Source organism: Cetorhinus maximus, chromosome 4 (assembly GCF_964194155.1).
Source record: "Cetorhinus maximus chromosome 4, sCetMax3.hap1.1, whole genome shotgun sequence".
NCBI classification, from domain to species: domain Eukaryota; kingdom Metazoa; phylum Chordata; class Chondrichthyes; order Lamniformes; family Cetorhinidae; genus Cetorhinus; species Cetorhinus maximus.
The window spans coordinates 93,987,509-94,275,819 of record NC_135882.1 but is presented as its reverse complement, the minus strand read 5'-3'; the positions used below and the strand labels follow the sequence as shown (position 1 = coordinate 94,275,819).

Genomic DNA, 288,311 nt, shown 5'->3' with positions numbered 1-288,311 from the left:
GGATTCTTTGAAATTGCCTTTTCCTTTAAAAAATGGACAATGTGCAGCAAAGATTGCCACCGAAGGTCAGCAGCAGCCCTGGCTTCTGTATTCAAAAACCGCCTCGCTGGCTAACAGAGACTATTGGGCACATCCCAGACGAAAAGGTGTTAACTACACACACCCTAAGACCATTGAGAGACATTCCCACATTGAATGGGTCTTTATTGAAAGAAAGAGGTTGATTGTCCTAAACCCCTCAGGACGTCTTCAAGCAATAAACCAGGATGCAGCTAATCAACCTAAGGCCACCATCATATTTGGGAAAGGGACCACATGTGAAGGGTCACATGCTGAGGCAGCCATGTTTGTCCCGTTTTAATCTTTAAGTGCTGTCAGCAGAAAGTAAGAACAGCAGCAGAAAAGACAATAACACCTGTGCCTTAAAAGAAACAAAGGCAGTAACTTTGCAAGGTCTCCAAGCCTGTTGCTTTACCAAGTCCACCAATACAGCAGATTCAGCCACAGCAGACTCAGCTCCTGGCACCAGACTACAAACCATTAACTTAGTGACCAGTTTAAAGTCCATCCTTTTGAGAGATTCCTGGAACAACTTTGGTATGTGACTTTGGCTAACCTTCAGTGGCAATCTTTGCTGCACATTGTCCATTTTTTAAAGGAAAAGTCAATTTCAAAGAATCCAAATTGATTGAAGGCATCTTCTTCATCAGGCCTGCAATTTGTGTTTTCTAGAATAAGACAATCATGTGAATTATGAACTATTCTTTTGCTTATAACCTGTAAAAGTGCACTATTATCTTCAACTGTACTTTCCTTGAGTGTGTTTGTGCATGTGAGACTGTGTGAGTGAGTGCTGTAGCTTTAGATTTTGTGGTGAGCACGTAAATAAACAATCCCCTTTATTTGAACCCATGAAAAACTTGCTGCTGGTAATTCAAATTGTCCAAACATTCAGGGATTAACATTACCTCCCTCTCAAAAACTTACTGATTATGGACAGTTGGGAAATGAACAGGGGTTTTAGCAGTTCTCTCTCACTCTGTCCGTAACACCTAGCCTAAATAATCTGTCCTCATAACTAACATTTTTCAGCCCTGGCAACATTCTCAGAAATTTCTTTCATAACTTATCTAGTGTGATTCAGAATCTTTCTGTATTGTAATGCCCAGTACTCTGGATGTGGCCCAACTGGTGTTTTATACAGTTTTAGCATAAACTCCCTCCTTTTCTATTCCATGCCTGAGCTAATAAAGGAAAGTAGCCTGTAAACCTTCTTAACCACCTTAACTACCTGTCCACTACCTTCAGAGATCAGTGCTCATGCAATCAAGGACACTTATCATTATCCTACCACTTATTGTATATTCCCTTGCCTTGTTTGCCCTCCCTGAATAGATTATCTGATACTTTTCAAGATTGAATTCCATTTGCCACTTTTCTGCACACCTCACCAGTCCATTAATATCTCCCTGCAGTCTACAACTTTTGTCCTCACCTTCAACCACATAGCCGGTGCTTGTAATATTTGCAAGCTTCTTAACCATGACCCCTACACTTAAATCTAAATCATTGACACATAGAATGAAAAATAAGTAACCTCATACTGAGCTTTGAGAAACGCCATGGAAACAGCCTTCAGGTCACAAAAACACTGATCAACTAGTACCCCTTGCTTCCTGTTACTGATTCAGTTTTGGATCCAGCTTGCTACTTTTCCTTGGACCCCTTGGGCTTTTAATTTTCTGACCAGTTTGCCATGTGTGATCTTGTCAAAAGCCTTGCTGCAATCTATATAGACTGCATCAATTGTGCTGCCATGAATCTAGCAAGCACCCAGAGAACTATTTTAATTTATGCACTTAAAGTGCTTATTTCTTGATTATGCATTTGTTTTAGTCAACACATCTGTTTGCCCTTTACCACTCTGGTGATCGTTCCCTGAACATGCAGGGTCCTGTCTCTACACATAACAATTTATTACTTTATCCTATTTATTTCCAAGGGTGAAAAAGCATGTTGCAAAAAACAAATACAATTACATGTTTCAAAAAACAAAAACAGTGTCAAATCAGTGGGAGGCATTCAAAAGCAAGAGTCTATGGGCACAGTGTAGGCATGTTCCCACAAAGAAAAAGGGCTGCACTGCCAAATCTAGAGCCCCCTGGTTATCCAGAAGCATCGAGGGTAAGGTAAAGCAGAAGAAAGTTTATGACAGTCACAAAAAGCTTAATACTAAAGAAAGCCTGTAGAAAGTACAGGGATGAAGTGAAAAAGGAAATTAGGAAAGCAAAGAGAGGATATGAAAAAAGATTGGCGAGTAACATCAAAAAAAGACCCAAAGCTGCTTTACCAGTGCTTTAAGAGCATGAGATTAACTAAGGAAAGGATAGAGCCTATCAGAGATGTACATGGTAAATTGTGGGTTGATGCTGAGGAAGTGAGCAGAGTTCTCAATGAGTACTTTGTCTCTTTCTTCACTGAGGACAGGGATGATGCAGTCATTCTAGTTAAAGGGGAGGAGTGCAAAATATTAGATACAATAAGCATAGTGAGAGAGGAACTACTGGAGGGATTGGCATCCTTGAAGGTGGATAAATCACCAGGGCCGGATGGATTGTATCCGAGGCTGTTAAAGGAAGCTAGGGAGGAAATAGTGGATGCTCTGAGGATCATTTTGCAATCCTCACTAGATACAGGTGAGGTCCCAGAGGATTAGAGATCTGTGAACGTTGTATCATTATTTAAGAAGGGTGTGAGGGATAGGCCAGAAAATTATAGGCTGGTCAGTCTGACTTTGGTGGTGGGCAAAATATTGGAACTAAATCTGAGGGACAGGATAAATGTTCACTTAGAAAGGCACAGATTGATCAGGGATAGTCAGCATGGTTTTGTTAGGGGAAGATCATGCCTTACCAACTTAATCAAATTTTTTTGAGGAAGTAATGGGAGGATTGATGGAGGTCATGCAGTAGATGTTGTCTGCATGGATTTATGTAAGGTCCCACATGGAAGACTGGTCAGAAAAGTGAGATCCCATGGGATACAGGGGAAGGTGGCGAGTTGGATCCAAAATTGGCTCAGTGACAGGAAACAAAGGGTAATGGGCAATGGATGTTTTTGCGAACGGAAAACAGTTTCCGGTGGTGTTCCACAGAGCTCAGTGTTGGGGCCCTTGCTGTTTGTTGTATATATTAAAGATTTGGACTTAAATGGAGGAAGCATAATTGGGAAATTTGCAGATGACACAAAAATTGGCCATGTAGTTGATGGTGAAGAGGATAGATGTTGTCTCCAGAATGATATGAGTGGTTTGGTTGTGAGGACGGAAAAGTGGCAAATGGAATTCAATCCAGAAAAGTGTGAGTTAATGCATTTGGGGAAGGCAAGCATAGCATAAACAGGAGTATATTAAGAGGGGTTGAGAAAGTGAGAGACCTTGGAGTGCATATCCATAGGTCCTTGAAGCTGGCAGGACAGGTGGATAAGGTGGTAAAGAACGCATATGGAATGCTTTCCTTTATTGGATGAGGTATTGAATACAAAAGCCGGGATGTAATACTGGAACTGTATAAAATGCTGGTTAGGCCACAGCTGGAATTTTGTGCACAGTTCTGGTCACCATATTACAGGAAGGACATAATTGCTCTGGAGAGTGTACCGAGGTTATTTACAAGAATGTTGCCAGGGCTTGAAAATTGCAGCTATGAGGAGAGATTGGATAGGCTGGGGTTATTTTCCTTAGGACAGACGAAGCTGAGGGGTGACCTAATTGAAGCGTACAAAGTTATGAGGGGCCTAGATAGGGTAGACAGGAAAGACCTATTTCCCCTAGCTGAGGGGCCAATTACCAGAGGGCATAGATTTAAGGTGATTAGTAGAAGGATTAGAGGGGACATGAGTGAAAACTTTTTCACCCAGAGGGTGATGGGCATCTGGAATTCACTGCCCAAATTGGTGGCTGAGGCTGAAACGCTCAATTCATTTCACCTGGATCTGCTTCTGAAGTGCTGTAACCTGCAAGGCTGCAGACCAGGTGCTGGAAAGTGGGAATAAAATGAGCGGCTTGTACCTTTTTGTTCTCTTTTTTGGTTGGCACAGACCACAATGGGCTGAATGGCGTCTTTCTGCACCATAACTTTTCTATGGTTCTAGTTTGCTGTTTGAGTAATCAGAAAAGGAATTGTGTGCAAAATGGGTTTATTTGATTTTTTTCTCTGATTCAGTTCCCATATCTAAAAATGTTATTATATTTTTCCCTCTATTTTGCTTTTCCAAAAGAAACTGTTCATTGAATCCACCCTCTGCCCTACATGGAATATGTGTGCGTGATTTTACATTAATTAACGTGAAGAACAACTCTCAGTGGACTATTTAGAGTGTTGCCAGAAAGGTTCCTACTTGATGGCTGCAAGTGGCGATTTACATTTTGCTAATTTCCAGATTGTCCACTGTGCTAACAGTGTGGGCAGAATTTTTTCGCTGATGCGCGGGTGGCGGAGCCCGCACATCAGCGCTTAAAATGTCGCGCGCTGACGTCGCGCAAGCGTCCCGACGTCAGCGCGTGGCATCGCGATGTTTATGTTGGCAGGTGCGCTATGCAGCGCAATGTGCGCCCGCCATTAATTAAAGGCCTTGTTAAGGCCCTTAAGTCGGCAATTGATGCCAATTTTGAGGAGCCCGTGCGAACTTCGGCTCGGCGCACGGGCCCAACGGGCAGGTGGGTAAGTGACTTTTTAACAAAACTCATGCACTGGCGGGATATGTGGGCTCAGAGGGGTTGTTCATGTTTTTTCTGAAGTACTTAATGCAGAAAGTGTTTTAAACTTGCCTGTGTGATTGTTACAAGTTCAGATCGATTTCCAATTGCTTTCTCTGTACTTTGAAGCTTCAGTTCACCAGTCTGCAGACAGTAATCTTGATCGGGCCTGCAGCTTTCCGGAGGCCTCCATTTAGCCTGGGTATGGGTTCTGATATCTCCACTGGAGGCAGCTCCCCTGAGGAGGAAGGGAGGGATAGAATAAGGAGGAGGCCAGGAGTGGACAATCAGCCTCCACGGGAGCCACCTTTGGGAGGCCAGGCGCAGGCACAAGGGGCGCAGGGCCAAGTGGTTGTCCAAGGTGCAAGGGGCTGCAGAAGACGCCACTATCCTGCTGCCAGGGTATACAGGCGGTGAAGCAGCTACCTCAATATGTCTAAGGTGCAGTGCCGAAGGAGGCTCCGACTCTCAAGGGAAACAGTCAACTACATCTATCAGATGATTGGGCCTGAGATCTCCCCTAACTGTGTGGGTGGACACCCCATGCCAGCGGCTCTCAAGGTCACAGTTGCCCTCCACTTCTATGCCTCTGGCTTCTTCCAGGGGTCGGTGGGTGATCTTTGGCAGTGTGTCCCAATCAGCTGTCCACACTTGTGTCAAGCAGGTGACAGACGCTCTGTTCAGACGGGCATTGACCTTCATCCACTTCCGCTGCGACCAAGCAAGTCAGACAGAGTGAGCCAGAGGCTTTGCAGCTATTGCTGGCTTCCTTCGCGTCCAGGGTGCTATAGACTGCACACATGTGGCCATCAAGGTGCCAGCAAGTGAGCCTGGTGCCTTCGTCAACAGGAAGGGCTTCCACTCCATGAACGTGTAGATAGTGTGTGATCATAGGATGCTGATTCAACAAGTCTGTGCAAGGTTCCCAGGCAGCTCCCATGACGCCTACATCCTCAGACACTCCCAGGTGCTGGGGCTCTTCAGTGCTCAGGCTCGGCTGGATGGATGGCTGCTGGGTGACAAGGGCTATCCCCTCAGAAGGTGGCTCATGACGCCTCTCCGCCGTCCAAGAACAGAAGCTGAGCAGCGGTACAATAGGAGCCAGGGCTCCACAAGGGCTGTGGTGGAGAAAGCCATTGGTCTTCTCAAGATGCGCTTCCGTTGCCTGGACCGCTCAGGGGGCGCACTCCAGTACCCCCCAGATCGCGTCTCTGTGATAGTGATAGCATGCTGCGCCCTGCACAATCTTGCGCTGGAAAGGGGGGATGCAGTTGATGATGAAGAGCTTGATGCAGTGGCTGCACATGATGAATCCAGCAGTGGCTCAGAGGATGAGGAAGCATGGGGCGATGATGAGGGGCAGCACGCCGACCCGCATTTACACCAAGGAGGCAGGGACACCCGGGATGCTTTAATCCAATGAACCTTCAGCTAGCTCCACACACATGGATCATCAGGACCAGCATTGCCTGGCGCATCCATACGTGGCACTTAGGTGCTACATCTTCCACCTCATCAGCTGCAACTAAGGGCTTAGAACAGAAACATCAATGCCCACTCAAACACTCATGATATGTTCGTGAAACATACAAATGCAGCACCAAGGAAACACCCTCAGCCATAGTCAGAACATTCAGTCCAACATAAAACACAAACGTCGCTCTGACATGCATAACTATTTTTTCCCTAACCTAAGGCTAACACAAAATCACCAGTGATAAACCCGTGGAGTGCCTAACGTGCCTTATGCTTACGTTTGCGGGTGCTACGTCTAGGTGCCGCCCCATCGCTCCGAGTGGCTTGTGAGACAGCCTGCTGACTCCGCTGTCCTATTGGCCTCAGTGACCTTGGTGGACGTCCTCTGGCCCATGGAGCCTGTGATGACCCCACCTGGGAGGCAGAGCCCAGTTCCAGAACTGGCACCACCCCAGTTGTCGCAGCCTCAGCGGATGCAACGTTGACTGGCAGAGGGGTGGAGGAGCTGCTGCCCTCATCCGGAGCGCCCTGAGAGGAGCTCGCAGCGATGACAGGCAGCTGCTGCGCTGACATGAGGTCACATTGAATCTCCCTGCTCACCGCAGTTGGATGGGCACCGAGCGGCGACACTTGGTGCCCAGAACATCTCCCACATTGGGAATTACCACCTGTGGCTATTACCGCTGTGAGGGCTTGCAGGTCAGAGCATAACCCAATCAGAAGAGTCTCAATCCGATCGAAGCCCCTCTCCATGAGAGTCGCCAATCTCTCAGTGGAGGAAGCCTGAAGCTCTGTCCTGAGGTTCATGTCTTCATTGACACTCTGCCTGGACTCCTCCACCGCAGAGACCAACTGAAGCACACTCTCATGCAACCCTGCCAGATGCAAACGCACTTCTTGCCGCCTGTCCTGTAGCTGCTGCATTGCTGACATCTCCAGATGCACATCATCATGCCGGACTCAGCATGTGCTTGGTCCCCTGCAGTCCTCTGGCTGCTGGTGCCATCGGCACTCTCTGTCCGTGCCATCTCCTCCAGCGATTGTGAAGTGCCCTCTCCACTGTGCCTCGGGACACTAGCCGATGTTCCCCACCGAAGCGTTTGTTGCTGCACTGGTGCCTGGCTGGCTGAAATGATGTGCCGCAAGTTGCACGTCTTGGCCCTCAGGTGTGGAGGGGGGGGCTTCAGTGTTGTTGGCCGCGGCCATGCGGTGGTGATGCTGAAATTAACAACAAGGACAGTGCATCAGTTAGCGTTCAGTCAGTAACACCTTTCATCCCTTTCCCCCCCCCAGCCTCATAAGTCGCTTGCCCTTCAAAACCTAAGGAGACGAACATTGGTGGGGTGGTAAATAGTCAACAGGAGGCCCAAACATTACACGCACATACAGGCAGGCTGGTCAGATGGCCTAAGGAATGCCACATGGAATGTTATGTGGATAAGTGTTCAGTTAAGCACTTGGGCAAGACAAGCAAGGCACGGGAATACATGAGTAATGGTAGTACTGTGGAAAGTCACGATGATTACAGGGACCTTGCTGGTCAGACCCGTTAAGGTAGCAGAACAGGAACATAAGGTGTTTAACAAGGTCGAAGCCAGACTTGCCTTTATTAGCCGAGGAATAGAATGTTGGAAAAGGGAGGTCATGTTGCAAGTGCAGAAGATGCCGTCGAGGCCACATCTGCTCTCCTGCGTTCAGTTGTGACCTGTGCTTCATGGGAGGGGTGGCATTGGAGTGGGGAGAGTGCAGAGGTACCTGACCTGGATGCATGCTAGCCTGGAGAGTTGCAGTGATGAGGAAACATTGCTTACACTTGTGACATTTGCCATGGAGCACAGGAGATTGACAGGTCACATTATTGACCTTCATACCGTTATGAAGGGCATAGACCGGGTGGACAGAAGGCAACATTTCCCCTTGGTGCAGGGATGACTAACGTGGTGGCATTTATTTAAGTTGAGTGCCATGAGGTTGACAGTGAGGTGCTGAGGGCCTTTTGGACAGAGTAATGTGGGGCGCACTTGCTGAAAGGGTGGTGGAGGTACAAACCCTCCTATGGTGCAAAGCGTCTTTGGATGTGCAGCAGCGATGCCATGGAATGTTAGCCCAGGGGAATAGTGGTCACAAATGGGATAAGGCGACTTTGAAAGGTGCTAGAGATGCGCATCCTCAAGGGGCCGAGGGACTTTTGTGTATGACCCACACGTCTGACTGTATCAGCTGCCTCCCCTGCAGGTTGCCCCCAGATTACTCAAATGCGACAAACACCAACATATGCTGCGGGGAGAACCCATCTTCTCCTCAACCACTAAGGCTGATGTAAGCATGGTCATTATCTGTTTGCCCACCCAGCATGCGCCAAATGCCCAATGCAGTAACGACATTAAGACATGGTGGGTGGGGGGTGCTCAAAGGCTAAGGCTACCTGCTGCGTCAAATGGCCAAGGCTGACATGGTACTCACCCTTCCAGAGCGCAACAAATCATTGAAGCACTTGCGGCACTGCGTTCTGGTGCGCCGCACATCGTCGTGGGCGTTTACAGCCATTGCCACCTCCTGCCACGCCTGCCTGGTGACATGGGGGGGCCCTCCTCCTCCCATCATCTGGATACAAAATATCCCGACGGTTGGACACCTCTTGGAGGAGGACAGCAAGACAGGCATCTGAGAATCGAGGGGCACAGTGGCCCCCCGCTGGCCTACCCTGCAGTATGCCCCCCTCCTCCTCCTCCTCCTCCACCTCCTGTGCCCTCAAACCAGCATGACATTCTCTATGAGTGGCCAAGGTGCATTGCCTCAAGGAGGCTGCCTGGCCTTTCTTTATACAGACTGCTGGTTCCTCATTGGAACCGGCGGTCTGAACACGCCCGCCGCCGATTCGATTTTCCCATTGTACACAGGAGTCTCAAACCCGCTGGATGGGCCTTAATTGGTCCATCCGCGCAAAATGATGGCGCGGCCTGTTTCGGCAGCGCCGATCAGCTGTCCGCCCGCCGCCAAATCGGTCGGGCCTGCCCGCCCGTCAAGGGCAAAATTCAGTCCTGTGTGTGTGTTTACAAAAACAACAACAACAACTTGTATTTATACAGTGCCTTTAGAGTAACAAAATGTTGCTAGACACTTTAGAGGAGCATGAGCAAACAAAATTTGACACCAAATTACATAAGGCATTTTAGGGCTAATGGCCAAAAGTTTGATCAAAGAAGTAGGTTTTAAGGAGAATCTTAAAGGAGGAAAGAGAGGTGAAGAAGCTTAGGGAGGCAATTCCTGAGCTGAGGACCTTGTCACTTGAAGACACAGCTGCAAGTGATGATGTTTAAAATTTAGGATGCTCATGATGTCAGAAATGAAGGAACACAGACACCTCGGAGGATTATAGAGCTGGGGAAGAGTACAGAGATAAGGAGGAACAAGGTGAGCAGGGTGATGGGTGAAAGGGACTTCGTATGAGTTAGGACATGAACAGCAGAATCTTAGATGACCTCAGGTTTGCAAAGGGTAGAATTTGGGAGACTGGCCATGAGTGCTTTGCAATACTTAAGTTTAGAGAATTTCAGCAGCAAATGAACAAGGACTGGTAGAGTCCGATGATGTTGTGGAAGTCAGAATGGGCTGTCGTAATGATAGTGTGGATATGTGGTCAGAAACTCATCTTGGGGCCAAATATTCTGCTAAGATTTCAAACAGTCTGGTTCAGCCTTAGACAGTTGACAGGGAGAGGGATGGAGCTGGTGGCTAGGGAATTCAGTTTGTGGTGTGGACCGAAGATAATGGCTTTGATCTTCTCAATATTTAGATGGAGGAAATTTATGCTCATCCTGTATCTTGGATGTCAGACTGTCCAACAATTTATCGAGAGGAGGTGGTGAGGTACAGCTGAGTGTTGTCAGTGTACATGTGACAACTGATGTGTTTCAGATGATGTCACCAAGAGGCAAATTGTAGATGGGAGATAGAAGAGGGCTACGGATTGATCCTTGAGATACCAGAGGGAAAAGTGCAGGAGCACAAAGCAAACCATGCAGGTTACAGCAGAATAGATAAGAACGGAACTAGGCGAGCGCTGTCCACCGAGCTGGACAAAGGTGGAAAGGTATAGGAGGAGGATGGTGTGGCCAAGCTTGCCAAAGCCTGTAGACAGGGTGAGGAGGGATAGTTTACCATTGTCACAGTCACATGAGATGTTATTTATGACTTTGATAAATACCATTTCAAAACCGTGGTGTAGCAGAAACCTGATTGAAGGGATCCAAGGACAGAGTTCTGAGGAAAATGGACATGGATTTGGAAGGTGACAACACATTCAAAGACTTTGCAGAAGAAAGGAAGGTTGGAATGGGGTGGCAGCTTAAAAGGGTGGAGCGATCAATGGTTGTATTTTTGGGCAAAACGGGGATGACAAGTGACTTGAAGGAGCTGGACCTGAAGAGAGAGAACCATTAATAATTTCAGTTAACATGGGAGCCAGGGAGGAAAATTGAATGGTTAACACTTTATTGAGAATAGGGCCAAGAGAGCAGGAGGTGGGTCTCAGAAACAAGATGAGCCCAGACTGGGCATGCAGGAAATACTATAAGAGAAACTGGAGAAAGATGGAAGTTCAGGGCTAGGGCAAGGGAGTGGGGGGGCGCAGAGCCTGAGAGGAAGCTCTATGCATTTACCTTCATGACAGCTTAAATGGCTGAACCATAAAATAAATTTTGTTTCGAGGGTTGGGGCTCTATTGATGGAATTTTACGGCCCTGTCGTGGTGGGGGCAGGGCTGTAAAATGTGGCAAGTCATTCAAAGGTCCATTGACTTCGACGGGACCGGAGAATCCTACTGGTGGGAAGGGCTGTAAAATGTTGTCCTATGTTATTTGAAAGCATTTAGATCTGTACCAGAGCTGGGAAGGATGCTCTTTCCGTGACAGGAAGAAAACTTTGAACCTTGAAGAACGTAAGCCATTTTAAAAGAAATGTTATCTAAATGGAAACATGGATTTTCTAATTCTAGTGAAATTCCTGCAGGATTTCTTTGCAATATATTTGCATCTATAAGAACAGATGCAACAGATGCACTAAATTTTCCTGGGCCAGCCCATTGGGTGTAAGGGATTCGATCAGTGCTTCTTTGCCCTTATTGTCAGTTCTTGGCTTTAGGATTTTATAAAGGACAAAGTCACAGAGATACAGGGATTTAGGCTCAACCAGAAACTTATTTAATGACAGAACATTTCCACTGCCCCTAATACAAGAGCTCTAAACTAGTGTAATGATGCCGCACAACAATCTAAACCACAAACTCATTTATAAAACTCCACTGAAAAGTAGAACCAAAGGCAAAACCCCACATTTCTGCCCCAAAACTTACTCGGTCCAACTCAAACCCCCTTTCAGGATTTAATTACTACCCTTAAAGCTAGCCTTAATTCTCAGCCCCAAAATCCATGAATCTGGCTGGTACTTACAACTCCCCACACATTTGGTCGTTCTGGTGTGAGCTGTAGATCCGTGAATCATTCCTGATCCTCCCTGGTGACTGCAGAGCCAGACCTTATGGCTTTGGCCTTTTTTTCATAAATCTTGTTTATCGTATCAAAGTACATTTCCTGGAGCACATTCTGCATGGATGCTGAGCACCCCTTAATCTCTTTAATCTGGTTCCTGCCTTGGTTCAGACAACCCATTCATCGCGATGTTGTTTCCACAACTGAAACAATAGACCCCATCCCAGTGTGATGTCTCTGGATCTCACATAAATGTGCATGTGATAAGATCCATTTCTCCTTAGCTGTTGTCAATGTTTGTTTGTGTGATCCAAAACAAAAACAGAATTACCTGGAAAAACTCAGCAAGAAAGACCCAAACCTCCCTGTTGCTAGCCATTTTAACACTCCACCCTGCTCTCTTGCCCACATGTCTGTCCTTGGCTTGCTGCATTGTTCCGGTGAAGCCCAATGCAAACTGGAGGAACAGCACCTCATCTTCCGACTAGGCACTTTACAGCCTTCTGGACTGAATATTGAATTCAACAACTTTAGATCTTGAACTCCCTCCTCCATCCCCACCCCCTTTCCGTTTCTTCCCCCTCCCTTTTGTTTTTTCCAATAATTTATATAGATTTTTCTTTTCCCACCTATTTCCATTATTTTTAAATCTATACCTGTAATGCCCTGTCAGTCTTTCCACCCCACCCCCACTAGAGCTGTACCTTGAGTGTCCTGCCATCCATTCTTAATTAGCACATTCTCTTAGATAATATCACCACCTTTAACACATCTTTGTTCCTTTGTCTGTGACATCTTTTGATTATCTGCTCCTATCACTGCTTGCTTGTCCCTACTACCACCCCCCCCCCATCCCCCCAAATTCTCTCCCCCACCTTAAACCAGCTCATATTTCACCCCTATCCTAACTTTACTCAGTTCTGCTGAAGGGTCATGAGGACTCGAAACGTCAACTCTTTTCTTCTCCGCCGATGCTGCCAGACCTGCTGAGTTTTTCCAGGTAATTCTGTTCTTGTTTTGGATTTCCAGCATCCGCAGTAGTTTTTTGTTTTTATCTTTGTTTGTGTGATGGCTGTTGTCTAGGGTCATTTGCTGTGATGGTCTCCCAGTTTCTTTAATTGGATTGTCTTGATGGTTCCTGCTTTGTGTCTTTGAGATGATAATGTCCCAGTATCTTTACACAGTATCGATTTGGTTTCAGTATTGACATGTTTGAAGATTAACCCCTTGTGGTACCACCTGCCTTTGTGTTGAGGTTTGGCCTGTTTTACCTTGCAGTGTTTATGTCATGAAGCAAGGTCTTTGGGGTTTTTATATTTAATAAAGTCCAGTTGGAGGAGATTCCAACCCTACAGGGATGAAATATCTTTCACTATATCAGCCCGTAAAGTACTTAAAGCATTTAAAGATATAGCTGCAGATAGTGTTATGATCCCCATGGAGACGAATGAACTATAAGAACCAAATTTACCAAACAGCCCCAATGGAAGAAATTGATGTCCAAGAATGCACTTTTTATAACTTTTACTTTAACAGTCAAACTAATGGAAACATAAACATGAATTAACAGGCAAATGGAATTCAATAGAAACTATAAATTACACGTTAAGTAGCTAGCACAACAAAGATGAATCTCATGGATTTACTCCTTAGCACATATGGCACTTTGTGCACCCACAAAGTCCTTTAAAACTCTGTCTTCCTCAGATGCATTTCAACTCCTTTTCATCACACGGGGTTTGGTAATTGAGTTGTCTCTGATAGCGGCTTTACTCCATCCAAGTTCCACAGAGTTGGTCACTTCTACAGAACATTCTTAGCTTGACTCATGACAGTCTTGAAGGTGTGGATCAGTTGATCAGACCCCACAAAAGCTGAAACAGTGATAGTAACTGTTTTCACCATCTCTGCTGCTATACCCAGTTTTCAAGTTCCTTTCCTGCAGCTGTGCCACACACACCCTTTCCTCAGCCTGCCTGTACTGTTTCTGCTGAAATCTGATCTTTGAGGGTTCTGTCTGTTTTCTTTTTGGATTCAATCTGCCTCTGTTTCCTTAAAAACCTGAGGTCACAGTCTGATTTGCCAGAAATCTAATGTCACAGCCAGGAATTCAAAATGATAACTCCTCTCCTCTTTCCCTGAAACTGGAGCTTTAGTTTCTCATTAGTTAGGAGCTGTCTCAAAACATACAGACTTTGAAACTAAAGTCAGTGCAGACAACGGCTCACACAAGTTTCCCCACTGGTCTGCAAGCCATCATAATAGATAAAGGTAATTGGAAAATTTATGTCTGTATGTCCAAAAAAATAATAAATGGCATAGCCAACCTTGTTCCTCTCTATCTCTGTAATCTTCCCCGGCTCTATAATCCTCTGAGATATCTGTGGCCCTCCAATTCTGACCTCTTGAGCATCCCCAATTTCAATCACTCCATCATTTGCAGCCGTATCTTCAAATGACAAGGTCCTCAGCTCTGGAACTCCCTCCCTAAGTGTTTTCACCTCTCTCTCTTTTCTCCTTTAAGATACTCCTTAAAACCTATTTCTTTGATCAAGCTTTTGGTCATCAGCCCTAAACTCTTAATCTGTCATATTTGTTGGAGTCGTGATGGACTGAGTCTCCATGCTTGATGGTTGGCAAAATGGTTTATGTCATGAAGCAAGGTTTGCATCAGATTGGTTTGGGAAGATATCGCATAGCTTTATATTATATCCATTGGACCAGGAAATAAATGCAGAAATATATTAGACCTCATAAAAGCTGTCAAGATATAGCCACACAAATGTACCATTATTGATTAGATGGCCTAAGTATGCAAGCTGCAAGTGTTGACTGACAACCTGCTATCTTTACTAATGGTACATTCTAAGCCTGTGGACAATTTTAAAGATCTTTTGCTGTTTACCATGCATGCCCATATTTCATCAAGACACAAGTTCAAGCTGTAACTTACAACTGAAAGCCTTGACATGTTGACACCTAATATAGGCTTCATATAGCAACTTACTGGAACAAAAGCTAGCTGAATGATATATGGTTAGCTAATAATACACAGCGTCACGAGTCACTGGGGATGGTGTGCTGTAATATTAAGCCCCACTGTTCCCTGAACCGTGACAAATGTGAAAAGTTTGACCAAACCACCAGACTGCCTCAATTCTACCTAACTGTTTAATTTAGGTTAACAGAATACGAGCACTAGGTTTATAAACTCAATGGGCACAAATCTGCGATGAACAAGTGGGCGAGTACCCAACCCGCTTGAGTGTAAAATAACGCACGGTGACGTTAGGCAAGCATCCCAATGTCATTGCGCACTTGCGCTATATTTCTGTCGTCAGGCTCACGCGGGAGTTGGCAGCATGCCCACTGACAATTAATAGGCCTATTAAGGCCATTAAAGTTATAATTGAATGAAATTTTTCACTGCCCATCCAACCTTATGGTTGGCGGGCAGGAGAAAAGGCCAAGTGGCCTTTGAATTTTTTAGAAAACCTCATCATGAGGAGGCAAAGGCGTAGTGGTATTGGACTCGTAATCCAGAGACCCAGGATAATGTTCTGGGGACCCAGGTTCAAATCCTGCCACGACAGATGGTGGAATTTGAATTCAATAAATGTCTGGAATTATAAGTATAATGATGACCACTACTGCCCTTACCCGGTCTGGCCTACATGCGACTCTGGACTCACAGCAATGTGGTTGACTCTTAAATGCCCTCTGAACAAGGGAAATTAGGGACGGGCAATAAATGCTGGCCTAGCCAATGACACATGCATCCCATGAATGAATATTTTAAAAATCCACAGGTGGGATGAGGAACCTCCTGCAGGCAGCAGCAGCAGTGTGTACCATCTGCAACATGCACTGCAGCAATGCACCAAGGCTCCTTCGACAGCACCTTCCGAGGGATGAGGGTTCCAACAGTAATTAAATAATCATTTTTAAATTTCATTTATAACATGTTTCTGCTCATGTGACAGAGTCATGCGAGGGGAACATGTTTTTAACATTGCTAAGTTTTTAATTTCTGATTTTTAAAAATCTTCAGCTCCCTGAGGCAGCTCTGTGCCTCAGGGAGCTTTCATTGCGCACACTCGTGTGCATGCGCGAAGTTCCACGCTTGCTCTCCTCCAGCCCGCACCCCAGCAGTGCTGAAATTGATGTCAGGGCCCAATCGCAGGCAGCGGGCGGTATTACGGCTGCTACAAGGCCCGACGAGGGGAAAATCCTGTCCAATAAGTAAATAACTGTTTATTAAATGAATTGTCTTTAAGTACTGGCAAACAAAGAAGTATGAACTTCTAACTTCTAATTCAATAATTAAACTCTAACCCTTTTTAAACTCCTATAAACAAACACACACACACACAAACATAAGGCACACAAAGAAGTATGAACTTCTAACTTCTAATTCAATAATTAAACTCTAACCCTTTTTAAACTCCTATACACAAACACACACACACACAAACATAAGGCACACAAAACATGGATTTTAAGGGTGAGATAAAACAGTTCAATAGCACCAATCCAGGGGACAGGATTAGATGGGTTGGTTTTGATTGATGTCTTCCAAATTCCTTGCAGTTTGTGGTTGATGACACGAGGTGATCTCCGTGCACTTTCAATCTGTGGTTCACGAGTTGAAAAACTTGTTTTTCAATGTCTGTACAAGTGATTTTTTCCTCTTTTCCTCTTGATAGGGATTTTCAGAGAAAGCAGTTTACAGAGATGTGAGGGATAGCCAGCTAGCTATTATGGCAGAATTGTCGGAATCTTACAAATCCATGAGTGAGAGGTTTCAGGTCTTCCCTCTGTGCAGGCTAGGAGCTGTTCTCCCTGCACTGTTAGCACACAAAACCCTGGCCACCTGGTCAGGAACCAATTAAAATGCTGTCATTAGGCAGTTCCCCCTAGTCCAGAACTCCTTTCCTGCACCATCTTGTTCTCTTATGGCACCCTGTGTCCCAGGATAGCAACATTATAGATATTCCTCATCCTGCTCCAGTGAACATGTCCTTCAACTGCAGCCATGGTAGTTTTTAAAGCCACAGTCCAATTTTAAAGCCACAGTCCAAGAAAAATAAAAAAAAGGTTCTTTGCACCCAGGATGAGCTGTATGTTGGACCCATGTCTGTTATTGCATGTAGTCCTTCAAATTACAGTATCTGTGACAGGAGTGTGTTATCTCTCACAGCTCACATGAATGTGTGACCTCAACGGAGTCTGAGAGTTTGATGAGTTGAGGGAAACTAAAACATCTTTCTAAAAATCTAATATTGTTTGTATTTAACATTTAGCTGCAAGTATGTTTAACTGCAAATATATTTGAATTCTAAATCTCACCTGGGGTCTAAGCAGGGAGATAGAAGCTCCCCTCTGGCAACAGCTGAAATGGTTAATTAAGAAAACTAGCTGGAACTGGTCTTGCTGTACATAGACCCAGCTGGTCCCTTTGTTTAGAACATAGAAATTCAGACATACTCAGTGCAACCAGCACTGAGTGTGCAACCTCATCAGAGTTTGAGGGTTTGGTGAGCTGAGGGAAACATAAATATCTTTCTATAAACCTAATATTGTTTGTATTTAGCATTTAACTGCAAATACTGTTTAACTGCAAGTACTGTTTAAATTCTAAGTCTCATGGGGCTTAAGTAGGGAGATAGAAGCTATCTACTGGCAGCAGCTGAAATAGTTAATTAAGTAAATGAGCTTGAGTGTGCAAATTCAACGGAGTGTGAGAGTTTAGTGACCTGAGGGAGTTCAGTGAGGAGGGGAGGGAAGTGCTCCTTTGCTTTTTCTAACTTTTTCACCCTGTAGGAACTGGTTCTTGCTCTACTACAGCGGAAGGAACTAGCTGTTTGGTGAGTATCTGGTAAATGGTCAAGATCTATTCTGTTCCTAAGGTTTAAAATAGTACAGGGATTTTTGATAGGATTAATAAATATATAAAAGAAAATCAATAATTTAATAAAATTATTAAGTAATTAATTAAAACACATAAGTATGGCAGGACAGATGATGTGTCATGGCTGCACCATGTGGAGCTCCTGAATGCCAGTGTTATCCAGGACAAGCACGTCTGCAGCAAGTGTCTGCACCTTGAGGAGCTTCGGCTCAGAGTCATTGAGCTGGAGCCTGAGCTACAGATACTGCTGTACATCAGGAAGGGGAAAGTTACCTGGACACTTTGTATCAGGAAGTGGGCACACCCATTAGGATAGGGCCTTCTGATTTGGAAGGTGTGACTGTAGCAGAGACAGGTAAGGGGACCCAGAGGGCAGCAGTACAGGAGTGTCAGTCTCTGCAATTGTCCAACAGGTTTGTGATTCTTTCAGCATGTTTAGATGAGAATGGGGGCTGCAGGGTGGATGAGCTGATTGACCATGCCAATGTGGTACAGGAAGCCATTCAAGTGGGGGGAGTACAAAGGAATGTAGTGGTAGTAGGGGGCAGTATAGTGAGGGGGATTGACATTGTTCTCTGTAGCAAGGAGTGAGAGTCCAGTTGGCCATGTTGCCTGCCCAGTGCCAGGGTTCAGGACATTTGCTCAGGTCTGGAGAGGAACTTGCAGTGGGAGGGGGAGGATCCAGTGGTCATGGTCCAACATGTAGTTACCAACAACATAGGCAGGATGAGGAAGGAGGTTCTGCATAGTCAGTATGAGAAGCTAAGCACCAAATTAAGAAGTAGAACCTCAAAGGTAATAATTTCTGGATTAATACCTGAGCCACTTGCAAATTGGCATAGGAAAAATAAGATTAGAGAAATGAATGTGTGGCTCAAAGACTGGTGTGGGAGAAGGGGGTTCCAGTTCCGGTTCCTTGCTACAGAGAACATTTAAGACAGAGATGAGGAGAATTTTTTCTCTCAGAGGGTTGTGAGCTTTTGGAACTCTGCGGAAGCAGAGTCTTTGAATATTTTTAAGGCAGAGCTAGATAGATTCTTCATTAACAAGGGGGTGAAAGGTTATTGGGGGTAGGCAGGAATGTGGGGTTGAGGTTACATTCAGATCAGCCATGATCTTATTGAATGGCAGAGCAGGCTTGAAGGGCCAAGTGGCTATTCCCCTGCAAAACAGATATACCGCTTTGGATACTATTGAGGAGAATGGCCTCTCAGGGGAAAGCAGCAATAGCCAAATTTGTTGCACCATGGTTGGTTCTGCTGCACAGGGGAGGAGTAAAAAGTGTGGTAATGCAATAGTTATAGGGGAATTCAATTGTAAGGGGAATAGATAGGCGTTTCTGTGGCAGCAAACGAGATTCCAGGATGGTATGTTGCCTCCCTGGTGCTTGGGGCAAGGATGTCTTAGAGCGGCTATAGGACATTCTGAAGGGGGAGGGTGAACAGCCAGTGGTCGTGGTACACATTGGCACAAATGACATAGGTAAAAAAAGGGATGAGATCCTAAAAGCAGAATATAGGGAGTTAGGAAGTAAGTTGAAAAGTAGGACCTCAAAGGTAGTGATCTCAGGATTACTACCAGTGCCACATGCTAGTCAGAGTAGAAACAGCAGGATATATCGGATGAATAAGTGGCTGAAGAGATGGTGTGAAGGGGAGGGTTTCAGATTCCTGGGACTTGGGACCGGTTCTGGGGCAGATGGGATCTGTACAAACTGGACAGGTTACACCTGGGCAGGACCAGGACTGATGTCCTAGAGGGAATATTTGCTAGAATGGTTGGGAAAGGTTTAAACTAAAATGGCAAGGGGATGGGAACCTATGCAAGGAGTCAGAAGAGAGGGAATCAAGGACAGGAACAAAAGACAGAAAGGGGAATAAGAAAAGTGATAAGCAGAGAAATCAAGGGCAAGAATCAAACAGGGCCTCAGTGAAAAATAGTAGGAATGGGACAAGTAATGTTAAAAGGACAAGCCTTAAGGCTTTGTGCCTTAACGCGAGGAACATTCGCAATAAAGTGGATAAATTAACCGCGCAAATAGATGTAAACAGGTATGATATAGTCGGAATTACGGAGACATGGCTGCAGGGTGACCAGGGATGGGAACTGAACATCCAGGGGTATTCAGTATTTAGGAAGGCCAGGCAAAAAGGAAAAGGCGGTGGAGTTGCATTGCTGGTTAAAGAGGAAATTATCGCAATAGCGAGGAAAGATATTAGCTCCGACAATGTGGAATCTGTATGGGTAGAGCTGAGAAACACTAAGGGGCAAAAAACGTTAGTGGGTGTTGTATATAGACCCCCAAGCTGTAGTGGTGATGTTGGGAATGGCATTAAACATGAAATTAGAGACGCATGCAATAAAGGAACATCTGTAATTATGGGTGACTTTAATCTGCATATAGATTGGGCAAATCAAATTAGTAACAGTGCCATAGAGGAGGAATTCCTGGAGTGTATACGGGATGGTTTTCTGGACCAATATGTTGAGGAACCAACTAGAGAACAGGCCATCCTAGACTGGGTATTGTGTAATGAGAAAGGAATAATTGGCAATCTAGTTGTGTGAGGCCCCTTGGGGATGAGAGACCATAATATGATAGAATCCTTCATGAAGATGGAGAGTGACTTAGTTGATTCTGAGACTAGAGTCCTGAATCTTAATAAAGGAAACTACGAAGGTATGAGGCGCGAGTTGGCTATGATTGATTGGGAAACGTTACTTAAAGTGACGGTGGATAGGTAATGGCAAACATTCAAAGAGCACATGGGTGAACTGCAATAATTGTTTATTTCCATCTGGCGCAAAAGTAAAACAGGAAAGGTGGCCAAACCATGGCTTACAAGGGAAATTAGAGGCAGTATTACATCCAAGGAAGAGGCATACAAATTGACGAGAAAAAACAACAGACCTGAGGATTGGGAGCAGTTTAGAATTCAGAAAAGGAGAACCAAGGAATTGATTGAGAAGGGGAAAATAGAATATGAGAGTAAGCTTGCGGGGACATAAAAACTGACTGTAAAAGTTTCTATAGGTATGTGAAGAGAAAAAGATTGGTGAAGACAAATGTAGGTCCCTTACAGTCAGAAACAGGGGAATTTATAATGGGGAACAAAGAAATGGCTGACCAACTAAATACATACTTTGATTCTGTCTTCACAAAGGAGGACACAAATAACATACCAGAAATGTTGGGGAACACAGGGTTTAGTGAGAGGGAGGAATTGAAAGAAATCAGTACTAGTAGGGAAATGGTGTTGGGGAAATTGATGGGATTGAAGGCCGATAAATCCCCAGGGCCTGATAATCTACATCCCACAGTACTTAAGGAAGTGGCCCTAGAAATAGTGGATGCATTGGTGGTCATCTTCTGAGGTCCTATAGACTCTGGAACAGTTCTTACAGATTGGAGGATAGCTAATGTAACCCCACTGTTTAAAAAGGGAGGTAGAGAGAAAACAGGGAATTATAGACCAGTCAGCCTGACATCAGTAGTGGGGAAAATTCTAGAGTCCATTATAAAAGATTTAATAGCTGAGCACGTGGAAAACAGTGGCAGAATCGGACAGAGTCAGCATGGATTTACGAAAGGGAAATCATGCTTGACAAATCTACTGGAATTTTTTGAGGATGTAACTAGTAGAGTTGATGAGAGGGAGCCAGTGGATATGATTTATTTGGACTCTCAGAAGGCTTTCGACAAAGTCCCACATAAGAGATTAGCGTGTAAAATTAAACCACATGGATTGGGGGTAGTGTATTGAGATGGATAGAAAACTGGTTGGCAGACAGGAAACAAAGAGTAGGAATAAACGGGTCTTTTTCCAAACGGTAGGCAGTGACTAGTGGGGTACCGCAGGGATCGGTGCTGGGACCCCAGCTATTCACAATATATATTAATGATTTAGATGAGGGAATTAAATGTAATATCTCCAAATTTGCAGATGAGACAAAGCTGGGTGGAAGGGTGAGCTGTGAGGAGGATGCAGAGATGCTTCAGTATGATTTGGACAAGTTGAGTGAATGGGCAAATGTATGGCAGATGCAGTATAATGTGGATCAATGTGAGGTTATCCACTTTGGTTGCAAAAACAGGAAGGCGGATTATTATCTGAATGGCTATAAATTGAGAGGGGAATGTGCAATCAGACCTGGGTATCCTCGTACACCAGTCACTGAAGGTAAGCATGCAGGTGCAGCAGGTGGTAAAGAAGGCAAATGGTATGTTGGCCTTCATAGCACGAGGATTCAAGTACAGGAGCAGGGATGTCTTGCTGCAATTGTACAGGGCCTTGGTGAGACCGCACCTGGAATATTGTGTGCAGTTTTGGTCTCCTTATCTGAGGAAAGATGTTCTTGCTATAGAGGGAGAGCAGCAAAGATTTACCAGACTGATTCCTGGGATGGCAGGACTGACATATGAGGAGAGATTGAGTTGGTTAGGATTATATTCGATGGAGTTCAGAAGAATGAGGGGGGATCTCATAGAAACCTATAAAATTCAAACAGGACTAGACAGGGTAGATGCAGGAAGGATGTTCCCGATGGTGGGGGAGTCCAGAACCAGGGGTCACAGTCTGAGGATATTGGGTAGACCATTTAGGACTGAGATGAGGAGAAATTTCTTCATCCAGAGAGTGTTGAGCCTGTGGAATTCGCTACCACAGAAAGTATTTGAGGCCAAAACATTGTATGTTTTCAAGAAGGAGTTAAATATAACTCTTGGGGTGAAAGGGATCAAAGGATATGGGGAGAAAGCGGGAGCAGGCTATTGAGTTGGATGATCAGCCATGATCATAATGAATGGCGGAGCAGGCTCGAAGGGCTGAATGGCCTCCCCCTGCTCCTATTTTCTATGTTTCTATACCTTTTTATTTTTGCTCCTTTGAGGATAATGAGCAGGAATGCAGGGGAACAAAACTCATCAAGTACTGCCAGCATTCATCTTCACCACATATAGAAACCTAGGTTCTATCCCCTACCTGAATGATCATTTCCTGAAACAAAAACAGAAAATGCCAGATAATCTCAGGAGCTCTGGCAATATCTGTGGTGACAGACAAACATAGTTAACATTTCCGGTCTGTGACCTTTCATCAGAACTGCAGAGCTTCTCCAGTATTTTCTGGTTTTGTTTCAGATTTCCAGCATTCGCAGCATTTAGTTTTTTTGTGCTAATGATTTCCTGAAGCTGCACTACAAGAATTCTGCCACATGCTTATTTCAGATCTAGAGATCACCTTCACTACAGCCACTGCACTGTCAGTGTATGGAAAGGTCATCACTGCTTTCAAGTTCTACCCAACAGGATCATTACAGGCTGCCTCCAGAGTCAATTACAATATTAACCATTTAACTGTACACAAGTGCATCAAGCAAGTGACAAGTACCTTGTTTGCTGGAGCAAACAATATCTTCTCCATGCATAGTCATCATCAACATAACATGGCCCTGCAATTTTACTGTGGCAGAATTTGCCACCTATCTCACAATGCCATAAACTCCTTGGGTTGCATCCACTGAATGTGCTGGCAGATATGGACCACAACTACCAAATAGTGCACTGAAATGCTACTGTTTCTGTAATCTATCATAATTGATTCATTTTACGATAGTCCACCTTAGCACCTCCCTCCAAGTGTATGGATCAGATCCTGGACAACCCTCTCCAGTAGAGGTTGATGACACTGGTTTAGTTTCCCAGAACATCAACTGAACACCATTACAATGAGGTCTCTAATACGACTAAAATAATTATTTGGAAAGCATCTTGAAGGAAGATTTCAGCTACTTCTGTCAGTCAGGAAGAGTATTGTAATATAGCTCTGTCTGGGTGTCTAAAACATTGTGGTGTGCTCCATGATGTACAATATTTAAAATGAACACCATGCACATCTTGGAGATACAATAGGAAAGTTCATGAGGGCAATGGGGAAACAGATAGATGAAGGCCTGCTGTAGGAAGGAGCTTCAGGTGGCAATCTTTTGCCAGCTGTAGGAAAGCTAATTGAGGACCTCTTTCTAAATTCTAGATTGGTTCCGGCAAAAGCATTTCATTCCCCTTTTCCAAAACAATATTCAACTATTAGAAGCAAATTACAGCTCCACCATTCCTGATACAGAGGCACAGATTTTGTGGTCAGTAGTGAATGAGCAGTGCCACCTGTTCATTACGCTTACACTACCCATAAGCTTTCTACAGGCTTTTGTACTGGAATTTGCTGTGATTAGAAAGTTATTTCAGCATAGGGCCTTCTACATGGGATCTGGGACAAGTGTTAACAGCTACTATGTCCCTCCTTAACCAATTGGATTGAAGAATAATTCTTGAGGGAAGCAGAGTCTGAACCAGGGAGCGCAAGTGAGAATGGTTCATTCAATGACAAATGATATACAGGAAGCAAAATAAAGAGAGGAAAAGAAATATAGCTAAGAGAGAGAGAGATTAAAGACACAAATGAAAAGTTTTTTAAAGTTATTTAAATATGTTCATTTTTCAAAATTTCCAATCTTAACTATTTTTGTGCCCTTTTATTTCTGTTCTGAAGGAATGTAGCCCCACACTTGTAAAAATTATTTTGCAGTGCCTGAGAGGTTGTTTGGAAGTAATTAAAATACAGGATCAGCAAAGCATCTGAAAGAACAGGGCAATTTGAACAGTAACTTCCTTATTTCTGTGTTTGACTGTGCATGTGTGCTTGCTGGAATTTGTTGTCCCAATTCCATAGCCTCACAATTATTTCTACAGCAAAATCCAGATCAATATTCAAGGCACATTTTTCAAAAAGACTGCACTACATCATTGTAGTGTAACCATAATTTCATGTATTGAAATATTGTTGCTAGCTGCTCCCTTTCATTTTCCATGATCACCTTTTAAAATACAATGAGCTAGTACCTCAAAATGGTTCCTGGTTGTCTTTGTAATTACTTTATCTTTTAATGACTCTCACCTTTTCCACAAAACTGTATCCCAATTTATAACACATATGGTTAAGAAAATATAGAATTAGGAAAGACTTAGAAAAATGGTTAGTAATGCGATGTAGGTCGTTGGACGTCCATAGACCAAATTAGGTTATCTGAGATACAGTGGCCATGTGTGAGAGGACCAGTTGTCTGCATCATGCATAGAATCTAGTCACATTAAACAATCACAGGAAATGTATTGTTCTAGCTGCTGCAAGGTAAACAATAAACAACAGATGAAAATCATTTTCCACATTAGAAGAACACAGCTTCTCAAAACATGTGTACACAAGCGTTGGTTGCTGACCATAGCCATAACAATCCTATCATTGCAATAAGAAAGTACACTGGACTTGGATTTGGTTTCCATTGGCTGAATTCCAGGACAACAGAATCTGAACAATAAAATCAAGATCAACAGCTGAAATGTACAGTTGTCAAACTTAAGTCAAGCTAACCTTTTTTCCAGGTTACTGCATTTGCCATTGCAGAAAATTGATTTGGAATTTGCGCATCATGTGAAGTGTTTCAGTTTGTTAAATGTCCATATGTTGCATCTTAGGCACTGTAACAGGGTAATCTGGCACCAATGATGGGAATAGCTTAGAATAGCATAGCACAGGTGCACAGCCAAACACTGTCAAAACAAAATCATGTGACATCAAATTCTGAAAATTAAGTCTGACACTTCAATGAGAAAATTTCAGCAAACTGTATATATGCTATAAAACATAGGGGCCGATAGACAGGTATTCAATAACTTCAATGAAAGAATAGACATAGGTGAAGAATTGTGACTACCAAGGGAAAGTACCAACATACAAGCAGTCACTATTGCTCTGAATGCCAGAAAACAAAGTATAGAGGGCTAATGAAAAATGGGGAAAATATCTGAGAGTCAGCAGGGAAGAGCTATGTTTATTGAATAGGTCCAACAATGCAGTAATGAAGGAATGTGATCACATGATTTTTGAGCTTATCAGTGTGACAGATGTCAGTACTGGGAACTCATCCCATTTCAGGCACACAGAAGATGACAGTAGTCTTCAGTGACAGTGTGAAACATGCAATAGCAAATTGGCAGCTCATTATGCACTATACACGATTCGCTTCTCCAATAAAGTCAAATGGAAAGAAAACCTGTCTGGGGTAAAACGGCTGCTAATTGGCTTTTGCCTGTTTTACATTTGCAAGGAAGGCCAATTTAACCTTCATAGTCCCACCATCAAACACTTCCCAACCAGGTATAGCGTAGCAGAATAACGCTCCCTCTGTTCCTCCAACAATGTGCCCCAGTCCCAGCCATTGAAAGATATCCCATTCTAGCCCAATGTGATTTTGTGACTTTGTTTTCAAAAGATGCATCATCTAGCCTGTCTAAATAACATTGGAGGTACAGATTTTCAGCCCAGTGTTTTTTCAAACAGCAATGGTATGGTTAGTTAAAGACAGATCCTGTTGCAGAGCAGTGCAGTGTGCACAATTTCCTGGCATAGATCAGTAACGCAGGGCAAGCTGCATGATACAATGGGCAGAATTTTCCATTTATGAAACTAAGTGCGGTGGCAGGTAGTTTCGGCAGCGCCCACCTCACTGGCCGGAATGGCGGGAACTCGCGCCCGATTCCGCACTTTGAGGGTCATTAATTATGCACAGATGAGTATTGGGCTGAATCACCTGGCAGGTCAGGAGCTAATTTGTCCGCCCGTCATCAGCTAGCAGGGTGGAAGGTCTGGACTCCATATTTAAAGGTCAGTCCAACACATAATCTCACTGTCTTCAGCCCATTTGTCTTCCTGTCTTCCGGATATGTGCAGAGATGTCTTGCAGCCAGAACAAGAAGGCTGAGAGCCTCAGGCTTCACCCACCAGGCCCTGCAGGCCTTGGTCAGAGGGGTGCAGGTGCACAGGCAAGCCCTGTATCCCAGAGACAGCTGTAGGAAATGTAGCAGCCTCACCCCTCCAGCCTGGGAGGCTGTGACAGAGCAGGTCAGTGCGGCTGGCAACCACACCTGAAATCCCAGTGCAGTAAGAGGATGAATGATCTCATTTGCTCCACCGTGGTATGTCATCCTTCAACTCCTTCCAGTATCAAACTCTCATCATGGCATCATGTACTCAAAAGGCTACTCTCTTCAGGGATCTTACACAACCATTAGTGACGTTCACATATCAACACTCATCCTCTCACCAAGACTTTCACATCACCACCATCCCATCTATCATGTTTATCACGATCCATCCTCTGGCCTTTCTGGGGAGGGCTCACCACATACAGGGGACATGCATCTCACCCAGCCTCTCTCCATCTTCTCTTACCATATGCCTTCCTTTCTTCTTCATACAGGCCAAGCTGGCACACAACAGGCTCGAGAGATTATAGACCGGGAGAGGGATGGCCAACATCATTGCCCTCAGTGAGTTTGAGGAGGCCACAGCCAAGCTGGGGAGGACAGGAATCGCTCCTGTTGGGAAGGGGAGATTGGCCTCTCCCACCAACGTATACAGATCACAGCTCCATCACCTCATCAAATCCTGACATTCACAGTGAGTCACATGCAGCCTTATCTAGCTCATGCTCATTAACTGTAACTTATTTTCTATTTTCTAGGCACCAGCAGATCGAGGCCCCCAAGCCAGTCCAGCACCAGTGTGAGCCCCCAGACCATGTCTGAAGAGGAAGGTCTGGAAGAACTATCACAGCGCTCACACGCACCCTCCACCAGCTCAGAGTCACTTTCTGGGGAACACCTCACTGACACGTCTCTGCAGCAGTCGGAGGCAGGGACAGCCCAGGCCTCCGGCACTCGGAGGGCTGCTGGAGACCAGCCACCTCCTCAGTCACAGTCAAATGATGAGCCTCTGGAAACAGCTGCCAACTCAATGCTGGAGATGCAATAACAGGCAGCAGAATATCAGGCAGAGATTTGACAGTCACTCAGCAGACTAGAGCAAATGATGGAGGAGTCCGTCCGTGTTCTGTCTGATGTCATGGCTCCAATATGTAACTGCCTCGAGGTCACCATGGGAAGGCTAGCGACCACCATGGAGACCTTGGTCCAACAGGTCATGCCGGATTTGCGCTTGGTCCTGCACTCCATGGCCACACACCCTGGTGGGCACCATCAGGAGTTAGGTGACATTCTAAAGGGGGTGAGACACCTTGACCTCCCTCCAGGTGCACCATCTCCTGCAGGAGTCAGGGCGGGGTGCTCGGGCACTCACAGTGAGAATTAACATCAGCCAGACACCCTGGTGGCCTCTTCTCTGGACACTCCAAGGGTGAGCAGCCACTCACAGCCCCTCTGCCTGTGACCCCATCCACTCCAGTATTTCAGGCCTCCGAGGGCACTCTGCTCCTGACAGATGACCCTTAACAGGCCAGAGCCCTCCAGGTCTTGGATCACCAGATGACTCCTGCCAAGGTCATCACGGACATCAGGACATAGCAGTCATCAGCAGTCTCCACCTCTGCTGCGGATGTGAGGGCTGCACCCAAGCATAGCGATAGAGTTAGGAAAGTTAAGAAAAATTGATGTCACCTTTGGGTCACAGGCATGCTAGAAATTGCACTTTTGTGAATGCATTTGATGGCTATGTGAATGTTCTTGTAAACTAAAGGCATTGTGATTTTGAACTTTGAAATCCTCTTATTTCAAGGTTTAGCCATCCTCCCACTCAGTGATCGTGTCCCACTGTGAGATTCACATTCCTGTGATGTCAGCCTCAGTTGAACTAGTGTCTGCACCCTTGTGTGATGCCAGAGAAATGTGTTTAAATCTTTATTGGAAATATGTGATGTAAGCGTTCTAACCCTTCTTCCTCAAGAAACACCATTGTGTGAGGGCAGCTCATCAGCATTGATAATCTAGCAACATCTGTGTCTCCTCGGTGGTTGTGGCAGAAGAAAAGACACGTACGGGAGGAGGAGATCCCTAAGCATGTTCACATCTCAGTCACAGCTGTGTTGGCGTCATTAGATGGCAGCGAAGGCTTCAAGGCTTGTCTCGCACCGATCTTGTTCCTAAGTTGACTCTCACTTCCTAGAGTGAGCTCACTCACAAACCAAAGCAAAGATTATGGCCTGGCGATTCATGAAGCCAGAATGTGCAAGTGTGAATGTGGGACTCATTCTCGCTGAAAATGGGTGGACATCCCTTGGGATGAAAGAAAGTGGCATTGAGGGCTAAGAGAGATGTGGCCATATTCCCTCACTTCACTTTGCTCTTCCTAGAACCTGTCAACAATTTACCTCTTTGCATTGCCAGATTGTGAAGGGTACAACACACTGCGATGATGCGGGAAACCCTGTCAGGAATGTATTGTAGTGGGCCACCTGAGTGGTGCAAGCATCTGAAATGCATCTTCAGCAGTCCTATAGTCTGGTCTATAAGGGAGTGTGTGGAGCTCGGAGCATTGTTCTACCTCTCCTCGGACAGACTTTGAGGGCAACATATCGGTGCCATCAGCCAGCGTTTCAGTGGGTAGCCCTTATCCCCAAGCAGCCATCCCTGCAGACATAATGGCCCCTCAAAAACCTCAGGCACCTGGGAGTGACTCAGGATGTAGGAGTCATGGCAACTCCCGGGGTACTGTGCACAAACGTGCAGTATGTGCTTCCGGTGATCACACACCAGTTGCATATTGATGGATTGATAGTCCTTGCAGTTTATAAACATTAGGGCCTGCTGCCATGGAGCCCGTATAGCCACATGGGTGCAGTCTATTGCACCCTGCACTCTTGTGAAGCCTGAGATGGCGGTGAAGCCGGTGAATCTCGCAGCCTGGCTATCTTCATCCAGAGCAAACCTGACATAATGACAGGTCCTCCTGTAAAAGGCATCTGTGACCTCCTTTATGCGTCAATTTGTTGCGGAATGAGAGATGCTGCATAGGTCCCCTGCTGATCCTGAGGTAAAGAAATTTAGCACTGCAGTCACCTTCAAAGCCACTGGCAGGAGATACCCCCCAAGTCTGCGTGGTGTCAGATCTTTACAAAGAATGTGGCATATGTGATGTAGCAGATCTCGGGACAAGCACAGATGTGCACGGCATTGCCTCTCACTCATTTGTAAATAGGACACTCTTTTACAATAAACCCTAGATCTGGCAAGTCGTCCCTGTTGCCTGGGTGCCTCCTCCTGATCCTCCTGTTCATGCTCATCGGTGATGGAGAGAGTGAATGTTTGTGGAAGGGGTGCCAATCAAGTGGGCTGCTTTTTCCTGGATGGTGTTGAGCTGCTTCAGTGTTGTAGGAGCTGTACTCATTCAGGCAAATGGGGAGTATTCCATCACACTCCTGACTTGTGCCTTGTAGATGGTGGACAGGCTTTGGGGAGTCAGGAGGTGAGTTATAGGATTCCTAGCCTCTGGACTGCTCTTGTAGACATAGTATTTATATGGCTAGTCCAGTTCAGTTTCTGGTCAATGGTAACCCCCGGCATGTTGCTAGTGGGGGATTAAGTGGTGGTAATGCCATTGAACATCAAGGGGTGATGATTGGATTCTCTCTTGTTGGAGATGGTCATTGCCTGACACTTGTGTGGTGTGAATGTTACTTGCCACTTGTCAGTCCAAGCCTGGATACTGTCAAGGTCTTGCTGCATTTGGACATGGACTGCTTCAGTATCTGAAGAGTTGCGAATGGTGCTGAGCATTATGTAGTCATCAGCGAACATCCCCACTTCTGATCTTATGATGGAAGGAAGGTCATTGATGAAGCAGCTGAATATGGTTGGGCCACGGACACTACCCTGAGGAACTCCTGCAGTGATGTCTTGGAGCTAAGATGATTGACCTCCAACCACCACACATGGTCAATGAGTGGATGCCCTTTGACTAGTTGGTGTCAAATCTGATGAACACATGACAGGACTTCATTGATGGAATGCCATATATGATACAACTGTGCCTCCTTGACTATTGCCTGCATTCCCAAATTCTACATTCCTATGTTTTACTCTTGAGATGCAACAACTGTGATGTGAAGCCACTGAGTTCTGAGTAGCCCTTTAACAGTGCTAATGAAGTCATCGGCTTTCAATGGCTTTCATCGCAGGGAGGTCTTCCTCCTTTCTATCTAAGCACTCTCCTGTTCACTCCTGCGGCAACAGGAAGCTAGAGGGCAACCCCAAAAAGTCCTCCTTGTGTTCATCCTTGCCCCTCACTGCCATTCTACAGCGTTCCCTCCCCATTGCCTACCTTGTGTTCATCAACCCCAACCTCGCCTCACAGCCCACCCCTAGTTGAAGTGCTAGTTTCTGAAAGTAGAGGCCTGCATGAGTACCACATCACAGTGTAGGCAAAGAACAGGAGCAGACCAACCTTACAGTCTCCTTGTGGTGTTCAATGCAACAAGGCCACGCAGCGCTATGGCAGGTAGGCTATGTTCGTTCCACTCACCTCGAAGTTACCAGCGAACTGAGGTCTGACTTGTGCACGCCCCCCTTTTCAAACGGGCGTGAGGCCGATGTAATTTCCCGCTGGAGTAACGCAAGATTGGAAGGCCTGATAAGATTCCAGCGAGCAGCTGTTTAATGAGCATTCATGAGATGTTAATGAATGCAAATGGCATTCACACCGCCAGTCAGTAGGATAATGGACCCACGATAAACCCACCATTGGAAGAATTACAAGTTATTTTTACGCCAGCGGATTTCCAACTTTTTACCTGCCGCTGGATTCTCCGCTCCCACCTGCAACGAAACCCACCGCGGGCAGGATGGGAAAATTCTGCCCAATGCTTCTCCATTAACCTGTAATTAAATCTATTCACTTGAGAACCTTCAAAATTATTTGAAGAAAAGTCAGAAGATAAATTTTGAAAGCCTTATTCGGATAATTTTTTAACATATTTTTAAACTAAAGATTCTGACTGATGCTCTTCAGAAAGTATATTTAAGGAAAGACTTGCATTTAAAAAACAACTTTATGACTTCAGGATATCCCAAAACATTTTGCAGCAATGTGAATGTAGTCACTGTTGTAGTTTAGGAAACATGACAGCCAATTTGTGCAGAGCCACTCCCACAAGCAGCACTAAGATAAATGACCAAATGATCCATTGCTTGAGGAATAAATATTCCTCACCAGTGAATCACATGAATCACCAGTTCTATCAATATGTTCCCTCTCCACAGTCTGTCAAGCTCAAGATTCCCAGTGATTTCAGGCCAAAGAATCCAAAAATGCAGCCCACTCAACTCTACCCAACCCAATACTGCTAAATATTAGCATCCTGAGACTCAGTTTGGGCAGCTAGAGGCCAGGGTGGAGAAGAAAGAGGAGTCAGGAGACCAGAAATGGGATGAAACATGGTTCTACAGGGGATTCATCATTATGAGAAATTCTGCTGGTTGACTGAAGCTTCTGCCCACCTTGTCTATTTTACAGGTGCGTGCTGTACCTGAGCTACTTTGAAAACTCCATCCATATGCTTTCGATGGATTTTAATCAAATTTGCAGGTTAAAAATTGGCAGGAGTTACATGGAACCCCCAAAATGATGCCAAAAGTATCCCAAACAAAGATAATTGGTCCTGGCAGGGATCAATTATAATTGACAATTAGCCCCTTCATACCTAAAGACTGTTTAAACTCCCCTTTACCCTTGGTCCAGGAAGGCTTGGCCAACTTTTCGCTCAGGGGGCCACATTTGCATTGTTTTCTCACTCAAGGGGCTAATGAGCAAATTTCAGAAAGATAAGGTTCGGTACAACAATAAACTGAATTTCAAAACAAGAAAAGAAACAATTGCTGATGAAAAGTAAAGCAATGTCATAGCAATAAATTGTTAAGTTAAAAAAGAGTAATTAACAAAAATGACCAGAGTGTGAGAGGGTTAAAGTGTGTGTACCTGGCTCACTCCCAGTCTCAGTGTGCTGACTGACTCACTCTCATCCATTGTGACTGTGTGTGTGTGCGTACGTGTGTGTGTGTGTGTATGTTGTGTGTGTGTACGTGTGTGTGTATGTGTGTGTGTGGTGTGTGTGGTGTGTGTAGTGTGTGTGTGTGTTGTGTTTGTGTATGTGTGTGTGTGTGTTGTGTTTGTGTGTGTGTGTGGGTGTGTGTGTGTGTATGTGTGTGTGTGGTGTGTGTGGTGGTGAGAATGAGTGAGAAACCCGAGAATAGGAGTAAGACAGGCATATGCTCACTCTCTCACTCCCACACTGTCCCTCCCTCACTCCCTCACACCCACAGCTTCCCTCTCTCACTCTCTCTCTCACTACCACACCCTCCCTCCCTCCCTCTCTCCTTCTCTTCCACACCCTCCCTCCCTTCCTCCCACACCCACACTACCCAACCTCCCTCCCTCTCTCCCTCACAGTGCCTCCCTCTCTACTTCCACACCCTCCTTCCCACCCTCCCTCCCACACTCCCACACACACTCCCTCACTCTCACATACACACATACACACACTTCCTTACTCCCACACACTCACTATCTCACTCCCACAAACACACACTTTCACTCTCTCACTCCCTCACACACAAACTCACTCTCTCACTCCCACATACAATCAAACACACTCACTCTCACTCCCACATACAATCAAACATGCTTACTCTTACTCTCACTCACACACACTCACCAAGGTACTGTCTCCTCCCTTGGCCCGGCGCCCCTTCACCTTCCCCAGGCCCGGTGCACCTTCTCCCTCCCCGGCTCCACTGCACCTTCACCCTCCCCTGGCCCACCACACCTTCGCTTCCGGGGCTTCAGCCCAGCCTCACCTTGGCCCTTCTTGGGCCCTGGCAGCCCTCAGCACACTGTCAGTGTTCACAGCTCCTCTAACCAGAGACTGTTTCTCTCCCTCATTTCCACAGGAAAGGAACGGCCTGTGATTGGAGGAGCACACCCTTGCAAAATTTTGAATTTCACATTCCTGCATTTTGAACTTACTGGGGGCCACATAGAGGGGCTTCACAGGCCACAATGCAGCCTGCAGACTGCCAGTTGGACAAGCCTGATCTAAGGGCATTTCAAGTGAAGTAACTGTGGGGTTTCATTGCTTTACACCACTCATGAACCCTCACATGCATTGGTACCCAGCCCTACAATGTGAAAGACCACATCCGGACCACTTGGGATGGGTGTGGATGTCTTTAGACATCAAGGGCAGGATTTTCCCATTAGCGAGCAGGGGGGGGCGGGGCCTGATCCCTGACACGTAAAATGACACGCGGTGACGTCGGGAGGAACTTCCGACCTCACCATGCCCCATTTAAATTTTCCGGTAGGCAGGGGCGCAGCAAAATCAGCTGTGCACCTGCCGACCTGTCAATGGCCAATTGAGGCTATTGACAGAGTAATTAAACTATTTAGTGGACCTGCCCGTCCAACCTTAAGGTTGGTGGGCAGGCCAGGAACCCCGGCACGAATTAGAAAAAGCATGAAACTTCATCCACGGGCAGGATGAGGTTTCACGTAGGTTTTAAAAAATTTTAATAAAGTTTTGTAAAAATTATGGACATGTCCCAACTCAATTTTATTTTTCTATTTTTAGCTTTTTTACATTTAGAGCCGATCCCCCTGAGGCAGCACTTAGCCTCAGGGAGATGAGTGTGCTCTTTCGTGCATATGCGTGAAAGAGCGCACTCTCGGCTTTGGGAATCCCCCCACCCCCCCGGGCCCGCACCGCGCCCCCAATTGGGGGAGCTGATCGGAAGCACGCCTGCGCCCTTCAACTTCACCCCCAACGGGGGGAAAATCCTGCCCCAACAAATTTACCATCACTCCATTAACAGCCTCTGGAATTTTAGCCTCTAGAAACGAGCTCTGGTTGGTACTGTTTTATAATCAAAGTTTAAAAACTGGTGAAACTTAAATTTACGGGAAGAAAGCTAACTCATTTATGATTTTTTACAGAATAATGGATAGCATCTTAGAATTCAATCCCCATCGTATCAGTAAAAATTCCAAAATATAATTTAAAGAAAATGGAATTTGATCTATTCAATATCTGTAAATCAGTAACCTCGATGTTATCTCTTATATTGAATAAACACTGATTTTCTGCTTTAACATTGTACTGTCCAGCTCATGATGCATATAGATGCTCTCTACTCCACATCAATCCAAGATCATGATTTCTATTTCACTTCCACATTTGGTGTTGATTGCACCGCAGTAAACCTGCATAACGGCATTGCAACTCCAGTATTTAAAAGGCCGATACAAAGATGGAATATGCAGGATTTGGAAGCAAGAGAGGGTGCTGGGCACAATGAAGAACTACAGCCTGTCCATCTCCTGCTCTGGCTGCTTAGATCAGCACTGAGTGTTCCGGTTTCGTCCCCACCTTAGTGCTCAGGATCTGGAGCAACAGTCAGGGTTGAGCAGGCTTGAGGCAGTGTGAAGGCGAGGAGAGGGAGGAGAGATTAGGCCAAAGGCTGGACTGAGTGGGCCCCACCAAAGCCCCACTAGACATTTATAAATGTTAGCTTTATTAGATAGTACAAATCAGTACTTCATTTATAGAGTCATAGGGCAGAATTTAATGAAGACTCTGGGAGCAGGAATGTGGTGGATAGAGTGAGTCAATCAGGTGGGAGCAAAATGTTGAAATCACAATGGCAATTTCAGAATGAAAAATTAAGTTGGTGCCATAGCAGTGGTGGTTCGGGCCTCATGCGTTTCCATGGCGGGTTCCTGCTTGTACTAGATCTGCTTGCCATGAATACTTATTACATTAGAACTTTTTGAAATTACGTCCCACCTTCAAGGTTAAGTCAGCAGCAGATGGGAACCTCAGGGCACCCGGCTCACATTTGGTTAAAGGTGGCATGCACCAGTCAGCGTGCAGTTGCATCTGAAGTGGGCAGTTGTCCGTTGAACTCTGCAGCACAAGGAAGGAGAGCAGGAAAATGGCAGCTTGCCTGGAGGCTTGGGATCCACAAGGGCAAGTCAGGGGCGAGGGGGGGTAGGGGATGAGGGTGGGGAGCATAAAGGAGTGGAAGAGGACTCTGAGAGAGGATAGGGGGTGCGATCGGGCCATGGAAATGTACAGTGAGAATGGTCTGGTGTCTTGGGTGTGGGGGGTTGGGGGAGTCAGTGTAAATAAACAAAATGATGGACCTAAAGGTCGTGGGCAGTACAGTCCCTGTGGGTCAAATTCAGGGTGCTGGCTGGCAGAGGGGAGATTCACAGTTACAAGGGAGTTTGCTTTGGTAGGGGGATCTAATGGAAACTCTAACAATGATACATTGAGGGCCTAGGAACAGAGGAGGAATCTCGATGGGGATAGGGGTATGCGCAAGGGGGAGAGCTGACATACACAATTTCATGGTGACAGGGTCCAGGATGATGGGTGGAGGTTCAAGGGTTACAGAGAGTAGGAGCACAGTGATGTTGGGAGGGTCAAGGGTGATGGGAACAGAGTCGAAGGTGATGGGGAGGATGCAAAGCGAGAGTCACTAGCACATAATGGCTGGCGACTTTTGAAATTTACTTCTGACTGCCAAGAGTGCAGATCCTAGTGGGAACAGGTTAGTGTGGGTTGGGTGAAAGGAGTAGAAACTCTCACTGCTCAGCAGCTGTATGGACGGAACCCATGGACTCACAGGTTCTCAAATTACTCTTTGCCTTTTTCACATACTTCACTTGGTCGAGTACCTATGAGTAACATGCACCCAATCTTTCCAACAACCTAAGGAGCAGGAGGAGAGGATGTGACAAAGGAGGGCTCTCGCCAGTCAACAACTGAGGCCGCAAAGCCTGTAGCAGGCAGCACCAGAGGAAAAGGGTGGTCAGGAGGCAGCATCCAGGGAAAGAATATGAGGAGTGTGGCAGCACATCTTCAGGATGCAGACAAACTAACTATCCAAGAAGCAATTCCAGAGATGCTTGAGGATGTCCCGCAAAGTGGTCACCAAAATCTGCCAGATCCTGCAGCAAGTCCTACAGCCACATGGAACTGGGTGGTCAAGCCATGCTAATGGCCCTCAAAGTGACCGCAGCACTCAACTTTTTTGTCATCGGCTATTTCCAGGGCTCCAGGAATGGCATTTCACAGGCTGCACATAGGTGCATCAAAGAGGTGACCAATGCTACCTTCTATCATGCCAATGAGTTCATCAGGTTCATCACAGATGATGACAACCAGGCAGCCAGGGCAGCAGGCTTCATGTCCATCGCTCTTTTCCTTAGAGTGACCCAGCTGCTTGTAGCTGAGCTGCTGGAAGGTCCAGGAGAGGCAGGTAACAATGCATCCTCTGGATCACTTATGTCATCGTCCCCAGAGGCTGAGTCTTCTGTCTCTAGTGGTTGAGGCCTGGGGTCTGGATTATGGACACCTGTAAAGGAGAACAAAAAGAAACACATTGAAGTTCCACAGAGTCGATGAGTGCTGTACAATTCCTCGCCTGGCCCTGAGCACCCATAATGGCAGCACCAGGTTGGATGCATTCTCACCCTGCTGCCTTGTTGTCCCAGCCTCATCACCAGCAACTGATCAGCAATCTGGAGGGCTTATTCCTTAGCAGGGTAGAGAACCCAGAGATTGGGTACCCTTCCACCCCTCTTTGCTCTTTCCTTTTGATTATGGGTCTGCTTGTCCTGCAGGAGAAAGTGGAGATTTACTGCCTTGACAATACTAACTGACCCCTTGTCTGCATGCACCCCGAATACACATATTTGCCCATCGATATGTTAGTTTATATCCTATTGTTCACTTCAGCCAAACAGTCACATGCTTTGGCTTCAAGTACCATACAATGGCAGGCTGATCCTATATTCACCTGCCGAGCCTAGCTGCACACTCGCCCAAATACATAACCTGATGCCCACAGGGGAGGCAGTCCCATGCTACCATGCCCCTTATTTAGGTGGATCAAAGGAGGGCATTGAGCATTTTCCGGCACTGCACTCATGATCTTGGGTGGATCCAGCGGTTACTAACCTTCTCTGTGATTTTTGTCCAGGCAGTCTTGGTCAGGCAGGAGGGACTCCTGTTGTCAACACTTGGGAAGAGCATCTCCCATGATCCCCTGTTGGCCTGGCTGAACCGTGTGGACGGTCTATGTCTGTGACCTGACACCTTCAGTTACATTTGTAAAGCACTTGAACATCATGGTGGCCGGGGGGAGGTCCCAAGACAGCAGATTTTAATGAGGGGTGGGGAGTGATAGGGGGATAAGTTTGAGCGGGGCTGAAGCTTATGAACAATTGCAAAAACAAATTGACCAAACTGAAGAATGAATGGAGGTGGATGTGGAATCTGTGGCCTTAATGAAGAGCCTCCCTGTTTGTCCAGGCTCTTTTATAGCCTGCCTGGACCTGGTGTACTGTCACCTGACAACAGGATACTCCAATGAAAACCTGCCCCTACCGCACATTTGCACGTGTCTCACATGCCTGCCGCCAGCCCTTTAAATTTTCATATGAATTGTGTGGGCATTGACTCCTGACACAAAAGCGGAAGTGGCACCCTCTTCCATCTCTGTCATCAGGAATGGTGCACCACTGATTAAAATCTGCCCATCGAGTTATTAAGGCACAGAAGGAGCCCATTCGTCGAGTCCATGTTAGCTCTCTGTAGAGCAATCCAATCAGCCCCATTCTCCCACTCTATCCCCATAGCCCTGCAAGTTCATTTCCCTCAAGTGCCCATCCAATTTCCTTTTGATCATCTCCACTTTCACCACCCTCGTGGGCAGCAAGTTCCAGTCCATTGCCACTCACTGTGTAAGACATTTTCCCTCATGTTCCCCACACCCCTTATCTCTTGCCTTAAGTATGTGCCCCTACTCCATGTACAATCAGCAATGGGAACAGCTTTTCTTTATCAGATCTATCAGATCTCCCTTCAACCTCCTTTGATCCAAAAAGAACAACCCCAGCTTCTCCAACCTAACCATGCAACTAAAATTCCTCATCCCTGGAACCATTCTGGTAAATCTCTTCTGTACTGTCGCAAGGCATTCTCATCCTTCCTAAAGTGAGGTGACCAGAACTGGGAACGATACTCTAGTTATGGCATAACCAGAACTTCATAAAGATTCAGCATAATCAGCATGACTTCCCTGCTTTTGAACTCAATACCTCTATTTATAAACTGCCAGGATCCCATGTGATTTGCTAACTACCCTCTCAATATTTCCTAATGCATTCAAGATCTAAGCACATGAACCCCCAGGTCCTTCTATCCCTCCACGCTCTTTGGAACTGTGTATTAAGTCTATATTAACTCTCCCTTCTGCCCTTCTGCCAAAATGCACCACAACACACTTCTCTGTATTAAATTCCATCTGCTACTTGTTATTTGTCTGCCATTTGTTGCTTACAGATTTCAAGTATTACACATGTGGCTCTGCCTACATATAATTAAGCAAAGAAAGCCATATAATATTTCTTTTTCTGACAGCCTGAAATGAGTAATAAAGGCGGGGGTGGACCTTAAATCTCAATAATGAAGCAAATAGAATTTGACATAAGACTTTTGATAACTAAAGATCTCAACTTGAAGTAATTATTACCATTTCATTATTAGCAAGTAATGTAATTTCATTTTGTTTTAGTTCAAAGCTAAAGTTAGCAATTGCTTTAAATAATTATACTTTACCAGGTTTTTTAATAATACATTCCATTAGGATGATCCAATATACTAATTTGGAGCCAATTGGAGAAACTGCACCATATGGAAGAAGAAAGCATTCTCAAAGCACACGTTCAGGAGGTGGTTTCACAACACGATAGCAAGGAATGAGACGAAGAAGGGAAATGGGCTGTCAAAGGTTGCTGATGGCTTCAGATGCTCTCCAGAAGCTTTCTAAATTGTTGTGCATCTCCTTGAGACACTACAGTTCAATTATCCCTATCTTTTTAAATTTGATACACACAATCTTCCTCCGCAGCAAGTGGTGTCATCTGTAGACTCACCTAAATTTGCACCTGAAGTTGTGAGTAATTATGTAAATGATGATAGTCCGGAAAGTTGAGCCTTATCATCATTTGGGTTCGGTGAGTCCTAAAGGAGTGAAAATTAAATTAGAAGTTTATGAATTGAAGACAAACCTTCAACCTGGTTAGAAAATTAGCTGACTGGTAGGAGACAAAGAGTAGGGATAATGGGAGGCATTCTAATTTGCAGGATGTGACTAATGGTGTTCTGCAAGGATCTATTTTGGAACCTCAACTATTCACTTTATTTATTAGCAACTTAAGATGATGGAATAGAAAGCTACATGTCCAAACTTGCTGATGGCACAAAGATAGGAGACATAGTAAGCAATGTAGATGGAAGTAAAAAATCACAAAGAACTATTAATGGATTTAGCAGTTAGGAAAAACTGTGCCAATTGGATTTCAATGTTGGTAAATGTGAAAGCTTCCACATTAGACCTAGGGTAGGTCCAAGGATAGAACAGCATAGTTTCAAAATGACGAAAAGCCAGAAACAGTGGAGGTGCAAAGAGACTTAGGGATCCAGGTTGAAAGAGCATTAAAATGTCATGACCAGGTACAACAAATAATCAAAAAGGCTAATGGAATACTGGCCTTTATATCTAGAGGACTAAAGTGCAAGGGGGTAGAAGTCATGCTTCAGCTATATAAAACTATACAGATGGGGTACAGTAAGCAGTTCTGGGAGCCGTACCTTAGGAAGGATACATTGGCCTTGGAGGGATGCAGCATAGATTTACTAGAATAATATTTGGATATTACAAGAAGAGATTATCCAAACTTGATTAGTATTCCTTGAAGATTAACAGATTAAGGGGTGATTTGACTTAAGTCTTCAAGATATTAAGCAGAACAGGTAGGGTAGATCGAGAGAAACTGTTCTGCTGGTTTGGGAATCTAGGTCTAGGGGAATTGTTAAAAATTAAAGCCAGACATTTTAGGAGTAAAGTTAGGAAACACTTCTACACACCAAGGGTGGGAAAAGTTTGGAACTCTTCCACAAATGTAAATTCATGTTTGATTAATTGTTAATTTTAAACCTGACATTAATATGTTTTTGTTATCCAAATGTGTTAAGGAAGATGGAGCAAAGAAGGATAGATGGGGTAAGGTTGCAGATCAGCCATGATCTCTTTAAATGATGGGACTTAAGGGGGTAAATGATCTACTCCTTTTCCTATGTTCTTAGATCTGTTTTATGCCCGAAGATAAAAATCATCCTATATGTGTTTACATTGCAGAATAATATTCACAAAATGTGCCCTCTTTCATGTTCTCCCATGTCAGCTTATTCCCAATGTTGAGGGAAACTAATGAGGTTGTGTGCGAGACACTAACAATCTTTATAAGGGAATCAATGAAAACACAAGTGATACTAGTAGATTTGAAACAGGTTAATGTGGTATTCATGTTCAAAATGATGATAAAGCAAACATAGATACTTAAAGGTTCTGTCATCTTACTTCAACTCTGTTAAAATATGGAATCAATTATCAGGAGCAAAGGTAAGAGTATCTGTGCAAAAATACCCCACCAAAAGCAGTCAACCATTTCAGACAACAAAAATCCTGCTTGGTTAACATTCTTAATTCATTAGAGGAAAGGCCAACCCAAGTAAACTGTGGCAAACCCTACAATGTGTACGAATAAATCCAATAATGGATCCAGGAGAAACTTCTTTACCTAAAGGGTGGTTAGAATGTAAAACTTGGGAGTAGCTGAAGTGAACAGCACAGATACATTTAAGGGAAGATAAATAAGTACATGAGGGAGAAAGGAATAGAAAGATCCTTGAAAAGGTTAAAATACGGTGGGAGGAGGCTTTATGGAGCATGAACACCTATATAGAGCAGCTGGGCAAAATGGTGTATTTCTGTGCTGCAAATTCTATGTAATTCTATGTACTTTGTTTTCCAAAGGTTCAATGCAAACATGTTACAAATTAAGATGAAAGCTGTGAGGATTCAGGGCTTATTATCATTATTATCTTATTACCTTATTATCATTTTACCTCTGGGTTTGGTGTTAATTGCACAACAGCAGGTATGACAAGGACCCACATGACAAAGTCTCAATGTCAGTATGTAAAGGGCCAATTCAAGGATGAAATTTGGAGTTGGGAGATAGAAGCAAGAGAGGAACAACTTTGACAAGGGATTCAGGATAGTCAAACATTGTATTCCGTTTCAATGATGCCTCCCTTGATCTACTGCTGGGTGCATTGAGTAGCCAAAGACATACTGTACCCAAATAATGGGAAGAACTTACAAACATACTAATTAGAGCATGAGTAGTCCTATAGAAGAAACCTATTGCTGCCAAAAGGGTGTGTCTATAGGTGACTCAGGAAGTCTTCATTGGAGCATTATGTCATGCTCCTGATTCAGTGCAGAAAACATTTTAGTAACCTACCTAACATTGTCAGAAAATGTCAGTACTTTTGTATCTTCACCTACATCCTTTTGTGTGCATCATCTCCTTCACTCAGCCTTATCAAGCCTTGTCTATCACATTACTCCTTACATCCCCTTACACTGCAAATGCACTCATATCTTCATCACATCCCCATCTATCCATCCACCACCACCCTCATCCTTATGCAATTTGATGCCTCTCCCTGATAGTCACCTTCACCAAATGCACTCTACCCATCAGGTGAACACATACCACTACAGTGGGTCTTCTTTCCCCCGTTACAAGTGAATGGAGATCACAAAGCACTAAGGAGAAGGGGAGAACTAGAGGTGAGCCTCCATAGATCTCACAACTGACAACAGTAGAGGGAAAAGCATTGAAGGTCCATTACATCTTGGCACCCCTGGCCATCAAAAATGGGGACCTCCCAGATACCCGGTGACAGAATGCAATATAACGCATACTCATGTCATCCAACATGTTGACTTGATTTAAGGAACAAGTGAAATATGATCGTCTTCATAATGATACCTTTGTAACCTATTCTTTTATTGCTAGTACTAGTTCATATATTTTCTATTTGACAGGGCCTTCATGCATGCAGCAGAATCCCATGGAACACATAGATGACAAACCCTCAGAGGGGCTGATTTCTTCTTAGAGTCCACTATCATAAGACTGATGCTTACCATGCATCAGCTCAGAAGCTCATACTTCAGTGGGATCATTTAGACACATAGGGTGGAATTTTCCATGCCCGCTGACAGTGGGCGTGATAGGTGGTGTGCAAGGACAATCGCGATCGGTTTCATGACGGTGGGAAGGCAGGTCGCGATCGTCCGCTCAGCCCACCAACGGTAGGCCGCATTTCCCGCCAACGGTCGTTGGGGAGCTCATTGTAATGCATCAGCACATCATTAAAAGGCCATCCCACCAGGGTCTTGCACCCCCACCAGATCATCTCTCCACGTCTGTGGGAAAGCACGCCAACATGTTTCACAACAGCACACAGGTGCCTTGCACTTGGCAGCCTGCATTTTGGGGGAACTGAAGGTGAGTGAAAAGCATCGTTCTGCAGAGCTCACCAGGGTCGCCTGATGCTTGGCATGCTTCAGGGTTGCCGGGGGGCTGGGGTGAATTGCCACTTTGCCACGGAGGCGACTGTTGTCGGGGGTGGGGGGGGTGGGTGTCCGGGGGCAACTGCTGCCCTGGTGTTGGATCCCACGCACAAGAAATCAAGGTTGGGGGATAGGGTAGGCAAGGGAAGTGGCCACGCAGTTGGAATCCTGTTCAAAATGACCATTCCTCTGCACCTGAGAGAGTTCAGGCGCAGCCCCAGTGATATGATTGTGGTCAGGCTCCTAGAATGCCCACCAGCGCAAGCAACCCAGAGGCACCAAAGTGCCACCAAGTGCTCCAGACCTTTTCCACCCCCACCCCCTCCAGCACAGACTGCAAGTCCGCCACCTCTTTTCTGGACCATGGAGCAGTTGGACTGCATGTGTTGAACAATCTCCTCGCCATTGCTGGCCATGTAGCAGTCACTGCTGGAGGCGCTCACAGCCCCTTGCAATCTCAGCATCCCAGTTAGGACCAGTCTCCCCCATGTCACAGGCTGACAGGGCAGCCATGCAGCGCACTCATCTGTGGCCATCCGAGGGGGGTTCAGCACTCTCCAGGAAGTGTTAAGGGGCAGTAACACAGGGCCAGGAAAGGTGCTAAGAACACCCATGATAACCACGTCTCTCTGTCTCTCTCTTTCATGCCGCAGGAGAACCATATCAGGATCATGGATCCTGGTGACCTGGCCATATGCGTCATGGCCTACAGAGACCATATAAGATGGTGGAGAGAGCGACTGAGGCTCCTGGTGTGCAAGGGCTGGAGCAGCAACCTCATGAAGAAGGGGCAGCAGGGGCTCCCACACACGCTACCCAGGAGCGACAATGAGCCGTGGCTGGCCGACGCCCAGCAACACCCAGGGTCTATAGATGCCACCTGCCATTCCTGCAGATGACTGAGAACCAGTTGCCGATGGTTGTGCATGTCTAGGGACCTCGTGGCTCCCATCTGCCACTTACTGCAGGACTTGGCTCCAAGGGAACATGGGGGGCATCTACTGCCAGTGGCTGTGAAAGTGACCATGGTGCTTAATTTCTATGCCAGTGGCTCCTTTCAGGGCTCCACAGGTGACCTCTGTGGGATTTCACAATCTGCCACCAACAAATGGATTCATGAGGTCACGGATGCCATCTTCTCCATGGCACACAAATTTGTGCATTTCGCCCGGGACCGGGACAGCCAGGATGCAAAGGCCTTTCAATTCTCCTGGATCTCGGGATTCGACAGGTGCAGGGTACAATTGATGCACCCATGCAGTGCTCAGGTCTCCATCACTACACTCGGTGGATTTCATCAACCTCAAGGGCTTCCACTCACTGAACGTGCAGCTGGTGTGCGACCACCAGAAATGCATCCTGCAGGTATGCGCACAGTTTCCAGGGAGTGTGCACAACACCTACACCCTCAGTCAGTCACAGACTCCTGGAGTCTTCCAGGGTCCACAGAGGCTGTAGGGTTGGCTCCTCAGGGACAAGGGCTACCTGCAGAGGCCGTGGCTGATGACACTCGTGCAGTGGCCTCAGACTGCAGCAGAGTGACGGTATAATGAGGCTCATGCAGCAACTCGCAACTTGGTGGAGCAGGCCATTGGGATATTGAAAATGCAGTTCCAGTGCCTGGACCGGTCTGGTGGAGCTCTGCAATGCAGTCCACAGAGGGTGTCACACATCATCAGCATCTGCTGCGCCCTTTGCAACCTGGCACTGCAACAGGGAGATGAGCTGGCCGAGGAACAGATGGAGAAGATGCACGTCTCCTCCAATGAGGAGGACGCCGACAGGGAAGAGGCTGAGGGGGCCCTCAGAGGCAACATGACGAGGATGAGGCCCCTGCACTGGCTAGACGAGGCAGGCGTGCTCGGGAAGCACTAATAGCTGCCAGATTTGTGGAGGATGATCATGACATGCAGTGAGGTGACTCCGTAGATCCTCACATTGCATCTGTGAACATTTGACTGCAGTCTTGCTTATGGCAGCGCGAGTACCCTCAGTGATGAGGCTCCTGTCATGAAGATGCAGTGGAGGCCCTAATAGGCACTTGGTCACAGGAGGATGATGACAATGTGCAGCGAGGACGCTCCATAATTCTTCACATAGCCTCTGAGAATGCCTGACTCCTGTCTGGCTGAAGGCAGCTCGCTTGTGCTCCTTGATCAGGGTCATATCATAAAGATGCAGCCATGAAACTTTAGAAGAATCTGATGCTTTGTCCGCCTTCAGCACCTGAGCCCAGGCGTCCTCTGGAGGGCCGAGACTTGAAGGGCCCCCGCCTGCTTTCAGAGTCATGTTGTATGGCAGTGGCACCCTCTTTGTCCTGTGAAGCTGGAGCTGCTGAGGTCACAGGAGGAGGGGATTCGGATGGGCCGCACATTCTTGGAGTCATCTAGATGGTTGGGCCCAGAGTGTGCACCTGCTGATCCTCCTCCCTATGGATGACTGGGGACTCCTGGCTGACCCCTTGAGGAGCAGGGATAGCTGGAGTGAGATGAGCTGTCCCACACCCCTATCGCTTGTGTACTGTTGGAGGCCAATTATGACATCAGCAATGGAGTTGAGCCCGCGCAGCAGTGCAGGAGTGACATCCTGGACCAAGGTCTCCATGGCGGCTGCCATCCTACCAGTGTTAACCTTGGTGCATTGGCATGCCAGCACTATCACCTCAGCCTGAAGGAGGACGCACTCCTCCATCATGCCTTGCAATTTGAGGAGTGCAGTGGACATCCCTTCCTGATATTTCCGAGCTTGCCTTTGCAGCTCCAACAACTGTGACATTACTGAGTCCAGAGACTCATCATCTGACTCAGATTCAGTAACGTTCTGACCCCCCCCACAGTCCTCCGAGTGCCGGGGACCTGGGAAGTCTCTGCCGCTGCCTGCTGTGGATCAGACCGTGCAATGTGCTCATCAGATTGTAATCCCAAGGCTACTCTAAAGCTAGGTCCCACCGAGGTGTGTGTCTCTGTTCTGGTGGAGGGTGTGGGTGAGCACTGTGACGGGACTTCAAGGACGGTGCCTCCAGATTGCTCTTCAAGGGTTTCTTCGGAACTTGACTGGAGGCCCTGGGTCATGGACTCTGTCGGCTGTTTGGCAGATGTGCCTGCGGAAGCAAGGAGAGATAATTAGTGCACGGCAGTGGCCTGTGAAACAGGAAACATCAATTCACAGCATGGTTGTCTGCTGGATGCTGCACTGCCAGATCGTCACTTGGTAGAGCAGCGCATATCTCACCGTCAGCACAGGACCGGCCCAGATCATGGCCAGCCAGCTGGGTGGCTCTGTTCTCAAAGTCCATGAGGACCTTGATTTGGGCATTCCGCTACTGGCCTGTGGCCTCTCTCTCTTGTGCACCAGCTTGTCCTGCACAGATAGAGATGGAGAAAGAGTAAGCAAGACGCCTGCCAAGCCAAATGATAAGTAATAAGTATGCCTGGCCTGAGTGGGTGGTGAGTGATTCCATGGACGGGATGAGGACAATGCCGATGAGTGTGAGAGTGAATGGTGATGTCCCTTGCACTGACAGTGAGTGAGGATTCTATGGATGTGTGATGGGTTTGTGAGTGTTTGAGTTGAGAATGATGAGAAGAGTGACTTACCCTGGTGGAACGGAGGAGATCTTTCATCCTCTTGTGGCACTGGGTGGCTGTCCTCTTCTGAAGGGCATTGGCGCTGATCACCACTGCCACCTCCTCCCAAGTTGGATTGGTCAAGTTGCTACCCATCCTGCAGGCAGAGCGGGGGTACAGGACATCCATGGCATCCAGCAGTCAATCGAGGGACCCATCGTTGAAACGGAGGACTGCGGTCTTTTTTCCTTTGCTGACCACTTCTCCCATGCAGCAATGGTGAGCTGGAATCAATGAGCACTATGCTTGCGGCTGGACCTTAAACATGGCACCCGGCATGATGCGGTGGCGTGTTGCTGGTGGGCAGGTGAATGGGAGCCCGCCTGCCACGGAGACAGCGTGTTTCCCGGGAGTGCATAAATAATAAGCAGGTTTGGGACAATACGGCTTGCAAACCCGCCATCGCAGCCAGCGGGTATAACATCGTTTTACCCACCCACTACTACACTTAGTGCAAATCTGGGAAAGTTCCACCCAAAGTTGGGTTTTCACTGATTACTCGCACTTCAGATCTGAGGAAAAATGGAAAGTGTTGGCAGGGGCAGCAGTGGAATGTCCATGACTGAAGGGTAGCCCTTTCCAAGCCCTGCTCAGCCAGACGCAGATACTGCATCCCAGAGTCTATCAATAAAAAGGATAACCAGTGAGGAGCACCAGAGGATGTGTGTAGCCTTGACAGGCCATCCAAGCACTCTGTTCATGAGTGCAGAAAGAATAAAGGAGACTGCCTCAAGCACAAGTTGCATGATGTTGCAGCACACTGCGATGATGTATTCTTGTTGGATGAACTGGCCGATTGCATGGAACATCAATCAGGACAATCAAATGAGTCCATATGGGCCTTTACCATGACCATCTGGATTCTACAATGTCTGGCACCTTAAACAGGATGGCAGATAGCCTTTGTCTTACAGCATCTCACTGATTTGCACCAAGCTGCTCTCCAACAGGTTTGTAACAATGAACTATGGATGATACATGAGAGGGGTGACAATGAAAGGAGACGTGGAAGTGGAAACCCTATTCAAAATTCTTCCACCTCTTACCCATTGCACCTCACCCCACCCCCATCCCTTCAATCAATACCTGATATCATGCCTCGTGTCCTGATGGCCAAGTCTTCCCCTGCACAGCTGCAGATGGGGCAATATGGATCTCCCCAGCTCCAAAACCCAGCGGCCATCAGCCAAGAGCATCTCAGCATTTGGAGCAAGAATGTGAGCATCCTGCTCCTGTGTCTGTTGAAGCCATAGTGGCTGCACAATATATGAACAGTTGGAAAAAGAAAAATGAAGCTTTGCAATTCACCCTGATATGCACATGCACATATGAAAAAATGGTATTTTGTTAAGTTTCCATTCTTTAATAGAATTGCATAATGCATATTACTTTGTGCAACTTCCCCATTTTAACTATTTCTGGTTGCTGGCTGGCAATTAGGCTTTTCATTTCCTTGATGATGAATGGGAAGATAAAAAATGAGGGGATGTGCAATGCGTGGTCAGTTGTTTGCAGCACTGTTTTGTCATTTTTGTGGCACTGCACTGGTAACAGCATGCCAACTTGAAAATGACCCAGTTATTCCTACTCTGTTTTCTGCCCTTTAACCAATTCTGTATCCATGCTAATATATCACCCCAATTCCACCTTGTGCACCTTACAGAATGCCTTTTGACATTCTGAATATGCTTTTCTTTATTCGTTCATGGGATGTGGGCTTCGCTGGCTGGGCCAGCATTTATTGCCCATCCCTAGTTGCCCTTGAGAAGGTGGTGGTGAGCTGCCTTCTTGAACCGCTGCAGTCAATGTGGTGTAGGTATGCCCACAGTGCTGTTAGGAAGGGAGTTCCAGGATTTTGACCCAGTGACAGTGAGGGAATGGCGATCCAAGTCAGAATGGTGAGTGACTTGGAGGGGAACTCCCGGGTGGCAGTGTTCCCATCTGTCTGCTGCCCTTGTCCTTCTAGATGGTAGTGGTTGTGGGTTTGGAAGGTATTGTCTAAGGAGCCTAGGTGAATTCCTGCAGCGCATCTTGCAGATAGTACACACTGCTGCTACTGTGTGTCAGTGGTGGAGGGAGTGAATGTTTGTGGATGTGGTGCCAATCAAGCGGGCTGCTTTGCCCTGGACCGTGTCAAGCTCCTTGAGTGTTGTGGGAGCTGCACACATCCAGGCAAATGGAGAGTATTTCATCACATTCCTGACTTGTGCCTTGTAGATGGTGGACAGGCTTTGAGGAGTCAGGAGGTGAGTTACTCGTCGCAGGATTCCTAGTCTCTGACTTGCTCTTGTAGCCACAGTATTTATATTCACTTATCTACATCCACATATCTACATCCACTGAACCCCCTTTATGTATCCTGTTAGCTCAAAAAACTGATTTGTCAAACATGATTTCCCTTTCATAGAACTATGTTGACTCTGCTTAATCATATTATGATTTTTTTAAGCTCCTTTTACGCTTTCCTTCATAATAGATTCTAGCATTTTTCCAATGACTGATAGCAGTCTAATTGGACTGTAGTTCCTTGTTTTCTCTCCTTGCTTGAATAGCGGTGTTACATTTAATACCTTCCAATCCTCTGGGATCATTCCAAAATTTAGGGAATTTTGGAAGATTAGATCCCGTGTTTCCACTATCTCAGCCATCTCTTTTAGAATCCAAGGACGTGGGTCAGCAGGTCTGAGAAATTTGATGGCTTTCAGTCCCATTAATTTCTCCAGTACTTTTTCGTAACTAACATGCATTACTTTAAGTTCTTCAGTCTTATTAGACCCTTAGTTACCTGCTATTTCTGGCGTATTTTTGTGTCTTCTACTGTAAAAACAGATACAAAGGGCGGAATCGTCCCATATTTGCACTAAGTCCGTAGCGGACTGGAAAAGGGACATTTTACCTGCCACCTACAATGGTGGCTTTTTGTGCCATATAATCCCATTCCCAATGCATCATGCCTCAAAAATAATGCAATCCCAGGAAACACGCCGGGTCGCTGGCGGTGTGGCCTCTGCTTCGCCTGCCCTGCCGTCTCCTCAGGCCTTCAGTAAATCGGGCGCCATATTTAAAGGGCGCCCCTGTACAGGGCTAGCTCTCTCTAAAGGATCAGGAGCTGCTGGGAACTGATGGCTGCCAACGGGACGAACCTGCTGCCCCCAAATTTAGCAACGCCTTCTTCGAGCACCCACTGGATGCAGTGGAGGCCAACCACGCTGTTCTCCATCCCTGCTCTGGACAAAGACAAGCAAGAAAGATCACAAATCCAGCATGGGAGGTGGTGGCAGTGGTGCTCAGCGCCAACGTCCTGCAAAAGAGGACAGCCACCCAATGCAGGAAGAGGATGAATGCTCTTATCCTTTCCGCCAGGTTAAGTCACTCTGGTCATCACTCTCAACTCACACACTGACAAACCCATCACACATCCACAGGGATCTCACACCTCAAGGGACAACACCACTAACTCTCACACACACCCTCACATCTCCATCAGGCTCATATCCACTGGAGCCCGCGTCCTCATCCCATCCATGGCTCTGCTCACCACACAAACATTCCACGCAGTGCCCTGTGTCCTGCTCACACTCTCCCCATTTGTTTTCATGCAGGAGAAACTAGCTCACAACAGCAGGGAGAGATCCCAGGCCAGAGGTGAGTGGCCCACATTAGGCCCCTCACTCACTTTGAGGAGTGTACCATCGCGCTGAATGGTGAGGATGAGGACCGTATGGGTGGTGACGGTGAGATCGGGGGCAAACACCCTCGTGAGGATCCTGCACCACATCATCCCTCCCTCAATGCACCTGTGAGTGCTTTCTCTCATGTTTTTGACTCTGCTGTCATGCACTAATTATCTCTACTTTGGTTTACAGAGAGCCCTCAGCCAGCCAGTCCCTCAGCTCCATCCAGGTCCTCACCTCCAGCCAAGATGGACACCTCCATTGAAGAGCTGGAAATAATCAGCCAGGAAGACTCATCACAGCGCACTTATCACACCCTCCACCAGCGCAGAGACACACACCTCGGTGGGACCTAGATCTTGAGCAGGCTCATGTTCACAGTCTGCTGGTCACCGCTCAGTCACGTGTCTGCAGTAGGACGAGGTAGGTTCAGCTGAGCTCCCTGGCACTCAGGGGACTGCAGGGGAAGTGGCATCTGTGATGCCCGAGTCAGATGACGAGCCTCTGGATTTAGCCTTCCAACTCATCCTGGAGAGTCAGCAGAAGGCATGGGAACATCACACAGAGCTGTTGGAAGCTCTCAACAGAGTGGCATGCAAGTCAGTGGAGTGCGTCGCCTGCTCTCTAATGAAGTGGTGCCTACATATGCGCGCATTGAGGTCTCCATAGGGAGGATGGCAGATGCCATGGAGACCTTGGACCAGCAGAGCACAGAGACCTGAACTCCATCATGGTAGTTCTGCAATGGCAACGGGAGAGGGAAAGAGGGCACCTTGATGTCCCTCCAGGTGTTCCTTCCCCTCAAGGAGTCAGTCCAGGGCCCTCAGGCACCTGAAGGGAGAAGCAGCGGCAGCTGGACACTCCAGGGTCATCCACTCAGGAATCTCAGAGCTGTCCTCTCCCTCTGAATCCCCTTTGCCTGTGACCCCTTCACCCTCATCCCCTGTCACCACAAAGGGAGCAGCTGGTCTACAGGAGGACAGCCAAAGCAAACCAGGGCCCTCAAGATCTTGGCTCTCCAGGGGACCCACGCTGAAGTCAACAGAGGTTACATGGTCAACCATTGCACATGTTGTCTCCACCGTTCTGCAGATGTCAGTGCAGTGCCTAGAAGAAGTGGTAGGCCTAGAAAAGTTAAGAATTTCTGATCACAAGCGGTTGCACGGGTGAAACACATTTTGTCAATTCATAATCTGAAAATATATTCACTTTCACTGAGTAATGTGTAATGGTGTCTTTCAGTTTCATTTAAAGGCTTCGCCAGTCCTCCTCCTGCATCCCCCTCCCACCAATCCCCCCAAACCAGCAGTTCAGCTGCACACAACTGAACCACAAGTGATTCTGGAGGGAGAAGTGTGTGTGTGGCAGGATCTTTCAAAGCCTGGTGCAAGCACTCTCCCACGCACGCAGAGCCTTCCTCCATGGAACCAACTATATGGGTATGAGGAGCGAGTTGGCTAAGATAGATTCAGAAATTAGATTAAAAGGTATGAAGGTGAGCAATGGTGAACATTTAAAGACATATTTCATAATTCTCACTGAATCTATATTCCTTTGAAAAATTTAAAAGTCCATGGGAAAAGTAATACACCCATGGCTAACGAAAAAGGTTAAGGATAGAATTTGTTTAAAAGAAGTGGCTTACAACATTGACAAGAAGAGTAGTAAACCTGAAGATTGAGAGAGTTTTAGATATCGGCAAAGGATGACCAAAAAATTGATAAAGAGGGAAAAAAAAAAGAACATGAGCATAAGCTAGCAAGATACATAAATCAGATTGTAAGGGTTTCTATAAGTATGTAAAAATGAAGAGAGTAGTGAAAATAAACGTGGGTTCCTTGAGGCTGAGACGAGGGGAATTATATTGGGGAATATGGTAATGGCAGAGACTTTGGGCTGAATTTTCCCCTCGTCAGGGGGGAAGTTGATGGGCGGACACGTATAGGCGTGCTTCCGATCGGCGTCCCCGATCAGAGGCAGGGCACCATTTTACGTGGATGGGCCAATTAAGGCCTGCCCAGCGTGATGTCTGCACAGAAGCGCTATGCACTCCCTGTGCGGGCAGGGGGATTCCCAGAATCAAGTCTGCGCTCTTTTGCACATGCGCACGAAAGAGCGCACTCATCTCCCTGACGCTAAGTGCTGCCTCAGGGAGATCGCCTCTACATGTAAAAAAAAATAAAAATGGAAAAATAAAATTTCCCTTACATGTCCCCTCATGTGACAATGTCACATGAGTTGGGACATGTCCATAATTTTTACAAAATCTTTATTAAAATTTTTTAAAGCCTACATGAAACCTCATCCCGCCCATGGATGAGGTTTCGTGTTTTTCCTACTTCCCGCTGGGGCTCCTGGTCTGCCCGCCAATGTTAAGATTGGACGGGCAGGTCCTTTAATTATTTAATTGACCTTGTCAATGGTCTCAATTGGCCATTGACAGGTCGGCAGGAGCACAGCTGATTTTGCTGCGCTCCCGCCTTCCTGAAAATTTAAATCGGGCGCGTTGACGTTGGGAGTTCCTCCTGAAGTCACCATGCATCATTTTACCCTTCGGCGAGTGGGCCCCGCCCCTGCTTGCCGACTCGTAAAATTCTGCCCTTTAAATAATAATTTGGCTGGAGTTTTCCGGCCCTGTTGGCGTCAGGTGTCATGGCAGGAGTGAGCGGACAAGATGGCGAGAAGGCCAAAAATCAGTTTCACACCATTGTGAAACCAGTTTGTGATTGTCTGCTTCACCCGTCAATGGCAGGCTGTGTTTCCCGTCACCAGATGTTGGTAACCTAATTTCAATGCATTTGCACCTCAACATCTTGGTTGCTCACTGGAATTATTCCCCTGTGTCTCGAAGCAGCTCACAGAAAGTGAGAGGTTTCTGTTGATGCCTGGGGTCTGCTTTGGGACATCACGGTCTTGGCCTCAGGCTGCTATGAATGATCGTTGAAGGGGGGAGAGCAAGCTCCAGCTGTGAGTTGGGGTACGGGTGGTGGTGGCAGTGGAAAAGAAGGTCTAGGTTTGACTGGGAAGGGAAGGTGTACCAGGCTGGGGTGGTGGCTGGGGGGCGGAGGTGTTGTTGGGAAGTGGGGAATGAAGGTGTTGGGAGGGTGAGATTGGGGAGGAGTGAGTATGGGGGGGGGAGGAGAGAACAAGGGTGGAGGAGCGAGTGAGTTGGGGGGAATGTCCAGGAGAATGTGCAAGGGAGAGGTCTGTGGAATCAATCACTGCCTTATAGGGAACAAACTGAGGATGGGTGTGGTAGGAGGGAATGGTGAGTATGAGAGGGGGCAGAGTGAGCCAGAAGACTGGGAGGGTAAGTGTGCCATGGTAGTGGTAGAAGGGACAGCAAGGGTGGTTGGTGGAGGAGTGGTTGGTGGAGGGTCGGAGGCAGACACGGACCCTGGGGTTGGGAAGGAGGAGGTCGGGCAGGTGAGTGTGAAGGGGGTGGGATTCTCAGGAAGGTAGCGAACGTACATGTTCACCTGGACAACCTGCAAAGAAAAGGGTTTCGGTTGGTGGGTAATGGAGGGGAGGTGGAAGGTGATGCCATGGGGGTCAACAGTGATGGGGGGAAAGGACATGGATGACTGGGGGAGGGGAAAGGATGGGGGTGCTGAGAAGAAATCTTACTACAACACTAATTTTAAATGGAAAGTGAGCGGAGCCTCGTGTTGGATGGGCACAGCTACTGCATGGAATTGTGATCAGTGGGTGGGTGGAGATGCAGGTCAGCTCAGATGGACAACTGAAAGAGAACCCCAGCGGACAGCAGTGAAAATGCTCAGGACATTGAGATACTTTGGCCAGCTCGCTCCTCATAACCATGTAGTTGGCTTCATTGAAGTTTTGGTGTCACCTTCCACCCCACCAGCCTTTGCATTTGATGGACCACCCTCTGCACCTTCACTACCTCCAACGTGATACCATTACCAAACACATCTTTCCCCTCCCTTCCACTTGCACCAGTCCAAAGGGTCCGTTCCTTCCATAACCATGAGCCACTCCTCTGTCACCTCTAAGAACTGCTCTCTTTTCCTGTCATCTTCCCATGCAATTGTAGGAAAACCTTGCCTTTTGCTCCCTCCCATACTATCTTCCACATCCCCAAATATTCCTTCCGGATGTTGGAATTTACTGGAATTGAGCCATCAACCCATTCATTCTCAAGCTACAAAATGATTGGAAGTGATATAAGTATTGGTGAAAGTGCTTGTATTTTATTTGGTGTAAGCTAGGCTTGACACAGACTAATTTTTGAGCAGTAGTATCAAAGTGCAACACTATCTGGGATTTTCTGGTCCCACCCGTGGCAGGAATCTTCATGGGCGGGACGGGAAATTTGACGGACCAGCCAAAGGTCCATTGACTTTGGGAAGGAATTTCAGGTCTGGCGGCGGGTGGGACTGGAATGCCAGCCAATATTACCATTACATTCTGGATAGGAGTGCGATCTCCAGGAGACTATTCCCAATGGCTCTGCCCCAGGCACCATCATCCATCAATGTGACAATGTGACCAGCACTTCCTTCCGTGATGGATCATCTGTTGGATGGTCCCAAGACCTTGTCCAAATATTCCTACATCTTAAGTGCCCAGAGCAACCTTTCCAATAAAATATATAAAAACAGAAAATGCTGGAAAAACTCAGCAGGACTGGCAGCATCTGTGTCTGGTAATGGTAATATTCCCTTTGTCCTGTGCCCATGACATCGGTGTCAAATTTCTCCTTGGCTCCCACCTATCCTTGACCTTCTATTTTGCTCCAGCTGCTCCGCCCCCTCTTAAAATCAATCACATTTCCACTTCTCTTTAGCTCCAAAGAAGAGCCATACGGACTCGAAACGTTAACTCTGTTTCTCTATCCACAGATGCTGCCAGACCTGCTGAGTTTTTCCAGCATTTTCTGTTTTTACTTCAGATTTCCAACATCTGCAGTATTTTGCTTTTATCAACCTTTCTAATACTCTTGCTACACAACGAAGCTTATGGACACTAATTTAATCCCGTTATCACTGTGATTTGTGCTGTCAAATTGCAAATGATGTCACAGACTTATTTGCTTGCCCAGACCATGTCAGAGTCTCATGATCGCTGGCTTCATCTGTTTCTTCTACACACAGACCCTTATCAATGTATTCATATTTCAATGGTTATGCCTGGCCAGAACAACTAAAACAGGCCTGGGTAAACAATGTCCCACGGGCCACATGTGGCCCATGGGAGCTTCCCCTCCAAACCGTGGCTACAGCACATACAGTGCACTGACAAATGCAGTGTGCACCCCATGTGCATGTGCAACTGCTCCTGTCGCCTGGCCAACTGGCATCAGGAGCTGTGAAAATAAAAAAGATCCCAGAGGGAAATACTTCAAAGCCAATGGAAATATCTCCAGGTAAGTTGGCATTGGCAATGATCAGAGGTCGGAGATGGACTTTTCTTGGGGGGCGAGGCTACCATGTTAAAGCAGGTGAGTACACATGGGGCTGCAGTGAGCACAAGGTAAATGTGATTACTTATTAGATTAATACAGCTTGGATTTGTTTTTTGGTTTTGTAACTATATACACTGCAATTTCCAAACTTATTTTGCACTTAGGATTCAATACTCCCCATTTTTCTTCCCTCAATGAAGGGCTGATTCCTGCTAAGGTCCAGCTCTATAGGTGCTGGCAGTGCAAGATTTGAGCCTGGGACCTCAAGATCTGCAATGGCCTCGTAATACACTGAAGACTGCCTTCACTCACTAGAATGGTTTTCAGCTATATAAAAAAAACTTGCATCTGTGTTTATGTCCTATCAACTTTGTCACAAATAATTTCCCACAGCCAAATTTATAATGGTACCAGGGATGTGGAACTTTAGTTAAGCGAGGAGATGAGAAAAGCTGGGGTTTTTCTCCTAAAAACAAAGTTAAAGGTAGAAAATCATGAAGGGTATTGATTAAGTAAATAAGGAAAACTGTTTCTGGTGGAAAAAAAGTTGGTAACCAGAGGCACAGATTTAAGATAATTGGCAAAGGAACCAGAGGATAGCAGATTTGTAGACCCAGCAAAATTCTGACCTGGAGTCCTGCTGGTGGACAAGGGTTTGAAATATAGAAGTATAAATGCTGCTACCTGCAGAAAGTCCCAAGATATATATGACCAAAGGTCTCTACAAGCACTCTTGGTTTAACATTTTGAGATGAGTGATTAGTTGTTTATGCACTTCCAAAAATAAGAGTTGGAGGAGCATCTGCTGTTCCTGCCAGAGGTGCAGCTAATGTATAGGTATTTAGGAGAAGAATGATGAGTATAATAAAAGTGAAGATTGTGTGGTTTTAGGTTAGGGTTTTGTGTTTTGAGGAAATTGAAAATTAGGAACCTGTTCTCTAACATCTGTCTCTAACAATCATTTACAGCTTGGACATAGTCAAACAATGAGCAGTCTACTACACACATGGAACAAACGTCAGATTGCCAAGATGATATGACTTGTGCATGAGTGATATTAATCTGTAATTTCACTGGCTGACCAAACATACGCTGAACTGTTTAAAAAGGACTTTTTTAAGATGAGGAAAGACACTGACTAAAGATGGCTGACACAAGTTACCTGATGTCTGGTATTGCCAGTGACCAGTTTCTGGAAAGTTCCAATGTAGAATTCAGTTCAGACATTCCATTACATCCTTCTCTGGAATTTCACACCTGAGGGTGACAAGAATCAATTCAAAGGGACCTACTGAAATGTACAGGGCAAAACATTTACATTTCTATAAGTCTGCCTCTCTAGCAGAGACAGGAAGTCTTCTGAAACAATAGTTATATGAAAAATTGGATAATGACTCAATCAGGGGGTTAATGGCTGGGACATTACAGAACCTACTCACCCCAATCCCAGCCATGAAACAAGCCAGATGTGGTATTGAGGAATGGAGTTGAGGATGTTCAAGTCGAAGACAGAGAGTGTGAAGTGTTCAATCAGAAACTGAACTCTAGGTGACTCCTTCTTCAAAACATGAGAAAATGGGCATTTCATAAAACACCTGCAAAAGATTTTCCTCCAACCAATTCCCACAGCACAACACCTTCCCCAATCAATTAAGATCACGGTTAGATCCCAGAGAATGTGGACCATTCTCTGTACATTGGGAGCCTCGTCTCCAAAAAGGCATGCATAGAAACATAGAAAATAGGAGCAGGAGTAGGACATTTGGCCCTTCGAGCCTGCTCTGCTATTCAATAATTCAATATGATCATGGCTGATCCTCTATCTCAATGCCATACTCCCGCTCTCTCCACATAGGCAACAAAATTCATCATCGCCTCCAATGTGCCAGCTCAGCCTTCGGCCAACTGAGGAAAAGAGTTGTTATGAGGACCAGGAGTTCAAGCCTAAGATTAAAGGTCATGTTTTACTGGGTGGCAGTGATCCCCATGCTCCTATATGCTTCAGAGACTTGGACAAGAGTAGGCACTTCAAAATACATCTCGTACCATCAGCACAGCCTTTGTAAGATTCTCCAAATGCGGTGGTCCAAGAAAGATGATCCAACAGCAATGTCCCCTGCCAAGCCAACTTACCTCATATCAAGGCACTGAACACTCAAAATCAGCTCTGCTGGGTAGGAAATATCATTCGTATGCCTGACACCAGACTCCTGAAGCAACTGTTCTACTTGGAACTCGGTCATGGCAGGTGACTCCCAGGAGGACAGCAGAAATGCTTTAGGGATGTCCTCAAAGCATTCCTGAAGAGACCAAACATCCCTGCCAACTCATGGGAGTTCCTGACCAAAATACAGAAGGTTCTTTCAGAAAGGCATAGAACACATCGAGAGACTTCATCTGGGGCACGAGGAGGCAAAGTCGAGGCAACGGAAAGAGTGCATAAACCTACAAATAACTCATATGGCTAACTCTTCAAGCACCACCTGCCCCCCATGTGGCAGAGACTGCAGATCGCATTCGGATTTATCAGCCATCTCAGAACCCATTGAACCAGAATGGAGGCAAGCCATCCTCGATCCCAAGAAAATAAGTTACTGAGAAGATGTGGCATCCTCTACATCAGGGAGATCAGGTGCAGATTAAGCAATTGCTTTGCTGTTCTGTCCACAGGTACAACCTTGAGTTTCTGGTCGATTGCAATTTATTTCTCTATCCCACACCCACTCTTTGCCCATGGTATTCTGTATTGTTTCAATTAAAGTCAATTCTAGCCGAAGAAACAAAACCCCAACTTTCTACTTGATGCTTGACAGCCCTTTGGCTTTATCATTTACTTTAACTACTTCAGACCTTAATCACAGCTGCTAATTTTTCTTAGACAGTAAGTGTTGGGGATGCAGGATGGATATACCAGTGTGTCTGGGATTGAGGGAGGTTGTGGATAGGTGCTTGGTCTGGGAGTCCCACTGCTGGCAGGGTAGTCTGGTATCCCTAGTGTTACTTGCCATTTGCTTCCACCATACTTTTAGGCCACTGGAACCTTCTCCACTTTGCCAGATTTTCCAAGTTTCTCTCCTTCCTGCCGCTCTGCTCCCAATATTTATGCATGCCCTGGATCTCAGATACACTTGTTATTTATCTCATTATTATCTTCTTTTTCTTTCCCCATTATCATTTCTGCCATTTAATCATCTCCTGTCCTCCACCTATTCATAGACATTTCCCCTTTTCACTCAATTTTTTACTTGCTGCCCCCTTTTCCCTGGGTCTGTTTCTCCTTATAAACTATTCATCCACAACATCTGGTGGTTCTGTTGCAAGGTCATTGACCTGCATATTAATGCTGCCTTCCTTTCCACAGAGACTGTCAAGTTGAGCCTTTCCAGCATTTTTTGTTTTAATTTCAGATATCCAACATCTGCAGTATTTTGCTCTTTGTGTCATTGCAACCTTGATGGACTCAATGGCCTGTTTCTACACTAATTCTCTACAATTTAAATTTGCAGATGAAATACTGACTGAAACTGTAATGTATCCTCCCAAAGTATAGCTTGGCAAATTTACCGCAATAATTTGGGAAGCATAAAGTTTCATTCGATTGTGACCTCAGACATTTTTCACAGGTTTATTATCAAGATAAATATATTACTCTGCAATCATAGGATGTGTAGTGATTTCAGCACAATTGCTAACTCTTCAGCATGGACACTGAAGTTACAAAATGTAGTGATCACCTACAGATAAAGCCATATATCTCAAACAGAGTGCAATCACTTTCTTGAAATTGGGTCCATTTATCATCTGCCACGAGACTCACCCTCTGGTTGGTAATGCAGTATATTTGTGGACAATGTGGTCTTGTCACTGTGAAGTGGAATGCTGCTCTTTTGGTGATGTGTGCATCTGTGGTGCTATGAGCTGACCTCACATGTTAATGTAAGATTAGTTCCAATGCATAGTATCATGGTGCTCCTGACATAGATCAGATAAATAAGATTTTTGTTTTAACTCATTCTTGAGATGTGAGTGTTGCTGGCAAGGTCAGTATTTATTGCCTATGTTAGGAAATAGAGATAATTTAAGTAAATTATATTGGTATTTGTGGGTGTTAGGAATGAATTTTAGCTTTAGTGTTTAAGTTTGTTTTGTATTTCCCAATCTGTGTGTTAAGAAAATGTCATATTGAGCCTTACTTTCACTTTAAAAGGTGCCTGCATTTCTAACGAGGGTTTTAATGTTTTTGCAGCTAAGTTAAACAAACAAGAGTAGAGAACACTTGGCTGATGCCTAGCAACAGGGGCCCAGAGAGGCAGGTCCCTCCCACAGACACACACAGAAGAAGCTAGAAACAGTAGTTTTTGAGTTCAGGTTTGAAGACAGCTGCCAGACAGAAGCAGTCTAGAAGGCTCTGATAAACAGTACTAAGCTAAAGTTGGTTGAATGTAGCTGCCAGAGAGAGAATGAAGCAAAAGGAATAGAGAGCAAGTCCCAAGCTGAAGAAGAAAGCCCCCAAAAACCCAGCAGAGTGGAACAGGAGAAAGTCCCAAGCAGACCTTCTAGTCAAAGGGAGGACAGAAACCTGGAAAAGGTCCTGTTAAGTGAAGTTAAGAGTGAGGGGCAGAGGGAAAGGCTCCAAGCTTCATATTTAAAGAAACAAAAGCTACAGAAAGCAGATTTAAAGTGAAAACAGTTTGCAAGAGACCAGAAGGTCCAAAGAGACAACTGAAGGTCTGTAATTCTTTGCTATGGGCATTTGAAGCAATGGTGTACTGTTTACAGCTGAGTCAGTGACAGAAAGTACATGGAGGAAAGCTTGAACGCATGTGGTGACCCAGAGGAGAGGAGCATTGGAAGGAGAGTTCGAAACCCTGGAGGTGAACATTTGTGGAAGGCATCTGAGAGAAAGCATCAGTTTGGGAAAATATTCCAAGGTGAGGTCTTGGAGAGTGGAGGTTGGAAACCCTCGTGTGAAAGACAGAGTTCAGGGAGACCGGTTGGCTCACGGTGTGACAAGTATCTGGGGGAAGCTGAGGAGAGATCCATAGCATCTGTTTGAAGTGGCATCTATCACTTGGTTTCAGAGCGTGGTGTGTCTGACTACAAGTCACCAATTGGTTTACATGGACTGTGTATTTACTGTGAACATTAGAGCATGTTCACAGTAAATACACAGTCCATGTAAACCAACTGGTGACCTGTGTAGTCAGGCACACCACACTCAGAAATCAAGTGATAGATGGGCACGCCAAATCTGTATATATCTGCAAGTGTATAGTTGTGGGTGAAGGAATATTGTAATATAATTCGTCTTTTCTTGTTTAATAAATGTTTTATGCTTTTGTTAAAAGTTCATTAGCTGACTCCAGTGACTTTGTTCAGTAGCCCCTATCCACATATCTAAATAAAAAAACAAAAGTTGGGATCTATCAAGCTAGGTTCCACCCTGGGATCAGGCTTGTCCAGTGGTAACCCCAGCTTGGGGATTATAACACCTATCACTATTGCCTTTGAGAAAATGGTGCTGAGCCACCTTTTTAAATTGTTGCAGTTTGGGCACCCACAGTGCTACTCAGGGGAGGTTTCAGGATTTTAACCAAGTTGTTACTGGTCACCTTAAAGTTGTACTTCAATTGTGGTATAGAAATAGCTGCAGCAAGACATTCACAGCTACATCCTAGTCTTGAGACATTCTGGAGAGTTGGATGATCTTTTTTGGAGTAGAGGGGAATCCCCCGGTATAGAATAGAATGAGAGCAGCCTGGGTGGTTGTATCAAAAAAGTGAATGTTGGGTGGCATCATCCCAGATTTGCACTAAGAACAATTTACCTGCTAGCCGCAATGGTGGATTTTCATGCCATATCACCCCTATCACGCCTCATTAATCATGCATTCCCAGGAAACACGTCAGGTCACTGGTGGGCAGCCTTTCATTCGGCCGCCATGCTGCTCCCTTACACCAGCCACCATGTTTAAAGTGCAGCTGCACGCACACCTCTCAGTGCTTCCAGCCCAGGACTGCTGCACAGAAGACATGGCCCTGAAAGGCAAGAAAACTGCAGCCCCCTGATTCAGTGACACGTCCCTGGAACACCTTTTAGACACAGTGGAAGCCCGCTATGATGTCCTGTACCCCCCATACTGGCTGCAGGGGGACAGCTACTTCACCAGTCCAGCTTGGGAGGTGGTGGCAGTGGTAGCCAATGCCAACACCCTGCAAAAGAAGGCAACCATCCAGTGCCCAAAGAGGATGAATGAACTCTTCCATTCCGCCAGGATAAGTCACTCTGCTCACACTCACAAACCCATCAGACATCCACAGGGATCTCACTCACTGCCAGCTCAAGGAATATCACTATTCAATCTCTCACACACACACCTACATTGTCCTCATCCCATCCATGGGACCACTCACCACCCACACCTGCCAGGCATACTTATCATCTGGCCTGACAGCATCTGTGGAGAGAAAGACAGAGTTAACGTTTCAAGTCCGTATGACTCTTCATCAGAATCTTCTTCAACTCATATGGACTCAAAACATTAACTCTGTCTTTCTCTCCACAGATGCTGTCAGACCTGCTGAGTTTTTCCAGCAATTTTTGTTTTTGTTTCAGATTTCCAGCATTCGCAGTATTTTGCTTTTATACTTATCATCTGGCCTGACAGGTGTCCTGCTTACACTCTCTCCATCTGTATTCATGCAGGACAAGCTGGCACACAACAAGGAGAGGTTGCAGACCAGTGGAGGAGTGCCAGACATCAAGGTCCTCACAGACTCTGAAAATAGAATCATCCAGCTGGCCGGTGAGGCTCTGGACACCAAGTGAGGATCCAGCAGTGCAACATCCCTCAGACAGCCATGCTGTGAGTGATTAGTCCTCTTTCACACACCACTGCCATGCACTAGTTATCTCCCCTTGCTTTCACAGGCACATCTGGGAAACAGCCAAGGGAGTCCATGACCCAGGGCCTCAACTCAAGCCCTGAAGAAAGCTCAGAAGAGGAATCTGCTGAAACCCTCGTTGAAGACCTGTCACAGCGCTCACCCACATGCTCCACTCGCACAGAGGCACACATCTCGGTGGGACCAAGCTTTAGAGTAGCCTTGAGGTAACAATCTGGTGAGCACATCGCACAGTCTGATCCAAACAGGTGGCAGCAGGGACTTCCCAGGTTTCTAGCACTTGGAGGACTGCTGGAGGCCAGAATCTGCTGAGTTCGAGTCAGATGATGAGACTCTGTATTTGGTCATACCTCAGCTGCTGGAGCTGCAAAGGTAAGCTCTGGAACATCAAGAAGGGGTGTCCGCTGCACTCCTCAGATTGCAAGGCACGATAGGGGAGTCTGTCTGCCTTCAGGCTGAGGTAATAGCACCGGCATGCCAACGCACTGGGGTCAACACTGGTAGGGTTGCAGCCGCCATGGAGACCTTGATCTAGGACATCGATCCCACACTCTGCACGGACTGAACTCCATCGCTGATGCCATAGTTGGCCTCCAACAGTGTCAACGCAAGTGAGGTGAGGGGCAGTTCAATCTCACTACAGCTCCCCCTTCTCATCAAGGAGTCAGCCAGGGGCGCTTGGGCACACATAGGGAGGAGGATCAGCAGGTGCACACCCCAGTGCCATCCACCCAGATGACTCTGAGTGTGTCCAGTCCATCCAAATCCCCTCTTCCTATGACCCCAGCAGCTCCACCTGATTCTTCCTGCTCCACCTGTACACAACCCATTGGTTTATCTTGCCTCTGGATTTCAGAGCCCACAGTACTCTTATTTCCAGACTGAGTTCCAATTACCGCAATCGGTTTCCTGTTTAACCTCCAACAGCTTGATCTCGTGTGCCTAGCCTTATTACAATGGTAACATATCAGTTTCCTCCCTTTAACTCTACTTTCCACTTTTCTATCTTTAATTTCCTTCATCTTGATCCTTATTACTAACATTTTTACCATCACCAGGTTTTCTAAGTCTCCAGCTTCCCTGTTGATTTCCATATGACCCTTTTCCTACACTTAACTGTTTGTGTGAAATATCATACATATCGGCTAAAACCACAGCTTCCCTGATCTTTTTGCTTTGCCTTTCAGCTAAATGTCTTAATGTTTGCTGGAAAGCTATTTCTAAATTCCTCCATAATCATAACCTCTCTTACATTTTCAAAAGTCTTATCTAACTTTAATGCCCTAAGCCGTTGATCCCAGGTTATTTCTTTATCTCTTGAAAACTCTACACAAGTCTGATTAAGTATTTTCCTTAAAGTTCTAAGCTTCCACTGATAAGCTTCAGGAACAAGCACATAAGCATTTAACATTGCCTTCTTTACTGTTTTGCAGACTGCTCCTCTGATAAGCTTGCATACACATTTATTGCTGTACCTGAAATAACACTCTATATCATGATAGCCCAAGCATGTCTTGGCCAATTAAATTTCATAGCTATCTTTTCAAATGAGGTAAAATATCTTTCAACTTCATCCTCCATAGATTTAGGCACTAACCGCAGATTTTTAGTTAAGTCAAACTCCTCCAAGGAATCATTCATCATCTGAATCGTTATTTCTCTTTCTTCCTTCATTCTAAGTTTAATTTTAGACAATTCATACTGTCTGGCTTCTTTCGCTCTCTGAAGCTCTCTACCTCTCTCTCACTGAAGCTTTTTTATTCCTAGCTCTTTTAATCTATCCTTTTCTTTTTCCTTCTCTTTCCTTGCTAACTCGAATTTTTTCATTTCTCTCTCTTTTTCTCTTTCTTCCAATTCAAGCTCTTGTCTTTCTCTATCTCTTTCTATATCAAGCTGCTTCATTTGCAACTGAAGTCTCACTACCTCCACTGTGACACATTAGTTTCAGGTATCCTGAAATATATGTTATGGTCTTATGGTCTTATCCCTTCCTCCAACTTTAATCATATCAGCCTCATGAAATTCCACTTATATCTCCACCTGCACTTTTTATGCTAGTTCTTTCAGCTGAGTTTTAGTCAAAGATTTCAAATACTCCACAGATATATTTGCTACTTCCAGAAAAGTTGTAACAATTGCTCAGGCCATTTTGCAGTCTAACCACTTTAAAACTCCTCAACACAAAACTCCAGAGTTCAGTGCTCTTCTCATACTCGAATCTCTTGGATTCACAAACTCCAACTTAATCAAGGAATTTTAATAATCCCACAAAGAGCCCCCAAATTTGTTACGACCACAGCCGGTGTTAATTGGTGCACAAACCAAATCCCAGAGGGAAACTTGGCTTATGGGCCACAACTCTTTTTTTTATGTATTCTAATAACAAGAAGAAGACGTACCAATCTCAGCAGTAAGAGGTCCACTAACACTTTTGGCTTTTTTAAAATTAAAAGTAAAAGTTTCATTAACAAGAAAAAATAAAAGAAAGCTTAAACACACAAGATTACAGTTACACAATTAAGGTTAGTCTTACAAAACATTCCCCCAAAACTCTCTACTTCGTCAAACCCAGAAGTAAACACTTTCCAGACAACACTCCCTTATATATATTTAAATATGGAATCCAGTAATATCATACAAGGCAAACTGCTATAGCTTTAACAAAGGTGTATCACATGACCTATACCCTTTTCCACTTTGCTATGGAATTCACTTAAGAATAACACTGCTTACCACAGCCCAAGACTTCTCAACAGCTCAAACATCTCCGGCTATCTCCAGCCACCTCCAGCTTAACGGCTCAACAGCTATCCAGCTTAATAGCCATCCCTAGCTCTTTCTACCTCAACAGCTATCCATAGTAACTCTAATATACCTTTTTTCCCTTCCAACTCAGTCCCATTGTTCTCACGCCCCTTTGAAACTCAAACCCTTCCAAATATAAGGTCTTTCATGCTTCCATCTTTTCTTTGCTTTTGGGCCAATAAAAAGATAATATCCCTACTACTGTTTACCTATGGACTCCTGCAAGATGCAAAGATATTCCTTTGTACCTCTGCTTCGCCCTTGAAATTCAATAACCTCCCAACTAATCCAAAAATGCAAAAGTTAGATCTAACCTATTTACTTGTACCTCAAACTTAACATCTTTAACCTTTTCATGTTTCCAAACACCCAGACATCTTGACTCCTATCAACCTCTTGCCAAGCTTAATTAAATCACATATACACACAAACACCCAGCCTGCTTTACAGAATAACACAATATTCCCCAAAATATTTTTTAAAATAATCCACTCTCACAGTGAGCATCTATGGAGTATGCCCAGAACATGTCACCATCATCCTCCTGGAATGTAGGGACTATGGGACTGTGTCTCCATGACAGGAGACTTATCACACGGTGTATGTGCACTGCCATCGGCCAGACATTAGTCAAGATCTATCGTGTCTCCTCACTACATGTCGTCATCATCCTCTATGAATCTAGCAGCTATGAGGGCCTCCTGAGTGTGTCTGCCTCACCTGGCCAGTGTGATGGCCTTCTCGATGTCATCCTCATCTTCGAGGACCTCCTCACCCTCATCCCCATCATCCATCTCATCAGAGGAGATGTGCAGCCCCTCCATCTCTTCCTCAGCCAGCTCCTCTCCCCTTTGCAGCGCCAGATTGTAAAAGGTGCAGCAGGCGATGACGATGCATGACACCCTCTGCAGACTGTATTGCAGAGCTGCACCAGGCCGATCCAGGCACCAGAACCTCATCTTCAACATTCCAATGGTTCGCTCCACAAAGGTGTGATTCGCAGCATGAGCCTCTTTGTACGTTCTCTCTGCTGCAGTCTGAGGCCCCTGCACGGGTGTCATCAGCCGTGTCCTCTGCGGATCGCCCTTGTCCCTGAGGAGCCAACCCTGTAGCCTCTGTGAACCCTGGAAGGCATCAGAGATCGGAGACCAACTGAGACTGTAGGGCCTGAATTTTTCCCTCATCGGATGCGTGCAATCGGCAGGCCCGGGAGCAATCGGGATATGGGCCCCTGACCACTATCAGCCCCCGACCGCAATTTCACACTGGCTGGCCAATTAATGGAACGTGGGACGTGTGCTGAAAAGTTCAGCGCTGCTGGGGTGGGGGCTGGAAGAGAGCAGATGCCGACATAACCGTGAGCGCAGGTGAGCACTTCCATTGAGCTCCCTGAAGGCAGACAACAACGCAGGGAGCTGCAAACCTCCAAATAATAAACTAAAGCACAAAAAAGCTGCACACACTGTCCATGCAGCATAATCAAGCACCTGAAAGCATACCTCATAAAAATGCTGTCCCCAGATATTTCTTTTTATTTTATTTCCTGACAGAGATTTCATTCCGCCCTTGGATGAAGCTTCATCAAAAATATAAAGGCTACTTGGCCGATTGGTCCATCCGCCAACTGTACGAAAAATCACTGACAATTGCGCCGTTATTGGTCTTGATTGCCCGCTTAATTGTCGGCGGGCACACTTCCAACTGCCACGCGTGCCTGCTGAGGAAACATTGCACGAGTGCACGATGATGTCGGGATGCTTGCCCGACGTCATCTCATGTGATTTTATGCCTCTTGGGTCGGGTGCGTGCCCACCCGCAGAACATAAAATTGTGCCCCTAGGAGCCATGGATACTCCCTGGGAAAATCTGAGATCTGGGCAGTTCCTAGTGCTCTTGCATCCTGGCTGTTTATTTTACAATGGATCTTAACTGTACTTCATTGTATGCCTGGTAAAATATCACAGAAGGGGAATGCACAGCACCCTTGCAACTGTACACCAGCATGCATAGGCATGCTTAAGTTTTAACGTTACACTCTTTACTGCTGCTGCAGAATGTGTTTGCCTTACAGCTCACAAGATATGACAAGGGGCAGGCACCAAATTGATTAAAGAACAGGAAACATAGAATAGTGGTTAATGGATTTTTTTTGGACTAGAGGAATGTAAAAAGCAGAGCTCCTAAGGATCAGTGTTGGGATAACTGTTCTGCTCAGTAAATATAAATGAGCTGGTGTTAGTGGGGACAAGATTATTTCCACTTGTTAGGAGGTCTGTAACTAGAGACCATAAGACCATAAGACCTAGGAGCAGAAGTAGGCCATTCGGCCCATTGAGTCCACTTTGCCATTCAATGAAATCATGGCTGATCCAATAATCCTCAACTCCACTTTCCTGTCTTTTCCCCATAACCCTTGATTCCCTTACTGATTAAAAATCAGTCTATCTCAGCCTTGAATATACTTAACGAACCAGTCTCTACAGCCCTCTGTGATAAAGAATTCCATAGATTCATTACCCCCTGAGAGAAGAAATTCCTCCTCATCTCTGTCTTGAATGGGTGACCCCCTTACTCTGAGATTATGTCCTCTGGTCCTGGACTCTCCAACAAGGGGAAGCAACATCTCAGCATCTACCCTGTCAAGCCCCCTAAGAATTTTCTATGTTTCAATATGGTCGCCTTTCATTCTTCTAAACTCCAATGAATACAGGCCCAACCTACTCAACCTCTCCTCATAAGAAAATCCCTTCATACCCACGATCAACCTGGTGAACCTTCTCTGGACTGCCTCAAAAGCCAGGATATCTTTCCTTAGATAAGGGGACCAAAACTGTTCACAGTATTCTAGGTGTGGTCTAACTAGTGCCTTGTATAGTTTTAGCAAGACTTCCCGATTTTTATACTCCATTACCTTTGAAATAAAGGTCAACATTTCATTTGCCTTCCCTATTACCTGCTGAACTTGTGTGCTAGCTTTTTGTGATTCATTTACGATGACTGTGCTGCAGCTTTCTGCAGTCTTTCTCCTTTAAATAATATTCAGCTCCTCTATTCTTCCTACCAGAGTGCATAACCCCACATTTTCCCACATTATATTTCATCTGCCAAGTTTTTGCCCACTCACTTAACCTGTCTATATCCCTCCGTAGAATCTTTTTGTCATCCTCACCACTTGCTTTTGCAGCTATTTTTGTGTCATCCGCAGATTTGGTGATAGTACATTCACTTCCCTCATCCAAGTCATTAATATATATTATAAATAATTGTGGCCCCAGCACTGATCCCTGTGACACTCCACTAGTTACAGGTTGCCATCCTGAAAATTCCCCCATTATCCCAACTCTCTGTCTTCTATTAATTACCCAATCTTTTATCCATGCTAATATACTACCCCCAACACCATGGGCACTTATCTTAGTAAGTAGGCTTATGTGCGCTACGTTATCAAACGCCTTTTGGAAATCCAAATATATTATATCTACTGGCCTCCCTTTTTCTATCCTGCTTGTTACCTCCTCAAAAAATTCTGATAAATTTGTCAGGCATGATTTTCCCTTCATGAAGCCATGCTGACTCTGCTTGATTAGATTATGCATTTCTAAATGCTTTGCTATTACATTCTTTATAATGGACTCGAACATTTTCCCAATGAAGGATGTTAAGCTAACTGGCCTTTGGTTACCTGTTTTTTGTCTCCCTTCCTTTTTGAATAAGGGTGTTACATTGGCAGTTTTCCAATCCTCTGGGACTTTTCCAGAATCTAAGGATTCTTGGAAGATTACTACCAGTGCATCCACCATCGCTGTAGCTACTTCCTTTAATATCCTAGGATGCAATTCATCAGGTCCAGGGGACTGATTGACCTTTAGCCCCATTAGTTTCCCTAGTACTTTTTCTCTCATGATAGTTATTGTATTTATTTCCCCACCCCCTTTGCCTCTTGATTATTTAGTATTTTTGGAATGCTATTAGTGTCTTCTACGGTGCAGACTGATGCAAAGTATAGTTGTTACCAAAAAAGTGAAAGGAAAAGCTCAGAGAATGGTTTACACAGAGAGTTGTTAGGACACAGGATGGTCTGCAGGAAAAAGGAGTGGCAGAAGGAAAATCTATAATAGTTTTTAAAAGAGAAATGAAGAGATATTTGAAAATGAAAATATTAGAAGTGTTTAGGGAAAAGAGAGGAGGTTGCAATGATATGCATAGATGTAAAGATCTGGCACAGGATGTTTGGAAATTATGGTCCTAACACCAATTGAAGTATCCATCAAGAGCAAGGCAGTTATCAGATCTTTAAGATCTTTCAGCGGCATCCAACTCCAGCTAAACTATTTTGATTAAAACCCCATTCTGTGTGCCAGGCAGAGCAGGGGTTCTCCCTTGACTCTACAGGAGCTGTGATCGGCTTCCCTCAGCCCGTAACCTGCTCTAAATCCCACCCCTGGATTTAACTGAGGGATGCTGTTGATGAGGTAAATGCTCAAATATTAATGTTTTCACTCAGGCAACTGCTTGTGGAGATGCAACCAGCAAGGACTCTTCATGCAAAGTTGATGAGGCCTGAGGGCCAATTTGCTTCTATCTTCAGACCTCGTGATTCGGGCATGTGCTGATCGTGCAGTGCCAAGTCAGGACTATTAACGAGCCCAGACTAATTTCTAGACCTATATTTCTATGGTAACCCCTTGCTCTACTTATCCCTTTGAAAATTCCATGGCCTGAATTTTCCGTTCCGAGGTCAGGCGCACACCCAACCGGAACACATAAAATTGCACGAAATGTGGTTGGACGTGTGTCCCAACATCATTGCACACATGTGCAATATCGAGGTGGCAGGCACACGCAGGAGGTGGAGCCACGCCCGCTGACAATTAAAGGGCCATTTAAGGCCATTAAAAAGGCTATTGACCGAGATTTTACATTGCCCTCGTGATTTTGCGCTCGCCGCATGAGCAAAACGGGCAGGCAGGCAGCACATTTTTATCAAATTGTATCCAAGGGTGGGTTAAAATGGGTCCGGAGCATTGGCATTTTGAGCAGTGAGGAGTTTAGGAGATAGTTTGCTGTTGGTTGCTTGGTGAAAATTGACAACTTAATCTCTGTTTTTAGCTTCAGTCTTTGCATTGCTAGGCTTCATTTCAGAACTCACTGGTGTCTCCAAGGCCCCTGGAGATTTATATCATGTGGACCCTTCCAGTCACCAGACAGCCCTTTCTGTTTCTTTGGTAATCGGGATTGTGTACTTCACTGGTGGCACCTCCTCTGGGGTGGAAGAGAGGGACAGAAGGGAGAGGAGGCCAGGTGTCCGCAGGCAGCTTCCAAGGGAGGAGAATTGCAGGAGCTGGGCGTAGGGCCAGCAAGGATTCCAAGGCAGAAGGGGCCACAGAAGGGCCACTATCCTGCTGCTAGAGTGTACAGGCAGCGATGCAGCTGCCTCAATATGTCAGAGGTGCAATGCTGAAGGAGGCTCTGCCTCTCCAGGGAGACTGTGACCTCCAATTGTCAGATGATTGGGCCGGAGATCACCTCCAACTGTGTGGGTGGACACCCCATGCCAGTGACTCTAAAGGTCACAGTGGCCCTCAACTTCTATGCCTCCTGCTCTTTCCAGGGGTCAGTGGGGGATCTTTGTGGAGCGTCCCAATCAGCTGTCTATAGTTGCATCAAACTAGTCACTGACCCTTTGTTCAGGCGGGTCATGATATTTATTCATTACTGGATGGACAAGGCCAGACAGGCTGAGAGAGCTAGAGGCTTCGTTGTGATTCCTCGCATCCAGGGTGCCATCAACTGCACTCGTGGCCATCAAGGCACCAGTGGGTGTGCCAGGTGCCTTTGTGAACAGGAAGGGTTTCCACTCCATGAACGTGCAGATAGTGTGTGATCTCAAGATGCAGATTCCGCAAGTCTGTGCAAGGTATCCTGGCAGCTCCCATGATGCATACATCCTCTTACACTCACAGGTGCCAGGGCTATTCAGTGCTCCAATTCGACTGGATGGATGGCTGCTGGGCGACAAGGGCTATACGTTGAAAAGGATAGCCCTTGTGACGCCTCTCCGCCACCCATGGATAAAAGCAGAGCAGAGGTATAGTAGGAGTCATGCCTCCACAAGAGCAGTGATATTGGTCTGCTGAAGATGAGACTCAGATGCCTGGACCATTCGGGGGGAGCACTGTAATATCCTTCAGAGCAGATGTCACTGATAGTGGTTGTATGCTGCGCTCTCCACAATCTGGCTCTAGCACGGGAGGACCCACTGAAGGTTGAGGATCTTGAGGCAGCTTCACAGGCCACAGAGGATGACTCCAGTGGTGAATCAGAAAAGGAGCCCGGGGAAGAACACAGTGAGAAAGTGGAGGCAGACCTCTGGAACCTTCAGGGAGGCAGGGACATCAGGGAGGCCTTGATTCAATGCTCCTTCAGTTAAACTGCCAAGGCACTGCTTCCACCTCATACCAGGGGTGCAGCCTCCTTACTAGATGTTTACAATGACCCATTCCTTTGAACCAAAAGTCCACTCAGTGCCTGTGCAATAAAGTTTAGAGCTCCTCACATCCAGCATTAGATAATGGCGTGCCCCGCACCTACAAAACAAGTGAAGCATACTCAGGCCATTCATATAAAAGCAAAATTTAAAAGCTCTTGGCACTTACAGACAATGAACATAACATTATAAGGTGTTAACAGTCACATGAGTAAACAACTTAACAAATTACGGGAGAACAAAAGATCACCCATGAACAGTCCCTCTTGTGCTCATGGTGATTTAATCGAATGTTTGCGAGTGCTGCGTCTTGGTGCCCACCCACCTTGCTGGCAGGGGCATTGGAGGCAGCCTGCTGACTCAGGTGTTGTGTCAGCCCTGATGACCTTGGTGGTCATCCTCTGGCCTACAGAGCCTGCACAGCCACTGCCTGTGAGGGTGTGTCCAGCGCCATCGCTGGGCATTCCTTAATCATCATGGCCTCATCAGATGGTATAGTCACTGGCCGAAGGAGGAGCTGCTGCCATCATCCAGAGCACCCTGAGAGGAGCCCACAGAGATAGCACAAAGCTCATCCGCCAATGTGAGGTTACTCTGGGCCTCCCTGCTCACCATTGATGGACGGGCCCTAGCAGAGATACTAGGTGCCTCATCCATCTCTCGCACTGGCAGTGACATCCTGAGGTCATTGCTGTGTGAGGGCTTGCAGGTCCGAATGCAACCCCAGAGACCCATGACTCTGCTTCTGGAGCTGCCTCTCCATGAGAGTTGCCACTCTCTCAATGAAGGAGGCAGTGTGCTCGGTGCTCAGGGTCAATGCTGTACTCATGTTCCTCATGGACTCCTCCATGACATAGACCATGGCATGCAAACCCTCAGGAATCTCTGCCAGATCCACCCACATATCCTACTGGGCATGCAGAATCTGCCGTCTAATAGACGAGTCCAGAGGCTCATCATCTGCCTCGGACTCAGCACGGCCCTAGTCTCCAGCGGTCCTCCGACTGCCAGCGCCCTGGGCACTCTCTGCCTCCACCAGCTCCTCATGCAAGTGTGCCATGCCCTCCCCACCATGCACTGGCATTGTAGTCAACAATCTAATGCCCACCAAGGTGCTTGTATCTGCACTGTACCTGTATCCCCAGGGCATTCATCTCGTACCTTGTCAGAATCATCAGGTTTGGGGGCCCTCCACCTGTTCTTGACCTCTCAATGTTGCCATGGCTTCTCTTCTCCTGAAAGGACAGAGGAGCATTAATTAGTCCACTCTCTACCTGTAGCGCCATTGCAGCCTGGCCAACCCCAGCTGAGGAACACCTTTCAGGGCACATCCGAGTCGTGGCCCTCGACCCATAAAGCAATCAGGCCAAGCAGCCAGGCCCCACCCCCTTGGCCATCTCCGGTGTCATTCACTGTTGGCACTCAGACTCTAGCACTCCTGAGGACCACAGGGGGGCTAGCCAGCCTTCAACACTTCTCCACACAGTTCCATGCAACTCGGTATTCACCCTTGCCGAGTGCAGCATATCATTGAACCTTTTATGGCACTGCCCCATGTGCTCCTCAAAATATTATAGCTGCCGACCTGAGCTGCTGCCTCTGCCCATGCCTTCTTGGTGAGGTGCGGTGGCCTCCGCTTGCCATCCCTGGGTAACGAGATGTCCCACCTGGCACTGATCTCCTGCACAAGGATTCCCAGGCACTCATCCAAGAACAGGGCGGGGGGAACGAGTGCCCACCAGACTTGGCCTCCCACCTGGCGTACCCAGCAGGTGCAGATGCCACTTTCTTTCTTCCTCGAATTTGACAGCTCCCTCTGTGTACCCTGGCTGTCTTCAGGGAACTGCTGCTTTCGAATCCCCCACCGGGTCGCCATTGGACCCAGCACCCAACAGGCTCCCGCCCCTGCCCAGCCCTTCCGACCAAGGAAAAGACATGTTTCATGCTGGTTTGGGCCTTAGTTGGCCACCTAGTGTGAAATCATGTTGAAAACATGATCTTGCCTGGGAGCGGATTCTACATCTGCTTCCAGGCCCACCGACTTTACGCGCAAGCCAAGCATGAAATTCAAGCCCATAAGTAGTGACCATTTGGTCAAGATATATTTATTTACTCTAAAAAGACAGGAAAATGCTGGAAACACATAGTAGGTTCTGATGAAAGGTCTCACCTGAAGTTTTGAACTTGGCTTTTCTGCTTTCAGATAGCTGACATATCTATATATGCTCCCTAGAGCAAACAGTCACAATGACATTTATAAATTTTATGTTTGGCATTGTTGAATTTTTGAGTTGGATTATGTTATTGACTTAAGTGATTTAGGTTTATTGACTTTAGTGCTGTTTAACATCTTAAGTTTGCATAGGTAATAAATCTGTTTTACAATATTTGGGAACAAAACATTCAAGGTTTGGCAAGGAGAGGGAAATTGGAGTCTGGGCAGTAGTTTGCAATGACAGAGGAGGTCAGTGAAGTGGGGGATGGGTGGTGATAGCAGATTTTAAATGGATGGAGCAGTGGCTGAGGGAAGGAAGCTGTTTACAATGCCAGTTAGCAAAGAGAGCTGCAGGGAGGTAAATGGATGGTCAAAATTCATGGAAATAGGGTCAAAAGGGCAGGAGATGCATGTCATGGAGAAGATGAGCTTGGAGAGGACATGAGGAGAGATAACAGAGAAACTAGAAAAAGGTATGGGTTTAGGACTAGAGCAGAGGGGCTTGGTGAGCTAAAGAAAGGAAGGGGTGAGGCAGAGGCAGCTGAACAAGGGCTAAAATAGCCCATGAGCTTCTCAGACTTGTTGATGGAGGTGACAGTTGAGGGGAAGGGGTCAGGGATTTAAAGAGATGATTGGCAGTGGAGAAAAGAAGACAAGGGTCAACTTTGCCTTGCTGATCCTGGAGTAGCGAACAGTTTTTGCAAAGAAGACCAGGGCCCTATAGTGCTTGATGTTGTGAACCCATACCTGGCGATCAATGACTAAACCAGTTGTGTGTCATACACATTCAAATCTGCATCACTTGGACTTAAAGTAGTGATGATGGTGACCATGCCAAGAGGAACTGCCAGTGTGAGAGAGAATAAGAGTTATACTAGGGACAAGGGCATCAAAGGTGGAGGTGAGGGTGTGAATGAACAGAGGTAGCTGTTAATAAATACAATGAAAAAGGATGCTTACAGTTATTTCTGCAAATGTGCTGATGACATAAATCTAAATGACTAGGAAAAAGCATGCTGGATAAGTTCTTCACTCCTTAAAAAAATTCATAAAGCTTTGATAATTCACTTGGTTTATTATTGAGAAAAACATTAATATCAATCTCCCATACAGATTAGCACACATTAGCCTTAGGCCCATAACTCATGTTTTAATGAGGGCCTGTAAAGATGGTTCCTCTAAGCCTCTTCACATCGTCAGGTCTCAAAGTGAGCAACAGTCTCTTTCTTTCTAACTAAGTAAAAACCTGGCAATCCTTTATACCTTTTTCTATATGGTCTCCTTCCTACTGGATGCAATACTATCTGATGTTTTATGACCACCCAGTTGTCAAACTGACTGTTAACAGAGATGAGACACCCCATGGCTTTTCGCACCATACTATTACTTCCTGTTAAAAACAAAAAACTACTGTGGATGCTGGAAATCCAAAACAAAAACAGAATTACCTGGAAAAACTCAGCAGGTCTGGCAGCATCAGCGGAGAAGAAAAGAGTTGACGTTTCGAGTCCTCATGACCCTTCAACAGAACTGTTCTGTTGAAGGGTCATGAGGACTCAAAACGTCAACTCTTTTCTTCTCCGCCGATGCTGCCAGACCTGCTGAGTTTTTCCAAGTAATTCTGTTTTTATTACTTCCTGTTGTTGGTTTTCCCCCCAGTCATAGTTTTGCTGTAAACCACATTTGATGCATGGTCTGCCTTATTCTTTGGCAGCAATCCTCTTCCCTTGCAGTAAATTGTGCTAAGATGATAAGCTTGTACTTTATGTTTCAATCTTAACTAATCTTTAAGCTCAATATTTCACCACCTCGCTTATTAATTTTTATGTCTATCTGTACAGTACAATATGCTTTGGCCTGAAATTTATCTTTCTCTAATGCTATTAGCATCATTGAGGGGAAAAGACAGACTTTTCAAGAATTCAATTTAAACAAGTTCTGTGAATATTACTGTTTTCCTTTCGTTAGAAATATAAGTTGTGCAAAATCGTACAGTGTTACCGTGTGACAATGTCAAAATGCATAAAAGGAAAAAGTAAATTTAATGTCCAAACATAAGGAGAATACAAAATAGAAAATTGGAAAGAATAAGCATCGTGAAATAAGAATAACAGCATGAAAGGAATTGAAGGAGGTAAGCTTAATTCCCAAATTGGGTGGATTTTGGTATGGTGGAACACTAACATTTTTAAAATCTCAAACCTGGACCTCAACCACCTTGAACCCACTCACTTCTGGTTTTAATGAAGTGAGTTGCTCATTTAAAAGTTTTAATGAGGATGTGTCAAAGACTGCAGTGGTTCAAGAAGGCAGCTCACCACCACCTTCTCAAGGGCAACGAGGGATGGGCAATAAATGCTGGCCCAACCGGTGAAGCCCACATCCCGTGAATGAATTTTTAAAAAAATTATCCCTCTTCCATATTTAACACTGGCTGCCAAAATTTCCAGGGATCAGGAAACCCAGTAGCTAAATGCAGGCAAGGACTGCTGCATGAAAAACCTAAGGTCAGGATTTTACAGCCCTGCTGCAGCGTGTTGCCCCCCAGCGGGTGCGGTGAGCCATTTAAATCTCCATTTAGCTCGGCAGGACAGTAATATCCCGTCGGGCGGGAGGGGCTATAAAATCCTGGCCTATGTGCCTTTTCAACACTGCTTGTATGTCAGGAAGCACAAGATTTCTTAATCCTGGACTTATCACCCAGAGGCCCAGAGGCCCAGGCTAATGTTCTGGGGACATGGGTTCAAATCCTGCTGTGGCAACTGGTGGAATTTAAATTCAATTAATAATGTTGGTCTCAGTAATGGTGACCATAAAACCATCACTGACTGTCATAAAAACCCATCTGGTTCACAAATTTCCATGATCCCAAGGAACACAACTTGGCGATAGGGCAGCAACTTTGTAGCCCAGATTTCTGTTCAGCCATCTATTGTGTCAGAAGGCTATGGATTGACAATCCTCTCTAAATCTTGAGCATATAATCCAGACTGCCACTGCATTGCATTCCTGAGGGAGTGCTGCAGTGTCAAAAGAATGTTCTTTTACCTGGATTTGCCACTGCATTGCGTTACTGAGGGAGTGCTACAGTGTCAAAAGAGTGGTCTTTTGGATGAGCCATTAAATCAAGGTCCTGTCTGTCGATTCGGGTGGATGTGAAAGATCTAGAAATTCTTTCCATGGTCCCACCCAATATTCCCGCTTGAGCTAATACAATCATAAAGCATTTGTTGCCATTCTTCTTATATGCCCTGCCAATGATCATTGGAAATACATATTTTCTGATTTGTCAACAACAAGGTATTGGAAAGTTTATCGCTTAAGTCTTGATAAGGTTGATCAGGAAACATTATTTCCACTGTTCAATGAGTCGATAAATTACTAGCATAACTTTTTAACGTCACCACCAAAAGAATGAAGTGTAAGATTAGGAGAATTTTTTAGCACAGTGGATTGTTAACATGTAGAAGAGCGATTTTCAATGGCCGACCGCATGTTTCTCACTTGATAAAAGGGTGGCTGGCAGTTGAAATACAGGGGCAGGGGCTGCTTTGTGGTGGGGGCCTATGTTCACCTGTTGATACCCAAAGGCCTGCCTGATATATTTTTGAGACGGGTCTGTAAATGGGCGAACAAATGAGTGAGAACAAGCATGCCTGTTTCTGGTGAGAGGCTGCTTAAATATGCAAATGAGGTCCTACAACCCCAATTGCAATTTTCAGCTCTAAATCAAAACAACCGTTCATGTTTATTTGATGTGTTGAACTGGCCTACTCATTGATGCGAAAAGGGATCACTGGAGGCCCCTCAAAAGCTGCCTCAGAAATTATTATTTATTTTTGTAGGTCAAGGGGAAGTAGGAATGTTCCTCCTGTGCACTCAAAACTATAGGGTCCATAAAGGCCCCAGAGGATGTTTGCTCCCTTCACCACCTTTCAGGCATGGTGTAAGAAGCAAGTTGCAGCAGGGTGCCCAGTTGGCACCTGCAGCTCACTGGCAGCATTTAACCAAGGACCAAAAGGTAAATACTTCTCATCATCCAATGGCTTTCTTAGGCAGGCATGCAGCATAGCAGCTTGGCAGATCCTGTGTTCCTTTTAATCAGAAGTTAAAGGTCATCTCCAGGATATCCTGTCAGAAGCAATGGTAGAGCTATAGCAGCTCTTTCCTAGCGTACCAATACACAGCACCATGACAGGTCCCAGGGGCAGAATTTTATGCTGATCGGACGGGCACACACCCAATCCAATCACATGAGATGATGTCGGGCAAGTGTCCCGACATCATCCCCCGCTTGTGCGATATTTCGGTCGGCGGGCAATTAAGCCCATTAATGGCACAATTGTCTGTCATTTTACATAGCCCATCTAACCTTATGGTTGGAGGATGGGCGAATCGGCCAGGCGACCTTTGCATTTTCCAACAAACGTCATCCACGGGCGGTATGAGATTTCCGTGATGAAATAAAATATAAATAAATTTCTGTGGACAGCATTTCCATAAGCTAAATTTTCAGGTGACTGATCATGATGCATGGACACATTTGTTTCCACTTTTGAAACCTTTATTTTTTTGCCGTTTCAAGGCTTCAGCTCGCTAAGGCAGCTCTCTGCCTTCAGGGAGTTTTCTGTCAGTGCAGGCCTACAACCCTGCTGACATCATCGCTCGCCCTCTTCCCGCCCCCACCCCGGCAGCGCTGAGCTTTTCAGTGCGCGTTTCATGCTGGCTGGCTGTTACTTGACCAGCCAGTGAGAAATGGCCGTCAGGGACCAATTTGCGGTCGGTGGTCTGTTTCCCGGTTGATCCCGGGCCCGCCGATCGCGCCCGCCCACCAAGCTGAAAATTCAAGCTCTAAGTGAATTTTGCAACATTTCTAAGAATGCAATATGGCAGAAGCAAATAGTCTAGGAATAACTTTAAGACACTTGGAAATGAAAAACTAGTGTTGGCTTTCAGATTGGGCAGAATTTTGATGAAAAATGCAAAAGGATGTACTATCTTTACAGGCATGGGCTGCTGTCCATACTTCTAAGCAAAATGGAGAGGTCTCTCAAATTCAGTGAATTCACTTAAGTTACATAAAGTGTCAGCCTTGGCTCAGTTGTCAGGCTCCTGCTTCTAACTCAGAATTTCATGAAAGCCTTGTGAAGACATTAGAAAGAGTGTAGAAAAGATTTACAAGAATGATTCCAGGGATGAGGAGGTATGGCAGGTTATGTAATGCACATCCTGTTCCATGAAGGAATGCCAGGTCATCTCACAGACTAGTCAAGCAACATCCTGACATAGTCATGCTCACAGAATCACATCTTGCAGATAGTGTCCCAGACATCACCATCAACATCCACTGGCAGGACAGGCCTAGGCAGGGAGGGAGTTGCCCTGGGGGTGCTCAGCAATGACTCAAGACCCCATGAAGCCCCATGGCATCTGGTCAAACATGGGTAAGGAAACCTCCTGCTGATTACCACGTACCGCCCTCCCTCAGCTGATGAATCAGTGCTCCTCCATGTTGAAGACCACTTGGAGGAAGCACTGAGGGTGGAAAGGGTGCAGAATGTACTCTGGGTGGGGGACTTCAATGTCCATCACCAAGAGTGGCTCAGTAGCACTACTACCGAGCTGGTGAAGTGCTAAAGGACATAGCTGCTAGACTGGGTCTGCGGCAGATGGTGAGGGAACCAACGAGAGGGAAAAACATATTTGACCTCATCCTCACTAACCTGCCTGCTGCAGATGCATCTGTCCATGACAGTATTGGTAGGAGTGACCACCGCGTAGTCATTGTAGAGATGAAGTCCCACCTTCACATTGATGACAGAGTCCATCATGTTGTGTGCTAAATGGGATAGATTTCAAAAAAATCTAGCAACTCAAGACTGGGCACTTATGAGGCGCTGTGGGCCATCAGCAGCAGGATTGTACTCAAACGCAACCTGTAACCTCATGGTCCAGCATATCCCCCACTCTACCATCACCATCAAGCCAGGGGATCAACCCCGGTTCAATGAAGTGTGCAGGGGGGCATGCCAGGAGCAGCACCAGGCGTACCTAAAAATGAGGTGTCAACCTGGTGAAGCTATAAAACAGGACTACTTGCATTCCAAACAGTGTAAGCAGCAAGTAATAGATAGAGTTAAGAGATTCCACTACCAACGGATCAGATCTAAACTCTGCAGTCCTGCCACATCCAGTCGTAAATGGTGGTGGATAATTAAACAACCCACTGGAGAAGGAGGCTCCACAAATATTCCCATCCTCAATGATGGAGGAGCCCAGCACATCAGTGGAAAAGAAAAGGCTGAAACATTTGCTACAATCCTCAGCCAGAAGTGCTGAGTGGATGATCCAACTCGGCCTCCTCTGGAGGTCCTCAGCATCACAAATGCCAGTCTTTAGCCAAGTCGATTCACTCCATGTGATATCAAGAAATGGCTGAAGGCACTGGATACTGCAAAGGCTATGGGCTCTGACAATATTCTGGCAATAGTACTGAAGACTTGTGCTCCAGAGCTTGCCACACCTCTGGCCAATCTGTTTCAGTACAGCTTCAACACTGGAATCTACCCGGCTATGTGGAAAATTGCCCAGGTATGTCCTGTACACAAAAAGCAGGACAAATCCAACCCGGCCAATTGTGCCCCATCAGTCTACTCTCGATCATCAGTAAAGTAATGGAAGGGATCATCAACAATGTTATCAAGTGGCACTTGCTTAGCAAAAACCTGCTCACTAATGCACAGTTTGGGTTGCGCCAGGGCCACTCAGCTCCTAATCTCATTACAGCATTGGTTCAAACACGAACAAAAGAGCTGAACTCCCGAGGTGAGGTGAGAGTGACTGTCCTTGACATCAAGGCAGCATTTGACCGAGTGTGGCATCAAGGAGCCCTAGCAAAACTGGAGTCAATGGGAAGCAGGGGGAAAACTCCGCTGGTTGGAGTCATATCTAGCACAAAGGAAGATGAATGTGGTTGTTGGAGTCATCTCAGCTCCATGATATCACTGCAGGAGTTCCTCAGGGTAGTGTCCTAGGCCCAACCATCTTCAGCTACTTCATCAATGACTTTCCTTCCATCATAAGGTCTGAAGTGAGGGTGTTTGCTGATGATTGCACAATGTTCCACACCATTCGTGACTCCTCAGATACTGAAGCAGTTCATGTCCAAATGCAGTAAGACCTGGACAATATCCAGGTTTGGGCTGATAAGTGGCAAGTAACATTCGTGCCACACAAGTGCCATTTACAACAAGAGAGAATCTAACCATCGCCCCTTGATGTTCAATAGCATTACCATCACTGAATCCCCCACTATCAACATCCTGGAGGTTACCATTGACAAGAAACTGAAATGGACTAGCCATATAAATACTGTGGCTACAAGAGCAGGTCAGAAGCTAGGAATCATGCGACGAGTAACCCACCTCCTGACTCCCCAGAGCCTGTCCACCATCTACAAGGCACAAGTCAGGAGTGTGATGGAATAATCCCCACTTTCCTGGATGAGTGCAGCTCCCACAACACTCAAGAAGCTGGACACTGTTCAGGACAAAGCAGGCCGCATGATTGGCACCACATCCACAAACATCCACTTCCTTAACCACCGGCGCACAGTAACAGCGAACCATCTACAAGGTGCACTGCAGGAATTCACCAAGGTTCCTTCAACAGCACCTTTCAAACCAATGACCACTGCCATCTAGAAGGACAAGGGTAGCAGATAGATGGGAACACCATCACCTGGAGGTTTTACCTCCAAGTCACTCACCATCCTGACTTGGAAATATATCACTGTTCCTTCACTGTCGCTGGGTCAAAATCCTGGAACTCCCTTCCTAACAGCACTGTGGGTGTACCTACACCACATGGACTGTAGTGTTCAAGAAGACAGCTCACCACCGCCTTCTCAAGGGCAACTAGGGATGGGCAATAAATGCTGGCCCAGCCAGCGAAGCCCACATCCCGTGAAATAATTTTAAAAAATGCTTCTTGGAAAACCATGTGTGCAGGAAGTGTTGTCAGTTGGAACAGCTGAAGCTCCTGTTTCAGAGGCTGAGCAGCAGCTGCCATAACTTCTGTGCATCCGTGAGGTTGAGATTCATGAATAGCAAGTTTCTTCAAGTGGTCACCCTGCATCTTAAGCTAGTGCAGGCAGAGAGGCAATGGGTTAGCACCAGGTACTCAAAGAGGACCAGGCAAGTAGTGCAGGAGTCCACAGAGTGTATCTCATCCTCGAACCGATATTCAGTCCTGAATGCTGGTGAGAGTGATGGTTCCCCTGCAGATTGCAGTCAGATTTCAGTCCACAGCACCACAGCTGGCTCACCTGCACAGGGGACAGGAGGAAAGAAATAGTGATAGGGTATTCTATAGTAAGGGGGACAGACAACGTTTCTGCAGCGTCAAATGTGAATCTAGGATGGTATGTTGCCTCCCAGGTATCAGGGTCCAGGATGTCACTGAGCACTCTGAGTGGGGAGGATGGACAACCAATAGTCGTGGTCCATATTAGTACCAATGACATAGATTGAAAAAGGAATGAGGTACTGCAGACAGAATTTAGAGAGTGAAGAGAAAACTAGCAAGCAGGACCTCAGAGGTAGTAATCTCCAGATTATACACAGTACAACATGTCGGTGAGTATAGAAATAGAAGGATAGAGCAGAACTTGGCAGGAGGATGGGAACCAGGGGGTATCATTAGAGAGGATAATAAAGATACACAAAGAATTGAAAGAGTCAGATAACACTACAGTTAGAACTAGGAAGGCATTAGATGGGGTCAGAATATGAGGGAATGAAACAAGGTCCGAAGTAGGTTTTCAATGCATGTATGTAAACTCTTGGAGTGTGTCAAATAAGGTTGGTGAACTAGAGACATGGGTAACCATGTGGGAGTATGATTTTGTGTTGATAACAGAGACCTGGCTCAAAAAAGGTCAGGACTGGACACTAAATATTCCTGGATTCAAGATGGTCAGAAAAGATAGTAAAAGAAAGAAAGGAAGAGGGCTGGCAGTATTGATTAAGGTGCATATTATGTGAGAGAATGCCCTAGAAGATCAATTGGTTAAGCCTAAGAACAATAAAGGTACCATTACAATACTGAGCGTATTCTATAGGCTATCAACTTATGAGAAACTTATAGAGGGATAAATTTGCAAGTAAATTATAGAGAGATGCAAAAACTATTAAGTAATTATAATGTAAGCTTTAATTATCCTAATATAAACTGGGATAGTAATAATGTAAAGTGTGTCTAGGTGGGAGGGTTTCAGATTATGTTCAGAAGAACTTTCTACATCAATATGGGTCATAACTTCCAAGCCCCAGAATGTCATGCTGGGAGGGCTACTCCAAAGATGCACAGGGGAATCGCCCCTGGAAGGTCATAGATAAAGTTTGAATAGCATTTGCCTGGAATTGCAAACTTCCCCTGGGCAATGGTCCTGCACCGGGAGCCATCCGAAAATTTGATATAAATCGCAAACTTTGGATGGTTCTGACTGGCTTACATCAATAGTTACCCAGAAAAAGTTAGAAGAATTAAAACCTCTTCTAACTTCTGACTCTTGGGTAACTATTGCACAGGCCCAGACCAACCCCCCCATGGGAATCCCCAGATCTCTGATACCCCAGGTGTCTCCCCCCATCTCCCCTATGGGGAAATTTCACCCCCCAACGCCAGGTCTGACTCTCATCCCCAACCCCTCCACGTCCCGACCCGACACCACACCTTCAGGTCTGTCCCAAACTAAAACCCCTACCCCCCAAGGCTTAACTCATCCCCCATCTCCCTGAGGCCCGGATCTCCACCACCCTGTCCTGACCCCCCTCCCCCCAAATCCCGACACAACTCCCTCCAAAGGCCTGACCTGACCCAACCCCCACTTGAGGCCTGACCCAACCCCCGCCCGAGGCCTGACCCCTCCAACTGACTCATTCCTCAGGGTAATGCCTTGACCAATCAGAGTCAAGCTGCCTGGTTTAAATTTCAAACAAGGCTTGGCAGTTAACTGTCAGTCACCATCAGGGGTGCATTCTCCAAAGCTCAGCCCAACACCCCAACCCCCAGATGCCCGACCCAGCCCGACATCCTCCCCCCCAAGGTCCAGCCAGACCCAACCCCCTCACACTCCAAGGCCCGACCAAACCCCCAGAGGCTTGACCCAACCCAACATCCCCACTGAGGCCCAACCCAACGCGATCCAACCGCCATATCCACCCCCTCGATGCCCAACCTGACTCCCACCCCCGAGGCACGAGCTGACTCCCCCCAAGGCATGAACCCCCTCCGAGGCACAAACCAAAGTCTCACCACCACGGAGGCACAATCTGAACCCCCCTCCAAGGTACAACCAGAATACCCGAGGCACAACCCAAACCCCCCCAGCTCGTAGGCACAATCCGACTCTCCCTAAGGCACAATTCTACCCCCCCACTAACTGAGGCACAACCCAACCCGACCCCCACCACCCCCCGCCCCCTACAAATCCTACCTATTTACCTTTTACACTTACCTTCCCCTGGCCTGTCAAGGACATTTAAATTTGGCTAGACCTTTAAACTTACCTGCTTTACAGCAGCTAGTGTCATAAAAAAGAGGGCATGGCCTCCTTGCATCTAACAGAGCTGCACTCAACACTAGGCCCCAGGGACACAGTGCACTGCCCAGATCTTGACAGCCTGAGCCGGAAGGTCAGGTGAGATAGGATCTAAAAAAAATTAAGGTAAAAACCTAGGGATGGAATGGCAATCCATCTCTGATTGCCACTCCAGGAAAGTTCAGGCCCAATGTTACTAGTCCAATGAGGATGGAGGCATTGCATCTGGTTCTAGGGAAAGAGATGGGAAAAGTGGATCAAGTGTCAGTAGGGGATCATTTATGGGGACAGTGAGCATTGTATCATAATGTTTAGGTGGGCTGTGAAAAAGGATAAGAGCAATCCATAGTATGAATACTTAATTGCGGGAGGGTCAATTTCAATGGGATGCGAATGGATCTGACCAAGGTGAATTAGAATCAAAGATTGGAAGGCAGAACTGTAATTAAACAATGGGCTACCTTTAAAGAGGAGATACTCCAGGTACAGTCGAGGTACATACCCGCGGCAGGAAAGGAAGGACAAAGTCATAGTACCCTGGATGATGAATGAGATAGAGAGTAAGTTGAAGCAGAAAAAAAGGTGTGTATGATAGATGTTAGGTTGATGATACAAGTAAGAACCAGGCTGAATATAGAAAGTTCAGAGGTTAAGTTAAAAAAGAAATAAGAGAAGCAAAGAGAGAAAGTGAGAGGAGACTGCCAGCTAACATAAAAGGGAATCCAAAAGCCCTCCATAGGCATTTAAAGTGCATTAAAGTGGTAGAAGAAGTCGTGTTGTTTCGGTACTAAAAAGGGGATTTACATATTGAGGACATGGCTTAGGTGATAAATGAATACTTTACATTTGTCTTTACCAAGGAAGAAGATGTTGCCAAAGTCAAAGAGGAGGTGGTTGAAAAACTGGATGGGCTAAAAATTGTTAAAGAGGAAGCATCAGAAAGGTTGGCTGCAATTAAAGTTGATCCATCATCGGGACCAGATGAGGTGCATCCGAGGATACTGAGGGAAGCAAGGGTGGAAATTGCAGGGGCGCTGGCCATAATTTTCCAAACCTCCATAAATACAGAGTCGTGCCTGAGGACAGGAAACTTGTAGATGTTACACCCTTGTTCTAAAAAATTGAGGGTAAGCCCAGCAACTGCAGGCGAGTCAGTTTAACCTTGGTGGTAGGAAAGCTTTTAGAAACAATAATCTGGGCGAAATTAGTAGTCACTTGGACAAACATGGATTAATTAGGGAAAGCCAGCACGGATTTGTTAAGGCAAATTGTTTTAACTAATTTGACTGACAATTTTCAATTAAGTAACATAGAAGGCTGATGGGGGAATGGAGTTGGTACATAGACTTCCAAAAGGCATTTGATAAATTGTCACATATTTTCCTTATTGTTTCATGTGATGCAGGTGTTGCTGGCTGGGCCAGCATTTGTTGCCCATCCCTAATTGCCCTTGAGAAGGTAGCGGTGATCTGCCTTCTTGAACCACTGCAGTCCATGTGATGTAGGTAGGAAGGGAGTTCCAGGTTTTTGATCTATCGACAGTGAAGGAACAGCGATATATTTCCAAGTCAGGATAGTGTGTGGCTTAGAGGGGATCTTCCAGGCAATGGTGTTCCTATATGCCTGCAGCCCTTGTTCTTCTATGTTCTAGAGGTCATGGGTTTGGAAGGTGCTGTTGGCAAAGTTGAAGCTCACGGAATAAAGGAGATAGTAGCAGCATGTATATGAATATGAAGTTGGCTGACTGAGAGGAAATAGAGAAGTGGTGAAGGGTTGGTTTTCAGGCTGGAGGTATATATATAGTGGGGGTCCTCAGGGGTCAGCATTAGGACCACCATTTTTCTTGATATATATTAATGACTTAGAATCAGTGTGCAGGGCACAATTTCAAAATTTGCAGATGACACAAAGCTTAGCGGTATTGTGAACTGAGGCTTCAAGAGGACAGAGACTGGCTGGGTTGAATGGGCAGTTTGCTGATTGGTTGGCAAGTCATTTCTGATTGGCTGAGGCATTGCCATGATAGGAGCAACATACATTCATGCACAGGGACTGTTCTCAGCAACCAAAAGGAATATGTTTAAGCCTTGTGCCTTTTTTGAATTACCCGGGATGTTGGGGAGCCTATAGTTCCCTGTTTCTTTAAATGCTTAACAGGCTCAAAGCAGGCCCAGCCAATACAACATGATGAAGCTATGAGCTCTTTTCTTCTGTCCCCTTGGAAATGGACTTTTTCATTTTTAGGTCCTTCTGCTTGTTTAGTTCAAATCATCCCAAAGCAAATTATACAAATTCTAATAGAGAATCCAAGCTTTTAGAATTACAAGTGCTTAACTGTTGCTCCCACAATCTGCTGCTGCTTTCCTCATTGCTGCAAGTACCCAAAGGCAGCAGCTGGAACCCATCACCATCCCAGGCATTGTGGTACCTCCATTTTACAATGTCAGCAAGGATTTAATGAGCTGACCAAATAAACTGCAATGATGGGCAGAAGTGCCATCTCTGATGCGCATGGTCATAAAAGGTCACGTGGTTTTTCATGACCCACAGCTCTGTATGTCTCCTGAAATGCTTTAAATCATAGAGGGCAATTTACAAGTTCACAGTCCTGATGTGGAACTTCACCTGCCAGGAGTCGTTTTAGAAATTTGGGCAACCTCCTCATCCATTATATGATTTTGTAAAATTGCTGTGGATGGGAGGAGAATTTCTGTGGGGATTCTTCCATTTAGGTAGTATACATTTGAGGGCAGAAAAGCTGTGGAAACCTTGTGGTATTGACACCATTTTGCTGGGATTTCCATAGTTCCCCTGAACTTCAACCCCCTTGCATAAATTTACATATGAATAGTCTGAGTAGTATCTCTTTTGCTATTGCTCTGGCGGTTTGGGATCACATAAGACTTAGACTGTCTTTCACCCGTCCGATTATTTGGTGAACTAGATAGCCAAGGGCAGACAGTAGGACGAAATGAAAAATAACAATATTGTTGGTTGCGCTACATGTTTTCCTAGCTGGTGTCCACTAAATAACACAAAATAACCACTCTGTCCATGGCTGCTTTTTAGAATGGGAACTCCTGGAAACAGAATAGATTGCAATGTTGTTTTTTTTATACATTTTATACATGAGGCCATTGAAATAATGAGGAGATAAACCGCTCTACTGACTGCTGTAAACATTCTAAATGAAATAAGATGGGATCTCTCAATGTCCCACATAGAACTACTTCTAATTAGCACTAAAGTGCCTGAGTCATGTAAAGATGCAGGGAAGCCTGGCATGAGAAATGAAAATGCCATTGTGATGTAGATGGAGAGCTGAAAAGAAAAACTGCTTGTAATTAAATAGTACAAAGCTATCGAACAACAATATTCTTCTCATCCAACCATCTTCTAAAGCCCCTGTTGCATATTATTTCCTCTAAAATTGCTTTCATAATTTTTCTGTAACTTTGTGTTTTATATTGTTTTTCTGTTTCTCTTCCTTCTACTGGTTCATTTCTCATATTGTTTTTAAGTATTGCCTTTCCTTTCTTGTTTCTCCAAAACCTTTTTATTATTTAATATTTCATTCAACCCATTTTCTTCTTTCTTGCAGTCAACAGTGGAATCAGTAGAGGTAATACTTCTGTTGTGATAGGTCTCATCCATCACCATGGAAATAGTGGAACCAGCTAACCTTCACAATACCAAAATTGAAGATATCAGTGGATACAAAGACTAAGCTAGATTTCTTTCTCCATTAGTGATTTTTTAGCATAATGGTGAGGTGGGTGGGCAGGATTTTCCCTGTAGTGATCTGAACCCTGCCATCAGGTTGAAACGTGGGTCAGACACCCACACTATGTGAGCAACAGTCACTCATTGTGATATTCCCTAGGGTGGCTAGTTAATGATTGGAGGATTGGCTCACTGTCTACTTAAGCTGGAGGGCCAATCAGAGGCCTTCAGCTCAAAAGGAGCAGTGATGGCAGGTAAGTAAGGGACAGCTCCCCTCAAAATGGAGGCACCCTCCCTCCAACTTTTCAAAATTTAAATTAAAACATGAGTTTTTCAACCAGACCACCACTGTGTGGGGAAACTCGCTACAAAGCGGCATGTGGCTGCTACATCAAGGCAGGCAGGAAGAGTTTCTAAGCCTGCCTGAAGCACTGGCTCTACTGCTGGGAGGCCCCTTCCAGGCAGTTAAACTGGCCCTTGCTGCCTGCAGGAACCTGGAAGCTGACTGGAAAACCCCAGCTGGCCTTCTTTAACTGGCCTTAAATGGCCATTAACAACCCGGATCCGCTGCGTGCAGGCGAGTAGTCCTGCCAGCCCACATCCTGCCTCTGGGAAAATGGCCCCGGGGGCTGGATGGAGCTGGGGAAATGTCAGGCCAGCACATTATTTAGTGCCTGCCTTCCTCCCAACCCCAGTGGGGCCTAAAAATCAGGCCCTGGATCTCTGCCCGTTTAGCATCTTGCAAACACTTTAAGCTATGGTATGAATTTCCAGTGACACCATTTAGATGTTCAAACTGTTTTCCATTGTTTCCATCTATGCTGCATTTAATTTTCCCACCCATAAGTATCCAGCTTTATTAGACACAGGTAACACCCTAATTTCCTATGTGGTCCATTACATGATGTCACTACCTACAATAACTGAATAGAGTTCTGGTCTCTGAATCTTCAGTCTGCACTTTCTGCACAGAATTATTCAAGTTAATGTTTCATTCGCAGGCACCTGTCACAATGCCTTCATATTAGGTTGTCCGCTGTACCACTAATATTTGACTCACAAAGCAAGTACCAGCCTAGCTCCTAGGTAATTAAGGCTATGCCATCTCTGTGTCATAATATCTCTGTAGTATTCCGGAACATGAGCTGAGCATGGATATAATGAAGAGTACGCACCCACCAGAATATTCATCAAGCACACAACAGGCGTCTTGAAGCAGCACTTCTGGCTAGATCTCCAGCCATCCTACAACACATTCCAGCTAAGGTGTCAAGGATGACGGTAGCATAATGCTCACTGTACAATTTCATTCTGCAAAGGGGTAGAAATCATGGATGGAAAAAAGAAACTCTCCCAACCGTGACCACGGGGAGAAGCAGAAGGAAACTGTAGAGGTTACAGAGCAATACTGGACTAGTATTCCAGAGAACCGGGATAATGGTCTGGGAACCTGGGTTCAAATCCACCATAGCAGATGGTAGAATTTGAATTCAATAAAAATTGAATTTTTGACTTCTGGAATTAGAAGTCTGATGTCGAGCATGAAGCCATTGTCGATTGTTGTAAAAACCCATCTGGTTCACTAATGTCCTTTAAGGACAGAAATTTATTTGCCTTACCTGGTCTGGCCTACATGTGACTCCAGACCCACAGCAATGCAGTTGACTCTTAAATGCCCTCTGAACAAGGGCAGTTAGGGATAGGCATCAAATGCTGGCCTAGTCAGCGATGCCCACATCCCATGAACGAATAAATTAAAAACCAAATACCCAACGCTGATTGCTGTTATCTAGGTCTTAATATTTGCCAGGATTATCCTCCCAGTGTTGGACTGTTCTGACAGGGCATGAATTCTGCCTATTTATCACCCTTAAACAGTGAACTCCTGGCAGGATTCCCACCAAAAAGAGGGAGCTCACAATTGTCCAGCTGCAAAATTACATGCCACAAGCGGCTGTTTGTGTGTTGATGTGGCTCACGTTTTCTTTTATTCTCTGTTGGGATCCTTGCCAATTTCAGGCAGAATCATAGAGGGATTTGTGGCCCTTTTCTTTAACTTTGCAATGTGTCCACTATATTAAGAACAAAAGAAATCGAAGCACAGGTACATCATTGGGCTCTTCGAGCTTTCTCTACCATTCAATAAGATCATGTCTGATCTCCTGCTTCAACCCTTCCTTCCAGCACTGTCAGCATATCCCTTGATTCCCTTAGTACCCAAAATGTATCAATCATTGTCTTGAATATACGGAAAAAATTGAGCCTTCACAGCTCGCTGTGGCAGAGAATTCCAAAGATTTACGAGCCTCTGCGTGAAAAAAATTCTCCTCATCTCAGTCTCAAATGCTCGATCCATTATTCTGGGGCTAGGTTTGGGCTCCACAGCCAGGGGAAACATTAAGCTCCTTAAGAGTTTTATGGGGAGAATTTTTCCCCCGCCGTGCGGGCTGGGCAGGAGTGGGCAACGGCAGGCACACAGCCTATCGCCACCCAGTGTGACGTGCACCCGGAAGCGCTCAGTGCTCCCTGTGCGGGTGGGGGGAGGAGGGAGAGTTGGGGCCTGCACGCAAAAGAGTGAAGAAATCTCCCTAAGGTGCGGAGCTGCCTCAGGGAGATTATTTTCATTATGAAAACTTCAAAAAAAGTGTCACATGAGCTGGGACATGTCAATGAATTTTAACAGAAAAATTTATTTGATTTATAAAGCCTTCATGAAACATCATCCATCCCATCGATGAGGTTTCATGATAAATGTGAAGGCCACCTGGGCTCTTCGCCTGCCCGCCAACCTTAAGGTTGGACAGGCAGCCATGTTAATTGTTTCAATTAGTTTTTAAATGGCCTTAATAGGCCTTTGACAGCTCGGCCGTCTGTTTGCCGAACTGAAGATTGGAATGACGCACGGGACATCAGGACGCACGCCCAACGTCACCGTGGATCATTTTACACATAGGCGAGCGGCGCCTGCCCCCGCACGACAACCAGATGATTCAGGCCTATGGTTCATTGAGATCACATAAGCCCACACATAGGAGCAGAAGTAGGCCATTTGGCCCATTGAGTCTGCTCCGCCATTTAATGAGATCATGGCTGATCTGATAATCCTCAACTCCACTTTCCTGCCTTTTCCCCATAACCCTTGATTCCCTTACTGATTAAAAATCTGTCTACCTCAGCCTTGAATATACTCAACAACCCAGCCTCTACATCCCTCCACAGTAAAGAATTCCACAGATTCACTACCCTTGAGAGAAGAAATTCCTCCTCATCTCTGTTTTAAATGGATGGCCCCCCTACTCTGAGATTATGCCCTCTGGTCCTAGTCTCTCCCACAAGGGAAAATAACCTCTCAGCATCTACCCTGTCAAGCCCCCTAAGAATCTTATATGTTTCATTAAGGTCACCTCTCATTCTTCTAAACTCCAATGAGTACAGGCCCAACCTACTCAACCTCTCCTCATAAGAAAATCCCTCCATACCCGGGATCAACCTAGTGATCCTTCTCTGGACTGCCTCCTATGTCAGGATATCTTTCCTTAGGTAAGGGGGCCAAAACTGTTCACAGTACTCTAGGTGTGGTCTAACTAGTGCCTAGCATAGTTTTAGCAAGACTTCCCTATTTTTATACTCCATTCTCTTTGAAATAAAGGCAAACACTCCTTTGCCTTCCCTATTACCTGTTGAACTTGTATGTTAGCTTTTTGTGATTCATGCACGAGGACTCCCAAATCCCTCTGTGCTGCAGCTTTCTTCAGTCTTTCTCCATTTAAATAATATTCAGCTCCTCTATTCTTCCTGCCAAAGTGCATAACCTCACACTTTCCTGCATTATATTCCATCTGCCAAGTTTTTGCCCAATCACTTAACCTGTCTATATCCCTCTGTAGACTCTTTGTGTCATCCTCACCACTTGCCTTCCCACCTATTTTTGTGACATCTGCAAACTTGGCAATAGTACATTCATTTTCCTCACCCAAGTCATTAATATATGTTGTAAATAATTGTGGCCTCTCACTCTTCCAAGCGCTAGGGAATTTGAGCCTAGTCCACCCATTAAAACCCGCTGTTCTTACCTGATCTGGCCTACATCTCCAGTTCTAGACCAACGTGGTGCCCTTTGAAATTCCCTAGCAACTATTCAGTTGTATCAAATGGCTATAATGAACTGCAGCAGTTTAGAAAAACTCATAACCCCTTTTTAGGGCAACTAGGGAAGGGCAATAAATACTCGCCTTGCCAGAAACACTCACATCCTAAGAATAAATCTAAAAAGACAACAAGTTACCAATTTTTTGAAGATTTATAAATTGGAATAAGTACATTTTTTTATTCTTTCATGGTATGGGAGCATCACTGGCAAGGCCAGCATTGGTTGCCCAGCCCTAATTGCCCTTGAACTTAGTGGCTTCTTAGGCCATTTCAGAGGGCAGTTAAGAGTCAACACATTGCTGTGGGTCTGGAGTCACATGTAGGCCAGACCAGGTAAGGACAACAGATTTCCTTCCCTAAAGGACACTGGTGAACTAGATGGGTTTTTACTACAATCGGCGGTAGTTCCATGGTCATGATTACTGAGACTAGTTTTGTGTTCCAGGTCTAGTAACTGAATTCAAGTTCCACCAGTTACCGTGGTGGGATTTGAACCCATGTCCCCGGAGCATTACCATCACCCCACTGTGGAGTACTTTTTAAATGGAACCATCAATTCTTCTCTTGCCACTAAGCTTAAATATGAAATACGCTAAGGCTTTCTGTCCATTTGTTGAATGCCTTCAGATTTAAAATTTTTATGAGAAAACAAGTCCTTTCTGTTCTGCCTCCAGTCCTCAAGTCACTATCCTCAAGCTACTCATAATCTGCGGTTAAGGGCGGAATTGTCCCAAATTTGTCACTAAAAGCAGTAGCGGGCGGGGATGTTTTAACCCACCGGCCACAATGGTGGCTTTTCACGCCATATCATCCCAAACTTAATTATTTATGCATTCCCGGGAAACACACCGTTTCCATGGTGGGCGGGCTCTCATTCACCCGTCACGCCATCACCTCGCCGCTTCATCACGCCGGGCACCATATTTAAAGTCCAGCCGTGCGCACACCTCGCAGTGCTACCAGCCCAGACCTGCTGCACAGAAGGCAGGATGGCCCTGAAAGACAAGAAGACTGCCGCCCCCATGTTTAGTGACGTGACCCTTGAGCACCTTTTGAAGGTCGTGGGGGCCCGCTGTGATGTCCTCTCCCCTGCCCTGGCCACAACTTGGGCAGCCGCATCACCAATCCAGCATGGTAGGCCGTGGCAGCGGTGGTCAGCGCCAATGCCCTGCATAAGAGGACAGCCACCCAGTGTCACTACAGGATGAATGGTCTCATCCACTCTGCCAGGGTAAGTCACTCTTCTCATAACTCTCAACTCACACACTCACAAACCCATCACACATCCACAGGGATCTCACACCTCAAGGGACAACACCACTAACTCTCACACACTCCCTCATATCTCCATCAGGCTCAATCCTCTCGAGCTCACGTCCTCATTCCGTCCATGGCTCCGCTCACCACACAAACATTCCACACAGTGCCACGTGTCCTGCTCACACTGTCACCATTTGTTTCCATGTAGGAGAAGCTGGCTCACAACAGTAGGGAAAGGTCCCAGACTGGGGAATGGAGTGGCCCATATTAGACCCCTCACTCGCTTTGAGGAGTGTACCATCGCACTGATTGGTGAGGACATGGGCCCTGCCTGCGGTGATGATGAGGTCGGAGGTGAGCACCCTCGTGAGGACCCTGCACCAGATCATCTCTCTCTCAACACAACAGTGAGTGCTCTCTCTCCTGCTTCTGACTTTGCTGTCATGCACAAATTATCTCCACTTTGGTTCACAGGGAGCTCTGCCAAGCGACTGATATCCTCAGCCAGCCAGTCCCTCAGCTCCATCCATGTACTTACCTCCAGCTAAGGGGACACCTTCTCCATTGAAGAGCTGAAAATAAGCAGCCTGGAAGACCTGTCACAGCGCTTACCTACACCCTGCGCCAGCGCAGAGACGCACAACTCGGTGGGACCTAGATGTAGGCTCGGGTTCACAATCTGGTGGTCATCGCACGAACACATGCCCCCAGCAGGAGGAGGCAGGTTAAGCCGAGCTCCCCAGCACTCAGGAGGACTGCTGGGGAAGAAGCATCTGTGAGGTCTGAGTCAGATGACGAGCCTCTGGGTTAGGCCATCCAACTCATCCTGGAGAGTCAGCAAAAGGCATGGGAACATCATGCAGAGCTGTTGGAAGCCCTCACCAGAGTGGCATGGCGAGTCAATGGAGTGTGTCCACCTGCTCTCTGATGAAGTGGTGCCCACATGTGCATGTATGGGGGTCTCCATGGGGAGGATGGCATTTGCCATGGAGACTCTGGTCCAGTAGAACGCGGAGATGCATGCAGACCTGCACTCCATCTTGGGACCCATGGATGAGTTCCGGCAGTGGCAACGCGAGAGGGAAACGCGGCACCTCGACATCCCTCCAGGTGCTCCTTCCCCTCAAGGAGTCAGGCCAGGGCCCTTGGGCACCCAAAGGGAGGAGGAGCGGCAGTTGGACACCCCTGGGTCATCCACTCAGGAATCTCAGAGGCTGTCCTCTCCCTCTGAGTCTCCTTTGCCTATGAGCCCCTCAACCTCGTCCTCTGTCACTGCAGAGGAAGCAGCTGACCAACGAGTGATTCTGGAGGGACAAGTGTGTATGTGTGGCAGGGCCTTTCGGAGCCTCGTGCAAGCACTCTCCCATGCACATGGGTCCTTCATGTATCGCATTCAGCTCACTGTCCCGAGCACTTTCAGTGCTGCCTGCTGGGGTTTGCTTTCAGTTGTCCATCTGAGCTGACCTGCATCTCCACCCACCCACTGATCACACTCCCATGCAGCATCTGATCTCGCCCACCACGACTCTCGTTTCACTTTCGATTTGGACAGCATGGTGCTAATTCGGTTTTACTGTTGCTCCCCAGTCCTTTCCCCTCCCCCAGTCATCCATTTCCTTTCGCCCATCACAGTTGACCCCCCAGTATCACCTTTCACCTCCCTCCGTGACCTACCAGCCACAGCCCTTTACCTTCGGGATGTCCAGGTGAACATTCACATTCCCTTCCTTCCCAAAAATCCACCCCCCATCCACATTAACCTCCAAAACCTCCTCCTTCCCTCCTCCAAGGCCCATGTCTGCCTCCGAATCCCCACCAACCACCCTCACTGTCCCTTCTACTGCTACCGCTGAACCCACACCCTCCCACGCTACCACCTCACACTGCCCTTGGTCATTCTCACCATTCCCTTGCACCATGCCCACCCTCCGTTCACACCCCAGGAGAAAGTCATGAACCCATCAGAGCCCTCCCTTGCACGTTCACCTGGATATCGCCCTCTCCATACCCCTTCTCACAGAACCCCATCCCCCCTCCAGACCCCTTCTCCCCATGGAACCCCTTCCCCCCTCCCTACCCTTTCTCCCAGAACTCCTTCCCCCCTCAGGACCCCTTCCCCCCAAGAACCCATTCAACCCCCCAACCCGGACCAGCTTCCCTCCAACCCCTGGATTCCCCCCATTTAGTCCCTCCCACTTCCTGACTCCCTCAGACACCGTGACTTCTTCTACAACCCTTAGTCCTTCCGCACTCCCGACTCCTTCCTCCAGCCTTACCTCTTCCTCCAGCCTCATTTCTTCCTCCACCCTTACTCCTTCCCCTTTCCTGACTCCCTCAGACACCCTCACTTCTTCCTCCAGCTTTACTCCTTCCCCCTTCCCAATTTCTTTCTCCACCCTTACTTCTTCATCCACCCTTACTCCCTCCCCTCTCTGCACTCCTTCCTCCCCCTGGACTCCCTCCCCTCTCTGCACTCGTTCCTCCCTCCCCTCTCCACACTCCTTCCATCCCTCTGGACTCCTTCCCCTCTCCTCACTCTTACCTCCCCCAAACCCCTTCCCTTACACCTTCCACCCCCCTTACACATACCTCCGCAGTTGCCATCTTCTCCCCTCCTCCCCTGTACACCCTCCCACCAATCTCATCCCCCTGACAGCTTCAATCCCCCCCTCCCAACCTCACTCCCGACACCTTCATTCCCTCAACCCAACCTCAACCCCCGTAACCCCTCTTCTTCTCCCAGTTGATCCTAGACCCCCTACTCCCAACCCCTCGACCATCATCCATTTTGAGCATCAACTGTGACTTTCCAACTTCCGTGAGCTGCTTCACAGCAGAGCCATGTCCATGAGAATCCACCCAGCATGTCATGGATGTTCCCCCAGTGTGCTGTTGGTGTCGGGCTCCAGCATCTTCTGCTCCTCAATTGTCTGCAATGTGAGCAAGGCCCTGGCGGTAAGTCCCAAGTTTTGCAAGTCACAATTGTCAAGATGTGTTCTGCACCGGCGTGTTTTCCCATTGATGTGGGCGGATGATCCAGCGGCGGTGGGAGTGGAGAGGAGTTCGACAGGCTGGGCTTATTTATAATGATACGCTGATGTATTACAATGAGGTTCCTGGCGCCTGATGACGGGGAACACAGCCCAACATCGACAGGCTGAATGGACGATCACAAACTAGTTTCACAATGTCGTGAAACCGATTTTTAGCCTTCTCACCATATTGTCCACTCACGCTACCGAACATGCCCAATGTCAGCGGGCATGGACAATTCTGCCCTAAGATTAGAGGTGGATTACCTTTTCTAGGATTCTGGTAATGTTCACTTGCTAGGAAGCATGGGAGACCAGCCAGAGGAATGCTATCTACTTCTCTCTCTCTAGCAAAGTGCATCAGCTTCGCAACTCGCAGCATCAACATGGATTTGTTTAAAATATGAGTGTGTGTCTGAGACAGGGAGAGAGTGTGTGTGAGGGAGAAAATGTGGGAGAGAGTGTGTGAGTGAGGAAGAAAGTGTGGGAGAGTGTGTGAGTGTGGGAGAGAGTGTGTGAGTATGTGGGACAGAGAGGGAGAGAATGTGTGTTCACGTGTGTGTGTGAGAGGGGGAGAGAACATGTGAGTGTGAGAGGGAGAGATTGTGTGTGAGAGAGAGAGGGAGAGTGTGTGAGTGTGTGTGTGAGAGAGGGAGATAGAGTGTGAATGTGTGTGTATGAGAGAGGGAGAGAGTGTGTGTGTGTGTGAGACAAAAGGAGAGAAAGTGCGAGTGTGTGTGAGAGAAAGGGAGAGAGAGTGAGTGTGTGTGTGAGAGAGGGGGGGAGAATGTGTGCGTGTGTTTGTGTATGTGTTTGTGTGTGTGCACGCACACACATACACACACACACACAAACACACACACACACATACGCACATTCACCTTCAGAGATTTGTACCCTGAGGGACTCAAGAGAGGGAACGAACAGCAGGAGAGATGTTATTTTCAGCGTGGAATTTAATTAAGTTCCTGCGGACACTCATGACATCTCTCCTGTTGTTCGTTCTCTCTCTTGAATCCCTCAGAGTACAAATCTCTGAAGTTACCTTTGGTCGCCTGGAGATTAACAGGACATGTAAAGTGGATATACGACTGTGGATACGATGGCTTGTTTGTTCATCTTTTTTGTTCTTCTTTCAGGGTTTGTTGCCCATCCCTAGTTGCCCTTGAGAAGGTGGTGGTGAGCTGCCTTCTTGAACCGCTGCAGTCCATGTGGTGTTGGTGCACCCACAGTGCTGTTAGGGAGGAAGTTCCGGGATTTTGACCCAGTGACAGTGAAGGAACGACGATATATTTCCAAGTCAGGATGGTGAGTGACTTGGAGAGGAACTTGCAGGTCGTGGTGTTCCCATGCGTCTGCTGCCCTTGTCCTTCTAGCTGGTAGAGATTGCTGATTTGGAAGGAGGCTTGGTGAATTCCTGCAGTGCATCTTGTATGTGGTACATACTGCTGCCATTGTGCATTGGTGGTGGAGGAAGTGAATGTTTATGTTGGTGGATGGGGTGTTGACCAAGCCGGCTGCTTTGTCCTGATGGTGAAGGAGAGAGGGTCAAGGTTGAGAGATGAAAGGCTGAGGGTCACTGGCATTGTGTCAAGTGTGATAGTTGGAAGCTGCAGGATGAGCGGGGAAAGGAGCAGGGTGATGTTGGAAGGGTCAAGGCCTATGGGAGGAAGCTCGAGCGCCATGGCCAAACAACATTGGCCACCGTTGTGTTTTCTACCTTACACAGACACGAAGAAGATTGGTAACTCATTTAGGTGGGTTCTTTTATTTAAAGAAATGATACTATATACAACAATATCTGGGAGACTAGTTAGCATGTCTGATTCCTAGGGCTGTTTTTATCATCTGCCCAATGATTACATGAGTATATGCATCACAGCCTGTCTGGTGATGCACAAAAGTTTTAGATACACCCCTTAAAGGTATACCACAACATCCCACCTTTTTTCTAACTTGAAGCCGTACCATTAAATAATCAGAGTTATTTACATTACATCAATATGTGTATGTGTTTAAATATACAATTATACCAAGTGATAAACTTCTGTGTGTCTGAAGCATAATAGTCTAACAATGTAGACTTTGTTTCTGTGAAGTTGGTTGAACATTAATGTATGTTCTCACGATTCTGGTTGGCGGTAGGAATGTTGTGTTTTGATTGTGTTTTAGATCATGTTCGATGTGATGGGGTTACATGGTGTTTCTTATTCTGCTAGTTCCCTAATTTGGCATTGGTTTCTTCACAAAGCCATGCTATTGGGTGTTCATACTTGATCTGATCGTGGTTCTGGATAGATCCTAATGGCTTCTGCTGGATCCCATGTTCCATTGGTTATGTGTTGTATTTGTACTTTTTGTCCAATGTTTATTTGGATAATTCTTTGCCTGCATGCTGGTATTGTGTGTGCTTCATCTTCTCTGTTTTTCAATGAACGTATCCTGACAGTATTGATGACTGATGACTGGAAAAGGTTGTTTGCACTTGTCTGCTGGTGAACAGTAGTCCTGCTGGTGAAGGAACGGTTGCACTGAGCAGTGTCGCTCTAAGGTGCAGCATTGCAATGTGCAGTCTTGTTTAGTTTGCTGACATTTTCTAATTAAGGACTTCATGTACCAAATGTTCTGTCATGCCATTAGACCTGGGGCAGTGTAGTGATGAGGCTGAATGGTCAACTCCCCATTTTCACACATCGGGCAGAATTTTTAGCTCGGTGTGCGTGCACGCACCTGATCCAATTGGACGTGAAATCGCGCAAGATGATGTCGGGCGAGCGTCCTGATGTCATCCCGCACTTGCACAATATTTCGGTCGGCGGGCACATGCAAAAGTCAGAGGCACGCTGGCCGACAATTAAAAGGTCTATTAAGGTCATTAACGGCGCACTTGTCTTTAATTTTACGTGGTCTGTCCAACCTTACGGTTGGCGAATGGGCGAATCGGCCAGGTGGCCTTTACATTTTTCATGAAGCCTCACCCAAGGGTGGGATGAGGTTTCCGTGATGAAATAAAATAAAAATAAAATCTACGGACAGCACTTTTAACATGTATATGTTCAGGTGATTGATTCTGATTCTTGCATATTTTTTTCCTGATTTTAAAAACTTTAATGCTTTTCAGGTCTTCAGCTCCCTGAGCCAGCTCTCTGCTTTCAGGATGTTTTCTGTCAGCACCCGTTCGTGCCCACGTTGACCATAGCAGCCGCCCTCTTCCTGCCCCCACCCTGGCAGTGCTGAGCTTCTCAGAGTGCGCTTCATGCTGGCTGGCCATTAATTAGCCAGCCAGCATGAAATTGCTGTCGGGGGCCGATTGTGGTTGGGGTCCATTCCCTGGGCCAATCTCGGACCTGCCGATCGCGCCTGCCCGCCAACCTAAAAATTCTGCCCATCATCTTAAATGGTTTTCCAGTTTTTTGGGGCCCATTGTCTGAAACAACTTCTTGTGGTGCCCAAATAGGCTAAAGATTGAACTCAATGTGCCCGCAATGGCTGTGCTGGGTGTGTTGCGTAACTGATGGACAATGGGAAATTTCAAGCAATAGTCAGTCACAGCCAAGAAATCAACCCCACGGATGCCAAAGAGGTCAGTTTCAATTCTGGTCCGTGGATGTGTTGGTACTTCATGCGGTAATGACAGTTCTTTGTGGTGACTGGGAACGTGGGCTTGACATGCTTCTCATTTCCTCACAGCCGTTTTGATGCCTTGATTCGTCCACTGAGATGGAATGCAGTTATAACTACGGAGGCCAGAATTTTCCAGCTCCTCGCACTGGTCCAGCCAATGTGAACAGGGACTTCAATGGCTCACCGGCCCCACCACGGGGAATGCTTCCAGGGCTGGGGGGGAGGTGAGGGCTGGAAAATTTCAGCCGGAGTTATTGGAGAATCCAAATATGAATACAGAGATGTAAGTTTAAAATAGCGATTCTCCAATGAAGCAGGGTTTAAAAATTAAAAGCAGAGTTCATTTATTGGACAAAGTTTTAAAAGTTTATAAACATACCTGGGCATAATTGTGTGCTCAAAGACACCAACAACCTATAGCATAAAATATGATATATCCTCTAACACAAAGCAGTCCTGAGAAAAACTGGCCAATACATCACCTCAGCAAGGCATTGATAAATTGTAAGATAACACAATCTAACAATGGATAACCTTAAGGATGACCTTAAATAATTTGTCAACTGAATCCTGGAAACCGAGTGCAGGGATCACTATATGCACCTCTCAGTATCCTGTTGAAGGGTCATGAGGACTCGAAACGTCAACTCTTTTCTTCTCCGCCGATGCTGCCAGGCTTGCTGAGTTTTTCCAGGTAATTCTGTTTTTGTTTTGGATTTCCAGCATCCGCAGTAGTTTTTTGTTTTTATCTCAGTACCCTATTTGCTTGAAGGATATTGACAAAAATGAAGGATGTTAACAAAGACAAAGGATGTTGTCCAGCATTAGTGCTCAACATGCTTCTTCCTGGTTCAGTACTTTTATGGTGTAAATATTGGATCCACACAGTAGGATTTTTAGATTTGTTACTTTCATTCTAGCGTCTCTCAATGTAATGCAGTGATGATAGTCCTAAACTTGGATTCTCTATTAGGAACAATATTATGCTTTCTTTTCCTAGAACTATCAAAGTTGCAACATCAAAAGTGAATTGCATGTTCAGTTCTTTAAATAAACGTTTATATAATTTAAAAAGCATATTGTCTCATTTAGTCTTCCATATCCAAATTGAAAACTCACTCTTCAGTTGTGGGGTACATTGTTGAGCAAAGATGCCCAGACACTTATAATATCCAAAACAAAAACAGAATTACCTGGAAAAACTCAGCAGGTCTGGCAGCATCGGCGGAGAAGAAAAGAGTACACCTTTCGAGTCCTCACGACCCTTCAACAGAACTGAGTATAGTTAGGAGAGGGGTGAAATATAAGCTGGTTTAAGGTGGGCGGGGGGAGAGAGAAGTTGAGGGAGTGGGGTGGTTGTAGGGACAAGCAAGCAGTGATAGGAGCAGATAATCAAAAGATGTCACAGACAAAAGGATCAAAGAGGTGTTGAAGGTGGTGATATTATCTAAGAAAATGTGCTAATTAAGAATGGATGGCAGGACACTCAAGGTACAGCTCTATTGGGGGTGGGGTGGAAAGACTGACAAGGTATTAGTTGTAGATTTTAAAATAATGGAAATAGGTGGGAAAAGAAAAATCTATATAAATTATTGAAAAAAACAAAAGGGAGGGGGAAGAAATGGGGTGGGGATGGGGGGAGGGAGTTTAAGATCTAAAGTTGTTGAATTCAATATTCAGCCCGGAAGGCTGTAAAGTGCCTAGTCGGAAGATGAGGTGCTGTTCCTCCAGTTTGCGTTGGGCTTCACTAGAACAATGCAGCAAGCCAAGGACAGACATGTGGGCAAGAGAACAGGGTGGAGTGTTAAAATGCCAAGCGACAGGGAGGTTTGGGTCTTTCTTGCGGACAGACCGCAGGTGTTCTGCAAAGCGGTCGCCCAGTTTGCGTTTGGTCTCTCCAATGTAGAGGAGACTGCATTGGGAACAACGAATGCAGTAGACTAAGTTAGGGGAAATGCAAGTGAAATGCTGCTTCACTTGAAAGGAGTGTTTGGGCTCTTGGACGGTGAGGAGAGAGGAAGTGAAGGGGCAGGTGTTGCATCTTCTGCGTGGGCATGGGAAGGTGCCATAGGTGGGGGTTGAGGAGTAGGGGGTGATGGAGGAGAGGACCAGAGTGTCCCGGAGGGAACGATCCCTACGGAATGCCGCCGGGGGGGTGAAGGGAAGATGTGTTTGGTGGTGGCATCATGCTGGAGTTGGCGGAAATGGCGGAGGATGATCCTTTGAATGCGGAATATCCAGGTTGTTATAACCTAGCTAAAACTTGTTAAAAAGATTATCTGGTGGACTGTAATATTCTCTGGTGGCTCCTTTCCTTCAGGGAGAGTTAGATCAAGTTCTTCAGACCCATTTAAATGTCTGTGAGGCCTGTCTTTCTCAACCTTAAGCCAGAGTGATCATCCGAGGAGTACGCCTGATCCGGAATAGTCCCAAAAAGGGCCTAGGATTATAATCCACTTCACCGTGGCCAGTATGCTGTTTCTCTAGCCAGTCTCCTGGATTGACCTATTCCCACATGCGCTTGATGCAATTGCTGTAGGATGTCAGGTCTACGGGATTCTGGAATAAGGACTTGTTTGGCCTTAAAAATAAGACCTTGGGATATCCTGAGCTCATCTATATAAGGCCAAAAAGGTCTTAGAAACTCTGGAACTTCCTGGAAGGGCTCTGGCCACCAGCCAATCATGGTCTTCTGCAATTGTTGCAATACAAAATCATTGAACATTTCTTGTTGTGTGTGCTGCCATTTTACTTCTGGCATTTTTGCAAAGTAAGTGTGTTGTGGGTCCTGACACATGAGCTGAAGAGTCACCCATTCCGGCCCTGCCATTGGGAGCCACATTCTTCTGATTAAATTGTGCCCAAACTATGGACAAGATTGAACTTACACCCATCTAAATTTATACTGTTACATGTGCCAGGGGGAAAAGTCTCCTGTAACCATACTTGTATTTGTCTAGAGACTGCTTCAGACATTACCTGTCTTTCGGGCAATGCTCAGACTACTAGGGCCCCAAAATGGTGAGAGGAAGAATGTCTCACCGCCCACCAAATTTTAGATAAAAGGAGATAGGTATCTACCTGCAGCAAAACCATTTTGCTATGATCACTAAAAATAGAAGTTGGAAGAATGAAAATTTTAAGCACTGAGTCCAAACTGAAGAATTAATGAGGTCTTGAAGAAAAATGTCCACCACTGGGCTGAATCTGCTTTTTGTTAAACATTTTTGAAGATATTACTGGCACAACACGCCATTTATTTACCGGAAAATCTCAAGTACTTAATACTTTATAGATTACTCCTGAGAATAATGAAAAATAATAGAAAAACACTGGACTCTGGGTCAAAATGGGCAATTTCCTGATTGGCTAAACAGATTAGTGCCCTGGATTATGGTAGGAGAACATCGTCCCTGATGTGCTGTCACCAAAGGAATCAACTGGTGTAGGAATGCATTTTTAAAAATATAAGCACTTAAAATCACAAAAACTATTGTCATATCATTATAAATCTCTGAAATCTGCAAGATTTGGCTTTGAAAGTCAAAAAAAATCAATTCTGGGAGCTTAGAGAATCTTTTCAAAGCTGGGAGCATAGGATTAAAGGGTTTCAATGATACTATGGCCAACAAATTGTGCATTCCCAGACACAATCTAAATTGGACAAGTTGCTGCAGTGTGTCAGGGAGACTGGAATACTCAGGCATGGGTAATTTGCAAGTGGTCACAAGAGAATTATAAATGTGGAAGGCCAGGGGTTCCATTCTAATTTATCCATCCAGAGATTTTTTCCCTGGGTGCAGCACCCAATTTTTTTCTTAACTGATCCCCAGATTGTTGTCTCCATTACTCTACACTGAAGTTTATTAGCAATCTTAGATACTGCTAAACCATCACCTCTCAGGTGCTTCCTTCTCAGGCTTAAAAGTTCAAATCTATTCAACAATAACTTGCATTTATATAGCACCTTTAACACAACAAAACTTCCCAAGGTGCTTAACAAGAATGATGCAAATGACAAGATGTTTGACACCGAGCCATAGGAGATGTCAGGACAGGTGACCAAAAGCTTGGTCAAAGAGAGAGAGGGAGTGAGAATGTGAGAGAGAGAGAGAGAGAGAGAGAGACAGTGTGTGTGTGGGGGTGGGGCGGGGGGAAGCGGGAGAGAGAGAGAGAGAGAGAAAGAAAGAGAGGGAGATAATGAGTGTGGGAAAGAGAGAGTGAGTGAGTGTGGGAGTGCATGTGTGTCTGACTCACAGTCTTAGGATTACCAATCACCTTTAGCCCCACACACAAACTTAATCGCACCCACTCACACACTGGGTGAGGATGAGTGAGTGAGCATCAAGAGATTGGGTGTGAGCCAGACCAACAGACTCTGTCTCTTTCACACTCTAATGATGATCTTAATTAATTACTCTTATTTAATTGTCAATTTATTGTTTTGACATTGCTTTACTTTTGCTCAGCAAGTTAGTTCTTTTCTTCATACTTTCATACTTCAACTTTATTTTGAAATTCATGTTTAACATTGTGCCAAACCTTATCTTTCCAAAATTTGCACACCAACCCCTTGAATGAGAAAAAAATGGAATTGTAGCCCCTCCAAGTTAAAAGGTTGGATAAGCCTGTCTTAAGAACTATGCTAAAGGAGGAGCCAGAGATAGACACCCTGAGGGGGAAAGTTTCCGAGCTTATTGTCAAGGGGCTGAATTTTCTTCTTGCATTGGAGGTCCCAACAATGAGCTGGAAAGCTGGGGGGCAACCCCACCACAGCTGCTTGTGGGGTGCCGGGCCCCGGGCAACTAATCAGTTGCTATCAGAACTACCGTCCCTTTAAAGGATGTCCAATAGGAGAGCTGGCAGATCAGCAGTTTCAGCAGCGCCACTGTGGTTGGTGGTCACTGCTGGAATTGCATTTGGAAGATGAGAACGGCATGAAGTCTGCCGCCCTCCCCACCAGGCAAGTGGGGCCTGGAGGCATTGGGACCAGTCATGGGGGCTCCAGCAAGGTGGGTTGGAGCGGGCAGCCAGTGCCATTGCCGAAGGGATGGCCACTGCCTCCCCAGGGGCCCTGTGTTGGCCAAAGAATGCCAAATAGGAGGCCCTGCTCTCCGAGCCCACAGGGAGGCATCTAGAGTTCATTAGGTGGCCTCCTCAGGTGACAGAGGACTCACCTACCACTGGTAAAATGCCAGTGTCGGCAGGTGGAGGCCTTTAATTGGCTTCTTAAATGCTCATTTGGCCTCTAGGCAGAAAGACCTCCACCTTCCCCACCACTTGTAAATGGGATGATGGCAGGAAGATGATGGGCACTCTAATCTATCCTTCCCTCACCCTTTTACGGCCCCCTTCCCTTCCACCTTGCCTCCCTTGGAGGGACTTGACAACAAGGGTGAAGGTAAAATTGAGGCTTTGTTGGACTGGGAGCTAATGTAAGTTAGTAAACGCAGTGCTGATGAATGAACAAGGCATGAAATGAGTTAAGATATGGGCAGCAGAACTTTGGATGAACACAACTTTATGAGGGGCGCAAGATGGGAGGCTGATCAGTAATGCATCGAAATAGTGAAGTCGGGGGGAAGAAGTTCAGGAGTGGGCGCGTGCAGGCACGCCTCCGATCGGCGCCCCTGATTGGGGGCGTGCCGCCATTTTAAGCAGGCGGGCCAATTAAGGCACGCCCAGCGTAATGTCCACCAGGAAGCGCTATGCCCTCCCTGTGCAGGAAGTGGTGGGGGGGGCCGGCGGTATTCCCTAAGCCGAGAATGCGCTCATGCGCGAAAGTGCTCACTCACCTCCCTGAGGCTAAGTGCTGCCTCAGGGAAATTGGCGCCAAATTCAAAAATAAGAAATATAGACACATAAAATTTCCCTGACATGTCCCCTCATGTGGGAAATGGGACATTGGGAAATGTCCATCACTTTTAATTCAACTTTTATTAAATTTTTAAAAACCTATATGAAATCTCATCCCGCCGGTGGATGAGGTTTAATGCTTTCTCTGAATCCCACCAGAGCTCCTGGCCTGCCCACCAACCTTAAGGTTGGACAGGCAGGTCCTTCAACTGCTTCAATTAGTTCTTAAATGGCCTCAATTGGCCGTTGACAGGTCAATGGGCGCACAGCCAATTTGGTTGCGCCCCCACCGGCCTGAAAATTTAAATGACGCGGGTGATGTTGAGGGTTCCGCCCGACGTCCTCCCGCGTCGCGAGCGGGCCCCGCCCACCGCTCGCCGAACTCAATGTCCTGCCCTTGAGGTAACAAAGGCATAGATGAGGGTTTCAGGGAATAAAGAGACAGACTATGGCGTGATTTAAAGATAAGGATTACACCAGTATAGCAGCATTTTGAATGGGTCAAGTGATGGAAAGTGTAGCCAGAGGGAGAAATTTCAGTAAGGGCGAAGATATCAGCACTCTTCAGCCATGTCTCAGTCAAGGTTCTGATGTCAATCTACAATAAGCTCATGGATACCTTGTTCACAAATGAATGTACATTCTGGAGAGACATGCACAGAGGGGTAATGATAGCTGATTCATTGAGAGTGCAAAGGGTCAGAGCCGGGATGGATGACAGGGAAGGAGGTTAGTTTGATCATCTCCTGTCAGGTGTGTGGAGTGCAAGATGCTGGGAGAGAATAAAATGGAGCAATTGGGGTTGTTGCTTGTTCAATGTCCAGATGCCGAGATAAGAGAGCGAGACCAGAGTCTTTTGGACAGGAAGAACGCTGAGGTGTGAATTTCTAATAAATTAAACATTTCCTGCAGCTGTATTGAAACAGATGTTGCTGGTGCCTAGACCGCCACAGGAATGCAAGATATTTACCAATCCCTTGGGGATCACTGCTGTTAAATCTAAAAGTCGCAATAACAAAACTCCATTTCTCTAACTGCCAAATTGAGAATCAAGAATTGTTTAAGTGAAACAAGTTTGCTAGTTTTCCATTAGTTTTAAATTAATTTAAAGACTGGTACATCATAAGATTGAGAATTAATTAATCAATTAATTAATTAATTCCACAGCTGTCACTGCTAGTTGATGAAAAAGCCGCATTGGGAAATCACCATTTCAACCATCAATGTTCCAACTCCTGGTTAGGTGAGGTCCTTAGGGTAATTTGACAGCAAGACAGCCCGAGTTTGTCAGTAATAATATTGACTACCTATTTTTCACAGGAAGAAAACTGAAATTGTTTGGAGCTGCGTGATGAATTGATGTCAATTTTGTCAGAGTTCTTTTCAATCATTGTAAAGATTGATGAGGATATAATTAATTGACGATGCCATTTATTCTGAAGGACGGGTCTGATCTAATACACTCCTTATCAATGAGCCAAGCTGTGAGATCCATAGGCTGCTTCAAACAAACCCTAGTTCGGTCAAAGACACCATGGATACAGCCCTATTTTTTTTATTCTTTCACGGGATGTGAGCATCACTGACAATGTCAGTATTTGTTGCTTGTTCCTAATTTCCCTCGAGTAAATGGTGCTGAGCTGCCTTATTGAACAGCTTGTGTCTATTGGTATAGATAAACCTTTATTGCTGCTAGGAAGGGATTTCTGCATTTTGACTCAACAGTGAAGGAACATCAAAATAGTTTCAAGTCAGGATTCTGTGTGGCTAGGAGAGCTTGTAGGTGGTGGTGTTCCCATGTGTCTGCTGTCCTTGAGCTTCTAGATGGTGGGGATCCCAGGTTTGGAAAGCGCCGTTGAAGGAGTCTTGGCAAGTTGCTGCAGTGCATCCTGTAGATAGTACACACTACTGCCACTGTGCGTCAGTGGTGGCACAGAGAATGTTTAAGGTAGCGGATATGGTGCTGATCACATGGCTTGCTTTGTCCTTGATTGTTTCAAAGTTCTTGAGTGTTGTTAGAGCTGCACTCATCCAGACAAGTGGAAAATATCCATCACACTCCTGACTTGTACCTTGAAGATGGTGGACAGACTTCAGTGAGTCAGGAGGTGAGTTACTCGCAGCAGGATTCTGAGACTCTGACCTGCTCTTGTAGCCACAATATTTATATGGCCAGTTCAGTTCAGTTTCTGGTCAATGGTAACCACCAGGATGTTGATAGTGGGGGATTCAGTGATGTTAATGCCATTGAACAACAAGGGGGATGATTAGATTCTCTCTTGTTGGAGATGGTCATTGGCTGGCACTTTAGTGGTAAGAATAATACTTACCACTTATCAGCCCAAGCGTTAATGTTGTCTGGGTCTTGCTGAATATGGACAAGGTCTGCTTCAGTATCTGAGGAGTCACAAGTGGTACCAAACTTTGTGCAATCATCAGCGAACACCGTCACTTCTGACCTTATGATGGAGGGAAGGTCATTAATGAAGCAGCTGAAGATGTTTGGGCCCAGGACACTATCCTGAGGAACTCCTGCAGTGACGTTCCGGGATAGAGATGATTGACCTCCAACAACCACAACCATCTTATTTTGTGCTAGGTATGGCTTCAATCAGTGGAGAATTTTCCCCAATACCCATTGACTACAGTTTTGCTAGGGATCCTTGATTCCACCTTCGGTCAAATGCTACCTTGAAGTCAAGGGCAGTAGCTTTCATCTCACCTTTGCAATTCAGAACTTTTGTTCATGTTTGTACCAAGGCTGTAATGAGATCAGAACGAGTCGAGTTTTATTTATTCTTTTATGGAATATGGGCGTTGTTGGCAAAGCCAGCATTTGTTGCCTATCCCTTATTGCCCTTGAACTGAGTGGCTTGCTAGGTCATTTCAGAGGGCAGTTAAGAGTCAACTATATTGTGGTGGGCCTGGAGTCACATGTAGGCCAGACCCTGTCAGGATGCCAGATTTCCTTCCCTATAGGGCATTAGTGAACCACATGGGTTTTATGACAATTAAAGATTGCTTCATGGTCATCATTACAGAGACTAGCTTTCAAAACCATATTTTAGTAATTGCATTTTAAATTCCACCAGCTGTCATGAAGGGATTTGAAACCATGTCCCAGAGCATTAGCATGGGTCTCTGGATTACTAGTTCAGTGACATTACCACTATGCCACTGTCTGCCCCAGTTGCCTTAGCAGAGCCCAAACTGAGCATTGGTGAGCAGGTTACTGCTGTTTAAGTGCCATCACTTTGTTGATAATTGAGAATAGACTCATGGGGTGGTAACTGCCCAGATTAGATTTGTTCTGCTTTTTGTAGACTATGATAGGCGTCTTTCCTCAGATCCCTGACAGTGGAAATCAGATTCATGAGTCTTCCCTGTACTGCCACCAATACTTAAATGCCTCTTGAGTATTGCTGAAAAAAGAGACATGTCAAAGTTTTTTGTCTTGCACTCATCAGGACACTTCACAAGAATATTGATATAGGGGAAAGAAACAATTTATACTGTTATGTGAAGAGAGTGCTGATTGGTTAGCAAGTAAACTCTGATTGGTAGAGGTGTTGACATGGAGAATGGACCAGTGATGGTGACTGACAGTTAACTGCCAAGCATGGTTTGAAAGTTAAACCAGGCAGCTTGACCCTAATTGGTCAAGGTATTGCCCTGAGGAATGAGTCAGCGAATGGCTGTCACTTATTTTGTTTGGCTGAAACAGGCATAATGTGTGTACATTGTTCTTTCTGTCTGCAAAGAACAGGGCCCTGTGTATTAATATATGTGGCTTCCAGTACACGCAAATGTGCCACACAGCAAGCCCAACTGACAATCTTAAATTGGTTGTCAGCGTAATTCTTAGCACATTGAGGATTATTTAGCAAATGTTTTCCAATTGCAGAATCACATCTAATGTTGGACACTGTGTTTTGAGTTTTGCAAGCAAGGGCTGGTTGGGTACGGTCTGTACACTGCCCATTGTGAACAGCAGCTGGGACATGCTGTTTGATACGATCTGCCAGCCTTCGGGATGTATGGCCTACGTACCTATCGTCACACTGGGACTGAAATTCATATACCACATGACTCATTTGTGTGATAGACAGAACGTCTTATTGGCTTGACAGCCCCATCTTGTTAGTGGCGAATACCACTCATGTTGCTACTGTATAGGAGCAGCGTGAAACAGCTAACTTCACCTATTGCTCAAATTTTTGAGATACCTTGCCCTTCCAGGGTAATCTGAGGTAGACTGGGCACTTTTCAGGGTCGAAAGTGACGGCCTTAGGCCCGTTCATGGGTTTGTGTGATATACAGCGCGAAATGATCTGATCAGGGTAGCCATTATCCTGCAAGATGATTTTGATGTGCCCTATTTCAGCATCAAGCTTGCATGATGAGCAAATGGCTCAGGCCCTATTTGCAAGGTTGCCAATAAGACCAATCTTATAGCGTGTGGAGCTGTAAGAATCCCAACGTGTATATTGACCAGTGAAGGTAAGCTTCTGGTAGACCGTGGTAAAAAATCCCCTGGCAGATTTCTCAACTAGTACGTCAAGGAAGGAGAGTTCATTTGACTGCTCCATTTCAAAAGTGAATTTGGGTGCAGGATGGAGTCCATGTAAGGAAATTGTTACATGCAGCTGCGGATTTAAATATAGCAAACGTATCATTCACATATCGGAAACATGTGAGAGGTAGGAGGTTAGGTGTCATTCCATCGAAGACATGTTTCTTATGGAACCCAGCAAAGATGTTTGTGAGAGCTGGGCCTAGAGGGGATCCCATAGCAACACCATCTATTTGGGCATATATGGTGTTCTTAAAACTGAACTCAACGGCGTGAGTTGCCAACTTCATAAGTTCAATAAATACTGATTCACACAATGGCAGCAGATCTAGATTGCCATGATATAGTGCTACGGTACAAATTTCTATGGCTTCCTTAAGTGGAATATTGACGATTAGGCTAGCAATGTCAAATGAACACATGGACACAGCTAACCAAAATAATTGCACCCATTCGCTGACTCATTCCTTGGGTCAATGCCTTGACCAATCAGGGTCAAGCTACCTGGTTTAAATTTCAAGCAATGCTTGGCAGTTAACTGCCAGTCACCATCATTGGTGCATTCTCCATGGCAACACCTCTACCAATCAGAGTCCACTTGCTAACCAATCAGCACACTTTTCCTATACAGTATGAATTGTTGTTTTCCCCTTATATTGGTATTCTTGAGAAGTGTGCTGATGAGTGCAAGAAAAGCTTTGACGTCTCTTTTTTCAGCAATACTCAAGGTTTGTACTATTGAATGACTATTAAATGCCTCTCTTGTTTCTTGGTGACCAGACTGAAATGCAGAATTCACAGTGTGATTTGACCAGACTACTATCCACTTTGATCATTACCTCCCCTAACTACTTTGACTATGTTGTTCAATATCATATTAGCTTTGATTGCTGCCCTGCATTTGTTAGAGTCACCTAAGATTTCTAGGCTGACCCATCTTTCCTTGCATGTTCCACCCCATCTCTAACTGCCTTTTCCCCACCAAAATACTTGAATTTTGCCTTCCAAATTCATACACATATTTTCTCATAACTCCTTTTAATTTCTTCAATCAGGATTCGCCCTTGTCACATCACTGAAATAAACCAAACTTAGAATGTTGGCTCTGGCTGTTAGTGGCACTCACACCTCTGAGTCAAAAGGTTCCAGGTCCCATTCCAAGGCTTGAACACAAAAGTCTATGCTAACACGCCAGTACATTACTCAAGGAGTGCTGCACTGTTGGAGGTGTTGTTTTTCGGATGAGACATTAAAGCAAGGCCCCATTTGGAAAAGATCCCATGGAACTATTTCAAAGAAGAGCAGATAATTTATCCTTGGTGTCCTGGCCAATATTTAACAGCATCACAAAAAAAAACAGCTTATCTGGTCATTATTACATTGCTGTTTGTGGGAGTTTGCTGTACACAAATCGACTGCCGTGTTTCCTACATCACAACAGTGACTACACTTCAAAAGTACTCCATTGGATGTAAAGTGCTTTGAGACATCTGGTGGTCATGAAAAGTACTATATAAATGCAAGTCTTTTTCTTTACAAACTATATTTTTTCTGTGATGTGACCATAGTGCACTATCCCTCCCTCATCAATGTTCCCTCTAACTTCTCTTTGCTCTGTGCAGGTAATCGTTGCACTGCGTGGTCCCTTTAAGGTTTCTGTGCAACCGCACGTCTTGGCCTGTTTGTGCAGTCTGTTTGTCCCTTGCATGATAAGTTCTGGTCTGCTGCATGGCTGTACACCCTCGCAGATTAGAGGAAACATTGCTCCTCATCATCCTGAATCTTCCTGCAGACTTTCACAAACACAAGAACACAAGAATTAGGAGCAGGAGTAGGCCATTCGGCCCCTTGAGCCTGCTCCGCCATTCAATAAGATCATAGCTGATCTGACTGTGGTCTCAGCTCCACCTTCCTGTCTGCCCCACATAACCTTTGATTACCTTGTAGGTCAAAAATCTATCTATCTATCTCAGCCTTGAACATATTCAATGATCCAGCTTCCGCTGCTCTCTGGGGAAGAGAATCCCACAGACTAACGACCCTCTGAGAGGAAAAAAATTATCCTCATCTCCATCTTAAATGGGAGATCCCCAATTTTTAAACTGTGTTCCCTGCTTCTAGACTTACCCAAACAGGGAAACATTCTCTCAGCTTCTACCCTATCAAGTCCTCTTTTATGTTTCAATAAGCTCACCTTTCATTCTTCTAAAGTCTGATGGATATAGGCCCAACCTGCTGAATTTCATAAGATAACTCCTTCATCCCACATATCAGTCGTGTTAACCTTCGCTGAACCACTTCTAATGCAATTATATCCTTTCTTAAGTAAGGAGACCAAAACTGTACACAGTACTTCAAATGTGGACTCAGCAATGCCCTGTACAACTGTAGCAAAGCATTCCTACTTTTATATTCCATTCCTCTTGCAATAAACATCAACATTCCATTTGTCTTCCTAATCACCCGCTGTACCTGCAGGCCAATCTTTAGTGATTCATGTACTAGGACACCCAGATCCCTCTGTATTGTAGAGATCCCTCTGTGCCATTGACATGGTTGAACACACTACCTTCCTGTAATGCTTTGCTCTGTTGTTCAACCTGATTGTCCAAAGACGTTTGCTAACTTAGGTCGTTAACTACAGTATTCATGAAATTTCTGGCAACAATTTGCTATTATCAGAATATTAAATATTGCAATATTGCTCCTTTTAAAACACAGGAGTGCTAGGATTGGGTTACTTCATGGTTAAATTGTGGGCTTTAGTGTGCTAGAATCTTTTTTAGCACTTGGCTTTGCTTTAAGCCAGGATGATCCCGAGCATGATGATACTAAATACCACAATGAACAAATATTACAGTGTGCGCACCTTTTATGTTTAACTAACATTTGAAAGCAAGACTAATGGAGCAGTGTAATTTGCTTCAGTAATGTGCTATAACTGTAGATCATGTTCTGAGATTATTTTATGAGAAAGAATATTAAGACTCAAATAGAAATGAAATAGATTGATAGCAACATGAATAAACTGTGAATTATTATATTCACTGTAATATTGTTGTATTGGCTGGATCAAGTAAATTCTTGACTCGTGAATTCTGGTTCCTTGTGACTGAGTCAGGTTAAAAATGGCACCACAACAAATTTGAAAAGGCTTAAATTTTACCAGGTCACCATGGATTTCTTTTTGTGTGTATCACAGTATGCTCTTATGAAAGCAGAAAGTACTTGTTAACATTAATTTTGGTTTCTCCTACTTTCTTATTTCACAGGAACAGCTGAAAAGCACAATAGTTAAAGGTTGGCCTGGTGAAATCATGTTTGTTTTATTGTAGCACTTCATTTGGACCTATGAGTAATCTAATTATGCTTTTCTTCTTGACAACCATGAAAGTGCATATGAAGGACAATTTTAAGGTCTCTTGTCCAGCGGAAATGGAATGGCACGGCCCTGATAATTGTGGGGGAAGGCATAGCCTCTGTTTCTTTTGGGGCTGTGGTCACCATTTTCCTCAGGTACTGGCCTGGGCAGCCACCTGGCAACAGCTCATGGACTAATACTTTCAGTAAAAGAACAATTGAGTCAAATTGCCACTCCGTTCAAAAGTTCTTACCTTGAAATCCAGGCGATCCTATCTTGTCCGATCTTCTGACTCAGGCCAGGTGAGATCTGGGTGGTGCAGCACATCCCTGGGGCCTAGCATCGAGGGTTGTAGAGTCGCAGGTAAGTAAGCCATGCCCACTTTTTAACAAACATACATACAAACAAGGAGCAGGAGTAGGCCATTCAGCCCCTCGAGCCTGCTCCGCCATTTATTAAGATCATGGCTGATCTGATAGTAACCTGAAATCTACATCCCACCTATCCCTGATAACCTATCACCCCCTTGCTTACCAAGAATCTATCTAGCTCTGCCTTAAAAATATTCAAAGACTCTGCTTCCACTGCCTTTTGAGGAAGAGAATTCCAAAGACTCATGACCATCTGAGAAAAAAAAATCACCTGCTCTCTGTTTTAAATGTTTCAATCAAGTTGCCTCTTACTCCTCTAAACTCCAGCAGATACAAGCCTAGCCTGTCCAACCTTTCCTCATAAGACAACCCACCCATTCCAGGTGTTTGTCTAGTAAACTTTCTCTGAACTGCTTCCAATGCATTTACATCCTTCCTTAAATAAGGTGACCAATACTGTACACAGTACTCCAAATGTGATCTCACTAGTGCCCTGTACAACTGAAGCATAACCTCCCTACTTTTGTATTCAATTCCCCTCACAATAAATGATAACATTCTGTTAGCTTTCCTAATTACCTGCTGTACTTGCATACTAGCCTTCTGTGATTCATGCACGAAGACATCCAGATCCCTCTGCACCTCAGACTCTGCAATCTCTCACTATTTAGATAATATGCTTCTCTTTTATTCCTCCTGCCAAAATGGACAATTTCACATTTTCCCACATTATACTCCATTTTTACCCACTCACTTAACCTATCTATATATTTTTGTAGCCTCCTTTTGTCCTCTTCACAACTTACTTTCCTACCTATCTTTGTGTCATCAGCAATTTTGGCAACCATCCCTTCAATCCCATCACCCAAGTCATTAATATAAATTGTAAACAGTTGAGGTCCCAGCACTGATTCCTGTGGCACATGACTCATTACATCTTGCCTACCTGAAAAAGACCCATTAATGACTACTCTCTGCTTCCTGTTAGCCAGCCAATCTTCTATCCATGCCAATATGTTACCGCCTACACCATGAGCTTTTATTTTCTGCAATAACCTTTGATGTGGCACTTTATCAAATGCCTTCTGGAAATCTAAGTACAGTACATCCACCGGTTCCTCTTTATCCACAGCAATTTTATTTCCTCAAAGAATTCCAATAAGTTGGTTAATCAAGATTTCCCTTTCACAAAACCATGTTGACTCTGCCTGATGATCTTGAGCTTATCCAAGTGCCCTGCTATAAATTCTTTAATAATAGCTCCTAACTTTTTCCCTATGACAGATGTTAAGCTAACTGGCCTGTAGTTTCCCGCTTTCTGTCATCCCCTTTTTGAATAGTGGAGTTACATTTGCTATCTTCCAATCAAATGGGACCTTCCCCGAATCTAGGAAGTTTTAGAAAATTAAAACCAATGCATTAACTATCTATCTAGCCACTTCTTTTAAGACCTGAGGATGAAGTCGATCAGGACCCGGGCATTAGTCAGCCTGCAGCTCCAACAATTTACTCAGTACCACTTCTCTGGTGACTATAATTTTCCTGACTTCTTTCCCCACTTCCATTTCCTGGTTTCCAGCTGCTTTTGGGATGTTACTTGTATCCTCTATAATGAAAACTGAAGTAAAATACCTGTTCAATTTATCTGCCATTTCCTTGTTTTCCACTATCAATTCTCCAGACTCACTTTCTATAGGCCCAATGCTCAGTTTGTTAACTATTTTGTTTTTTACATATTTATGAAAACTCTTACTATCAGTTTTTATATTTCTGGCTAGCTTTCTCTTATACTCTAATTTTTCCCTCCTTATTAGCCTTTTAGTACTAGTACTAGCTGACATAAAACAGGTAAGTTTAAAGGTCCAGCCAGGTTTAAAGATCCTTGGCAAGGCAGGAAAATGGTAAGTGTATAAGGTAAGTGAGGAGGTCAGGGCTCAGGGCTTGGCAGGGGGTTGGGTTGGTCCTCGGGGGCTGGGAGGGGCGGAAAGGTCAGGCGCTGGGGATCGGGGGAGAGGTCAAAGTTGGGCCTTGAGTGGGGGTCAGGTTGGGTCTTGTAGCGGGGCTGGATCGGGCCTTGGTGGGGGTTGGTTGGGCCAGGCTTTGGGGAGGGTGGGGGATTCACTGTCAGGTCAGGTTGAGTGCTGGGTGAAGTTTTGGGTTGGGCCCTGGGGTTTGGGCTGTTGGGTCGGGTCGGGTTTTGGGGGCGGGTGTAGTTGGGGGTACAGGTGAGAGTCAGGCCTGGTGGCAGGAGGGAGGTCAGCAGTCGGGCCTGATGACAGCAGTGGGAGGGGAGTTAGGCCTGGTGGCGGGAACGGAGGAGGCGTTTGGCAGTCGGGCCTGATGGCAGCATTTGTTGGGGGGGGGGGGGGGGGGGGGGCGGGGGGGGGGTGGTGGCGCTGGGTGTCGGGCCTGGTGGCAGGGGTTGGGGAGGTCGGCAGTTGGGCCTAGTGACAGTAGTGGGAGGGATTGGGGCAAGATCAGCAGTCAAGCCTGGTGGTGATGGTGGGGAGGTTGGGCCTGGCATGGGAGGGGCCTGTCAGGGGGGTGGTGAAGAGCCCCTCTGGGAGATGAGGGGAATCCTGTGGGTTTGGGCATTCCTGTCGGGGGTGTGTGGTCCCTTTGAGGAGGGGGGAGTCCCATAGAGGGATAGTTAGGGAGGATGGAGGGAGTCCCCTGAGGGGTCAGAGGGGGTGGGGGTGTCCTGTGGGGAGGGGTAGCCGGGGGCAGCAGGATGGTGGGGGAGTCCCAGGGGTTCGGGTGTGTGTGGGGAGTCTTGTGGGGGTTGGCCTGGGTCTGTATAATAGTTACCCAGTAGCTAGAAGTGGTTTTAATACTTCTAACATTTTCTGGTAAATATTGATGTAACCTAGTCAAAACCATCCGAAGTTTGCAATTTAAATCACATTTTTGGATGGTTCCCAGTGCAGGGCAATTGCCCAGGGAAGGTTTGCACTTCTGGGCAATTGCCGTGCAAACCTTACTGGGGAACGTCTGAAGGGGGTTCCTCAGTGCACCTCTGGGGTCCCCCCCAAATATGATGCCCTGGATCTCGGAAGTTAAGGCCCAATATTCCATCATTTGACAGTGCCTTTTGAATCAGTATTTTCTCAATTTCCTTGACAATCTCTCTGATTTTAATGGCACATAACATTATCAACTCCTCAGGAAAAGTATACAATTTTTTTGCTTCAACAATTTTCTCCAGCATTAAGTGGAATGACACAAGTTTCCTATTCATGCTAGTTGTCGATTTCATTGCTGCTTTAGTATCATGCTTAGTTCCGTAACATTTTCTTTGATTACTGGTGAAGGAAAATTGGGCTGTTGTCTAGCAACAGGGGGCACACAACCACAGAGAGAAACAGAACAGAAATTTTTAGTTCAGTTAGAAACAGGAGCTAGGAGAAACTGGACAGGAGGGAGCTGCAGGAAGCAGATTTCCCCAAAGAAGAGAAGGGGGGATCCCAAGACGACAAAGACAAAGAAATAGTCAAAGGAGAAGAACAGGAATTTGAAAAAGGCCCTGTTAAGTGAAATTAAGAGTGGGGAGCAGAGGAAAGCTCTAAGCTTAAAGGGAGAAAGCTGCAAAACGCAGGCTTAAAGCAAAAGAGGCTTGTGAGGAGCCAGAAGATTCGAGGAGGCAGCCAAAGGTTGGTGACTCCTTACTATGGGCAATGGTGTAGTGGTATTGTCACTGGACTGGTAATCCAGAGACCCAGGGTAATGCTTTGGGAACCTGGGGTCAAATCCCACCACGGCAGATGGTAGAATTTGAATTCAATAAATATCTGGAATTATAAGTCCAATGATGACCATGAAACCATTGTTGATTGTTGTAAAAAACCCATCTGGTTCACTAATGTCCTTCAGGGAATGAAACCTGCTGTCCTTATCTGGTCTGGCCTACATGTGACTCCAGACCCCCAGACCCACAGCAATGTGGCCGACTCTTAAAAATGCCCTTTGAACAAGGGCAATTAAGATGGTCAATAAATGCTGGCTTAGCCAGTGACACCCACATCCCATGAACGAATAATAAAAAAAATGTGAAGTAGTAGTGTTCTGTTGACATGGCTGAGTATCTGAGAGAGAGTGCGTGGAAGGCAAAGCTTGAATGCGCATGGTGACCCATGGGAGAGGAACCTCGGAAGGAAAGTTCAAAGCCCTGGAGGTGGACCCTTGTGGAAGGTGTCCGAGAGAATATGCCATTTTGGAGAAGATTGCAGAGCGGGTTCTTCAAGAGTGGAGGTTAGAAGCTCTTGTGTGAAAGACGGAGTTCAGTGAGACCTGATGTCTCGCAATGTGACAATGCATCCTTATGAATCTGTATATATTTGTAAAGGTACAGTTGTGGGTGAGGGAGTATTGTATTACAGTTCATCTTTTCTTGTCTAATAAAGGTTTTATTCTTTTGTTAAAAGTTCATCAGCTGACTCCTGTGACTCTGTTCAGTAGCTGCCCTCAATGTTTCTAAACAAAAAATAGAAGTCAAGATCTATCAGGCCAGGTTCCACTCTCGGATCTGGCTTGTTCAGTAGTTGCAATCATAACATAGCATTCTTCAAGATGTACATGCAGACTTGAGTGAACTGGTTGAAGAACACAATGATGTTTTTGAAGGCCCCTTTAACATTGAAACTGTCTCCACTTGTATCCTTTTTTCATATTCTTTCACAGGATGTGAGCATTGCTGGCTAGGCTAGCATTTATTGCACATCCCTAATTCCCCTTGAAAAGATGGTGGTGAGCTGCCTTCTTGAACTGCTGCAGCCCATGTGGTGTAGGTACACCCAGAGTGCTGTTAGGGAGGGAGTTCCAGGATTTTGACCCAGCGACAGTGAAGAAACGGTGATCTTTTTTCAAGTCAGGATGGTGAGTGCCTTGGAGGGGAACTTCCAGGTGGTGGTGTTTCCATGTATCTGCTGCCCTTGTCCTTCTAGATGGTAATGGTCGTGGGTTTGGAAGGTGCTATCGAAGGAGGCTTGGTGAGTTTCTGCAGTGCATCTTTTAAATGGTACATAATGCTGCTACTGTGCTTCGGTGGTGGAGGGATTGAATGCTTGTGGATGGGGTGCCAAATAAGCGGATTGCATTGTCCTGGACGATGCCAAGCTTCTTGAATGTTATTGAAGCTCCATTCATCCAGGCAAGTGGAGAGCATTCCATCAGACTCCTGACTTGTGCCTTGTAGATGGTGGACAGGTATTGGGGAATCAGGAGGTGAGTTACTCACAGCTGGATTTCTAGACTCTGACCTGCTCTTGCAGCCACAGTATTCATATGGACAGTCCAGTTCCGGTTCTGGTGAATGGCAACCCCAGGATGTTGATAATGGGGGATTCAGCGATGGTAATGCTATTGAATGCCAAGGGGCAATGGTTAGATTTTCTCTTATTGGAGATGGTCATTGCCTGGCACTTGTGTGGCGCTAATGTTACTTTTCACTTGTCAGCCCAAGCCTGGATATTGTACAGATCTTGCTGCATTTGGACATGGACTGCTTCAGTATCTGAGGAGTCACGAATGGTGCTGAACATTGTGCAATCATTAGCGAACATCCCCACTTCTGACCTTATGATGGAAGGAATGTCATTGATGAAGCAGCTGAAGACAGTTGGGCCTAGGACACTACCCTGAGGAACTCCTGCAGTGATGTACTGAAACTGAGATGTTTGACCTCCAACAACCACAACCATCTTCCTTCATACTAGGTATGACTCCAACCAGTGGAGAGTTTTCCCCCTGATCCCTATTGACTCCAGTTTTGCCAGGGCTCCTCGATACCACACTCAGTCAAATGCGGCGTTGATGTCAAGGGCAGTCACTCTCACTTCACCTCTGGATTTCAGCTCATTTGTCCAGGTTTGAACCAAGGCTGTAATGAGGTCAGGAACTGAATGATCCTGGCGAAACCCAAACTGAGCGACAGTGAGCTGATTATTGCTCAGCAAGTGCCGCCTGATAGCACTGTTGATGACCCTTTCCATCACTTTGCTGATGATGGAGAGTAGACTGATGGGGCCAGGTTGGGTTTATCCTACTTTTTGTGTACAAGACATGCCTGGGCAATTTTCCACATTGACAGGTCGATGCCAGTGTTGTAGCTGTACTGGAACAGCTTGGCTAGGGGCACGGCAAGTTCTGGAGCACAAGTCTTCAGTACTATTGCTGGAATATTGTCAGGGTCCATTGCCTTTGAAGTATCCAGTGCCTTCAGCTATTTCTTGATATCACATGGAGTGAATTGAATTGGCTGAAGACTGGCAGCTGTGATGCTGGGGACCTCTGGAGGAGGCCGAGATGGATCATCCACTCAGCATTTCAGGCTGAAGATTGTAGCAAATGCTTCAGCCTTATCTTTTTCACTGATGTGCTGGGCTCCTCCATCATTGAGGATGGGGATATTTGTGGAGCCTCCTCCTTCAGTGAGTTGCTTAATTGTCCAGCACCATTCACGACTGGATGTGGCAGGACTGCAGAGGTTGGATCTGATCCATTGGTTTTGGAATCGCTTAGCTCTATCACTTGCTGCTTCTGCTGTTTGGCATGCAAGTAGTCCTGTGTTGTAGCTTCACCAGGTTGACACTTAATTGTGACATATGCTTGGTGCTGCTCCTGACATGCCTTCCTGCACTCTTAATTGATCCAGGGTTGATCCCCTGGTTTGGTGGTAATGGTAGAGTGGGGGATATGCAGAGCTTGAGGTTACAGATTGTGGTTGAGTACAATTCTGCTGCTGCTGATGCCCCACAGCGCCTCATGGTTGCCCAGTCTTGCGTTGCTAGATCTGTTTGAAATCTATCCCATTTAGCATGGTGGTAGTGCCACACAACATGATGGACTGTGTCCTCAATGTGAAGATGGAACTTTGTCTCCACAATGACTGTGGGGTTGTCACTTCTGCTAATACTGTCATGGACAGATACATCAGCGACAGGCAGGTTGGTGAGGATGAGGTCAAGTATGTTTTTCCCCCTTGTTGGTTCCCTCACCACCTGCCACAGACCCCGCCTAACAGCTATGTAATTTAGGACTCGGCCAGCTAGGTCAGTAGTGGTGCTACCGAGCTACTCTTGCTGATGGACATTGAAGTCCCTCACCCAGAGTACATTCTGTGCCCTTGTCAACCTTAGTGCTTCCTCCAAGTGGTGTTCAACATGGAGGAGCACTGATTCATCAGCTGAGGGTCAGTACGAGGTAATCTGCAGGAGGTTTCTTTGCCCATGTTTGACCGTGCCTGGTCCAGTCACATACTCTGCAATCCTCAAACAAGCTGAACGCTTAATGCCACACAGGGCACCTCTAGTCCTCCTCTGGATTCATCAACCCTCTGACTACCTTCTGTTCAAACAGACTTTCTTCACAAACTCCCTTCCCAGATGTCAGTTTGTTAACTGGTTGCATTTTTTAAAAACTGAACTGCATACTACAATATGACAATATCTGGTTTGTGGCCTGAACATTGAGAATGGACAGGTTGGAGATGGCATCAAGCTAAACTTTGATGGACATTTGAACTGTCTTGCAGGTGCCTGGGGGGCACTGCAGATCCTCATTTGAGAACCCCTGCTCTACCACAAAGCCAGGACTTGGACTTGCTCTCTTGCAGAGAAGCCTCTCTTTACACTGTTTCCTGTTCACAACTACTGTGTAAATACCTTTCTGCATCCTCTCTATCTCACTATCTATATCAACTGTTGGCTGAACAGGTGCTTGAAAGAGCCCCACCTTTGGAGGATTCTCCCTCTGAGGCGTTTTGTTCATCTTCTGAAGGATAAAAGAAAACCCAGTGAAGGGGCAAGAATTACCATGGAGATAACAAAATGAATATCTGTGCTAGAAAGCACCAATGTAGCACACAGTCTATACGCAAAATATTGAGAGGAAAGAGAAATTGCAGTGCTAGACAGTCTGCTGTGCTTTTCCCTCTTCAGCAGGAACATAGGAACAGGAGTGGGCTATTTATACCCTTGCATCTGTGAGCTCATTTAATGAGATTACGGCTGATCCATGACCTAACTTTATATAACCACGTTTGCCCCATATCTCTACCTTTTATGAACAAAAATCTGTCAATCTCGGATTTATAATTAACAATTGACCCAGCATCATTTGCCATTTACAGAAAAGAGTTCCAAGCTTCTAGCATCTTTTGCATGAAGAGGTGTTTCCTAATTTCACTCATGAAAGGCCTGGCTCTAACCTTTAGGCTATGTCCCCTAGTCCTAGACCTAAGGACTACCCGAGGAACCAGAAGAAATAGTTTCCCTCTATCTACCCTGTCTGTTCACCTTAATATCTTGAAAACTCTGATCAAATCATCCCTCAACCTTCTAAATTCCAGGGAATACAATCTTTGTTTGTGTAATCTCTCCTCATAATTGAATCCCTGAAGTTGAGGTCTCATTCTGGTAAACATGCACTGTATTCTTTCTAAATGACAGTATATCCTAAGGTGTGATGCCCAGAAATGAAAATAGCACTCCAGGTTTATCCATTGCTTTGTATAGCTTTTACATAACTTTACCCCCTTCTGTTCTCGTGCTCTAGATATAAAGGACAACATTCCCTTAGCCTTTTTGATTATTTTCTCCAACTGTTCATTACATTTTAATGATCTATGTAACAGTAACTTCCATATCTAAGGATCAATGAAAGATTGTGTCACGGCTTCTGCTACATCATCATTGACTTCCCTCAGTTTTCTCTAATATGCCATTTGAACCAGGGTCTTTTCCACATTGATTTCCACCATTTTTTCATCACTACTTCCTTTGCAATTGTTACATTACCTAATTGCTGATCTTGTATCCTTTCATTCCAACTCACCCTTTCATTCCCACAACCCCTCCTTGAAACTGAGGGCAAGTATTAATTTTGTATCTCTGATGTTGCATCATGCTCCATTGAAAAGGTTTCCTTTTTCATTCCTAATAAGCTGTATCATTTAACTACACTTTTTACGTGTTTATAAAAGTCACTACTAAAAAGTATTAAAAAGACTTTTAACTTTCAGTTAAATACAAGGTTTAAAATTAATGTTTATTTTCTGAGTTATGAATGTAGGAACAGGAGTGGGTCATTGAGCACCATGAGCCTGTTCTACCATTCAATGAGATCATAGCTGATCTGTGACTTAACTCCATATACCTACCTTTATCCAATAATCAATCCCAGATTTAAAATTAACAATTGACCTAGAAACAACTACTAATGTGGGAGAGTTCCAAACTTCTACTGCCCTTTGCACACACAAGTGTTTCCTAACTTCACCCCTACTGAAAGACATGTCACCAATTTTTAGGCTAGGCCTCCTAGTCCTAGACTCCCGAGGTAGCAGAAATTGTTTCCCTCTATCAGTTTCCCCTAATATCTTGAAAACTTTGAACAAATCACCCTGTAATCTAAATGAGAGAATATAACATTGTTTGCACAGTCCTCTTTCCCAATTTTTCTTTCTTCTTTCTGTTATTTTCCTGTTTTTTTACTCTATTGAAATTATACCTCCTCAGTCAAATGTCTTTATCTTTACTCTCAAGAAACATAGAAAGATTTATGGCACAGAGAGGGACCATTCTGCTCTTTGTGTCCATGCCGGTCAAAAAGAACAATCCAGCCTAATCCCACTTTCCTGCTCTTGGTCCATAGCCCTGTAGGTAATCACACCAAAAGTGCACATCCAAATTTTTCTTAAAATGTGATGAGGGTTTCTGCCTCTACCACACCTTGAGGCAGTGAGCTACAGACCCCCCCAACACCTTCTGTGTGGAAAAATTACTCTTCAGCTCCCCTCTAATCCTTCTATCAATTACTCTAGATCTATGCGACCTGTTTATTGACCACTCTGCTAACAGAAATATTTCCTTCCTATCCACTCTATCTAAGACCCCTCATAAATTTATACACGTTAATTAAATTGCCCCTCAGCTCCTCTGTTCTAAAGAAAATAACCCAGACCTATCCAATCTTTCCTCAATGCTAAAATTCTCCAATCCTGACATCATCGTAAATCACCTCTGGTACCCTCTCTATTGTGATCACATTCTTCATACAATGTGGTGATCAGAAATGTACACAGTACTCTAGCTGCAGTCTAACAAATATTCTATACTGTTCTAGCATAACCTCCCTGCTCTTATACTCTAGGTCTTGACTAATAAAGGAAAGCATCTTGACCACCTTAGCGACCTTTCCTGTTACCTTCCAGGATCTGTGGACATGCACTCCAAGGTCCCTATGTTCCTCTACACCTTTCAGTGTTCTACCATTAATTATTTACTCCCTTGCCTTGTTTGCCCTCCGCAAATGCATTCCCTCACACTTCTCCGTATTGCATTCCATTCACCATTTTCATGCCCACCTGACCTGTCCATTGATATCTCCCTGCAGTCAATAGCTTTCTTCCATAATATCAGCCAAACAACCAATTTTTGTATCATCTGCAAACTTTTTAAACATTCCGCCTAAATTGAAGTCTAAATCATTGATCTATATCACAAGCAGCAAGTGACCCAGCACTGAGTCCTGTGGAACTCCACTGGAAGAAGCCTTCCAGTCATAAAATACACCTGTCGAGCATAACCCTTTACTTCCTGCCATTGAGCTAATTTTAAATCCAACATACTGCTTTCCTTTGGATCCCATGGGTTTTTCATTTCTAACCAGTCTACAATATGGTCATCAAAAGGTTTGCAAAAATCCATATAGACTACACTAAACATGTTAACATCATCAACCCTCCTTGTTATCTCTTCAAAGAATTCAAATCAAGTTAATCAGGCTCAACATTCCCATAACAAATTCATGTTGACTGCCTTTGATTAATCCACGCTCTTCTAAAGGATGATTTAAACCGTCTCTTAGAATTTTTGCCAATAATTTGATCTCTAGAGGTTAGGCTGACTGGCCTTCAATTACTTCGGCTTTAGTTTCCTCCCATTTAAAACAACGGTACAATGTTAACAGTCCTCCAGCACCATAACTGTAGCCAGAGGGGATTGAAAAACAATGGGCAGAGACTCAGCTATTGCTTCCCTTAGCCACCTGGGATAGATACATTTCATCTCAGCCCTGTGTTTTATCCACCTTCAAAGATGCTAAACAACTTAATATTTCCTTCCTCACTTGTTTATCCCATTCAATATTTCATACTCCTCCACCTTAACTAGTGCCTACTTCATCCTTTTCTTTTGCAAAAATAGATGGACTTGAATTTTCAGCTCGGTGGGCCAGTCAGGAGATGGACTCCCGACTGCAATTTCACGCTGGCTGGCCAATTAATGGCCAGTCAGTGTGAAATGCACACTGAAATGCTCAGAGCTGCCAGGGTGGGGGTGGGAGGAGGGCGGGCGATGACGTTACCGTGGGCTCAAATGGGTACTGAGAGAAAGCTCCCTGAAGGCAGAGAGCTGCCTTAAGGAGCTGCAGACCTGACAACCATGAAATAAAGTTTTGAAAATCAGGAAAAAATTGTCCATCACAATCAGGCACCTGAACATAATGATGATAAAAATGCTGTCCATAGATTTTTATTTTATTAAATAGCAGAAACATCATCCTACCCTTGGAGAAGGTTTCATGAAAAATGCAAAGTTTGCCTGGCTGATTCGCCTGTCCACCAACCGTAAGGTTGGATAGACCACAAAAAATCAGAGTCAATTGCTCTGTTAATGGGCTTCATTTCCCTCTTGTTGGTGGGCGTGCTTCCAACTCCTGTGTGCGCTCACTGACTGAAATATCGCGTGAGCACAGGATAACATCAGGACACTCGCTTTGTTTTCAGACAGGCTGACCCTTTTTCTGCTATTAACACATTCTGCTATTTTGCTTTCAGTGCTGGCCTTTATTCTGCTGTTAACACCTACTCTGGACCAAAGATTTAGTCTTTAATAGTATCATTACTACTCCCTTTATCTCGTGTTTCATGACATCTTTGTCACTTAATCTTTCCTGCCCTCCAACCTAACCTAACCTTCTACTTTGCTCCATCTGTCCCTTCCCCCTTTTTCAAGAGCACAAACCCATTTCTACCTCTCCCGTTCCAAAAAAAAGAGTCATATTGAAACGTTAACTCTGTTTCTCTCTCATAGATACTGCCAGACCTGCTGAGGTTTTCCAGAATTTTATTTTATTTCAGGCATTCAGGCACATATCTTCTTTCATCTTGCATCATTTCAAACATGAAAACCTACATTTGAGGCATATCCAAAGCCCTGTATCATCTTCTCAAGGCAAGCAGGGTTGAGGAATAAACGTTGGCCTTTTCAACATCGCTCAAATCCCACGAATAAATAAAAAATTATAAAGACTAGGGGATTGAGAGACTTGCACTTAGATTAACCTTGGCATCTTAGCTTCTGTAAATGTTGACATTTGGAGAATTATTTTCAGGTACCTTCTCATTTCAGTGTTCTGGGATGCTTTAAATGCTTTATTTACACTCGTATTTTGGTGGCTTGGTGGGTAATAACGGACTGCATCAAAGAAACAAGTCTCTCTGTATAGTGATTTTAAGTTTACCAATTTATTGATATTATTTCAGCACAATTTGTTGCTGTTAATCAATTCATCAGGATTGACGACAACCAAAACGGTGGGTATGTTGAGTTTAATCATAGTTTAATATGGAATATAATGCACTAATTATACAACAAAAATACACAACCATTATAAGCAGCAAGTTGGTCCAGCTCAGTCAGGATAGCTAGGATGCACGAACAGCTTTTTTCTCCTCGGTGCCTCACAACTTCTCAAACTACCCAAGAGTATTAGCATGAATCTACCCTTAGGAGTTTTACTCCACAACCTACTTCAATGGAGTCCTTCAAAATCTTATCCATTACACCCTTGTTCAGTGGTGGGCTTGGGTATTATATGATGTTACAAAAGTATAATAATTTTCATAATATTTTTCTGGTTTGTTGTAAAGTAGGTTTATAGATGTGAATGTGGATGGGTCTGTCCATGTGATTTATGTGCTTGAAATGCTAATGACCAAACATGGGTGCTAGCTTAGCATGTAAGGTGTGAAGGGAATTTGCATTTTTAGTTAAGCGAAGGGATTGTTTGGATTTCAAAGGGATGTTTGTCTGTTTACAACTAGCCAGATAAGCAAGGCTATGGAGTGTGTTTATTTTTCCCCAAGGTTACTGACAATATTGGCAACATGAAAGTTTTTATATTATGGGAAAGGTACAATTCCAAAGACATATGGAACAATAGAAATTACATATTAAAGAGAGAGAAACATATATAAAGGAGAATGAGAGGCTGAGTGAGGCGAGGGCCATATAAGATCTAACAGGAGTGTGTGAAGCAGCCTTCAAGAAGCCTCCAGCCATTTGTGCATAAGTCAGCTGTGTCCAGTAACTGAAGAAATTGTCAAGTGGGTACTATGCTAACTTGCTGTTTTTTTAAAATCTAAAATCTATTTTGGACTATTGCCTTAAAGGAAGTGTGTAACTGGGAGTCCATTTAATTAGGAATTTTAGGAGCTGTTATAGTAGTCTTATGTATGTGCTTAAAATCTTGTGTTAATATTTTAATATTTAAAATCTCTTAGAGATTTTGGAGATATTTCTTCTGAGTTCAGTGCACACATCATCTTATATAAATACAAATTTCAAAACCACTGTGGTAGCTCGACCAAGTTTCCCTTGTGGATTTGGTCCGCCTGGCACATTTGCTAGGTCTGTCTGGCATCAACTGCCACATGGTAACAATGGACAGAACTTAATTGTCCTGTGAAGTTCTTCTTAGTGTAAAGTGGTCAATGGTGTGTCCAGTTGTTTGCTTAAATCATGGAGTAAAAGCCCACCCTTATGTTATCTCAGACCTTTCGGGGTCTCTTAAAACCATTTGCACAATCCAGCTGTGCCATTTATGTTGTGGCTATATTGTAAAGCGATTCAAATGATGGAAACACATCCTCCAAAATATTTTACATTATTTGTACCATAATAATGCTGGATGCCAGGAACTTCATTGTTAAAAACACACAAAATAGACTATCAGTATTGTCACGAACATGTCATTGTGATGTAAATTTTGTAAGAAAAGCTAATCTTTCTTTCAAAATGGACACAAGAAGCCTTAAAGATAGCTGCCTAAAGTCACCAGACCTCTTCCACTGCAATGTGGTCAAGCTACCAGCAAGCTCCACCTGGATTGCAGGTAGACATATCCAAACATGTGAAGGCATTTGAAACTCCATTCACACTTCCACAATGGGTAAATTGTGGTTTACCTGGAGGCGTGAATAGCTCTTTCTGATCTCTTCCAATCTGGGAAAATAGGAACCATTTAAGTTAACGGCTGAGACCTTTAAAAGGTTAATTACGTTGGCTAAAAAGACAATGATGGGACTATGCCCCTTAGACTAACCCAATACCTAATAATAAGCATGATGCAAAAGTTTGGGCTAGTAGCTATTTTAAGTTTTCTAACTATATAAAATATGGCTGCGAACAGCCATTTTGTATGCAGAATAATCTTGAACATCATGAGACACCTTGAAACCGCTTCTCAATAGGGAGACACTGAGGACATTTTCTAGAAGCAGTTATTGGACTGCTATATTAAATCAGGCTACCAAAGTGCCACTGCCTGTAGAACAGTAAAAGTGAAAACAGGAGCATTCATCCACTCCCAGGGCCTGTTCTGCTTGCTGAGTCCACTTGCAAAGACATTCTGCAACTGTTCAACTACAGAAGCCATCACAGCTAAAGTTTCAAGCCCATCACTTTTGAAAGAATTCAAGCACACACACACAACAATCTGAGACTGAATTGAAATCTCATCTTTAAGTATCTTTTTTTCTTTACCTCAATTTTAATCTTTTTAACTGTACTTGAGTTAATAACTTTATTACTTTTACCTAAACCTTCAGCAGTAGTTTTGTAATAAACTAACTTTTATCTTGTTTAAGACTGAAGCTTGTCTGCAGGATTATTTTCAAATTAAACCATTCATAAAAGGGCTACTTACACACATTCAAATTCTTAGCTCACGGACCACTTTAAGGAAACACCTTTTACGTGGTCGTGACAGTAGCTGGAAGCAGATCTCAAATTTAATTTGTTCTGATGGAAGGTCATCTCTATCTGAAATGTTAACTCTTTTTTGCTCCACAGATGCTGCCTCACCTATTGAGTATTTCCACTATTTTTGTTTTTATCTCTCAAATTTAATCCTGGTGATGGGCACTTGTTCCCTGCCTGGTAAGTGATTAACTCAAAATTTTGATGGCTTGAATGTTTCTGTCGGTGGTTGGGCTCGATGGGAGCTGTCATGGAGCCGACAGCTGCCCGCGATCTGCTCTGTGCCGCCATTTTATGTGGACTGGCCAATTAAGGCCCGCCCAGCATACGACGCAAAGAGTAGAGCTCAGCGCTACCTGTACGGGTGGGGGAGGAGGCAGAGTTGAGGCTGCCTCAGGGAGATTGAAGCGCTATTGAAATAAATAAAGGGAAAAAATGTAAATAAACATGTCCCCTCATGTGACTGTCGCACGAGATGGGAGACATGTTTTTATATTTCAGAAAACTTTATTTGATTCATAAAAGCTTTAGGAAATCTCATCCCGCTTGTGGATGAGGTTTCCTATAAAGCATAAAGGCCGCTTGGCCTTTTCGCCTGCCCGCCAACCTCAAGGTTGGACGGGCAGCGTAAACAATGACATTAATTAATTCGTTAATGGCCTTAATAGGCCTATCAGTTATTGGCGGGCGCACAGCCGACTCCGGCGCATGCCCGCCGAACGAAACATCATGAAACAGCGCAATGACGTCGGGATGCACGCCCGGCATTATCGCGCATTATTTTACACGCCAGTGTGTCAGGCCCGCCCACACATGCCAACTGAAAAATTCAGGCCGATGTGTGTGTTAAGGACTGATTTCCAGCCAACAGTAGCATCTGAACAATGTTTTAGAACCAATAGTGGTAAAGCCTATTATTAGGCTTAAGTGTTATTAGGGAATTGATATAGAACATAATGTGCACCAACAAAAGCACTTTCGATCCCCTGTAGCCACGACGCCACAATAATCAAGGAGAAAGGAACTTCACAATGGACCATTCTGCAGACAGGAGGCAAATCAGTAACTCACGCCCTAATGTTGATATTTATTTCTTGTAAGTTACATGATGTGATCTTCATCAACAATCTATTTCAGGTAATAAGCAAGCAACATTTGTCCAGCTTTTTCTCCCCTCCTAAATGGTCTCATTGTAAAATTACATACTAAAAACGTTACTCACATAAATTGTTTGTCCAGTTCCAAGTGTAAAGGAATTTAGTGTTCCAGTTTAATTCCAAAATATAATTTACTGGATGGTTCCAATAGTGATTTTTAAAATTAAAAATCATGAATAATGTCTCCACCACAAGCAACGTTGGACCAATTTGTAATGCTTTGTGATGTTTCAAAAACTGATTCTGACATAAAACATAGGTTAAACATTAGCTATCTAATGATTCAGGTCCACAGAGGAAGTTGTTTCATTAACAATTTATCACTATATTGATGTGTTAATAGATGACAGTACCAAACAATATATAGGTGATAACTGTATTTTAGAGTATGCTTATCTCTTTTGCTGGAAACGTTACTGTGAAATCAAAGACATAAATAATTGACAATTTCTTCAAACAATGGATCTTTCTGGTTATTCATTATGTACATACTTTTATGCTCAATACAGTATGCTGCTTTAATCAAGATTTATTTTGTTTTGCTAAATACATCACACCATAAAGAAATGCAGCATGTGGACATTTTTAAAAAAAGCCATCCATCAACATATATGCTTACTTCAATATATTCAGAAATGTACTTCTTTACAGTTCTGAGAACAATCAGCCAATACATTTTAGCATAGACTGCAACAGTAGTACGATAATTCAGCTTCTGGTGGTGACAGTTGGTGGTTGCTCTGACTGAAGCTGTTTCCCAAGGTACTCCCTGAAAATAACAGGATCAGGGTTATCATGTTTGTCTTTAAAGAGCAAATTTTGTTCCGTAAAATTGTTTGCTAAAATGCAAGGCCCTTTTCATTGCATACAACAATGTATTACAAATTGCAATCTAAAAGAAACCAGTTACCTGTTCACAAAATCAAGACTTAGAAGAAATCAGTACGTATTAAATAATACTTCACTTCTTAAAAAAGAAAAACTGAATTCTTACCAATGTGGCAGTCAGAGAGAATAAAGTAAAACAGATCATACGCTACACACCACTTGGGAGCCAGAACACACAACTGCAGCATCACTTCATCAATGACAATCACAATCCATTCGTAAGTCTTATTAATCCAGTGTTAACATCAGAAGAAAATGGTGGCAAAACACTTTACAATGAAATGTGGCCAGTCCAAGAAAATTTAATGATGTATATTTTTCTTACTAATTCCACTTCCCCAAGTCTGCAGCCGAGGGGTGGTGGAAATACCTGGTCCTAGACATCCAGGGGAGATGGTGGTGCAGTGGTAATATCACAGAACAAATAATCCAATGGCCCAAGTTAATGCTTTGGGGACATGGGTTTGTATCCACCATGGTAGTTGGTGCAAATTGAATTAAATAATTACTAATTTTAATTGATTAATCTGAAATTGAAGGCTAATTTTCAGTAATGGTGAATATGAAACCATCATGGATTATCATAAATACCCATCTAATTCACTAATGTCCTTTAGGGGAGGAAATCCACTGTCATTACCTAGTCTGGCCTACATGTGACTTCAAATCTACAGCAAAGTGACTGACTCTCAACTGAAATGAGTAGGCAAGCCACTCAAGGGCCATTAGACGGGGGTAATAATTGCTGGCCTTGCCATTGATGCCCACATCCCATGAAATAATTTTTAAAAGTGCTTGGTGGTTGTAATAGGTATATGAAGGCTTTTAGAGACAACTCCCTATTGAAACAATATAGCTTAACAACTCAGCAGCATGGAAGAATTGAATTTGTACCTTTTAGTGGCACAGTACAGTAAAACATTCAAAATGATCATTTTTTAAACTAGGTAAGGTACTAGAGAAGATAAATATTTTGGATTACAAATTATCTGTTTGCATTAGTTTTCAAAAATTTAAAATAATTTAAACTCAATATCAAAAAGGCTCAAGATTTTCTACAATTTCAGGATTGATACCAATCTAGACTAAAGTACTCACTCCATTCAAAATTAATTAAATTGTATCTTTATAGCAAGACATGTTTCATATTTTCAGTTTACTTCAAATGACATAAACCTGACCATTTTCTACAGGGTTACATCAATAATGCAAAAAGCTCAAGTAATTCTTCACCAAAAAACATCCGCTGCCATAATATGGAAAATATTAGCTAAGAGAGAGAGTCACTATCAACATGGACCTGCAGTATCTGTCTCAGAAGAGAGTTAGTGTATATGGATGAATTATCCAGAAGGATCGGTCAATAATGTTGAAAGCATTTCTACTGAAAGACTGAAGAGAGTATACTGCCTGGGACCTGATAATATGAGTCACTTCTCATACAATGTTGTTCTAACATTTTTGCACTATTGCTGAATAAAGACATTTTGTCAAAGCTTTTTGTTTCGCAGTCATCAGGACAATCACAAGAATACCAATGTCAGGGGAAGCAACAACTTTATACTGTATGAGAAGACAGTGCTGATTGGTTGGCAAATGGACTCTGATTGGTAGTGGCAATGCCATGGAGAATGCACCAGTTAATGGTGACTGAATGTGGTATATGAATTTCAGTGCCAGTGTGATACTAGGTATGTAGGTCATACGTCCCAAATACAGGTGGATCGTATCAAATAGCACGTCCCTTCTGTTGTTCGCAACAGACAAGGTTAAGACCGTACCCAACGAGTCCATGTTTGCAAAACTCAAAACAGTGTCCAACATTAGATGTAATTCTGCGATTGGGCAACATTTGCTAAATAATCCTCAGTGTGCTAAAAATTACGCTGACAACCAATTTAAGATTGTCATTCAGGCTTGCAGTATGGCACACTTACATGTACTGGAAGTTACATAGGTGAAGACACAGGGTCCTGCTCTTTGCAGAGAGAAAGAGCATGTACATACATTGCGCCTGTTTCAGCTAAACAAAATAAGGGATAGCCATTCACTGGTTCATTCCTCAGGTCAATGCCTTGACCAGAGTAAAGCTGCCTGGTTTAAATTTCAAACAATGCTTGCAGTTAACTGTCAGTCTCCATGGCAAAGCCTCTACCAATCAGACTCCACTTGCCAACCAATCAGCACTCTCTTCTCATACAGTTTAAAGTTTTTGCTTCCCCTGAAATTGGTATTCTTGCAATTGTCCTTATGAGTGCAAGATGAAAAGCTTCGACAACATTTCTTTTATCAGCAATATTTAAGTTCCGTACAACTAAACGACTATTTATTTTTGCACTAGATCAAAATTTGTTATTTTGGCTTTCTAGAAAATATCGCTATGTAAATGCTCCTGTGTTAAATACTGACATATTTAATTTTAAGTATTTCAGATTATCGATAAAAATGGAAAGCTGTAACAACTTCACAGATTGAAATAGGAGGAGTAGACATTCAGCCCATCAATTGTGCTCTGCCATTTAATAAGATCATGACTGATCTGATTGTGGCCTTAACTCGACTTTCCTGCAGTCTCCCTTAACCTTGGATTCCCTTGCAGATCAAAAATCTGTCTAACATAGCCTTGAATACATTCAATGACTCAGCTTTCTCTAGCCTTGGAATTCTCTTTCCAAGAGAGCAAAGTCCCTTTGAGAGGAGAAATTTCTCCTCATCTCAGTCTTAAACAGGACTTAATTAAACATTAGTTTTAAACTGTGCCCCCTAGTTTGAGATTCCCCCTTGAGGGGAAACATCCTCCCAGCATATATCCTGTCAAGCCCCCTCAGAATCTTTTATGTTTCAATAAGATCACTTCTGATTCTTCTGAACTCCAATGAGTATAGGCCAAAGCTGCTCAACCTTTCCTCATAAGACAATCCCTTCATCCCAGGAATCAGTGTAGTGAACCTTCCCTATATTTGCAAATATATCCCTCCTTAAGTAAGGAAGCCAAAACTGTAGTCTAGGTAGAGTCTTACTAATGCCCTCTACAATTGTAGCAAGACTTCCCCCTATTATACTTCATTCCCTTCGCAATAAAGGCCAACATTCCATCTGCCATCCTAATTACTTGCTATACCTGCATGCTAACATTTTGTGTTTCATGTAAAAGCACACCCAGATCCCTTCGTATTGCAGTATGCTGCGCCCTCTCTCCATTTAAATAATATTCTGCTTTTCTATTCCTTCTGCCTAAGTGGACAACCTCACATTTTTCCCCATTAGACTCCATCTGCCAATTTTTTGTCCACTCACTTATCCTATTATTTTTGCAGACTCTTTGTATCCTCTTCACAACTTACTTTCCTAAGCAACTAATTGTTAAAGCTGTCTACAAATTTCAAACTTGTAAACATGACTGCACTCAATTAACATAAGTGACAAGATAATTACATGGTTCAAAAGTAACTAGAACGGAGATCTATTTAAATTTTTTTTAACCAAAAACTCTGCATCCACAAGCATGCAATCCAGAACTCACATCAAAATTTCTAGTTCCAGTAATATTTTTGAAAAAGAAAACCGTGACACACCCCTTTTCACCTCTATCAAATTATGAAGCATAATAAAGATCTACAATAAGTGTTAAGAGTTAATTCTTCCTAAAAATGTTGTGCTCAAAAGTCTAAATATCATGGTTGACTTATTTTGAAGAACTTTCTAAATTAGAATTGCATATCAAAAGGAGAGAAGTCCTGTGACACATTACAAATGAAAACATGTTCAGCCTGATTACTCTCAAGAAACATTGGTCAATTATTCCTTGGAATGCATTATTGAACATTTTTATATTTTTGTTAAAATGTACATACAATTTGATTCAATATCATCCATGTGCAACCATTTGAGGTTGACGTGATAATATTCAAAATACACAAAGCATACTATAAGACTGTATTTTCAAAAATGAGGCTTAAATATTATGATTTTGCTCGATCTTGTTCTATTAGTTAAACTTATTCATACAAGTTAAGGTTTTAACATTTTTTCCCAGAAAGTTGTTTGAAATGAGAGTTGATAATGGCACAGCAAGAGCAATGAATCATCTGGGACCTTGGCGAATGGGACAAACAGAAACAGACAGAAGAAGGTCGAGGAAAAAGGTGAATGACTGTGCAAATTCAATGTCAAATTAGGTACAGAAAGAGAGAGAAAGAAAGATTGGATTTAAAGGGAGAGAAAGAGGCAAAAAGGATTTTTTTAAAAATTGATATTTTATAGATTTCAAGTTAATTGTCCTAGGAAATGAGGCTTCACACAACTTTTTACTTTCTGGGCACGAAAGGTTGACTGGCAATTATTAACAATTTTAACTTGGTTAAAGGGGTACTTACTCTGTTAATTAGTAAAATCAAATCTGGTGGTGGTTTCAAGTGGCAATTAATGTGAAAATGCAGTAACTTCATGAAGGTTAGGAGCGAGATTCTGTTTTTATGAAGCTAAATGCAGTATGGCACAAGCATGCGATTATTTGTAATTCACAGGGTATTTTCTTCACTAAAATTTGGTCAATTTGCACATTAATAATGGCATACTTTGTTCACATGCTGTTTTCCAGAAAAATCTGGTCCTTAATATTTTGAAACCTTTAATAAAGAAAGCATTTTATGAAACTCAGTCATATTAATACTGATAAACATAATATATGGATGGAAAAAGTTACAACCTACTTGAGAAGATTTGCTCTCAGAAACTAAATTTGATATTTCAACAGTCCAGACTGAGGTGATTTTTTAAGAGGTCAAACATGAATTATGTCTAGACATTCTCAATCTAGGCCCAGATTTATTGGCATGATCTCCAATTAGGAAAATGCAGCAGTTTAAAATGTGGAGGAATGAGGGAATGAGTGACTGCCAGACAGTCAAGCAGGACCAGACAGGTAGTGTGCAAGTCCCTGAGTACATCTTGCTCTTTAACCAGTGTTCAGCTCTGAATGCCTCTGTGGAGAGCAGCCTGAGCCAAGTGCATGGCACCACAGGTGACTCAGCTGTACAGGAGCAGGAGGATCATTGGGAAAGCAATAGTGATGGGGGATTCTTATAGTCAAGGGAACAGATAAGCATTTCTGCAGCCATGGATGTAATTCCTCGGCACCCTGGTACCAGGGACAAGGATGGTCACTGAGAGGCTGCAGATTGCTCTGAGGGGAGAGGGGGAACAACCAGAGGTCAAGGCCCGGATCAGTACCAATGACATAGTGAGAAAGAGATGTGGTCCTACAGGCAGATTTTAGGGAGGTAGAAAGGAAACTAGCAAGTAATATCCAGATTACTTCCAGTGCCACTTGCTATTGGGTACAGAAAAAGAACAAAGTAAATGCGCATGGCTCGAGAAACAGTGCAAGAGGGAGGCATTGGATTCCTGGGACATTGGGACTGGTTCCCAGAGAAATTGGACATCTACAGATGGATCACTTCAACAGAGTCGGGACCAATGACTTTACAGGGCAGTTTGCTGATGCTGTTGGGGATGGTTTAAATGAACTTGGCAGGGGTATGGAAACCAGGATGTGTGAATTAGAAAGGCAAAACAAGGTGCATTAAGGATTGGCAAAGACGGATAGCACTACAGTAAGAAATAGTAAGGTATTACTAATTTGGGGCCATACTAAGAGGCAATACAATAAGATCTAAATTAGGTTTACCACGCATGTATGTAAATGCACAAAGTGTGGCAAATATGATTGTGAGCTGCAGGCACAGAAATTCACATTGGATTATAATGCTATAGTGCTAACAGAGACCTGACTCAAAAGAAAGGGCAGAACTGGGTACAAAACATTCCTGGATACCAGATGTTCAGGCAAGATATATTTAGACACATCTGCCAACAAGTATGCTTTATATTCTTCCTACAAAATGTACCACCTAATTTTTCTATATTGAAGTTTATTTTATTACATGCCCATTCTGCAAATTTATTAACATGATTTTTTTGCAGTCTTCCTTTGTATTAATTACATCCCCCCATTTGGTGTTGTCTGCAAATTTTGAAATTGTAGTCCAAATTGTCTATGTAAATGGTGAATAGTCATCTTAGCACTGATCCCTGTGGAACACCATGTCCCACGTTTTGCCAGTCTGAGTAACTATCTTTAACCCTATCTTCTGTTTTGCAGCCAACTTGCTATCTTTCTGCTATTTGTCCCTGACTTTACATAGCTTTCTATTAACAATCCAAATGTAAGTGTTATAAGAGAAGATTTCTTCTAGCATTTGGCACATTAAGAGCTCTGGTGATTTTGCTATTCTGTGAATGGAAAGCCTCTTCGAAGATGCATCCTAGCAGGTAATACAGAGTATTCTATAAGTTGAGTTTGAACTCCTTTCAAAAGAATGAATGAAATCATACCTGTGTTAGGTATCTTAAAATTCTTCCTCAAAACAAAGTAGTAAATTAATTCCTTATGTCCATGCACAAAGAGTTCTCCTGAGCCAGAGCTTGGCAATTGTGGCAAGAACCCCCTTCTTCCTCAAGAGCTCTTTGAGGCCTAGGAATATGATTCTTTGAGGTATGCATTACCTTTGATGTTCCATAATGCAATTGTGGCTTCTATTTAGTAGAAAGGGATCTCAAATATGTTGAAAACTATTGAAAGATGGCATGTGTTTCGCATAAGGTGGAGGCTTGTAGTTTAATCAGAAAAGAACAAGTTGTGGTTTTATATGAGCAAGCAGAACACCACAAGGTTCAGAGGGAACTCACTTATTTTGCTTTCAGGTGATACTTGTAAAGCTTTTGACTATCTCGTGCAGCTCTCAGAATGTAATACACAACGAGAGTACATGGCTGATTTTTTTTTTGACTGGAATGTTTACTCCAGTTCCAAGACAGTCAAAAGACATGTGAAGCAACAACAATTGTATTTCTCTGAATTTCTGTGTTTCTTTGCTTTGAAGGGTCATACGGACTTGAAACATTGGGCAGAATTTTGCCCTTGGTGGGCGGGCTTGGCAGGGGCGGTCGGGGAGCCAACTGCCGCCCGCGATTGGGACCGGACCACGATTTCACACTGGCCCACCCAGCGTGAAACACAAGCGGCAGTGCTGAGCGCTGCTGGGGGGGCGGGGGGCGTAGGAGGGCGAGCGGGCCAAGTGTGAACTTTGCACATGCGTGCGAGTGAGTGCTTCATAACCTCCCTGAGGCACAGAGCTGCCCCAGAGAGATGAAGCCTTGTTAAAAAAGAAAATAAAGATCTAATAAAACATGTCCCTGCAGGGACATGTTATTAATTCAATTTTGGAACTTTTATTTTATTTGCTTTTGGAAACCTCATCCTGCCCATGGATGAGGTTTCTAAATAAAATGCAAAGGCCGCTTGGCTTTTGGGCAGCGAAAAATTTAAGTTAATTGATTAATTAATGGCCTTAACAGGCCTTTTAATTGTCGGCAGGTGCGCTGCCGACTCTGGTACGTGCCCGCCGACTGAGCTATCGCGTGACTGCGCGTTGACATCGGCATGCTCGGCCGACGTCAATATGCATCATTTCACGCTTGAGCAGGTTGGGCATGCCTGCCTGCTGAGTGAAAATTTCTGCCCATCAACTGTTTCTCTCTCCACAGATGTGGTCAGACCTGCTGAGTTTTTCCAGCATTTTCTGTTTTTACAACTGTATTTGTATAGTTTTTATGTAGGAACTATCCCTAGTTGTCTTATAGGGGGAGTAAAAATAAAATTAGCACAGTCCTGATCCATGCAAGAAGTATTTGGACTTGATTGAAGTCTCATTCAAAAGATGGGCTTTGTCACGATGTCAAAGGTGAAAATTGGTGGAGAAATTCATTCCAGACAGTAGGGGATGCAGGTTCTGTCATCAACAGTGGGACAACTAGATAAAAAGCCAGAATTGAGGAATTGGAAGATGCTGGTCAAGATACAAGGCTGGAGGTGGTTGAAGTGAATTTAAAAAGAAACATTACATGAAAGATTGTGAGGATGTGGCATATACAATCCCAAAAAGCTTGCGTGAACAAGCAGTGGTAGTTGACCAGTGCATTACACTGTAAAATGCATGGTTTTAACTGGTTAAACTCCAGCAATTCTCTATGTCTACCTGACCTTAAGCCTTGGAACTTGACAGTATGGTTACTTAAAATCTCATTCCCAAAGGGGATTAAAGAAAGCCTTGGTTGAATATAGGAACATAGGAGCAAGAGTAAGCCATTCTGCCCTTCGAGCCTGCTCCACCATTTAATAAGGTCATGATTGATCTGGTTATGGTCTTAGCTCCACTTTCCTGTCTGCACCCCATAGCCCTTGACTCTCTTGTCTAACAATAACATCAATAAAATCTAATTCAGCCATGGAAATTTTTTTTTTAATTGTATCCATAAAACCTTGTATGCATAACTAGCTCGATTTCCAAAATGCCAAAAGAACATAAGAAATAGGAGCTGGAGTAGGCCATTTGGCCCTTTGAGTCTGCTTCACCATTGAACAAGATCATGGCTGATCTTCTACATCAACTACACCTTCCAGCTGTGGCTCAGTTCATAGCACCCTCGCCTTTGAATCAGAGGGTTGTGGGTTCATGTCCCACTCCTGGAAACCAAGAACTGTGATTGTACTCAAAAGAGTTGCAATCTGTGACTGTTGGTAACTCGAAAGAGTTTCCTGCATTATCCCCATATTCCTTACTTCCCTTAGTACCCAAATATCTATCCACCTCTATCTTGAATATACTCAATGACTAAGCATCCACAACTGTCTGGTATGACTGAATGGTAGACCATTCCAGCAATTTACAACCCTGAGTGAAAACATTTTTCCTCATTTTGGTTCTATATGGCCAATGCCTTTTTCTGTGCCTGTGACCATGTTCCAGGTTCCCCTGCAAGGGGAAATATTTCCTCAGTGTCTACCCTGTCAATCCCCTTAAGAATCTTATGTTTCAATTAGATCATTTTTTATACTTCTAATCTCATAAGTCTATTCAATGGACAATCTGCTTATTCCACGAACCGTCTAATAAACCTTCATTGCATTCTCTCAAGGCAAGCATGTCCTTCCTTCGGTAAGACCACCATGTAAGGCTTCTTTTCTCTTCTACTCCAATCGCTTAGTAACAAAAGCTAACACACCATTTGCCTTCCTAACTGCTTGCAGTACTTGCATGTTAACTTTGTGATTCATGTAGAAGGACACAGAGGTCTCGGAATGCAAACATCTCCCAGTCTCTCACCATTCAAAAAAAGTTCTGCTTTTGACTTCGGGGTCATTATTTGAGAGACATGAGAGGTAATGGTGCAGAGGAGGAACAGAAGCCATTTCAACTGATACTCTAGCTACGGTTAAACACATAGGAATGAAACCAGGTGAGTACAGTCCCGCCCAGCAGGATGACAGTGGAGTGGCTTTGAAGGAGCATGGCGTAATCAATGCTGTCAAGGATGCAGATAGGTTGAGAAGGGCGAGGAGGAATAACTTACCTTTAATGCAGTCACATAAAATGTCATTAGTGACTCTGTCAAAAGCTGTTTTGGTACTGTGGCAGAAGCGGAAACCAGATTGGAAAGACAGAGGGACAGTATATGAAGATGAAGAACAGTTAACAACATCAGCTAACATGGTAAGGAATCACGAGTAGATCCACTCAGAGCTCTACAATGGGGTTACTGCAATCAAAATTAAATATGTAGATGGAGGCATTAAAAGAATGATGCACAAGTTAGCACAAGAGCTGAAAATTCAGACTAAATTATTAACATGATTTAGCACGATCCTCTTCGGTATACCATTTCCAACCCTTTTCCAATCTAAGCATTTCTCCCAAATCTGTTTCTTGTCTATCAATGAATTTTCTATCTTTCCTTACATTACATGCCTGAATTTTTCCAGTAACTCTCTTGTCGGAGCCCTTATTGAAGGCCTTCTGAAGAATCATATGCACTATGTCTACTGGCATTTCTTTTACCTATTCAGTTGATCACTAACAAAAACTCGTATTAAATTTGTTAAATATGGTTTACTTTTAACAAATCCATAGAGTCTTGATTAACCCACACATTTCTAAATATTCCCTACTTCTATCTCAAATTCCATGAGCTTTTCCACATTTGACATCAGAAAGGTTAAGGGAATTTAGGTAGTTAGTAAACTGGGCTTTGTGGCACACACCCTACAATGTGGAAACGTGCAACTTAGGTTTGGGAAATCGCAGGCACTTTTATAACCATTCAGGAATACACACAAAGTTTCACATCCAGAGAAGCCAGGACACAGTTTATACATTAAGGTTGGACAAGTAGCATGATTGTAATTGGACTGCATGATAGGGGTGAGGGTGGGTAGTGGTGCACATGACTGCACCTCATCTAGGTGGGGTTGACCAGACGGTCAATTGCCATGTTAGTAAGGATGATGGGTGAAACTTTGTCAGCTGTCATTTCCTAAAATGATGAAAGCAAACTTGCATAAAAGAGTCTAGCTTACAAGGTGCCCAACTGTATGCAAAAAAATGAGATAAGTTTACGAACACCACATGCTGCATGAAATCAACTTCAGCTCACGAGAATCTACATATTCAAAAGGATCAACATTTATAACTCAAAACTAGACTCAAACCCCATATAGGAATAACCTTTGTGGAAAATGTATTTATTAGTAGATCTCCAACAGCACTGCTACAAATAGTGTGACACCTGGAAAGCAATTTCTGATGTTCACTCTGGTGCTGCAGCAGCCTAAACATGACATCAATTTGACCATGCTGTAATATAGCAAATTTGCTCCTACTATGCATTACCTACTGCGGCTGACACAAAAATATACCATTCATACTGAAGCCATGTGGACCTTTTCATTCCCCTTGCTCCAAACCTTTGAGTTATTTTTACAACATTTATATAATATTAAAAATGAATAGCTAGGCACACGTTTTCAAATCTTTCCATTACATAAGCTCTTGTATCGAGATTTATATTGGAAACTGCCTATGAAATTGTGTCATGCTGCAATTGTCCCTCCAACCAGTGGAGATGCAGTAGCATCACAACTGTTAAGGTGGAGTTACAACATATCAAGTTCACATTGCAGTTCCCATTGCAAAAATTAACATTGGACTTTTTAACAGAATACAAAACCAAAGACCAAATTTCTGTAAAGTAAGAAGATAGGTTATGATGTTTCAGCTGTGTACCCTTCATCAGAACTGAAGATAAAGATAAACAGACATCTTAGCCATGTTAGAATAAATGAAGAAAAAAAGGGGAACGAGTGTATCAACAGATATAATAGGGAAAAACCTTAGGCTCTAATGACTGCAAAGCGTTTAACATAAATTTGTTAGATGATGCATACATATAGAAATGATAAAAGGATTGTGGATAGACCATGTGGAGCAATGAACTGACACAGAAGAGGTCCATACAACCTAAAGTGTGACAAAATAAAGAAATTAAAGACAGCAAAACAAGTTGAAAACAGTGATGAAATTAAATCAAAAAATACAAGTGAAACACAGTGCATCTGCCATAAACCCACATCTGTATCAAGGATTCAGATCCACATCAGCTCAGACAATGAATCACCACCCCAGTTACTGAGAGCAATTCAAATGTATTTCATCCAAGTTATGCGAATATAAAGCTTACCATGTTGAAATAAATTTATTTTATTTTTAAAGATGGAATCAGCTTACACATGACAGGAAATGTCAAACAGCAGTTAAAGTATCTTGGCATTACTTTTCATAATAGCGGTTCCATTAATTACAATATAGTATCCACTGCTTATATTGAGTGCTTTGTGTTAATGCGGTTTGCCTGCTATATGTGGTTGCCGGTATAACAAATGATGGTATGAAATAGTGAAGACACAAAATAACACAGGATAATTCTGTTCAGCAAATACAGAGACGGATTCAGAAGCTTCCACTGACAACCAAATTATCTGTCAACTGTTGAGATTAAAGCCCTGGAATAGGGTGAGCCCTGAAGAAGGGCAAGTTAATTGGGCCATAAAGACACTCATCTTAAATTGGAAACAGAATGTGTCATCTCAATTGTTTGTTTTAAATTAGATCATATTAAAGTGGGAGAGTTAGGACTTAAATGGTAGATAATCATACTTCAACTGCCAGAAATAGCTGACCTGTTCAACTTGCTATTAGTGGCACCTTTGTAATCAACAACTGCAGTGATGGCAAACAGTTGGTGCCATATACTGAACATAGATAGCTATCTGAGATCAAGAGGAACAATCTTATTGGGAACTGTCAGTGGGCTGGGACTGCTAATCCAAGTACAGTTTCAGCCACTTTCTTCTTTGTTTCCACTCTCCCCAGACACAAAACTTCCAACTGATATCATTAATAATTTATTATCCAATTTAAGATTTTGATTTCAAATAAAATTTGAACTCAGCCGTGATCAACTTCACAATTAATAATGATTTCCAAAAATTATTCAAAACACTGATCTTTTAAAAGCCTTATGCTAGCACGATTTGCATATCTTAATACTTCTTAATTTAATGTTTTTCTGTTACATAATGTAACAAAAAAATTTGAATGCTTCAAAATGGAACAAAATTTAGCACTCATGAAAAAGGAACTGAAATATTCTGGACACCAATAAAGGATATACTGGCCTTGGAAGGAAAGCAGCGCACGTTCAACAGAATGTTAACAGCTCCAAGTATCAAATTATGAGAGATTAGGGCAAATAAGGGGAAAACCAATGAATGTGGTATATTTGGATTTCCAGAAAGCTTTTGATGAAGTACCACAAAAGAAGCAGGATTGGGAATAAAATATTAGCATGGATTGAGGATTGCTTAACGAAAAGAAAATATACTAGGAATATATGGGGATTTTTCGGGTTGGCAGGTTGTAACTAGGCAAGTGCATCAGTGCTTGGGCCTCACCTATTTATAATCTATATCGATGACTTAGATGAGGGGACCAAGTTTATTTATTTATTCAAGTTTGCTGATGATACAAAGATCGGTTGGAAAGTAAGCTCTGAGGAGAATGAAAAAAGGTGACAAAAGGAGATAGACCAGTTAAATCATTAGGCAAGACTGTGGCAGATGAAGTATAATGGAGAAATGTGAAATTATCCACTTAGGTATGAAGATTTGCATAAACATTTCAAATTATAAAATCTGAGCAATACCTACCCTCTAAAATGTGCAATAAACATACTCTGTCCGAATTTAACTCAAGAATTAGATAAATTGACAACATCCACAACATAAGTCAAGATGCAATCTTCAAAACAAAATTCTGTCTGCACCATACACCAAGGCATTTTCTTTCTGACCAGGCATGAAGGCTATTGTTCACAAGTGACATAAATACTGTCAAAGCGTATCTACACTCATGTTAATTAGTATATGAATCTTTATACTTTGATGTAAGAGGTGGTGGCATAATGGTATTGTCGCTGGACTAGTAATCCAGAGGTCCAGAGTAATGCTCTGGGGACCCGGGTCCGAATTTGAAAAAGATTTTTTAAAATCTGGAATTAAAAGTCTAATGATGACCATGTTGTAAAAACCCATCTGGTTCACCAATGCCCTTTAGGAAAGAAAATCTGCCGCCCTTACCTGGTCTGGCTCACATATGACTCCAGAGCAATGTGGTTGACTCTTAACTACCCTCTGAAATGGCCTTGCAAGCCACTCAGTTGTATCAACTGCGAAAAAGTCTAAAAGCAATGGAACCAGTGGACCAACCTGTATCGACCTAGACACCGGGAATGACAATGGCACACTCAGCCCTGTCGACCCTGCAAAGTCCTCCTTACTAACATCTGGAGGCTTGAGCAAAAATTGGAAGAGCTGTATCTCAGGCTAGTCAAGCAACAGCCTGACAGTCATACTCATGGAATTCTACCTCAGATCATGTCCCAGACACCACCCTAACATCTCTGGGTATGCCCTGTCCCACTGGCAGTTCAGACCCTGCAGAGGTGGCAGCACAGTGGTATACAGTAGGGAGGAAGTTGCCCTGAGAGTCTTCAACATCGATTCTGGACCCCATAAAGTCTCATGTCATCAGTTCAAACATGGGCAAGGGAACCTCCTGGCAGATTACCACGTACCGTCCTCCCTCAGCTGATGAATCAGTGCTCCTCCACATTGAACACCACTTGGAGGGTGGCAAGGGTGCAGAACGTACTCTCTGTGGGGGATGTCAATGTCCATCACCAAGAGTGGCTAGGTAGCACCACCACAGACCGAGCTGGCAGAGTGCTAAAGGACATGGTTGCTAGACTGGGTCTACGGCAGGTAGTGAGGGAACCAACAAGAGGGAAAAACATACTTGACCTTAACCTCACTAACCGGTCTGCTGCAGATGCATCCGTCCATGGCAGTATTGGTAGGAGTGACCACCGCACAGTCGTGCAAACTAGCATAGATTTCGAACAGATCTAGCAACTCAAGACTGGGCATCTATGAGGTGGTGCGGGCCATCAGCAGCAGAATTGTACTCAACCACAATCTATAACCTCATGGCCCTGCATACCCCCACTCTACCATTACCACCAAGACAGTGGATCAACCCTGTTCAATGAAGACTGCAGGAGGGCATGCCAGGAGCAGCACCAGATATTCCTAAAAATGAGGTGTCAACCTGGTGAAGCTACAACACAGGATTACTTGTGTGCCAAAAAGTGGAAGCAGCAATCAAGACACAGACCTAAGCGATTCCACAAGCAATGGATCAGATCGAAGCTTTGCAGTCCTGCCACATCCAGTTCAGAATGGTGGTGGACAATTAAACAACTCACTGGAGAAGGCTCCACAAATATCCCATCCTCAATGGTGGAGGAGCCTAGCACATCTGTGCAAAGATAAGGCTGAAGCATTCACAACAATCTTCAGCCAGAAGTGCCGAGTGGATGATCCATCTCGGCCTCCTCTGGAGGTCCCCAATATCACAGGTGCCAGTCTTCAGCCAATTCGATTCACGATATTGAGAAACGGCTGAAGACACTGGATACTGCAAAGGCTATGGGACCCGACAACATTCTGGCAATAGTACTGAAGACTTGTGCTCCAGAACTTGCCAGGTCCCTAGCCAAGCTGTTCCAGTACAGCTACAACACTGGCAGCTACCCCAGCAATGTGGAAAATTGCCCAGGTATGTCTTGTACACGAAAAGCAGGACAAGTCCAACTCGGCCAACTAGCGCTCCATCAGTCTACACTCCATCATCAGTAAAGTGATGGAAAGGGTCATCAACAGTGCTATCAGGCAGCACTTGCTTAGCAATAATCGGCTCACTGACACTCAGTTTGGGTTCCGCCAGGGGCACTCAGCTCCTGACCTCATTACAGCCTTGGTTCAAACATGGACAAAAGAGCTGAAATCCAGAGGTGAGAGGTACTGTCCTTGACATCAAGGCAGCATTTAACCGACTGTGGCACCAAGGAGCCCTAGCAAAAGTGGAGTCAATTGGAATCAGGGGAAAACTCTCCACTGGCTGGAGTTTTACCTAGCACAAAGGAAGATGGTTGAGATTGTTGGAGGTCAATCATCTCAGTTCCAGGACATCACTGCAGCAGTTCCGCAGGGTAGTGTCCTAGGCCCAACCATCTTCAGTTGCTTCATCAAAGACCATCCTTCCATCATAAGGTAAGAAGTGGGGATGTTTGCTGATGACTGCACAGTGTTCAGCACCATTCGCGACTCCTCAGGTACTGAAGTAGTCCATGACCAAATGCAGCAAAACCCGGACAATATCCAAGCTTAAGCTGACAGTGGCAAGTAACACTCATGCAGGGAATTACTAACTCAACAAGAGAGAATCTAACCATCAAACCTTGACATTCAATGACATTACCATCGCTGAATCCCCTACTATCCACATCCTGGGGTTACCATTGACCAGAAACTGAACCGGACTAACCATATAAATACTGTGGCTACAAGAGCAGGCCAGAGGCTAGGAATCCTGTGGCAAGTAACTCACCTCCTCACTCCCAAAAGTCTGTCCACTATCTACAAGGCACAAGTCAGGAGTATGATGGAATACTCCCCACTTGCCTGGATGAGTGCAGCTCCAGCAACACTCAAGAAACTTGACACCGTCCAGGACAAAGCAACCTGCTGGATTGGCACCCCTCCCGCAAACGTTCACTCTCTCCACCACCGACGAGCAGTGGCAGCAGTGTGTACCATCTACAAGATGCACTGCAGAAAGTAGCCAAGGCTCCTTAGGCTACCATCTTGAAAGACAAGGGCAGCAGATACAGCAAGGATGTGCTGCTGAGGCTTTATAGGGCTCTGGTCAGACCACATTTAGAATATTGTGAGCAATTTTGGGCCCCGTATCTCAGGAAGGATGTGCTGGCCCTGGAGAGGGTTCAGAGGAGGTTCACGAGAATGATCCCAGGAATGAAAGGCTTAACATATGAGGAATGTTTGAGGACTCTGGGTCTATACTCGATGGAGTTTAGAAGGATGAGGGGGGATCTGATTGAAACTTACAGAATAATGAAAGGCCTGGATAGAGTGGACGTGGGGAAGACGTTTCCATTAGTAGGAGAGACTAGGACCCGAGGGCACAGCCTCAGAGCAAAGGGAAGACCTTTTAGAACAGAGATGAGCAGAAACTTCTTTAGCCAGAGAGTGGTGAATCTATGGAATTCATTGCCACAGAAGGCTGTGGAGGCCAGGTCATTAAGTGTATTTAAGACCGAGATAGATAGGTTCTTGATTGGTAAGGGGATCAAAGGTTACGGGGAGAAGACGGGAGAATGGGGCTGAGAAACTTATCAGCCATGATTGAATGGCGGAGCAGACTCGATGAGCCGAATGGCTTAATTTCTGCTCCTATGTCTTAAGGTACACCACTACCTGGAAGTTTCCCCTCCAACCCACTCACCATCTTGACTTGGAAATCTATCGCCGTTCCTTCACTGTCGCTGGGTGAAAATCCTCGAACTCCCTCCCAAACAGCACTGTGCGTATACCTACACCATAGGGATTGCAGCGATTCAAGAAGGCAGCTCACTACCACCTTCTCAAGGGGAATTAGAGGTGAGCAATACATGCTGGTCAACGCCCACATACTGTAAATGAAAAAAAGTTGAGCGCAGATGCACTGTGAACTGGAAGCTATCATGTTTAATGGGGAAGAGAGGGGTGGTAGAAATCAGCCAGGACAAATCAGACCACGAGCTAATGATACCAACAGTGGGGTGGGAGCTGCTGAGATTTGCCAGAGCTGACAGGCATGGGGCTATATTATGTAGTTATTAAAATTAAAAATAAATTTACAAAGGCAGGAATTTCCCAGGAATAGCATCAACATGCTGCAGGAACAGGTGACAATGATGCAAAGGTTAGCACCAGTAGGACCAAGTGCCTCAGATTCATTTTATTATTTAGACTGGTACCTATGAGATTGCCAGATTTCCACTGGAGACCAAAGTGCCATGGGACAGACTGAGGGTAAGTGATTTTTTGAGCAGGAATGGGAAATAAGACCAGTATGTACAGGCTGAAGGTGACTTGATCTTCCAATGGAAACAGGACAGAGCCAGGTACAGATTGAAACAGCATCCTCAGCTATCTTTTAATACATTGAAATTTGTTGATTTTTTGCAAGAAATATATTTAACTCACCAATTAAAAGCAATTAAGAAATTGAGCAAAAATGGACCATGGCCACTTTCACCACAGCATGATCAGTGTTGGAAACCCAAAAGCTGTATGCTCAAGATTCTAAGGCATTTTTTCGATGATACTCTGGAATTGCATGTACAATTACAGGTCATTGATCACTGGAAAACACCACCCATTGACATCATAAATGATTATAAGCACATAAGTGGGGACAATTTTAACATGAGAATGTCCACAGATTGTTGGATAGAAAACACAGAGTGGGCATAAACAGGGTTTTTTCAAGTTGGCAGGCAGTGAATAGTGGAGTGTCATAATGATCAATGCTGTTGCCTCAGCTATTTACAATCTATATTAATAATTTAGATGAGACAGAGTAAAGTATCCAAGTTTGCTGACCATACCAAGGTAGATGGAAAGTCAAGCTGCAGGAAGGGCACAGAGAGGCTGCAAAGAGATATAGACAGGTTAGGTGAGTGGACAACAAGATGGCAAATCTGAGTATAATATAGGGAAGCATGAAGTTATTCAATTTGGTCATAAGAATAACTTTTTTTTTAAAAAAGTGAGAAACTTGTAAGTGTTGATGTTCAAAGAGACTTGGGTGTGCTTTTATAAGGAATGCAGAAAGTTAGCATTGCAGGTGCAACAAGCAATTAGGAAAGCAAATGGCATGTTGGCCTTTATTGCAAGGGAATTGGAATACTAGAATAAAGAAGTCTGTACAGGTTTTTGGTGAGACCACATCTGGGGTACTACATGCAGTTTTGGTCTCCACATTTAAGAAAGGATATACTTGCATTGGAGGCAGTACAGCGAAGGTTCACTAAATTGGCCCCTGGAATGAGGTGGTTGTCCTATGATGAGAGGCTGAGTAAACTGGTCCTATACTCTCGAGTATAGAGGAATGAGGAGAGATCTCATTGAAACATTCTAGCTTCTGAAGGGGCTTGTTAGGGTGGATGCTGAGAGATTGTTTCCGCTGGTCAAGGAATCTAAAACACGGGGACACAGTCTCAGGATGAGGGACTGATCATTTAGGACTATGATGAAGGGAAATCAAAGCGTTGTGAATCTTTCGAACACTCTGCCCCAGAGGGTTGGATGTGCTATCGTTGAATACATTTAAGGCTGGAACAGGCAATTTCCTGAGACCCCAAAAATCTAAGGGATAAGGGAAGTGGCTGGGAAAATAGAGTTGAAGCCCAAGATTAGCCATGATCGTATTGATCGGTGGAGCAGACTCGATGGCTCAAATGGTCTACTCCTGCTCTTATTTCTTATGTTCTTATGAGTGCATGTTCACAAAGAATTTTTACAATGGAAAAGAGAGACATTGATTTTTTTTAATAATATCCTAGTCCGCCTCCTATGGTTTACACACAAGAGGCAGAATTTTGCCCTTGGCGTGCGGGCTCAGTGGGGGCAGGCAGCAGCAGTGAAACGTTCAATGCTGCCTGTGCGGGCGGGAAAAGAGGGTGAGCGGGCCAAACGCAAACTTCACGCATGCGCGCAAGTGAGCGCTTCATAATCTCCCTGAGGCATAGAGCTGCCTCAGGGAGATGAAGCGCTGTTTAAAAAAAAATAAAGAAAATAAAAACGTCATAAAACATGTCCCCCTCATCTGACTCTGCTACATGAGCAGGGACATGTTTTTAATTCAAGTGTAAAATTTTTATTTGATTTTTATTTGCTTTAGGAAACCTCATCCCGCCCGTGGATGAGGTTTCCTAAAAGGCACAAAGGCCACTTGGCCCACCAGCCATTAGGTTGGATGGGCAGCATAAATTTGAATTTATTTACCCATTTAATGCCTTAAAGGCCTTTTAATTGTTGGTGGGTGCGCTTCCAACTCCAATGTGCGCCCGCCGAACAAAATACCGTGGGACTGCATGATGACGTCGGGACACTCACCCGATGTCATTGCGCCTCATTTTACGCCTGGCTAGGTCAGCAGCGCACCCGCCGAGCTTAATATTCTGCCCAAGGATTACATAGGATAGACGGCACAGAAACAGGCCATTCTGCCCAACCAGTCCAATGCAAAGTTAATGCTTCACTCAAGCCTCCTCCCATCTTTCCTCATTTAAATCTATTACCGTAACACTCTATTCTCCCTAACGTGCATGTCTAACTTCCCTTTAAATGCTTCAACCACTCCATGTAAAGAGAGTTCTACATTCTCACCGCTCCTTGGGCAAAGAAATTTCTTCCGAGTTCCCTATTGGATTTCTTGGTGTCTATCTTATATTGATGGCCTCCAGCTACGCTTTTCCCCACAAGTGGAAACATTCTCTTTGTATCCACTCGGTCAAAACCTTTCATAATTTTAAAAACCTCTATTAGGCTACCCCTCTCTTTTTTTGTAAAGGGCAAAGAGACCGAGCCTGTTCATCCTTTCCTGATATGTATACTGAGGCATTTCTGGTATCATGCTTGTAATTCTTCTTTGCACACTCTCCAGTGCCTCTGTATCCTTTTTACAATATGGTGACCAGTGCTGCACGTAGTACTCTTAGGTGTAGTCTAAGCCAAGTTTAATACAGGTTCAGCATAACGCCTATTTTTCAATTCTATCCCACCAGAAATAAAGCCTAGATCATGGTTTGCTTTATTTATGGCCTTACTAATTTGTATTGTGGCTTTTAGCGTTTGGTGTATTCGTACTCTGAAATCACTTTGTTCCTCTACCCCACCTAGACTCTCACATTCCGAGTAATAAGTGTCTGCCTATTCTTTCTTCCAAAACATACTACCTCATATTTATATCTGCTATGGGCTTCATTTGCCCATTGTGCAAGTTTATTAATGCCCTCCTGTAATTTGTTGCAGTCCTCCTCAGTATTTCCTATCACCACCCCATCCCTCCAACCCACCACCAGATTCAGTCATCCATAAATTTAGAGATTGTGTTTTTGATTGCAAAGTCTAAATCGTTAATGTAAAGGCGACATTTGCTGCCAATGCCGCACATGCAGTTCTAGCGTTCCTCCATGTTTACTGGTTTACAGACTCAAAACAATTCTATCTGAAATCTGCAGAGATTGCAACAGGCAAGAGGGGGTTAAACATGGGACTTTTATCACTTGCTGGCACTGCCCTAGTGAGAGATTAATACTGTATTTATTTCTGATACATTAAAACAAGACTTCACAAGGTTTTCTGGAACTTATTCTTTGTGTAACTGCGTCTCACAGCCCTAACTCACTCTGTCTCTTACTCCGCTCTCTCCTTTTTTCTTCCTTGTGCTGTATAACAAAGTGGGATGCTGCTATTGAAGGGCCAGAGCAATATTTGCTTTCATATTAATTAAATATATTTCCACTGTTAGGCTTTCTAGCAGGCTGGGCGCAGCAGAATGACGTCTGCATGGAACAGTGCCCATGTACAGGCGGTCATATTACATTGTCAGGAGACGCAGCATAATGGAAATTGTGAACTGTAGAAGTCCCAGCACTGATACTTGTGAAACATTACTTTCCATCTTCTGCCACTATGAATGACTACCCTTATTCCTACTTTCTGCCTTGAAACCAGCTAGCAATCCATTCTGCCACTTGTCCCTTGGCACTGCATTCCTTAATGAAAGGTCATTCGACCTGAAACTTTAACTCTTCTTCTCTCCGCAGATGCTTCCCAGCCTGCTGAGTTTTTCCAGTGCTTTTTGTTTTTATTTCAGATTTCTAGCTTCTGCAGTATTTTGCTCTACATTCTCTGACCTTATTTCATTAGTATATTATTGGGCACCTTATTGAAGGTCTTTTGAAAATCCAGATTAATTATATCTACTGCATTACCATTGATAATTCTCTCTGTTAACTCTTCAAAAAATCCAATGAGATTGCTCAAGCAAGATTTTCCCTTCTGAAATCCTTGCTAATTATTCATTGTTATATTTTTCTTTTTGCAAGAGGTTAAAACCAAGTGCAGTCTTCAGGTTAGTGTACAGGGACAAACCGCATAAAAATAATTCAGTCCCCATTTTAAAGTGTTACAAAGTTTCTATGCAATATGTTGATTTTCTATTCTTTGTAGTTAAATAGCAAAATTTACATTACTTTGGTACTCAGAGTTGATTCTAGCTTAGGAATTTCACTGTGATACAGGCTATGAAATGATAAAACTGAGAGATATAGCGCAGGAGGGTGTAATTAGTGTCAAGTTTTGTAGGCTGTTTCCAATACAAAAAGCAACATAAGAAATTATAATGCATAAAGTTGACACAGAAGTGTGACAAAACAATGAAGGTTGGTAGACAGTGGGTGGAACTTAGGCTGTGCAACAGGTTCCCCCCCCCCACCACTGTTTTGAGAACTGGTGGGGGTCCTGCATTGCTTCTCTCCTGTTTAAGTGCGATCAAGCATGCACCTTTTTTATTAATTCATCCATTGCCCATCCCTAATTGCCCTCGATGTGATGGTGGTGAGCTGCCTTCCAGAACCGCTGCAGTCCATGTGGTGTAGATACATCCACGATGCTGTTAGGGAGAGAGTTCCAAGATTTTGACCTAGCGACAGTGTAGGAATGGCAATATATTTCCAAGTCAGCATGGTGTGTGGCTTGGAGGAGAACTTCCAGGTGGAGGTGTTCCCATGCATCTGCTGCCCTTGTGCACCTAGATGGCAGTGGTCGTGGGTTTGGAAGATGCTGTCTAAGGAGACTTGGTGAGTTCCTGCAGTGCATCTTGTCGATTGTGCACAGTGCCGCAATTGTGCAATCGATGGTGCAGGGAGTGAATGTTTGTGGATGGGGTGCCAATCAAGCGGGCTGCTTTGCCCTGGATGGTGTCTAGTTTCTGGAGTGCTGTTGGAGCTGTGCTCATCCAGGCAAGTGGGGAGCGTTCCATCACACTTCTGACTTGTGCCTTGTAGATGGTGGACAGGCTTTGGGGAGTCAGGAGGAGAGTTACTCACCGCAGGATTCCTAGCCTCTGAACTGCTCTTGACTATTGTGTCTGCCAGGCAAATACTGTGGTTACCAGTTCAGTTGATGCATTGGTTTAATTTTCCAAAATTCACTCGATTTGGAGAAGGTTGGAAAATAGCTAATGTAACTCTTTTATTCAGAAAGGCAGACGGAATGTAGATAACTATAGGCCAGTTAGCTTAACATCTGTCATAGGGAAGATGTTAGAAGCTATTATTAAAGATGTTATAACATGGCACTTAGTTAAATTCAAGATAATCAGGCAGAGTTACATGAATTTGGGAAAGGGAAATCATGTTTAACCAATTTATTGGAGTTCTTTGAAGTAACAGGTGCTGTGGATAAAGGGGAACTGGTGGATGTACTGTACTTAGATTTTCAGAAGGCATTTGATAAAGTGCCTCATCAAAGGTTATTGTGGAAAATAAAAGCTCATGGTGTAGGGGGTAACATATTAGCATGGATAGAAGATTGGCTAGCTAACAGGAAACAGAGTAGGCATAAATGGCTAATTTTCTGATTGGCAGGATGGGAGGAGTGGTGTGCCACAAGGATCAGTGCTGGGGCCTCAACTCTTTATAATTTATATAAATGATTTGGATGAAGGCACCAATGGCATGGTTGCAAATTTGCCGATGACACAAAGGTAGCTAGGAAAGTAAGTTGTGAAGAGGATGTAAGGAGGCTACAGAAGGATGTGGATAGGTTAGGTGAGTGGGCAAAGATCTGACAAATGAAGTATAACATAGGAAAATATGAGGTTGTCCATTTTGGCAGGATGAATAAAAAAGCATATTATCTAAACTGAGAAATTGCAGAGCTCTGAGATGCAGATGGATCTGGGTGTCCTAGTGCATGAATCACAAAAGGTTAGTATGCAGGTGCAGCAAGTAATTAGCAAAGCTAACAATGTTATTTTTTATTGCAAGGGGAATTGAATACAAGAGTAGGGAGGTTATGCTTCAGTTATACAAGGCATTGGTGAGACCACATCTGGAGTACTGGGTACAGTATTGGTCTCCTTATTTAAGGAAAGGTGTAAATACATTAGAAGCAGCTCAGAGGTGGTTTACTAAATTAATATCTGGAATGGGCGGGTTATCTTATGAGGAAAGGCTGGACAGGCTAGACTTGTATCCGCTAGAGTTTAGAAGAGCAAGTTTAGAAGAGTAAGAGGTGATCTGATTGAAACAAAAAATCCTGAGGGGACTTCACAGGGTGAATGTGGAAAGGATATTTCCTCTTGTGGGAGAATCTGGAACTCTGGGTCACTGCTTCAAAACAAGGGGTCGCCCATTGAGAACAGAGATGGGAAAATCTTTTTCTTTCAGAGGTGGTTGAGACACTTTGGAATTGTCTTCCTCAAAATGTGGTTGAGGCAGAATATCTTTATCGTGAATATCTTTAAGGCAGAGCTAGATAGATTCTTGATAAGCAAGGGGCTGAAAGGTTATTGGGGGTAGGCAGGAGTATGAGGTTAAAATCAGATCAGCCACGATCTTACTGAATTGGGGAGCAGGCTCAAGGAGCTGAGTGGCCTACTCCTACTTTGTATGTTTCTGATCAATGGTAACCCCCAGGATGTTGATAGTCAGGGATTCAGTGATGGTAATGCCATTGAATGTCAAGGGGCAATGGTTGCTGGAGATGGTCATTGCCTGTCACTTGTGTGGCGTGAATGTTACTTGCCATTTTCAGCCCAAGCCTGGATATTGTCCAGATCTTGCTGCATTTGGACGTGGACTGCTTCAGTATCTGAGGAGTCATGAATGATGCTGAACATTGTGCAAACATCAGCAAACATTCCCATTTCTGACCTTATGATGGAAGGTAGGTCATTGATGAAATGAGCAGGATTCTCGCCCTCTCCCCCCCAACTAAATCCAGAAGTTTTCCCGCCACTGAGAACCGGACACAAGTACTCCCATTTAATTTTCAGCCCCCTCAGCATCATGCCTGCCACCAGCAAACTCCGTTAAATTCCACCCAGTGCGTGCAGTTGCAAGATTTTTCCACTATGTACTGATGTTCGCACACATTCTCCCACATGCACATTCTACCATACCTCTGTCCACATGTACATTTCCCGAATCCTTCCCCTTTCATGCACTCTCTATATCCTTTCCCTCACTCCTTACCCCATTGCACAAGCAATTTCTCTCCTTGCCCTCCACAATAAATGGCACGTGGTATGTGGAAGCAGCATATTTGAAGAGCCAAATGGCCCTGCCATTTCATATTTGTGTTCTGAGAATCAACTATGTAAGATATTGTGTAATTAGACTCAGGTGATGCTATGGACTTTCCAGAGTCAACTAAATAGATGTTCAACTCTTAACTTACTTGGCTATGTAGATCTCATATCAATGCATGGAAAAATGAAGGCTGGTACTACAAAATTAGTTTCTGATCTCCATTACCAAAAGAATGGATGATCACACTGTAGGGTGATCATGACAAACTTGGGGATGTCCAGAAATGTATGTATTCTTCTTTAATAAGCTTATGAATCATGCCAAAGAAATGGGAAAGTTATAGGTTTTTAAAACTGAGGTTATCCAAAATCTTTTACTGACAAAGATTTTTAAAGTTAAAGCATGGAAAAATACTTCAGTTTCCTTGAACAGAAAGCTGGAAAGAGACAATTATGTGATGGGAGAATAAGCTTAAGAGCCAGTAAGCATGAGGTGATGCAAATGAAAGTGGGTGTATGAAATGTATCAAAATGAAAGAAGTGTAGAGGGATTTAGGCTACAGGTTCAGAGGACATTGAAGATACCACTCAGGCTGAGGATAGAAAAAGGAATTACAAGATTTATAAATAATTGTTTGCAGAGTAGATAGAAACCTAGGCAGCATTGTCAAAAATGCTACAAGTCCTGAATGGAAATAAATAGTTGAGAATTTATTGGCTCCATTGAAAACAAAAAGATCCCTTTTTTTTCAAAGGCACATTTTAAAATAAACATCTCATCACTAGTTAATGTAGGAAGTTCCTATAGAAGCCTCTTTGTAAACATTACACAGAACTCAGACTAGTATTTGACTCACCCTTTTTTCCAAATTGGAAAAATATACAGGCAATCGTCCATGAAATGCTGCTTAGGTCTTATATAATGCTTGTATGAGTAATTATAACTTTATGTCAATTTTAAATCTATTGTGATTGATTGATAGATTTGAAAGATGGAACGATCAAAATAAAATAAAGTTTAATAATTCTTTCATCCCCAAAAGAAAAATCTGCTTAATTGTCAATTACCAAATATCACTGTCAATGTGCCATGCAAATTTTCGCAAAAGAACATATTTGTAACAAATGTGCTTGTTCTTTTCTGTCAATGAAACTTAATCAGCTTAGTTTGTTCTAAATTCTGTCAGGTCTATGCCCTGCTTTTTGAAAAGGTACGTTCTTCAAGTAAAAATTTTAAAGGTGTTAAAAGACAGAAAAAAACAATGCAAATGTCAAACTTTGTCTCAATGTGAAGTAATACTTTTGAATTTTGTATTATGTTTAAAATCTTGCTTAGGACATCAGAAATTTAAGCTTCTTAGAAAAAAATCAGGCAAATTTTGACTGATTTACAGGAAAAAGATAGATATGAGCACCCTGTCAAACCCAGAGTGTGACTTGACAGGCAAAGTGTAATTTCTCAATACAAAATTGAACATTGAATGACAGAAGAGTTAGTCTTACAGGGTCAAAGGTAATGTGGAAAGGGCAAGAAAAGTAACTAAGAAACAAAAGATGTGCCTAGAGTAGGTGTGCTGCTGACTGCAAACAAAAATAAAAGAACTGAAACTTACAAAGAAAAGAAAACAAAATGAGACAGAGATTATGGTCTGAAATTATTGAATCCAGTGTTGAGTCCAGATGGCTGTAAAGTGCCTACTTGGAAGATAAATGTTTTTTTTCTACTATTCTTTCGCAGGTGTGGGCATCACTGGCTAGACCAGCATTTATTGCCCATCCCTAACTGCCCTTGAGGAGGTGGTGGTGAGCTGCCTTCTTGAATTGCTGCAGGCCATGTGCCGTAAGTACACCCACAGTACTGTTGGGGAGTGTGCTCCAGGAACTGAGCCAGTAACAGTGAAGGAACGGCAATACAGTTCCAAGCCAGGATTGTATGTGGCTTGCAGTGGAACTTGCAGGTGGTGGGGTTCCCATGCATCTGCTGTCCTTGTTCTTCTAGCTAGTAGAGGTCACGCATTTGGAAGGAGCTGTCAAAGGAGCCTTGGTAAGTTGCTGCAACGCATCTTGTAGATGCTATACACTGCTGCTAACTCTGTTGGCGTTCCTCAAGCTTACGTTGAGCTTTAGTGGAAATGTGTAGTAGGCTGAGAAGACATTTCAGCTGCAGGCACATCTTGTATTTCTTTTCTTGCCCTATCATCATTTCCTTTGGCCCTGTAAGTTGAACTTTTGTGCCATTCAATCTCTCTAGTCTTACACCCTGTTGGAGATCATCCTTTTGTCCTTGTCTCACCCACTCCTTTCTCAAAACCGATTTCATCTAACTTTTCCCAGTTCTGATGAAAAGTCACAGATGCAACATATTAACTCAGTGTTTCTCTCTCCACAGATGCTGCCTAACCTTCCGAGTGTTTTCAGCATTTTTGGTTTTTATTTCAGATTTCCAGCCTCTGCATATCCTACTTTTATTCAATATTGAATCATCTATCACAATATTACCTAGTACAGGTAAGGAAAATTAAAATAAGGGATTTCCTGCTGGAAATATCAACAGGGCTTTCAAATGGAGTGGGCAACATGTACCAAATTGTTATATAGATAGCACATACCAGTTGTGCACCATCAGTTTCTGAACTGCCAAAAGAGCATTGTAGCGTACTTGCTGATCTTCATGATGCATATGGTTCATTACAAGCTGTTTGCCTCCAAGCTGTTCAATTACACTGAAAATAAAACAATGAACATTAAATTTCATGATTTATTTTTGAAATGCTTTAGTAAACAAATTATTTAAATATTCATTGTCTGAATGTTAATACTATTAGAGGTTTGGAGCTATATGTAAGATTGACATGGTCACTTTGTATAGAAAAGCAACAAATGTGTGTTTATACACAGCCTTTTGTCTTCTCAGGAAGTCCAAAGCACTTAAAACAAATGGATTATTTTTGCCATGCAGTCACTGTTATGCTATAAACAAGTATGGCTGAAAAAAAAGGAACATGCTGTCAAAGCTTTTCATCTTGCACTCATCAGGACAGTTTGCAAGAATACCAACAGTCAAAGGAATAAGCATTTATCCTGAATGAGAAAAGTGTTCTGATTGGTTGGCAAGTGGGCTCTGATTGGTGGAAGCATTACCATGGAGAATGCACCAGGGAACAGCTAACTGCCAAGTTTTTGCTTATATTCAAACCAAGGAGGTTGACTCAGATTGGTCAAGACATCGCCATGGGGAATAAACCAAGGAATGGCGCCCCTCAAGCTTTTGTTTAGTTGTAAAAGGCACAATGCGTGGACATATTCGGTCTTACCTGACAACCAATCAGCACTCTCTTATACAATTGGTATTCTTGCAAATCTGTCCCAATGAGTGCAAGACAAAAAAAAATCGACAGCATGTCTTTTTTCAGCAATACTCAAGTTCTGTACTAACAATTAAATGTGATTTATATTGATATAGTAGAGCCAGACTTAAGGTGGAATTTTCCTTATACAAGGGTACAAGCCTTTGTCACAATCCAATAAGTATATTTGAATTCAATGAAGATGTGACATTTTATTAGTATAATATACACATGTAACTCAGCCTTGCAAATTCAACAACTTTTATCTAGTGAGTAGCTGAGCCATTCAAGCTAGGATGTTCCAAAGTTTTGAGCACTGATGAGTATGGAGTGGTGCTAAACTCAATAAATTTGGCTTCAATACCCCTAGGTTAGGGAGGAGAACAAGAGTTCCATTGCTTATTATAGAAAGTGCTTGGGTGGAAATTGAGGCAGAATGTGCCTGCGTGGAAGTTGGGGCAGAACTGCAATGCTCCCTGTGGTTGAAGAACATGACCAACTTATTGTCACCCACTTTCTGTCCTGTTGTCCCTCCTCCATCCAACGCCCCCAGATCATTGTCAATAACACAGCAATCCTAATGCAAATCCTCATTATCCTAGAGTTGCATGAGGATGCCCAGCAGGTATCTGCAGATTGCCAGTCTTATTTAAATAAGGTGCAGCACCCCAATATTGGGTGAGCCTCAGGCTCACCTATTCTGACACAGGTAAGTTTCTAGACCCTAGTGTCTTGCTTCAGTAAAAGATAAATATTTGTTCAGACAAATTTAATCATGTTTATTTAAGTTGACACACATATAAAGTTCAAGATTATCCAACTCAAAATTCTGGCCTATGCAAGGGTCAAGTCATAAGAAATAGGAGCAAGAGTAGGCCATTCAGCCCCTTAAGCCTCCTCCGCTATTCAATAGGATAATGCATGATCTGACTGTTGCCTTAACTCTGCTTTCCTGCCTGCCTCCCATAACCCATGGCTACGTTGTCGATTAAAAATCTATCTAACTCAGCCTTGAATATATTCAATGACCCAGCCTCCATTCCTGTTTTCCAATTCCAAAGTCCAACAACCATCTGAAGGAAAAAAAATCATCTTCATCTTAAATGGAAAACCAGGCCCCTTATTTTTAAACTGTGCCCCTTAGTTCTAGACTCCCCCACAAGGGGGGATACATCCTCCTGATATCATGTCCCTTTATAATCTTATTTGTTTCAATAAGTTCATCTCTCATTCTTTCAAACTCCAACGAGTATAGGCCTAAACTGCGCAACCTTTCCTTATAAGATACCCCCTTCACCCCAGGATCAGCTGAGTGAGCCTCCCTCTGAATGGCTTCCAAAGCAATTATATCCCTCAAGGATACCAAAATTGTACACAATACTCCAGGTGCACTCTCATTAAGGCCCTGTACAGCTATAGCAATACTTCCCTACTTCTATACTCCATTCCCCTTGCAATACATGGCAACATTCCATTTGCCTTCCTAATTGCTTGCTATACGTGCATGCTAGCTTTTTGTGATTCATGTACCAGAACTGGTACTGACACCTGTACCACAGATTTTGGCAGTCTCTCTCCATTGAAATAATATTCTCCTTTTCTATTCTTCCTGCCAAAGTGCACATTATACTTCATCTGCCAAATTTTTGCCCACTCACCTATCTGTATCCCTTTGTAGATTCTGTATCCTCTTCACAACTTGCTTTCTTACCCATCTTTTGGGTCATCAACAAATTTAGCTACCATACACTCTATCTTCATTCAAGTCATTAATAGTTGTAATTAGTTGAAGCTCCAAGCACTGATCCCTATGGCACTCCATTAGTTAGTTTGTCAACTGTAACTAGCTCCCATCTGAGGGGAAAAAAATCTTCCATCTTAAATGGGAGTCCAGACCCCTTATTTTTAAACTGAGCCCCTTAGTTTTAGACTCACCCACAGTTTTCCCCCCTCTGTTTTTTTTTAAATTCTTTCACAGGATGTGGGTGTCACTGGCTAGGTCAACATTTTCTATCCATCCCTAATTGCCCTCAAGGTGGTGGTAGTGGTGAGCTGCCTTCTTGAACTGCTACAATCCATCTGGTGTAGGTTCACCAACAGTGCTTTTAGGAAGGGAGTTCCAGGATTTTGACCCAGCGACAGTAAAGGAATGGTGATATAGTTTCAAGTCAGGATGCTGCGTGGCTTGGAAGGGTACTTGTAGGTTGTGGTGTTCCCATTCATTTGCCGGCCTTGTCCTTCTAGGTGGTAGAGGTCGCAGGTTTGGAAGGTGCTGTCGAAGGAGGCTTGGCGGAGTGCATCTTGTATATGGTACACACACTGCTGCCACTGTTTGTCAGTGGTGGAGAGTGTGAATGTTTAAGGTGATGAATAGAGTGCCAATCAAGCGAGCTGCTTTTGGTGTCGAGTTTCTTGTGTTGTTGGAGCTGCACCCTCATAAGCAACTGGAGAGTATTGCATCACAGTCCTGACTAGTGCCTTGTAAATAGTGGACATGTTTTGAGGAGTCAGGTGAGTTACTCACCACAGAATTCCTAGCCTCTGACTTGCTCTTGTAGCCACAGTAAGCAGCCCACATATTGCCTGATATCCCAAAGAGCAAATTTGCCCCTGGACACGTGATGGTGGAGCAGTCTTCAGTGAGGCCCTTACGTGCTCCAAAACCCAGAGGACATCAGCCGAGAGTAGCTCAGCAGTCAAAGCAGGGATTTGAGTAGCCTGCTTCTACCTCTATTGGAGCTGGTGCATACTGAAGGTCACCACCAGATCAGTCTAGGCACTTGAAGCACATCTTTCACGTGTCAATGACCTGTTGAATCACACACCTAATTGTGATACTGCATTAATTGTAGCAATAATATAAAGGCAAAATGCTGAGTTCTGAAGAAGAGTCATATTGGACTCGAAACGTTAATTGTAGCAATGCTGGATTTCAGGGGACATCGAAGGCTTGGACTGCCACAGGTTAAAGCAACATGGTAGCTCATGGGGAATCTAGCACACACTTGCATAAAAATTTTGTTGTGCTTGTGCAGCAGCAGCACTTTGATGGGAGTGGAAACTCTTGCAGTTGACAAATACTCCTTATTCAAGCTATGCTCTGTTTGCCACAGTCAGGTGCAGCTGATAACACCCTGCGCCTGTGCAAAGGCAAGAGTAGCAAGCCCGAACACCGCTCTGTCATTATCGCAAGCAAAGCTGACATAATCACTAGCCCTGCAAACAAGCCATCAGTCATCTGTCTTGTGCCGAATGGGAGATCCTGGTTATGTCTTGGAAGGATTGGGAGGCAAAAAAGTTGAGGGCGGTACTGACTTTGACAGGCACTGGTAACAGATGCCAAGCCAGGTCCAGCACAAAGAAGATAATCTTCTAAGATGATGCATGTATCTGCCACATGAACTGCAGCAGTTCAAGGCGGCATCTCACCACCACCTTCTCAAGGGGATTTAGGATGGACAATAATTGCTGACCTAGCCAGCAATGCCCACATCCTGCGCAAGAATAAGAAATCTGATATGGCATCCTTAGCAACCACTTTTCAGATATGCCAAGGAAACAGTCTCTGCCCATAGATCCTGTTACACTGATAGTGGCTCCATCAAGCTACCTTCCCTGCTGATTCTGTTCTGGTGTGCAGCTACAGTTTGTGACTAGCAGGCAGTTGGTGCTACATCTGGTCATGTTGCAACTCATTACAGGTCCAATCTAGGCAGCCAAAGCGGCATCCATCCCGATGTGATATAGCAATCCTCTGAAGTACAGAACATCAACTCTCAGCAAAAGAACTGTGAACAAATCCCTTCCTACCAGCAAGTAGGAAAGCTGCTGTGAGTGCTGAATATTTATCATAGAATCACAGAATTGTTGCAACACAAAGGCAGCCATTTTGGCCCATCGCCTGCATGCTACCTCTAAAGAGCAACTAAGCCAGTCCCACTTCCCTACCACTTCTCCATAGTCTTGTAAATATTTTCTCTTCAGATAATTATTCAATTCTCTTTTGAAAGCCCCCACAACACTTTCAGGCAGAACATTCTAAATCCTAACCACTCACTTTGTAAGTAACTTTTTTCTCATGTCACCTTTGGTTCTTTTGTCAATCACTCTAAATCAATGTCCTCAGGTTTTTAACCTGCCAATGGGGAGTTTCCTGCTATATACGCTATCTAGACCCCTCATAACTTTGAACACCTCTATCAGATCTTTTCTCAACCTTCTATGCTCCAAGAAGAACAGCCCCAGCTTCTCCAATCTTCCCAAATAACTGAAGTTCCTTACCCCTGGAAACATTCTCCTAAATCTAAAAGGTGAATGCCTTCACGTCCTTCTGAAAGTATGGTGCCCAGAATTGGCCACAATACTCCAGTTAAGGCTGAACCAGCATTTTATAAACGTTCACCGTAACTTCCTTGTTTTTGTATTCTACGCCTATATAAAGCCCAGGGTCCCAATGATTTATTAACTGGCCAAGGGACTCGTATGCTTTATTAACTGCTTTCTCAACCTGCCCTGCCACCTTCAATGATTTGTGCACATCTTTTCTCCTGCAGTTATTTTGGAATTGTATCCTTTATTTTATATTGGCTCTAATTTTTCCTACTGAATCATATCTTTGTATTAAATTTCCTTTGTCACATCTGTCCATTCCACCAGTTTATGTTCTGTTAAAGACTATCACTATTCTCCTCATAGTTTTCAAAACTTCCAAGTTTTGTGTTATTCACAAATTTTGAAATTGTGCCTTGTACATCCAAATCCAGGTCTTTAATGCTGATCAAGAAAAACAGTGGACCTTATACCAATCACTGGGAAACCCCACTATATACCTTCCTCCAGTCTGAAAAACATTCACGCTACTCTTCATTTCCTGTCACTCAGCTAACTTTGTATCCATGCAGCACTGTGCCTTTTATTCCCTGGGCTTTAACTTTCTGACAGGTCTCTTACATAGTATTTATTCAAACACCTTTTGAAAGTCCATTACTGTTTTGCCTGTCAATCTTTGATTCCAATTTACTGGGGCAAGATCCGTTCCCACCCCAATGAAATTGGCTTTCCCCCAATTAATTATTTTTATTTTGGGAAGCTCCTTGTCCTGTTCCATAGTTAACAAAAACCTTAAGATAATACGATCACTGTCCCCATGTTCTCCTACTGACATTTGATCCACTTGACCACCTCATTTTCCAGAACCAGATCTAGTAGTGCCTCCTTCCTCACTGGGCTGGAAACATACCAATCAATAAAATTCCTCTGAACACCCTTTAAAAACGCTTCATCCTCTTTGCCCTTCCATTACTATCCAAGCCAATATGAGGATAATTCAAGTCTGCCATTATAAACACTCTATTTTTGCAATTTTCTTGCAAATTTGTTGCTGTATATCTTTCCCACTAGTTGATGGCCTATAGAATACACGCAACATGTAACGGTACCTCTATTATTTCTGAGTTCTAACCAAATTAATTCGGTCCTTGATCCTCTAGGACATCCTACCACTCTAGCAATAATCACGAAATCACGAAGTAATTGGTGAAATGCTTCACAAAATCTTAGCCCCCACACTGTAAACTGACACCTGCCCTGATGTGGGAAGTTCATGTGAAGAATTCGCTTTAAATGGTTGGGGGCTACAGTCCCTATCAATTAGTTTATGGACAAAATCCAAAATACCTTTGATGATGTGGGAACATCCCCCGGCCTTGGAAGGGACTACGATTAGTTCAATTTTTTCTGAGCACTTGAATGCCCTGCATGCAGGGAGAAGGGCACTTATCAAGGCTGAGGTTTCAGAGAAAATTTGGCGAGCCTTACAGCACCACATAAGGCCATCGGAAATAAATTTTAATCCAGGGGACATGGTATATTAAAAAAGAGAAGGGCAGAAAGAGTGTAAAGGCCCTCGAAAGGATACAGGCAGTGGCAGATGGAAAAACAGTAATTTTACAACATAGTAATAAAACTGTTAGGGTACATTCCTCGAGGCTAATTGTTACTGATTATACATTTACAGAATCTGAACAGGTAATATAAAGTGAAGAGGCACCACGCACTTCACATACACATATGCTGGACAATTACAAGGAGCAGATTATGGTAGTTGACTGAATATGAACAGAGTGATGCTGAAGTACAGGATAAGGCTATTTATCCCAAAGGACATCTACCAAAAGTTGGCACTAGAGTAACATATATGCCAGTAGGGACCAGTGAATAGAGGCAATGCCACCATTACAGGGAGAGCAGGAAATGCTACTGCCAAATACAAACACTGGCTGAATATGCAAGATGAGGGACAGAAGGCAAGATGCATGAATTGGCAAAATGAGGTAAAGATGTGAAAGGCCAGAAAACGCAGTGCGAGTTCTGCAAGTGGATCGGGAAGTAATTATGGCCCTAGGAAACAATTACAGATTTGTATAAGGGACTCTGATCCTAGGAGGGAGAGATCATGTAGCAGTGGTCCAGAAAGAGAGACAAGGGAGGGTAGAGGTCATAGTTTGACAAGGACAAGGACAAGGACCATTTTACAGGCTAGAAATGCCACTAGAAATAGAGGCCCCTATGATCAAGAAGTTTTAGTGGCTACTAACAAATTAGAAGATAAGTTGATAAAGGATGCCAAACAAGAGTTGGCAAGTTGCAAAAAATTTGGTGCATACACTGAAATATCAGATAGGAGACAGCCAGCCTTATCACACAGGCAGATATGCACAGAAAAAGTACTTCCTGAGGGCATGTGTAAGGCTAAAGCCAGCCTAGTAGTTCAAGGGTTTGAATAGAGACTCAGTGACCAATATGTCAGAGTGGACTCCCTCACTGTAGGAAAAGTGAGCCTGAAGATTTTCTTAGCTCTTTTAGCAATATATTCCTGGGGATGTAAATCGATTGATATAAAAGTTGCATTTATGCAGGGTGATAAATTTCAAAGGGAAGTGTTTTTGAAACCACCTAAAGAAGCTGGCAATATAGAAGGGAAACTGTGGACATTAAACAAAGCTGTTTATGGGCTGAATGATGCATCAATAGTGTGGTATTTCTCAGTTAGCACCATCCTGTCGAAAACAAGTTGGATTCAACTAGAAGAAAACCCAATAGTGTTCTACTGATATCACAAGGCAAAACAAGCAGGTATCTTTATGATACACGCTGATGATTTTCTTTAGTGATGCTTTATATGCCAATCTTCTGGATGGATATTCTAGTACAGCAGGGATTATCAGATTCTAGGTGGGAAACAATAACAAATGTTGTCCACTGGCCTGGGAAGCAAAGAAAATAAAAAAGGGTAGTTCAAAGCACCTTAGCTGCAGAAACACTGGCTCAAGAAGAAGCGATAGGTATGGGATTTTACATATCAAACAGTTTGAGGGAAATCCTATACAAGGAGCATTCGGAGAAAAGTTGAATGTTATGTGGATAACCATTCTCTATGGGATAACGTACATTCAACAGAGAGTTTAATTGAGAAGAGGTTAAGGATTGACTTTGCTAGCATATAAAAAAATGCTAGAGAGAAAAGAGATCTCCAAGATAAGATGGGTCGACGCAAGTCCCAAATTATTGGACTGTTTTACAAAAAGCAAGGCTTGCTTGAAGAAATTGTTAGAGATCCTAGAAGAGAGACGTCTTCTTGTATTACAATAGGTTATGTGAAATGGGGGAAAACATTTTTTCTTTGATTTGTTTTGAAATTAGTGTGTGTTGTAAAGTGTGTTTTTAAAAAGAAAGGAGAATCTGTTAACAGTATCTTAATTGCATTGTTTTTGCTGCTAGAACACACAGGTGAAGTGCATTGTTTAACTAAGCATTTTGATCACATAAATAGGGGACAGCTGGGATACTGGGAAAATGAGGTTATGCACTTTGGCAGGAAGAATAGATTTGCTGAGTATCATTAAAATGGAAAAAGACTGTGGAAAGCTGCAGCACAGAGGGATTTGGAGTCCTCGTGTATGCTAGCTTTTGTGATTCATACAAGTTCAGCAGGTAATAGGGGAGGCAAATGGAATGTTGGCCTTTATTTCAAAGGGAATGGAATATAAAAACAGGGAAGTCTTGCTAAAACTATACAAGGTGCTAGTTAGATCACACCCAGAATACTGTGATAAGTTTTGGTCCCCTTATCTAAGGAAAGATATACTGGCATTGGAGGCAGTCCAGAGTAGGTTCACTAGGTTGATCCCTATATGAAGGGATTTTCTTATGAGGAGAGGTTGAGTAGGTTGGGCCTGTACTTATTGGAGTTTAGAAGAATGAGAGGCAACCTTATTGAACATATAAGATTCTTAGGGGGCTTGACAGGGTAGATGCAAGGTTGTTTCTCCTAGTGGGAGAGTATAGGACCAGAGGCCATAATCTCAGAGTAAGGGGTCGTCCATTTAAGACAGAGATGAGGAGGAATTTCTTTTCTTGGAGGACGGTGAATCTGTGGAATTCTTTACTGCAGAGAGCTGTAGAGGCTGGGTCGTTAAGTATATTCAAGGCTTAGACTGACAGATTTAAACCAGTAAGTGAATCAAGCATTATGGGGAAAAGGCAGGAAAGCAGAACTGGGGATGATCAGATCAGCCATGATCTCATTGAATAGTGGAGCAGACTCAATAGGCCAAATGGCCTACTTCTGCTCCTACACCTTATGGTCACTGTGGGGAGAGAAGAGGTATGAGACTGAACAAAGTCAATAAATGCTCTTAGTAAAGAAAAGCTCTGTGTCTTGGTTTTGACTTCACTAACCGGCTTGTATTCAATTAACAAATGTCATATTCCCATGTGGCTATCTGTACCTGAAGCCCCCACCTTATTTAACACTCCATGGCCTCAATTTTACCTTCAGTGTGCGGGCGCGTGCCCAAAACGCCGAATGTAATATGACGCACGATGACATCGGGCGTGCATCGCATGATATTTCGTTTGGCGGGCGCACGCTGGAGTTGGCTGCACGTCCGACGATAGTTGAAGGATCTATTAAGGCCATTAAGGACCTAATTAACTTGAAATTTACGTTGCCTGTCCAACCTAACGGTTGGTGGGCAGGCGAAAAGACCAAGTGGTCTTCACATTTTTTAGGAAACCTCATCCACGAGCAGGATGAGGTTTCCCAAAGCTATTACAAATGAAATAAAAACTTTTGTTTTGAAATTAAAAACATGTCCCATCTCATGTGATACAGTAACATGAGGGGACATGTTTCATTGAATTTTTATTGTATTTATTAATTTTTTCAAAAAGCACTTCAATCTGGAGCTGCCTTGGAGATTGAAGCACTCTTTCGCATGCATGCACGATCTGCACGCCAGGCCCGCTCTCCCTCCTCCCACCGCCTGCACAGGAAGCTCTCAACGCTACCACTCGCGATCCACGCAGGGAGGGTCTTAATTGGCCCGCCCACGTGAAATCGCAGTGCAGAGCCGATGGTGGTCGGCTCCCCGCCCGACGCGGGAAAAATTCAGGCCCACGTGTTCACAGAAATACACAGTAAACCTCATTTGGAACCTGCTGCATGTCCTCTTAATCTGACCCCACCCGATACATTACTATTTCTAGGTTTAGCACCATCTTGTCTCGATTCTTTGTGCACCTTGTTTTTCCTCTCCAAACCTATCTCCTGGTTCCCAACCCCCTCCCAAGTTAGTTTAAACACTCCCCAATATTATCAAACCAGCCCACAAAGACCTTGATCCCAGCTCTGTTCAGGTGCAACCAGTCCGGCTTGTACAGGTCCTACCTTCCACAGAACTGCTCCCAGAAATCGAAAGCCCTTCCCTCCTGAACATCTAGCAACCCCGCATTTATCTGCTCTCTCCTCCTATTTCTATATTCAGCAGCCTGTGGCATCAGGAGTAATCCAGAGATTACTACCTTTAAAATAAAGGCAACAAAGCTGGCAATACTCACACATGCTGCCTGATCTGCTGGAGAGAAACAGAGTTAACATTTCAGGTCGAGATATACTTTAAAACAGGGCTGAAGATAGATAGAAATGTAATAGGTTTTGAGCCAGTGGAAGGGAAGAGGGTGCAAGAAGAGCAGAATGAAAATTCTGATGTGTGGAGGGCAGGAGAGATTAAATGACAAGATTACATGGTGCAAATTACAGAGGGTGGTAGTGGGTATAGCAAAGAAAACAAAAGGTGTGCCCAGATGAGGCATGAATGGCAACATAGTCATCTGAATGCAACAAGAAAGGATAAAAGAAGAAACAAGACAAGAACAAATCAGCAAAAAAAAACAGAACAAGATGGAGGCAGAGGTTATGATCTAAAATTGTTGAAATCAATGTTGATTCCAGTAGGCTGTAGAGTGCACAGATGAAAGATGAGGCACTGTTCCTCGAGCTTCTGTTCAGCTTCATTGGAGCACTGTAGCAGGCCAAGGGCAGGAAGATCAGAGAGTTTGAACAAGGTGGAGATGAAACTGCAGAGCTCTGAGACTCAGAAGGATCTGGGTGTCCTAATGCATGAATCACAAAAGACTAATATGCAGGTACAGCAAGTAATTATGAAAGCTCATAAAATATTATCGTTTATTGTGAGGGAAATTGATTACAAAAGTAGGGAAGTTATCCTTCAGCTGTAAAGGGCACTGGTGAGACCACATCTGGAGTAGTGTGTACAGTACAGGTCTCCTTATTTAAGGAAAGGTGTAAGTGTGTTAGACGCAATTCACAGAAAGTTTACTAGACTAATACCAGGAATGGGTGGGTTGTCTTATGAGGAAAGGTTGGATAGGTTAGACTTGTATCCACTGGAGTTTAGAAGAATAAGAGGTGGCTTGATTGAAACCATGAAGACCCTAAGGGTTCTTGACAGGGTGGATGTGGAGAGGATGTTTCCACTTGTGGGAGAATCTAGAGCTAGGGGTCACTGTTTAAAAATAAGGGATCGCTCATTTAAGACATAGACAAGGAGAAATTGTTTCTCTCAGGGGTCGAGTGTCTTTGGAACTCTCTGCTTCCACCGCCTTTTGAAGAACAGTCTTTGAAAATTTTTAAGCCAGAGCTAGATAGATTCTTGATTAACAAGAGGGCAAAAGGTTATCGGGGGTGGGCAGCAATGTGGGGCTGAGGTTAAAATCAGATCAGCCATGATCTTATTGAATGGCGGAACAGGTTAGAGGTGCCTACTCTGCTCCTGATTTGTATGTTCATATGAGAATTAAAATGTGAAGCGACAGGAAGCTTGGAGTCATGCTTGCAGACTGAGCAGAGGTGTTTCGCAAAGCAGCCACCTAGTCTTTGCTTAGGCTCCCTAACGTAGAGGGGATCATATCGCAAGCAATGAATGCAGTATACTAAATTGAAAGAAGTAAATCAGCGTTTCACTTGGAAGAAGTGTTTGGGGTTTTGGATGATGAGAAGGGAGGAGGTAAAAGGACAGGTGTTGCATCTCCTGCATTTGCATGGAAAGGTACTGTAGGAAAAGGGAGGGGATGTTGGAGGTGACTTAGGAGTGGACCAGGATGTTGCAGAGGGAACGGTCCCCTCGCAGTGCTGTAAGGGGAGGTCGGGAAAGATGTATTTGGTGGTGGCATCACGTTGGAGGTGGCAGAAATGGCAGAGGATGATCCCTTGAATATGGAGGCTGCTGGGGTGGAAAGGGAAGACAACGGGAACTCTATCATAACTCTCGATGGGAGGGGAAGGGGTGGCAGAAATGCGTGAAATAGATCAGGCATAGTGCAGGGCCCTGTCCACCACGTTGGCAAGTGGGGGAAAGATAGAAGACAGCGAATCCTGGATTGAGGAAAAAGGGCAATATATCAAAAGTGCAAGTGTGGAAAGTTACATCGTCTGAACAGATGTGACAGAGACAGAAATTGGGATAACGAAATATAGTCTTTAAAGGAAGCGAGTGAGAGAAAGTGCAGTCAAGGTAGCTGTGGGAGTCTGAGAGTTTGCAGTGATTAGTTGATAACCAATCTATCTCCACAAATGGAGACAGGGAAGTCAAGAAGGGAAAGGAAAAATCAGAAACACACCGGGTGAAGGTGAGAGAAGGGTGGAAATTGGAAACAAAGTCAATGAAATTTTCCAATTAATGGCGAGAGCAGGAAGTGAAACAGATACAGTTATCAATGTCCTGGTAAAAGGGATGAGTGAGCTGGGCTGAATAGGAATGGAATAAGGAATGTTCCAAATATCTCACAAAAAAGCTGGCATAGCTAGGACCCATGCAGTCACCTATAGCAACACCTTTTCTTTGGAGCAACTGAACGTAATTGAATCAGATGTTGTCTAACGTGAGAACAAGTTCACAGCCAGGTGGGAAGTGGAAGAGGACTGTGGTGATACTTTTTGGAGGAAGGACATATTGTTCACATGAATAATTATACCTTGAACAAAATATTTCCAGCAAATATCAGGCACAATGTGCATACAACCGTATAGTTCACAAACAGATTAACAAGCTATCTGGTACTAGGTACAAATATTTGATGAAAAAAATGTAACTATATTGTGCAACAGTAACTCTTAAATTTTGTGTCATTTTAATCTTTTTAGCACATTAGTGTAAAATTTGGAAAGCTGAACTGTAGACAAAAGGAATTGGAAAGCAAATGTATTAATGAAATAACATAAAAGCAAAAAACTGCAGATGCTGTAAATCCAAAACAAAAATAAAAATACCTGGAAAAACTCAGCTGGTCTGGCAGCATCTGCAGAGAGGAACACAGTTAACGTTTCGAGTCCGTATGACTCTTCAACAGAACTGTTGAAAAGTCATACGGACTCGAAACGTTAACTGTGTTGCTCTCCGCAGATGCTGCCAGACTAGCTGAGTTTTTCCAGGTATTTTTATTTTTGTGATGAAATAAAATGTTAGTTACAGATAAATTAATGGCTTTTTGTAGAAAATAGAAGCTGCAGAGGAACAGGGGGTTTTTCACCTTTGTGCTTTAGTTCAGTCACTCAGTTGGTTGCAGTCAGTTTGAATTTTGTGGGGATGAGAGGTTGTAAAGTTCTGGATTAATTAATTGCTATTTTGAATATTGGAGGGGTAGAATTTGATAGTCCAAATTTAACCTATATGTTAGATTTGAAAATAGATTGGATGAAAGATCTCTCCCATTCATCTCTCTCTCTCTCTCTCACACATTGTGTTTATCAACTATAAAGGCGCAACTTAAATGTATTTTGTCATTTTGAAGTCAAATATTGGTGACTGTTCATAGCACAAGTTTTTTTTATTTATTCACAGGATGTAGGGATTGCTGTCATGGACAGCATTTATTACCCAGCTCTTACTGCCTTTGAGAAAGTGGTGGTGAGCCATCTACTTGAACCGCTGCAATACATGCACTCCCACAGTGCTGTTAGGTAGGAATTCCAGGATATTTGAAGTAGCGATGAAGGAGTGGCAAATGGGATTAGAATAGTTAGGTGCTTGTTTGACTGGCGCAGACTCGATGGGCCGAAGGGCCTTTTTCTGTGCTGTAGACCCCTATGACTCTAATGTATTACCATGTCAGGATGATGTGTAACTTGAAGGGGAGCTTGAAGGCGGTGATGGTCCTATGTACCTGCTGCCTTTGTTCTTCTAGAAGTCACTGTGTGTCATAGGCACATGAAAAGTCAACAAGGTGGTTCCTGCCTTCAGGCCTTTTTGGAAACTGGCTGCAGTAAATGAGACTAATATCAGGACCTGCTCAGAGCAGGTGCAGACCATTCGAGTCACCAAGGCCATATTCCCGGGTACCAGCTCATTGCAAACATGGATGAAAAGACATATGGCTTAGCCACCTACATCAAGAAAAGCCTTGCCAAAGATGCAGAAGACCCAAAATCAGGTGACCCTTATTCCACCTCCATCAAATTAGGGAAGCTGATCATCACAAATGTCTGCAAGCCACCAAATGACCTGTGGCCATAATACAGCCTACAGCACACCCAACCGTCTACATCAGCAAATTCAACAGCCAATATCACATTTGGTGTACCTCAACAACAACACTGCAGGAGAACAACTGTCTGACTGGGTCTTCGTGCATGGATGAAACTTGTGAAGCAGCCTGGCACATTTCATTCTGCCAGAAGGACTACTCACCTGGTCTTTACTTCACAATCCGCGACAGCAACAGCTAACTGTTGATGTGCTCCTAAGTGTTACCCATCTTTCCCCACTCCCAATATTAAGTAACCCTCACTCGCATCGGCCTCAGACTACCACCCATAAACTCAAAACCAAAACCACACTGGAATTAGGGCAGATACTTTGAAATCACCATTAACCAGATCCCATCCGTCCCCAAGAATCACAACCACTTTACTCAACTTCCCAAACTGGCAGCCTCTAAATTTGTTCCCTAGGACTTAAGGAAGACTTTCATCCCCAGCAGGAACCTGGAATGTTTATGGTTCCTGGAAGAATACAGGGAAAATTAAAGGAGTTTTTAGGGTACAGAGAGAGAAACTATTTCCTCTCGTGGAGGAAGTCCAGAATAAGGGGGCATAACCTTAAAGTTAGATGAGGCAGTTCAGGGGTGATGTCAGGGAAGCATCATTCACACAAAGGGTAAAGCAAATCTGGAACTCTCCCTCAAAAAGATGTTGAGGCTAGGGGTCAACAGATAATACTCTTGCTCTATTGTGAAATTAAGGATTAAAGAGCTAAGCTGGATAAATGGAGTTCAATCAGTAATGGTCTAACAGAACCAGAACAGACTTGAATGGCATACTCCTGTTCCTACCACAACAGCTCACTTGTTTCATTCATACATTAAGAGCGAGAATACACGTATTTTAGCAGATGACCCTGGAGTGTTGACATTGAGACTGAGCACACAAGCAATAAAAAATTTTCAACTTCATAGCACTGACATCCCATTACCTTGACCATAAAGGACAGTCAAAACGGTAAAATTTAAATGCAGTGCAGGATGGAATTTTCACAGCAAAGTATTATATAAAAATTTGTGTCCACTAGTTGTCTCAGGAAGCACTGACCTTTCACTGTGGGAAGAATTTTCCCGTCGGCAAGCAGGGGCAGGGCCCATTCGCCGACGCATAAAATGACACGCAGTGACGTTGGGTGGGTGTCCCGACGTCACCTCGTGTCATTTAGATTGTCAGTTCGACGAGCGCGCAGCTGTGTCGGCTATTAAGGCCATTAACAAAGTAATTAAAGTTTTTAAGAATGCTGCCCGTCCAACCTTAAGGTTGGTGGGCAGGCGAAGAGCCCAGGCGGCCTTTGCATTTTTTATGAAACCTCATCCACGGGCGGGATGAGGTTTCATTAAGGGTTTATTAATTAAATAAAAAATTTTGAAAAAATTAATGTGCATGTCCCAGCTCATGTGACAGTTTCACACGAGGGCACATGTCCTTAAAAATTTTTTTTCACCTTTATTAAATTTTCCAGAACTTAAATTAAATCTCCGAGGTACGGATTTCTGCGTTCTTTCGCACACATGCTCGAAAGAGCTCAGGCCCCGACTCTGGGAATCCCCCCCGCCCGTACAGGGAGCGCATAGCGCTTCCGGGTGCATGTCACGCTGGGTGGACCAATGAAGGCCCACCCAAGTAAAATGGCGGAGCGCACCTGATTTGGGGCGCCGATCGGGTTCGCGCTCACTCCTGCCCACCCCCACACAACGCCCCCCCGACAGGGGGAAATTTCAGCTCCGTTTTACAATATATTGCTTTTATATAGTGTCTTTAATGTAATAAAACATTCTGGCTGGGATTTTACGTGCCCGCCGGCGTGAGCAGACAATATGGTGCGATCGGTTTCACGACGGCGTGAAACCAGTTGGTGATCATCAGCCCAGCCCGCCAAGGGTGGGCCGCGTTCTCCGCCATCAGACGTCGGGAACCTCATTGTAATACATCAGCACATCATTGTTAGGCCAGCCCACCGGAATCTTGAAAACACGCCGACGTGTTTCACAACAGCACATAAGCCACTTGGCGGACTGCACTTCGCCTGAAACTTCAAGATTTGTTTGCCTACCTTGCTTCAGTCAACACTCACAGTCATCAGCACCAGGCTTCAAAGACAGCACCACATCATTCTTAGGGGAGCTCACGGCAGGTCTCTACCTACCATACGTAGGTGGCTTTTCAATGGTTGCAGGGCTAGGGCTTACTTGACGAAGGGGGAAAAGTGGCCTCAGGCAAGTGACGAGGCTGCAGGTTTAGGGCTGTACAGGGGAAGGAGGGTAACACAAGGTGTGTGTGGGGGGGCACATGTTAATCTGTGCAAGTGGCCTCAAAATGGTGATGCCTGAGGAGGTAGTCTCCAGAGAAGGTGAAGCCAGATGGACATGCGAGGGTGTGTGTGTGAAAATGGGTGATGTCCCTTGAGCTGGCAGTGAGTGAGATGCCAGTGAATGTGTGATAGGCTTTAGTGTGAGAGTTTAGAGTGTGCTGAGGTGGTTGCCATACCCTGGCTGCACGGATGAGATCATTCATCCTCTATCTTCATTGGATGATCACCTCATCAACACTGCCAATGCTGCACAGAAAAGTGCCATCGCCTACCAAGCCGTAGCGGTAAGGTTGCTGCCCCTTATGCAGCCAGAGCAGGGGTAGAGAACGTCACAGCTGGCCTCCACGGCATCCAAAGGGTGCCGGAGGGCTCCAGTCTTCTTGTCTTTCGGGGCCATGTCTTGTTTGCTGCAGTCCTGGGCTGGAAGCACTGAGCGTGGCTGTTCTTTAAATGTGGTGCCGGGCGTGATGAAGCAGTGAGGTGACGGTGTGGCAAAACGATGTGTTTCCCAGGAGTGCATAAATAACGTGGTGGGTTTGGGAGGATACAGCGTGAAATTCCAATTCCAACCTCTAAGACACTTCAAAAGAATGTTATAAAACAAAATTTGACATCGAGCCCACAAGGCAATATTAGGTAGCAGATGACCGAAAGCCAGGTCCAAGAGTTGGGTTTTAAGGAACATATTGAGAAAATAGAAAGAGAGGTAGAGAAGTAGAGGGATCTTTGGCGGGAGGGGAGTAGTGAGAAGAATTCCAGAGCTTAGGGCCTAGGCTGAAGGCATGGCCAACAATAGTGAAGTAATTAAAATCGAGGATGCTCAAGAGGTCAGAATTTGAGCAACACATATCTTGGAGGGGTTGGAGGAGATTTAGGGAGATATGAAGGAGAGATTGTGGTGAGATTTGAACACAAGGGTGAGAATTTTAAAATCAAGACTTTGCTTGGCTAGGTCAACAAGCACTGGGGTGAATGGAATTTGATGTGATAAGAACATGGGAAGCAGAATTTCAGATGACCTCAAGTTCATGGAATGTACATTGTTTGCACTCTAGGAATGCAGGTATTTGTTGATTTTCTAAATTACCTTTACATTTTAAGTATCCAGAGAGCAATGATGATATGTAATTAACTTTTTTTTTTACAGTAAATTGTATTTACTGACAAGACTTTACCGTTTTCCCCGAGGGTAGTGACGCACATATTCACCAACATCATGTGCAGCAACTGCCAACACTTGAGGGTCATCAGATACTTCCAAAAGCCTTGTCAGAATCCTTTGCAAGAGAAATAAAAATACAAAGTAATGAGGTTAGCATGTATTTTGTGTATTAATTTCAGTACATTGCAATCATTAAGAATTGATTTTGCTTAAATTCTTCTAAATTTAATGCATTAAAACAAATTAGGATTGATGTTGTTTTCAATAGAATCCTAATGTCAATATTTGGTAGCAAAAGATGATACATAATGTTAACTAAGGCAATCCAGCAAGGAAAAGAAACTGTTGGGTAGCGTCTTGAAAACATTCTCAGAACACTGGAGGATTATCATCTGCTTTACATTCTTCATGCTTATGTACTACTCAGGTATTCCTAGTCTGTTGTTCTCAATGAATAATGTAATAGACAAGCAAAATTAATTTGATTTACTGTCCTCTTATTGAAAATTGAATAATAGAATGCAAACTGATGACAAAAATCCACTTTAAATGACATTTTAAACACCTTTTGGATCTACCAATTTGAGTATGCAGAAGTGAAAAGGAAGGTAGGTAGTAACCAGGCTTCGATGCCAATGTATTTGAATGGAACAAAAATTAAAATGAAACTTACTTCAGAAGTTCATAGTTTTTTTCATTCAGCCTTGTAGCATTTTCACGCCAGAATTTTTCTGATTTGTGGACAGGGCTCCATTCCAGGCGTCCTGACTTCAGTTCTGAACTATATTCATCAAAAGAACTAGAAGTGGTTGATAGTGGAGGGAGAAACAAAAATCATTGCAGTAAGTACATCAAACAACAGGCTCAAAATTAATTTTTGAACAAAAATTTACATATACATATATGTATAGAATACATAGAATATATAGCACAGCAACAGGGCACTTGGCCCAACCAGCCCATCTCAACGTTTATGCTCAATTCAAGATTCCACCCATCCTTCCCCACCTAACTCTCAGGATCATCCTCTATTCCCTTCTCCCTCGTATGCTTATCTAGTTTCCTTTTAAAAGCAATATTATTCCACTCAATGGTGATGAGTTCTACATTCTCAACATTCTCCAGATAAAGAAGTTTCTTCTAGCCCTATTCCCACTAAATTACTCACCATGCAATTTCCTGTCCTGGTCCCCACATTTGCTGATATTGTTAAAAATTCTCTCTTTAGCTACCACCACCCCCGCACCCCCCACCCCTTCAACCATCATCATCACCCCTCTCAAAAAAAACCCGACAGTCCTTGCAAACTACCACCCCATCTCCAACCTCCCTTTCCTCTCCAAAGTCACTGAATGTGTCGTCATCTCCCAAATCCATGCCTATCTTTCCTGGAACTCAAGTTTGCCCATGCCATGGTACCAAAACAGCTTTCAAAGTTCCTGTAACAAAGGTAAACTATTCCTCCTCGTCCTTCTCAACCTGTCTCCAACCTTACTGCAGGGTTGAACATACCATCCTCTTCATTGCTGTGCAGCTGAATGGGATGGAGTCTTTCTTATCTAATTGCAGTTTCCCTGGCCGCTCCCACACCATTACCTCAGACGAGTCCAAGGATCTATCCTTGGGTCCCGCCTATTTATCCACATACTGCCCTTGGTGATGTTATTCAAAAACATCAGTTGTCACGTGTAAAGTGTACAGCTCTACTTCACCACCACCTTTCTAGATCTCTCCACTATCTCCAAGTATCGTGCAGCCTTTCATCACTTAAGATGATGGTTTGCAGTATGGTCGTTAAATCTGTTAAGCATTGCCTGGTGTGGCTCAGGAGTCCCACTCTGGCATGGTAGTCTCTGCCATGTTTGCTACAGAGGAAGACAGTGGGCTGAGGAGGTGCACATTTCGCTGGCCGTTGTTTTCTCTGAGCCCTCTTCTTTGCCATCTAAGCTTTTCGTTTCTGCTTCCTCTTCCAGTGCCCTTCCAAATGGTCAGCCGCCAGAGGTCACAGCCATTAGCGACTGTCTCGCAGTTGTCAGTGTTAATGTCCACCATCTTCATATCTCATGTGCAGGTATCTTCATAGTGGAGGTATGGGCGCCTAGGAAGTTGAGACCCAGTGGCCAGTTCACCGCACAGAAAGTTTTTGGGTATATGGCCATCAACCATCCAATGAATGTAGCAGAGCCAATGTAGATATTGTTCGCTTATCAATGAGTGCATGTTGGTGGAATTAGCATGCTCCAGGATCTGAGTTGTCGACCTTACCCTGCCAAGATATCCCAAGGACACTTCTGAGACAGTGAAGGTGGACAGTGCTAGTATACGTTGTTTGGAACTCATCACCGTAGCGAATGCAAGCTAGATAGGGATGGGCAATCAATGCTGGCCTATGAATGAATTTTAAAAAAAGATTCACAGTTTAGTGTTCCCTGTCAGGTCCCAGTTGCTCCACACTCTTATTCAACTTGGGATGTCACAGAGCAGAATTTGAGATGAGTGGGTTGATTTCAGCAACAACTGAGATTGCTGGTGATTGTGGCGCTTAGATATGTGAAATTATCAACAACCTCCAGCTTCATATTGCCAATACTGATAAATGGCGGTATGGCAATATCCTGGACTATGACATATATCTTCCTGATGCCGATAGTCAAACCAAAGTCTTTTGCAGGCATGGAAGTGCCAACATGGTTTTACTAAAGGAAAATCCTGTTTGACAAATTGAGTTTTTTGAGGATATAACTAGTAGGGTAGATAAAGAGCAAGCAATAGCTATAATATACCTGTATTTCTAAAAGGCATTTGATAAGTTGCCACACAAAAGGTTAACAGGGAAGTTAAGGGCTCATGGAGTGGGAGAAGTGGGTTCCAGCTTGTGGGGCACTGGCACCAGCATTGGGGAAAGTGGGATCTGTACCGTTGGGACCATGCTAGGGCTGGTGTCCTTGCGAACCAATTCACTAGGGAAGTAGAGAGGGTTTTAAACTGAATAGTGGGGACAAGGGATCAAATCTGGGAAGATGCGGTAAACCAAAGAGTACAGACAAGGCAAGAGAGACAGGTATTAATATGGGTTATGGTAGACAATGACAGGAAGGTACAGAGAGTACAAATCTAAGAGTAAATTAGCCGATAAGGCTAGATGCTACAAAAACAATAAAAGGACAAAACTAAAGGCTCTGTATCTAAATGCACGTAGTATTCAAAACAAAACAGATGAACTGATAGTGCAAATAGAAATAAATAAGTACGATCTGATAGCCATTACAGAGACATGGCTACAGGATGACATAGATTGGGACCTGAATAATGAAGGATATGTGACATTTAGAAAGGACAGGAAGTTAGGTAAAGGTGGAGTGGTGGCTCTTAATTAATAATGATATTGGCACATTAGAGATGGATGACCTAAGTTCAGGGAACCAGCATGTAGAAGCGGTTTGTGTTGAGATGAGGAATGATAAAGGCAAGAAGTGATTTTTGGGAGTGGTGTATAGGCTCCCTACTTGCAACTACACAGAAGACAGAGTGTAAAAGAAGAGATAATGGGAGCTTTCCAGAAAGGTACAGCAATAATCACAGGGGGACTTTAAGCTACATATAAGCTGGAAAAATCAGATGGGCAAAGGTGGCATAGATGAGTTCATGGAACGTTTTTGGTATAGTTTCTTAGAACAGCACGTTCTGGAGCCAACCAGAGAGCAGGCTATACCAGACCTGGTATTGAGCAATGAGATAGGATGAACTGATAACCTCCTAATGAAGGCACCCCTAGGTAGCGACAATCATAATATGATTCAATTCTACATTCATTTTGTGGGAGAAATGAGTGCATCCAAGACTAGTATTTTGAACTTAAACAAGGGCAATTAACGAGGGCATGAAAGCAGAGCTAGCTAAAGTGAACTGGCAAATGAGGTTAAGGGATATATGTCAATAGAAGTTCAGTGAGACATTTGAAGGGATATTTCTGAATACACAGAATATATACATTCCAATGAGAAAGAAAAATCCCAAGGGGAGGGCCCACCATCCGTGGTTAACTAAAAGCATTAAAGATGTCAAAGTTAATGAAAAAGCATATAATTATGCAAAGGCGGGTGGCAGGTCAGGAGATTGGAAAGAATATAAAGAACAGCAAAGAATGACAAAAAGATTAATAAGAGGGGAAAAATTAGAGTATGAGTGAAAGCTATCTAGTAATATAAAGGGTAGTAAGAGTTTCTTTAGATACTTAAATAAGAAAAAAGTTAAAAAAGTGAGCATTGGTCCAAAAGAGTGCACGTCTGGGGAATTGATAAAGCAAAGAAGGGAGTTGGCAGATGAATTCAACAGGTGTTTGGCTTCAGTCTTCACTAGAGGACACAAGTAACATCTCGGAAATAGCTGTAAATCAGGAAATGGGGAGGGAGGGAGGACGGACCGCGGGAAAATTACAATCACCAGGAAAGTGATATTGAGCAAACTGTTGGGGCTGCGGGTTGACAAAGCTCCAGGTCCAGATGAACTTCACCCTAAGGTCTAGAATCAAGTGGCTAGTGAGATAGTTGATGCACTGGTTTAATTTTCCAAAATTCTTTAGATTCGGGGAAGGTTCCATTAGATTGGAAAATAGCAAATATAGCTCCTTCATTCGAAAAAGGGAGGGTACAGAAAGCAGGAAACTATAGGCCAGTTAGCCTAACATCCATCATAGGGAAAATGTTAGAACCTATTATTAAAGATGTTACAGCAGGGCACTTTTATAAAGTCAAGGCAATCAGGAAGAGTCGACATGGTTTTGTAAAAGGGAATCATATTTAACCAATTTATTGGAGTTCTTTGAAGGAGTCACATGTGCTGTGGATAAAGGGGAACTGGTGGATGTACTGTACTTAGCTTTCTAGAAGGCATTTGATAAAGTGTCGCATCAAAGGTTATTGCAGAAAATAAAAGCTCAGTGTGGGGGGTAACATATTGGCATGGATAGAAGATTGGCTAGCTAACAGACGGCAGAGAGTTGGTATAAATGGGTCTTATTCTGGTTGGCACGACGTAACGAGTGGTGTGCCACAGGGATCAGTGCTGGGGCTTCAACTTTTTACCATTTATATAAATGACTTGGATGAAGGGACTGAAGAAATGGCTGCTAAATTTGCTGACAACACAAAGATACGTGGAGGAAAGTAAATTGTGAAGAGGACAAAGGAGGTTATAAAGTGACATAGATAGGTTAAGTGAGTGGGCAAAGATCTGGCAAATGGAGTATAATGTGGGCAAATGTGAAATCATTCATTTTGACAGGAAGAATAAAAAAGCTTATTATCTAAATGGTGAGAGATTGAGGAGCTCTGAGATTCAAAGGGATCTGGGGTCCCAGTGCATGAATCACAAGGGTTAGTATGCAGGTACAGCAGGTAATTAGGAAAGCCAATACAGTGTTGTAATTTTTTGAGAGGGAAATTGATTACAAAAGTAGGGAGGTTATGCTTCAGTTGTACAGGCCACATCTGGAGTATTGTGTACAGTACTGATCTTCTTATTTAAAGAAAGATCCAAATGCGTTAGCAGCAGTTCACAGAAGGTTTACTAGACTAATACCAGGAATGGACAGGTTGTCTAATGAGGAAAACCTGGACAGGTTAGGCTTGTATCCACTGGAATTTAGAAGAGTAGAGTAACAGGTGACTTAATTGAAACCTTTAAGATCCTGAGGGGTCTTGACAGGGTGGACAAGGAGAGGATGTTTCCTCTTGTGGGAGAATCTAGAACTAGGGGTCACTGTTTAAAAATAAGGGGTCATTCATTTAAGACAGAGATGAGGAGAAATTTTTATCTGAGGGTTGAGTGTCTTTGGAACTCTTCCTCAAAAGGCAATGGAAGCAGAGTCTTTGAATATTTTTAAGGCAGAGCTAGATAGATTCTTGATTAACAAGGGGGTGAAAGGTTATCGGGGGTAAGCAGGAATGCGGGGTCGAGGTTACATTCAGATCAGCCATGATCTTATTGAATGGCAGAGTAGGCTCCAGGGGGCAAGTGGCCTACTCCTGCTCCTAATTCTTATGTTCGTATGTTCATATGTATGGAGTTGGGGGTAATATATTAGAATCATAGAGGATTGGTTAATGAACAGCAAGCAGAGACTGGACATAAACTGGGCATTTTCAAGTTGGCAAGCAATGAATAGTGGAGAGCCACAAAGATCAGTGCTGGGGTCTCAATATATATTCATGCCTCAGATGAAGAGACAGAGAGTAATATATCTAAGTTTGCTGGTGATACAAAGCTAGGTGGAAAGGTAAGCTGTGGGGATGATGCGGAAAGGCTGCAAAGATATACAGACAGGTTAAGTGAGTGAGCACCAAGTTGACAGATGGAGTATAATGTAGGTAAGTGTGAAGTTAATCACTTTGATTGGGTGTGCTTGTACAAGGAACGCAGAACGTTAGGCCAGTATAGCAAGCAATTAGGAAGGCAAATGACATGTTGGCCTTTATTGCTAGGTGATTGCAGCACAGGAATTAGGAAGTCCTGCTGCTGTTGTACAGGGTTTCAGTAAGACCAAATAAGCTGGAGTAGTCTGTAGTTTTGGTCTCCACATTGAAGAAAAGATATACTTGCATTAGAGGCGGTACAGCAAAGATTCACTAAATTGGTCCTTGGGATGAGAGGGTTGTCCTATGTGAGAGGCTGAGTAAATTGGGCCTTTATTCGCTGGAGTTTAGAAGAAAGGTGATATCACTGAAACATAGAAGATTTTAAGGGGTTCGATAGGACGGACACATAGATTGTTTCCATTGTTTAGGGAATCTAAAACATGGTGGCACAGTCTCAGGATAAGGGGCTAATTATTTAGGACTGAACTGAGGAGAAATTACTTCATTCAAAGGGTTGTGAATCTTTGGAATTCTCTATCCCAGAGGATTGTGGGTGCTCCATCACTGACTGTATTTAAGGCTGGGATGAGTAGATTTTTGGTTTTTCAGGGAATCAAGGGATATGGGGAGCAGGCAGGAAAGTGTAGTTGAAACGTGAGATCAGTCATGATATTGGATGACAGAAGCAGCTCGACAGGCTATATGGTCTACTGCTGCTCCTATTTCTTGTGCTCTTGTGAAAGAGTCTATCCATTTGCCACTGAAAGTGTTCCTCAGAATGGAATAGTGCAGCATTGTCACTGCAGAACAACTCTATGATGAGGACTTGGTGCATGTTTGACTTGAATCTCAGGCAAGCAAGGCTGGACAGCTTTGTCAGTTTTGGTTTGTAAGTAGACACTCTCTGTAGATGAACTGAACACATATGATAGCAGCAAAGAGAACATGCCAAGGAATGTCAGTGCAAGAACACAACTCTGTTTGATCCCACAGCAGATCTCAAAGGGTTTCGACATTGCCCCATTGCTGACCTTACCCATCATGTTATCATGGAAAGAGGAGATCATATTGAGCAGCTTCAGTGGGCCAATTTTCTCCAGCAGCTTAAACAGAGCATCTCAGTTCACAAGGTCAAATGCCTTGGTGAGATTGAAGGTGGTAATATACAGTGGTCTCCATGTTCACGGCATTTCTCTTGCATAGCTGGACTGAGAAGATCATGTCAATTGTAGATCTTCCAGTTCTGAAACCACACTGGGATTCAACCAGAATTTGAAATATGACAAGGGCAGCACAGACAATGATGATATGTGTACATTTTTATATTTCTGTGTTTATGTATATATTGTATGTGTGTCCAGCGTTACTCAAAGGTGAGGTTATTGGAGTCAGATTGTCTGTAGAATCTAAGGGATGAAAGACTAAAGGTGTTATCTTCTTGCATTTTGTAATTGAGGCCTTATGGTGGGTCTTAACTTACAAGGAAACAGCTTCTCCATTTGTATTGATGTACCAATAACAGTTCTGACGTGACATGTTAAATAGTTAAGTCGGGATAACACTTGCATAAACATTCAAATAAGCATTTAAATATGTCAGCTACAATGAAGACATACAACAAATAATAATAATTACAGGGCTGTTTGATTTAACCATTTTTAGCAATAACTACTTTGCATCAGATTTTTGGTCACAGATAAATACCAAGTACCATCATAGCTAACCTAAGATCTTGAACACTCTCTCCAAGCTTTTCCAAGAGGAATTTGATGTCATCAGCAATGTCTTCATCATCATATTTCTGTTGTTCAAGGTTCTCCAACTGTTTAAGGACCTTGCACTGAATCATTGCAAGTGCATATTCCTGATGGGTTTCTCTTTCTGCAGATTTTTCCAGAAGATTCTGTTAAAATATTCAATATTTTACTCATTTTTAAAAAGTTTCAGAAGTATAATGCTGAACATCAAAGGTATAAATACGAGGAATCCCAATAATAAAATGTTTGTATTGTTCCTATTCTATGACCATTTAACATCAAAATATGTTTGGATTAAAGTCCTGTTTGATCCTGAGCTAAGCTTCAAATCCCACATCCACTTCATCACCAATTTACATTTTTTTTCCATACAAGTTGGCTACCTCCACCCTAGCAGTCTCTCTGCTGCTGAAATCCTTATCCATAGTTTTGTTACTCCCGTGCTATTCTTGGTCATTATCCTACGTCTGCCCTCTATAAACTACAACAAATCCAAAACTCAACCAATTACATTTTGTTTTGTACTAACCCTTCATTGGCTTCTTGATCCCCAATATATTGCATCATAAATCCTTAATTCTACCTTCAAAGCTTCATATGGTATTGTACCACCCCATCTTTATTATAATAGAACATAGTAACATAGAAACTAGGAGCAGGAGTGGTCCATTCGGCCCTTTGAGCCTGCTCCACCATTCATTATGATCATGGCTGATCATCCAACTCAATAGCCTGCTCCCGCTTTCTCCCCATATCCTTTGATCCCTTTCGCCCCAAGAGCTATATCTAACTCCTTCTTGAAAACATACAATGTTTTGGTCTCAACTACTTTCTGTGGTAATGAATTCCACAGGCTCACCACTCTCTGGGTGAAGACGTTTCTCCTCATTTCAGTCCTAAATGGTCTACCCCATATCCTCAGACTGTGACCCTTGGTTCTGGACTGCCCCACCATCGGGAACATCCTTCCTGCATCTACCCTGTCTAGTCCTGTTAGAATTTTATAGGTTTCTATGAAATCCCCCCTCATTCTTCTGAACTCCAGCGACTATAATCCTAATTGACTCACTCTCTCCTCATATGTCAGTCCTGCCATCCCAAGAATCAGTCGGGCAAACCTTTGCTGCACTCCCTCTATAGCAAGTACATCCTTCCTCCGATAAGGAGACCAAAACTGCACACAATATTCCAGGTGCAGTCTCACCAAGGCCCTGTACAATTGCAGCAAGACATCCCTGTTCCTGTACTCGAATCCTCTTGCTATGAAGGCCAACATAACATTTGCCTTCTTTACCGCCTGCTGCGCCTGCATGCTTACCTTCAGCGACTGATGTACAAGGACACCCAGGTCTCGTTGCACATTCCCCTCTCAATTTATAGCTATTCAGATAATTATCTGCCTTCCTGTTTTTGCTACCAAAGTGGATAACCTCACATTTATCCACATTATACTGCATCTGCCATGCATCTGCCCACTCACTAAGCTTGTCCAAATCACACTGAAGCATCTCTGCATCCTCCTCACAGCTCACCCTCCCACCCAGCTGTATCATCTGCAAATTTGGAGATATTACATTTAGTTCCCTCATCTAAATCATTAATATATATTGTGAATAACTGGGGTCCCAGCATCGATCCCTGCGGTACCCCACTAGTCACTGCCTGCCATTCAGAAAAAGACGCGTTTATTCCTACTCTTTGTTTCCCGTCTGCCAACCAGTTTTCTATCCATCTCAATACACTACCCCCGATCCCATGCGCTTTAATTTTACACACCAATCTCTTATGTGGGACTTTGTCGAAAGCCTTCTGAAAGTCCAAATAAACCACATCCACTGGCTCCCCCTCATCAACTCTACTAGTTATATCCTCAAAAAATTCCAGTAGATTTGTCAAGCATGATTTCCCTTTCATAAATCCATGCTGACTTTGTCCGATTCTGCCACTGTTTTCCACATGCTCAGCTATTAAATCTTTTATAATAGACTCTAGAATTTTCCCCACTACCGACATCAGGCTGACTGGTCTATAATTCCCTGTTTTCTCTCTGCCTCCCTTTTTAAATAGTGGGATTACATTAGCTACCCTCCAATCTGTAGGAACTGTTCCAGAGTCTATATATCCTTCTTCATTCTTTTGTCTTCCAAATATCTTGCCTGGTTTGGCATTGCATTTTTCTCAATGGAAAGATGACTGGTTTTGACAAATTCTTAAAATAAAATAATTATATAAGCTAATGGGAATTCTTGTAACTGTCCTAATGTCAGAGCTAAATTGTTCTTTCCTTAGCTTTACACTACACTCCTTCGTTATATTAGCTTAGGTAATCTAAAAATATGTTCAAGATTTACCTTTCCTATAGTGTTTAACATCCAGGTTACTTCTGTAAATGTCCCCTCTGAGTTGTTCCATTTGAAGGCTCAACTATTCATTTATTCAATCTTCCCTGTTATCTTCATTAAACAGTATTTGCCACTGTGCTGCTCTTTACAGATTTAGTCTAACCCTTTGTTTAATCTTTGGTTGCTTCATCCGATCCACCTGCCTTACCCGTACAATATCTGGTCTCATCAGAAACAGAAAATGCTGTAAATAAACAAATCAGTCAACATTTGTAAAGAGAAAGATACGATAACATTTTGTGCGTGTTCAGTCATACTTACAAGGCTATTCTGTCTAACCAGTCCAAATCAGTGTTTACCCTGCAAGCAACTAGTTTTTAATCACATTTTACTACCCTGTTCCCATATTTCTCCAACATATTTTCCTTCAATAATCAATCCTATTCAATCCGCAATTTAGTTTCTTCCTTAACCACTGACTCAGATGAATTCCAAAACCTCTCAATTACATGTGAAGGTGTTTCTCCTGCTTTCTTTTCTAAATCTCCTATATAAGCTTGCATCTATAACCCCTCAATTTCTGAAAAGTCTGCTTCAATCAACCCTGTACTTTCTTTAAATAATTTAGACACCAGATTGCTCATAATCTGTGTATCTTTAATTTTAAAAATTAAATCCATGTCAATCTCAGGCGCTTTGATATCTTTGTGAAGTGTGTCTCTCAAATTTCATTGTGCGCCCATAACAGGGCGGAAACCAATATGTATCACTTCATACTTACTGACATTGATTTCCATCCATCCATCTAATTAATTAATTGTATCTCATATTTTAGTATCATCTGTAAATTCCAACACAACCCTCTCTTTATGTATAAAAAATGATTTAGATTATACCCATGAACAGAAGAGGCCATCTCATCAGTTGAAAACCAATACACATTTCACTCAACCTAAAAAACTGTTCTTAAATGCTACAATTTTCACTTCTCTAATTATTTTACATCAGTTTCTAGTTTTTTCCTCCTATTCCATTACATGTAATCTTCTCTTGAAAGGGGAGGGAGGAAAGGAAAAAATAAACAAAAAACTTGCATTTTTATAAGATTTTGCACACAACTCAGGGCAGTTCACAGTCAATGAATTATCATTGAAGACTGCTCACTAAAAAAGTAGGCAAATCAAGTAAGCCACTCAGTTGAATCAAACTGATACAGAAAAGTCAAAAAATAATAAAACTTGATGGACCACCAGGCATTTACCTACACACTAGAAACGACAAAGGCACACCCTGCCCAGCCGACACTGCAAAGTCTTCCTCACTAAAATCCACGGACTTGTGCCAAAATTGGGAGAGCTATCCGACAGATTAGTCAAGTAACAGCCTTACGATCATACTCACCGAATCAATATCCAAGACTCCTTCATCCTCCCTGGGTATGTCCAGCCCCACCAGCAAAACAGACCCACCAGAGGAGGCAGCACAGTGGTATACAGCCAGGAGGAAGTGTCCCTGGGAGTCCTCAACATTGATTCTGGACCCATGAAGTCTTATGACATCAGCCAAACAGACAAGGAAACCTCATACTGATTAACACCTATCACCCTCCCTCACCATGAATCAGTACTTCTCAACATTAAACACAAGAAGGACTGAGGGTAACAAGGGTGCAGAATACACTCTTGATGGAGGACTTCAACACCCAGCACCAATTACTGACATCATTACTGACTAAGCTGGCCAAGTCCTGAATGACATATCCGCTAAGTTGGGCCTGCTGCAGATGGTGAGCGATAAACAAACCTGAACTTGTCCTCACCAATCTGCCTGTCACAAATGCATCTGTCCAAGGCAGTATTGATAGCAGTGACCACTGACACAGCCCTCTTAAAGAGGAAGTACCATCTTCACACTGAGGATGCCATCTATGGTGTTGTGTGGCACCACCACCGTGCTAAATGGAATAAATTCAGAAGAGATCTAGCAGCTCATGAGCATTCTTGAGGCACTGTGGGCCATCATCAGCAGTGACACCAGAATTGTTTTCAACCACATTCAGTAATCTCATGGCCCAATATATCCCTCCCATTACCATCAGGGAAGGAATGAAAACTGGTTCAATGAGGAGTGCAGCATAGCATGCCAGGAGCAGCACCAGGCATATCCAATAATGAAATGCCAACCTACAATACTTGGAAACTACAATACAGGGCCACATGCAAGCTAAACAACGGAAGCAACCTGAGATAAACAGAGCTAAGCAATCCCAAAGGCAACAGATCAGATTAACGCTCTGCAGTCCTACCACATCTGGTTGTGAATGGTGGTAGACAAATAAGCAACAAACAAGAGACAGTGGCTCCGCAGACATTGCTGTCTTCAATGATGTGGGAGCCCAGCATGTCAGTGCAAAAGGTAAGGCTGAAGCATTTGCAACCATCTTCAGCCAAAAGTGCCAAGTGAATGATTCATCTTGGCCTCCAAGTCCCCAGGATCACAGATTTCAGTCTTTAGCCAATTCGATTCCATCCATGTAATATCAACAAACTGAAGACACTAGATAGAGCAAAGGATCTGGTAGCATCTGAGCTGTGGTACTGAAGGCATGTCTCCTGAGCTAGCTACGTCCCTAGCCAAGGGATAGGCAATCAATGTTGGTCTCGTCAGTGACTCCCACGTCTAAAATCAATTTTCTCCAAAAAGAGGGCGCTATAAAAATAACTGAAATCTTGCAAAACAATGCAGAATCACTATAAGAGGAGAGAGATCATGTGCATTCCTTTCATGACCCTGGCAATTTTATATGAAAGATCAGCTGTCGATGGATTACAATATGACAACTTTGCAATCAATGGATTTTTATGGGTGCAGGCAAGTACAATTAGTATAAAATATACAAAATGATAGAGCTTAGACTGTAATCGAGCCATAATAAATATTAAACATTATTTTATACATTTTAAACTCTTCATCTGAATATCAATACTAGTCACTCTCCCAGGTATCAAATTATCCTAAACAAAATACTGCACAAAGAATAATAGTGCATGCTTGTTAAGGGGAGTTATCTTGTTGCTAAATCTGCTTCAATTTCACCCTTAGTTATTTTAATACTATTAATGGAATACTTAACACTCATTTTTCTTCCACTGTGTAGCTATTCACATATACTAAATTTTACTTGACACGGTTCTGCTAATGCAAATATATTTTCTAATTGAGAAGTATCCAAACATCAACCCGTGAAATATATGTGGCAACTGAGTTTCTATTTGGCATTCCTTATTTGTTGGCTTATCCATAAAATTTTGTGGGCCTTAAAGTTTGCAAAGGGCTCTTCCTGTTTGGTGTTGTTTTGGATTAGTGCACCAAGTTCTGATAGTTTTTGCAGATGTAGAAAGCTAAATTTATACATGTGGTATACAAGACCCTGTAGTATACACCTAAGCAGCCAGGAAAACCAAGGGCAAAATTTTTAGCTCAGCGGGCGGGCGCGTGCCCAACCCGCTCGAGCGTGAAATGACGCACGTTGACATCTGCCGAGCATCAACGCACAGTCGTGCGATAGTTCGGTTGGCGGGTGCGCTCCCAACTCTGGTGCGCGCCAGTCGACAATTAAAAGGCCTGTTAAAATCATTAAAGAATCAATTAACTTAAATTATTCCTGTGCGTCCAACTTTATGATTGGTGGCAGACGAAAAGGCCAAATGGCCTTTGCATTTTTTTGGAAACCTCATCTATGGGCGGGATGAGGTTTCCAAAAGCAAATAAAAATAAAAATAAAAATTTTAAAACTTAATTAATAACTTGTCCTTGCTCTTGTGACGGAGTCAAATGAGGGGACATGTTTCATTACTTTTTTATTTTCTTTATTATTTTTTATAACTCTCCACCTCGAGGCAGCTCTGTGCCTCAGAGATTATCAAGCGCACATGCACGAAGTTCATGCTCATCCCACTCACTCCCCCCAACCCTCCAAACTGCACAGGCAACGCTAAGCACTACCGCTTGCATTTCACGCTGGGCAGGCCTTAATTGGCTCGCCAGCATGAAATCGCCTTTCGGCCCCGCGGACATGGGTGAAATTCTGCCCCAAAAGTTTGAATATTCTTCATTCAACTCATTTTGTAGGTTCTAAGCAATCCAAGTACTCCTCCTAGTTCGATATCTGTAAAATTGACTGGTTCAGATTTAGTTACATAATCTAAGTTTCTGTGCAAATTAGAAACAGACATCCCATTAGTTATCAAAATCATTTGCTTTCCATTAAAAGGTCTGCCATATGGGAAATGTTGTGTTACTGAAATATTAATGCAATTTAAAATTAGAACAAAACAGGAGCTGGAAAAGGCCACACAGCCCACTCCGAGCCTGCTCTGGTAAAAAGATCATGGCTGAACTTTTACATCGTCTCCAGTTTCCTGTCCTTGATTCATATCTTTCGATTCCTAAGCGCCCAACAATCTACTGATCTCAGGTTTGAATATATTGAGTCTCTGAGGTAGAGAATTCCAAAGATTCAATCCTCCTTGAGTGAAGAAATTTCCTCTCGGTCCTAAATGACCAAATTCTTATCCTGAGACTATGACCCTTAAGTTTTAGACTTTCCAGCCAGGGGGAAAAACGGCCTCTTTGCATCTACCACTGTCGAGCGCTAAGAATTTTATATATTTCAATCGGATCACTTCTCATTCTTCTAAGCTGCTGAGAATATAGGCCCATTCTACACAATATCACCTCATAGGACAGTCCTCCCATCCTAGGAATCAGAGTGAACATTTATTGCACGCTCTAAGGCAAGTTTTTCCTTCTTTAAGCAAGGAGACTAAAACTGCACAGAGTTCTCCACTTCAGTCTCACCAAAGCCCTATATCATTGCATCAAAACTCCTTCACTCTATTGTAAAGGGTGTTGTTGTATAAAAGGCTAACATATCATTTGTTTTCCTAATTGTTTATTAATTATAGTATGCAAGTATATGCAATGCTGTACACGAAGGCTATTTCGCTGATTGGCCAGTGACTGGAGTCCAAATGGTATATTGCTACATTTAGATTTCTAAATTACTACTTATAAGGAGGTGATAATGAATAAAGAACAGAAGTCTGTCCCCTACTTTTAATCGTAAAATAAAATATTACATATGGAATAATGATGCGTGGTTGTTTATGGGAGTTTTGTCTAGATTGGTAGCTGCTCATAAATCCTAAAATCTCTGTGGCGACAGGTCCAGTTATGAAGGTTAGCAGCAACCGCTAAAAATAACTGGCTCTTTTTTAAAAGACAAAGATTGCTCGGTTACATTTTTGCTGTTTAGAGAGTTGAACATGAGACAAGAAAGTGCAAATAGGACAATAAATTTTGCATGCGAGACACTTTCATGAAAGTGTGCTATAGGCAAAATTCTAGATATCAAGATATCGCCCACATTGTTCACAGTTAATTGGATAACATGCTGCTTTACAATGATGGAAGTATTATATAGTGAGTTATGCTGCTAAGGTACAGCCATTTTTATGCTGGCCACTTTAGGCAAGAAATCCTAATTGCTGCAAGTAAAAAGGCAGCTTGAATCACTCATGATTTTTCGTTTTTATTCATTTTTCAGATGCAAGAGTTGCTGGCAAGGCCAGCATTTGTTGCCTATGCCTAATTCCCCTTGAGATTGTAAGCTTCCTTCTTAAATTGCTGCAGCCCATGTAGTGAAGGCAAATCCACAGTGGAAAGGGAATTCCAAGATTCTGGCCCAGCAACAGTGAAGGAAAGATGATATAATTGCAAGTCAGGATGTTGGGCGGAATTTTTCGAGCCCACTGGTGACGGGCACGATAGGTGGTGTGTGCAGAAAATATGGCGCAATCTGCTTCATGACGGTGTGAAGACAGGTCGCAATCTTCCGCTCAGCCCACCAACAGCGGGCCCCGTTTCCCGCCATGAGTCGGCAGGGAGCTAATTGTAATACATCAGCATATAATTAAAAGGCCATACTGCCAGGCTCTTGGAACTCCGCCATATCATCCGTCTATGCCAGTGGGAAAGCATGCTGAAGTGTTTCACAACAGGATGCAGGCAATGTGCACGTGGTGGCCTTCACTTTGGGGGAAACTGAGGTGCGTGAGCAGCAGCGTTCTCCACAGCTCACCTGTTGTTTACAGGCCTCAGGGCAACTGCTTTGGGGGGGGGTGGTGCTGTTGGGTGGCAAGTGCTGGCCAGGCTCAGAGGTGACTGCTGGGGAAGGAGTTAGGGTTAAGGTTAACCCGAGGTGGGGTGCAGGGTAAGCAGGGGAAGTGGCCACGCATTAGGAGCACCTGTATAAACTGGCTATGCCTCTGCAACTGTGACAGATCAAGCGCAGCCACAGTGATACGATTGGGATCAGGCTCCTAGCCTGCCCGCTCATGCGAGCAACACGGAGGCACCAAAGGGCAACCAGCGCTCCGCACCTTACCACCCCAACTCCATGCCCAGATTTCGAGTCTGTCATTATTGGACCACAGAGCAGCTGGACTACATATGTTGTACAATCTCCTCGCCAACGCTGGCCATGTAACAGTCACTGCTGGAGGCACTCACAGGCCCTTGCAATCGCAGCATCCCGGTTTGGGCCAGTATCCCCCATGTTGCAGGATGACAGGCAGCCATGCAGCACACTCATCTCTGGCCATCCGAGGGGTGACCAGCGCTCTCCAGGAACCATTAAGGGTCAGCCTCATGGCCAGGAAAGGTGCTAAGCACACCCATGATAACCACATCTCTCTTGTTCTTACATGCTGGAGGACCACCACATCAGGATCATGGATCCTGGTAATCTAGCTGTATGCCTGATGACCTACAGAGACCGTAGAAGACTGAGGAGAGAGCGACTGAGGCTCCTGGCTGTGCAAAGGCAGGAGCAGCAGCCTCATGAAGGGGCAGCAGGGGCTCCCGCACACACTGCCCAAAAGAAGTGACAGCGAGCCTGGCTGGCTGCAAGGGCCTAGCGACACCCAGGGTCCATAGGCGCTGCCTGCCATTCTTGCAGATGCCTGAGAATCAGTGTCACTGACGACTGCGCATGTCTAGGGACCCGGTGGCTCACATCAGCCACTTGGCGCCAAGCGGACATGGAGGGCATCCACTACCAGTGGCTGTGAAAGTGAGCGCAGCGCTCAATTTCTATGCCAGTGGCTCCTTTCAGGGCTCCACAGGTAACCTCTGTGGGATCTCACAATCCGCCACCCACAAATGCATCCATGAGGTCACGGATGCCTTCTCCTCCAAAGCACACAACTTTGTGCATTTCGCACAGGAGCGGGTCAGCCAGGGTGCAAGGGACACTGGATTCACCCTGATCTCGGAATTTCCACAAGTGCAGGGTGTGACTAACTGCACTCATGTGGCGCTCAGGTCTCTGTTGCTACACTTGGTGGACTTCATCAACTGCAAGGGCTTTCACTTACTGACGTGCAGCTGGTATGCGACCGCCAGAAACGCATCCTCCAGGTGTGCACACGGTTTCCAGTGAGTGTGCACGACACCTACATCCTGAGTCACATGCAGATCTCTGCAGTCTGCCAGGGTCCACACAGGCTGCAGGGTTGGCTCCTTGGGGACAAGGGCTACCCATAGAGGCCGTGGCTGATGACACCCATGCGGAGGCCTCGGATTGCAGTAGAGCAACAATATAATGAAGCTCTTGCAGCAGCTCGCAACTTGGAGAAGCAGACAATCAGGATGCCTGGATCGGTCTGGTGGAGCCCTGCAATACAGTCCGCAGAGGGTGTCACGCATTGTCGTCATCTGCTGCTTCCTTTACAACCTGGCGCTGCAACGGGGAGAGGAGCTGGCTGAGGAGGAGATGGAGAAGATGCACGTCTCCTCTGATGAGGATGCCGCAGACGGGGATGAGGGTGAGGAGGTCCTCAGTGGTGACAATGATGCTTTCGCACTGGCTAGATGAGGCAGGTGTGCTCGGGAGGCCCTTATAACTGCCGGATTTGCGCAGGATGATGACGACATGCAGTGATGTGTCCCCATAGATCCTCACATCACAGCTGTGAAAGTTTGACTCCAGTCTGGCTTATGGCAGCACCAATGGCTTCTGTAAGAATGCCCCCATCATGGAGATGCAGTAGAGGCCCTAAAAGTCGTTCATTCACAGGAGGATGATGACAACACACAGTGAGGACACTCCATAGATCTTCACAGAGCCTCCGAAAATGTCTGACTCTTGTCTGGCTGAGGGCAGCTTGCTTGCGGCTCCATGATCAGGGCCATCTCAGAGACGGAACCACGAAACTTTAGACGCCTCTGATGCTGTATCCGCCTTCATCACCTCGGCCCTTCAGGAACTGGTGCGCAGCATTACTGGTCGCAGATGCTGGTGTGATGGGGGCCTGCCCCACCTTAAAGATGCTGAGAACACACAGAGAATGAGAATACTCTGTGGCACCTGCCCACTACATTCTGGCAGCAATGACCAGCACTGCCCAGGCATCAGTAATGTTTCTAGGGAGTGAGAGGCTGGACCATCACTGTGGTCTGAAGGTTGCACAGAGCACAGGGAAGAGGCCCTGGACTGAAACACCTGCCTTTTATCTTGAGCAGAAAGGATTCACATCTGAGTGACAAGAACACAGTTCATCAGAACAAGGAGCCACAGGCAGGGACACATTCTTAGGAGTTTATTGACAATAGAGAACAGTATGTACAAGTGATCAACACCTGTGGCCAGGCTGTGCAACTACTTTCGGTTAGCGCGTTCGGCTGTTAACCAAAAGGTTGGTGGTTCGAGGCCACCCAGGGACGAAGCTGTTACTGTTTGAGGTGTCAGCTGTGGCTCAGTTCATAGCACCCTCGCCTTTGAATCAGAAGGTTGTGGGTTCATGTCCCACTCCCGGAAACCAAGAACTGTGAATGTACTCGAAAGAGTTACATGCGATCTGTTGATAACTCAAAAGAGTTACTTTTATCTAACATTCCTAAACCTGGTGCTCCCTGGACATCCACAGCAGAAGTGGAGACAGCCTGCTGACTGTGACGCCCTGTCTGTGATGACTTTGGCGGACATTCTCTGGAGGGCCCCAGCCTGCTTTCGGGGTCCTATGTGGCAGTGGCACTCTCCTCGGCCTATGAACCTGGAGTTGTGGGGGGTCATGGGAAGAGGGGATTTGGATGGGCCAGTCACTCCCAGAGTCACCTGGGTGGAGGGCCCCAGAGTGTGCACATGCTGCTCCTCCTTCCTATGGGTGTCCAAGGGCCCCTGCTGACTCCGTGAATAGAAGGGATAGCTGCAGTGAGATCGAGCTGCCCAGCACCCCTCTTGCATACACACTGTTGGAGGCCAAATATGGCATCAGCAATGGAGTTAACCCCTCGCAGAAGTGCAGGATTGACGTCCTGGAACAAGGTCTCCATGGTGGCCACCCACCTACCAGTGCGATCACCTCAGCCTGAAGACGGATGGACTGCTCCATTGTGCCTTGCAATCCGAGGAGTGCAGTGGACATCCCTTCCTATGTTCCCTAGCTTGCCTTTGTAGTTCCAGCAACTGTGACATGACCAAGTCCAGAGGTCCTGACTCGGACTCAACAATGTTCTAGCCTTCAGCAGTCCTCCGAGTGCCGGGGATCTGGAAAGTCCCTGCCTCCGCCTGCTGTGGATCAGAATGTGTGATGTGCTCACCAGATTGTGATCCCAAGGCTACTCTAAAGCTAAGTCCCACTGAGGTGTGTGTCTCTGCGCTGGTGGAGTGTGAGTGAGCGCTGTGACGGGACATCAGGGAGGGTGCCTTCAGATTCCTCTTCAGAGGTTTCTTAGGGGCTTGATTGGAGGCCCTGGGTCATGGACTCTGTCAGCTGTTTGGCAAATGTGCCTGTGAAAGCAAGGGGAGATAATTAGTGCAAGGCAGTGGCCTGTGAAAGAGGACACATCACTCATGGCATGGTTGTCTGATGGATGTTGCACTGCTGGGTCCTCACTTGCTAGGGCAGCACTGACCTCACCTTTAGCACAGGACCTGTCCTGGCTCTGTTTTCGAATTCTGTCAAAACTTTGATCTCTGGCATTACTCCACTTGTCTGCGACCTTTCCCTCCTGTTGTACGCCAGTTTGTCCTGCATGGATAAAGATGGGGAGAGCGTATCAGGACGCCTGCTGGGCCAGATGATAAGTATGCCTGGCTTGTGTGGGTGGCGAGTGGTCCCATGGACCGGATGAGGATAATGGCAGTGTGTGTGGAAGAGTGAATGGCGATGTCCCTTGCAGTGGGAGAGATTGAGGGCTCTGTGGATGTGTGATGAGTTTGTGAGTCAGAGAGTTGGGAGTGACAAGAAAAGTGGCTTACCCTGGCGGAACGGAGTTGATCATTCATCCTTTTGCGGCACTGGGTGGCTGTCCTCCTCTGCAGGGCGTTTGTGCTGACCACTGCTGCCACTGCCTCCCAAGTCGGGTTGGTGACTTTGCTGCCCATCCTGCGGCCAGTGCGAGGTAGAGCACATCCAAGGCATCCAGCAGTTGCTCGACAGACCCGTTGTAGAAGCGGGGCGGCTGCAATCTTTTTTCCTTTGCTGGCCATGCCTCCAGCGCAGCGATGGTGAGCTAGTGGCAATGAATGCTTTGCTGCCTGCTGCCTTTTAAAGATGGCTGCCGGGTGATGCAACAGCGATGTGACGGCAGGCGGGCGAATGAGACTCCGCTCGCCATGGAAACGGCTTGTTTCATGGGGATGAATAAATAATGACTGGGTTCGGGACGATATGGCATGAAAACCCACCATTTTTGTCAACGGTAAGACTCCATTTTACATGCCCGCTACCGTAGAGTGCAATTCTGGGAAAATTCCACCCATTGTGTGGCTTGAGGGGGTCTTGCAGCTGGTGGTATTCCCAAGGGTCTATTGCTCTTATCCTTCTCTAGGTGGCATAAATAGAGGGTGTGGAAGGTGCTAGCGAAGAAGCCTTGACAAGTTGCTGTCATGCATCGTGTAGATGGTACACACAGGTGTCACTCTGTCAGTGGTGGACGGAGTGAAAGTTGAAGGCGGTGCAAGGCGTCTGAACAATCTTTGGCACAAAGTGTGAGAGATTTCCAACTGCACCCAAGTAGAAACTTCAAATCATATAGTTTACCATATCTGTCAGGAATCAAATTATTACTACTAGCTCAATATGAGCGCCAATTTTAATAATTACTGTAATATCTATGCCGCATCATTGCTAATTTAATACACTTGTTTTCCAGTTAAAGCCAAAGTCACAGTTTAGTGCAAAATTAATTGACCACCTTCCCACATTAAGGAAAAACATAAGGGCATGAAATCCAAACACCTGAAAAAGGTGGGCATTCCCAGTTAATGGTCCTCTGTTTCATTGACAGAGAAACAATAACGTTGTACCATATTAATTTATAACACGTTATTTTGTCTATTAGAGTTTGATGAAATACGTTCTACTGTAAATACATAACAGTAGGATGTCACTGTCAGGTTGGGGGAGGCAATTGCGGAGTGGTATTGTCACTGGACTAGTAATTCAGAGACCCAGGGTAATGCTCTGGGGACCCGGGTTCAAATCCCACCACGACAGATGGTGGAATTTGAATTTAATAAAAATCTGGAATCAAAAGTTTAATGATGACCATGAAACCATTGTTGATTGTTGTAAAAACCCAACTGGTTCACAAATGTCCTTTAGGGAAGGAAATCTGTTGTCCTTACCTGGTCTGGCCCACATGTGACTCCAGGCCCACAGCAATGTGGTTGACTCTCAAATGCCCTCTGAAATGGCCTAGCAAGCCACTCAGTTGTATCAAACTGCTACAAAAAAGCAAAAAAGGAATGAAACCGGACAGACCACCCGACATCAACCTAGGCACCGGAAACAACAACGGCAAACTCAGCCTAGTCGACCCTGCAAAGTCCTTCTTACTAACATCTGGGGGCTAGTGCCAAATTTGGGAGAGGTGTCTCAGACTAGTCAAGCAACAGCCTGACATAGCCACCCTCACGGAATCATACTTTACAGATAACGTCCCAGACTCCACCATCACCATTCCTGCGGGTGGGACAAGACATACCAAGCAGAGGTGGTGGCACAGTGGCATACAGTCAGGAGGCAATTGCCCTAGGAGTCCTCAACATTGACTTCAGACCCCATGAAGTCTTATGGCTTCAGGTCAAACATGGGCAAGGAAACCTCCTGCTGATTACCACGTAACACCCTTCTCCTCAGCTGATGAATCAATGCTCCTCCATGTTGAACACCACTTGGTGGAAGCACCGAGGGTGGCAAAGGCGCAGGATGTATTCTGGGTGGGGGACTTCAATGTCCATCGCCAAGAGTGCCTCGGTAGCACCACTACTGACCGTGTCCTAAATGACATAGCTGCTAGACTAGGTCTGCGGCAGGTGTAGGGGGAACCAACAAGAGGGAAAAAACATACTTGACTTCATCCTTGCCAACCTGCCTGCCACAGATGCATCTGCCCATGGCAATAACGGTAGGAGTGACCGCCGTACAGTCAGTCATTGTGGAGGTGAAGAATCGCCTTCACATTGAGGATACCCTTCATTGTGTTGTTTGGCACTACCACCATGCTAAATAGCATAGATTTCGAACAGATCTAGCAACTCAAGACTGGGCATCCATGAGGCACTGTGGGCCAACAGCAGCAGTAAAATTGTACTCGAACACAATCTGTAACCTCATGGCCTTGCATATCCTCCACTCTACCATTTCCATCAAGCCAGGGGATCAACCCTGGTTCAATGAAGAGTGCAGGAGGGCATGCCAGGAGCAGCACCAGGCAGACCGAGAAATGAGGTATCAAACTGGTGAAGTTATAACACGGGACTGCTTGCATGCCAAATGGCATAAGCAGCAAGTGATGGACAGAGTTAAGCAATCCCACAACCGACAGATCAGACCTAAGCTCTGCAAAGCTGCCACATGCAGTCTTGAATGGTGGAGGACAATTAAACAACTCACTGGAGGAGGTGGCGGCTCCACAAATATCCCCAACCTCAATGATGGAGGAGAAGACCAGCACATCAGTGCAACAGATAAGGCTGAAGCATTTGCTACAATCTTCAGCCAGAAGTGCCGAGTGGATGATCCATCTTTACCTAGCATCCAGAGGTCCTTAGCATCACAGATGGCAGTCTTCAGCAAATTCGATTCACTTCACGTGTTATCAAGGAACAGCTGGAAACACTGGATACTGCAAAGGCTATAGGCCCTGACAATATTCCAGCAATAGTACTTAAGACTTGTGCTCCAGAACTTGCTGTGCCCCTAGCCAAGCTGTTCCAGTACAGCTACAACACTAGCATCTACCCAGTTATGTGGAAAATTGCCCAGGTATATCCTGTACAGATAAAGGACAAACCCAACCCGGCCAATTACAGCTCCACCAGTCTACACTCCATCATCAGTAAAGTAATGGGAGGGGTCATCAACAATGCTATCAAGTGGCACTTGCTTAGCAATAACCTGCTCACTGATGCCCAGTTTGGGTTCCGCAAGGGCCACTCAGCTCCTGACCTCATCACAGCCTTGGTTCAAATATGGACAAAAGAGCTGAAATCCAGAGGTGAGGCGATAGTGACTGTTCTTGACATCAAGGCCGCATTTGACCAAGTGTGGCATCAAGGAGCCCTAGCAAAACTGGAGTCACTGAGAACCAGAGAGAAAATTCTCCAGGTTGGAGTCATTCCAAGCACAAGAGAAGATGATTGCGGTTGTTGGAGGTCAGTCATCTCAGCTCCACGGCATTACTGCAGGAGTTCTTCAGGGTAGTGTCCTCGCCAACAATCTTCAGTTGCTTCATCAATGATCTTCCTTCCATTGTAAAGTCAAAAGTGGGGATGTTCGCTGATGATTGCACAACGTTCAGCATCATTTGCGACTCTCAGTTACTAAGCAGTCCATGTCCAAATGCAACAAGATCTGGACAATATCCAGGCTTGGGCTGACAAGTGGCAAGGAACGTTCGTGCCACACAAGTGTCAGGCAATGACCAACTCCAACAAGGGAGAATCCAACCATCACCCTTTGATGTTCAATGGCATTACCATCACTGAATCCCCCACTATCAACAATCTGGGGGTTACCATTGACCAGAAACTGAACTGGACTAGCCATATAAATACTGTGGCTACAAATGCAGGTCAGAGGCTAGGAATCATCCGACGAGTAACTCACGTCCTGACTCCCCAAAGTTTGTCCACCATCTGCAAGGCACAAGTCAGTAGTGTGATGGAATATTCCCCACTTGCCTGGATGAGTGCAGCTCCCACAACACTCGAAGTTTGAAACCATCCAGGACAAGCAGCCCGCTTGGTTGGTACCCAATCCACAAACATTGACTCCTTCCAACACTGACGCACAGCAGCAGTATGCACCACCTACAAGATGCACTGCAGGAATTCAGCAAGGGGCACCTTCCAAACCCACACCACTACCATCTAGAAGGGCAAAGGCAGCAGATACATGAGGTTTTTTTATTTTATATTATTCATTCACGCGATGTGGGCTTCGCTGGCTGGGCCAGCATTTATTGCCCATCCCAAATTGCTCGAGAAGGTGGTGGTGAGCTGCCATCTTGAACCGCTGCAGTCCATGTGGTGTAGGTACACCCACAGTGCTGTTAGGGAGTTCCAGGATTTTCAACCAGCGACAGTGTAGAAACAACGATATATTCCCAAGTTAGAATGGTGAGTGACTTGGAGAGGAACATTCAGGTGGTGGTGTTCCCATCTATCTGCTGCCCTTGTCCTTCTAGGTGGTCGTGGGTTTGGAAGGTGCTGTATAAGGAGCCTTGGTGAATTCCTTGTTGATGGTACATACTGCTGCGACTGTGCATCGGTGGTGAAGGGAGTGAATGTTTGTGGATGCGGTGCCAATCGAGCGGACTGCTTTGTCCTGGACAGTGTCCAGCTTCTTCAGTGCTGTAGGAGCTGCACTCATCCAGACAAGCGGGGAGTATTCCATCACATTCCTGACTTGTGTCTTGTAGATGGTGGAAAGGTTTTGGGGAGTGAGGTGGTGAGTTACTGGTCGCAGGATTCCTAGCCTCTGACCTGCTCTTGTAGCCACAGTATTTATATGGCTAGTCCAGTTCAGTTTGTGGTCAATGGTAACCCCCAGAATGTTGATAGTGGGGGATTCAGTGATAGTGACGCCATTGAACATCAAGGGGCGACGGTTGGGTTCTCTCTTGCTGGAGATGGTCATTGCCTGACACTTGTGTGGCACGATTGTTACTTGCCACTTGTCAGCCCAAGCCTGGATATCGTCCAGATCTTGCTGCATTTGGACATGGACTGCTTCAGTATCCGAGTCACAAATGATGCTGAACATTGTGCAATCATCAGTGAACACTCCCACTTCTGACCTTATGAGGGAAGGAAGCTCATTGATGAAGCAGCTGAAGATGGTTGGGCCTGGGACACTACCCTGAGGAAGTCCTGCAATGACATCTTCAAGCGGAGATGACTGACCAACAACCACAACCATTTTCCTTTGTGCTAGGTATGACTCCAACCAGTGGAGTTTTCCCCGATTCCCATTGACCCCAGTTTCACTAGGGTTCCATGATGCCACACTCGGTTAAATGCTGCCTTCATGTCAAAGGCAGTCACTCTCACCTCGCGAGTTCAGCTCTTTTGTCTGAATTTGAACCAAGGCTGCAATGAGGTCAGGAGCTGAGTGGCCCTGGTGCGACCTAAACTGGGCATTAGTGAGCAGGTTATTGCTAAGCAAGTGCCACTTGATAGCATTGTTAATGACCCCTTCCATTACTTTATTGATGATCGAGAGTAGACTGATGGGCGCTAATTGGCCAGGTTGGGTTTGTCCTGCTTCTTGATATACCAAGGCAATTTTCCACATAACCGGGTAGATGCCAGTGTTGTAGCTGTACTGGAACAGCTTGGTTAGGGGCGCAGCAAGTTATGGTACTATTGCCAGAATATTATCAGGGCCCATAGCCTTTGCAGTATCCATTGCCTTCAGCCATTTCTTGATATCACGTGGAATGAATCGAATTGGCTGAAGACTGGCATCTGTGATGCTGGGGACCTCTGGAGGAGGCTGAGATGGATCATCCACTCGACACTTCTGGCTGAAGGTTGTTGCAAATGTTTCAGCCTTATCTTTTACGCTGCTGTGCTGGGCTCCTCCATCATTACGTATGGGGATATTTGTGTAGCCTCCTCCTCCAGTGAGTTGTTTAATTGTCCACCACCATTCACAACTGGATGTGGCAAGACTGCAGAGCTTAGATCTGATCCGTTGGTTGTGGGGTTGTCTAGCTCTGTCTATCACTTGTTGCTTATGTTGTTTGGCACATGCAAGTAGTCCTGTTTTATAGCTTCACCAGGTTGACACCTCATTTTTAGGTCTGCCTTGTGCTGCTCCTGGCATGCCCTCCTGCACTCTTCATTGAACCAGGGTTGATCCCCTGGCTTGAAGGTAATTGTAGAGTGGGGGATACGCCGGGCCATGAGGTTACAGATTGTGTTAAGAGTACAATCCTGCTGCTGCTGCTGCTGATGGCCCACAACGCCTCATGGATGCCAAGTCTCAAGTTGCTAGATCTGTTCGAAATCTATCCAATTTAGCATGGTGGTAGTGGAGGGTATCCACAATGTGAAGGCAGGACTCCACAATGACTGCAGTGGTCATTCCTACCGATAGTGTCATGGACAGATGCATCTGCGGCAGGCAGGTTGGTGAGGATGAGGTAAAGCATGTTTTTCCCTCTTGTTGGTTCCCTCACCACCTGCTGCAGACCCAGTCTAGCAACTATGTCATTTAGGGCACAGCCAGCTCAGTCAGTAGTGGTGCCACCGAGCCACTCTTGGAGATGGACACTGAAGTTATTCTGCGCCCTTGCTACCCTCAGTGCTTCCTCCAAGTGATGTTCAACATGGAGGAGCACAGAGGGCATTACATGGTAATCAGCAGGAGGTTTCCATGTTTGACCTGATGCCATGAGACTTCATGGGGTCTGGAGTCATGTTGAGCGCTCCCAAGGCAACTCCCTCCCGACTGTATACCACTGTGCCGCCACTTCTGCTGGGTCGGTCTTGCCGGTGGGACAGGACATACCCAGGGATGGTGAAGTCTGGGACATAATCTGTAAGGTATGATTCTGAGAGAATGACTGTGTCAGGCTGTTGCTTGACTAGTCCGTGAGGAAGCTCTCCCAATTTTGGCACTAACCCCCCAGATGTTAGTAAGGAGGACTTTGCAGAGTCGACAGGGCCGCGATTGTCGTCGTTTCCAGTGCCGGGTGGTCCATCCAGTTTCATTCCTTTTTTTTGTCTTTGTAGCGGTTTGTTACAACAGAGTGGTTGCTGGGCCATTTCAGAGGCCATTTAAGAGTCAACATTGCTGTGGGTCTGGAGTCACTTGTAGGCCAGTCCAGGTAAGGACAACAGACTTCCTTCCCTAAAGGACATTCGTCCGAACAATCGACAATGGTTTTTATTGAATTCAAATTCCACCATCTGCCGTGGTGGGATTTGAACCCGAGTCCCCAGAGCATTACCCTGGGTCCCTAGATTGCTAGCCCAGTGGCAATACTACTACGCCATCGCCTCCCCCCAATCTGGAACACCACCATCTGGAAGTTCCCCTCCAAATCACTCACCATCCTGGCTTGGAACTATATCGCCATTCCTTCACTGTTTCTGGGTCAAAATCCTGGAACTCCCTTCCTAACAGCACTGTAGGCATACCTACACCACATGGACTGCAATGGTTCAAGAAGCCAGCTCACCACTACCTTCGCAAGGGCAACAAGGGATGAGCATTAAATGCTGGCCCAGCCAGTGAAGCCCACATCCCATGAATGAATTAAAAAGTTGTTGATTTGTTCATTTGATATCAAACAAAACCATCTCCCCATTATTCTAGACTTAGTCTAGATGATTTTAGTTCCAACGTTTTCAATCGTTCCCAACTGCAGGAATCTTCAAGTGTATCTGTCCTTGCCTTGATTTTGGAAAGTCTTTTCTAACTCATTTAACTGGTAACTGTTTAAGTACTGCACTATGTTTTGTGCCTCCACTTTAGTCTCAAAACGTTAGAGCCTCACCAGAGTCCTTATTTTTCAATTTTTGGTTTTGCTTGATATCAAATGAACAAATAAATGAACAAGCCACTCAGTTCAAGGGCAATTAGGGATGGGCAACAAATGTTAGCCTTCCCAGCGACACCCATATCCTATGAAAGAATATAAAAATGCCTTAAAAACAACTGAAAATATAATAGAATTATTTTAAAGAATGACTAGATAAATTCTTAAGACACAAGTTGTTTACTTCCAGAATCATACTATGAGAAATGGTGTCTTTAAGAATAATATAGAATTAGCAGGCATTGTATCGTAAACGTTTAGCAGAGGTTGCATGCTTTCCATTTGTCTCTTTTCAGAAAGAAAACATTCTTAGCAACCAGGGACTGAGACAAAATAAAGACGTACACATTCCAGAACTGATAGCAGGGAGTCTTCTGGTGCTTTGTATACCCTTTTATCTATACGAGTGTCTGGTATGGGCTGGCAAATGATCCTCAGCACGAGGTAAAATAAAAAAAAGTGATCTCAAGCTAAGTGATGGACAAGGGAAGGTGACCACCCTGTCCTCTATTATTGGTTAGAAACGTTCATTCAAGTAATTGACATAGGGTAAACTACCAGCCCTTCGTAATGAGCGTTTAGAGACAGGATTCAGTCCTCGTCAGGCAGTCACCTTCTTCAGATGGAAGTTGGGCCAGAAAAGAGGAAGACGGGAAAAAAAAAGAATTTCCTATGTCATGATCCTAGTTGATGTTAATACAGGACAAATCAGATCCCAGAATGGAACCTGTGACTGCCCTTGACATCAAGGCAGCACTTGACCGAGTATGGCATCAAGGAGCCCTAGCAAAAAACTAGAGTCATTGGGAATCAGTGGGAAAACTCCCCACTGGTTGAAGCCATACCTAGCACAAAAGTAAGATGGTTGTGGTTGTTGGAGGTCAATCATTTCAGTTCCAAGACATAGGCCCAACCACCTTCAGCTGCTTCATCAATGACTTTCCTTCCATCATAAGGTCAGAAGTGAGGATGTTCACTGATGATTGCACAATGTTCAGCAGCATTTGTGACTCCTCAGATAATGAAGCAGTCCATGTGCAAATGCAGCAAGACCTGGACAATACTCAGGCTTGGACTGGGAAAAATATGTATAAAAGAGGGAAGGCTGTGTGTAAAGGCAGGCATTTTAAGATGTAACAAGTATGAAATGCCTTCAGCATCAAAACCTCAAGCTGCTGTCCATAACAAACTGAACTTAACAAAACTCACTTTGAATTGGATTGTTCAAGGTATCATGTTTCTTTGTTTCGGTCTTTTAAAATCAGTGTTTTACTTTTGCCTTAACAGAGGTGTAACTGGGAGTCAGATTAATTAGGGGATTTAGAAGTTATCATAGCAGTAATTTGTAGAGATATGTGCTTAAATCATTTCTCTTATTAATAAATGTTTAATTTAGTTTTGTAAAAACCTATAAGGCTCAGTGGTCTTATTACTGCGGAATTGAAAGCCCGCATCTCGAAACATAAATTGCAAAAAACTGTTGTGGCAGTTGCCTCGTTTCCCTCTGAGATTTGAACGACTCAGCATTTACCAACGGCTGTGCCATAACAAAAGCACAAGTCAGGAGTGTAATGGAATATTCTCTACTTGCCTGGATGAGTGCAGCTCCCACAACACTCAAGAAGCTTGACACCATCCAGGACAAAGCAGCCTGCTTGATTGGCACCCCATCCGCAAACACACACTCCCCTCCACCACCGACACACAACAGTGTGTACCATCACAAGATGCACTGCAGAAATTAATCAAGGCTCCTTAGGCAACATCTTCCAAACCCACGAATGCTACCATCTAGAAGGGCAGCAGGCACATGTGAAGTCCATCACCTGGAAGTTCCCCTCCAAGCCACTCACCATCCTGACTTGGAAATATATCGCCGTTCCTTCACTGTCGCTGGGTCCAAATCCTAGAACTCCCTCCCTAACAGCACTGTGGGTGTACCTATACCACAGGGATTGCAGCAGTTCAAGAAAGCAGCTCACCACCACCTTCAAGGGCAATTCAGGATGGACAATAAATGCCGGTCTAGCCAGTGACACCTACATCCCGCAAATGAATTTTTAAAAAGACCTTGGGTGGAATCGTCCCAGATTTGCACTAAGTACTGTAGCGGGCAGGTAAAATAACAGGCATGATGGTAGGTTTTCATGCCTTATCATCCCAAACTCGCTGCATTCTTATTCATTCCCAGGAAACACACCATTTCCATGGCGGGCAGGCTCTTGTTCACCTGCCACGTCATCACCTCGCCGCTTCAGCACACCAAGCACCATATTTAAAATACAGCCATGCTCAGTGTTTCTAGCCCAGGACTGCAGCAAACAAGGCATGGCCCCGAAAGGCAAGACAACTGCAGCCCTCGAGCGCCTTTTGGACGCCGTGGAGGCCCACTGTGATGCCCTCTACCCCCACTCTGGCCAGAGGGGCAGCTACATTACCATTCCGGTTTGGTAGGCAAAGTCAGTGGTGATCAGTGCCAATGCTGCACAGAAGAGGCTGGCCATCCAATGCAGATAGAGGATGAATGATCTCACCTGTGCAGCAAGGGTATGGCAAGCATCTCATCACTCTAAACTCTCACACTCAAGCCCATCATTTACTGGCATCTCACTCACAGACAGCTCAAGGGACATCACCACGCAATCTCTCATATGCCCTCATGTCCACCTGGCCTCATCTCCTCTGGAGACTGCCTGCTCAGTCCTCACCATCTTGAGACCACTTGCACAGATCAACATGTGACCCACACACACCCTGGCGTACCCTCCTTTCCCAATACAGTTCTCGGCCTGCAGCCTCTTCCCTTGCCCGAGGCCTTTTCTCCCCATTCTCCAAGCAAGACCTTGCCCTGCAGGCATTGAAAAGCCACCCACATATGGCTGATCTGGTAGGTAGAGACCTACTTGTGAGCCCCCCTGAAAATGAGGTGGTGCTGTCTGTGCAGCCTGACACTGATGATTGCGAGTGCTAACCAAAGCAAGGTAGGCAAACAAACCTTGAAGTCCCAAGCGAAGTGCAGCCCACCAAGTGCACGTCGGTTACGTGCTGTTGTGAAACATGTCAGCGTGTTTTCATGCCAACATGGGCAGACAATCCAGCCAGGTGGGGGTGGGGGTGGGTGAATCCAGCGGGCTGGCCTTATAATGATATGCTGATGTATTACAATGAGGTTCCCAACGTCCAATGGTGGGAAACGTAGCGCATCATTGGCAGGCTGTGCGGACAGTCACGAACTGGTTTCACACCACTGTGAAACTGATTGCGTCATATTGTCCACTCATGCCACTGAACACCCCTGTTGGCGACAGGCACTGAAAATCCCAGCCCATAATTCTTTTTTAAACCATGGAGATACTTACTGAGACAGATTCACAGAAGCCTGCTGTTGACTTTTTAACAAAAAGATAGGCATTTAACAAGAAACATTAACTATATTACAGTAGACAACAAAATGGTTGGAAAGATTTCACAGACACTAAGGAAAAAGATTGTTCAAAATCATGCTATCCCTTTTATCCCAGCAATGTCCTTACACACCCAACAGTCCAGTGAAGTACCACCATTATTTCCACACCAAGCCTAGAGCTGGTTCAGTTGCAAAGAGGTTTATTTTCCAGTAGACTTCTGAATATTCACTGGAAGTCCTTCCACAATTGGCATATCCCTTGAGATATCCAGAAAACACACTCTAAATTCACTATTACTTTACCTTTGGCATCATTTCCAGCTAGAGAGAGTGTCTTAGGCCTTTACTGTCTTCACTCTGTGGTATACACATAACAACTAAACTAAAATCTGCCTGTCTGTCCCTGTGTCTCAGTGGTTTCTCTTTGATCCCTCATTGCTAGGCAACAGCAGTTTTTTTTCCTACTTATTGTGTTTGCTTTAACTTCCCTAAACAACTAACACCTTGGTAATCCATCTCTTCACTTCAAGAATCGTAAAACCTCATTAAAAATGCATATATACAAACCCGGCCTGGAGGCTTCCTGGTTCCATCTAAAAACAAACGCTAAAATGAAGCCAAACCCAGGTTTCACCTTTCTTAACACACAAATAGAAAAAAAATGTATATCTTGTTCCTAACACCCACGAATGCAAATATAACTTACTTAAAATTATTTCTAGTTCCTAATACTTAACACTTCAGCTAGAGAGAACGTTGCCATCACAAACTACTGGGATCAAGACACTGTCAACCATCCGTTCATCCTCTGGTATCAACTGTCACAGGTCATGTACTTACAATGTCTATTTAGACCATGCATTATACCTAAACTGTTGCTTCTTAATACACTACGCTAAACTTACCTACAAATACTCAACAGCCTGTCTTAGGTATCTGTGGCTCCTTAACCTAAAATTTTACAATGCTAAGAAAATTACTAAGTATGCTAGATAGACCAATTGCTTTCACCTACACAAAATGTTATTAGTATTATCCCTCCCTCAGAAATAGGTGCGCTGCATGTAATCCATGTTTGCTCAGTAAAATAAATATTCTGTTAACAATTAACAGTAAACCTTCCAAATGTGAATTATGAACAATGGGAAAGTAAGGGCAAAGTATAAGACTTTATTGAAGGAAATGTGATTTTGCTATCTTTCTCACTCATTATCCTCCATATACTTTACAATTTTAATAAATACCAGTACTGAAAACAGCTAGAACTGTTTCAGACACCAGTTTGTCCCAAGATGACAGTCTGTGCAAAAAAGCTTAATGAAAACAGAAACACCTCACTTCTGGAACAATATTCAAAACTCACATGAGACCAAGTGGAACAAACTTCAACACCCGTTAGTTACTCATCTGCTCGGCAATGACAAAGTTAGATAATCCTGCTGGGTGAACATCGCTAAACAATAAAGATATCTAAAATTTATATTATGACAACTGTGCAATCCATCAAGGTGTCTCTTGCATACATACCCTAAATGTTGCCAGAATGATTCTAGTAACTTTTTCTTTCACAGATTCCTGAAGAATATCTGATAAGGCCGGAACAATGTTCAATCTGCGTAGATATTCACACAGTTGTGGACTGAAGGCCAGTAACCAAAAGGAGAAGATCATCTGATACTGCAGCTGGAAGCCACATTTATTGTTTATAACGCCAATGATGCTGTAGGGGGAGGGTGTTGGAAAAAAAAAGGTTTTAATGCATTGTTTAAAAATAAAATTACACTTTAGACCAGAAAATATATACAATTCATTCAAAATAGCTTAAAAATCCATAGCATGTAACCTTCCAATGTAATGTTATGAACTAAGATCAAAACAATTAAGATTTTTATTTTTTTTATTCACCAGAGGATGTGGGCATCACTGGCTAGGCCAGCATTTATTGCCCAACCTAATTGCCCTTGAGGTGATGGTGGTGAGCTGCCTTCCTGAACTGCTGCAGTCCATATGGTGTAGGTACACCCACTGTACTGTTAGGGAGAGTTTTCCAGGATTCTGACCCAGTGACAGTGAAGGAACGGCGATATATTTCCAAGTCAGGATGGTGAGTGGCTTGGAGGGGAATTTCCAGGTGGTGGTGCTTCCATGTGGCTGCTGCCCTTGTCCTTTTAGATGGTAGTGGTCGTGGGTTTGGAAAGTGCTGTCTAAGGAGGCTTGGTGAGTTCCTGCCGTGCATCTTATAGATGGTACACACTGCTGCCATTGATCGTTGGTGGTGGAGGGAGTGAATATTTGTGGAAGGATGCCAATCAAGCTGGCTGCTTTGTCCTGGATGGTTTCAAGCTTCTTGAGTATTGTTGGAACTGCACTCATCCAGGCAAGTGGAGTGTAGTCCATCACACTCCTGACTTGTGCCTTGCAGATGGTGGACAGGCTTTTGGGAGTCAGGTGGTGAGTTATTTGCCACAGGATTCCTAGCCTCTGACCTGTTCTTGTAGCCACAGTATTTATATGACTAGTCCAGTTCAGTTTCAGTCAATGGCAACCTCCAGGATGTTGATAGTGGGGGATTTAGTAATGGTAATGCCACTGAATGTCAAGGAGCGATGATTATGTTCTCTCTTGTTGGAGATGGTCATTGCTTAGTACTTCTTTGGCACAAATGCTAAATGACACATGACAGCCCAAGCCTGGATATTGTCCAAGTCTTGCTGAAATTGGACATGGACCGCTTCAGTATCTAAGGAGTCACAAGTACTGCTGAACATCAGGGAACACTCCCACTTCTGACCTTATGATGGAAGGATGGTCATTGAAGAAGCAGCTGAAGACAGTTGGGCCTAGGACACTACCCTGGAGAACTCCTGCAGTGATGCCCTGAAACTGAGATGATTGAACTCCAACAACCACAACCATTTTCCTTTGTGCTAGATGTGACTCCAACCAGCAGAGAACTTTCCCTGAATCCCACTGACTCCAGTTTAGATAGGGCTCCTTGATGCCATACTCGGTCAAATGCTGTCTTAATATCAAGAGCAGTCACTCTCATCACACCTCTGGGGTTGAGCTCTTTTGTCCCTGTTTGAACCAAGGCTGTAATGAGGTCAGGAGCTGAGTGGCACTGGTATAGAGAAATTGAAATGGTGCATTGGGCAACACATGGAATAGAAATATGAACTTAATGGAAATATATTGCAGAAAGTGTGGGAGCACGCCAGAAAGGTTGGGGGTGGGGAGGAAGAGAGAGAAAAGAAGCGAGCAGCGAGAAGAGCGGGCCAAGCGAGCAGCGAGCGCAGGGAGAGAGCGAAAAGAGAGGGTGGGGGGGAAGAGAGGAGAGGAGAGAAAAACAAGAGAAATAAGACCCGAAAGGAATGAGATTGTCATCTGTTCTTCATCAGAACTTACTGGCTGATGTGTGCATTAACATGCTTCATGAGCTCATGGTTTTTTTTCCCAGAATATTTAGGCCATTAAATTCCTAAGCATGTAAGGAATTTATAGAATACAGAATCTGCCCAAAGCAACTTCCTTGAAGATCTGTACTTTACGATATTTTTTCCCTAAATTTTGTTAGATCATAAAACTATGAAGAGATTTCAAATAAAGCAGCTGATTTCTCATAACCGGGGAGTTTGAAACTTTTGAGTAGATGGGGAAGATGTCAAGCAGGCAAGATCTTCCAAAGAATTATGAACAAAAGACAGGGGTCACCACAAAATAGAGTAAATATTAAATTGTCATAAAAACAAAATGCTGGAAATATTCAAGAAGGGTTAGCAGCATCTGTGGAGGGAGAAACATTTAAAGTTTCAGTTCAAATCACTTTGATCAAAGTGTAACCATTTCTAATGCAAGGTCATGACCTAAAACAGTGGGTTGAATTCTATGCAGAGGCAGCAACCCCACACACTGGATTTAAAAACATGGGTGAGCTTGCCTCAAGTTGCCAGGAAACCCTAAGCTGATTTAACAACTATCATGCGGGACTTCTACCTCTATCTGGAAGGAATTCTCACTTCTGACAGCTACCGGCCAATTAAATGGCCAGCAGCTCTTTAATCCCAGCAGTGCCACAATTGTCGTTGCAGCTGACCAACCAGGTAAGTGGAGGGTTTCACTGGGGCCATACTAGCAGGCCTTGGTGAGGGGGTTGGGGGCCTGGGTACAGGAGAGTGGGTGGGTGGTGCTGTGGGGGTGCCATTGTTGGGCACAGGGTAAAATATCAATTACAACGGCTGACAATGGACATGCCACCCAATTTTACTTAAAAACTGTTCTCTCTCCACAGATGCTGCCAGGCCTGAGTATTTCCAGCATTTTCCATTTTAATTGCAGATTTCTAGCATCCACAGTATTTTGCTGTTATGTAACTAATTGTCAGTTCATTATGAATACACTTGCCTCCGGTGATCAAGCAATTAGCTGCAATACATTTCCTCAAAACGTTAATTATCATGGGATATGCAAAAGCCATGACAGAATACTTGACCAATTTGCATGCAATAAATTAGTGTACCTAGAAATTCTTACCAGTTCACCCCATCAGCTTCTACCCAGGCAAAACGATATTCATTGATTCTTAACATTAGCTGCAGACAACCTGCCACACACTGCACATATTGGGAGCTCTGAAATGAAAAGAAAATAATAAGTGATCAAAATAAAATTGTTCGTACCATGCTTTGAATTGAAATTAGCTTTGTGGATCATTAACTTTCTTTAAATTGCAAAATAATTTCTTAATTGTTGGCCCTTAATGGCCATAAGTGAAAAATTGGCCTGAGCCAACAAAAGAACAGTATTTTAAAAAATTATTTCTATTTTGAGCATTTTTCAATATTCATGTTATTCAAGAAAATAATCCAAACATTGATACCAAAGTTAAAGCATCTTTGTCACAAATTGAGTATACACTAGATATGCTCTTGATTTCAGTATCACCATCCTAAAAAGAGAACTCAATGCTTACTACGAGCAGGAGTAAAACTTGTCATTAGGCAATAAAAAGTAAATGATAGTAACAATATGAGCCCACAATTTGTGTTCTGATGAAAGGTTATTGACCCAAAATGCTAACTCTGTGTCTCTTCAGAGGCTGCCTGACCTGCTGAATATTTCCAGCATTTTGTTTTCATTTCAGGTTCTCCAGCATCCACAGTATTTTGCTTTTGTATTAGTGTTTAATTTACTTCTCTTTTCTTCCAGGAATGCCGGCCTTGAGAAGTTTTGTTCTTCTCTCCAACAGGATTTCCGTTTGTCTCTTCTACCTTGTTCACTTTCATTGTTTTTATTTCCGTCCTTGTGTTTGATCAGGTATCTACCAAAACTCACTTTCACAGCTACATCTCCTTCCTCAACAACTGTCTCCGGCTCTGGCAAATTCTAATGAAAGGTCATCGACCTGTTTTTATTCCTCAATTTGTATACTAAATTCTGTGATTTCATCTATGCACCAGTCTTTGGGAAAGTAAATTGATACACACTCAGGCAAGGCCAATTGTAAACCAACAAACTGGATTATTTTACTGGAAATACATGAGTTTGAAACAATAAGATTTACCCATTGCCTATGCCTTTAGCAACTTCAAAAATAATAAATATTTTTTAAAAATGTCTATTTTCACTTCATCAGTCAGTAGCTCTGAAGTGATTGACACTCAATTAGAGTGAGTTCTCTGTGTTTTTCACTGTTTCAAACTCAAAAGTACTGAAAACTTTGGAGGACATGGTAACTAAAAATTTGAATATTCCTCCAGCAGGTCTGCTGAGGACTGGCTCACTAGGTTGTCAAGCTACCAGCTTGAATCAGAAGCCTTCTCTGTTTGGCTAGGTCTTCTCTGTATGCCATGAATGAAATCAATTCAATACCGCACATGCAAATAAAATGTTGGACATGCACAGATCAGTCAGTATTCATAAAGAGGAAGGATAGATGATGATGATGGTTTGGATGTATAACTCTGTGGTCAATAAAAATTTAGAATGCCTAGACCTGTACTTTGGTGTAAATATTTAAACAATATTGCAATGTTAAAGTAGTGCTGTCAAAGGTAGACTTTAAACTGCATCAGTCGTTTATGTCATCAATCCCAAGCCATTATTCATTGTCAACTGTTGAAAACTCCCCGACCTCAACCAAGTAACTGCAATTCAAATAAATTGCAAAGCATCTTGTGTTTAAGCACTTAATAAACACAAGGCTGCTTTCCAATAAAAGGATCGCATTCCACATTACAAGGAGGAAGACAGAGGGCAAGGGAAGTGGCATACATTTTCACAAATCCCCAAAGGTCAAATGCCCTGAGCGCCTCTTTTTTAAATTTTTGTTCATGGAATGTGACCAGCATTTATTGCCCATCCCCAATTGCCCTTATTCAGGGGGCATTTAAGAGTCAACCTTCTCTAAAGGGCATTAGTGAACCAGATGTGTTTTTACAACAATTGGCAATGGTTTTGTGGTCATCATTAGACTTTCAATTCCAGGTTTTTAATTAATTCAAATTTCACCATCTGCCCTGGTGGGTTTGAACCTGGGTCCCCAGAGCATTACCCTGAGTCTCTGGAATACCAGTCCAGTAACAATACCACTGCACCACCTCATGTTGGCTTCTTGGTTACATGTTGGTTTCTCCTGAATGAATTTTTTTTTAGCCTCGTAAGTTTGGGAACTTGCCTCGAGTGGATGAGTTCTAAATCACAATGACTGTTGGTATCAGAAACTTAAAATGTGTAAATTACAGGAAACAAGAATTTATACTTTACATTTGATTAAAAAGTTTCTATGGTACACACCTACAATGAGCACAGGAGCAATAGCTTGGGCACATTTAACAATGGAAATTCTTTGGAGATCATAGTCATAAGAGCTTGCTGAAAATTAGTGACTTTCTTGGACAGTTTAAAAAGGCAGATTTTAGAGGCTCTCCTTGATTTTATATCTGCTTTTCGTTAAGCCAAGATATAATAAACACATAGCTGTCAAGTGTTAGAAAAACAAATTTCAACTTTCAATAGAAACTGAAACAAAACCTAGACGGTTACACAATTTACAATTCCTGAAGCCTTAAGCAGAAGATGCAGTAAGCATCCCCTCCAAATTTTCCAATTTGTCACTTTGCTCATCAGGCATCCAGTATTTGATGGACAGAAATTACTTCCAATTAAAAATTGGAAAGATTACAGACATTCTGAACACTTGCAATGACAAACTCCGTTGCATTACCACTGCCATCCGCCTCCCTGGTCACTATCTGAAATTGAACCTAACTGAACACATCTTGGTGTTCTATTTGATGTTGGTCTTCCAACCACATATCCTTTCCTTCACCAAGGCCACCTACCTCCACCTCCATTGCATGTCTCCACCCCTGCTTTCATTCAACGGCTGCTGAAACCCTTACCCAAGCACTGTTACCTCTAGGCTTGATTATTCCAACATGGCCAGCTTCCCACTATCTACTCAAACTTTAGCTATTGCAAAACTCTGCAAATGATATCCTAACTTGCCCAAGTCCTGTACATCCATCAGGCCTGTGTTCACTGGCTCCAGGCTGAGCAATGCCTCCAATTTAAAATTCTCAGCCTTGTGTTCAAACTCCTGCAAGGCCTACCCTTCCCTATCTCTGTAACCTCTTCCAGCCTCAACTCTTATCAGGGTGTTCCCTTAATTCTGGTCTCTTGTGCATCTCCAGTTTCCATCGTCCTATTTCAGCTATCTAGTCCCAAGTTCTGAAATTCCCTTCCTAAACTTCTCTGCCTCTCTCCCCTCACTTTCACGTTTCCAGCATCTGCAGCTTTTCTATACGAATGCAATCTCATTTTATTAAAAGCTAAAGCTGAAAAGTCATCTACAGTCAATTCAGATTTTACTTAGTTACAAAATTTCCCACTTACACCTACCTCAATTATTTTTGTATTCAACGTGCAACACTTAATTAACTCTTAAGTAATAGTAAACCTGGAACACCATCTGCAATGTAATTTAAATGTGAGGCTTCATCTATCAGAGTATCCAATCTACATTCCAAAGGGTTACGAACTGAACAACTACTCTGCCAAGTAGTGGAAATTCAGGTAACTTTATACATGCAATGTCTGAAAATGTCATCAAGGAAAGTGTGATTGATGTTATTATGTAGGCAATCAAAAGGCATCTGATAGAGTACAATATCAATTAATGTTGCTGGTGAGCAACATTAAAACCCATGGGACTAAAGGGGGCACAGTGACAGCATGGGTATGAAATTAGCCAAGGGACAGAAAGCACAATGGAAGGAAATACAACGGTGCTCCCCTGCGGTCAGTATTAGGATCTTTGCTTGTTTTGATATATATTAAATGGCATGCGCTTGGAGACACAGGGCATAATTTCAAAGTTTGGAAATAGCACAAAATGTAAACCAGTTAACAAATAAAGAGGCAAGTAACGATTTCAGTAAGACAGAATAGTGAAATGTGCAGATACGTGGTTGATGAAATTTAATATGGAGAAGCGTGGTCATATAATTTGGTAGGAAGACGGAGAAGAAACAGATTAAATTAATAGTATAATTTTAAAGAGGAGCAGGAACAGAAAGAATTGAGGGTATGTACACAAATCTTTGAAAGTGCCAGGACAAGTTGAGAAGGTTGTTTAAGAAAAAAACAATACCACCAATGTTTTATTCATTGAGATACAGTTCAAAGGCAAGGAAGTTATACTAAACCTCTATAAAACACTGTTTAGACCTCAACTGAAGAACAGTGTTAATTCCAGGCACTACACTATAGGAAGGATGTCAAAGCCTTAAGAGTGGGTGCAGAAGAAATTTATTACAATGGTGCCAGGGATGTAGAACTTCAGTTATCAGAAACTGGAGAAGCTGGAGCTGTTTTCTTCAGAGCAAAGGTTAAGAGATTTGATGAGAGGTGTTCAAAATCATGAATTGTTTTGGTAGAAAAAATGAGAAACCGTTTCCGGTGGCAGAACGGTCAGTAACCAGGTGACACAGATTCAAGGTGTCTGCAAAAGAACTAGAAGCAGCATAAGGATTTATGAAATGCAGTGAGTTATTGCGACCCGAAATGCCCTGCGTAAAAGGAAGGTGGAAGCAGATTCAATATGTTTCAATAGCATGTTTAAAAAAGGGAAGTAGATAAAACCTCAAAGGGCAAAAAATTCTATGGAGGAAGAGTAGAAGTGTGGGGCTAATTGGCTTGCTCTGCCAAACTGACAACTCAGGCACAATAGGCTTCCTTCAGTGCTATATCATTCTATGATTTTATAAACTCTATCCTAAGGAAACATTATTAGAATCAATTTACTTGAGATTACAGTAATCTGGAATAGCTAATCAACAATAAAAATACAATGGCACCTAGCTTTTTTTTTAAATGCAGAACAGAACCAAATCTATTAGCTTGAAATATTAAAAATTCGAGCTAATCACAGTTGCATAACCAATTTGAATATCTGAAGTAAATCCTTATCAATATAATCACAACAAATTGTGGGTAGACTCACTTATGGCATTATTCACCACTCAAATTTTTTTTTTAAACAAGGTGCAGTAGGAAAGGATTTGCACTGATACAGAACCTTTCACATACAAGGCACCCTAAAGCAGCTCACATCCAATTAATTATTTTTCTGAAATACAGTCATTGTATTATGTAGGAAAAAGTAGCTGCTGTCCTTTTAGGATGGAATGCTGGTCAGAAGCAATGTCCAAATGCAGCAAGACCTGAACAATATCCAGGCTTGGGCTGACAAGTGGCAAGTAACACTGGCACCACACAAATGCCAGGCGATGACCATGTCCAACAAGAGAGAATCTAACCATCACCTCTTGACATTCAATGGCATTACATCGCTGAATCCCCCACTATCAACATCCTGGAGGTTACCATTGGCCAGAAACTAGACTAGCCATATAAATACTGTGGCTATAAGAGCAGGTCAGAGGCTGGGAGTCCTGCAGCAAATAACTCACCTCCTGACTCCCCAGAACCTGTCCACCATCTATCAGGAGTGTGATGGAATACTCTCCACTTGCCTGGACGAGTGCAGCTCCAATAACACTCAAGAAGCTTGATACCATCCAGGACAAAGCAGCCTGCTTGATTGGCACCACATCCACAAACATTCAATTCCTCCACCACCGACACACAGTGATAGCAGTGTGTACCATCTATAAGATGCACTCCAGGAACTCAGCAAGGCTTGTTAGACAGCACCCCCAAACCCACGACCGCTACCATTTAGAAGGGCAATGGGAGCAGATGCACGGAAACACCACCATCTGGAAGTTCCCCTTCCAAGCCACTCACTATTCTGACTTGGAAATATATCGCTGTTCCTTCAGTCGCTGTGTCAAAATCCTGGAACTCCCTCCCCAACAGCACTGTGGGAGTACCTACACCACATTGGCTGCAGCAGTTCAAGAAGGAAGCTCACCACCTACTTCTCAAGGGCAGTAAAGGATAGGCAACAAATGCTGGCATAGTCAGTGACACCCACATCCCACAAATGAATTAAAAAAGACAGATCTAATAAACAAACAACCTCATAATTCCAGTTGCAACAGAAATCCTGCCTTCAAGGACCACATGAAATTTTTGTTTTGATTAAACTAAAAAGTTTAGTAATTATATTCAAGTTACATTTTTGTTTAAAAGACCTCTTCTTTGAGTCAACACTTTGTAAAATTTTTTAATGCTGTCCCCCTTAAAGGGTTGTGGATTAATCGTTTTGATCTTAGTTCATAACATTACAGTGGAAGGTTACATGCTGTGGAATTTTAAGCTATTTTGAATGGATTGTATATATTTTCTGGTCTAAAGTGTAATTTTATTAAAAAATGCATTAAAACTTTACCCCTCCTCCAAAAAAAAATCCCCCTTTCTGTTCCTGGATGAAGAAATAGGTATTTGCTTAAACGGGAATGCTAATGGTCTTTTAAAATAAACATGTTCACACATAACTACCTCAAGTATCTACCAATTTGTTTTGATTTATTGGAAACAATTAAAGCTTATGGTATAAGAGGAAGTAAGAGCTTGGTTGGTGGACAGGAATCAAGGGGTTAAGGTAAATGGACGTTGCTTGAAGGAGGGTTGTAATAGTATACCTACAGTGCTGGGCCCACCTTTGTTCATGGCATACATAAATGATTTGGATTTGGACAATGAGAAGACGATCACAATTTGCTGATGACACAAACACAGGGGCTTGGCAAACACTAGCGAGAACTGGAAAAGGCTTCAGGAAGACTTGTTAGAGGATCTTAAAGTTGGTAGCAATTTGTGAATAAAAACCAAGATGGAAAGCACATAGTTAAGGCGCTGAAAGGAGCTCAAATAGGTTAGTCCCTGCAACTGCAATCAATTGCATCATTTAGCAACAATGCCAAAAATTAATATTGCTGGAAAGCGAGAAATGTTGAAGTTTTTCCTCTTGCACTCATCAGGGCATATGCAAGAATGCCAAATTTCAAATAATTGCAACAATTTATACTACAGAAGAAAAGGGTGCAGATTGGTTCACAAGTTGACTCTGATTGGCCAAGGCATTGCCATGGAGAAAGCAATAGGGAACAACAGGTTGCCGAAGCTCCCAGGTATTCAAAATAGGCACAAGGTTTGAAAGTATTCCTTTTGTTTGCAGAGAATGGGTCCCTGGGTACGAATGAATGTTGCTTCTAGCAAGTGTAAATGAGCCACATTACAAGTTCAACCGATAAACTTAAATTGGTTGCTGGCATAACTATTAACGCACTAAGGATTGTTCAGCAACAATCCTTCCTTCCTTGGGCAAGGTGTTCAAAAGTGTACACAGTACTCCAGGTATGGTCTCGGCCAAGCCTGATACAATTGCTGTAAGACGTTATGCTCCAATCCCTTTGTAACAAAGACCACGTCATTTTGCTTTCTTAACTGCTCATCATACCCATATGTTAACTGTGTACTTAATATTTAAGGAGACACAGATGCCTCTGAATATCAACATCTTCCAGTCTCTCATTTAAAAATTATAGTGCTTTTCTATTTTTCTACCCAAGTGGATAACTTCATATTTCTCAATATAATATTCCATTTGTCACATTCTTTCCCACTTGCTCTCACTCACCCTTTCTAAATTATTTTTCAGCCTCTGCATTCTCCTAACAGCTTATTTTACAATCTAATTTTGTAACATCAGCAACCTTGGATATTCCGTCTCTTTACTCAATTCATCAATATAGATTTCAAATAGTTTTCAAGTCCCAAGCAATGATCCTTACAGTTAAAGCTTGCCAACCAGAAAACAATTGAAGTACTTTGTCTCTGCTCACCAATCAACAATCCATACTATTATCTCCAATTCCAGGAGACCTAATTGTGTGTAATAACCTCATGTGCAGCACCTTATTTGGTGACTTGGGCATACACACATCCTGTTCCTGCACCTACTTCAAAACCGTACCTATAGCTTCTTAACTCTTCCTACCAAAAGGTATCACTTCGCACTTCATAATCTTTAATTACATCTGCCATGTGTCTAACTTCAGAGATGCAGCTATCAAATTTGGTTGGCCAAGACATGCAAGTGCCAACTGACCAATTAAAACCAGGCATAATTTGACCAAAAACATCCTTGCAAGGTGACCTGATGCCAGCGATGTAGATATTCTGTGGTGATCAGCACAAAGTATTCTGTGGAGACAAGGAGCTGAATGTCCATCTGGGTGTGGAGGCATGCATATTGTCATGCTTTTCTTTATGAAATAAAATCCAATTTTCCTTTGCATTCCCAAAACCGCACCATTTTCCTCTGACCTTTTTGCAGGTCAGGAATGCCTATTATGCAAAATGCACATCTGGCCACACTGAGGTTTAAATGGGGGGCGAAAATAAGATTTCCACCTGCACACCATTTTTGCCTGGTGGTACAGGGTTTAAGTAGCCTATTAAAAGCACATCAGGTTAAGTGCATGAAGAAAACGGAAAACCTGAAGAGTTGGGTACATTCTGAAAACTACATGTAAAATGTTTTGAAACCTTCAAATGTCACTATTAGGCACAGTATTGTAACGTAGATGTGTTTTTAATGCAGCGATTCATCATGTCCCTTAAAAGTAAGTTGGCCCTTACTTAGGCCAGCATTGTGTAATTATTCACATGCATTACAGTTCTATTTCAATGATGAAAGCAATATAATGCAGTGAAAATTTAAAAAGCTGTCAATGGTTTTGTGCCCCAATTTAATTGGGATCATCAGATCTGGTTATTTAAAAACAAAACAGCTTCTAAAGGTCAGAAAAATGCTGCCCCTCCATTGATTGTCAGGCACAATACTTTGAAATGGAAATGGGCATCTATTCTAACAGCAGAGCTGAAAGCTTTTGTTATGATAGCTGCTCCACTATGAATGCTTGGCTAAGTTTCAAAAGCTTTAGTTCTAAGATCACATGCTGAGCTATTGAAAGTTTTATGAGCTTATAATAACAGAATGTATCTTTGACGTGTGCCATAAAAGACAGGATGGTGCCGGAAAGGACTCCTGGACCAAGGAAGCTGCCTGACAACAGCATTTTAATTAGCTCCTGACCAGGTGACCAGGTTTGGTATGAGAGCAGAGTAGAATAGCTCCTAGCCTGAAAGGAACAAGACCTAAAACCTCTTTCTCCTGTGTGTGGAAGATTCCAGTAATTCTACAATAGCTAGCAGTTTTGTTTTTTCCTCATATCTCTATAACCTGCTCTCTCTATGAAAACCCTTGTCAAGGAGCAAAGGGGAAAATCACCGTTAGAGACATCGAAAGGCAAGTGCTCAACCAGTGAACTAAATACTGAAAATGCTGGAAGACCACCTCGTGTCATCAACAAGAACTGAAAGGAATTTGGAAGACATTGATCAAAATCACCCACTGACTCCTGCGCTCCGGAATTGGTGCTATTGAACTGTTTTATCCCACCCTTAAAATCCATGTTTTTATGTGTCTTGTATGTGTGTGTATATATATATATATATATATATATAGGGATTTAGGAAAGGGATAGAGTTTAAATTAGTGTTAGAAATTAGCAGTTCATATTTCTTTCTTTCGCCACTGGTTAACTACAGTTTGTTCAATAAACAGGTATCTACTTATTAAAAACAAAAAACTACTGCGGATGCTGGAAATCCAAAACAAAAACAGAATTACCTGGAAAAACTCAGCAGGTCTGGCAGCATCGGTGGAGAAGAAAAGAGTCGACGTTTCGAGTCCACTCGAAACGTCGACTCTTTTCTTCTCCACCGATGCTGCCAGACCTGCTGAGTTTTTCCAGGTAATTCTGTTTTTGTATCTACTTATTAAGTTTACTAATGGTGTTCATATTCTGTTAACCTAAATTAAACAGTTAGGTAAGTTTGGGGCAGTCTGGTGGTTTGGTCAAACTTCTTCATGTGTGTCATGGCTTGGGGAACTGAGGCTTGATATTACAGCGCACTATCCCCAGTGAGTCGTGACACATAGTTGACCACATGTTGCAACGGAGATCTGAGTGCCACGTGAGTGCAGTCAATGGCACCCTGCACATGTAGGAAACCCGACATCTGGGCAAACCCAATCGCCCTTGCATCCTGGCTCTCCTGGTCCCAGCGAAATACACAAAGTTGTGTACCCTCACGAAGATGGCATCTGTAACTGCATAGATGCATTTGTGGGTGGGGGCTTGTGATATCCCACAGGGGTCACCTGTGGAGCCCTGAAAGGAGCCACTGGCATAGAAATTGAGTGCTGTTGTCACTTTCATGGCCACTGGCAGTGGATGCCCTCCATGTCCACATGGCGCCAAATCCTGCAGTAGCTGGTAGATGTGACCAACCAGTTCCCTAGGCATGCGCAGTCTTTGGCAACACTGGTTCTCGGTCATCTGCAGGAATGAAAGGCAGTGTCTATAGACCCTGCGTCTAGCTAGGCACCAGCAACGGCTCAATGTGGCTCTTCGGCGGCATGTGCGGCCCTTCTTCCAAAGGGTGCTGCCCCGCCCCCTGCGGAGCCAGGTGCCTCAGTCATTCTCCTCTCCATCGTCTTCACTTTCTGTGCACCACGAGGTATATAGCTAGTTCACCAGCCTCCATGATCCTGCAGGATGAAAGAGAGACACGCATGGGTGTACAAAGAACCTCTCTTGCTTAAGTCTGAAGGCCCCTTAACGCATCCCAGAGTGTGCTGGCCAGCACTTGGATGGCTAGAGGTTAATGCGTTGTATGGCTGCCCGAAACCCCACCTTCGTCCACCCTACTCCGCCTGGCCGATTGGCAGCAGCTTTGCCCATTGGGCTGCATGCTGTGCTCTCAGCTCGGGTGCAGGCATTTTCCTAAGCTGTGCTGCAAGGCTGCATTGTTAGCTTGAACCATGGGGGAGCCCAGTCCAAACCAGGACAGTGACATTGCAAGGGGCTGTGAGCACCTCCATGGCCAGTTTTAGCAAGGAGATTGTCAACGTGCCCAGTAGTCCAACTGCTCTGCAGTCCACTAAATGCTCATTAGATTGCAGTCTGTGCCTGAGGGATGAAAAGCTCTGGAGCACTTGATGACACTTCTAGAGGTCTGACTCCAATCATATCAACGTGGCTGCATCTGAACTGTCTCGACTGCAGAAGAACGGTCACTTTATACAAGGTTTCTCTAATGTGTGGTCACTTCCCTCGTCCACCACCACCCGTGCTTGTGGGCCAACTTCAACAGCAGAACAGCCTTCTCCCCAATCCCCAAAGTCACCTCAGCCGCAGGGCAGCCTTTGCTTGCGCCCCCCCCCAATGTGCCTCAACCTTGAAGTCCAACAGGTGTCCCTCGCGAGTGCTCCGCAACGTAACAGTGCACTTACCTCAGGCCCCCACTCAAGGTGCAGCCCACCAAGTACACACCTTTCATATGGTATAATGAAACCATTAGACACCGATGTGGGAAGATGAGCCCAGCAGGCTAGCTTTACAATGAGATGTTATATATTAGAATGAGTTCCTAACATCCAATGGCAGGAAATGTGACCCGCCACCAACAAGCTTTGTGGACGATCGCAAACTGGTTACAAGACATCGTGAAACCGATTTTTGGCCTTCTCGCCATATTGTCTGCTCACGCCACCAAACACACCCGATAACAGCAGGCACGGACAATTCCGCCCAATGTGCTAATCAGGGGGATGAAAGTATTGTTAAGCAAAGTTATGCCTTGCCTGTAATATATGGTTGAGACTGTCGGGCACCAATTCTGATAAGATACACAGAACAGAAAACTCTGGTGAGTGGAAACCGCAAAGAGTGGAAACCGCACTGCGATATCAGCAGGACTGCAAAGTGGGCAGTGTTTCAAGGCAGATGGATAGCATGTTTTTCACTAATAAGCACCTAGGAAGGAACATTTTAGCACACCCCAGAGAAGGTATGAAAGCTGGAGCACAAGAATGATTGTTAGTAGCCCTTATGGTCGACAGGGAGAAGAACATATTGAGAAGATAGAGACAGCAGCTTGATCCACTGACTGACGACATTCACAACAAAGTGATCGCTTGAAGAGTAATTGGAAGTGAAGGGAATTTCTTCCACAATAATGTAAACTACTCATCCTATGTTCGAATACTAGAATTTGAACAATTGGATATAGAAACTATCTAGAAGTCAATCAATTTTGTAATCCTAGAGTAAAAGAAGTGGGCACAGATTTACCTTACAATCTGTTTCTTGCGCTTTTTTTCTTACTCAATGTTTACCACATGGCTACCTGTGCCTACAGCCCGCGAATCTTATTTATCATGCTTCATTCATTCTATACAAGTGCTCCAAACCCATTAGTCTGCCTTGCCATCCCCCCCCCTTTATGATCCCTTTTTTTTCCTGAACTGTCTACTACCTCAGTCCTCTATGCTCCTTGTATCTCTTATACAATACTTTACCCTGTGCCCCTTGCCCTGCCAAATTAATTTTAAACCTCCCCACAGTACTGGTGAACCACACTGCCAGGAAGCTGGTCCCAAGCCCTGTGAGGTGCAAGTCACCCAGCTTTTATAGGTCCCAATGCCCCACGAACCTGAAGCTCTCTAAGCTGCATTATTTCTACAGCCATACATTTACCTTTATCATCTTACTGTTCCCATGCTAATTAGCACACAGCACTGGCAATAATCCAGAATAACGAACTTTGAGGTCTTTCTTTTAAAATTCCCCCCTAGCTCCGGAAACACTTTTTTCTTCATTCACGGAATGTGGGCTTCGCTGGCTGGGTCAACATTTATTGCCCATCCCTAGTTGCCCTTGAGGAGGTGGTGGTGAGCTGCCTTCTTGAACCGCTGAAGTCCACATGGTGTAGGTACACCTACAGTGCTGTTAGGAAGAGAGTTCCAGGATTTTGACCCAGCGACAGTGAAGGAACGGTGATACAGTTCCAAGCCAGGATGGTGAGCGACTTGGAGGGGAACTTCCAAGTGGTGGTGTTCCCATCTAGCTGCTGCCCTCGTCCTTCTAGATGGTAGTGGTCATGGGTTTGGAAGGTGCTGTCGAAGGAGCCTTGCTGAACTCCTGCAGTGCATCTTGTAGATAGTACACATAGCTTCTTGAGAGCCACAGCTGAACCACTTTCCTGTGGCATTTTTGAAGGAATGTAAAACCATTGAGAGTTTATGAAATAATCCTTTTAAGTGTTTGTATTTGCCTTTCAACCACCATATCTTTTAATATAGTTTGCCAACCTACCTTAGCCAATGCGTTCCTTATATCCATAGAGTTTGCTTTGTTCAGACTTAAGACCCCAAGTTTTGGACTTCACAAAATCACTTTCAAACTCAGTAGAAATGTTATCATTGTGATCACTCTTCCCCAGAAGGTGCTCACTTCAAGGTTAACCTTGTTACATTGCATAATTCTAAATCCAAAATAGCCTGTTCCTTCGCTGATTCCTTGAGATAATCTAGAATCCCTGAACTTGTCCTCAACACCATTACTGCAAATTTGGTTTTCCTCACCTATCTCCAGATATCCAGGGATGATCCCTGGTGAAGACCTCAGACAGGCAGCAGCCACCACTCGCAGTAGCATTGCTGATAATGGAAAGCTGCCAAACTCTGATTGGCCAGCAGCTCTCGGCAGTTCCACCTGACTGGGGCCTTGATCACATTGGTTGTCCAACACTAGCCAGGTAAATGCCTGATTGCACTTACAAACAGTGCTGCGCCTCCCGGCAAGAAGCAACGAGGCTCCCACCAGTTCTGTAACCGGTGGCAGTAGGTTAAATTCCGCCCAATTGTTTACCAAATCTTTTTGCTTTATCACACTTCTGTTTCAACTTTGTGCATTATAATTTATGTTGACTTTTGTATTAGAAGCCATCTTTATAAACTTGACAATGTAATTACACCCTCCTGCACCATATCCCTCAATTTTAATCAACTAGCTTCATAGCCTGTATCGCAGAAAAACTCCTAAACTGTAACCAACTCTACCAAAGTAATGTAAATGTTGCTATTTAACTATAAAGAGTAGAAAATCAATGTATTGCATAGAAATTAATACTTAAAAAATAGCAACTAAGTTATTTTTATATGCAGTTAGGCCCTGTCCTCTAACCCTTTACCTGAAGACTACATTTGGTGTTAATTCTTTGAGAAAAATAATGAATAGTCAGCATGGATTTCAAAAGGTAAAATCCTGCTTGGCCAACGTTATTGAATTTTTTGTCGAGTTAACAAAGGGTAGACAATGGTAATGCAGATGTAATTTATCTGGATTTTCAACAGGCCTTCAAAAGGTGCCCTATAATGGACTAATGAATAAGGTCAACGGTTGTGTAGTCTGGGGCCAAGTGGCAAAATGGATTGCTAGCTGGCTTCAGGACAGAAGGCGGAGAGTGAGAATGAAGTGTAGTTATTCAGAGTGGCAGAAGTAGAAAGTGATGTTCCACAAGGATCAGCATTGAGACCACTGCTGTTCACAATTTATATTGATTCCAAAAACTAAATTATTAAGGACAATTTCTAAATTTGCAGATGACACCAAATTGGGAGAGGTATTAAATAGAGGAAGGCTGCAATAAATTACAGGAAGACAGGAAGAATAAATTTGCAAAAAGACAAATACTTGGCAAATAAAGTTCAACGCAGAAACAAATGAGAGGTGGTACATTTTGGTAAGAGTAGGGAGGTCGCTTATTACTTGGAATGTACAAGTCTAGGTGGGCTAGAGGAACAAATAGATTTCAGAGTAGCAGTACATTAAACACAAAGTCATGTCACAGATTAGCAAGGTCACAAAAAGCAAACCATGCACTAGATTTTATATCTAGGAGGGACAAATTGAAAAGTAGGGTAGGTATGCTAAATCTGTATTGAACCTTGGTTAGACTACACTTATACTGAGTGTAGTTCTGGTCACCAAATTATAAAAAGGATAAAGAGGCACTGGAAGGATGCAAAGATTTACAAGGATGATACAAAAAAAGCATGGATATACATATCAGGAAAGAATAAACTGGCTGGGTCTCTTTCTCTTGAAAAAAAAAGAGGGGTGGCCCAATAGAGGTCTTTAAAATTATGGAAGGTTTTGGTCAAGTGAATACAGGCATGATGTTTCCACTTGTGGAAAGAGCAAAACTGTAGGTCATCAATATAAAATGGTCATCAAGAAATCCAACAGGAAATTTACAAGAAAACCACTTTACCCAAAGGGTGGTGAGAATGTGGAACTCTACCACAGGGAGTGGTTGAAGTGTTTAAGGGGAAGCTAGGCATGCATTAAGGGAGAAATAAAGAGAAAGTTACGATGGCACATTTAAATGTGAAAAAGTGCGAGGAGGCTTGAGTGGAGCATTAATTTTGTTATGGACTGGTTGGGCCAAGTGTGCCATATATACTATGTAATCCTATGAGTATTAATGCACCTTTAAGTATAAATATGCCCAACACTACCGTTAGGACACCTATAATCACTAACACCTGTGTTTTCTGTCCCAGAGCTCCTGGCAAACTGATTCCACATCTTGATTTTTCCAAGCTAAGACCCTTTCTCTCTGCTGCCTTTATATCCCATTCTTTATTATGAGGTCTCTTCTAAAAGTTAAGTATCCTGGAGTATTGAATTCCCAACCTTGGTCACTCAGCTACATTTCTCTGTAATGGCTATTCGATCAAACTCACTAATCTGTGTATTAATTTATCTATTTTATTGTGAATACTTTGCACATCATGCTTTTAGTTTTTTTCTATTTTTTGCTAATGTCCCCCTAGTCACTTAATGTCCCATTACCTTTGATCGTCCCTTGATTCAATCTGCTTATTTTTACCCTCAATCTCTGTTCTACACAGTCTTAACATTTCTTTTACCCCTTCCTGAATCCTCCATCCCTTTCCTACCACCTCATCTTAAATCCCCAACTACTGCTCTAATTATTCAATTCACCAAGACCACTGATTCCAGCCCATCTAACAGATCAACTTGTTTATTTCCCAATACTGGTGCCAGTGCCCCATGAATTGAGATCCCTGCTTCCCACACTACATTGTCAGCCACATATTTAACCTTCTAACCTGTACATCCCTGTACTAATTTGCAGCTCAGGTAACAATTGAGAGATTATTAGCTGTGAAGGTTTCAAAGTTAATTTCAACCCCTAGCTCTTCAAACAAACATTCTCAGCAGAATCACGTTCCTAGTTCTACGTAGGTTGTTCGTTCGTACATGCACTACATGCAGCAACTCATCACCCTCAAATCGAGGGACAGTGAATGACAACAGCAAGCAACTGGATTCACCCATTCACACTAAGTTCTACAATTGGCAGTACAGAATTTGAGTGCTGCTGAAAAAAAATGACATACTATAGAAGCTTTTTGTCTTGCACTCACCAGGACAGCTACGCAAGATAACCAACAGTAAAGGGAATAGCAATTTATACCGCATGAGAAGAGAGTGCTCACTGGTTGGCAAGCGGGCTCTTATTGATAGGGATGTTGCCATGGAGAATGCAACAGGGAACAGTTAACTGCCAAGCCTTGGTTTCAAATTCAAACTGGGCAGGTCGACTCCAATTGCTCAAGGCATTGCCATGGGGAATGAACTAAGGAATGGCAGTTCAAGCTTTCATTTAGTTGGAAAAGGCGCAATGTGTAACATGCTCCTTCTGGACCATAAGAGATATTTGCATGTGGCTTCTAGCACATATAAATGAGCCATATGCAAGCCCAACTAAAGGTAGGCTTTCTACTGCAAACCTACCTTCACTGGTCAATATACACACTAGGACTCCTAGTTTCACACGCTATAGGGTTGGGCTTATCGGCAACCTTGTAAATAAGGCCTGAGCCATTTGCTCACCATGCATGCTTGATGATGAAATAGGGCACATTAAAGCCATCCTGTGAGATAACAGGTACCTTTATCAGATCATTGCTCACCGTATATCGTGCAAACTCATGAATGGGCCTAAGGCCACCACTTTCAACCCTGAAAAGTGCCAAGTCTACCTCAAATTACCCTGGAAGGATAAGATGTCTCAAAAATTTGAGCAACAGGTGAAGCTAGCCGTTGCTAACTGCTACTATGCAGCAGCAACGAGTGGTATTCGCCACTAATAGGATGCTGCCGTCAAGCCAAAAAGACGTTCTGCCAATCACACAAATGAGTAATTTGGTATATGAATTGCAATGCCAATGTGATGCCATACATCCCAATGACTGGCAGATCATATCAAACAGCACTTCCCTACAGCTGTCACAACAGGCTGCAACCATCACATCCATGAAGCCCGTGCTTCCAATACTCTAAACAGTGTTCAACATTAGATGTGATTCAATGATTTGACAACACTTGCTAAACAATCCTGATTGTGCCAAGAATTACACTGAAAACCAATTTATGATTATCAGTTGGGCTCGCAATGTGGCTCACGTACCTGTGCTAGAAGCCACATAAATTCACACACAGGGCCCTGTCCTTTTCAGACAGAAGGAGCACGTCTACACATTAAGCCTTTTCCAACTAAACAAAAGCTTGCGGGACCTCCATTCCCTGGTTCATTCCCCATGGCAATGCTTTGACCAGAGTCAACCTTCTGGTTTAAATTTGAAACAACAGCCGGGCAGTTAACAGTTAATAGTTCTCTGCTGCATTTTCCATAGCAACGCCTTTATCAGAGTCTGCTTGCCAACCAATCAGCACTGTCTTCTGGTGCAGTGTAAATTGTTGTTCCCTTTATTGTTAGTTTGTCATGTGCAGCTGTCCTGGTGAGTGCAAGATGAAAAGCTTCACACAGTAGTTTCTTTTTACCAGCAATACTCAAGTTCTATGCTTTTAACCCTGGCACCTAGTAAGCAACACAACCTTTAGAACTTCAGATTGTGGCTGGAAAGAACAGAGGATATAGGAGCGGCAGGGACATAGGTGCAACTGTGCAGTTGCACTTATCAAGAAAGAATAAACAGATCAGATGTCTCTTGCTTTTGAAGAGGAAGTGCTGAGAGCAACGTTCTCACTAAACTGTGCAAATGCACAGGCACCCAAAAGCTTGAAAGGCATTGTGCAGGCCTTGTTCAGTGATAAATACTATACATAAGCAGCCTCACAAAACACTTTAAAAGTTGCCATGCACAGAAAAAACTGATCCCACACATCTAAATTGGCTGCGTGTTGACCTTTTTAATTTGACGTCGCTGGCTGGGTCAGCATTTATTGCCCATCTGTGGCAGGGAAGGTTTGTTGCAGTGAAATGGCAGGGCGGGTGGGGGGGTGGGGGAGGAAGAGGAGTAGAGGGAGTGTTTCACCTTATAGTGGAGAACTAGGTAGGGAGCTGTTGATAATGGGATGGTGGCGGATTGTTTGAAGGAAATCTTTTACCTGGAGAGTGCTGGGATTGTGCAGCTTGTTACCAAATGGTGTGCTTCAGGCAAGTGGTGGAGGTGGAGAAAAGGAGGGGAGAACAGAGGTGGGCGGGTTGCAGGCTGGAAGGACATGAGTTCTGCTGGCAGGCTTGGGTGTGGAGGGATGGAAGGAAGTGGAACATGGACTGGTAGGCAAAATGGCCTGTTTGTGCTATACATCTAAAATCACAGGGAACGTAATCTGCTTGCAAGCTCGGTTTTTTTCCTCACCAACTTCGATATATGTATATACCCAGGGATTATTGAGTGGTGAACAGTAGCTCAAACCTTAAATACATTTTTGTTTACTACTTCAAGGACTAAGATTAACTATAGCTACCCTACCAATTCCTGACTCAACATAGGCTGAGAATCAAACCTGGGATCTTCTTAATCTATATGGCTCAGTTATAACAATATGCCTGAGGCAGCATCACCTTGAACTCGTCGAAACTTCATAGCATGGTCACAGCAAAGGCGGCCATTCGGCCTGTCCTATCTATACCAGTTCTCTGCAAAAGAAACTCGGCGAGTTGCACTCCCCTGGCCTATGCCATAGTCATGCAAATTTTCTCCCTTCAGGTGCTTATGCAATCCCATTTTGAAAGCCCTGATTGAATGTAGTTCGACCACACTTTCATGTAGTCCATTCCAGATCCTAACCAACTGCTGCGTAAAGAGAATTTTTAATGTTCCCATCGGTTCTTTTACCATTCATCTTAAATCGGTGGCCAATGGAAACAGTTTCTCTCTAATTCCACTGCTGAAATTTGCCCACTCCTAGGCATTTGCTCTCTTCTCCTGCAAGGCATACCTACAAATGGCTCTGAGGAATGTTCATATCCTATTTAATGGAGTGCAATCAGTGAAGGTGAGAATCAGGCAAATGCACAAGAACAATGAATGGCATGCTTTTGTAAATTGCACTAATGATGGCATTTAAAGAATCGAGAAAAAGTGTTGCGAGATGAGTTACAATGCAGAAGATGTGAGGATTACAGCCACTGGCATGGGCGCACATATGGTGGCATATTGGTAATTTCACTGGACTAGTAATCCAGAGGACCAGGAAAATGCTCTGGGGGCATGGAGTCAAATCCCACCATGGCAGCTAGAGGAGTCTGAATTCAGTTAATAAAAATCTGGAATTAAAAGCTAGGCTCAGTGACGGTGGCCATGAAACCATCACTGATTGTCATAAAAACCCACCTGGTTCACTAATAGCTTCCTTTAGGAAAGGAAATCTGCCATCCTGGTCTGGCGTACATGACAGCAGACTCACATCAATGTGGTCGGCTCTCAACTCCCTCTGAAATGGCCCAGCAAGTCACTAATTTCAAGGGCAATTAGGAATGGGCAATAAATGCTGACTTTGCCAGTGACACCCACGTCCCATGAAAGAATAAAAAAAGTGGAACCTCACCAAGCCAAAAGAGAGAGACCGAGCGATTGAACATGATGAGAGTTATGAGTAACTAAGGAATAAGGTGAATGGACAAAGTAAGAAAGTATACAGCGCAGGATATGGGAAAATACAGCCTTCTGCTCACCTTTCCTGAGCAATATCCGTTGCTCACCTCTGCTACCACTTCCAACAAGGCCTTCTGGTGGTGGCAGCAGGTTTCTTTCAACCATTTGTTGAAAACAACACATCCCCTTGCTCCTTACTGCCCTCAGCAGTACATTACTAGAAGCAGCTGAAAATCTGATCACAGCCTTGTCTGCTTTCATAGTCATCGACAACTTTCTCTTCACTCTTTAACTGCCAGAGTGTGCAGGCGTCCTCTTCAGTTTTTCTGAGAACTGGGCCTTTAAATGGTCGAAGTGAAATTGCATCACGTCCCCTCAGACACACAGGAGACATGGAACCCAGAAGCAAAATGATGAGGCACCCCCATTGAAATTGGACATTCCTGGGATTTTTTTTATGGCCATTGCCCCCAGTCTAGGTCGTTCCCGGATCCCTGTGAATATCAGGAGACTAAAGTTATGGAAGAGACCAAAGGCAGAATCAAAAAGGTAGATTTCAAGGAGACTTTTTGAAGAGATTAGAGAGATAATAAAGATAGAAGAATTTAGCAATCTAGTTCCAGAGTTTCCACCCCACAGTTCTGCAGACAATTGTTGGTACAGGAAGGGACAGCGAGGGGCGTCAGGGTTGGGTGGATGCAAAGCAGATACGAGTTGAAGGAATCAGCTTTGGCAGAAGCACTCCCACACAGTTAAAAGGTCATGATTACAAGCCCCACTCTAGAGACAATTTAGGCTGGCGCTGCACTGATGGGTGGTATCATCCTTTGGACGTGACATCAAATCTTGTCTGCTTTCTCAGTTGGGACAGAAAAAATATCCTCTTGCTCTATTTCAAGAGCAGCAGTGTAGCTATTTTGGTAGCTTAGCCAACATTCATCTCTTGAGCCAACACCAATAATAGCTTCTGTTTATATAGCACCTTTAACAAAGCAAAACATCCCAAGGTGCTACATAGGGACATAATCAGTCAAAAGAAAGTAGATACCAAGCCAAAAACGACGACACTAAGACAGGTGAACAAAGTTTGGTCAAAGAAGTTGATTTTAAGGCATGTGTTAAAGGAGGAGAGAAGATAAGCAGAGTAATTCCAGGTAATTCTGTTTTTGTTTTGGATTTCCAGCATCCGCAGTAGTTTTTTGTTTTTATAAGATAAGCAGAGAGTTTGACGGAAGGAATTCAGAACTTGGGTCTAGATGGCCAAAGGCAGCAACAAATGTTGGACTGAAGAATCCAGGGATACAGAAGAGGACAGAATTGGAGGTACAGAGAGTTTGAGGGCTGAAAGGCTGCAGGATGTTAGAAATAGGGAGGGATTTGAACACATGAATAAAAATTTTAAAGTCAAGACGTTTGGGTATTGGGATCCTAGGTAGTCTAGCGACCACAGGAGGTTTGGGTGAACCGGACTTAGTTCGAGTTAGAATGCGGGCAGCAGAATTTGGATTTGCTCATGTATATGGAGACGGAAGAAGCTAGGTTAACCACAGACCATTGGAATAGTCAAGTGTCAAGGTAATAAAACACATGGTTGGTGGTTTCAGATAGGCTGAGGCAATGGTGCAGACAGGCAATATAACGGAAGTGAAATTAGGTGGTCTTAGTGAGGAGAGGATATGGACAGGAAGCTCAAGTCAAGGTTAAATAGGACACCATGGTTGCAAACAATCTGATTCAGCCTTAGACAGTAATCAGAGTGGAAGATGGAACTGCTGTCTAGGGAATGGAGATTCTGGCAATCGCTGGAGAGAATGCCTTTGATCTTTCCAATGTTTAACTGCAAGAATTTTCTGCTTATCTAGTGGTGGTTCTCAAACAGGGTCTGTGGACCTCTGGGGTCCATAGACACTGAGTTCGCTAAATAATCTGTCTGGCTGGCAAGAGAGAAAAACACCAAAGGAGGGGGGATGGGGAAGTAAGGAAAAAGGCAAGCCATCCACTTTGTATAAATTATTAGTTGATGTCAGTGCACACAACTAGCTGGCAAGATATACACCCTTGAAGTTCCCGAATACTTGTCCTTCTCAGGGATGATGGGTGCCTTCACTGCCATGGTTTTCAGCACTGGATCTTTAAGTTACTTTTGATAGCAGTGTGGAGGTAAAGTGGGAGGTCAGCAGCTGCTATGATACTAAGATACATTCAATTTGGTCTTATGTGGCCTGAGTATTTTCAGCATTTTGTTTACAATGTCTTGTTTTAATTCTTCTAATTGTGAAAAAACTGGTCATTTTGACTTAACTCTTCCACCATGTAAATTCCATGAATAATTAAATAACACTGAAATTGTACTAGAATCGCACAGATCTATAAAATAATACCAAGGATGTCACATTAAAATGACTACTCTGTCATAGAATTGGAGGGACATGTTTGAAGTTATTTAAAAACAATTAAAATATTAACTCAGCCTGTAAAATATCTAAATATGAGGAGACTTCTGTCCATACTGATGAGATCAATGACTGTTTGCATGACCTGCAAACTGATTGCCTATGGTAGAAAGACCTAATCTTTGACCACATTAAAAGCAGTTCAGTTGGCATGCACTAGAATGTTACTGGAGTTATCCTAATGCTTTAACTCTGGTTTGTCTGGTCTGCCTCATCACTGCCTGCAACAGTATTCAGATTATAGAAACAAAGGGCTGAATTTTGCCGTCGGCGAACAGGGGGCAGGGCCCGCTCACCGACATGCAAAATGACACGGGATGACATCAGGGGGAGCCATTTAAATCTTCAGGAAGGCGGGCCCGCAGCAAAATTAGCTGCGAGCCCGCCGACCTATCAATGGCCAATTGAGGCCATTGACAGGATCATTAAAACATTAAAGGACCTGCCCGTCCAACCTTAAGGTTGGCGGGCAGGCCAGGAGTCCCGGCGGGGAATGGAAAAAACACGAAACCTCATCCACCGGTGGGATGAGGTTTCATGTAGGGATTTAAAAAGTTTAATAAAGTTTTAGTGAAATTTATGAACATGTCCCACCTCATGTGACATTGTCACATGAGGGGGACATGTTAAGGATTTTTTTTTCTATTTTTAATGTTTTCACAACTGTCAGCGATCTCCCTGAGGCAGCACTTTGCCTCAGGGAGATGTGCGCTCTTTCGTGCGCATGTGCGAAAGAGCGCGCTCGCGCATTTGGGGAATCCTCCCCCCCTCCCACACAGGGCGCTTCCCGCCGGGCCTCACGCTGGGCGGGCCTCGATTGGTTTGCCCACGTAAAATGGCGGCGGGGCCCGCTTCTCCGGCGGGGATCGGCTCCCCGCCCGCCGGAGATTGGGTCGGGCCCGCCCACCCAGTAAGCAGAAAATTCTGCCCAAAAAATGCTGGAAAAACTCAGCAGGTCTGGGAATTCTGTTTCTGTCTCCACAGATGCTAACGTTTCGAGTCCGTATAGCTCTTCATAGCTAAAGAGAAGTAGAAATGTGCTGGATTTTGTACTGTTTAAGAGTGGGTGAAGCAGGTAGAGCAAGATAGTAGGGCAAGGAAACGTAGGAGCTAAGGAGAGATTGACAAAGATGTCATAGTCACAAGACAAAGGGAGTGTTAACGGTAGTGGTAAAGACTAAAGGAGGTGCTGATAGTGACAAAGGTTAAGAGAATAATGTGTTAATAGAAGAACAAGGGTCAGTGCTCTGTAAAAGCACAAGAAGAAACCAATGACAGGTGGCCCAGGGGGAGGTGAGGAGGATTTAAAAATGAATAAATAAATATTAAGATTTAAAATTTTTTTTAAAACAATTGGATTAAAAAGGGGGTAAAGACGGAGGAGAGTGTTCGTGGTCTCAAGCTGCTGAACTAAATGTTAAGTCCAGAAGGCTGTAAAGTGCCTAATCAGAAGATGAGGTGCTGTTTCTCCAGTTTGCTTTCATCTCAGTGTTCAGATAGTTTAGGTTGGGGGTCTGTCATAGACGAATGAAGGCCCTTCAAAAAAAAGTTTGAGAACCACTGACTGAGCACTAGATATCAGACAGGCAGCGTGACAAGAGGTAGAGGAGGAGCTGAGAAAGATGATCTAATTAATCTTATTAGGTGACCAAATATAGGTGGTTTTAATAATAACGAAGCAGCAGCATGTATTGCAAAATTTCATTAGTCCACAGGGTGTATTTATTGAATTTTTAAAAATTAATTAATTTGATATTTTCCTTAATAAGTAACAGTAGAAAAAGTTGGACTTTACCCTTCATTTTGATGCTTTAGATAAAAAGGAAACAAATTCCAATAACAGTCACTGATTTTGCTGGGAGTTTCATCTCAGATCAAGAATGGCACCAGGTCGTGGCAAGAACAGTTTGGTATAATACTCTCCCCCAATTCCCCCTTCCACCACCTAAAAACCCTTAATGATTCAACAAAACATACATTTATATAACATTAACTATTCCCCCTCCTTAGGTCTCCCACAAATATTTAAATTTATGATTTACAGCATTGTGCCAAGATGTCAGGAAAGTTGCACAAATTATGCTACTTTCCATATGCTATTCCCAACTTTTTCTCTTCAGCTTACCTCACTTGGTGAAACTGTTCCTGCTTCAGACCCCACAGCACGCAACTTCTAACAAAAAATAAAAATGACATGTTTTGTATAAATCACATTCAAATAGAAAATACATTAATACTTTAAGTAGCAAGATGACAAATCCTAATTTGTAAAACCAATGAACATGCACTGCATTAGTTTGGCATTACCACTAAATTGAAAGCATTATTTTATTTGGAGCACAGATAATCAGATGCCAGTTTAATTACATGGCAGTTATAAAATTTCTGCACAAATGCACCAGTTAATGAAAGAAATTCACTTACAAGGGGCACGCAAGAACATGGAAATTTATCCTGTCTCTATGTACAACATATATACTTATGCCAAGATAAAAGCAAAATACTGCAGATGCTGGGAATCTGAAACAAAAACTGCTGGAAAAACTGAGCAGGTCTGACAGCATCTGCGGCGAGAAAGACAGAGTTAACGTTTTGAGTCCATATGACTCTTCTTCAGAGTTCTGAAGAAGAATCTTACAGACTCAAAACGTTAACTCTGTCTTTCTCTCCACAGATGCTGTTAGACCTGCTCAGTTTTTCCAGCAGTTTTTGTTTCGTATACACCTATGCTCCCTTTTTAAAAAAAAATAGGAAATACGTCCACAAAAGTCAAATCTGTAATTTGTCCTTCCTTGAAAACCATAAAATTTATAAGTGATCTGACAACACAAATCAGACAAAATCTTTAAAATATAAAACAAAAATTAAGACTCAGTAAAAAAAAAATACTGGATTTCCAAGACTGAAAAGAGATCCAGAGACCCAGGATTATCTAGTCATTGTCAGAGTGCTATTTATGAGGGCCTGCTATGCACAAACTGGCTGCTGTATTTTCTACATTACAACAGAGACTAAACTTGATAAGGAAATTAATTGCCTGCAAAGTTCTTCGGAACATCCTAAGGTCATGAAAGGTGCAATTTAACGCAAGGCTTTTACAAACAATGTTCCACCAGATCCAGGACTGACTTACAATTACATAATTTGAGATGAAATTAGAGAACATTTTTCTGCACATATTTGTTAAACACAATTGGATGCTAAATTAGGCTTAAGTAGCACCTTTTTTTCCACTGACTAAGCAATCTAAGCTCAGAAACTTGCAATAGAAGGATACAATATGGCATCTTGGTAAAGCAGTTTAGTTTGTGCACATGCAAATGTTGGCATCATGCAGAGAAGGCAGATGGTGATACAGGTCAGTGTGAAACGTAGCTTTGACATCAATGCTGTCATGTTTCAAACATACATCCAGGCCAACTTTAGCTTAACCTTACACAGCTAAAAATCAGGTTAAATGGAATGAAGGAATCCCCATCAGCATATTTTTAAAAAATTGTGAACTACTTACAGGCTAGTTGCCAGATTGTTTCGTGAGGCTCCTCATGCTGTTGTACATTTTATTTTGGAGCTTTGCTATACCTCACTAAATTTTACTGTTTGCTTGTGCTGAAACAAGTTGCTTCCAGAGACAGGTGGCCTAGTAGGCCTTCTTCTGAGAATCAAACATTACTGGAGGAATGAAGAGAGATCACAGAGCAGAACAAGCTGTTAGAAAGGAGGGAGGAGGAAAGCACTGGCAGAAGGGCTCTCAGCAGGAGCCCACTTCTACAAGGGACCTTAAGGGAGCAATTCACTTACTGCAACTTCAGCAAGGTCCAAAGCTTGAGGCGTCATTACAGAACATCACGAGTGAAAACTACCAACTGCCACAGCTACAAATGAAACCTCAAAACAGGGTAAAGATAGATTGCCCATAGCTCTTAACTTTATGCATCTGGCCCCTTCCAGGCTGCTGCTGGAAATATAAGTAACATTTTATTGTTGGATTGCACTTCTGCACATGGGATGTCACTGAGCCTCAGTATACACAGTTTGCTCATTCCCTCTTTCTGGATGCCAGCAGGCAGAATGAGCACAAGGATTTGCAGATTCAAGGTTTCTTCAGGGTGCAGGGTGCATGGACGTTTCTTGCATAGGTCTGTGAACTTGGCCACGTTCATGAACCAACAGGAATTTTACTCCCTCAATATGGAGCTGGTGTGTGATCACAAGCAGCACTCAAGCACCCGAATGTCCAGTATTATGGCAGCTGTTACGACCAGGATTGGGGGGGGAGAGAGGGGGGAGTGCAGTTGATCAAGTCCCACTACTCCAGAGGTCTTACCATTAGTTTCAAAGTTTAATTTATTCACCAACATGGCTAATTGTTTACCTTCACTACTGGTACCAAGAAAAAAAAAAGATTTCAACCAGGCTTCTTTCAGTAAACAACAAACTTAGTTTTTATAAAAACCAGTCTTGTCAAATTGAAAGGCAAAGCTTATCAACATAGAATATGAAATTACACTAATTACCCTAAGTCTGTCTGTCTGTCTCACACAAAAAAAATAGAAATGGAGGAGTTCGGCCAAAGATTACAAGTTAATGGTTCAAAGGATAAACGGTGTAGTTCTTGAAATGGCACCTGGGCTATATGGTTGATCTTTCAGCACCAATCTGTGAAACAGTGACTCTGGCACTGCTTTTCAGGCAGACTCATGGAATACTCGAGGATACTCTACGCCAGCATGTAGAGCATCTCAAGAGCAGCTTATATTCATTTTCAGCTGTGGACTGCAAAAGGCTGTTCTCTCTCCCTTCTCAAGCAGTTGGTCATTCTCTTCTCGAAGCAAAACCAAAACCTACTTTTAAAACAGTCTTCCAGGCATGTTTCTTTCCCCAAGAGCCATAAAACCCATGTGACCCCATTTGTGCAGAGTTCACCTGGATCAACAGGCTGGCAGTTTTTTTTCAACTGCTTAATTACCCTTTCTAAAAGAATGCTTTTCCCACAAATATCAGTCCTGCATTAACCCTTTAAGGGACAGTGTCCTTTATAACAAATTCTTCCAGAATGTCTTAAGTCCTTGCAGATGAACCATTTTCTGTGATAAAAATGTTCATGACACTGTAGACAAAATTCCTTCATTCTTCACAGTCCTCCGTAACACCTGTTTTGAGACACCAGAGCAAGTCAAAGGCTGGCCACTGACTGATAAAGGCTATCCGCTCAACGATGCTCATTACTCCAGCCTGGATCATATGCACACACAGCAGGCAAACAATGAGAACCATGCTGGCTAAAGGACACTGCAGAACAAACCACCCTTAAGCAATGTTTGCACTGCCTGGACTGCCATGGAGGAGCCCTACAACGCTCAACTGAGCAGGTATCAAGGTTGGTAACATAATGCTGATATTGCACAATCTCACCATTATAGAGGAACTGCCCATGCCACCATCTAACAAACAGGAGAGAAGACACACATACTGGCAGGAAAGTAGGGGGGTGTAGAGGTGGGCACAGCGCGGGATAAAGTGACGGAAGAGAAAATGGGAAGCTATATAGTCAATAACCCCTTTCTGCCTTAACTCTACATGATCAAATAATTCGTGGCATCTTTCCTCTAGCGCTGACCACCATACCTCTCTCTTTTGGACAAAACTCACACGAGTGAAAGGCAGTGGCAAACCACCACTGGCTAAAACTGCCAAGAAAATGGCTCAGGATTTTTATTTTTTATTCTGTCACAGGACGAGGGCAGCACTGGCTAGACGAGCATTTTTATTGCCCATCCCTAATTGCCCTAGAGAAGGTAGTGATGAGACTCCTTTTTGAACCGCTACAGCCCATGTGGCGTAGGAACACACACAGCTGTTGCGGAAGGAGTTCAAGGGTTTTAACCCAGTGACAATGAACGAACAGCAATATATTTCTAAGTCATTATGATGTGTACCTTGGAGAGGAACTTGCAGGTGGTGCTGTTCCCATGCATCTGCTGCCATTATCCTTCTAGGTGGTAGAGGTTGCAGGTTTGGAAGGTGCTGTCAACAGAGCCTTGGTGCAGTTTTTGCTGCAGTTTTTTTTTATTCATTCACAGGATGTGGGCTTCTCTGGCTGGGTCAGCATTTATTGCCCATCCCTAATTGCTCTTGAGAAAGTGTGGTGAGCTGCCTTCTTAAACCGCTGCAATCTATGTGGTGTAGGTATACCCACAGTACTGTTAGGAACGGAGTTCCAGGATTTTGACCCAGCAACAGTGAAGCAACAGCAATATATTTCTAAGTCAGGATAGTGAGTGACTTGGAGGGGAACTTCCAGGGAGTGGTGTTCCCATCTATCTGCTGCCCTTGTCCTTCTAGATGGTAGTGGTCACGGGTTTAGAAGATGCTTAGGAGCCTTGGCAAATTCCTGTCTTGCATCTTGTAGATGGTACTGCTGCTACTGCACATCGGTGGTGGAGGGAGTGAATGTTTGTGAATGTGGTGCTAATCAAGCGGGCTGCTTTGTCCTGGACGGTGTCAAGCTTCTTGAATGTTGTGGGAGCTGCACTTACCCAAGCAAGTGGGGAGTATTTCAACACACTCCTGACTTGTGCCTTGTAGATGGTGGGCAGGCTTTGGGAAGTCAGGCGGTGAGTTACTCTCCACAGGATTCCTAACCTCTGACCCACTCTTATCGCCACAGTACTTATATGGTTGGTCTAGTTCAGTTTCTGATCAATGGCAACCCCCAGGATGTTGATAGTTGTGGATTTAGCTATGGTAATGCCATTGGATGTCAAGGGCCGATGGTTAGATTCTCTCTTATTGGAGATGGTCATTGCCTGGCATGTGTGGCACAAATATTATGTGTCACTTGTCAGCCCAAGGCAGAATATTGTCCAGTTCTTGTTGCATGTGGACATGGACTGCTTCAGTATCTGAGTCTCCACAATGTTCACCATTCGTGACAGCATCAGCGAACATCCCTGCTTCTGACCTTATGATGGAGGGAAGTCATTGATGAAGCAGCTGAAGATGGTTGGGCCTAGGACACTAGGATGAAGCATCAGCAGACAATGAGCCAAGGTCCAACTTTTGGGCAGAGCACACATGAATGAATGCGCACTTGAATGCGATAATCAACAAATCACCTTTGTGTGCAATCCCTTAGTATCTAACGTTAATGTGTATTTATCTATTCTAGTGCTACGAGGTGCTGCCACTGTAGTTGTAGCATGGCTGGCTGAAGGCTGCTGATCTTCAATTGAGGAGACTTCAGCTGGCTTTGGAGGTCAATCTTGAGCAGCTGGACTAGAGGACCTGGCTTTAGAAGGCATCATTTTGGCCTGGACTAGCTGGCTGATATGCTACAGAGAGGCAGGAGATGGATCAGGGAAGTTGTCATTCTAAGACAGCACTGGTGCTCTGTGCTCATTAAGATTATATCTCAGCAATCCTACTGATCTACTGGTGGATAGTGATACTTAAAGCCACGGTGACAGCAGGCTGAACTTCCATCACAACACTCAGAAATTTTGTGGAAGCTGTTTGTGCTGCAATGGTTGTTGAGATATCAGCTGTCAGACCTTGCATCATGTTCGATAGATGTGTTGACAGTGATCACCTACTCCATATTGAAAGGATGGGCTACAAACTCTACAAAGCCCCGTGCCAAGTTGGTGCTGGATTCCTCTATGTTTGACATGAGTGCCCTGAAAACCAAGTGTTTGTGCACAAGTTTATGTACACCCATCAGCGTTCTTCGACAGCTTGGCCCAAAGTCCTCATCAGACTCCTCTGTAGCAGGCAACCTGGTCCTCCAGTAGCTATCCTGTTCCCTCACCCTGGTTCCTGTCAGTGTGCCTAGTGTCGCACCATACACAGGTCACTTCTTGATTCTAACCTCTAAAACACACACAGTGTCAGTCTCTGAGCTAGTGGCTGCAAATGTAAGATCAAGTGGTGGTGTTTCTTCAGCTACTGTCATCTTTTGTTCCTCCTGATTGGGAAGGTTCCAGTTCTTGGGTATCTAAAATACAAAAACGGACAAGGGCTTGGTTGTCGCGAGGGAAGAGAGGAAATTAACAAGTGCATACTTTCAGCACTGCAGCTTGGGCGTCAGAAGAAACTGTGGGATGAGGAAGAAGTGGGAAGAGAGGAGGGGGGTTAGGTATGTAGGTACCCTCATCATTATCTCACTAACCCCATCAGTGGTAATGGCATTTGTGATGCTTCATCTCAATGGCTAGAACTCCCTCCTCTAAGGAGATTAAAATATGCAGGTACACTTGGTCACCTCCTGTTCTTTGCAGTTACCTCCTGTTATGAGGTTTTCCTGCAAGAAAGAGGGAAATGTGCCATTGAATGTTCTATGGGTGATATGGCTGTCATGATTGAATAGCTGTCAATGTATGCAAGCTGCAAGTTGTTGCTATGAGGCCAAGTGCGCGATTGGTGAGGCAAAAAAGTGAATAGAGGGTTGTGTAGTGGTAGATAGAAATTGTTGGTAGATGGGTGTTGGGGGTTTAGTGCATCAAGCACTGGATGAGGTTAGAAATGCAATTGATAGAATATGCCATTTGAAGATGAACTAGCTCACCTTGACAACTCACATGAGATCATTAAACCTCTCCCTGCACTGCATCCATGTCCTCAAAGTAGAACTGCTGGCATTGACCTATGTCGCCACTTATTCCCACTGCTACCCAAGTTTTTGTCTGGAGGGCCTCCTGCTGATACAGGATATTCTTTTTCTCTCCCACCAAGACCTTCAATACGTTGTCAGAAAATTTGTGTTCACTTTTTCGCATGTTCAGCCATTCCTCAAATTATCCCAGTCCAGATTGATTTCAAAATAATCCCACCACTTCTGCAGCCAGAAAGCAGCTTTGCTTCAAAAGGCACAGGTTGCTTTTAAGTACCACTAGGAACTCGAGATATCAAGCCCCCTGTTGATGCATCCAGAAAATGAACAGTGTGAACATGGAGCAATCATTTCACAACAGCAGACACCATGTTAGCATTGCAATACACAGGCATGGATTAATTTAACCAAGATTTGTTAACGGAAGTTGTGTTTGACAAATCTAAGCATATTCTATTCAACCTTGTCAAAAGCAAAAAGGGAATAAGGTAGGTACTGAGAATGTGTATTTTCAAAAGGAGTCTGGAATGAAACATCAGAAAAATTCAGTCGCACGATTTAAGAGGGAATTGAGCAGATCCGACAAGGTTAATTGATGCAAGGAAACAAAGGGTAAATAATATGTTGTTTGATCTGAGAAAAGTTGCAAGTTCTTGTATGCAACACTGGATGGACAATCTTAGTTCCCCATTCCAACAAATTAGCAAGGATGACTAACTACTTCAAAGATTTAGACTAGCAAAATGGGAAGAAAAGTTAGCGCAGTAGCAGATGGCTACAGAGACAGTTTAATGTGAATGAGTAATGGAACTTTTTTGAGAACAAAGAAATGGAGTGGGAGTTTAGATAAGGAGAGTTTGGAGGAAAAAAATCATTTTAAGAGGCATATGATGAAGGGGAAACACTGTTATAACTGGTATAGAATGGTAGCAGAAAGTATATGAAAGATGATTAATATTAACATAAAAAAGGTAAGCAGATGGGTTGTTTACAGGCACTTAAGGAGGAAAAGGATTGTTAGAAGATACAGGACCATTTCGAGACAGTACTTAAGAATAAAGAGGTATGGATGTTTGATCAAATATTTTATCTTAATTGTTCCCAAGAAAAGGTAAAATTGAAATTTTGGGAGTGCCCAAGACAGGGAGAAGTCATTACTGGAGATCAATATTCCATTAAGTACGTAACAAATTTAACAGGACAAAAAGTATCCATCCAAGAAGGCTGCAGGATCTAGAAGCAGCAGCAGAAAGATTAATCAATTTCCCAAAACATCTTTGGAAGAGGAGTTGCATAAAGGATGAGAGAGCAGTAAATGGTGCACCCTGCTCAAGAAAAGGGAAAAGGGATTAGCCAGAAAATTGCAGACCAACTATCTTACTTGGATTGTAGGTAAACTTTTGGAGTCTACAATTTAGATTGATCAGGAATGGTCAGCATGGATTTATGGTTGGTACCATGTTCAAATAATCACATTTATTTTTTTGAGGAAATCAATGTATATTAAAACGAAACAGTGGATGTTGTATATATGGAGCTTTTAAACTGTAGTCACCATTCTAATATAGGAAGTACAGCAGCCAATTTGAACACAGCAAGTTCTCAGAAACATCAAAGGTGATAATGCCCAAATAATCAGTTTTAGTGATGTTAAAGGATATATATTTGCTTTTCCAGTTTTCAATGAAAGAGGCAGAATAGCTAATGCAACCATTACCAGCAGGACAAAGTGCAGCAATGTAGGTGATGTTAAGCATGAAAAAGCAGTGTACAGTCCTGCACATTATCTTTCTGAAGAATGTAACCTCAGGATAGCACATAATGAGCAAAAGGTTGAAGAACCAAAGCCAGGGCTCCTTCAATGATGAGATAGAGAATATGGCGTAACCAAAAATAGTTGGGAGGCGGGGGGGGAGATGTATGATATGTCAGGTAAACTCAAGTGAGAAACCAGGTAAAATACAATAGATTGAAAGGGGATATGAAGAGTGAAATAAGGCTAGTGAAGAGAGAATATGAAAATAAAAAGACACCCAACATAAAAGAATACCCATAAATCTTCTACCAGCATGTGAATAATAAAGCAGGTAGTAAGGGGCAAGGTAGGGATAAAGAGGGTAGTATTTGCCTAGAGATGTAGGGCAAGGCTAGAATACCGATCAGCGTTTACTCTTTTGCTCAGATTTCAGATGGTAACCACTGCTCTACCAACTGCTGCTGTCCCAAAAAAAGGGAATATTTCTGCTATTAGCATTTACACTTCTTCTAGACTCATCTTTTGTTTCTTTACTTGTCCCATTTACTACCTCTTTTTCTCTCACCTTTGTCAATTAATCTCTCCTGCCTTCTACCTGATCACAGGCTTTCCCTTTCGTTCTTCCCCCACATTCTTTCCCAGCCTTTGTGCCTGTTTAAAAGCTGTTACATCGCTAACTTTCCCCAGTTCTGATAAAACATCATTCACCTGAAATATTAATACTGTTCCTCTCTCCACAGATGCTGTTATACCTGTCGAATACTTGCAGCATTGTGTTTTTATTTCAGATTTCCAGCATCCACAGTATTTTACTTCTGTAGTAGTGAAAGGTGAGATGTGGAGCACAGCAGAATTATTTTCGCTGAGGTAAAGTTAGGCATTTTTATAGAGCGGCATGATTTCAGACTAGTGATATAAACATTGACATGACTTTCATAACCCTGATGAGCAAGCTTTCTTAAAGGGAGTGTTAATTTAAAAATGGTATGAATTTTAAGAGCTAATGTTAGTAAACTTTACACAAAAGATATTTTGTCTTAGTAAAGAGAATGGCTATTCCCTCATGTTGAACCTGCATCAAATATGTATTTTGAATAATCATTTTTGTACTAACCAAACATGTAACTATTAACAGATGGGATGCACTGTTGTAAACTCACATATACCTGGATTCAATTAACAAAGTATTTATCACAGTATCTTTATATAGTCACCTTTCTGTATTAACCAAAGTAAACAGCACAAGGCTGTTTGACACCATATAACCTGAAAACTGTTAAGCTTCACAAAACTGTTAAGCAAACTAAGCATTCCACCCTAGATGCAAATAACAAAATATGTGAAATTGTTAACGCAGCAATATTCCCAGTCACACTAATGTTATCCAGTTTCCGTAAGATAAACAACTGCCTCCACTGACAATGGGATCCTCAGAACTGTTAGCCTGAGAAACAGACCAGGAATATAAGATAACAGACCCAAATTTGCTGACTCAAGGCTTGAAAGAAGCACGAGGGGCAAGATGGGAAACACCCCTTTCCCTTTGTCACAGGTCAAATGATTGGATTACCAAAGGGGTATGACATCTAACTTGCCCCAAGAGATTGGGGGTAAGGGGTTGATTAACTCTTCTTCCATTAGACACCTCAAGTGGCCACCCCACCTTCTGGAAAAACTTCAACAGGGTAAATACCAATATCCATATCAACACCTACACCTGCCCTTAAAAATGGCATAAGGAGGACATCAACTGCAGGATTAAATTGTAGAGCCACCAGGAAATTGCCAGTGCCAGGCAATGACCATCTCCAACAAGGAAGAATGTAATCATCGACCTTTAATGTTCACTGGCATTACCATTACTGAATCCCCCACTATCAACATCCTGGGGGCTGCCATTGACCAGAAACTGAACTGGACTAGCCATATAAATACTATAGCTAGAGGAGGTCAGAAGCTAGGAATCCTGCAGCAAGTAACTCACCTTCTGACTCCCCAAAGCCTGTCCACCATCTACAAGGCACAAGTCGGGAGTGTGATGGAATACTCCCCACTTGCCTGGATGAGTGCAGCTCCCACAACACTCAAGAAGCTTGACACCGCCCAGGACAAAGCAGCCCACTTGACTGGCACCACATCCACAAGTATTCACTCCCTCCACCAACGACCCACAGTAGCAGCAGGGTGAACCATCTACAAGATGCACTGTAGGAATTCACCAAGGATCCTTAGGCAGCGCCTTCCAAACCCATGACCACTACCATCTAGAAGGACAAGGGCAGCAGCCACTTGGAAACACCACCACCTGGAAGTTCCCCTCCAAGTCACTCACCATCCTAACTTGGAAATATATCACCTGTCCTTCACTGTCACTGGCACAAAATCCTGGAACTCTCTCCCTAACAGCACTGTGGGTGTACCTACACCACACTGACTGCAGCAGTTCAAGAAGGCAGCTCACCACCACCTTCTCAAAGGCAACAAGGGATGGGCAATAAATGTTGGCATAGCCAACGAAGTCCACGTCCCGTGATTGAATAAAACTGGAAGAGCATCGGACAGCAGTGGCCAGGCAAGAAAAGGATCCATGTCCAATTAGAGAAATCCCCGGTTGAGCAGAGTCAAGGGCCAACGAACAGGGGATGTCCTAGGCAGGGTTTGGATGACAGACAAAGAAATCATAGACAAGGTAGAATCTTCCTTCAAGGCTCCTACCAAGTGAGCACAAACTCTACCCAGCATGGCACAGGTGATATAATGCTCATTTTATACTGCAAGCTACTGCTAAGGCACATATAGGTGCTGATCCCTGTGTAAAACCCAATAAAATATCAGCGTACCGAATAGCAGTCTCAATGATCATCAAGATGGAGTAAAAATATCCAAAGATTATGTCTTTCTTCAGCACAAAATAGGAAACAAAGTTTTTTTTTAAATGGTCTAGCACATTCTGCACTACAGAATAAGGAGATGACTTAACCATTTCATTCAGTGGCCACATCTGTCGTGTTTTCCAGCAACAGAATCAGTGCTGCCAGCAAGTTTACTCCATATACTGATATTGTTAAGCTATGAGGGAAATTACACTTAAGCCACTAAATTTTATATCTTACAGGTGTTCCATTGAGGGAATTATGTCCAACATTAAATATTTAATTTGCTCAACAATTACCTGGGAACTCAGCTGGGTTTTAATCCAATTGAAATAGTAGTTCAGATCACTCCCTTCCATCAATTCACGTCCCCAAGCAGCTAGTTTTGCTATAATTCTTGCAGCCTGTGAGTGTAAAATGCAGAATTTCAGAAACTTTGTCATTTGAAAATGTATATAAATTCGGACCATCTTTTCTTTTGCACTTACATTTATTCAAGCAATTAAAATTGAAAAATGCTGGAAATCAAACGGCTGTTTGATGTTGAAAACACATGCCAGCCAAACTGCAAAGGCAGACAAATTGACTTTTCTATTTCCTCTAGTACCTTCATTTGTATTCATACATAATGACTACTACTCAATTTCACTTTTCTGTAAATAAAAGTAGGTAGAGGACTAATACTGAGGAAGGGAGAAAAATCTAAAAACAAGTCTCACAGCAAGACTGTATTCATAGAGGATGGTCATTTGACCTCAGAGATATTTCCCCAGCCATTTTCCTCCACTGAACGCAAAGTTTTAATAAAATTGATGCACTTATTTCAAGAACAATGTGAATTGACTCTTCTTCAGAGGCTCTGTCGAATAATTTGCACTCCAAATCCATACTTCATGCAGTAATTTATGATTTTTCTGACTTAAGAATAATCAGAAATGGGTTGAATATTATACCATATAGATAGATCTGCTGCAAAGAATAAGCAAAGTTCTGCTTCCGAATCTAATCTCCCCAATTAAATAAAAAAGTAAAAAATATTATGTAACAACTTTAGCACCTTTAACATGGCAGAAGATCCCAAGATGTTTCTCAGGAGCAATAACAAACAAGTATAACACCGAACCACACAAGGAGATATTAGATCAGATGACCAAAAGTTTGGTCAAAGACGTAGGTTTTAAGAAGTGTCTTAAGGGAGATAAGTGAGGTAGAGACACAGAGGTGTAGAGTAGGAATTCCAGAGCTTAGGGCCTAGGCAACTAAAATCACACTCATCAATAGTGGAGCAATTATAATTGGGAATGCAGGGGAGGTCAAAGTTGGAAGGTTGGGGGAGATTACAGAGATAGGGAGGGGCAGGTCCATGGAGGGATCTGAAAACAAGGATGAGAATTTTAAGATCAAGACTTTGCTTGACCAGGAGCCACAACCAGGTCAGCAACACAGGGATGATAGGGAAACAGGACTTGCTGCAAGTTAGGCGTGCAAAGCAGAGATTTGAATGACCTCAAGTTTATAGAGGGTAGATTGTGGGAGGCCAGACATGAGTGCATTGGAATAGTCAAGTCTAGAGGTAATGAGGCATGGACAAGGGTTTAAACAGCAGATGCAATGAGACAGGGGCAAAATTGGGCAATGCTACAGAAGTGAGATTGGAAGCTCACCTCTGGATCAAATATGACACTAAGGTTGGAACAGACTAGCTTAATCTCAGGCTGTTGCCTGGGAGAGGGATGGAATCAGTAATTAGGGAACTGGGTTGGAAGTGGAGAATGTAAAGAATGGTTTCAGTCTTCCCAATATTTAATTGGAGGAAATTTCTACTCATCCAGTACTGGGTGTTGGATAAACAGTCTGATAATTTAGCAACAGCAGAGGAGTTGTTAAGAGTTGGTGGTGAGGTAAAGCTGGGTGTTATCAATGTACATGTGAAAACTAACGCCAGGCCTTTGGATGATGTCACCAAGTGACAGCATGTAGATGAGAAATAGGAGGGGGCCAGGATTGATCTTTGGGGGCACTAGAGGTAACAGTACAGGAGCTGGAAGAGAAATCATGGGAAGTGATTCTCTGGCTAATGGAACCATGTGAGAGTGGTCCCAGCCAGTTGAGCAAAAGTGGAAGAGCATTGGGGGACAGTGTGGTCAACCACGTCAAAGGCTGCAGACAGATCAAGGAGAACGAGGAGGGAAGTTTGCCTTTTTTAGTTGTGATGGGGCAGAAACATGATTAGAGGGAATCAAACATGGAGTTCTGGGAAAGGTGGGCACAGATTTGGGAAGTGAGGACACGTTCAAGGACTCTGGAGAGGACAGAAGAGAGACTGGAGATGGGATGGTAGTTTGAAGGGCAGAAGGGTCAAGGGGTTGGTTTTGAGGAGGCAATGGCTGCAGATTGAAAGGAGAGTGTAAAACTCCTAAGAGAAAGCCATTTACAATATTGGCTAACATGGAGATTAGGAGGTGAATTTAGATAATCAGCAATTTAGTGGGAATAGGATCGAGGTAACAGGACATGGGTTTCATGGGCAAGGTGGGCTCAGAGAGGACATGAAGGGAAATTGGAGAAACCAGAGAAAGATGTGAGTTCAGGGCTAGGGAAAAGAGGAGATTAAAGGAAGTTTTGCCAGGCAGGCTAGTGAAAGAAAGAAGAAGCAGAGGCAGCTGATCAGCTGCCTCAACCTTAGAGACAAAGAAGTCCATGAGCTCTTTACATTTGTTGTTGGAGGTGAGTGTGGCGGGGGGGAGGTTTAAGACGACTGTCTGCAGTCAAGGAGCCAGGGTTATCTTTACATTCCAGGATGATCCTGGAATAGTGAGTTTAGTTGATGAATGTAGGACCTTGTAATGTTTTAAGTGGTCCAGCCAAATCTGGTGGATAGCTAAACCAGTTGTCCACCACATCCTTTCAGATCTGCATCCCTCTGACTTAAGTGTGCAGAAATGAGGACCAAGGTGAGAGAATAATAGCTTTATTGGGGAATAGGACAAAGGTGGAGGTGGCGGCATGGTTGAGTAAATTAATAGCTGCAGAAATTATGTTGTGGCAAACAGAGGGCAAAAGGTTAGATGGAATTTTGAAAGTAAAGTTGTCAGTCAATTGGGAGACAGCTTTTTCCAGAGAGATAGGGTTGTGGCATGGAAGGGGAATGTGGTTGATGAGCAATATAAGGATGATGATCAGAGGTGAACTTCTGAGATTGAAATCATTGGGGTTGAGACACCACACAATGGTGTCAAGGGGGTGGCTGTGAATCTTCCAAAAAAAGATTTGGGCACAGTCAAGGTATATTCCCTCAAAAGGGAAAGATAGGGCAAAGAAATACTGAGCTCCCTGGATTAAAAAGGAGAGAGAAATTAAGATAAAGAATAAGTGTGCTGATGACTGGCGTCAGGTAGAAAATACAATTGAGAACCAAGCACAATACAGAAGGTTTCAAGGGGAGGTGAAAAAACAAATGAGAAGCAAAAAGGGATTATGAGAAAAGACTGGCAGCCAACATAAAGAGGAATCCCAAAGTCTTCGATAGGCACATTATTAAAAGGATGGTAAACGGAGGAGGAGAGTCGATTTGGCACCAAAAAGGGGATTTACGCATGGAGGCAGGGGACACGGCTGAGGTATTAAATGAATACTCTGCAACTGTCTTTAACAAGGAAGCAGATGTTACCCAGGCCATGGTGACAGAGGAGGAAACTCTGTCACTGAAGAGTTCAAAATTAATAAGGAGAAAGTGTTGGATAAACTGTCAGTACTTAAAAGTTGACAGCACAACAGGTGAGATGCATCCAAGGATATTGAAGGAAGTGACAGTGGAAACTGCAAGGGCACTGGCATAATCTTTCAGTCTTCCCTGGACTCAGGGGAATTGCAAACATTATACCCTTGTTCAAAAAAGGTTGAAAGGATAAGCCCAGCAATCACACACCAGTCAGTTTACCTTCAGCGGTGGGGAAACTTCTAGAAACAATTATCTGGGATAGAATTAGTAGTCACATGGAAAAATATGGGTTGATGAGGAACAGCCAGCATGGATTTCTAAAAAAGAAATCATGTTTAACTAACTGAGATAACAGAGAGGGTTGATGAGGGTAATGCTGTTGATGTGGTGTACATTGACTTTCAAAAGGCATTCGATACAATGCCACACAACAGACTTGTGAGATAAGTTATAGCTCATGGAATAAAAAGGACAGTAGCACCATGGATACAAAATTAGCTGAGTATTAGGAAAAATTAATGGTCAATGGATATTTTTCGGGTTGGAGGAAGGTTTGTAGTGAAGTTCCCCAGGGGTCGGTACCCTTGCTTTTCCTGATATATACTAATGATCTAGGTCTTAGTGTTCAGGGAACAATTTCAAAGTTTGCGGATGATACGAAACTTGGAAGCATTGCAAACTGTGAGGTCAGTGTAGAACTTCAAAAAGGACATAGACAAGTTGTTGGAGTGGGCAGATAGGTGGCAGATGAAGTTCAATGTGGAGAAGTGTGAGGTGATGCTTTTAGTAGGAAGAACATGGACAGAGAATATAAAATAGGGAGTACAATTCTTAAGGGGGTGCTACAGCAGAGGGACTGGGTGTATACATGCAATAGATCATTAAAGGTGACAGGACAGGTAGAGAGAGCAGCTAATAAAGCATTCAGTATCCTTGGCTTTATTAATGTGTGCATAGAGTACAAGAGCAAGGAGGTTATGCTGAGCTTATATAAGATACTAATTAGGCATTAGCTGGAGTAGTGTACAATTCTGGGCACCAAACTATAGGAAGGATGTGAACACATTGGAGAGTGTGCAGAGGAGGTTTACAAGAATGGTTCCAGGGATGAGAAACTTCAGTTATGAAGACAGAGTGCAGAGGTTAGGACTGCTCTCCTTGAAAAGGAGAAGGCTAAGAGGAGATTTGATTTTCAAAATCATGATGCAGCTGGATAGTGTAGATAGGGAGAAACTGTTCCTGCTCATAAAAGGATCAAGAATGAGAGGGCACAGGATTTAAAGTGACTTTCAAAAGAAGCAAATGTGATGTGAGAAAAAAACTTTTTCCACACAGCGTGTGGTTCAAGTCTGAAATGCACTGCCTGGAAGTGTGGTGAAAGCAGGTTCAATCAGGGCATTCAATAGGGCATTAGATAATTATTTGAATAGAAACAATGTGCAAGGGTACAGGGAAAAAGCAGGAGAATGGCACATAGTCATAATGCTCATTTAGAGAGCCAGTACAGGCATGATGGGCCTATAGCCTCCTTCAGCGCCATAACAATTCTGTGATTCTATGGGTTGGAGAGTTTACATGGAGGGAGAGAAAGATAAGAGGACAGTGAACATATCATGGAAGTTAAAATCACCGAGGACGAGAAGTCATTCAGTGCAGAGGCTGAGGGAGGAAAATAGCAAAGAAATCTCTGTGATAAAATGCTCATTGAACTGAGAGGGTGGTACTGAACAATTGTTTTAAAAGAGGTGAGAGGTGGAACAAGCTAAGGTGCACAAAGGAGGAGAAAGTGACAGAGGAGTGGGGGATCAGGCCAAGGTGTTATCTTGCGATAAGTGCCAAACCATCACCGCGACAGCCTTGACTGGACGAGTAGTGGGAGATCTAGCCAGACAGGGAGGTTTCATTAAAGGTGGTGGAGAGTGGGGCAGGTGGGGAGGAAAGGTGTTATCACCACTCAGCCAGGTTTTCATTTAAGGCCATGTCGTCAATGCAATCATCCACAACAAGCTCATGGATGGCAAGGGCCATGTTCACATAAATCTATGTTCCACATAAAGTGAAGAGCTACATCTCAGTCAAAAAAAAATCCTAGAAATCATAAATTAAGAACTAGAAAAAAATTAGGCACGACTGGCATTCTCAATAAAACTAACTGAAATCAAAGAAAAAACAATCAGGAACAAAGTTGGAACAGGTGTAGAAGAAAAGCAACATAATTATGAAATATGTATGAAAGCCAACATTTCAAGAAAAAACATCCAGAGATAAAGAATTCAATCTATTTGAGACATGAACACTCTTTCAAATACACAAGCAGCTTGTTTTTAAGCAGAAATACAGCAGCTGAATCTCTGACCTTTCCAGAAGGCACTGTTCACTAAATAAAACCACCTACAAACAACCTTGACCATTCATGCCAACAATGTACAGTGGAAAAACATACATCATAATAGAAACTCAACAGATGTGTAACCTTGATATTAAAAACTTGCAGTACCTGCTCAGACAACGGTACCACACAGTGAATTATAGGTAAATAATGGCACAACTAACTTGAAAAATGTCTTAAAGGGGATGATGTAAAGGCTTAAAGTGGGGGATGTAGCATTACTCGACAGTTAAGGCATAAGATGGTACTATCTTCAAATCAAACATGTTGAGAGAACAATGTAGCCATATTTTGCCTCCACCTGAAAAAAAAATGCAACAATCCATCTGCAACACATTGGGCCTGCTCACAGGAAGATGAGTCGTTCTGGAAATATTAAAAACAAAGCTCTATGAACAAAATTTCATAGCTAGACACTGGCTGGGGATTTACCAGGGTGACAATGCAGGGTGCTATCAATAATCAGTGAAACTAAAACAATTAAACATCTTTGGCTGAGAAAGGTGACACCTGGTGAAACCCAATTCCAGCATCAAGCCAAAGACAGTACAATGCAAGTGTACTTCAATGACATTGGATCCGAGATACTTTTTCCTGTGTTTCTCCGATTCATACATCACAAAATATTTATTTTAAGTTTAGGGAAAGTCTGTTTCTCAGCTACACCATGTGCAGAGTCTATTCATCTAAACCTTTCAATTCATATGGAGATGTGTTTGAATAATGCAAATAACATGAACAAATAATGCAGCTTTTCTAGTCAGGAACAGTTTGTTCATTGGCAGCAGCTAACAGCAATTCTGAATATTGCAGTTCAGTGCTCCTCTTGTCTGCAAAACTTTGAAATGTCATTGGAGGTCCAGGGAAATGGAGCGCTGCCTTACGATCTTAGCCATCCGCAGAAATCAATAAACATTGACCACATAATGAGTGAATGCAGACTTTTCCCACTGTGACCCTCAGGAAGGAGAAGAGGTTGCCTTGGAATACCCCTAGGTAACGAAATACTAAACCGGAACAAAGTTCTTGTGAAAACCCTACTAGCTTCCCATTAATAACCATTTGCAGCAAAATAAGTTCTTCTAGCCTTCATGTGAGAAAAATTGATTTTTTAAAAACATTTTTGGGGAATGTATGTTATTCTGTGAAAAGACTGTGAGATTGCGGGGGAAAGAGATAGTGAGAGCGCGCAGGGAGAGAGAAATAGAGAGGGAGAGAGAGATAGAGAGATAGAGAGGGAGAGAGAGAGAGATAGAGAGGGAGAGAGAGAGAGAGAGATAGAGAGGGAGAGAGAGAGAGAGAGATAGAGAGAGAGAGAGAGAGAGATAGAGAGGGAGAGAGAGAGAGAGAGAGAGGGAGAGGGAGAGAGAGAGAGAGAGAGAGGGAGAGAGAGAGAGAGAGAGGGAGAGAGAGAGAGATAGAGAGGGAGAGAGAGAGAGATAGAGAGGGAGAGAGAGAGAGATAGAGAGGGAGAGAGAGAGAGATAGAGAGAGAGAGAAAGAGAGATAGAGAGGGAGAGAGAGAGATAGAGAGGGAGAGAGAGAGATAGAGAGGGAGAGAGAGAGAGATAGAGAGGGAGAGAGAGAGATAGAGAGGGAGAGAGAGAGATAGAGAGGGAGAGAGAGAGATAGAGAGGGAGAGAGAGAGATAGAGAGGGAGAGAGAGAGAGATAGAGAGGGAGAGAGAGAGAGATAGAGAGGGAGAGAGATAGAGAGGGAGAGAGAGAGATAGAGAGGGAGGGAGAGAGAGAGAGATAGAGAGGGAGAGAGAGATAGAGAGGGAGCGAGAGATAGAGAGGGAGCGAGAGATAGAGAGGGAGCGAGAGATAGAGAGGGAGCGAGAGATAGAGAGGGAGCGAGAGATAGAGAGGGAGCGAGAGATAGAGAGGGAGCGAGAGATAGAGAGGGAGCGAGAGATAGAGAGGGAGCGAGAGATAGAGAGGGAGAGAGAGATAGAGAGGGAGAGAGAGATAGAGAGGGAGAGAGAGATAGAAAGGGAGAGAGAGATAGAAAGGGAGAGAGAGATATAGAGAGGGAGAGAGAGATATAGAGAGGGAGAGAGAGATAGAGGGGGAGGGAGAAAGAGAGAGCGAGCGCGCGGGCGCATGGGAGAGAGAGCGAGCGAGCGCGCGGGAGCGGGGGAGAGAGAGAGCGAGCGAGCGCGCGGGAGCAAGAGAGCGAGCGAGCGCGGGGGGGAGAGAAAGAGGGGGCGGGGCCGAGCGGGCGGGGGCGGGGCCGAGCGGGCGGGGGCGGGGCCGAGCGGGCGGGGGCGGGGCCGAGCGGGCGGGGGCGGGGCCGAGCGGGCGGGGGCGGGGCCGAGCGGGCGGGGGCGGGGCCGAGCGGGCGGGGGCGGGGCCGAGCGAGCGGGGGCGGGGGGGAGAGCGAGCGAGCGCGGGGGGGGAGAGCGAGCGAGCGCGGGGGGGGAGAGCGAGCGAGCGCGGGGGGGGAGAGCGAGCGAGCGCGGGGGGGGAGAGCGAGCGAGCGCGGGGGGGGAGAGCGAGCGAGCGCGGGGGGGGGAGAGCGAGCGAGCGCGGGGGGGGAGAGCGAGCGAGCGCGGGGGGGGAGAGCGAGCGAGCGCGGGGGGGGGAGAGCGAGCGAGCGCGGGGGGGGAGAGCGAGCGAGCGCGGGGGGGGAGAGCGAGCGAGCGCGGGGGGGGAGAGCGAGCGAGCGCGGGGGGGGAGAGCGAGCGAGCGCGGGGGGGGAGAGCGAGCGAGCGCGGGGGGGGAGAGCGAGCGAGCGCGGGGGGGGAGAGCGAGCGAGCGCGGGGGGGGAGAGCGAGCGAGCGCGGGGGGGAGAGAGAGCGAGCGCGGGGGGGAGAGAGAGAGCGAGCGCGGGGGGAGAGAGAGAGCGAGCGCGGGGGGAGAGAGAGAGCGAGCGCGGGGGGAGAGAGAGAGCGAGCGCGGGGGGAGAGAGAGAGCGAGCGCGGGGGGAGAGAGAGAGAGAGCGAGCGCGGGGGGAGAGAGAGAGCGCGCGCGGGGGGAGGGAGAGAGAGCGCGCGCGGGGGGAGGGAGAGAGAGCGCGCGCGGGGGGAGGAAGAGAGCGCGCGCGCGGGGGGAGGGAGAGAGCGCGCGCGCGGGGGGAGGGAGAGAGCGCGCGCGCGGGGGGAGGGAGAGAGCGCGCGCGCGGGGGAGGGAGAGAGAGCGCGCGCGGGGGGGAGGGATAGAGAGAGAGAGAGAGGGAGGGCGCGCGCGGGGAGAGAGAGAGAGAGCGCCGGGGGGGGAGGGCGCGCCGGGGGAGTGAGTGATAGAGAGCGAGAGAGAGCGAGAGAGAGCGAGGGAGAGCGAGGGAGAGCGAGGGAGAGCGAGGGAGAGCGAGGGAGAGCGAGGGAGAGCGAGGGAGAGCGAGGGAGAGCGAGGGAGAGCGAGGGAGAGCGAGGGAGAGCGAGGGAGAGCGAGGGAGAGCGAGAGAGAGCGAGAGAGAGCGAGAGAGAGCGAGAGAGAGCGAGAGAGAGCGAGAGAGAGCGAGCAAGTGAGCGAGAGAGTGTATGAGTGATTTAATTAAACTGGGCAGAGATTGTCTGGGTGGTTTAGAACATGAAAAGGATAGAAGTGTTGGGTTTGAGGTACAAGTGAATAGGGTAGATCTAACATTTGCATTTTTAGACAAGCTGAAAGCTTGTTTGAATATCAAAGGGGAGTGAGCTAGCAAGAAGCATGTTTGCATCTTGCAGGAGTTCCACAGGTAAACAGAAGTGGGGATATTTTATTTTACTGACCCGAAAGCAAAGACAAGATGGAAACATGAAAGATCTTATATTTGGAAGGAATCGAGTTTCAAAGAGGTGTGAGAACAATGGGACCAGAGATGAAAGGTATTTTAGAGTTACTGTGAATTCTTAAGTTAGTTGTTTTGAGCTGGAGCTGAGATGTAGCAGCTGGAGCTATAGCTGGAGCTGTGACTGAGACAGAATGCAGTTTGAATCAACTATCCAGTCAAGACAGAAAAGTCTTGGACTAGAAAAAGCAGTTTTATTCTGAAGTTTGGATTTTCACAGCAGAAGGGAAGAGAGTTAAAGGTCATGTGGTATGCCTTTATTGAATCTACAGCAGTTTTCCTTGGATAGTATGTTTTTAGACAGGGTCGCCCCACAGCTTATGGAAGTGCAGACAGAGAGTGAATGGATGACCATCAGTCAGAAGAAAGGTGTCAGGCAGGTAGTCAGGAAATCCCCAGGGTGCATCTCTCTCGAGGACTGTTTTTCTGTGTTGGGAAATGGTGAGAGTGACGTTTCCTTTGGGGAGTGCAGCCATGCTCATGGCTCGGGAATGGTTCAGCTGCATGGGGAGGAAAAAGAGGGGAAGAGCAATCGTGGCAGGAGACTCGATAGTAAGGAGAACAGACAGGCGTTTCTGCGGCCATAGACGTGACTCCAGGATGGCATGTTGCCTCCCTGATGCAAGGGTCAAGGATGTCACTGAACAGCTGCATGGCATTCTAAAGGGGGAGGGGAAACAGGCAGAGATCATGGTATGTATTCGTACCAATGACATGGGTAGAAAGAGAAATGAGGACCTGCAAGCAGAATTTAGGGAGCTAGGAAACAGATTAAAAAACAGGACCTCCAAGGTAATAATGTCTGGATTACTTCCGGTGCCATGAGACATTGAGTATAGAAATCGGAGGTTAGTCCAGATGAATGCGTGGCTGGAGAGGTGGTGCAGGAGGGAGGGCTTTAGAGTTATGGGACATTAGGAGAGTCTCTAGGGACGGTGGGGCCTGTACATGGCGGACGGGTTGCACCTGAACCGGAATGGGACCAACATCCTTGCAGGGAGGATTGCTAGTACTGTTGGGAAGGGTTTGAACTAACTTGGCAGGAGGATGGGATCCTGAGAGGAGGTTCAGCAGGGGGAGATGCACAGCCAAAATTAGAAGAGAGAGAAAGTGAGTCTGGAAGGCATAGAAATTATAGGTACAAGGGAGTTTGGCAAGGTTGGATTGGATGGTATTTATTTTAATGCAAGGAGTCTGACGAATAAGGCAGATGAATTGAGGGCACAAATTAACACATGGAAGTATGATGTCATTGCTGTCACAGAGACATGGTTGAGGGGCAGGATTTGCAGCTCAATATTCCAGGATATCGGGTCTTCAGGCGAGACAGGGAAGGAGGTAAAAGAGGAGGGGGTATCGTAATATTGATCAAGGAATCAACTACAGCAGTAAGGAGGGATGACATCTTAGAAGGCTCCTCAAATTATGCCATATGGGTAGAACTTAAAAACAAAAAAGGAGCAATCACATTGCTGGGAGTGTACTATAGGCCCCCCAAACAGTCAGAGAGAAATAGAAGAGCAGATATGTAGGCAAATTTCAGGGAAGTGTAAAAATAATAGGGTAGTAATAGTGGGGGATTTCAACTTCCCAACATTAACTGGGTTATTCATAGTGTGATAAATTTAGAGGGAGCAAAATCCTTAAAATGCATCCAGGAGAGCTTTTTAAGCCAGTACATAGAAGGTCCTAGAAGAGAGGGGGCAGTCCTGGATTTAATTTTAGGGAATAAAGCCGGGCAAGTGATAGAGGTATCAGTGGGGGAGCATTTTGCAGATAGTGATCATAACTCCGTTAGATTCAAGGTTGTTATGGAAAAGGACAAGGATGGGCCAGAAATCAGAGTTCTAAATTGGGGGAAGGCCAATTTTAATAAGATCAGATATGATTTGGCTCAGAATGGAAAATCTGCGTCAGAGCAGCGAGACTCATTCAAGAAGAAAATAGGGAGAGTACAGGGCAACATATTCCAGTAAAGACAAAGGGTAGGACAACAAATCCAGAGAACCCTGGATGTCGAGGGATATACAGGATTGCATAAAGAGAAAAAGGGAGGCTTATGGCAGATACCGAGGGCTCAAAACAGCAGAAGCCCTAGAGGAGTATAGAATGTGTAGGGGGAACTTAAAAAGGAAATTAGGAGAACAAAAAGGGGGCATGAAGCAACATCGGCAGGTAAAATAAAGGAAAATCCAATGTTATTTTACAAGTATGTTAAGAGTAAGAGGATAACTAGGGAAAGAGTCGGGCCCATTGAGGACTATTGTGGTAATTTGTGTGTAGAGCCGGAAGATGTAGGTAGAGTTCTAAATTAATACTTTGTGTCTGTGTTCACAAGTGAGATCAGGCAGAAGGACTGTGATATAATTATAGAAATTAGCATAGAAAGGGAGGAGGTTCTAAGTAGTCTGGCAGGCTTAAAAGTAGATAAATCTCCAGGCCCGGATAAAACGTATTCCAGGCTGTTGAGTGAGGCAAGGGAGGGGATAGCAGGGGCGCTGGCAATAATTTTCAATACGTCTCTGGCCATAGGAGAGGTGCCAGAGGACTGGAGGACAGCCAATGTGGTACTGTTATTCAAGAAGGGATAAACCAGGGAACTACAGGTTAGTCTAACCTCAGTGGTGGGGAAACTACTGGAAGCAATTCTGAGGGACAAAATTAATCTACGCTTGGAGGAGCAGGGATTAATCAAGGACAATCAGCATGGTTTTGTTTGAGGGGAGGTCTTGCCTGGCCAATTTGATTGAATTTTTCGAAGAGGTGACCAGGAGTGTAGATGAGGGCAATGCATTTGACGTAGCCTACTTGGACTTCAGCAAGGCTTTTGACAAGGTCCCGCATGGGAGGCTGATAACAAAAGTAAGAACCCATGGGATCCAAGGCAATTTGGCAAATTGGATCCAGAATTGGCTGAGTGGCAGGAAGCAGAGGGTGATGGTCGAGGGGTGTTTTTGTGACTGGATGTATGTGTCCAGTGGGGTTCCACAGGGATCGGTGTTGGGCCCCTTGCTATTCGTGGTATATATAAACAATTTAGACTTGAATTTAGGAGGGTTGATCAGTAAGTTCGCAGAAGACACGAAAATTGCTGGGGTGGTAAATAGTGAGGAGGATAGCCTTAGATTACAGGAGGATATAGGCGGGCTGGTCAGATGGGCTGATCAGTGGCAAATGGAATTTAATCCAGATAAGTGTGAGGTGATGCACTTGGGCAGGACAAACAAGGCACGGGAATACATGATGAATGGTAGGACCCTGGGAAGTACCGAGGATCAGAGGCACCTTGGTGTGCATGTCGACTGGTCCCTTAAGGTAGAGGGACAGGTAGATAAGGTGGTTAAAAAGGCATATGGGATACTTGCCTTTATTAGCCGAGGCATAGAACATAAGAGCAGGGAGATTATGCTGGAACTGTATAAACTGTTAGGCCACAGCTAGAGTATTACGTGCAGTTCTGGAATCCGCATTATAGGATGTGATTGCACTAGAGAGTGCAGAGGAGATTTACCAGAATGTTGCCTGGGCTGGAGAGTTTCAGTTATGAGGAGAAATTGAATAGACTGGGGTTATTTTCCCTGGAGCAGAGGAGATTGAGGGGGGGGACATGATTGAGGTGTATAAAATTATGAGGGGCATAGATAGGGTAGGCAGGAAGGAACTTTTCCCTTTGGTGGAGGGATCAATAGCCAAGGGGCATAGATTTAAGGTAAGGGGCAGGAGGTTTGGAGGGGATGTGAGGAAGAATTTTTTCACCCAGAGGGTGGTGGGAATCTGGAAATCACTGCCTGAAAGGGTGGTAGAGGCAGAAACCCTCATAACATTTAAGGAGTATTTGGATGTGCACTTGCGATGTCATGGCATACAAGGCTATGGGCCTCGTGCTAGAAAATGGGATTAGAATAGTCAGGTACTTGTTTGACCGGCGCAGACTCTATGGGCCGAAGGGCCTTTTGCTGTGCTGTAGACCTCTATGACTATGATGTTACTGGATTTTCTTTTATTGTTAAACATCTATAAGGGAGCGTTGCTTGGAAGGTGTTTACTTGTGGGACTGACCAAGTAGAGTTTTTTTTGGTGGGGAGTGGAGTAATATTTTCTAAGGGGGAAGAATGTTTTGTAAGACTTAAGTTTAATTGTATCTGTCATCTTGTGTGCTTAAGTTTTCTTCCATTCTTGTTTATAAAACTTTTGCTTTTAATTTTTAAAATCCCAAAAGTGTTGCTGGGCTTCTTACTGCTGAGATCAGTACACCCCCTTCTCATTTTTAGAACACAAAAAAGGTATGGCCCGTAACCAAATTTCCCTCTGCAATTTGGTTGGCGCAGCAATTTACATCTGCTGTGGTCATAACACATGCTTTTATTTTAGCACTAATCCTAAACTCATGTCATCTAATGATCAATTTATCAACCACTGGAAATAACTGCATTACTTTCATTATTAGATCGCTCCTTATATTCTGATATTGCCCTAGTTTTTACAGGTTTCATAACTATCGTGCCTGGCATCAGCATAGTAAATCTTCATTACAACATGGAACTTCTGCCAAACTTAACAGTGGACTGGATTATAATTTTTTGTTCCATTTCCCCAGTTGCACTGTGGGAGCTCTCTAAATATGACAGTGAAAATAGGACACTCTTGTAACTCACTGTAAAAGCAGGTGAGTGAGCATTTGGAGTCAGAGGTCCATTTCCCTGTTTTTTTTAAAAATATATATATTTTCTATAGGAAGTGCCCAAAACTGCACACAGCACTCCTGTGGGCTACCCAATGACCTTGATTAATTATCGTCTCCAATATTTTATTCATATGTTACTATTTTAGCAAGTCTCCGCAAGCTTACTTTCAAATTGCAGCTGGCAGTGAAAGATGCACATAGAGAGCCAGTGCCATTAACGTGGGGCATCACAGAAAAGTAACTTAAATTTGTGCTCATTTGACAAAAGCCAGGGTCCAAGGAATTCCTTGTAAGAAGCTATCAACCCAAGCGGCTAAGCTAAGGTACAATAATAAAAAAATCCCAAAAACTCTTCCCCATTTGAATTGCCTAAATATCTTGGTATTTTTGCTCTGTATTTATTTAAGCCAACTGATATTAACAGCTATATACTTTCTTTCTCTAACCCACCCTCCACAATTTTTAATAAAATAGCAACTTAGTGACAGCTGAACATATTTTCCCTTAATTGAACTTATTGGTTGGCCCAAGCTTATAGATGATTCAAATTAGCCCAAGCTGAGTTCAGAATCTCACAATCTTAACGGCACGGAAGGAGGCCATTCAATATCACATCTATCAATATGAAACTTATTTTCATAATATAATGCTGCATGACCATGCTTAGCATATGATTTTGCAAAACCAATGAAGCTTGGCCAAAACTCCATAGTTTGTGTTGGGTGCTCAAATGAAAGAGTTTTAAGGCAGAATGGGTAAGCTGGACTTGTGTCAGGACTCCACCAGAAACATCTTACAGCACCGGGGAGATCTAAAAGCTCAACCTATATGAATGAGAAATAAGAAATCAAACTAAAAAACAATTAAAAAGTTCTTAATCTCTGCATTATTACTTAGAGCTTTTTTTTTAAAAAAAAGTCACAACACAACACTCTTCACTCACCATATGAACAGTAAATAGATCCTGTCGATTCAACATTGGTAAAAAGTACGACCAGGCAGTATTCTTGGTTTTTTTGGCATAGTCAAAGAAAATGTTGACTCGTTGGTGGTTTTCCTGTTTAAAACAAACACTACTTATAACACCATAAAACATTTACAGTCAGAAAGTTAAAATAAAAACTTAATGACTTGACCCTAAATATTTTCCTTTGTACTGCCAAGATATCAAAAAACAAACTGTTACTACACATGACTGAAAAGTTAGTAACTTACACTCAGGCGTCTCAGTTTTATATTACCACTTCCACATAGACTTTTCACAGACTTTTCCCCCATACTGTCAAATGTCAATGGTGGATTCTAGTACTGGCAAACTCTAGGCCTCCACTTCTGCACAACTTCCAGGATCATCCTGTGTTACCAAAGCTCAAATACCAATTCCCTTCACCAGCACTGCTAAATACTAAACATCTACTTGCAGTTACAGCATGAAAGGAGGTCTTCAGCGGGCATCCATGTCTGCTCTCTGTAGAACAATCCATTGTGGTAAATTTCCTGTGCACCCTCACAAGGATCTTCACATCCTGCCTAAAGTGTGGCAACCAGAACTGGACATAATCCTATGGCTGTGGCCAAACCAAATGCTTTATAAAGTTTCAGAGTAACCTCCCTGCTTTAGTACTCAATACCTCTATTTATGAAGCTCAAGATCCCATATGCTCTGCTAATTACACTCTCAACAGCCCTGTCACCTTCAAAGATCTATGCACATGAACCACCAGAACCATCTGCCCTGGAACTATCTTTAGAACTATCCCTTTTGCCAAAATGCATCACCTCACACTCCTCTGTATTAGATTCCATCTGCAACTTGTCTGCCCATCTCTGCTAGCTTATGTCCTGTTGTAGTCAATTGGTATCATCCTCAATGTCTGCACCCCTCCGAGTTTGGTATCATTGTAAAATTCTGAAATTTTACACTCTATTCCAATTTCCAAGTCAGGCATATATAAAAAAGCAGAGTTCCCTGCAATGATCCATAGAAAAGTTACAATGCAGAGAGGGGTCATTCAACCCATCGTGTTGCGCTGGCCATAAGAGAAAAAAAAGAAACTAGCTGCTAATTTTTAACACCACTTTCCAACACCTGGTCAGTGACCTTGCAGGTTACAGCACTTCAAGTGCATATCCAGGTCCCTTTTAAATGAGTTGAACCTTTCAGCCTTAACCACCAATTTAGACAAACGGCTTGGGCAACACCATTGTCTACCATCCTCCAGTGTGAAAAATAATTAACCACAACTTGCTGTTTTTCTGTCCTTAGCCAATTTTGAATCCAAGCTGACAATGATTCTCCCAATACATGAGCTTCTATTGTGTAAACCAGCCTTTTGTGTACCTTGTCAAAAGCTTTCTTGAAATCTACAGACAACATCCATTGCATTCTCTTCTTGAACCTTCTGTTAATTCAAAATGTTTTTAAAAATTTGGTTAGTTAAGCACAAACTACCTTTTACAAATCTGTACTGGCTCTCCTTAATTAACTCATCTCTCTCCTAGTACCTGGTGACTTTTTTTCCTTGATTATTGTTTCCAAAACCTTACCGATTCCTGATGCTAAACTAACCAGCCTGTATTTACTAGGAACATCCTTGCACCCTCTGAGTAAGAGTGTCACATTTGCCATGCTCCAATCCCCCAACATGCTCCCTTATATCTAGGGAAGTTAATGGCAAGCCTATTTTCTTTCTCTACCCCCACTTGTTTTGGAAATCTGGGATGAAAGTCATCCAGACCAGGCGACTTATCCACTCCAGGCATTGCCAGCTTTTCCAGTATTTACTACCGGCCAATTTTCAGTCCGGCCATTACTGCTACCATCTACGTTTCTACCGATATTGTCAGTTCCTCTTCCTTAGTAAACACCAATATAAAGTTCTAATTAAGCATTCTAGCCTTGCCCTGCCTTCTTTGTCCCTAATACCTCTCACTGCCTGCTTATTAACTTACCTGCTGGTAGAAGATTTTTGGTTTTCCTTTTATGTTAAGTGCCATTCTATTCTCATGCACCTTCAATACCATCTCAGCAATATTCTTAGTTTTAGAAACGGTAAGGTATCAAAATGAATACTTATCCCTTGCGTATGTAAGAGATAAATCTAAAATATGTAAGAGTACTCATTTACATTTTTCACAGAATAATGGCCAGAGTTATGAAATTCAATTGCTGAAGCACCAGTTAGGAAGAAACCCCAGCACACATTTCAAAATAAGTTTGACTTCAGAAATTTCAAATACGTGGTCCTGAAGTTATTCTTTACTTGTCATAGTTAAAAGCGGAGTGCAAGACCAGGCCAACAGCACTGGGTTAACCTTAACTAAAACAGGAGAGACTGGAGTAAAGGTAATACATGTGGTCAAAGAGGAAACCACTTTTAGAATACGGCCAGCATGCTTCCTCGGCCATTCTGTTTCTCATTTAACAAAAAAAAGCTACTGCCATAAAAGAGGGTGTGTCTTCCTTACCCTTGACTCTCCTGAACTCAACTGAAGGCCTTGGGAACCCACTACACTGCCCCCTTCTCATCCAGCCTGTGCCAGAACGTCGGACGAGAAAGGTGCAGCTGCATTTCAGTGTGAGTAACTAGGAGCGGAGTGGCAATCCGACTGTGATTGTCAGTCCACGGGAGTTATGGTCCAATACCTTATACTCTTAACATTCAGAATTAACATGAGATAAATATGAATCAAGAGGCAAACTATGATCGAACACACTAAGCTGCACAATAAATGGCAGTTGGGACCAAGGCAGGTCCCAAGGATTTCTCAGCACCACACCCAGATGTCAGTGGCCACTGAGTTACACAATTTCATGAAAACTCCGTCTCCCTTGCAAGGGATTGCAAGCTTCCACTCTCAAAGAGCTAGCCTCCAAATTCCCTCAAAAGCCACTCTGGCTTGGGCTGCCTCAACGATTGCTCACCTCTCAATGGTTCAATCTCTTCTCCCGAGGCGGCATTCCACAGGATACACAAAGCTGCACTCCAGCCTTTAATTACTGGCACAATTTCAGCTCTTTTGCAGACCGCTAGATTCGCCGAGCTGGCACTGCCCCTGGATTTCTCCATACTCCTGCCTGCACCAAGCTATAAATAGTTTCCAAGGCTTCTTCTGGGCCCTATCCCTTTCCAAGTCAAGGCCAGCTGACCTTCTGCCGCCTTCTCACACCTATCACCATCCCCCCATCCCCAGACTTTCCCAAGCCCTCACTACCTGAAGCCTCTTCTTCTACCTCTCAATACATCCAGTCACATATGCCCACCTCTTTCGGCCACCACAAGTCTCGTGGTCAGGTTTTTGCACCACCATCGCTATCAAATCACTGCAGCTGTCAAAAGAATGCCAAAAACCGAACACGCACAGCCTGTCACCCTGCCCATGCATGCACCGGAACTCCCGGGTCTGCTCCCGGGAGACTCCCGAGTCTCCAGCCTTTGCCCGGAACAAGGCAAGTTCACATTTCTTAACAGGTTCATATTTCTTAACAGGAAACTAGCAGACAATGGACCAGATTTTGCACTCAGCAGTAAACAAACAGTGGAACAAACAGGGAACCTACAACTGAACACGCTGTAAAGAGCTAAAATGGCATGGCAAGAGGGGTCTTGAGGACAGAGCAAGCAACTATGCATCTCCTTAACTAATCAAATTGAAGAATCATGAATGACCAGCACTGAGTTTGGACCAGTAAGTGCCAGTTAGAATATCTAATTCAATTTCAAATCACTGAGTGACAGTGAAAGAACGATGGGATTGAGAGAAAAAAATATTTTGAACTGTTAAGTCTCCAACAATAATTAAAATCTCAACATTTATAAAAGTTAGTTTTCAGTGTCCAAGAGGTTGTTTGGCAGTAATTTAGACTCATACCATTAAAAATGGACTTGCACTGGAATGGACAAGGCATAACTTTTCTGAATATTTGCATGGGCATATATCACCCAAGCAGAGCAACGTTACGCTGTTTCACGTATTTCAATGCTGAGTCTCTCAGCATGACACCAGTAGAGTGCAGCTTCTGGAGGAGCAGGGCAACTCAGGCAGCACTTTTGATATCCCCATTTAACAGCACACGTGTATCACCAGATGCTGCTGTCTGATTTACTTTAATAATGGTGAGTACTGCTAGTCTCATCATCATTTCTAAAAAAGTTGAACCCAGATAAAAAAGGAAATAGCAACGGCTTTTATGAGCATACAAAAAGTTTTTTTTTAAAAAAGGTAGGACCATGCAAGGATAGAAAGGAAAGCCTGGCTATTAAAGATAAAGGAATCACAAATGCATAAAATATTTAATCTTTACTTCTGACAATAGAAGGGATTGTGTAGATTTATTAGAGAACGATATGGAACGATAGATACAACTGCATAAAAGAAATTAGGTCTGGAAAAAAAAATAGGACACCAGCTATAAGGGCATGGACCAAAGCTATTTAAAGAAACCAGGAAAAATGACAGCAGAGGCTCAGAACAAAATATTTCAATCATCTTAGATACCAATAAAGTTGCCAATGACTGCAAACAAGCCAGCATAATGCTGCTATTCAAAAAGAGAGCAAAGGTGACTACAGGCTTGCAGTTGTGGGCAAATTGTTACAATCCACAGAAAGGAACAGATTTTAATAAGCCTCTTCCACAAGGGTCTCAGAACAGCCAGTGGGAATGAAACATTGGAGGATATCTTTAATTATATGAATGAAAATGTACTATGTGAGATAATCTACTTTCTTTTTTTTTGTTGACCTTACCCAAGTAGCTAGTAAGAGGAATGGTTGAAATTTTAAGTTTGAACAAAAGCTATCTTGCTGAAGAGAGAGACATGTTGAAAAAGTTTTTCATCTTGCACTCAAGACAAAGTCAAGAATGCCAAATTTCAAATAATTATGACAGTTCATGCTACATGAGAAAAGGATGCCACTTGGTTGGCAAGTTGACTCCGGCTGGCCAAGGCATTGCCACGGACAAAGCAAAAGGAGAACTAGAGACTTCCCAAACTCCCAGGTATTTCAAAAGAAGGTGCAAGGTTTGAACATATTCCTTTTGTTTTCAGAGTACAAGCCCTTACATCTGAATGTATGTTGCTTATAGCAAGCACTAATGAACCACATTGCAAGCTCAACTGATTATCCTAAATTGGTTGATAGTGCAGTTTTTAGCACATTCAAGATCGTTAATCAAGTGCTGCCCAATCATGAAATCACATCTAACATTATTCGTAATAGGCAAAGTACAGACTGTACACAAACAGCCCATGCTTGCAAAACTAAAGACAAACGTCTGTTTGGTGTGATTCGCCTTCAACAGCACCTTCCAAACCAATGAACTCTACCACCTAGAAGGACTAGGGCACCAGATGCATGGGAACACCACCACCTTCAAGTTCCCCTCCAAGCCACGCACCATCCTGACTTGAAATTATATCCCATTCCTTCACTGACCTGGGTCAAAATTCTGGAACTCCCTTCCTAACAGCGCTATGGGTATTGCTACAACACACGGACTACAGCTGTTCAAGGCCGACGCTCACCACCACCTTCTCAAGGGCAATTAAGGGATAGCCAGCAACACCCACATCCCGTGAAACAATAAAAACAGCCCTGTGCCTTTTTTAAGTTACCCAGGAACTTGGGGAGCCTTCAGTTCCCCACTCCTTTCTCCATGGCAACACCTCAGCCAACCTTGCCAAGTAATCAGCATCCTTTCCTGTAGTTAGATCGTTTGAAATTTGGCATTCTTGTGTTTGTCCTGATGAGTTCAAGACAAAAAGCTTTGGCAACATGTCTCTCTTTTCAGCAATATTCAGGTTCTGTACGACCAAGCAACTGCTTGGAAGTTATATTATTCTGTGGAAAAATAAAATGATTTTTTTTTTGAAGTAGTTTACTGTAAGGAGGCTTGGGCAAAAAATACTTCAAAATAATAAAACTGGGGCTAGAGCCAGAAAATTAAATCATTATTTCCAGAGTCTCAGCTCAGAGCTACTTGTACTAAGGTAGAGAGATCAGGAATTCAGAAATATGATTTACCATCCATTAAAATTTCACTCCCGACTTGAGGCTTTGTGCCTTGAACACCGATGACAAAAATGTATCCTTTGATTTTAGTAATTTTACAAAATAACTCTTCATTTTACATGCAAAGTCATTGTTCACCATTTGCACTGCACGGTTGTCAAATTCATAATCATACCTAATATAGAATGCTTCAGAAACAAACATGAAATGCTCAAAATAAATACTATGACACACAATGAAAATATCCTTTAACAGCAAACATACCTGTAGCATGTCATCAATCATCGTCAGAATGTACTGCACAGTTTGCTCCTTGGAAATGTGAGCCATTAAGTTCAAAAACGTTTTGGCGCACTAAAACAAACATTAAATTATTTATTTATAACTTTGGCACACAATTTCAATTGATTTCAAAAATTGTAAAAGTGGCACATTTATTTGTAAACCACTGAAAATATGCAAATAGCAAGTAGCATGCTTGCACCCAAAACACTATTAGTCCCAATGACATCATGTATTTACAAAACAAATCTGTTCCTCATTTGTACTTACAATTTCTTTCCAATATTGGGGCCTACAGAAGGAACCATATCAAAACAGCATTTCTTGCAGTAAAAGGATTACAAATGAAAATGTGAATCCCAAAAATGCACTATATTTTCCATTAGCAGAATGAATGCACATTAATGCTGAGAGGTAAAACAGAACATGGTATTTGCATGCTTTTGCTGTGTGAAAGATGCCAAGAAGGTGTATTATGACACCTGCGGTAACACAAGCTTCCTTCCACATTTTTTTACTTCCCTATTGCACCATGGTCCTCAAAATGAGTTTCTCAGCACATGAAATAAAGTGGATACAATTTTCATTTAGCAAAAAAAATCAAAATCCAAATTTTCAACACTAATTTAAATGCTGTACATTCAAACCAAGAATAGCTCATTTTAATATTCTTGATACTTTTTCAAATGGGCCATTCATCTAACAGATGAAAAACTGTGAACAGGGCTATCAAAAAATAGCAATTTCTATCTCTATGCCCAAGCATTAAACATTTTTAAATTACAAACAGATCATCACAATATTCCAGATCATCTTAACCAAGACATTTCTGCAAAACCCAAAATCATTCCTCAGATGCACAACAGATAAGCTTTTAGAAATAGTCTAATAAATACAACAGTCTTGTATTCAGTGACACTAACAGCTTAATTATTTCTCCCGAGGAGAGAGGAGAAAAAGGTAATACAATCTTGGACTTGGAGAGTAAAGTAGTATTAGATCCAGGATGATACTTCAACAGGATGGAGAGGTTAAGAATTTGTTTTAGTTTTGAGAAGGGGAGCAATGGTTATCAAGGAGTGGGAAACTCGAGAGGAAAGAATGCTTGTACAGGAACATAGGACCAAGAGGAATTTGCCAAGGTTCCTTAGACAGCACCTTCCAAACCCACGACCACTGCCATCTAGAAGGACAAGGGCAGCAGATAGATGAGAACACTATCACCTGGAAGTTCCCCTCCAAGTCACTCACCATCTTAACTTGGAAATATATCGCCGTTCCTTCAATGTCACTGGGTCAAAATCCTGGAACTCCCTTCCTAACAGCACTGTGCGTATACCTACACCATAGGGATTGCAGCGATTCAAGAAGGCAGCTCACTACCACCTTCTCAAGAGCAACTAGGGATGGGCAATAAATGCTGGCCTAGCCAGTGAAGTCCACATTCCGTGAATGAATTTGAAAAAAGTATACTATTGGAAATGGAAAGTTCACTATAGCACATCAAAGAATGTTCTTTGTTAATATTAATTCATGCTGCAATTGATATGCTAACATTAGAGAAAGTTACTGGGTTAAAATGTAAAAAGATATTCCACTCACCAATGTGAAAATCATCCACCTTGATAAGTACAAGAATTCTATTTAAAACAGAAAATAAATACACAGATTCCAGATTTTACCTGGTGGCCTTCAATATCCAGTATCCGTTGTTTATCTTCTGAACGAGCAGCTTCAAACCTTTTAATGAACTCACAATCTTCACCTGAAATCATCTGCCCTCTGAGAAAAGAACACAAGTGTCAGCACATAGTATTCTGAAATGCCACATTAATACAGATAGTGTCTTAAATCCGGCTATCCGAAAACTGGGCATGTTTTAAGTTGCCATATATGAATTTTAATTATTAGCGAGTAAAATAACTTAGCGCTTGTTCAGCTAGGTGCTGCATTGACGCAGTGACATGCTGACAAGTTAGTGGCTTCACACACCTGTCTTTTCCCACGCTCTGAGTGGCCCTTGACCCTCACATTACCCAAAAACCGGCAAGATCCGATATCCGGCCCGGACTCGGTCCTGGGGTTTCAAGTTTTGAGACACTGTACCTGTAAGCACAATGTTACGATCTCTGTACAGACTGAATTTTTAAAGATAAATTCAATTTCCATTTATTAGCCGAAAGGATGACAAGTCAAGGTTCCACATTTTAAGAAACTTTTACTGTATCAAATGACAAAAAAGCAACACACTATTGACTAAACACCATTTTCTTGTGTAGGAAACTTACACTTTGAAGAAACAAACAGTTTGCTACTGTTATGACCCATCACCAGATGAGGTTCCCCAAAACTGTTGATCCAGGCGAGACCCCTCAACTTGTCACCGTCTGACTGGGACATCCCCAAATTGTTATGCCCCGGGTGAGGAGGGATGAACTGGCTCCCTGTCTTTGTTCTGTTGGTCGTAACAAGAATTAACCTAAAAAGGATCCCTTTCATGGATACCTTTTTCCACAGACCCAATCGTTCTGGTTTTGAAGGAGCCAATTTGATCAGAGCTAAAGGTAAGAATTATCTTGATTCATGGAGGAAAAGGTGATTTGAGCATGGCGACCATTGCGATTTCAGATTCCAGTAGAATTGACTCCAGTAGATGAATAGTCAGTTTTGAGGTCCCAGTACAGTTGAATTCGGTAGAGAGGGAGAGAGAGAGTTCGGAATACCTGCAAAATTTCGACTTGCAAGGGTATTGTGTGTGGCTGTTACTTCTGAGTCAAACTTCCAGCACTTGCTCTCTCTTAGAACACCCACAAGACAGACAGACACCGGGGCAGCTTTGCAGCTCACTTTTAACCCTTCTTTGTATATCCCAAGTGGGAAGCAAATTCACAAATCTGTCTCGACATTGTTCACAGGATTTCTTGATGAGATAATATTCATCTCCCATTAGGTCCCAATGTCTCTACCAGAAGCAGTAATTAGCTTCTGGATGTCTTTAGAAGTACCTTGTCTGACAACAGGGTGGGGTTCCATTACCTCTTAGGTCACCCTACAGCATTCCAGCCACTGGCTTGTGTGCATTTTAAAAACTCAGGTCTTATTTTAAAAGTCCAATATTTCCAGATGCAATTTTTTGGTTTTTCCTTCATTATCATGACAGTTAGACCATAAGACGTAGGAGAAGTGGGCATTCGGCTGCAGTAAAGAATTCCACAGATTCACTACCCTCCGAGAGAAGAAATTCCTCCTTATATGTTTTAAATGGGCAACCCCTTACTCTAAGGTTATACCCTCTGGTCCTAGACTCTCTCATAAGGGGAAACAACCTCAGCATCTACCCTGTCAAGCCCTCTAAGAATCTTATATGTTTCAATAAAGTCACCTCTCATTCTTCTAAACTCCAATGAGTACAACCTACTCAACCTCTCTTCATAAGAAAATCCCTCCATACCCAGGATCAACCTAGCGAACCTTCTCTGGTCTGCCTCCAATGCCATATATCTTTCCTTAGATAAGGGGACCAAAATTGTTCACAGTATTCTAGGTGTGGTCTAACAAGCGCCTTGTATAGTTTTAGCAAGACTTCCCTATTTTTATACTCCATTCCCTTTGAAATAAAGGCCAACATTCCATTTGCCTTCCCCGTTACCTGTTGAACTTGTCTGTTAGCTTTTTGGGATTCATGCACAAGGGCTCCCAAATCCCTCTGTGCTGCAGCCTTCTGTCATTTAAATAATATTCAGCACCTCTATCCTTCCTGCCAAAGTGCATAACCTCACATTTTCCCACATTATATTCCATCTGCCAAGTTTTTTGCCCAATCACTTAGCCTGTCTATATCCCTCTGTAGACTCCTTGTGTCATCCTCACCACTTGCCTATTTTTGTGTCATCCATAAACCTGGTGGTAGTACATTCACTTCCCTCATCTAAGTCATCAATATATATTGTAAATAACTGAGGCCCCAGCACTGATCCCTGTGGCACTCCATTAGTTACAGGTTGCTATCTTGAAAATGCAGCCCCCACCCCCCTCCTACTTATCTCAATTCTGTCTATTAGTTAGCTAATCCTCTATCCATGCCAGTATACTATCCCCAACACTATGGGCACTTATCTTAAGTAGCCTTATGTGCGGTACCTCATCGAAAGTCTTTTGGAAATCCAAATATATTACATCTACTTGTTACCCTTTATCTATTCCTGCTTGTTACCTCCTCAAAGAATTCTAATAAATTTGTTAGGCATGATTTTCCCTTCATGAAGCCATGCTGACTCTACCTGATTATATTATATATTTCTAAATGCTCTGCTATTAAACCTTTATAATACTCTAACATTTTCCGAATGACGGGTGTTAACCCAACCGGCCTATAGATACCTATTTTTGTCTCCCTCCCTTTTTGAATAAGGGTGTTACATTGGCCATTTTCCAATCCTCTGGGACTTTTCCAGAACTAAGGATTCTTGGAAGATTACTACCAGTGCATCCACTATCTCTGTAGCTACTTCCTTTAATATCCTAGGTTGCAACCCATCAGGTCCAGAGGACTTATCAGCCTTTAGCCCCATTAGTTTCCCTAGTACTTTTTTTTTTTTTACTGGGGATAGTTATAGTATTTATTTCCTCCCCCCCTTTTGCCCCTTGACTATTTAGTATTTTTGGAATGCTATTAGTATCTTCTACCATGAAGACTGAAGCAAAGTATTTATTCAACTCCTCTGCCATTTCCTGGTTCCCCATTATTAATTCACCAGCCTCATTCTCTAAGGGGCCTATGTTCACTTTGGCCTCTCTCTTCCTTTTTATACATTCTGTTTTTATATTACTTGCTAGTTTACCCTCAAAAGTTTATTTTCACCCTCTATTATTTTTGGTCATCTTTTGTTGGTTTTTAAAACTTTCCCAATGCTCTGGCTTACCACCAATCTTTGCCACATTGTACATTTTTTCTTTCAATTTGATACTGTCCTTAACTTCCTTGGTTAACCACGGTTGGTTTATCCCCTTCCTTGAATCCTTCTTCCTCACTGGGATATATCTTTGTTGAGAATCATGAACTATTTTCTTAAATGTCTTCCATTGTTCATCAACCGTCTTTTCTGCCAAACTGCTTTCCCAGTCCACTCCAGCCAACTCTGCCCTCATTCCATTGTAATTACCCTATTTAAGTTGTTTCCGTCCCAAGTTTCTCACTCTCAAACTGAATGCTAAATTCTACCATATTATGGTCACTGTTTCCTAGGGGATCTTTTACTCTAAGATCATTTATTAAACCTGCCTCATTACGCATTGCCAGATCCAAAATAGCCTGATCACTTGTTGGATCCACAACATATTGTTCTAGTACTGGTGCCAGTGCCCCATGAACTGAAACCCATTCCTCCCACACATCTGAGCCACGCATTTAACTCCATGACTTTATTTACCCTATGCCAGTTTGCCTGTGGCTCAGATAGCAACCCCAAGATTATTACCTTGGAAGTTCTGCTGTTTAATTTAGTTCCTAACTGTTCAAATTCTTTCAGCAGAACCTCCTTTCTAGTCCTATCAATTTCATTGGTACCAACATGGACGACGACAACTGGATCCCTCTCCTCCCACTCCCAAGTTCCTCTCCAGCCCGGAGATGTCCTTAACCCTGGCACCAGGCAGGCAACACAGCCTTCGGGACTCACGCCCATGGCTGTAGAGAACAGTATCTATCTCCATAATTATACTGTCCCCTACCACTACTACGCTCCCATTTCCTCCCCCTGCTTGAATGGCTCCCTGTACCACGGTGCTGTGGTCAGTTCACTCATCCTCCCTGCATTCTCCACTCTCATCCACACAGCTTGCAAGGACATTGTAGCTGTTGGACAGTTGCAGGGGCCGAGGCTCCTCGGACACTACCCCCCGGGTCCCCATACCTGCTTCACCTGCAGTCACACCCTCCAGTCCCTGATCACGGACCAAATTTAAATGACCTAATCTGAGAGGCGTGACCACCTCCTGGAGCAGTGTCCAGGTAGCTTTCCCCTCCCTGATGTGGCACAATGTCTGCAGCTCGGACTCCAGCTCCTTAACTCGGATCCAAAGTTCCTCAAGCTGCAAACACTTGGTACAGATGTGTTCGTTCTGGATCATCTTGGTGTCCAGCAGCTCCTACATGCTGTAGCAGCAACATCCTGCCATCGCATTTTATTCAATTTATTAATTACTCTAGTATCCCTACTCTTTACACTTTATAATTTTTTTTTTATATACACACCAGCAGCAATCTTATACTTAAACTATCTTTAAGAAAAAGAGGAAAAAAAGCCTAGAGATCTAAATGCAAACTAAGGACCTTACTTTTACTTTAAAGAGTAGAAATACTCACCAATCAGCTGCTCTCTGCGCTCTTTTCCCTCTCATGCACTTTAATGGTCTCACGCTCTCCCTGTAAATGACCACGCTGCTTCTCTCACACGCTCTCCCTGTAAATGACCACGCTGCTTCCCTCACACGCTCTCCCTGTAAATGACCACGCTGCTTCTCTCACACGCTCTCCCTGTAAATGACCACGCTGCTTCTCTCACACGCTCTCCCTGTAAATGACCACGCTGCTTCTCTCACACGCTCTCCCTGTAAATGACCACGCTGCTTCTCTCACACGCTCTCCCTGTAAATGACCACGCTGCTTCTCTCACACACTCTCCCTGTAAATGACCACGCTGCTTCTCTCACACGCTCTCCCTGTAAATGACCACGCTGCTTCTCTCACACGCTCTCCCTGTAAATGACCACGCTGCTTCTCTCACACGCTCTCCCTGTAAATGACCATGCTGCTTCTCACACACGCTCTCCCTGTAAATGACCACTCTGCTTCTCTCACACGCTCTCCCTGTAAATGATCACGCTGCTTCTCTCACATGCTCTCCCTGTAAATGGCCATGCAGGGAACAAAAACAGAATTACCTGGAAAAACTCAGCAGGTCTGGCAGCATCGGTGGAGAAGAAATCAGTTAACGTTTCGAGTCTTCATGACCCTTCGGCAGAACTGAGTATAGTTAGGGGAAAGGTGAAATATAAGCTGGTCTAAGGTGGGGGGGCGGGGGGAGAGAGAAGTTGAGGGTGTGGTGATTGTGGAGATAAGCAAGCAGTGATAGGAGCAGATAATCAAAAGATGTCACAGACAAAAGGATCAAAGAGGTGTTGAAGGTGGTGATATTGTCTAAGAAAAGTGCTAATTAAGAATGGAAGACAGGATACTCGAGGTACAGCTCTAGTGGGGGTGGGGTGGAAAGACTAACAAAGTTTTAGTTTTAGATTTAAAAATAATGGAAATAGGTGGGAAAAGAAGAATCTATATAAATTATTGAAAAAAAAGGGAGGGGGGAGAAACGGGGTGGGGATGGGGGGAGGGGGAGTTTAAGATCTAAAGTTGTTGAATTCAATATTCAGCCCGGAAGGCTGTAAAGTGCCTAGTCGGAAGATGAGGTGCTGTTCCTCCAGTTTGCGTTGGGCTTCACTGGAACAATGCAGCAAGCCAAGGACAGACATGTGGGCAAGAGAACAGGGTGGAGTGTTAAAATGCCAAGCGACAGGGAGGTTTGGGTCTTTCTTGCGGACAGACCGCAGGTGTTCTGCAAAGCGGTCGCCCAGTTTGCGTTTGGTCTCTCCAATGTAGAGGAGACCACATTGGGAGCAACGAATGCAGTAGACTAAGTTAGGGGAAATGCAAGTGAAATGCTGCTTCACTTGAAAGGAGTGTTTGGGCCCTTGGACAGTGAGGAGAGAGGAAGGGAAGGGGCAGGTGTTGCATCTTCTGCGTGGGCATGGGGAGGTGCCATAGGTGGGGGTTGAGGAGTAGGGGGTGATGGAGGAGTGGACCAGGGTGTCCCGGGAACACGCAGTTACATATCACTCTCCGCAAAACTACAAGTCTCATTGCAAATGGCTCACAGTTGCTCCCAGCTTTCAGTGGCTTGCTTCCTTTCTGCTTTCCCAGCTGGGTAACTTCTAACCCCAGAACTGTCTCCACTGAGGGTTACACTGTAGATTTATTTGATTAGCTGCAGGCTATGCAAATTTCCCAGCCTCTTTTTACTCCTCAAACCCCTTCTTCCAGTCTTCAAACTGAGCATGAGCTCCACCCGTATCCTGCCTGGTGAACGACAGAGTCAGCATTTTCCCTGCTTAAGGTGCAGGCCTGGCTAACGCTATCATTTTTCTACTCTCTACCTCAGTCAGCTGCAGGCCACATGGGACCAAACTGCAACTGCCTGCTGTCTGTAACCAGGTCTCAAAAAGGTCTTCCTCTATCCTATCTTCTCCATGGCAACAAGATTCACATCAGCTTGTATCCAAGTAGAAATGCTAATCAGTTATCTTTGATCACAACTGCCTTTCATCTTAGAATTAAAGGGGATAGGTCTCAGTACAACTGTTTACAACTCAATATCGATACCATCTTTCTGGGACTTCAGATGTAGGCTTTACTCATTGTAGATTTAGGAACTGCTGTCATTGTCCCCCAAATATAAATATCTTGCACTTCCCTCTCAACAGGACAACAGCCTTCGTCTGATCTCTAACAATTTAGACTGCCCAGGCTTACTGCCAAGCAGATTCCAACATGTCACAACGCTGTTTTCATTTACCCTAAATTTAAAGATACACCCCAAACTATAACACTCTTACAAACCAAAAGGTACAGCCTTAAAACATAACTTTACAAACATCAGAATTGTAACAACAATTTCTCTCTCACTCTCTCGCTGTAAATGACCACACAGGGTAGGTCTCAGTACAACTACAAAAGGATACGGAAAGCTCGGCCTTTTTTTGGTAATGGTTAAGTTTGTTACAAAATGTCCCAAATTTTACAATGCCTAAAGTGGCAACATGTTCAACATTTGTCCTTACTGGACATCAGAAAGGCCCAGCAACTTCCAGAATGTGCACTACCACATAAATTCTGAAGTTGCAGCGTACCAAAAAAAAATGCCACTCCAAAGGGCTTACTACTTCTAATGGCAGGTATGAAAGTGTGAATTTGTTTTACTTGTCCCCTAACGACAAATTATTTAACTTAAATTTCAAACTTGGTACTTCCAGGCATTAGGGGGCCTCCTCACATTGAGGAGGCCCACGCCAGCAAGGATCTTTCACATGTTAAAATGGATTCAAATAAATGATGCAAGAACATTAAACTGACTTTATAAGTGTCTATCATACATTTCCATTTTGGAAATCCCCTTTTAAACAAATTAGATAAATCTTGTTAAAAGGTCAACATGAAGCCTTTTAAAAATCTGAAACTTATGTAAAACCTATGACTTTTCACACAATTTTAGACTTTTTGAAATGTTTCAAAATGTATCACTAAAATGATTTATGGGATTTCAAAATATGAAAATGGCTCTGGTTAAAATTAATTACATTTTTTAAATAAATGTTTAATTTTTTAATTTTGCAAAATGAAAAATGTCACATGAATCTGATTTTCCAATGCTTTTTCACTGGAGCACTGTGGTTTACACAATCTATAACTGTGACTGGCAGCCAAGCCCACAATGTTGCCATTTCCATCTGTATTATAAAGTGCTGCTGGACCTCACTTTTGTCAACACTGGGTCAGGATCCTGCTTACTTAAAGCTGAAATTCTTGAAATGTGGTTCGCAGTACACAGGTACGTAGATTGAATCAATGTCAATAACATGCGCCAAAACTAAACAGCTGACAGCAAATTCTATTGTGAAGGCTGGTGTTGATATTCATCATTAGCAAACTGGATTATGCCAGAGATAAAAAACAAAAAACTGCGGATGCTGGAAATCCAAAACAAAAACAGAAACAGAAATACCTGGAAAAACTCAGCAGGTCTGGTCTGGCAGCTTCTGTTGAAGGGTCAATGAGGACTCGAAACATCAACTGTGCTCTTCTCCGCCGATGCTGCCAGACCTGCTGAGTTTTTCCAGGTATTTCTGTTTCTGTTTTCGTTTTGGATTATGCCAGATATGGCAAGTGCCACAGTTTACATAAACAGGCCTAATGTAGTGTAATAAGAGTGGTTACAGTGGAAATCAACAAAGTCAAGTCTTGTGTGCCCATTTTGCACATAGGATAATTCATCTCACTATAAAACAAATGGAGAATAGAAGCGAAATACTGTGGATGTTAAAACTCTGAAGTAAAAACAGAACATGCTGGATAAATTCGACAGGTCTGGCAGCATCTGCAGAGAGAGAAACAGTTAACATTTCGAGTCAAACACGACATCTTCAGAATCCCGAGTGTCATATTCAACTCGAAATGTTAACTTTTGTTTCTCTCTCTCCAAAGAATCTGCCAGACTTCCTGAGTATTTCCAGCACTGCTCTTAGATGAAAGATTGATGTTCCCAACATGTGCACTATGGAATAAAAGGGAAAAAAGGTAACATCCATCTACTTTCACCTCCCAGTAAACCAAAAAATGAGAAGCTACCATGATCACTTTCTGGTCAACACAATGGAGGGAGTTACTACAACTGAGGAAAAATCAATGAAGTGTCTGTTGCGAGCTTTGTGTAAAAAGAAAACAGAATACAAACACTTCAGGTTGAATAACTTTGGAAAGAACAAGTAAATATTTCCAAGCAAATAAACAACCTTAGAGCCAACTTTACAATGTCTAATGCTGAAATAAGTTAACATACACAAGTAGCTGCATCCTAAAAGCTTCTTTCCTCAGAACTTTACCCAGCCATCAATACATTACAGAAGTGATGACAAATGTTGTTTCTCAATAAAGAGATGAAGTGTTCCCTATGCCAAATAAGATAAAAATGACCACAAATCATACAAACTGCTATACATCAGAGATCAACTTTGGAATTCATATTTTTTGTGGGTTATTATTGGGTTTAAAAGTTTAGTGAATATGTAGTATTTTGCTCTCCACACCCTCCTCAAATATCCAACTTTACCCCAAAACAAAAATTAACTAGTTTGACAGGTGAACATTGAACCCTTACTAATGTACACTATATTTGAAGTCCAGACATATTTATGTTTTTTTAAGTTCATTCATGGGATGTGGGTAGCGTTAGCCAGGCCAGCATTTATTGCCCATCCCTAAGTGCCCTTGAGAAGGTAGTGACGAGCTGCCTTCTTGAACCGCTGCAGTCCATGTGGTGTAGGTACACCCACAGTGCTGTTAGAGAGGGAGTTTCAGGGTTTTGACTGAGCGACAGTGAAGGAATGGTGATAGGTTTCCAAGTCAGGATGGTGAGTGGCTTGGAGGGGAACTTCTAGGTGGTGGCTTTCCCATGTGCCTGCTGCCCTTGTCCTTCTAGATGGTAGCAATCCTGGGTTTGGAAGGTTCCAAGGAGCCTTGGTGAGTTCTTGCAGTGCATTGTGTAGATGATAACCACTGACGAACTGTGGCAGCAGTGTGTAAGGGAGTGAATGTTTGTGCAGGGGGTGCCAATCAAGCGGACTGCTTTATCCTTTGTTTAATGTAACTTGTATTGCATGCTTAACACATTAAAACATGCCAAGGTTCTTCACAAAGTTGGACCAGACCCAAGCAGGACCGGACAGAAGAGAAAAAAAGTCAAATAAGTAGGTTTTCAGGAGATTTGGTAAGACATGGAATGATACAACAGAAGACTCTGCCATCAACGGTGGACATTTCTAGGATCAATAGAATTAAACGATTTAGTTATACTCACTGAAGGTAAGATTGCCAGTTGACCTTATTTGCTCGAACTTCCGCAGCCTTTGCAGCGATAATATTAGTAGGAACAGCAGCATCCACAGCACCTCTGATGTCCATCTTGCTCGAAGCTGGATGCTTTCACTAGAGATAAAAAAGTGTTGAACAATTTCACCAAAAGAGCAATTTGATTCTCCAGGTCACCATCCAGCATGGCAACTGGTTGCTGGCAACATATTCCCAATTGTGCTCATCTCTGTCCTCCCAGTACTGCAATCTACTCTATCTCATTACTTAGTTAAAATCTGCAAGAGGGGAAATTAAAATATCATGGTCAACATTTATGAAATCATTCTATAAACCTATAAGCTATAAAAGTAGAATCCTTTATACTGAAGAAAATAGGTAAGAATGCTCATATTTTGATTCAAATTCACAGCAAAAGCAAAGCATCAGTGATGAGGCTGTTTAAATTATTTACTTTAACCTCAACAACCTGTTAGATAATTTTAAGATCACAAACAGCACTAAGGGGTACTATGACAGCAGTGAGGTGTTCTATTTTATATATTTCAGTTCTTTATGAGTACAGTAATTGATTCAAAGTAATTTTAAATATTCCAAATCACTTAAAAGTTCAGAAAAATAATTTGCAATTACATTAGTAAATGGTACACCAATAACTGAAAGGAGACAATGGTGTCATAAAAGTCAATTACACCACGCCAGCCCCCAACTCCCAAAGTACAAATATTAATACAGGTCACCCAATATTTGAATTAGCTCCACTGTTTGAACATGCACTGAAACCAGCCTGCAAATTAATATGATGCACTATCAATTTAAAAGGATAACAACTGATTTTAAAATCTGCTGCTCTACCCAGCAAGGATTCAAAGTTGCACTTGTCCTTTGTCTCATTCATACCAGTAACTATCCTTCTAGGGTGAACAAGCTGGATCTCTGAAATCAAACTGGCTCCAAAACAATGCTGGATGATTGGGACAGTGTCAACCAGCCTCCAATTATCCAAGGCATTGTTGATAATAAACTAGCCAATAATTAATAGGCCCTACAGGAACAGGCCTAGCATTGAGCACAGAGATTCTTCCTACTCCACTTCATATAATCCTGCACACCAATGTCTGAACAGGAAAGGTGGTCCTAGCAGGAAGTTCGGTTCTCCATGTTCCTTCATCAAGAGTTTAGACAGGTGTTAGTTAAACAAAATCTATTCTATTAATCGATTTTTTCCCCTAAATCAAATGGGCAATAATTACTGTTAGATCTGCATGCATGGTTTTTATACCTTTCCAAAACTGAAGGTATGACTTATCCATCATCACCGTGGTTTCACCATTAAACCAACAACTAAGGTTTTGGGTGCGATTTCTGCACCACTGCTGGATTTTAAACACAAGCATCACAAATATAAAACATTTTCTACTCTCAAATTTGTTCACTTAGTCTTATTCACACATACAATACTATTCAGAAAGTAAAGCTTGTTACACTGGTGTAGATTACTGTCAACTTTACTGTAACAACAGTAAGACATTTTAACAATCTTTTACTGAAGGATGCCTTTTAATCTACCAAATTTCAATACAATGCTCATCTTATGCAGAATGATTTTAATTAAGTAGTTTCAGGTAAAAAATGAAGTTTTTAAAAACTAGCATTTTAATAATAAGCTCAAAATGAAATGAAACAGAAATTAGTTCCTTTGCTATGAACACTTGTAGCTTGAAAACTGGATCACTCCTAACATGATCTCAGTAGCAACAGCCTTTGTTGACACAGACTGCAGTTTTCCCCTTTTCCACTCTTAAATGGTAAATGGCATTTGGAACATCGGTGCATAAAAGTTTGGATCTCAGAAATTACAAGAGCTTTGCATAACGGAAAGAGCATTTATGAATACATGTCATTTAGCACTGTCAAATGAAGTTAAGTAAATTAGTGAAGGACCCATGGGACAAAAATCAAATCATACAACTTGCACGGAGGCTCCTTCCAATAGTGCTGTCGCAAGATTTTCAGTAATTGAATATCAGGAATGTAAATTTTTCATATGCCCAATGGAACTATAAAAGCAACCATCAGTACAATTAGATTGAGGTTTAGGCACTAGTGAAATGAACTGATGGCACTGCCACAGCAAACTGAAGTGATGAATTGAGCATCTTAAATGTCATGTGCTGTACAAAAGTGATTTTTCCCCGAAAGCATACAGCTCACCACCACCTTCTCAAGGGCAATTAGAGCTGGGCAATAAATGCTCGGATAGCCAGCAATGCCCACACCCCATGAAGGAATACAAAAGGAAATTATGTCAAATTCATAAAAGACACTGGTGACATTAGTGTTGCCCAACAGAAATTGCTGGCTAGCCAGAAGTGTGGCTACAGCAACCTGCACTAATTTTAGTCAAAAACGCCTCAAGCAAAATACAGCTAAACATTCTTGACAATGTGCACATTTACTTAAGTGTGTCAGCTTTTGCTCAGTTGGTGGCACTCATTGGAGTCAGGTTTGTGTGTTCAAGTCCCACTCCAGGGCTTCAGCACAAAAAAAAGTCAAGACCAGCACATCAGTGCAGTACTGAGGGTGGATTGCACTGTTGGAGGTGCCATCTTTTGGATGAGACACTAAACCAAAATCTTATACTCCCTCAAGATGATATAAAAGACGCCACAGCATGACAAGAGTACGGGAGGCATCCCAAAGTCCTAGCCAACATTAATCCCTCCAGCAAAATCACTAGAACAGACTATCTGGTTATTATCACATTGTTGTTTATGGGAGCTATGAGAGGCTGAGGTGGACAGATCTTTAATCAGTAAGGGAATCAAGGGCTATGGGGAACAGGCAGGAGAGTGGAATTGAAGATTATCAGATCAGCCACGATCTCATTGAATGACAGAGCGGACTCAATGGGCCAAATGGCCTACTTCTGCTCCTGTGTCTTATGGTTGAATGCCAATTAGCTACAAGCATTCTGACATTACAACAGTGACTGCATTTCCAAAGATAATCATTGACTGTAAAGCATTTTGGAATGTTTTGTGGCCACTAAAAGTTGCTGTATAAATTTAAGTCTTTCTGTGCCACTATTTAGCGCAAAACTTTCCAGTCTCTTTTACCAAAGTTTGGAACTGTGGCATGAATTGATCTGGACCAGCACATCTTCATGCAGTTCTAGGTTTTTGCCTAGCAGTTGCAAGCAGTGCTCTGACTTCTGAGAATATTGATTTGCACAATGACCCATCCCTGAGCTCCATCCAGAGTATTACTGGGCAATGTTTACTCTTTGCCATCACATGCCCTGCTGGAGATGCTCACTATTGGTTGGGCTTGCTTTCTTCTGCTGTCCTGAAACAATTATTGTGGTTGATTGAACTGACCATGATGAATGTTCACCGTGCTCTACAACATTGCTGGGGTTCCCATGATTCTGAAGTCTAGTGTTTACCTTAATATTGCACTCTGCTTTTGCAAATAACCAGTAACCAGAAGCCAAGGAAATAAAACACAGAAGAATCAAAAAACACACTGCTTTTGCTCGTACAATTTTACCAACAAATGCACAAAAAGGGTAAAGTGCACAAGCATACAAAGTATCAAAATCACATGCCCAACTAGGGTGTCCATTTAATAATCTAAATTGTAATTGGCCACATCTGGACTTGCAACGTACCGCACATGGCTCGTGGCTACTGGACAACACGGGGTTAGGCCACATTTGAAGTACTGTGTGCAATTCTAAGCATCCCACTATAAGAAGGACGCCAAAGCTCCTAAAACGGTACCAAGAATGAGCTGCGAAGGCTGGAAATGAGCAAATTAAATTTTACCTAATCTTTCAGTTTATGTTTCCTTGCTGGTGGACTACAGTAACTCCTGGAAGACTTCTGGCACTAGGATCATTTCTCCGTGCTGGATAGAATCAGCCCTACTTCAGAGAATTAAAGATACTGCTGACCTTGTGCAAGAAATTAGGAAGCACTGTTGTCAAAACACCATTAGGCCTTTGAGCTCAACAGAAGGTGGGTTTGAGCGAGTTGTGAGGAGTGGCGTCTCAGAAAAGAGCTCAGCGGGTACCAGCCTGAACTGGTGCTGCCAAGGGGAGCAGGAAAGAGATGGGGCACGAGCGGGTATAGGCACTGACAAGGGGGGGAAAGGAAGTGGGGCCCGGGCGGGTACAGACAATGACTGGGGGCGCTGCTCCTCGCCGTATCGTTAATAATACGCAATGGGGAAAATGGAGAGAAACCCACACGGTATGACGGGGTTGCCTGACATCCAGATCCAGTCACACTGAGTGCTGCCAGCAGCATCAGCACCTGCCGGGGCCGCTCCACCACCAGAATCGGGGACGGGATCCATTCGGGGGAACCTCCTCAACATGGCCGGGACTACGGGCATGGGTTCCAAGCCAAGCGGGCAGCGACAGTTCCCCCATCCCCACGGCAGGCTCGAGCGGGCAGCGACAGTTCCCCCATCCCCACGGCAGGCTCGAGCGGGCAGCGACAGTTCCCCACCCCCACGGCAGGCTCGAGCGGGCAGCGACAGTTCCCCCATCCCCACGGCAGGCTCGAGCGGACAGCGACAGTTCCCCACCCCCACGGCAGGCTCGAGCGGGCAACGACAGTTCCCCACCCCCACGGCAGGCTCGAGCGGGCAGCGACAGTTCCCCACCCCCACGGCAGGCTCGAGCGGGCAGCGACAGTTCCCCACCCCCACGGCAGGCTCGAGCAGGCAGCGACAGTTCCCCACCCCCACGGCAGGCTCGAGCGGGCAGCGACAGTTCCCCACACCCACGGCAGGCTCGAGCGGACGGCGACGGTTCCCCCCTCCCCCCGAAGCTCGAGCGGGCAGCAGCGATTTCCCACCCCCTCAGAATCTTACCTCAGAACCTGCGCAGCCTCCGCGTCACCTCTGGAACACTGCAAACACGCGCTATCATGTGACCGCTCATGTGATTCTACAGCTCTTAAAGAGACAGGCGTACGCTGACTCGCGGCTGGCTCTGTGCAGACTGAAATTCAGCTCAGCAGCATTTCTCAAGTCATCTACCTGCTCACAGATTCACTCATTTCATAGGGATGCCACATTCTACCAATCCAAAACCAATGTGGTCAGAAGTCGAGGTGGTAGCTGATAATTGAAAAAAAATAGACATCCAAAGATTCCGGTTTTAGATAGGATGGTGGCTCGCGTTGATGCTGAATAGCATCGTACAACCATTCTCTTTATAGACGTGTATTGTTATAATATGCCTTTGAGGGATAGCAGCCTGACATCATGTAATGCAATGCAGTCTTATTTTCACATTTGCTTTTGAGTGGAGTGAGCACTCTCACAGCTCTGCTTTTTTAATTCATTCATGGGATGTGGGCATCGCTGGCTAAGTCAGCATTTATTGCCCATCCCTAATTGCCCTTGAGAAGGCGGTGATGAGCTGCCATCTTGAACCGCTGCAGCCCATGTGGTGTAAGTACACCCTC

General features: G+C 43.9%; 1 protein-coding gene across 4 annotated transcripts; it reads right to left on the bottom strand.

The window, feature by feature from the left end:
• Positions 1-130,831: 130,831 nt before the first annotated feature.
• Positions 130,832-287,773, bottom strand: atp6v1h (ATPase H+ transporting V1 subunit H). Of its 4 annotated transcripts, none has more exons than XM_078540520.1 (14): positions 287,713-287,773; positions 282,818-282,945; positions 272,816-272,915; positions 271,116-271,205; positions 264,779-264,892; positions 249,568-249,672; positions 238,154-238,201; positions 213,787-213,884; positions 210,784-210,976; positions 185,353-185,531; positions 177,946-178,071; positions 177,286-177,387; positions 159,162-159,275; positions 130,832-131,690 (listed from the first exon to the last, which is right to left on the bottom strand). In XM_078540520.1, the coding sequence occupies exons 2-14, from the start codon at positions 282,919-282,921 to the stop codon at positions 131,630-131,632; spliced, it is 1,434 nt and encodes a 477-aa protein (XP_078396646.1). In that variant the 5' UTR covers positions 282,922-282,945; positions 287,713-287,773; the 3' UTR covers positions 130,832-131,629. The 4 variants fall into 4 exon arrangements, with proteins under 4 accessions (XP_078396646.1, XP_078396647.1, XP_078396648.1 ...); XM_078540521.1 differs by lacking the exon at positions 287,713-287,773 and adding an exon at positions 286,659-287,657; XM_078540522.1 differs by lacking the exons at positions 238,154-238,201; positions 287,713-287,773 and adding an exon at positions 286,659-286,925.
• Between the last annotated feature and the right edge of the window lie 538 nt (positions 287,774-288,311).

Excerpts from the sequence above, each read along its gene's own strand:
- atp6v1h (XM_078540520.1), bottom strand. The coding sequence starts at position 282,921 with ATGGACATCAGAGGTGCTGTGGATGCTGCTGTTCCTACTAATATTATC. Across the intron at positions 271,206-272,815 it reads TGGATATTGAAGGCCACCAG|TGCGCCAAAACGTTTTTGAA; the intron begins GTAAAATCTGGA and ends TGTTTGTTTTAG. Across the intron at positions 238,202-249,567 it reads AAACCCAGCTGAGTTCCCAG|AAGTTGCGTGCTGTGGGGTC; the intron begins GTAATTGTTGAG and ends ATTTTTTGTTAG.